At 38.1% G+C, this 288,358-nt stretch overlaps 16 protein-coding genes and 1 long non-coding RNA gene across 18 annotated transcripts in view; 6 read left to right on the forward strand and 11 right to left on the reverse strand.

Moving 5' to 3' along the window:
* Window positions 1-981: 981 nt before the first annotated feature.
* LHB (luteinizing hormone subunit beta) lies at window positions 982-3,987 on the forward strand. Its single transcript, XM_072425969.1, has 3 exons — window positions 982-1,098; window positions 2,209-2,377; window positions 3,425-3,987. The coding sequence occupies exons 2-3, from the start codon at window positions 2,210-2,212 to the stop codon at window positions 3,653-3,655; spliced, it is 399 nt and encodes a 132-aa protein (XP_072282070.1). The 5' UTR covers window positions 982-1,098; window position 2,209; the 3' UTR covers window positions 3,656-3,987.
* Window positions 3,988-5,876: 1,889 nt separating this feature from the next.
* On the reverse strand, window positions 5,877-22,281 carry RUVBL2 (RuvB like AAA ATPase 2). Of its 2 annotated transcripts, none has more exons than XM_072426046.1 (15): window positions 22,179-22,281; window positions 20,206-20,254; window positions 19,139-19,194; window positions 16,520-16,661; window positions 16,073-16,202; window positions 13,029-13,095; window positions 11,195-11,301; window positions 10,993-11,086; window positions 10,780-10,903; window positions 9,956-10,050; window positions 9,731-9,849; window positions 9,132-9,251; window positions 7,668-7,797; window positions 6,541-6,655; window positions 5,877-6,035 (listed from the first exon to the last, which is right to left on the reverse strand). In XM_072426046.1, the coding sequence occupies exons 1-15, from the start codon at window positions 22,191-22,193 to the stop codon at window positions 6,010-6,012; spliced, it is 1,389 nt and encodes a 462-aa protein (XP_072282147.1). In that variant the 5' UTR covers window positions 22,194-22,281; the 3' UTR covers window positions 5,877-6,009. The 2 variants fall into 2 exon arrangements, with proteins under 2 accessions (XP_072282147.1, XP_072282148.1); XM_072426047.1 differs by having other exon boundaries at window positions 6,535-6,655.
* Window positions 22,282-29,776: 7,495 nt separating this feature from the next.
* Window positions 29,777-63,885, forward strand: GYS1 (glycogen synthase 1). Its single transcript, XM_072425245.1, has 16 exons — window positions 29,777-30,081; window positions 39,583-39,764; window positions 48,161-48,352; window positions 49,343-49,531; window positions 52,475-52,619; window positions 54,049-54,166; window positions 54,544-54,664; window positions 54,744-54,850; window positions 55,878-55,937; window positions 56,858-56,936; window positions 57,037-57,150; window positions 58,057-58,183; window positions 58,783-58,878; window positions 58,967-59,130; window positions 59,800-59,880; window positions 61,710-63,885. The coding sequence occupies exons 1-16, from the start codon at window positions 29,964-29,966 to the stop codon at window positions 62,028-62,030; spliced, it is 2,214 nt and encodes a 737-aa protein (XP_072281346.1). The 5' UTR covers window positions 29,777-29,963; the 3' UTR covers window positions 62,031-63,885.
* Window positions 63,886-68,781: 4,896 nt separating this feature from the next.
* LOC140340451 (circularly permutated Ras protein 1-like) lies at window positions 68,782-120,726 on the forward strand. The gene is made up of 25 exons (XM_072425662.1): window positions 68,782-68,856; window positions 88,178-88,283; window positions 89,951-90,025; window positions 91,942-92,085; window positions 94,957-95,022; window positions 95,140-95,286; window positions 96,072-96,218; window positions 96,428-96,496; window positions 97,609-97,746; window positions 99,454-99,531; window positions 100,832-100,911; window positions 103,471-103,674; window positions 104,655-104,714; window positions 105,422-105,511; window positions 106,793-106,944; window positions 107,747-107,828; window positions 108,135-108,262; window positions 109,701-109,785; window positions 110,885-110,991; window positions 112,521-112,633; window positions 113,170-113,281; window positions 115,441-115,581; window positions 116,499-116,592; window positions 117,276-117,332; window positions 118,815-120,726. Exons 2-25 carry the CDS (start codon window positions 88,187-88,189, stop codon window positions 118,902-118,904), a joined length of 2,556 nt encoding a protein of 851 aa, XP_072281763.1. The 5' UTR covers window positions 68,782-68,856; window positions 88,178-88,186; the 3' UTR covers window positions 118,905-120,726.
* A 1,120-nt stretch (window positions 120,727-121,846) lies between these two features.
* On the reverse strand, window positions 121,847-125,475 carry LOC140340452 (ferritin light chain, oocyte isoform-like). The gene is made up of 4 exons (XM_072425663.1): window positions 125,269-125,475; window positions 123,602-123,748; window positions 122,817-122,942; window positions 121,847-122,113 (listed from the first exon to the last, which is right to left on the reverse strand). Exons 1-4 carry the CDS (start codon window positions 125,380-125,382, stop codon window positions 121,955-121,957), a joined length of 546 nt encoding a protein of 181 aa, XP_072281764.1. The 5' UTR covers window positions 125,383-125,475; the 3' UTR covers window positions 121,847-121,954.
* Window positions 125,476-137,974: 12,499 nt separating this feature from the next.
* Window positions 137,975-143,338, forward strand: LOC140341114 (ferritin heavy chain A-like). The gene is made up of 4 exons (XM_072426656.1): window positions 137,975-138,217; window positions 140,083-140,229; window positions 141,643-141,768; window positions 142,982-143,338. Exons 1-4 carry the CDS (start codon window positions 138,116-138,118, stop codon window positions 143,135-143,137), a joined length of 531 nt encoding a protein of 176 aa, XP_072282757.1. The 5' UTR covers window positions 137,975-138,115; the 3' UTR covers window positions 143,138-143,338.
* A 6,015-nt stretch (window positions 143,339-149,353) lies between these two features.
* Window positions 149,354-151,268, reverse strand: LOC140341115 (ferritin heavy chain A-like). Its single transcript, XM_072426657.1, has 4 exons — window positions 151,025-151,268; window positions 150,602-150,748; window positions 150,249-150,374; window positions 149,354-149,689 (listed from the first exon to the last, which is right to left on the reverse strand). The coding sequence occupies exons 1-4, from the start codon at window positions 151,124-151,126 to the stop codon at window positions 149,534-149,536; spliced, it is 531 nt and encodes a 176-aa protein (XP_072282758.1). The 5' UTR covers window positions 151,127-151,268; the 3' UTR covers window positions 149,354-149,533.
* A 6,794-nt stretch (window positions 151,269-158,062) lies between these two features.
* On the reverse strand, window positions 158,063-158,669 carry LOC140340650 (uncharacterized). Its single transcript, XR_011922696.1, has 2 exons — window positions 158,353-158,669; window positions 158,063-158,316 (listed from the first exon to the last, which is right to left on the reverse strand). It is a non-coding gene; the product is annotated as an uncharacterized lncRNA (long non-coding RNA).
* Window positions 158,670-160,569: 1,900 nt separating this feature from the next.
* LOC140341116 (ferritin heavy chain B-like) lies at window positions 160,570-163,834 on the reverse strand. Its single transcript, XM_072426658.1, has 4 exons — window positions 163,579-163,834; window positions 161,797-161,943; window positions 161,468-161,593; window positions 160,570-160,891 (listed from the first exon to the last, which is right to left on the reverse strand). Exons 1-4 carry the CDS (start codon window positions 163,678-163,680, stop codon window positions 160,736-160,738), a joined length of 531 nt encoding a protein of 176 aa, XP_072282759.1. The 5' UTR covers window positions 163,681-163,834; the 3' UTR covers window positions 160,570-160,735.
* A 7,520-nt stretch (window positions 163,835-171,354) lies between these two features.
* LOC140340843 (ferritin heavy chain B-like) lies at window positions 171,355-174,345 on the reverse strand. The gene is made up of 4 exons (XM_072426260.1): window positions 174,006-174,345; window positions 173,105-173,251; window positions 172,175-172,300; window positions 171,355-171,679 (listed from the first exon to the last, which is right to left on the reverse strand). The coding sequence occupies exons 1-4, from the start codon at window positions 174,105-174,107 to the stop codon at window positions 171,524-171,526; spliced, it is 531 nt and encodes a 176-aa protein (XP_072282361.1). The 5' UTR covers window positions 174,108-174,345; the 3' UTR covers window positions 171,355-171,523.
* Window positions 174,346-181,343: 6,998 nt separating this feature from the next.
* Window positions 181,344-183,107, reverse strand: LOC140340844 (ferritin heavy chain B-like). Its single transcript, XM_072426261.1, has 4 exons — window positions 182,953-183,107; window positions 182,579-182,725; window positions 182,237-182,362; window positions 181,344-181,680 (listed from the first exon to the last, which is right to left on the reverse strand). Exons 1-4 carry the CDS (start codon window positions 183,052-183,054, stop codon window positions 181,537-181,539), a joined length of 519 nt encoding a protein of 172 aa, XP_072282362.1. The 5' UTR covers window positions 183,055-183,107; the 3' UTR covers window positions 181,344-181,536.
* A 4,281-nt stretch (window positions 183,108-187,388) lies between these two features.
* Window positions 187,389-188,398, reverse strand: LOC140341247 (ferritin heavy chain A-like). The gene is made up of 4 exons (XM_072426813.1): window positions 188,276-188,398; window positions 187,894-188,040; window positions 187,553-187,678; window positions 187,389-187,412 (listed from the first exon to the last, which is right to left on the reverse strand). The coding sequence occupies exons 1-4, from the start codon at window positions 188,375-188,377 to the stop codon at window positions 187,389-187,391; spliced, it is 399 nt and encodes a 132-aa protein (XP_072282914.1). The 5' UTR covers window positions 188,378-188,398.
* An 8,697-nt stretch (window positions 188,399-197,095) lies between these two features.
* On the reverse strand, window positions 197,096-199,881 carry LOC140341435 (ferritin heavy chain B-like). Its single transcript, XM_072427212.1, has 4 exons — window positions 199,622-199,881; window positions 198,662-198,808; window positions 198,406-198,531; window positions 197,096-197,427 (listed from the first exon to the last, which is right to left on the reverse strand). The coding sequence occupies exons 1-4, from the start codon at window positions 199,721-199,723 to the stop codon at window positions 197,284-197,286; spliced, it is 519 nt and encodes a 172-aa protein (XP_072283313.1). The 5' UTR covers window positions 199,724-199,881; the 3' UTR covers window positions 197,096-197,283.
* Window positions 199,882-220,816: 20,935 nt separating this feature from the next.
* Window positions 220,817-223,909, reverse strand: LOC140341434 (ferritin, higher subunit). Its single transcript, XM_072427211.1, has 4 exons — window positions 223,661-223,909; window positions 222,054-222,200; window positions 221,659-221,784; window positions 220,817-221,155 (listed from the first exon to the last, which is right to left on the reverse strand). The coding sequence occupies exons 1-4, from the start codon at window positions 223,760-223,762 to the stop codon at window positions 221,000-221,002; spliced, it is 531 nt and encodes a 176-aa protein (XP_072283312.1). The 5' UTR covers window positions 223,763-223,909; the 3' UTR covers window positions 220,817-220,999.
* A 12,717-nt stretch (window positions 223,910-236,626) lies between these two features.
* Window positions 236,627-243,499, reverse strand: LOC140340762 (ferritin, lower subunit). Its single transcript, XM_072426141.1, has 4 exons — window positions 243,331-243,499; window positions 240,430-240,576; window positions 237,988-238,113; window positions 236,627-236,944 (listed from the first exon to the last, which is right to left on the reverse strand). The coding sequence occupies exons 1-4, from the start codon at window positions 243,430-243,432 to the stop codon at window positions 236,798-236,800; spliced, it is 522 nt and encodes a 173-aa protein (XP_072282242.1). The 5' UTR covers window positions 243,433-243,499; the 3' UTR covers window positions 236,627-236,797.
* Window positions 243,500-257,459: 13,960 nt separating this feature from the next.
* On the forward strand, window positions 257,460-263,378 carry LOC140341050 (ferritin heavy chain B-like). The gene is made up of 4 exons (XM_072426571.1): window positions 257,460-257,654; window positions 261,399-261,545; window positions 261,947-262,072; window positions 263,101-263,378. Exons 1-4 carry the CDS (start codon window positions 257,553-257,555, stop codon window positions 263,254-263,256), a joined length of 531 nt encoding a protein of 176 aa, XP_072282672.1. The 5' UTR covers window positions 257,460-257,552; the 3' UTR covers window positions 263,257-263,378.
* Window positions 263,379-287,420: 24,042 nt separating this feature from the next.
* LOC140341540 (uncharacterized) overlaps window positions 287,421-288,358 on the forward strand; it is a 5,125-nt gene continuing 4,187 nt past the window's right edge. The window contains exon 1 of the mRNA XM_072427374.1: window positions 287,421-287,728. The gene's annotated coding sequence lies outside the window, so the exon portion shown is untranslated. The remainder of the gene's footprint in view (window positions 287,729-288,358) is intronic.

The following is a 288,358-nucleotide window of genomic DNA, read 5'->3' on the forward strand; positions in this document are numbered from 1 at the left end:
GAGGAACTATGTGCACGACAGGAAAGTGAACGGACGTTCGTTCATCACGCATGCTCTGAACATGGACGATCAACGAACGACCGTACACACGAACGATGTTCAACGATCGTCGCCCAATCCGATCCGTCGGTCCGGTCGTTCGTTTCCAGCGACTTTCCTCGTTCGTCGGCGTCGTTGGTTACTTTTTTACGAACGATTTTTTGCCCAATCGATCGTTCGTCGTTCGATTGGAACGATAAAAATTGGAAGTGTGTACGCACCTTTAGTTGTGTCCAATTATAATTGAAGTGATTTAGGAACGGGTGCTGTAAATGTTTAGTCATTAGGCACACTGATGCACTTTTAAACATCTTGTTCCATGTTGGCTCACGTTTGTTACTGTTTTCAGTACTGGAACCCCCAATCTGTAACGTCTGGCCATGAATCAAACATCTGTAATGCAGCATGAAAATGGTTGTTTATCACACATCAGTTCTTTTACATGATCAAATATTCCATTCTTGTGTTTATTTTATTAGCTGAAATCCTTCATTACAATTTCAGTTCATTACAATTACCTTTTCTGAATAACAGCCATACTTTGTGTAGACACTAAAAGCATATGGTTACCTTTTTAGTTTACCTTCTATTTAGTAAAATACACTTCAAATCACTCCTAGGTACATTTATATAATTAAATATTTGTATAGTTCTATAAAATATAAAAAAGACAAATGATGCTAATTGTAATCTAAACACTTCCACATGATTAGAAATACCAGGTTGGATGAAAGTGATACATGAAAAGATGATCAGCTAATGTGTTTCCTTGATAACATTTTAGGGCACATTAGTCCTTCTGGGATTAATATTCTCATTTAATTCACGATTGAGAAGATCTTGCATGCATCCGCTGGTGATGATTCATGAATCTGTTCCAGAAGAAGATAACTGATAAGATCTATGCAGCCTTCAAACCCCCACTAGAACTCACAGTGCCATATGAAGGTGGGGCTAAGCTTGAACGTTTAAATGAAGAGTTCATTGGGTACTCTGGCCATTCTTTCCAAGGATCGTGGAACCTTCATTTAATAGCCATTAGATATTCTTTATAATAAGGTAAGTCTACCATAAATATTTTTTAAATGTTTCCTTAAAAAATCAAGATAATATGGTGGTTTTCAGTAGCTCTTGGAGCCTTGGGTTGTCTTTCATGAACTATACTGGTGAGGCTAAAGACTAATGACAGGTCATAGCTTCACCAATTCAAAGTGGTCCTATTTAATCACTCACAGTAGTATGGCAGGGCATTGCTTTCCAGAAAGATCCTTTCCAGAAAGATAGTTGTCAATGGACCACATACATTACTTATGCAAGAAATATACATTTTTGGGTAAAATATCACTTTAACTTGATATTGCTCAAAGTGGCACTTTTATAAATAGCATCAGAACAACCCATAATAAAAACATTGGTTTATTTAAATTATTATAATTTTGATGATTTATTTAGGAAGAGCAGGTCAGTACAAATAACAAAAAACATTGCCCAACTGGTTTAGACAACAACATACCAGAACAGGATTACAAATCAGAGATGAATATCATTAGAAAGCGAGACACAAAACCCAAGATACTTATTTGTAGTTTTAGAACTTCAGTTCATGAAGTCCCTATTCCCTCTTACCTCCTTGTTGGTCAGTTAGGCTTCTCATCAGTTATTGATAATTTTTGGCTTTGTGGCCCGAGGTTATTCCAGGAACTATACATCTGGAATTCTGGCAAGCTTGGGATCCATTCATCTATAATAACTTGCATTCATTGAATTACTGCAATGTTTTAGTGATCTTATCTAATTCACTCAACACTGCGCTGAAATCTAAATGATGGCTAGGACTTTCGCATTCTGAACATCATCATTACTTGTTTTACTGTGCAACTAGCAAAACATGATTAACCTATAAATACAGTTCGTTCTCTCAAGGATACATAGCTGTATTCCTTTTAGACCCCATGAAAATGGTTATGCTAATTAACCCGTTTTTTATTATTTCTTTTCTTTTCTCAAAAGTGCTAGTTATTCTATTTGTCAATTGTTCAGGCACTAGGATAAGCACCTGTAAATATATATGAAATATGACACAGCAGATATATAAAAAAAAGAAAAAAGGTTAAAAAAATTACTTTCTGATAAATATTATATTATATTATTCCCATTGTGTCTTTCCAGGATGTTTATTTGTCAGTTAATGGTTCTGTTCCTGTTAGCTCACTTGTCTGCTGTGCAAGGACGTCACTTATGCCGCCTTGCTAATGCAACCATCTCAGCAGAGAAGGACCACTGTCCAGTGTGCGTTACCTTCACCACCACCATCTGCAGTGGCTACTGTCAGACACTGGTGAGTCTTTGCTGCATAAGCAAGTGTTTAAAAGGGATATATGAGACTGAAGGTTTGTTACAAAGTTTTCAATAAATTTGCCAATTTATTAAATAATTTGGGAATCCAAAAAAAATCCCACATTGTAGAATTATAATGAATTTCTATGAGATTACTAATTATACTTCTGGAAGGCATTATTACCAAAATACAGTTTACACTGCTCTCTTGCTATAAGGATATTGACCAATATGCCTGGGATGTAGAGCTTCTATCTTTTGTGATGATGATGATAATAAACTTGATAAAAAACTGGGTCTACAAAACTGGCTAACATGCACGTATAGCTAAATACATATGGGGGATTGTAACCCCAGTTTTGTATTCTAATCCTGCAAATACTATGAATGTTAGATTTGTGATGAGTCTATTTAGCACAACCAGGGTTACTCCAGAGGTAAATCTCAATTGTAAAGATGGAAGGTCACCGTTGTAGCCCCAGCCTGATTGTGAGAATATTAACGCTGCACTCTTCAATATAAACTTGTTACATTGTAAATGTATTAACAATTATACAAGCCATGTTTTTCTGTTCAAAAATAATTTCCTAAATTAATTTCTGAATTGGACAATCTGGCTTTTTAAACCCCTGCTGTGATCCCATTGTTGTAAACTGCTGTATCTGTATCCCTGCAGGTAAGGATAACCATTAGAGCATATATACAAAGATGGTGTTATCTGGCTTTAGATATGCATTTGAAATGCAGGTTAGCTATTGACTTTACACATGACAATAGAGAGGCTGTGTTTGATCTCCTTTGCGTTGCATTTCTTTGGACATTATGGCTTACTGAGCATTTCAATTGCAGGCAAAACAAGCTGAATGCAGCCTTTCCATTTGAACAGAAAAAGTTGAGGTGTGGCAGGTATATGTGTTACGTCAATCAATACAGGGCGAGTGGAGTTATTCTTTAAAAGCAATCAGCTTATTTGGGGGAAGAATAACATCTATTTATGTACCAAGAAACATTTGCATTGAATAATAGTCCATTCTCTCTCCTTCAACAGGACCCTGTGTACAAGACAGCTCTTTCCTCATTTAAACAGCACATCTGCACCTATAAAGAGATCCGCTACGACACCATCAAACTGCCAGACTGTTTGCCTGGCACAGATCCATTCTTTACCTACCCAGTGGCATTGAGCTGTGACTGTGACCACTGCAAGATGGACTATAGTGACTGTACTGTGGAAAGCAGTGAACCGGATGTTTGCATGAAGGCTCGCATATCTATTTGATGTTCCTCAAACTAATAATGCGTGCATAAAAATTTAAAGGAAACCTATGCTGAGAGTATGAAGGCTGCCTTTGCTCCCCTCTCTCGAAAGTGCTACTTGCTTGGCTGTCATGTTGACTACTTGATTTATTGGCTTTACCATTCACTAACCTGGAACAAGTATGTAACCTTGGCAATTTTGAGAGACAGCCAGGCAACCAAGCATTTTCTTCAAAGAGGTTCACAATGGGTTTCTCTCATGATAGATTTCCTTTATGCCTAACCTAGATTTATTCCTTTGAAAACCCTTTCAGTGTAATACAAGGCAAACAGCTAAATATAAACTCAAATATACCTGTTTTTTTTAACTGTTTTCATTATATGGTTTTCACATTCAGCAAAGCTGGGTTGGTGACAGACATATATCTTGGTGCAACAACACTGCTTCATGTGTCACCTCTGCCCAATCAGAATGGATGTTATTCAGAAACTAGTTAAAATGAACCGATGACTAAAAACAATTATCAATCCTTTGGTCAGTAAAAATGTAATCATATATTTATTTGGGTTAGATGTTTGCCTGGAGCTCCAAATCAATTCCCTGCCCTTTACTGCTTTTCAACTAACTGTATAGAATAGAAAGTTTAGTATAAAAAAACAATACCCCAAATGATTTACACATCACTACCTCATTCTGTAGACATGTGCCTTACATAAAAATATAGGAAAAATGCCACTAACATTTACACATTTTAAAGTAAGGAGGAAAGGCTGGGATAGACCTGTGACAGCATCTCCATTACAAAATGTCATCTGCAGAGATAGATGTTTAGTATGAATAGTTCTACAATCAAGGGCTGGTATCACCCAAGACATATAGAGGATGCTCCTCGGGCCTATATGCGTTTATGGGTCCTGGGCTGCGGTGCCTTTTATTGTCAATGTATCAATAACCTGTACAATTCTGACTTTAGTTAAATGCTTTTGTCACGTCACCAACTCAAAAAAGAACTAAAGACAGAGTGAAAAATAGGTTGGAAATCTGCCTGTCTATGCATGATCCCTTTAAGCTCACTACTGTGTACCTAAAGGGTTCATAATTACCTGCTGCATATATGCCATCTAGCAGTTACGCTGTACAGTAAAGATGTCAAATCTACATTATTACATTATAAATATATCATGACAGGAATAATGTAAAACACCCCTTTTCATTGTTTCATGAATATTCTTTGCCAGGTTTTAGAACCTAGTAATCATTTGCACTGTAACAATAAAATGTGTTAACAGCAATAGGGTGCTAAATATTATTTTGTGTCTAGTATACTCACACATTTACTTGGTTTCTGGGTGCTACATGCAGGGTTATGAGCATTCATCAGTATACAAGCTGCTTTACTGTGCTACTGACTTCGGTTTGCATGAAATACATGCAATTTAGTGCCATAGTTCATAAAACATTGTGTATTATTATGTTCAAGATTTATTGCGACACTGGTGATTGCTAGGACAGCAATAAAACCCTTAAGGTGCGTACACACTTCCAATTTTTATCGTTCCAATCGAACGACGAACGATCGATTGGGCAAAGAATCATTGGTAAAAAAGTAACCAACGACGCCGACGAACGAGGAAAATTGTTGGAAACGAACGACCGGACCGGCGGATCGGATTGGGCGACGATCGTTGAACATCGTTCGTGTGTACGGTCGTTCGTTGATCGTACATGNTCTGAGCATGCGTCATGAACGAACGTCCGTTCACTTTCCTGTCGTGCACATAGTTCCTCTATCGCTTAAACGATCGTATCTATTGTGTGTACAATATCTACGAACGATCGTGTCGTTACCTCTATGTGCAGGATCGGTGCTATATGATCGTTCATATATATCGTGCAGGAACGTTCGTCGTTCGTTTTCCGACGATAATAATTGGAAGTGTGTACGTAGCTTAAGTGAAAGTAAAGATTCTGTATCATCACAGCCAGAAGGGGAGCAATGCTAGAAAACCAAACAAGTTTTCTATTTGGCAATGCAGCTGCTGGGCAAGTTGAGGTCAGTGATAAGGTTGCTGATACAAGCCAATGCGATTTACTGTGAAAAAAAATTAATAACTAATAGGAATCAAAGGATTCAAATGAATTTTTCACAGAAAACTTAAATCTGTCTGGTCATTATAATTTAAAGAAATTATTTTTACGTTATATTATGATTATGTTGCAATGAAAATTCAAACACAAATGCTTTACTTTTTTTAGTTTTGTTTTAATATAAAAGAACAGGAAAAACAAATTAAGGCATGTGACAAAAGATGAAACTAAAGCAACATAAGGGAGAAGCATAATACATTGAGCTTGTTAAACCATTTTGGAGATCATCAAGACGTGTCCATTGTTTCTCCTTCTGCAAACAAATACAGAAAAATAATCATTAAAGAGGGCTGACAGCACAAGTTATGCCTCTAATAAAACAGAAAATAAATGAGATGATCAGATGCTACTTATTAAAAATTATACTAGGAAAAAAATTACCCCAAACTCTTTCCTAGCAACAATACCTCTAAATGGGAACCCAAACCTATTTCATACCAATAAAATCTCTAATTTGGTTCCTAAACCTCTTTCAATACGGACAACACCTCTTCCAGGACTTCCAGTCTACTTCATAGCAATAATACTCAGCAGTTGAGGAAATATCAAGCGGAAAGAATAAAAGTGCTGGAACAATTAAGGGTGAATTTTATTTAAATTGCTTAGCTTTTAGATGGCACCCTTTATAACATTGTATTGCATAGGATTTCTTCTTTTTCTATTCAAATCTGAAAATCATTTGCTGTAATTTACCCAATCACATCCTATATCGAATGATTAGTGTTTAGTTTATGTTTTTAGTGTGAACGTACACTTACTCAATTCATTAAACATAAAGGCGTCTTGGTACTCTTTCATATATTGTGTTGATCTGGATTCATCAAGGAAGAGAGAGTATACTCGCTTAATGTCATCAACTTGGACATCATTACCCTAAAAACAAAACAATCATCAATTATTAGCTAGTTGTTTCATGAATTAATATTGTATATAAGGTTTATATTTTAATACATTTATAAAGAGCCAAAATAACCCAGATACAGAGAACACTGAACCAATTAGATCAGTCTGTGCCCCCATAGGTTCTTACAATATATTGTACCTAATGCATATTTCACAGGGACATAATCTAGGGCCCAATTCAGCACAAATCAACTCAAGTATAATTGGTGATGTTGGGGGGGGATGAATTAATTTAGGTAAATATAGGTAAATTATGCATGCAAATGCTGTCCAAAAGGTTACACACGTTCATTCACACAGAAAAAAAAATCCACACAACTTTGAGTTTTGGTCCTGATGTAGAGGCTATTGAACTTTCTGAACTGTTCATACAAATACTGACATTTTCTCAGTTGACTAGTTATATAATTACAGGTACTGCTTGTGGCAATAGCAAGGTTTGGCACTGCAAGATTTGGGGTGGTGTGTCCCTAAAACTCATAACCACAATGTGATAACAACGAAGTTGGCATGAAACTACTCTTTAGAGCTCATGTAGAAAGGTGTGAACAAGTTGTTCCCCAGAAAAATGTCATTATTTATGCCACATGTGCATTTACATGCCCCATTCACTATATTTTGTCACCTCAAAAGAACACCTTTGGTGGCCTTTAGTGTTCTCCACTTTGAAAAGTGGGTTACCCATACTCCATCCAAGTTAACAGAGTTTCTGATTATGACTTTAAGGGTGCTACAGAAAAAGAACTTGACCATCACATGTTCCAACTAAATGTGGTGTTAAAAAGTGGAGATCTAATAGTGTCTAAGAGTGAAGAATATACAAAGGGGGCGAAAATGTTCTGTCCAATTTTTTTTTTTAAATAGGCCCATATTGTGTTAACATAACGGCCACTGACCCCAGGAGATTTTTTTTTTAATTCTATGGATGTATAGAACACTCATTAAACCACAATAACCAATCTGAAAATAAGAAATAACTCACCTTTCTTTTTCTACAGACCAAGTTTGCAGCAGTGATGAGTTGCATGGAGTACCTCAGAGATGTTTCCAGACCAATCCGTGTCAGTACAGTATAGGCATCTTCACTCATGTCAACATCTTCCTCTTCACACCTAAAAAATAAATACATCAAATAATGAAGACTAGAATTGAACACCAGGAAAAAGGTTTGTGGTAGGTTCTAGCTAGTTTGTGGCTTATTATAGCTTAAAATATGAAGAAGTCAGTGTTTTCAACTACTTTCCTCTCAAATTATGTCAATGTGAATGCAAAAACTGCTTGATGCAAAAGCACATAAAAAACCTTTTCAAATTTGCCCCTGTACAAAGCATTGGTCAGACCACATCTGGAATATGCAGTCCAGTTTTGGGCACCAGTTCACAAAAAGGACATTGTGGAATTGGAGAGAGTGCAGAGAAGGGCAACTAAATTAATAAAAGGAATGGAGGAGCTCAGCTATGAGAGATTAGCTGAACTGAATCTATTCTTCCTTGAGAAGGGACGTATAAGGGGGGATATGATCACCCTGTATAAATATATAAACGGTCTATATAGAAAACTCTTTCACATTATTCACTTTGAGATCATTACAAAGAACAAGAGGGCACTCTTTGCTTCTGGAGGAAAAGAAGTTTAAGCTCCGGATAAGGAAGGGATTCTTCACTGTAAGGTCTGTGAAAATGTGGAATCGGCTCCCTCAGGAAGTAGTTTCAGCAACTACTATAGATTGTTTCACGAAAAATCTGGATGCTCTTCAGGAAGCATAGAATATAACTGGGTATTAAGGCTTTAAAGTAAAAAATAACAGTGAATGTTGATCCAGGGAACATCCGATTGCCTCATGGAATCAGTAAGGAATTGTTTCCCCCTGTTGAAGCAAATTGTACCAGGGTTTTTTTGGCCTTCCTCTGGACCAACTATGTCTAATAAGGTTTTATATCCGGGATATAATTATTTCCCTAGTGGTTGAACTAGATGGACTTATGTCTTTTTTCAACCTAACCTACTATGTAACTAAATGCTAATAGAAGCTGGTAATTATCTACTGGGGACAATGCTGACTTCCCTTACGTGGTCCATTTGCCATTTTGATTAATCTTACAATATTAAATCAAACCACAACATCTCAGTCCTTTTTAAAATGAATATGAACTAGAAACAACTATTTTGTACATCATGAAAACATAGTTGGTTATTTAGGATATATGAAACTGTCATAAATGCAACTTTTGACTTTTGGCTATATTTGTGGTATAATGCAAAAAAAAAAAAAAATTAACAAAATGTACCGAAATTTTAAATCCTTTGTTAAAAAAAAAAAATAGAAGGGAAAAAATTGCATGAAGATCTCAACACACAACTATGTAGTATTGACACATTCATATGGAAAAAGGGTTAAATTACCCTATTCCTGTATAGTGATAACTTTTCTTAATACAAGCCTTACCTGATCTTCAGGATCTGTTTAGTTTCTTTTTCGTTGTATGGTGAAGTGGAGATAATCAGTAATCGATCCAGTAAATCAATGGGAATACCATGAGGACTCTGGTAATTTGTGCCACGAATCCTACAAATACAACAAACTGTAAGGAATACTTGATGCATAAGCACATCAAAAAACCTTTTCAAATGCTAATAGAAGCTGGTAATTATCTGCTGGGGACAATGCCTATTCCCCTTATAGGAATAGGCTTTAAATGTGTATATCCTTTATTCAAGGGTGCTATTCTTACAAGAAACCACTATCAGACATTGTAATGGATTATCAAAAAAAAAAGTACCAAACCCCAATTACAGATTAAATATTGTGGAAGTATATACTTCTGACTATACTTGCCAGCCTATGAAATCACAGAACAGTCTCTAGCTCAGACCTCCCATCATACTCCTCCATATCTTGCAGCACACCTGATACATCATATGTTACCCAGTGACAGAAACCTTTGTTACAGGTATTAATATTATTTTTTACATGGGTTTACTGATGCAGTTTATTTATAATTATTTTGTTTAGGTAGCAATAATTTACATTTTTTTTAATCGTACCTTGTGATACCTCTGTTTGTAGCCATGATGAGAACAGGTGCCATATCACTTTCCAGAGCTCGATTCAAGAAGGAAAAGCATTCGATATCCAGCATGTGAACTTCATCAATAAACAACACCTGATGGAAGACACAGTTGGTACATTTATAAGACATTGTTTTTAAAATATAGTATTTTTAATACTAGCACAATGAATGTAGTAGAAAAAAAAAATAGAAGACTTACTCCTGGAATGATTTCTGCCTTCCCTTCTTCTCTCCATTCTGCCACCTTTGCATTGATTTGCTCCCTGACTTCTGATTTAATCTCACCAGTATCACCTGTAATCCAAGGCAATCAATTGGGGAATTATGAATTTTGCACTTTAATGGAGGTAGAAAGGTACAGAAATAAATACAGAATCCAAATAAATGATAACCACAGTAAGAAATGACTCCCCATAAACCTTTGTTTTCACTAACAGAAGTGATGCCAGATTTTAAATTAGGAGCCTAATTATTGAAAACGCGAACATTTTTGATAGCGGCCAATGCTGATGACTACAATGGAGTTCACAAGAACCTTTTTTTAAACACCTTTTTTTCACATTTCTGTCACTTATTACCAAATCTAAAAAAGTGGCACCCAATGACTAGAAAAGGTTGCAATCAGTACACGATTTGAGTAAATTGAACTTCTTATTGCAAATTTAGGTATTAAAATATGTGATCATCACTGTAAAAAGTATGATTATCCTTTCATAGACATGGCAATCTTAGGCCCTCGAAGGTAATGTTAAAATGATTGTACAAAGATTTTAGGGATAAATGGTAAACTAAAACGTTTCAGGAATACAGCAATTTAATAGTTTACAATGTCTGTCACTCCTAGAACACGGATTTAAAACAATTTTTTAAAAGATCGTTTCTCTAATATTTTGTGATTTGCAGATGCATGTAATCTTCCAAAGGACAAAGCCTTTATGTTACAGAACAGCAGTGATTCATATCATACATTTTACTAATGAATGATTTTTCAAACAACAAAAATGTATCCTCTAAGTGACGTACCAGAAAACAGAGCAAGGAATCCCTGTGTCCTGCTGTTAATTACATCAATTTCATGTAAGGACACGGTGTGCACCACTTCTTTGCGTTTCTGCAGTTCTCCATCAGGACACTGTACAAACTTCGTCTGAAACATTAAAAAGGGAAAAAGAGTAACTCAATGATCTGAAGTTGTACTAGAAAATCTAGTAGTCACCAGTCATATAGTTCTCATACCTGAGATCCCATGGCATCATAATCCCGAGCCCTGGTGAATGCCCGACCCAGTTTTGTGATTTTCCCAGTGGCCTTATCAATTGTTATCACATCCCTAAAACATAAAAAAAAGTGTTAATCCATCATATTTTTACTAAAAATACTAGTCCTCGTAGTTTATGCCACGTACAATGCTTGTATACTTACAAAATATTAAACTTACCCAGCTTGCACCTTTTCTTTTGTCAGTGATTCTATCATCTTTGTTCCAAGGTCATAAATAGTCTCCATCTCTGTTGTTTTTAAGGTGAGTTTACCTACTTTGGCACCCTTAATAAAAGAATGCAAGCAATATAAACACTAATACAGAACTACACAATATAATTCCACACAAATATGCAGATCAAACAATACAGCAATAAAATATATATTATAAAGTTAACCCAACCCAGAGCTAATATTTACAGATTTATAATAGTCTAGAAAAGATTTATAGGCAAGTGGAAATAAAATAAAATTATTTTCTGCATTTAGAACCACTGTGTTTTTACTACCTGGGGGGATCTTTTAGAATGATTTCCCTTCACTTTTACCACTGTCATTGTGACAACAGTCACCAGAAAACAGACAGAAACAGAAAGCTGACAGATGTTCTGGCCTTCCCTTGCCACATAGATGAAAAACTAAGCATGTGGTGCACAAACTCTGCAGAACAAAAGGATTAGCCAATCTAAATGTTGACGCAGCTTTTTAGGACCAGACCACTCTTGCTGAGATCATTTGATCAAATACCCTGTTTCCCCGATGATAAGACACTGTCTTATTTTTTTTTGAAGGCCAAAATATGCTCTAGGGCTTATTTTCAGGGGGATGCCTTATTTACCCATGAAGAAGACTACAGCCATTCATGTCCACTTCTGATCAATCTGTGCCAATCATTGTCCCCTTCTGATCACTCATGTGCAATTCAAATTCCCTTTCTGATCATCTTGTGTCATTCAAACTCTCCTTCTGATCACTCTGTCATTCAAATTCCTCTTCTGATCACGCTGTGCTTTTTTTCTATTGCACGGCAGTTAGGACAGGGGAACAGCAGGTGGCGCTGTGCCGGCTTCTTTCGCTTTGCTTTACAAGACAGGAGAAAACACGATGCTGGCAGAGGAGAGGAGAGACGCTGCTGCAGCCAGACACACGCAGGATCCGGGTATCGGGTGAGTATGTTTTAATTATTTTTTTTGGGTGGCTTATTTGCGGGGGGGGGCTTATTTTTCATTTTAACATGAAAAGGGGGGGCTGTCTTATTTGATGGCCCTGCCTTATCATCGGGGAAACACGGTACCTAGGTTTTCAGGTAGCCAGCATGGATAGACATTTGGAGAACCATATTAACAAGAAATATATAAAAATTACTAGCAGGAAGGTTTTTGCTGTTTGCGAACATGTTAATTTAAAGTGTAAACTTGCTGCCTATTAATAGTTCAGCATTGCCCAGGGGGCAGGACTAATGAACTTCTATACAAATGAATGGAATTGACAGAATTCATAGCTAGTAGGCCAATCAATGCAGTTGAAAACGATGACTCATTTGATGAAGCAGAAACCTGGGCAAATATGTCAGCAAAGGCGAACATGCAGGTGGTTTAGTCCCACTTTAAGTTTAGCAATAAATTACAAGTAACTAACTGAAGTTCCAGACACTATAGACAATATGACCATATGCCACATCCCTATACAAATCACAAATTTATTAATATAGTCAAAAATCAGGATTTTTGAGGCAGTATTTACCAACAATTTAAAAAGCCAACTTTCATAAACTTTAATTGATTTGGTTCATACAAAAATGAAACAAAGCTATACTTTTTAAAAATTGAATAAAACATCACAACTTTATTTAAAACGTTTTTTTTTTTAAAGTTTTACAGTTTTTTTAATATTTAGTAAATATTGCCTCAAAAGTCCCAATGTTTGATTAGATTATTAAAGTTTTACATTACTTTGTGTAAAGATTTTGCTTGTAATATTACTAAATAAAATGTGAAATAAAATCAACTCACTGTTCCTGTTGCAGGTCTGTCAATTTGAACTTCCACAACCTCCCCTTCAATAATTTCTGTTTCCTCCCTAGAAAGACAAACAAAGTAGGTTTGTATTACAAATATTTTACCATTTAAATAATACATCAAGTTCTACAACAGTAATAAAAACTTTTTTTCTTTTAACCAATGGACTGCTAACTTTTGTTTCTACAACTGTATATGGCCTGGCTCACCAGGACCACCTATCAGTTTGGTATCGCTCCTTTACTAAATTTTGTTGTGTTGTTGCCCCTTACCAGAGAGAGATATTTGGAAGGATTTTGGGCAGAAAGAGCCATTTCAAAGAGATAAGTGAAAGGATCTACAAGGTACATGACCCTGCTATTGGTGAAGCATGATTAGTGTCAGTCTGATGTGATATTAGCCTTAACACTATGCACAAAGGTTGAGGTTAAATAACATGCAGTTGGTTGCACAAAATATGGCATGGTTTAAAAAAAAAAAAAAAAAAGATTATTGTAATGAATGAGTAACTATAGTTGCAGTGCACTAAAATTATTTGTTGACTAAGTTACCTAAAATTATTTTTTTTTAATCAGCCCAATCATACTAAAAGTATGCTGTTACTGAAGTATTTCATACAGCTCTAGAATGAACTGTGTTTGTTTAGACCAGGGGTCGGCAACCTTTACTAACAAAGAGCTATTTTTCCCCCTCTTCCACTAAAGAAAAATAGTCTGGAGCCACAAAACATAACAGCCTATAAACGTTAAAAAGTTTTAATCTTTTTTTTATATTTATCTGTTACAGCAACAGTATACAACAAACATTAAGTACAGTGTGCATGTGTAGGCCTAGTTTGAAATAAATTAAACACTTAACTATGCCCCTAGTATCATGCTTTATTTTATGAATTTTTGCAATATTTATTGTATTTCACACGATTTAATATACTCAGGAATACCCCCTAGCGTTCTAATTCTGTCTGTTTTTCCATGCAAAAAGCATTACATTTTTTGCATGGAGATTTATTTTACATTGTAGGCCTATAATTCTCAGGCATAACTCACCGAAATATGTCCATTATTTAATAATAAACTTTAAATTAAAAAAAAAACACAAAAATTGAAAGAAATAAAAAAAATCGTGAAACGTAATAAAACTGTACAGTAGCATGTATAATATATATAAAATATATATTTTATCAAGATTTCTTTGTATTTGACTCAATACAACTATTTTGTATTGAATCCAACACAAAATTATTAGAATTTCCCGCTGCTCCTTCCGCCCGCACCGACGTCACCGGGAAACACCGTAGATCGTCACTGCAGTCACTGGGAGAAGATCGAAGAGGGGGGACGCTGCCCGAGGAGCTGCGGGGACCAGCAGGACACAGGGGGACGCCAACGGAGCAAGGTAAGTAGGTTTTTTTTTTGTGACTCTGGATTACACTAAAAGTAATCAGTTCTTTCTTGTAAATACCTTTATATTTTAAAGTCCAGCAATCAAAATTCATTTTCCAAAATTAATAGGTAATTTATTTGGCAATTAATACATAGATTAATAAGCAATTTAATATATATAATATTAATATAAAGTTACAAAAATAAATTCATATATAGCCTACATAATTATGGTGATCAAATATTACATTGTAGGATTAAACCTTAGGAAAATTACATTTAAATTCTGCTGCCCATTGGTGACGTTATGTGTCTCCAGCCTTAGTATCAGTGTTTCTGTGCCGAGTAAGATGAAGGAGCTGCTTCTCCTTATATGTATCCAGTCCCGTGTCCCACGTGGCACAATAATGCGCTTTGATGTTTGTTTCCGGATAAAAACCTGGGAACACAGGACTCCTATCAGCAGCAGGGACTCCCTTGAGTCACGCGCAGATAGCTCTGCCCACCACAGATGAGGCGCCTGTGTTCTAACAAAAAATCTACCTGTGAAAAAAGTCTACCAGGGGAGAAATTGAGGATCAGGTGCTTGAAGCCTCCAGCAATGTGTAACAGGGTCATTTTTTTTGATGGGCAGTTTTTAATGTTCTGAAGATGGCCAAATGATGAAATTTTAGGTGGTGTTAGCCACAGGTGTCCCCCATTTGCACCTTTTATTTTGTTCACCTGTACCCCCTCAATCCTGAGAAATTGGGGTGTAAGAGGGTAGATTTTTTTGATGGGCATTCTTTATCTTCTGATAATGCCTTAGTGATGAAATTTTAGGGGATGTTAGCCACAGGTGTCCCAGGGAGGTTTGTACAGGGAGAGATGTAAGGCTGCACATGATATGCTGCATTCATACACAAACACAGCTATGAAACTTTCCTGACGATGACGTCATTGTACACACCCATTTGTATATGCCCGCTAGTAGATTTATTTCACGGGTAGATTTTTTCAATAGAACACCAGAAGGGTAATCCCTCTTCTCCGCAGTGTCTACGGGAGAAAGGAGATCCCCCATCAGGGATCTCCCGTCGGCGGCCGAAGGGAGCCACAACACGGAGGCTGAAGAGCGGCGGGTTGCCGACCCCTGCTTTAGGCCTTCCAATGTGACAGGCATTTCAGTGCTGAAAACATTTTCAGAAGCTGCACTGGCTGGTGTTGTATTTAATACCTACTGAGCAAAAGCCATGGCAAATCAGCAAAGGTATGTTTAAACACCTAATAATACATATATAGTAGTATATTTAAAAAGCTGGAGTTTTTATTTTTACGCAAACCTGTGCTTTACCTATTAAGTGCTATCTAAGCTATGAATTGCAGCTCACATGGGACTATGGACTAATGTGACAGCTCTGAATGGTTCAGCACTGACACATGGAATGAGTCATGTGCACCTCCATACCTAGAGGTACAAGTTTCTAGTGCCTTAAGACAAAAGCACAGTTATAAAATGGGCTTCAGCGCATTGTGGGTAAGCAGCACACTAATAATATGTTTAATTAACTTGCCAAGAAGTATGAAAAACACAAACTGAAAAAAGGCTAATTTACAATGTAAGTTGGACATATTTAGGTCATTTTAAAAAACGAGGATAGAAGGTAGCTCACTTACTTTATTCTAACACCAATGGACCGCCGGAAAGACTGCGTCAAAGCTTCTGTCTTGCTCATTTCCAGGGAAAAGATCTCACTGCCGGCGATGGCTGTAAAAGGTGTATCTGTGCCCAAGGCTTGAGCCATACCTATAGGAAAAACAAAGGTAACATGTACATTGTCTTATACACAGACAGATTATAGGGTGTTATGTGTGTTATTTAGTTTGCTTGATGTTCAGCTTTAAAGCAAACTTTACAGCATGCATTAATGACACTTTTAGATCTTAGCAAAACCTCAAGTATTATAAGGTGCAAAGACAACAACTTTTGCCATTTTACAAAATTGTACTAACTACTAAATTCTAGTTTTACATTTTAAATAAATTAGAAAGTAGATGTCATGTGAACTAACAAACAAGTGACATTCGGAAAAACGTGTGTTTTATTATAAGTTAGTGTATTACCCATAGCAATTGCAGTTTTTCCTGTGCCAGGTTGTCCAGCTATTAACACTGCTCTTCCTGCTATTTTTCCTTCTTTGATCATCTCCAAAATAACACCAGCAGCTCGCCGAGCTGCCAGCTGTCCCACCATGCCTTGTGATACCTGCAGAAATAAATGTCTTATGAAACACAAAACCTAAGGTAAAAATTGTGCACATGGCTATTGTCATTTTAATGGGTGACTTTGCTGTCATCTCTTCTATGGTGACCTAAATCAGTTATATAAGAGCTGAAAGCCACAAATTATTCACTTAACTCATCTAAGCATTTTTTTTTTTTTTTAAGTTTGGTTAGTGCAAAATAAGGGGACTTCATTTAAATTAATGATAGCCTTTCTTGGTAAATGTACTTAGGATGCCATTGCTGACTTTTTACTCCTTAGCCACACACCAGATTCCAGGCTTTCATAACACCTTTGTGTGAATGCTTTAATATTTCTCACCACTTAGCCAGAGGAATCATAGCAAGTCTCTACCAAACTGTTCTGAAAGCCTTGCAAAGCATCCCAAACTGTTGCATACAGCACAGAGTAGTGTAAAAAAAGAAGTTAGTACAAAATTTCTCAGTCCAATACATAAAAAGGACAATTTATACATGTCTGTTTCTATGTAGCAAAGCTCATTTATTTCAAGAAGAAATGCCATCAATCCCTGTGTGGCTGGCTCACATCTATGCACCACAGCTTAGCATGTTATGGAAGAGGAAACTTTATAGGGCTATGTATGTATGTATATATACAGTGAGGGAAAGAAGTATTTCATCCCCTGCTGATTTTGTACGTTTGCCCTCTGACAAGGAAATGACAAGTCTATAATTGTAATGGTGGGTTTATTCTAGCTGTGAGAGACAAAATAACAACAAAAGAACCCTAAAAAACCCAGTGCTCAAAAGTCAGAGCTTGATGTGCATTGTAATGAGTGAAATAAGTATTTGATCCCTTTGAAAAAGATGACTTAGTACTTGGTGGCAAACCCCTTGTTGGCAATCACAGAGGTCACACGTTTCTTGTAGTTGGCCACCAGGTTTGCACACATCTCAGGAGGGATTTTGTCCCACTCCTCTTTGCAGATCCTCTCCAAGTCAGTAAGGCTTTGAGGCTGATGTTTGGCAACTGGGACCTTCTTCCTCCACAGATTTTCTATGGTATTAAGGCCTGGAGATTGGCTAGGCCACTCCAGGACCTTCATGTGCTTCTTCTTGAGCCACTCCTTTGTTGCCTTGGCCTTGTGTTTTGGGTCATTGTCATGCTGGAATACCCATCCATGACCCATTTTCAATGCCCTGGCTGAGGGAAGGAGGTGCTCACCCAAGATTTAACGGTACATGGCCCTGTCCGTTTTCTCTTCCATGTGGTGAAGGTGTCCTGTCCCAATAGCAGAAAAACACCCCCAAAGCATAAAGTGTCCACCTCCATGTTTGATGGTAGGGATGGTGTTCTTGGGGTCATAGGCAGCATTCCTCCTACTCTAAACATGGCGAGTTGAGTTGATGCCAAAGAGCTCAATTTTGGTCTCATCTGACCACAACACTTTCACCTAGTTCTCCTCTGGATCATTCAGATGTTCATTGGCAAACTGCAGATGGGCCTGTACATGTGTTATCTTGAGCAGGATGACCTTGCAGGCTCTGCAAGATTTCACGCGTTCATGGCAGTGTGTTACCAATTGTTTTCTTAGTGACTATGGTCCCAGCTGTTCTGAGATCATCATCATCGTCACCGTTCTCATGATCACTGCAACTCCGAGAGGGGAGATCTTGCATGGAGCCCCAGACCGAGGGAGACAGTTATTTTGTGTTTCTTCCATTTTCGAAATATAGTGCCAACTGTTGTCACCTCACCAAGCTGGTTGGCGATAGTCTTGTACCCCAGTCCAGCCTTGTGTAGGTTTACAATCTTGTCCCCGACATCCTTGGACAGCTCTTTGGTCTTGGCCATGGTGGCTAGTTTGGAATCTGATTGATTGATTGCTTCTGTGGACAGGTGTTTTTTTACAGGTACTCTAACAAGCTTGTATTAGGAGCACTCCCTTACAGAGCGTGCTCCTAATCTCAGCTCATTACCTGCATACAGTGAAGACACTTGGGAGCCTAAAATCTTGCTGGTTGATGGGGGATAAAATAATTATTTCACTCATTACAATGCAAATCAAGCTCTGACTTTTGAGCACTGGGTTTTTGGGGGTTTATTTGTTCTTATTATGTCTCTCACAGCTACATTACACCCACATAAACCTACCATTACAATTATAAACTGGTCATTTTTTGTCAGAGGGAAAAAGTACAAGATCAGCAGAGGATCAAATACTTATTTCCCTCACTGTATGTATGTATATATGAGTATATATACATACACACTTGTAGCACTGCTACAACACCAATAGAACAGTGTGCATTTATGCTTCATTAAAAAATAGCTTGTTTTTATCCCTATTTACAATGCATGAAATGTTTTTTTGTTGTGTGAGAACTTCACTTTGTTCAACTTTAAAAACACTATACAATCCAATATATAATCAGTATAAAATTAACAACGACTGCTTTATTAAGCTATTCACTAAGGACTTGATATATAATATTTACCGGTCGGGGTTCCAGTGCATCATCCAGTCCAAGACCTCTGATATGAGAATGAGCACCTAAAGAAGATGGAGAAATGTTTGAACTCAAACGTAACCTTAAAAAGCTGTTACTAGAGAAAAACACTAATGGGATATAAAATGCTTCTTACAAACTCCTTACATGCTTCTTTTTTTATGTCGTCAAAAACAACTGTTTTCAATACAATCCTCATGTTGCAGCACAGGTTGACAATTGACCCTGTGAAGGATGTGCTTCAACTCCTCAGAGAGGTGCACATTTTCCCCCAAGGGGGTGCATATTCAAGTCAGCAATTTGAGACTTCAGAATAAATGTGGGAAGGAATTCATTAAGCATTCATTGAATGTATATTAGACAGAGAGATGTACACACAACTTGTTGATCTGTGTGTGTATTCATAAGGCTCTGTGCAATTTATTATAATTAAGTCTCAAACGGGCCAACTGACCAGCAGAATGTTACTTTAGTAAACATACTGAATGCCATACATGTGTTCATTGAATGCAAGCCTGTGTATAATGTATGTGTGGAGAACACCAACATTTATCTCCAACTCCAGCCTCTCTTACATGGAACCTGAGTGTCTATAAATTTTACTTCATAAATAAAAAAAGCAATAAACACACATGATTGGCCTTGATCACCAAATCAAAAGACCAATCAAAAGAATTGCTGCTATTTTATACTTTATGTAAAACAATGTAGATCATTGATGTGCAACATCTTTGACTATTGTAATTACTAAGTACATGTAAAACATATCACTTTTCCAGTGTAAGTGCAACTTCCTGGCAGCCCGTGTTGCTAGGGAAGCTGTTTGCTGTTTGGAAGTTTCTATGGAAGCCATTCAGCTGGGACAAAAGATGATTATAGACAAAAGCTTAACACACAGAATATCAAATGAAGTACCCTACAGTTAACTGACGGCATTTAAATGCACAACTTCTACTGTAAAACAAAACTTATTTTGTTTACAAGTTCCAATCATTTCCCTTAAAAAACACAGTAACAAAGAGATGCTTATTTTATAGTAAATGCAAAATGTTTACCAATTCTCTCAATTCTGGTGACATCTCTAACTTCTGGAACCTTGGTTGCCTAGAAAAAATAAATAAATCAATAACCCACAAACAAAAGAGATGCAGCCTCAAATGTTTTGTTACAATGACAAATATTTATAGAGATCTCAGTATTGTGGTTGGAAGGTATACAGATACTCCAAGCTTTATGCAAAATAAAATTAAGGTCCTTAGAAACAAAGTATTTAGTAATTTGATGATGGATGAAATGTGGTTGATGTGGGAAAAGATAGTATTTATCCCTGGTTCACATACACAAGTCTAAAACAATATTAGGGTATTCTCCTAGTGAAAATGTATATTGGAGGGCAATTTGCAGGGGAACAATATCATTTGGATACTACGTAAAGATGCTAGACAATTGTATCATCGATCTAGTACATCAGTAACCGGAATGTGTTCATCAATCTACTATAGTGGATGATGAACAACTACATGTGGACAACTGTTGTACTTTCCTATGGAGTAGAGTACAAAGGGGTTCCCATTTGTTCATATTCCCCCCTTTACCTCTTCATAGAACAGAAAATTGCTCATGTGTCCTGTTACTGGAAACAACTGTGAAAGATTGTTTCCAACAACATAAATATGAAGTCTGTGTAAGGCTGTAGTGTGAACATACAGTTCTATTTCCTGTATTGATAAAACCACCTAAATACTATTGTGTGAATAGTAATAAATATGTAGAGAAATACCAGGAAAACCTGGAAACGAGGAAAGAAGAAGCATGGGTCTTCTTTCCCTGTAATAGTGCCAAGGCCTAACAGCCACTTGCTGGATTTGAGTCACATGATTTAGATAGAAATCAATGCTCAGCACCAACTAAACCAGAACACAGCGCTGCAAAGGACCATATGTACCAGAGGGGTCAGGGGGCTTTCTAGAGAAATCATGCCCATGCTTCTTCTAATGGAGGGTCTCCATTTCATTCTGATGCAGCACAGTATTAAACACTTTACATAAACCAGGCCTAACATTGTGCCGCACAACTTCAAAATACAAAAATATTTAGGGTTTACATGCAATAAAAACAACTTCTAAGCAGAAAGGATAATACAAGCAGCTTTACAAATGCAAATAAATACCCAGTGCTTGAAAACATGTTAGCTTTTTTTAATAATAAGCGTACACTTCCAGACACACAATGCCGGTCAGATCTGCAGCACATTGTACACACAGCCGATTCCTGGACCCCCAATAAAGCGCAGATCTGTGAACATGGCTGGCTGAATTACGATCAATGGTGCACACAAAAACTAACTAGTATAGATCTTGTAAGGAGCCCAGAATGCCATCCTCACCACAAGATTTTGGAATTCCAGGAAATGCATTCCATTGTATCAGGGGAGTTGGTGCCCCCATAGCAACAAAAAGCAGTACCATAGCAATCAGATGTTTTGTAGGATCCCCAATATTATAACACTATAAATGGCACAGGTATAAATAGGTAACTTGCCACAATACAATGCTTGAATGGCATCATTTACATATGGATCTGAATGCATGGACAGGCCCTCATGTTCCATTTTTGCACAAAGATTGCAGTGTGTGATAAGTTTATTACCAAAACACGTAATGTTTTGGTAATAACAGATGAGTAGGGAAAAAAAGCTGTTGACCATAGCAACCTATTCAGAATTGATCTTTCATTTCAATACTCTGGTTGCTATGGGAAATGACTGCACATGTGCTCATGTATATGAGCTCCACATTGCATACAGCAGCCCCAGTATTTGTCTATAGCTTTCAGTGCTGGATGTGAGGAGCCGAATCAGGCCCAGCTGAGCGCCAGGTAACACTCACTATGAGTAATTCATTCAAACAACACCTGGCCCGGTAACAGCGCACTGTCCCCAATTTTAATACATCCCCTCCGTGTAGGTGACCTGCTCCCCTCCACTCTTGCCGGGCCCAATCCCCCGGCCTGTGCGTGTGTTTCTTACCGCCATGGTTGCCATGCTGCCGCTTCTTCCTACTACACAGCCGCCAGACACACTACTGTACAACACCAACACTCCTCCGGACAGGAACTGATCTTCGGCACGAAAGTTCCGGAGAGCAGTGTTACTGCAGATCCACGCCCACCAAGGAGGGGAGTGTGTAACCGTGTATAGGGCAAAGCTGGGGGCCACAAAGTGCAAACACAGAGATAGCGCTCCATTACCTGAGATGAAAACCTTGACCCAATCACAACTAAAATCTCATATTTTGTCTGAATTTGAAACTTTTATTAAAAATTAAACCATAAAATTCAATGTTGATGACACCAGTGTTCATCCCAGAAATGTTTTTAAGCTGGGTTGGTTAAAATTGTAGGTGGCTGGCAGCCCCGTATTGTGACCCAACTAAGCACTCCAAAACAGCCAGGTGGGTACTGAAAAGTGCCAGGCGGTGCACCAAGCTATAAAGGGACAGGGGAGAACACTGGGTACTAGGCCCGGTCTCAGCTTTTTATGGGGTTCCTCTAATTGCGTTTCTGCATTCTCATTGTGTTGTATGCGGAGACGACAAATTAGTCTGACGTGCACAGCGCAAGTACGGTTCACCATCAGCAGATTTACATTTCAGGAGCCAATGTGCAAGGGCAATCTGGGAAAACCTAAACAACAACGGCCCCCACTGTTCAACAAAAATGACAATGCTACCATAAAATCGTATCAAGAACTGAAAAAGACAAACATCAGCATGCCATATTCATTAAGTGCTTTATTCACATTCCAGCACAAGGGATTCAAAGATGCATGACGCATTTTGCACTACCATAGTCATACCTCTAATCATAGGGGTTATAACAAGGTACTGATAATATGAAATGCGTCAAGGGGCTAAGCGTGGCCCAAAACTCCAAAACAGGAATAATAATATGTTTAAATATACGGAATCTTTTCCTTAGTTTAGCAATCTAATTGTGCTCCACCCACAAACAGGCCATAACCCAAGCCTACCCCATTTTTTTCTTAATCAATGTTACATAGTTTGAAAAAAACAGCCTGATCACCTGAATGCAGGTATGGGTTTTGAGGTCCCAGGGGCTGCCAGGCGTATATAACAACATTACAGAGAAAAAACTTACCAAAATGGAAAAAGTAGGCTTTTTAAAAATGTTTACCAAAGTTCTATTCCCCTAACCCCTCCAATCTGTTGACTGGGTTGTATGTATAGTTTTACTTTGACCCCTGCACTGTATACATTACATTCTCCTAATCCCTGCAGTTTGTACAATATACATTACTGATCCCTGAACTCAGCTGACCACTGTACTCTGGAAGGTACATTTTCCTGACCTCTGCACTCTGTAAATTACATACTCCTAATTCCCGCACTATGTACATTACACAATACTGATCCTCGAACTCAGTACGTCAGACACTCCTGACCATTGTACTCTGGAAGGTATGCATTCCTGACTCCTGCACTCTGTAAATAACATACTCCTAATCCCTGCAGTCTGTACAATACACATTACTGATCCCTAAACTCAGTACATTACACAAAATTTACCACTGTACTCTGGAGGTTACACATTCCTGACCCTTGCACTTTGTAAATTACAAACTACTAATCTTTGCAGTCTGTACAATACACATTACTGATCCCTGAACTCAGTACATTACACACACCTGACCACTGTACTCTGGAAGTTCCTGAACCCCGGAACCCTGTAAATGGTATACTCTTTTACCCTGAAAAATTAACATTACACATTACTCATCCCTGAAATCTGTACATGCCTGGACTGCATACTCCTAAGTACTGCAGTCTTTACATTACACATTAGGAACCACTGTACGTGTGCATGTTACACACATTCTGCATTCTCTCCGTTACACACTCTTGGCTCCTGAACTCTGTATGCTACACACTCCTGACCCCTGCACTCTGTACATTACATACTTTGCTTTATTTGCAAACCATTTAAACTGTGATAGTGCTTGTCTGTAGGGTTTGTTCATACTGCAGATGCTATTGAGTTCCTGCATCACAGACTAAGATCTAGCTGAGTCAAAGTTATTACTCCTGTATAAACAAGCTTATGGTTTTGATTGCACTTACATAGAGGAGTTTAGATCCTGACAATGAGGAATGCATATTCCTTGAAACACATAGATTGTCAGCACCAGGCTTTTCCGAATACTTGCACATGCAGACTTTTAAACTGGATTGGAAATGGTACAAGACCTTTTTTGAATAATATACTTAGGGTCTACATAATGAAAGTGATATTGAAAGCTCTTTATATTCCTTTTTAAGAACTTTATGCCTGGGGTTAATGAATTTTTTGGTGAATTTGTGAGTCCTCCTGATATTATTAGGTAATACGCATTCAACATTTGTTTTGTAAAGTGGTTGGAAGGACCAATACATCCAACCAGAGCACCGACCAATTATTATTATATTTTCTGCTATTACTCCACCCTGGATCTTTTCTCCCTTGAGAAGAGATGTTTAAGGGGGGATATGATCACCCTGTATAAATATATAAATGGTCCATATAGAGAACTCTCTTCCCAATTATTCACTTTGAGATCATTACAAAGAACAAGAGGGCACTTGCTTTTCTAGAAGCACAGAATATAACTGGGTATTAGGATTTAAAGTAAAGATAACAAAAACTGTTGATCCAGGGAACATCTGATTGCCTCATGGAATCAGGAAGGATTTTTTTGCCTCTGTTGATGCAAATTGTACCAGGGTTTTTTTTTTTTGAGTATGTCATATAGGAGTTTACATCTGGAATATGTTTATTTTCCCTAGTGGTTGAACTTGATGGACTTATGTCTTTTTTTCAACCTAACCTACTACTACCATTACTACTACTATGTCAGGTATGCAAGAATGCTGACCGTGGTTGCTATATAACAAAGTATATGGGCAGCTTCCTAGCACAGACCATCAGAAATCTGCTCCAGAGCAATGCTGTGCAGATAATGCTGTAACAAGTTCGAGTTGTATGATGTAACGAGTTGTATGATGAAGAGAGAAAAGAATTGAACTTAATATTGGGGATACTTAATGTTCGAGACTAACACCTTCATACACGAACACATTTGCTGCAGTTTACGTCTTCACAAAATATGCCCTAATTACTGTGGTGAAAGTGATAGTCTCCCAGGCAAACTTCAGAATACAATCTATCTAACATACTGTACAGCATACAGAGTGTAGGGGTCAGGTGTAAGTGACATAGTGACCTTTACACCGTTGGTCAATGAGTGCTAAAATAAGCCCAGTCATTGGTGTCAGCACAGTAAAAGAGATACATTAATAGTATTTGTGGAAGTAAAAATGCAGTAATGACCTCCAGCAGTGCTAAAGGAGACAGTAATGAGTTGAAGCTCAGCAGCAGGAACCAGTGAAAGATGTGGAGTACCAAGGACATTAATATTACAGTAAAAGTTCTGTTGTGCAATTTAGATAAGGATTTCCACTAAACATGAAGCTGGAAAAAGAAAGCACTCCTTGTCTTTTTACATGGTCACTTTATAGACATAGAAGAACATAATAAAAATATCTGCGTACAGCTTTGCTACCAGTAGGCAATGAACAATTATGGGCCATGAACACTGTAGTTAGGGTATGTAATGTACAGTTCATCTTACAGAATAAAGCGGTCAGAACATTTTAATGTGCACACCAGATAGCAGGGTGCAGTGGTCATGACTAGGTAATGTACAGGACAACAGTGTGCAGTGGTCAGGACTGGTGTTGATGTTCGAATTCGGGTTGTCCCTATATTCGACCCGAATATGGCTGTTCGAATTCGGGTATACCCAGGACATTGTAATATACAGGACATATAGCAGGATGCAGTGGTCAGGACTGCATAATGTAGAGGACAGATAGCAGGGTGCAGTAGTCAGGACATTGTAATATACAGGGGAGGCAGCAGGGTGCAGTGGTTATTGGTGCAACAGTTACCTCCTACAAATCAATTCCTACACAGATGGGAAAAAAACAAAAAAACCCACACATGCAGTACTTTATCTCTGCCACAAGATGTCACCAGTATTCAAGATTAAACGACAGTCACCATGATTCCTCCCAGATCCTGAGAACCCATGGCCAAACTTCCTTTTATATTATTACTTTAAATAACTTGTTGCTAACTTTAAACATTTGTAGTTAAAAGCACAGACAAAAAGTATTTTAAATGCTTACAATCAGAGTATTTTTTTCCATAAACAATATTTATTACTGGCAATGTGTCTTAGAAATTTCTACATATTTACATATAATTGCCATTTCCTCCTGAAGTAGTATTTAATTCTGTCTGTGCTTGCCATATTCCTCTATCCCTCTCTTCACTTTTTAGTTTCTGCTAGGGCTGCTGACATCACATCCAAGATGACAGTGCTCTACAGTCCCAGGACTTTTGGAAGTTTACACAAGGGAGGTTTCACAGGTTGATAACATAAAAGTGTTTTTACTATATAGAAACCATGTTAGTAAACTGCTCTTAGCATAGCTCAACTCACCTATTAGTAAATAACACGTATCAAGAAAGCGATAATTACAGAGTAAAGGTGTCAGGAGTTTATCAGAAAAGTTGTAGAAAAATATGTCTGTCTTTTTTCCTGACACGTTTCGCTGTATGGCTTCCTCAGGGGAGGGCAGAGACTCATATCTGGTATGTTGTAGGAAGATTACAAAGGAAAAACAAAGGAAAACCAGGGGCATGAGCAAACTTCTCTAGTCTATCCCTCTGCTTTGAACTTATTGCCATATTATCCCAAACTGCGCTCTCCTCTTCTCCCTCCACCCTAAAGGTCTAAAGGTAAAAGCCCTTTATCTTCCTATCATTTACCTTATGATCTATCATACATACTGTATAATCTTTTGGGCACATTGTTTTGGTAAAAGAACCTCTTCAGTGCCTTAGACAAAGATATCCCAATTTAGCACAGCAGTAGATCCAATTATGCCAAACCAAAACAAAGAAAGAAACTTTTGCAGATTTGTGTAAAATGATTACCTTTCGCACTCTTAATATAGTATAGTATAGTATAGTATAGTATGGAATAACGCCTTTATAGATACCTAAAACTATCATTGTAGTCATGCAGTTGGCCACACAAAGTGGTGCTGGCCCTAGAAATATGCAGGCATCATTAATTGGGAGACCAATTTGCCACAGTTCGACGAACCCTGGTTGAGAATTGTCAATTCAGAAATGGTGGTCCAAGGGCAAACATCTCATGGGTCCAAAATGAAGTATGCAGATAGTAAATATAGAAAAAGAGCAAATGGTTTTAGGCCCATTGAGACTACTTTGATCCCTTACATTACATGGTAATGTGTGTTACATAAAGGCACCATAATTATTACAAATAGACACCAATCAGCCCTTTGGTACCCTGTGCTTGATCCGCAATGATCTTTGCAGACTGTAGCCTGTATATTTTTTCCACATAGGTGTTTATTCAGGAAATACAATCTTTAGATCTTGTTAAATGGTGTGGCACCATCTTATTTTTTCTGTGTCTCCAGCCTACCAGTCTCTGGAAGCATGGCCCCAGTCACCAACTCCCATAGACATGTCCATCTCCTGCAGCTTGTCTTTTGTCTTTGTCCATCTCTTGTTGTGTGTATATCATCTCTGATAGCTTTCTTTAGTGTTATATTCACAGAAAATTACATGTGACCCATTGGCAAAGCTGGGGCTGCCCCTGGGTCACGCTACATGAAGTCATATATTGATGGTTCAGTCAACCAAGTGGTTCTCTCAGCAGCTCAGCTCCCCCTGGTGTTTACTTCCAGCAGTGACTTGGCAGACTTTTTACTGGGAATGTAGATAGACAGAGGGAGGGGGGCTCTGTAAGGATACTCTTAGCTGCAGAGACAACTTTCTAGGTACAAAGTCATTGATATAAAAATGAAGACAAAAATGGTGGACATTTCTCAGTAATGAACATTTTAATCAGTTAAATTCAGTTTTTCATTATATGTTAGGTTCATCAGTAAAAAAAAAAGTTTGCTCTGCCAATAAACTAAACTTTTTGTGAAAAATGATTTTTGGGGTTGGTACTCCAGCTGTAGATACAGAAGGGTGTCTAGGCGCTCACATACCAGTATGTTTTCCAGAAGACATTCAAGACAAAAGGGACATTTTCATTCTACTACCTTTTTGTTTACCACTTATTCCAACAACTGCCTATTTTTTGCCCACCTATTTCAACCATTTCCTATTTGTTGCCAAACTATTGCCCATTTGTTCCCATCAGTTCTAACAATTGCCTATTTGTTGCCAATCTAGTCTAACAATTGCCAACTTGTTGCCCAGCAATTCCCAAATGTTCCCACCTGTTCTAACAATTGCCCATTTGTTGCCCACTTATTCCAACAATACCCAAATGTTCCTACCTGTTCTAACAATTGCCCATTTTTGGCCACCTGTTGTAATAATTGCAGATTTGTTGCCCACTTGGTCTAACAAAATTTGTTGCCCACTCATTCCAGCAATTCCCAAATGTTCCCACCTGTTCTAACAATTGCCCATTTGTTGCCCACTTATTCCAACAATACCCAGATGTTCCCACCTGTTCTAACAATTGCCCAAACTGTTGCCCACCTCTATTAATAATTGCAGATTTGTTGCCCACCTGGTAAAACAACTGCCAATTTGTTGCCCACTCATTCCAGCAATGCCCAAATATCCCCAACTGTTCTAATAATTGTCTATTTGTAATCCATGTATCCTCAGCAATGCCCTTGAAATTTGTATCAATATTGTCAGAGCAGATATCATCCCTGATCCCTGATAGAGCTCACATGGTCCCCAATGCACAATAAGTGCCACTATCAAACCATTGCCTTCTGTTTGCCATGGCATGCTCCTCCATAGGCTGCTTTTCTTTGCTCTGCCTCTCATCCCCTATTATTAGGGCCACCAACTGCAGCTATATTGATTGATAGGATGTCTGTGCTATGTTCGGGGCCCTGCTCACTTGTTATGGCCATTATGAGAGTTTCTTCTTCCTCTTTTTGCTGGATATTTTTGTTATATTCATTTTATGGAGGTGCTGGAACATGCAAAACACCTAAAGTGCTCAAAATCCACTTAGGTGGGGTGATCCTCAAACATAAGCATTGCAATAATAGCAAAACATATTAAATAAAAAAAGGATGCTTTCCCTTTAAATACTTCCATAAGTGCTCTAATTGTGGAGGAAGGCCTAAAATGCATGTTAAATACCAGCATATGATAACATTATTTATAATAAACCCTTTGACCTCACAACTCAATATTCAGCTCAGTTGCACGTATGCCATGGACTTCACTTGCCCATCTTATTGATTGATACATCCTCAGCCAATCAACACACTACACCACTGACCGATAACCCAACATAACCCTCCCCTCCTGCAGATCCGCCACTCCAATCAAATCCCTTCTATAATTACATGTGTTTTTATCCTCCAATCACTGACAAGCAATTCAAGAGATAAGGGAGCATTATTTTATATCACAGATTGCTGCTACGTCCATATTGATTGTGGGCAGAGGGGGTGTGTCGCGGCTGTGGCCCCGCCTCTCTCGAGGACTGGTTAGTTACAGTGTAGCAGTTCCTTGCTGTCAGCGGTGAGGGGGTCCGCAGTGGAGGAGCAGCCTGTGCTGTGTATGTCATTGCTGGCTGCTGGAGGAGGGCAGCACAGGAGCTGACACTTCAAGGACACCCACCTATACTTTAACCCTTCTCACTCCATACATTACCTATACCTGCTGCAGGATGCCCCTGGCTCGCAGCCTGTCAGTCACTTCCCTCACTGGCTTGGAGGACTGGGACGATGACCTGGACCTGGACAACACCGTCCTGTTCGAGGTGGCCTGGGAAGTGGCCAATAAAGGTATGGGGGGATCGGGGTGCAGGCATTATAATAAATGTGGGGATCAGGGTGCAAGCATTATAATATATGTGTAGGATTTGGGGTGCAGACATAATATATGTGGGGTTCAGGGTGCAAGCATTATATTATATGTGGGGATCAGGGGGCAAGCATTTTAATATATGTGTAGGATTTGGGGTGCAGACGGGTGCAAGCATTATAATATATGTGGGGATCAGGGTGCAAGCATTATATTATATGTGTGGATCGGGGTGCAGGCATTATAATATATGTGGGGATCAGGGTACAGGCTTTATAATAAATGTGGGGTTCGGGATGCCGGCAGTAAAATATGTGTGGCGATTGGGGGGCAGGCATTATAATATGTGTGGGCATAAAGATATATAGGTTTCAGGGTACGAATATTATAATGTAGAGATCAGTTTACCGACATATACATTTATCTGGGAATCAGGGTTTGGGCATAAACGTGTATAGGGATCAGGATGCAAAGAGGGATCCGGCATTCATTTGTCTGGGGTACAGGCATAAAGGTGTGTGGATCAGGGTAGTGGCAAAGAATATGTGGGGTTCAGGATATGGGTTTTAACTTATGAAGGGATCAGGGTACAAACATTAAAATGTAAAAATCAGGGTACGAGCATTAAAATGTAGGGATCAGGGCACTAGCATTAAAATGTAGGGATCAGGGCACAGACGTACATTCATGCAGAGACGGGTATGGGTCGAGCACTGTCAGCAGCATTTCCTCTAGGGATTGTGCAATGTATAGGAAGCATTGCAGTTTGTATAGGCAATAGGCAGGACATCAGGTCACTGAATATTCTGGTAGTCACAATGGCAGTATTGCAGGTCCTGTATTACAGGAAAACGACCTGCAGTTATTCCTCATGGGAAAAATCCCTCTTTAGTAGTAAGGGAGATCATCATGTTAGACGTAACACTGCTTCCTTTTCATTGTAGTCATTGTTTGCAGATTAATGAGGAGATCCAGATGATGATGATATATTTGTACCAATTCTACTCTCTGGCATGTTTGTGATATTAAACAATCTGAGGGATGATTCTCAGCAGGTCAGTGTTGGTGCTAAAACCTGGAATACTCACCGTACAGCTTACAATCAGAATGTGCAGCCTCTGACCTAACCAAATTAGGGCTTTTTAATTGTATTCTATACAAGTCTATAGGATGTCAAAATCCCCTTGAAGCAAATCAAAGAAGGTCAGATGCATCGGTCAATGAGTCTTCGGATTGATCTAAGAAACTGTTGGCATGAACACAAGCCGAAAAACTACTGAACCTTTTAGACCTGCGGTGCAAATCCATGCAGTTGGCAGCTCCTGGGTGCTCAGCAAATTGCTGCTGTGCTTTCAGGTTACAGTAAACTGCACTGCAAGTAACAATTAACCACTGCACAGCCAAACGCAACTCCTGATATTTGGGAAGAACGCCACGATCTGCCACAGCTGTGTTCAAAAATGTTTTTTAAACTCTTTCCTCTGTGCATACAAGTTCATTCATCCTGCCACCCAATACTCATACCCGGCATCTATTCACTGCCAGGATTGTACACCGAGCTGGGCATATACAAATGTCCATGTACAATTGGTGTAAATTTGCTAGTACAGGGGGGAACCATATTATGGCATAAAAGACATAGAGACAGACAGAGTTTCTTCTACCATACAGTAAATCTTTATCTGCTATAAATGTTTTATTTTCAGGTAAAGTTCCTCTTTAAGAATATCGGTAAACCACTAAACAAATAAGAGAAACGTCTTCCTATTGTGCAAACTAGACAAGTGGCACGTAGTAGCCGTGAGCCCAGCATAGTCATCCAGTTGTGGGTGGTGAATGCTACTTGTGCTCCCAACAAAAAAAATAGAGTAACTTCTATTCTTGGCAGTTCACCAGGAAGATCACATTACTAAAAATCACTAATGTAGCTCCATATTTAGCAGAAATATTACAGGGCTCTTGTTCACGGGAAGGTATGATGCTGGCTAGCGGAAGAATCCTTTATCCAGGAGGCAAACGTTTTTAAAAAGTGTCAGTTCTTGGTTCTTAACTGCTATAAAAGTAATATTGAAATATATTGAAAGCAAAACCCTTTTTTTTTCTTCATTTTAAATACAATAGGAAGTGGTTGCAACCACTGTCAGTTTTTTTATTTTTTTTTATTTTGCAATCCATGTAGCAGTAATAAGGTGATGGGAGTTCTAGCCATCACCAACCTATCTGAGTTCACAATCGGTACAAAGTATTTGTAGAGCATTACGAAGAACTGTTCATGCCCATTCTTGCTAGTAAAATGTAAACCATACCATACTGAATTTTGATGGGCACTGAAACCAAGGCAATAGCACTGTGGGGTTTCATCTGGTTTTATGGCTTTTGGACATACCAACCTAACACGGTTAAGAACACCTGTCATGCGAGGAATGCAGGAGCTGTCATTGGGGAAGGGTTAAGCTGTCTGGCTTTGCATACCTTTAGTATTCCATTCGCTGTCCTGAAACATACATGCAAAAAATAAAAATCAGAATGTAAGCACTTATAAACTTTCTCTAAAACTACTCAGTTCAGAAAATATTGAAACCAAAACCTGAGCATAATAACTAATCAACTTGTGCTTTTAGAAACAGAGGTCAACAATGACATCGTATACCAGGGGTCAGCAAACTTTTTGGACTACTAGGCCAATTCAGGAGGTCAAGAAGGCATACTAGGCCTGAAGAAACAAGGTGTCCAAGGAAAGTTTTTTTTTCCCAACCGTGACTGCAAGCAAGCAGCCTCAGTCTTCGGCTTATCCGCGGTGTAGTCTCTGTACGTGTGCGTGTGCTTGGCATTGAAATGCCGCTTGAGATTCGACCATTTGTGCTATTGGTGTCGCTGCACACTAAATACAGGGTTTGTTGCTGCGTTGGACGAAGAATAATTCGGCAGTCCATTCGGGGTTGAAGACTTGACGTTCAAGGTCAACCTTCCAGAGACTGGTAGCTCTGCGTTGCTTCTGCTCTTTAGGCATAGTAATTGGGGTTACTGTGCGGGAACTCGATGATAGCCATGATATCACGGGAACTTGCGACAATTCAATTAGACCGGATCCAACAGTAAATAACTAGGGGCATTGGACTGGAATAGTGGCTAGGCTGTATCCGGCCTAAAGGTCAAAGTTTGCTTATCTCTGTCCTATACATATCTCTCATAGTGGGTGTTTTTTTTAAGCTAATTCTTTGCTCAACTTGGCTTGAATCATATCCTGATTCTGAAGCTACCGATATGTGCCGGAAGCATTGAACTTCTTTAGCTGGAGCTCAGCCACACTGGGATGATCAGTTGATCATTGTCAAAGAGGATGGTAACCTAGGTTTTTTTTCCTTGATATGATGCCCATTCCATTCCAACACATTGTGCTATTGCTGGTGGTAACAGGAAGCATGTAACTTCTAAATGATAACCAATAAAATGTTTCCCCCATTATTTCACTAACAGGGCAGTGGTGGAGAGTTGGAGGGGTCTGTAAAATTGCTGATGTTAGCAGGAAGGTAAAGATTTACCTTGGCATACACATGAAGCTTACTAAGGAGCATGCTTCTGCCTTTTTTTCTGTGGTGGCTATAGCAAACATTGTGCACAGGGGCTGGGCCTGACTAATGCTATTTCATTATTTCTTCCTGGCAGAGTTATGCCATCATGCAGTAGGTTTGGCCTATTGTATGCCCTGCTAAAACATGTATAAATGTTTAGTTGTACTCAGCAGGCACACGTCCAAAGCATTGCACACACAAGCAAAGTTCTCCATTCATAAAGTTTCATCATCTAAAACTTCAGTTTCAGGTTGGGTGCTGCTTCTGTGTATATATTGGTGTAAATACCAGAGAAATCAGAAATGAGTGGAAACACACATAAAGATATGCATGATGAAGAGCCCTGTTCTCTTGGCTTTACAGAATACAGCAGGCACTGGGTGGGAGGGGGGGTCAATAAGAATTGCACTGTGTGTCACTTCATACATCAACCAGAAGAATGAATTGTAACCTGCAGTTTAAAACCTAGTTTGCTATTCACTTTGCATGGCATCCTAATACCATAAAGTGTACTTCAGTGTGGATTATGCACAACACACAATAACACATCTAGTTAACATAAAGCTTGTGACTGTATTTTGACAGTTTCCATCTGAATTCTAAAACAAAAACGTTTAGTTTTCACAATGAAATAGATTTTCCTATTTTGTGTCGGACACAGTGAAGTAATGCATCATTGACATAGTTTACAAGGGTGTTGTACTGTGTCTGTATACTTGTGGCCAACCCCTGGCCGGGAAAAGAGGTGAAATGGTAATTGGTCATAGTCGTTGATGTCAACTGCTTCTCATGTAAAATTGTAGCAGCTAATTCCGGAAACCCACTCCAAATATTTTCTATCCTGGAATGTTTCAGGAACTGTTACCTTTCAGTATTGTTGCTCCCTGCACTAGAGAACCTAGGTGTCAACAGTGCCAGGATCACCACTGTGATGTGGTCCTCTGTATAAGAGACTCATAGGTCCAAAACTGCATCAGGCTGCACATTTTTTTTTGCTCTTCGGTCTACTTTGAGATGGGCATAGTTGGCGCCTTGTGTTTTCCCATACTTCTCAGTGATCTCCCCAGCCCCTTCTAACTGGGTGCACCACCCAGCACTTTTCAGTTACCACCCAGCTGTTTTTGGGCGGTTATTGAAAAGTGGGGTCAGAATACAGAGGTACTGGACAGTTGGGGCCAAATACAATGATGCAAAAATGGGGACATACTAAGGGAGTGGACAATTGGACTAAAGTATAGAGGTGTGTTGTCGTATGGCAACAACAATGGGGAACACTAAATTGCCCATTTTGGTCCCCCCCCCCCCCCAGGTGCTCCCAGCCAATCTGAAAAAACCTGCCATACCCTACCACAGTGAATAACGACTCTTCTAGACCCCACACCATTATGAATTGGGGCGACCATTATGCTGTATGGCTCGGGTGAGCATTTTTATAAGAACTGGCATACAGGGTCCAGGGCTATGTGACATTACAACATATAAACATCTTCTCAATGGAGATGACATTGTTTGTGTAAGATGCAACTAAAGCCAGGGTTAGGGAGGTGGTATGATCTGATTGGTGTAGAGAACAAGGCAATGCCTCATTGCAACACAACCATAAGTTAGGTACATACGTGCAATATTTGTCCTTAGAAAACGAACGACTAACGTTCGATTATGCACGATTATTTTAAACGATCGTATTGTGCACAGATCTGTACATGCTGTAACGATACGATCGTTCAAAAATAATCCAAGTGTATCACAGAACAATCCACTATCACTGAGCAACCGTACGCACAATAGATTGCCAACAATCGTCCCCCAATCAGATCCGCCGGGACGGTCGTTTGTTTTCAGCGACAATCCTCGTTCATCTGTGTCGTTGTGCACTTTTTTGTTAACGATTATTGGACGAACGATCGTTAGTCATTTGTTTCCAACAAGAATTAATGCACGTGTGTACGCAGCTTTACTTTCTGCAGAGACCTGATGTGCTTCACCCTGAGCATGGCTGAAGGGGATGGCTCTAGACTACATTTAAAGGATGATTCTACACTGCATGCATGGCAGTGTCTATGGGATAAGGCAAAATTGTGCTAGTAGTAGTAGGGACAAAATATTAAAAATGTTGCTCAACTCCCCCGAGCAGAGCCGGGATTAATTGAGCGTGGTGCGGCTCTTCTGTGACCTGTATGGATCTCTGCAGATACCGAGACCCAAGAACAGCAACAAACTACTATGTATCAGTTATCTGTGGAAAAGTGGCTTAGGTTCTTTCTTTCACATGCATTAATCCTGCCTGGCTGGGTTTAACCTTTTCTGCTTAGAGATCGCTTAAACATTCCACACCATCATTTACTTCACCGCAGTGCTAGGAATATATGTTAATGTGGAACCAACTTATTGAACCAACTCTGTTCCTGAAAATTATTAAAGGAGGATTCCCTGCCATTGCTATTGACCGGTGGAAAGCTGGAAGGCTTTTTTCCGTAGATAAAAGGAAATTTTCCTTGTAGCAGGTAGGCCATTTAAAGAAGCAGCATCTGTTGTGGTATCTCTGAAGCTAACCCATAATCTAGTGTTAACTGCTCAATTTGTAATAGGCACCTCTGGGGCCATAGGAAGTGAATGCAGTGCTCAACCCAGAAATTTTTTTGAGCCGGGTGGGAAGAAATTGTAGGTGGGTGGCAGCCCCTGTATTGTGACCAAACTCTTTAGTAACTACCCAAAAACAGCCGGGTGGGTGCTGAAAAGTGCCGGGTGGTGCACCCAGCTAAAAGGGCCTGGGGAGAACCCTGGAATGTATAATTAAATATTAGTGATCAGTCTAGTGTCTGTATATAAATACAGATTTTTTTTTCCCCTCAATAGCAGCAATATTCATATTCCTACTTTCTATATTTGAGAGCTGTCAGTTTCTCTGAAATTTTTTTGTGTTCATGATGCTGATTGACTGGCAATGAACCATAAAATATTGTATATACAACCTGCTTATGTTGCCATTGAAGTGTTATGGTCTTCTGAGCAATGTCAGCTTGACATGTTTAGAGTAATATAAACAGTAATTGTCACTAGTGTATGAACATAGCAATTATCACTAATCGGTTGCATGTTTTCTTTAAATGTATCTTTTAATAGTAATAAAGCCTCAAAGTGACAGCTGTATGGCAGTGCAGATGCTCCAGAACCTTGGAAGACTGTATGATTAGATAATCAGATATTGAAAAAAAAAAGTTTTAGAGTCAATAATAGGGTTTTTAGATTTTTTTTAATGCTAGGTTCACTTTAAAACCAGCTTTCCAGCATAACAACCAGACAATAGGTATTCTCAGCAATGGTTTCCCCTTTTTTGTCTTAGAACAGGTGTACTTTGGAGACGGGCTAGCTGAGCTTACTTATCTGACTAAAGCTGCGATGTCTAGTTCAGCAATGTATGATTTACTATTAAACTAGTATAGGGCAAAGTGCCAATCTGGGCTTGGTTACTGGTGTAACAAGTGCATATAGGTCTCCTGGCTCATTTCTAGAATGTAAGTAAGCTTTCTAGTGTAACATAGGTATCCTACACATTCAATGCTCTTGTTACACATGCCTACGAGTTGATCGTGACTAAACTGAAGTTAAATGACTTGTATGATTCTCTGCCTTGGAGTCAGGGTGCAGCATTATTATAATTACTGACTGCTTGCATAAGAGCCTAACTGCACATGTGTTTTGCTTTGTGACAGAGTCTCTTTGTCTCATTAATTCATTCATGGCATGCTCCCCCCAGCCCCTTTTAGCTGGGCGCACCACCCAGCACTTTTCAGTGACCACCTGGTTGTTTTTTTGGTGATTACCTAAAAGCTGGGTCACAATATAGGGGCAGTCGCCTGCCTATATTCTAGGGAGAACGTTGGCATTGAGTGTATTCACTTGGCATAAGACCATGCTGGATAGTAAATCTTTTTAAAACTTTACAGAAATAAAGGATCCTCCAGGACGATTTGAATTTGTGCCTCAGAGTACAGATTTGGTAGGGTTGTGGGTAGTTAAGTATGATATTTTTGGGAGAGAGGGACAAATTCAGTGGCTATACAGCTCCTTGTAGGTAGAAGAGGGTGGATAGGGCAAGGTGTGCATGGGAAGGCAAGTGTACTTTGGGTCAGTATGGTTTACCTAAAAGTATACCTTCAAATTACCAATTAAAGCATAGTATATCCCTATAAAGATCAGTCTAATCCAGTGTTTCTCAACCAGAGTTTGTGTTTTTGGACAATCATGGAGACTTATACAAAAACTCCTGGCATCACTCCCAATAATTTTACTACTTACTTGCTTGTCCTTCCGTTCCATAGTCTGCAGGTACCTCCAGAGTGCCTGGTCTGTGGTCTGGTGGTTTGGGAAACCTCTTTTGGTCCTTGGTAAATATAAGCACACAATACAAAAAGCTTTACTCTAGCCTCCAAACCACCCTTTCACATTGACTGAGGGATAATGGGGCATTTCAGGCTCCCTATTATTGTCCACCACTAAGGCCCCCAGGAGTTAGTTAACATACCATGACCATCATTGTCCCACCTGCAATAAAATTGATATAAAAGCAGAGGAAAAGAATGTGTTACCCATGTTTTTAATGTTGTAAGGTCTCACATTTATGTAGACTGCATATTATTCTGATCCACGGACTGGCACAGCAATGCCGATAAAGTCACTTTAAATAACTGAACACCCTCATGCTTTTCTCTGGAACTTCTGTGGCAGATCTCTGATTGTGTTCTCTGATAAACAAACCTTTTGCAGCCTTTATTGGGGATCTCACTACCTTGTTTATTTAGTTTATGTAATAGAGAAGATTCAAGGAGGGATAGGAACTCCTTGGCACTCCAAGGAAAGTAGAAATACAAATATTGGAGATCTCGCCAGGCAGAATTCTGATTTAGCATTTAGATAAAATACCCCTTTATCACTCCCGTTTTTGTATATTCTTTGACATGTAATGCTTGAACTGTTATTAGAATCCCTTACCTAGTAGGACTGAATATCATGATTCAGATTCCACTAGAACACTGTGTATTGGCTTGTTCAATACCAGTCTTAGCTGTATTTGTGATGATGCTACAAATCTTTTAGCTGACATTTCTCCGGATGGCGTCAGATGTTCTTGGCGTGTAATGCACATGATTCTGGCATATCACAGTTGTGATCTTTACAGCCTCTTATGCTGATCAGAAATGCTGAGCAATGTGTTGGCAGCGATAATCTCTGCAAGTATCTAGGTATTAGACACAATTTCATTGATGTATAACATTCTCAATAGGTTACTTATTACAAGAACTTCCTATGGAGGTGGAATTTTCAGTATAATCTGCTATCATGCCTATCATAGTCATATTTAAAGAGAAAGTATGGTGTAGATAAAGGGAGGATGAGCTTTGCACAATATTTGAGTAACTATAAAAGTTGAAAAATTCTGGATTCACACTGAGAATGGCGTACTAGAGAACGGGAATAACTCCAGTGACCCAAGTGATACTTGACTTTCAGGTGCACCCCTGTTTTCTTACTAAATATATTCCCCCGTGCCAGGGAGCTATTTGTTCAGTACAACCCTTACTAGATTACCGTGTCTGTCTTTACAACCAGGTTTGCTGGATCACCCCAGTTCTCCCATGATAGTCTATCTTCTTCAGTCCTGGAGAGCTTTAATAAATCAGGTCCAATATGTTGTGTATATCTTTGTTCTATAACCTTGTGAGTTATTGGTCTAGGACAAGCATGCAGCCAGGGAAGTGTCCAGTCCCCTGACCTGCATATCTGTTTTCTGTCTTTCTTTGCCTAATGCGTTTCTTTTACCTCTTCATTTGTTTATTATCTGTGTTTAGATTTGTTGCATTACCTGCTCACTTCATTACGTCAATTGATGCTATTCCTTTTAATTTCTAGTTGGAGGAATTTATACAGTTATACAGACCAAAGCCAAGATCACCACAGACGAATGGGGTGAAAACTACTTCCTAATTGGCCCCTACTTTGAGAACAATGTGCGGACTCAGGTTGAGTTGATTGAGCCACCAAATCCTGCCATCAAGCGCACAATGGATTCCATGAATGCAAAAGGATGCAAGGTGAGTGTTAAATGCTTGAAATCCACCTGTAATTCTAGATGGGACTGCTCAATAGTCTAGGCTAGTGGTCCCCAACCTTTTGCAGGTCGGGGAGCACTAAACACACGGACTGCGGACCGTTTATCAAAGTAAACTAATATACCTAAGCATTGGTTGGTGCACATGTTCCATATTTTACTTCTAGCAAGCCTTTACTGCTGTGTTAATATAATGCAGGTTATCAGTTCATAAATATGCTGGTTGCAATAATTGTTTGTTTGTTTTTTTTTGGTTGATTCTGCTAGTAATACATCTCCTGTCCCAGAATGTTAATGCTGATGAATATTTCTCTATCAGAACAAAAGAATCAAGATAGGATCACAGAACTCTGCCCCTCTCCTATTGTCCGTAACGAAAACAACAGAATTTTGCAGTCCTCCAAACTAACTAAGAACAATACTCCTGATTTATTAATACTCGACAGCACTGGAGAGAATACACTTTCATCGGTAAACCTGGGTGATCCGGCAAAGCTGGAATGGATGTCTTAAGTCATTCTCCGAAAATGTTTTCAATCCTGGATTCCAGGTTTTCTGGATCACCCAGCTTAACTGATGAAATTGTATTTTCTCCAGCCTTGGAGAGTTTTATTAAATTAGACCTAATGTGACAGGTAACATGCTGTGCTGACTATAAGCGGTTGTCATTTTAGCTTGCAAGATAAAGAGGTCTTAGTTTTTAGAATAGAAAAAAAGACCAAAGGGGGCCAAATAAAAAAAGTTAATTGTGGGGTTTAAATGTGCTTTAATATCAGCTGATCTGTTGGTGTATTGTTGTGGTGACATAAATGTATTTAAGCATCACTCCACCATGGAGACTTTTTAAAATAGAAGGACTTAATCATACCACTTATGCAACATTAGCGGCTCTTAACTTGGGCCTGCATTTCATCAAGCTAAGAAATGAGATAATGTGAGCAGCACTTAAGGGCTGGTGTAAAAATATAAAAGTTTATTTAAGTTAAGTCAGGGTTTAGCCAGGATACAAATTGTTTAAAATGGACTCATCTGGCCTTATTTATGAAAGCTCTCCAAAGCTGGAGAAAATATACTTTCATCAGTGAAGCTGGGTGATCCCGTAAACCTGGAATGAATTTGGTCCGGGATTCAAATATTTTGTTAGCAAATGATTTTAAGAAATCCATTTCAGTTTTGCTGGATCACCCAGCTTCACTGATAAAAGTGTATCCTCTCCAGCTTTGAAGGGCTTTATTAAAAAGGCCCATCATATCAAAATAATTTTAGCACCTTAAATAGAAAATATTCTACATGATGCAAGGGTAATCATCCATATTAAATGCGACCTATAACAATATATAAGGATATGGATATATATATATATATATATATATATATATATATATATAATATGTATAAGATGTTTAAAATGCCAGGTCGGTTATCTTAACAACTAGCTGTAGGCACATATTCTAAATGACATAGAGCTTCGAATGCCAAAAGTCAGTTTAGGTCTTACTATTATTGTTCTGTATTTATCCTGCCCTTTGGGGTAAATGTCCTGCCTTGTGACATTACTAAAAACTATTCTCCGTCAGTCATCCTTTGGCCCCTACTCCTCCCCCTCAGTGTCTGTGAGTTCAGAAGCACATGTTTGATCGCTAAATTTAGTGTTACTCAGCAGTGACCTGGTGTTATGCGGGGATTCAGTTACTGTCCATTGAAAAGGTCAGCTCTAAATATTCCTGAGCCTGGTTGTGTTAGGCTCTATATTCCAAGACGAGCACAGAATTAGGCAGGATGATTGGGACTTTCAGCCTCCTGACAGCTGGTGACAAAGTGACGGTGGGGAGTTCAGGAAGTCACGATGGTAGATTGTCTTCAGGAAGGTCATAGATGACTGGTGTCAGAGTGCAATAGTCAGAAGGTTATCCACGGGGTCAAAATGCACCGCTGTCTAAATAAGCTGGTTTATAGTAAATGTAAATCTGCCCATAGACATTGGAGAAGGGTTAGAATCACTCAAGAATCACGCCGAGCTAGTGAGTTTAATACAAGAGGTGCAAAAATAGCAGCACAGGTATTTCAGAAATTTACTGATTTGGAAAGTTTTATCTACCCGATTGTCAGCACATCACTCAACGGGTGTCCACCAAGAGATTGTCAGCTCATGTCTATGTTCTACTTTATACTTCATATATTGCACATACTTGTGGTAATGTGCTGTGCACGATAATAAGTGGGCTGTAAATGAATAGTTCAGTGCTTATGGTTAACCACCTAACTTCTACGTGCAGTGCATTAACCTGCATAGTACAATAAGTATAATATATAGGTATAAATTGTAACTCTGTACATTTCTTGCAATGCATGTTTTGGGGAAAACCTGTGCCTTCTGCTCTAGTAAAGTTGTAAAACACACATAAGGGATGCACAAAATGCATAAAAGATGGAGTCAGGATATGTTTCTTTGTACTTCTTTATTTTGCCATCATTATAAACACACATTTATGGCTATATTGTCCATGCATGTGTTATGAAGCAAGTGTGAACTAGTGTGAATTAAATTTTAATGCTTTTTTTCAGGTTTGTAGACTTTCCTAGAACAAATTATTAATAAAGATGATGGTAGTTTACTTAGATTATTGCACTTTGAACAATACTTTTTGCTTTACAATAGACCTAATTTTATGCCCTGTGAATGCACTGTGTTCCATACTAGCTATTTTTGGGCATTGCAGGCATGGGTGTAATTTCTGAAACATTACAGGTTACACAGAGCTCCAGCAGCTGCTTCATCTTTTAAAATAGCAGGAGGTTTATTTTTCAGTATTGTACCAGGTTGTAAAGTGTGCAGTCTACACTGTTTGTGTGTTTTTGTTTTCATTCATCCCCCGTTTTTTTTTTTTTTTTTTAGCTTGGGAATTCTTCTAGATCCTTAGAAACACATGTAGAGAAAATACATTGCATTATAAGATATGCATTTAGGTCTGTAAATTACTTTCCTTCAAACATTATCTATTTTCTGATACCGTGTTTCCCCGATGATAAGGCATCCCCATCAAATAAGGCAGCCCCGATTTTTGCCTAAATAATTAAAATAAGGGACTCACCCGCGAATAAGACCTCCTCCGATACCCGATACTGTGTGTGTCTCCTTGATGCTGGCTGCAGTGCAGAGAGAAACTGAAACTAACAAGTCGGCACACGCGCCCCCGCGACTCCGCACTAGGAAGCAAGCTGCTGATCCCTGCCCTAACGGAGTCTGTTTCCCGGCTGTACCGTAGAAGCAAAAAAAAGGTAAGTCAGTGAACAGAAGGGGACAATCAATGGCACATGAGTGATCAGAAGGGGAATCTGAATGGCACATGAGTGATCAGAAGGGGAATCTGAATGGCACATCAATGGCACATGAGTGACTTTCAACAATAAATGTGTACTGTAGTCTTCTTCATGGAAAAATAGGACATCCCCCTGAAAATAAGACCTAGGGCATATTTTGGCATTTCAAAAAATATAAGACAGTGCCTTATTATAGGGGAAACAGGGTAGCATAAAAAAAGTTGGTGGCTACAAATTCTGTTGCTACAATTGTTGCATGATTTTTCTGCAATTGTTTTTTAACCTTTATTTAAAATAGAATTTTTTTTTTTAATTCAATTTTAGTTTACAGAAAGGGTCTATTTATAAAGGCAATATTATTCACTTTTTTTGCTTTGAAACTAAATATCATGGATTTATAGAGCCTTAAAATTGAATTGAAAATCTGTGCTACTCAAAATTGTTTATAGGGGGTGCTTTAAATTAGCTGTCGCCAACTGGTGGTCGGCAAGAAAATTTGGTTGTCCACAGAAAAATTTGGACATTATTTGCAAGCTTTATGTTTTATTATTAATAAAAGAAAAATAATATTCTAATAAACTTGTATATTCTGAATGACAATGTTCGCCTTGATATTGCACTAAATTCACGAACTGTACTAGAGAAGGAAAAACAAGGGAGGCGCAGCGTGACGTCAGTGTAGTCTTAAGTTGTATAAGGCAACCGTTGGCGAGCCGTACGCTTCAGTAGTGTTTCAATCATTAATACCAATTCTCATCCCATTGTTTTATTTTATTTCTCAGATGCTCTTTTAGGTAAATATGACCTTAACATTGTATTTTCTTTAACTGGTATATTTAAAGGCATTAATTAGTTTGACTTTGATAACTATCATTTCTTGTTTGGTCTTTCAAATTAAATAAACCCATAATGAGTGAGAAAAAGCAAACAAATATTTTGCATTTCTTTAGTAATACCAAAGATAATGCAACTAATGTTAGTAACAATAGTAATACTTCACTTCGTCAGGCACCATTAGGAAGATCATTATTTCACAAATGTATTTATCTTTTTTAAAAAATTCATATTATTGGTCCACAGGATTTAAATTGATAAATTTAGTGGTCTGTGAGGTGCCTATATATATTTAACTCATCTAGGTTGGGGAGTGCTGTTTTAGAGGTCATCAGTCTATAGTTACCCCTAGGAATTGGTAACATATCTCTTTCACTCCAGTGTGCAAAGTGCTACTCCATATTTACTTTTTTAAATTTAGTTTTAATATATAAAAGTGTGTGTGTGTGTGTGTGTTATTTTTCCCATTTTTTTTTCTGAAAGCATGTCTGTATAGAATCTGCATGAAATTAGATCTCCCAGCATTGTTCTGTGTGGGAAAGCTTCAAATAATTAAACATGAGCATTCCCAGACTGAATTCGGTAATATATTTTATTGATCATTTCCAGGCATATATATTTAACTCATATAGTCCTTTTTTTGCTACCTCATAAAGCAGCATGTTCTCTCTAGTGATCTGTTGCAACCATTTACAATTGCAGTGCTTGCCTGCACAACTGCGCCACATTGCTACATGTCATAGTATGTTGCACAAAAATACAACATACAGTGGTACCTCGGTATAAGTCTGCTTTGAGAATAAGTCCAACTTGGTATAAGTCCTGTTTGGACACTAAATATTTTCCTTGGTATACAACCTTTGCTTGGTATACAACCTTTATGCTAGAACTTGTATGGTGATCAAGATAAGTCTTGGACCCCTCATAAGGTGTGCAAACAATGTGTCGAGGGTTTAGGGATGTGGACAAAAGGGAACACGTGATAAGATGCCATTTGGTATACCTATGGTTTGGCAAGAGCCAGGAGATCATTTCAGTGAGCGTTACTTTTGTATAGTGAAAATTTCAGGATATAACAAAAAAAATAAATGTAATATAAAGTATCGTAGCCTACCATCGGCTATAAGCCCAGTGGCTCATTCAGATGAAATCCCAGTGCCGGTTTTTGTTACACTACCCTCCCTTGAGGAAATTTGATTATGGTGATGAACTAGGTGACAACAGTGATGAAAAGTTTGAAATTGAAGAGGAGGACTCTGTTCGTATATGATTTGATCAGCATGAGTTGAGTGATTTGGCACGTGATTTTGGACTATCTAGAAGGCTTCAGAACTCCTAGCATCAAGACTACGTGAGAAAAACTTACTTGAAAAAGGAACAAAGGTATCGTATTTCCGAACCAGAGAAATTGCACTTCTGCAGTACTTTAGAACTGATAGTGGCTTTGTGTATTGCTATAACATACCTGGTTTAATAGAGGAATTGTGAATTCCAATCCATAACTCAACTGAATGGCGACTATTTGCCATATAGTATATCGATAGCTCATATATATAGTATATCGATATAGTATATAGATAGCTAATATATCGATAGCTCAAAGCAGAGCTTAAAGTGTGTCCTCCTTCACAATCGCAATATATTTGGGTCAGTCCCAATTGGCTATTCAGTTTATCTTTGTGAAGAATATGCAGACATAAAGAGTCATTAAGTTGTTGCAATATCACCAACACTATTGGGTCATCTGTGTTGACCTTAAAATAGTATGCTTCCTTCTTGGTCTGCAACACGGATACACCAAGTATCCCTGGTATCTGTGCATGTGGAACAGCAGAGCTCGTGAGAGGCATTCGGGGGAAAGGAATTGGCCTCCAAGATGTGCCCTAAAACCAGGTGATCCAAACATTCTACATGAGCCACTTTTTGATAGAAATAATATTATTTTTCCGCCTCTGGACATGAAATTGGGTCTGGTGAAGCCATTCGTTGAAGCATTGCCAACTGAAGGAGACTGTCTCAAGTACATTTTGCCATTTGCTAGCCTGTCATTTGAAAAAATAAAGGTCGGTGTGTTTGATAGTCCACAGATTGGGCAGCTCATCAGAGATGAACATTTCATCAGGACAATGTCAGAAGTTGAAAAGATGGTTATCATTCCAAAGTCATTGTCACGGACTGTCTTGGAAACACACAAGCAAATAATTACACAGAAATTATCCAGAAACCTTTGGAGAGCTACAAAATGCTTGGTTACAAAATGAGCATCAAGGTGCATTTTCTGCATAGCCATCTTTCTAACTTCCCGGAAAACCTTGGTGCAGTCAGTGATGAGCAAGGTGAACGGATCCACCAAGATTTGAAGGTCATGGAAGGACGGTGTCAGGGAACATGGTGATCCAAACATTCTACATGAGCCACTTGTTGATAGAATATTATATTCCCGCCTCTGCACAGTTCGTTAAAGCTTTGCCAACTGAAGGTGATTGTTCCAAGTACCTCATTTTGACATTTCCTAGCCTGCCATTTGAAAAAATAAAGGCCAGTGTGTTTGATGGTCCACAGATTGAGCAGCTCATCAAAGATGAACATTTCATCAGGACAATGTCAGAAGTAGAAACGAATGCTTGGTTATCATTCAAAGCCATTGTCAAGGACTTTTTTGGAAACACACAAGTAAATAATTACACAGGACTCGTCCAGAAACTCTTGGAGGGCTACAAAATGTTTGGTTGCAATATGAGCATCAAGGGGCATTTTCTGCATAGCCATCTTTCTAGCTTCCTGGAAAAACTTGGTGCAGTCAGTGTCACTGGAGGGATTGTACTAACACTGAAATCTCCAGGAAAAGCTATAAGCGTAAATTTTTACCTTAACCGCTTACCCGATTCATTTTCAAATGTTTTACTGTAAAAAAAAAAAAAAAAAAATGTCAGAGTAACAATAAATCCTTTGTATGAACAAAAGAAATTTTAATAAACAATACATTCAAGTTATTATTTCATTAATTTTTTCATTGTATGTAAAATTTGTATGTTTTTTGACAAAAATAGAGGGTACTCTGTGTTGTAAAAACTGGATGTGATAAAAAAAATTTGTAAAAAACAAGTGTAACTCAAACACAACAAAAAATTTGTCCGCCAGTGTTATTATTATTATTATTATTAATAAACTGTATTTATATAGCGCCAACATATTATGCATCGCTATACATTAAACATGGGGATGTACATAATGCATTAGAATAAATAGCTTTATAAAAAATTTTATATTAAAGACCAAAAATTTAGGCAATGGAAATTCTGTATGAATCTTAACTGTGAAAATGTAAAGCTTAGCTCATCCAAAAAAGCTTTTACTTTTGGCATTTTTCCTGTTTTGATATTTGCTTTTAGTCTGTTCCCACCCTCCTTCTACAAATATTTATTGATCAGACAACCTTGCATAATGATGGATCAATAGTAATGGAAGCAGGCAAGCCCTTACACCTCCAGCAAGTTTTGAAGTAAGTTGTGATAACAGCTTGGCATTCAGCAGTGCCTAGTTTTTCTGTGGACTCTAAGAATCGGTTTAACCATGGTAACTGGGAGGTGAAGACATGAATGTTGAGGGTTGAAAGCAGAAATGTGATATAGAAAAAAAAAAAGAACGGTTACATTCTAAGAACTTATTGGGGGGGGGTTATGATCACCCTGTATAAATATTTAAATGGTCCATATAGAGAACTCTTCCCAGTTATTCACTTTGAGATTATTACAAAAAACAAGAGGGCACTCTTTGTGTCTGGAGGAAAAGAAATTGAAGCTCCCAATAAGGAAAGGGATTTTTCACTGTAAGGTCTGTGAAAATGTGGAATTGGCCCCCTCAGGAAGTAGTTTCAGCAACTACTATAGATTACTTTATAGATAATAGATATAGATTACTTAAGATAAAGCTGGATGTTTTTCTAGAAGCACAGAATATAACTAGGTATTGAGGCTTTAAAGTAAAAAACCCAGGATCTAGGGAACATCCGAATGTCTCAGGGAATCTGGAAGGAATTTTTTACCCCTGTTGGAGCAATTTGTACCAGGGTTTTTTTTCCTTCCTCTGGATCAATAAAGTCTATGGTTTTTATCTGGGATATGTTTATTTCCCTAGTGGTTGAACTTGATGGACTTATGTCTTTTTTTCCACCTTACTAACTATGCAACTTGGTGTAATAATTATTCTTCTCCTTGTGTACAGATTTACTTTGGCCGCTGGCTGATTGAAGGCAGTCCATACGTAGTCCTTATTGATATAGGAGCCACTGCCTGGAGCCTTGACCGCTGGAAGACAGAACTATGGGATAGCTGTGCCATCGGGATTCCATGGTATGACCGGGAAGCTAATGATGCTGTTCTGTTTGGGTTCTTGACCGCTTGGTTTCTGGGTGAGGTAGGTCATTTTAATAGAAATTTGTTAAACTGAAATATTGTCTCCGTCTATAACTTGTGGCCACTACTGTTAAGACTTGGTACTTTTTTTCCCCTCTGTGTAACAGATGAAAGGCTTGCCTGTGTATTGCCCGGCATTAGTAAATTTTAATTACTAATGTTTTAGTAAGTTTAAAGGGTTGTTTCTAGTTCATTTTAATCATTAAACTTTTTGCCTGAACCACTTTTTTGGGTGAGACTCTACATGTAATGTCCTACCCGTTGCAGCCTATAGACCATGAAAAGGGGTGGCAGTGAGTGGTTCAGGCCCAATTTACATGAGCTGTAACTGGTTGTTTGGTTTGCAAATGTATTAATGTTATTCCAGCATTTTTATTTGGTGTTCATATGACGTTTACACCGTTGTGTAGATGCTGGCTACGGGGGGGTAAAGAAGCAACTAGAAGTTCCTGGGCCATTTCCTGCCTGGTTTACATCCCAAAGCACTAAAAGAATGCCAAAAACATTTTAGAAAGATTTATTAGATGTTATCAGACATTTATTGTCCATTTATTGCTGTAAAAACTTTGCAGATGGCGGTTTTCTCTATCTGCAACACTGGAAAAAAAACTTTACACAAATGCAAATACAACTGCTTTTGTAAATGTTTCTGGCATTCCTTTTGACGACTGTTGCTTTTTTACCAGTTAAATCTATAGGAAAACGCACTTGTGTAATTGAAACTATTATTATATTCATCAGCACAGTGCATGGTGTTTATTCAAAGAATCTCCCTCATATGACCTGGCATTCTCTCTCGGCCACGTCGATGGACAGATTAGATGATGGGGTTAGAAACAAGGCTAATGTAGGATGAAGATGTGTAGAGGGTATGGGATGTGATGGACATCATAGTCCAGATTCTCTCATCTGAAAATTATCACTGATGGCTTGTCTTGTCTGTTATCCCGTTTGTTTTTTCATTTTTATGCAATATGCTTCTCTGTTCTAGTTTGCAGCACAGTGTGGCGATGAGAAACCCTTCATCCTGGCTCATTTCCACGAATGGTTAGCTGGCGTTGGCCTATGTTTATGTCGGATTCGTAAGCTTCCAGTGGCCACAATCTTCACTACACACGCCACTCTCCTGGGTCGGTACCTCTGTGCTGGAAGTGTGGACTTCTACAACAACCTACAATCGGTGAGGCTTTAGTACTACAATAGTTTACACATTGATTTGACTTGTTGAACTTTCAGGGCATTTTCTAGCACAACCATTAGGTATGATTGTAATATAATTTGATTTCATTGGGCAATGTAACAGATGAAAGCACATATTTGAATAATTTCAAATTCTATTGGTTAATGATACCAACTGCAGGTAATGCAGTTTCTAATACATTCTATAAATATAGAGTTTGGTGAATTGGTCTTTGTGTGAACGTGTGACTCAGGGGGAAGGCAGGTACTGATGTGAATGGTTCAGTTGTTATGGGAAAAGTTTTAGTTCTGTGTAAATACAATAAAAAGAATAAATATTTCCCTTGCCATTGTTAAACATCTTCAGTCGCGTTGAATAATAAACTCCTCTGTCTGGTATTAGTGATATTTTGCATAACAATCCGACACAAACAAGAAGATTTTAAGAAATTCTTTATTTAGTTATATTTTTTTATTAGTGTTATCATGCATCTAGTTAGTGCCTAGCAGCCTGTGCTGTTCTTTTGCTGCCAGTTTTGTGCATGTTTTAAAGACAATTACCATACCTGTATGTTTTTTGGAGGCTTGAGGAAAGCTTGGAGTGCTTGGAAACACACACAAACTTCTTAACCAAACATGCTGGGCGCAAGAACTACTCGGGTGACCTTGGATTTGGAGGAAATATGCCTCATAGAACAATTGTATACTGATTTCTACAGACTTTAAACAAATGGGATGTGTACAGTATAGCCTTTATTAGGTAGTGTTTGGCAATGGAAAATGATATTTTACATGTTTTACCTATTATTTCAATTTTATGTTTTTTCTGCTGGACGTATCATTGCACAGTAAAGGACTTGCACTTTCACTTTGACTTGGTACAGCGTAGTTGCAGCTTTTCTAGACCGTTCAAATAAAAGTCTTTTGGTTGGGCCGCAAACCAGCTCTCAGCAGCATCTTTGACGTCAGAAATGTCCTCAAAACATTGCCCCTTCAGGTGTTTCTTCAAATTCGGGAACAAATAATAGTCCGAAGGGGCCAGGTCAGGTGAGTAGGGGGGATGGTGGACCAATTGGAAACTCGGGGTGTTCAATTTGGCAGCCACAACGTTGGATGGTGGTGATAAACCCAACTTGCTCCCGTGAGATGTCAAGTATCTAGGCTATTTTTTTGGCAGATATTCGCCGCTCCTCAATATGCAGCTCATGGACAGCATTGCAGGTTGTCGGGTCAGTTGAGGTTGGGGGTCCCCCACTGCGGGGCTCATCTTCAACGGTGAAATGCCCAGTCTTGAAACGAGATATCCAGGTTTTGACAGTGCTGTAGGAAGGACACTTCTCCCCCAGTGTTTGTGACATCTCTGTGTAAATGTCCTTTGCTGACCTTCCCTGGAGAAACAAAAACTTCATGACTGCCCGTAACTCCAACGACGTGAAACTTGCTGTGCCTCTGCCATCACAGCTTCTCACTAAAAGAAAAAACAGTTTTAAGAATCGCAAAGACCTGATATTTGCACACTCATTTTTTTATTTCATCTGGAAGGGGACAAAGCCAGGAACTTCTCAGCACCCCCTCGTAAAAAAAGAATCACCCATGTCAAAATATTCACATTTTGTTGCATTGCCTGAAATGAAGACAGAAAAAATATTTTTAGGGCTCTTTTATGCAGTGCAACTGATGAAATCCAAGTGAAAGACAGAACAGCAATAGTTTAGGAAAAAAGTACTTGGGCTACGTACAGACGTCAGATGATTCTCGTCCGATATCAGCCCTGAGGCAATTAGAGAATCTGGCATGTGTACAGCGCTCGTCATCCGAACGACCGTCCTGGCGGATCCAGGAATGGTGGACAAGGAATGATTGTAATGAAAGTGAGGGGGAGAGAGCTCAGTGGGATGTCACTCAGTCGTTCTCCCCCCTCCCCTTTCCATAGAGCAGAACGGTGCTATGTGTACAGGGCTCATTCATGCACTTGCGTGTAGTCCTTTGTCGTTAGAAAGGATTGTGAAAGCTCATTTCCAACGACAATTATTGCACGTGTGTACGCAGCCTTAGCACTCATGATTTGTTTTGTCTTACTTTTTTTTCTTTTTTAACTGTTGCTGTTAAAGCATTTACTTGGATAGTATTACATTGAGAAAATGCAGCAGGAAAAAATATTTTTGTATGTCTTCATTTTAGGCCACAGAGCAACAAAAAGTAAATATTTTGTAAGTAAGTGATTCTTTTCTCTACCCACTGTATATCCCTACTGTGCTTCTTTGGATCTTTCATCACTTTCTAAACCAGTTAACACTACTCCGCTGTCTGTTCATATTGTGCAAAATTGATCAAAGGACAAGTTTGATTTACAAATGGATTGTATACAAACTCTGTAAATGAAATTTACTTCCCAATATAAAAGTTTATCTTGTTTTTCTTGTAACCTTTAGACTTTATATGTATATGTGCTGAAATGAGATGTCGCACATTACCGCCAGGTTCTGTCTGTTCCACCTACAGATGCATGGATCCCATCTCATTAAAGTTTACACAGCACATGAACCAACATGACACCCCTTTTCTTAGTAAAATATATATTGGAGTACTTTGGCATAGTTACTTTGTCAAAGAAGATATAGTATTTGACTAAAAGGTGCATTTCATATGAATCGCCTCCCGTTAATTTTTTGATCTGCAGAATAATCAGCATCTACTACCCTTCATCTCCCACTTATATTAAGTTCTTGTCCTATGGATTTCTGTGGCAGTATCTTCAATTTGCCAGTCAATTTGCAGTCTTCCTGACCACACTTTACAGTGGTGAACGGGATGAAAAGATATGGAGGGCAGTATCTTTTCACAATACATCACCCACCCTTCACATACACCCCTGTCTTCTATATAATTCATTTTATTGAGGACATTTGGTCCTTGTTCATTAAGTCGATTTTGTTTTTGACAGTTTAATGTAGATAAAGAAGCTGGAGACCGACAGATTTATCACCGATACTGTATGGAACGTGCGGCTGTCCAATGCAGTCATGTCTTCACTACCGTCTCCCAGATTACTGCTATAGAAGCTGAGCACCTCTTGAAACGCAAACCAGGTAAGATGCAAGCTCTGGCATTGAAAAATCATGCCTACCTCTAAAGTTTTTTCACCAATATGGTAGTTAAGGTATTTCAGCAATCCTTGTTATGATACATCCTACACTATATTTAAATTGTTTTATCTAGTTCAATGTAGCATTCTGGTATGTATGGACCTATTCTGCAAAAGAAAGAACTTTTATTTAAAGTTATTTGTTAACCAAAAGCTTTAGTAACAATTGAGTAGAACAGCTGATATTGATATTGTAAAACAAATGGCTATGCCATATCATGAGACCAGAGCAATGGCAAAAGTGGTCACAATCACAATCTGGCCAAATACCAACATAAGTAGTAACAAAAAAAGGATGAAATTACCTTGTTAATGTTTAACAAGTATGTGGAATTAACATTTACTGCAGTGAAATATAACATGTTACTATGTAGATATAACATTTGGCATTTAGACTCCAGATTAGGGGTTGCTAATATCTTCTGAAAAAGGCTCTGCACAGAATATTTTTTAATCCAGTGACTGTAGTACCTAAATACAGTGCCCTGAAACAACTATACTACTCAGGAACACAGACTTCACTTTCTGTATACCTGTTCAGGTCTTTGACTTAGGCTCTAATAAAGACAGTGAACCTGATTTATTAAAGCTCTCCAATGCTGGAGAAGATACATTTTTATCAGTAAAGCTGGATGATCCAGCAAACATTGAATGGGTTTCCTAAAAGTCATTTGCTATTTATTCATAAATGTTTTCAATCATGGACCAGATCCATTCCAAGCTTGCTTGATCATCCATCCAGGTTCACTGATGAAAGTGTATCCTCTCCAGTCTTGGAGAGCTTTAATAAATCAGGGCCAATGTCTTGACCAGAACATTTAACAAGACACACACCAGTGCTTGCCCTTGCCTCTATGAATAAACCTGTTTCGGGTGAGCATATCAGAGCAACTGGGTAATCTTTCTGTTCATGCTGAAAGCAGTAAAGTTGTGTTGGAAATAACATCATGGGTTTGTGGCTCAGTGTCCTTTTACATGTGCTGGTTATTGGAGCTAGGATGAGCTCTGTGCTCTCCTGCACCCATGTCTGGCATCACTGGCACTACATATTAGGCTTTAGGGACAGGGACATTCAGATCTTTAGCTCGGCATTACAGCCAAGGATTTTTTTTCATAGGAACTCTGCTAGGGCAGCTAAAGTAATACAATCATTTTATCATCCAGAAAAGGAAAGTTAATAAACTATGGTGGCAAAACTACCAATTAAATGACCAAATGTCTTTTCATAAGTCTTTACACATCCACCTATGTCTTTAGCAGACAATGCCTAAGAGAATTCATTTGTCATCATTGCAAGTAAATGCTGCAAATAAAATGTTTTCAGTTACACATAACTAGTTTCTAACCTTCTCTTTTTATTTCTCTAAATACAGATATAGTAACTCCAAATGGTTTGAATGTAAAGAAGTTCTCTGCTATGCACGAGTTTCAGAATCTGCACGCACAGAGTAAAAATCGCATACAGGAGTTTATCCGGGGACATTTTTATGGGTAAGATGGTTTCTGAAGTGTTTGTTCTTTTTCAATGGAGTTAAAACTGTGGGTATCAGGTTTGTACGCATTCTCTTCTGATAACTTGCCCATTTGCACTTCTCGCACTGCAGTATTATGCTCCAACACGGGAGAATACACTCTATTAGCTATTCATTCCATTAACTCAAGTAACTAAGATTATGCACATAAACATATAGTAATTGCATCTAAACCATAACCCACTGGCTGGCCACAATTAACAAAAATTATGCAAAGGATGCGTTGGAAACTCCATGCTTTGCATTGTTGTGTTGTCTTGAATGTAACATGGTTACAGTCAATTTTCTGTACTGAAACTTAGAACAGTTGTGACCATTTCTTTCTTTTTATGGCAGACACTTGGACTTTAATTTGGACAAAACATTATTTTTCTTCATTGCTGGACGCTATGAGTTCTCTAACAAAGGAGCTGACGTTTTTCTCGAAGCCTTGGCAAGACTCAATTATCTTCTAAGGGTAAGAAAAAAAAAACAGTGGGTGAAGCAATGATTGGAAATTGAATTAAATGTAATAAGCTTTTTTTTCATTTCATTAGGTAAATCAAAGCGACATGACAATAGTGGCATTTTTTATCATGCCTGCACGGACAAATAATTTCAATGTGGAAACCCTAAAAGGTCAAGCCGTAAGGAAACAGTTGTGGTAAGTACACGACTGGTATAGTTGGGTAAGCAGTTGTTCAACTCCCAACATGCTCCTCCAGCCTTTTGTCAATCAGAAGTACATCAAGTATCTATTTAATGGATTTGTGATCCTCTGTACATAAAATAAGATACATCAGTTAATTAATAAATATCACATGGACAAAAAAAATTCCCGAAAGTTTTGTATAGTGTGGACGGACAGGAAAAGCATCTTGCAATTAATAAACCAGCCACTAGAGGTCACTGCAGACCAGAAGGTATTACATTGACAAACAGAAGTGATGAAGGTAGTCACAGCTGACTTTGGGAATAGATGTATTAAAGGTGGAAAATGTTCTTGTTGTCTTTTGTCCTGTTGGGAAATAATTAAAACCAGTAAAAAAGCAAATCTGCATTGTTGATTGATTATATAACTTTTTGCATTGCTGCTCAAATGTTTCAGTAATTTATACCACCCCTAGGCTATGTTCAGACTAGCAGTTAAAAACTGTTTAGCATGCTCCTGTGCCAGGCAGTATGTGTCAGGAACAGATAACAGGGGCATTTGCAAACACTTGTGCAGTTAGAAGCTGTTGCCTTTTTTTTCAAAGTTCTTGTAAGTGGTTTGAGCAATTAACAGCTTTTGGAAGTTGCATGTAGAATCTGAAAAAACATGAAGCAACACTACTTCCTGGACAAAAAAAATTACAAATGAGTTACAATCTTTTTTTAGGAGGTGGCTAAATACAGTTAACTGCAACAATACCACTTGAAAAAAACTGCTAGGCTGGACTTAGCATGACCTAACCAAAAAGTCCCCCTTTCCCCAAAAATATTTGAAGTCACAGTTTATTTGTCTAACCGTAAATGACATTTAGTTCAGTGACAAACACGTACTTAGATGATCTTTCAATAGCTCTGAATGTGTTTTTTATGGCTTGGTTTAGATTACCCCTTCTATTTTATTTGTGCTTGTTGTGACCTATTGTAATGTTGGTTAAAGCTATGTGTAACATTGCTGATACCTTTTCATTGTCTTTTCATAGGGATACAGCCAATGCAGTAAAAGAGAAGTTTGGAAAGAAGTTGTACGAGTCATTATTAGTGTAAGTACAGCCTTTGCGACTGGAAAGAAGAAGTGGTTGGGAATCCAGAACTAATTTACAGTGCCATCTGCAGGTCGCTTTGTAGTTGCTGCACTGTGTTTTAGTTAATTTCATGGCAGGCCAAATAATGGCTTTGTATGTGCAGCTTTATTACCCAAACCAGGGGGAGCCATAATCATGTTGCAAATGCATTTTGTTAAACATTTCGAATGGCCTATATGCATTATTACTAATATGCCTCCCAAATTAGTTTTAATGTAGATGAGAATACTGTCGGTACCTGATGGTATTAAACATGCATTAGCAATACCACCTGCTGTCTCTGCGTATACTTTTACATGTCCTCTGTGGTGTCATATAGCATGTTAGAGCTCACTTATCTCCTCTTTTTTGTTTATTATCGGCAATAAAGCACCTGTTCTGGTCATAGGCCAACAGAAATATGTGAGAGAAAGCATGCAAGCTTTTGACATTAGTTTAGTGTAAAGTTTGCATGTTACAGCTCCCCAAGATTCTGGACGTTCAAATTGATTAAAAGAGCATTTTTAGTGGTACATTTAGGAACCTCTAGATACAAAGGTGTGTTCTCAAATGTAATACAAATATGGTTCCTTTATTCTTTATTAATAAAAGTAGAGCATTTCTTACATGCTCTCTGTGGAGTTACAGTCACACAGTGATTAGTTCTGGCGCCATTTATACTTTGCACATATGACTTGTAAAAATCTCCCATAGCTTCCTGTACACTTATAAGTTGCAGTATGGGCTTTTATCAAATTTAAGAGCAAAATTGAAAAGTAGGAAACAAATGTTTGGGGGATAAGGATGTTTACAGCACAGTGACACAGTAATCTTGATTTATAATAGAATATCAAAGTAGAGGCATCCTGTCCCCGAACCTTACTTTTTTGCAATTTCAGGGGGAATTTACCTGACATGAACAAGATGCTGGACAAAGAAGATTTCACTATGATGAAGAGAGCTATTTTTGCTACCCAGGTATAGAGACTGAACAGTTCTCCTATACATATGACAAATAATGGTCCACCTCAGATGGGTTTGATGGATAACTTTTTAACTAAATGTTCTTTCTCAACAGAGACAGTCATTCCCTCCAGTCTGCACGCACAACATGCTTGATGACTCTACTGACTCAATCCTAAACACTATTCGAAGAATCGGTCTCTTCAACAGTAGTGCAGATCGTGTAAAGGTGAGAAAGACTTGACATAAGGTGCTCACAGCAGAACACAGAACTAGTATGCCTTGCCTAATCAATCCATGAACATTTATCTCTGGTAGGCACCTAACTCCACTGACTGCTTGCTGTATGGGTGATCAATGAATCGACAGCTATAGCAGTTCTGTACTAATTAATAGACAGCTTATTTTTATTGTTTTTGTTGTTTCCTTTTAAGAAGGAAATAAAACATGTTAGACCTTCGACAATCCAACAGTGGTTGGGAGAGCTGATTGTACTAGCCCTGTGATAAGATACTGCAAGTCCCCATTCTATTCACCCGTAGGACCTTTGGTCAGCTACAGCATTCTTGCAGGTGTCGGTCCAATCCCAGGTTTTGTTGACATTAGACATATGCTGTAAACAAGAAAACCTAGCAAAGAGTTTCAAAAGTGGATCATAGGTTTTACACCAGATTTTTCATTATAGTTATATAATGGTTTGGCCTGTATATGAAATAGCATGAATAACAATCATGCACATTGCTGACATTACCTGTGTAAACTGCTTTTACATTGACCTGACAAAATGTAATAAATAGCTAGGAGAGTTTAAAGAAATTGTGCCGTTTCTATATCCAGATCAAATTAGAGTGATAGCTGGTAGAAAATAATTGGTTAAAGTGATACATTTATTTGTAAATCATGAAACAGAATTTTTCCAAGCATTGGTTGCATATGTTCATATCCTCAAATATGTTTTTTTCCTTGTTGGTTCTGTGGAGTGCATTATTTCTGTGATCATTGAATGTTCAGGGGCTGCACACCCTCACATTGGGATTTACCAGAATGACTATTCTTTATGTTGGGTTTTAACACCTTATCATTAACACTAACTTCATCTCTCTTCTTGGTCTTCTTTATTTGACTTTTTTTTTAGGTCATTTTTCATCCAGAGTTCCTTTCCTCTACAAGCCCACTTTTACCAGTCGATTATGAGGAGTTTGTGCGTGGATGTCACCTGGGTGTCTTCCCGTCTTACTATGAACCCTGGGGATACACTCCTGGTAAGCCATTTCTTTCTAGGTATCTGCTTTTATGTTTTCTGTATTATTATACTATTCATTTCTCTCCTGCTTTAAGAGAACCTTTATTAAGAGGACATTCGGTAGGGACAGCAGTATTTCTATAGTCAGATGTGTCAGTGTCTGCAAAATGTGTAACATTCCTTAAGCATTGTTCCACCTCAATATGGACACTCATATATGGTTTAACTTTATTGAAAACTTAAGAGTTGGGTCTTAATAGATCATTGCATTTAGAGTGCAACCGTTTCTAAAACATTTTGGACAGAATTCCCTATACAGATCTTGTTTAGATGGGCACTTGGCATTTTGTTTGTGAACTTTGCCTGATTTTGGACTGCTGTACTTTTTTGGTCTTCCCAGCAGTACAGATTTTTAGATGCAGGTAATTGCTTCACCACAAGCAAAAGCTTGAGGTAAAGATTTTAAAATATATGAGAAGTTAAATAAATTAATACCAATGAATATAACACAATATACCTTTTGCTTGTTGGTTAATCCCCCAAAATAACTGCTTTCATAGCTTGCCTTTATGGGCTTGCTATGTCACATCTGAATGGTGTTCATAATTCTCTTGCCAGCTGAATGTACTGTGATGGGAATCCCCAGTATCTCTACTAACCTCTCTGGATTTGGATGTTTCATGGAGGAGCAAATCGCTGACCCCTCAGCCTACGGTAAACAGCACATCACAATTCATTTTGTTTATTTATTTTTGTCATTGTGCCCCATTGCCTTATCATTTTGGTATCATCCACCCCTCAGGTATTTACATCTTAGATCGGCGTTTCCGTTCTGTGGACGAGTCTTGCACTCAGCTGACGTCCTTCCTATACAGCTTTTGCCAGCAGACGCGACGTCAGCGCATCATTCAGAGAAACCGCACAGAGCGCTTGTCTGACCTCCTTGATTGGAAGTACCTGGGCAGGGTAAGATGTGTTTTTAGTGTGGACATAACCTACTGCTATACTAAATGGGCATAGCTTTAGACTGTATGCCTTATCCCCAAGAATAAATGGCCTTGGGCAGATTGTAAATCCTAAATTTGAGCACTCTGAAGCTTAATAGGTATGCATGAATAAATCCCTGACATGTCATTACATACACTATTCCAATAAAGCATTTCATTTTATTAGTAATAGAAAGCAGGAGACATTTCCGCTGTCCTTTTTCTTGGTGATCAGACTGTAGCATTGTACCTCTTATAGCAAGACACATGGTGAGGTCCTGCAGAATTAAGATAAACTTTTAATGGAAACTACAGGTGGCCATTTCATACATTATGCAGCCATGGTTACATTGAGGAAACTCACCCCGAGAAATTGTATGCAGTCAACATTGGAGTGCGTATAGACAAGAAGTGGCTGCAAACAACATGCTGGATCCTGGTAAAACTCACATGCACGAAAGAGGGAAAAAGTAAAAACTATCTTTCATTAAAAAATGTAATTTGCTTAATACATCATGGTTAGTAAATAAATTGTAATTTAATAGGGGCTTAAATGTTGCTGTCAATTGACCTCTACATACAAAATTCTGTGATAACGTGTCAAATTTGGCTGTGTAGTAAAATCTCATTTTTTCCTTCTGTCTCCTAGTATTACATGTATGCTCGGCACATGGCTCTGGCTAAGGCATTTCCTGACAACTTTACATATGAACCCCATGAACCCACTGCTGTAAGTACTGCTGCATGTTTGTTTTTATTTTACTGTGCCATATATCAATGCACTGCAAGGTTTTGTTGTGATTTTTCACATTGGCTGACACTTTGTACAGTAAACCTTATACAGTATGTTTGCTTATGCACTTTCAACACCAAGGATTTGTCCTGTTCTCCATTTAATATAAATGCAGCAACATTTGACCTTAACCTGCAGGTCATAAGCTTGCGTTCAGGTTGACCACTTCACGTGAATGGAAGTTCCCCTATGCATTTGTTTCAGACATATTCAAGGGAAAGTATAGTGCGTTATCAGAAAGTTGTATTGCAGTTTTTACCTTAATTTGGCCTGTTATTTTTATTTTTTGGTTTTTAAATGTAGCGCTTTCTAATTTACCCACCAAGGGGAGTGCAAACTTGCAATTTATGACTTTTGTTTATCTGAAGGGAGTGCATTGCTTTTGATAATTCACTGGACCCCTATAGTTGCATTGAAAGAAGAAACGGTAAAGCACAATCCTAGTATAGTACTGCAAAGAAGAGTAAATACGGCTAACCTTCTGTACATATGATTCAATATTTATACTTAAACGTATTTCTAAACCCACAAAACAAACACTAATGTATTGCAGATTATCTGGCTATAAATGCAATGGCTGCATTTTTTTTCTCCAGTCTTGTTTTTTGTTTCTGTTCACCCTAGAGCAGAAAGTGTTAGGAATGCAAAGTGCATCCCAATTGTCCCAAATTAATGCAGCCACCACATCTAGGGACCGGTAACCATAAATATTTTGTTCCTGGGCTTAGATAAACCGTACTATATTTGCAGGAGACATGCTGTAGCCTAACAATGTCCAGGCAGGTATACATTTAGAAGGAAGCATCTGAACAGAAAGGTTTTTAGTGTAGTATTATTCTCTGCTTAGTATAACTCTGACAAGGCACCCAGCATTTCACAGCCTACACTGTGAAGTTTATAGTACTTTGAGTTGAAGTGATGTGCAATAGATTATGCATTTGCAACATTTTACTTCTTCAGTTCACATGCAGTCACATCGGTTTGACAGTAAACTTACCAAAAATGTAACAAAATTCTTTACACTGGGGCAAATGTACTCTACACAGGCCCCCCTCTTGTATAGAGACATGTTTATATTCTGCATATTTGTGATATTGAGCAGCTTTCTGTGTTTGTGGCAATACAAAGCTGCACTCTGCTCTTTTCAATATTAGACGGCAAACACTGCGAAGACCTATGGAAAATTTAGAAAATGCAATTGCTATCTCCTGTTCATGGGGATATCAGTTTTAATAAATGCTCTCCTGTTTTGTTCATGGTGAACATTTTTCTTTCTTCCTGCTCAATGTCCACATTCACAGGTACCATACTGGAGACATAATGTCTATAATGGGGGCACTGCAGTAATTGGTTTAGTTTGTCAATATTCACTTCCTTTTCCATTGTATTCTTAGGCATTATAGTATATTACCTTATAAATTAAACTACAGCCTTTGAATTTACACTTCTTTTCAACTAGCTTACATTGCAGTTTTGTTTTTAAATTGATATAAATATTATTTGTTCAAACAGCAAGGATGAAATATGTTTGATGTTAAGATAATTAGTTATGTGCTGCTGCCTGCATATTGATCCAGGCATCGTTTCAGAGCTTGTTTGCTGTTGCCCTTTTTTTTTTTAAAATCTCCTGGGGCAATGCAGGAGGGGTCTCAGCAGCTGTATGACAAATAATTATAACTGGTATCATGAGAAGTATCCATTTTTTTGTAAAATTGGAAACCTTTTTCTATACCAACACCTAACGTTTTTCTTTTTCTGTTTTTTAGGCTGCAGGTTTCCGTTATCCACGTCCAGCATCTGTGCCGCCCTCTCCTTCCCTTTCCCGCCACTCCAGCCCACATCACAGTGAAACAGAAGATGATGAGAGATACGATGAAGAAGAAGAGGCAGAGAAAGATCGTCAGAACATCAAGGCAACGGCAATTTCCTCTATGGGGCCAGTTCCTGAGTGGCGTAAACGCTCCAAAAAGGGCTCCATAGATGCCAGCATGTCCAGTAATGCTAGCAATACAAGCACTCCCACTAACCCTAGCAGCCCAAGTGACCTCAGCAGCCCTACCAGTTCTCTCATTGAGGAGAGAAACTAAATGTGTCTCCACTGTCTTTTAAAGCTAAAACAAAGGTTATTTGTTGTTGAGAAGGAATACATTACAAAACAAACTGATCTGTGTTGTTTGCCTAAATCTGTAGACTTTTCTAAGCTCCGCTTAATCAGGTCAACATAACACCAGCATGTTATTCTTGATGGCTGGTAAATGCTTGGTGGGTCCAGAATTCTGTTTAAAGATTTTTTAAAGGGCTTGGTCCATCTTAATTACCCATTTTTCAAAACACAATTTTTCATGTTATTGGTCAAATTATATTATGTTTGCAGTGGAGTAATTTTGCTTTAGAATAAAGCTCAGTCTAATTAGATTGTGGGAGTTCTTGAAGATAGATAGTAGGGGACAGTAGTGACCAAAACCAAAATCTTTGGTTCAGCTGAACTCCGCCATTTATATTTGGCTAAAACAATTTTACAAGTCTTATCCCAGTCCACTAAGCACTTGCCAACATGCATTTCTTCCAAAACAACTAAAAGGGTTGTCACAAACAATAGAGACGGTTGAATCACACATAAGTAAATGTGAAGGTACCAGGCTGAAGGTCTTTATACTTTACCATAAGTGCAATACTTGTGTGGTCCTCTGAACTTTTTGTCTGTTTAATTGTGTGCAATAGTTACTCCATGCTAATGTAACCAACTGGTTTCTGCCTACTCTGATATCCGTGCCATTCACCAAACCAGTGTGTTTATATGGTGTCTTCCAGTAAGTGTTACTGTTACATGTTTTATGTATTCTCTCTGTCTATCTGACCCGCAAGTGGTGAATAGCCATTTTGTAAGATCACAATTCATAAAGGCTTTCAATGTAGCCAAATGCAGAAGGAAGTTTATTCATGTCATGCATTATAACCATCCATACATAATTTCACTCTACATAATGGAAGGAACGGTGCAGAAAACAGGTTATGATTTAAAGAGCAATTCTACCTAGAAAGTAATTACCAGTATTGAAAGTAGTGCAGGGCTTAGTCATCTGTCATGTCAACAATGCTGCTGGAGAGCCACTGCTCAGATAGTTGTAACAGCATGAGAAGTTGGCTTTAGGCTGGGCTACAATTGTGACCGGGTTGAGTTTTTCACACATTCCTATGCAGGACCTTTTACAGGGTACTCGACACCCGTATTATGTACCCCACTAGTGTATTCTGCACAGGAAAATATGAAAAATTATTAGCCAGGCAATATAAATAGCTTGGTTAGAAGGACAAAATGTAAACTGATCATGGCTATAATATGGCGGAAAGCATTTTCCTGCAGGATTCTTAGATAGCAGAGAAGATTTGGCAGGTGATAGCACCCTGGCCAGTTGTGTGTTGTGGGGTTGCTCATTAAGCTGTTACAGTTAAAATAGTCTCAGGGTGTTGCAACATTGGTTAAATGTTTGTGACATAAATCAAATAGCTGTAAATTCTGTACTTTACCTATATGCTGGCAGTCCTGACCTCATTGTAGAACACAGGATCATTGTCTAAAGGTGCACAGATCTCAGGTAGGCAGAATTCTCATAGAACAGTTTTCATTGGCCAATTTTTTAAGTCACTCAGGTCTGTATAATGCAGTCTTAGCTGCTTCTATCTGGTATCCAAGCAAGCTGCCATCATTTTCATACAGACTAAATCTTGAATTTCAGACATTCAGCAAAATGTTTTGGGCTTTGGATTCTTTTTTTTTTTTTTACACTTTGCTTGCATCTGGTTTTCAGTCATTTTGTGATTACAACAGATAGTGTTCTGACTCCTCTGTCATGTCAGTAACTATCTTCATGTGGTAGGGCTGTGGAGAATGCATTCTCACACATGAATATCTAGTATTTAAAAATAAAATTTTAGAACAAATATTGATTGGTTTGTTATTGTGCCACCTGTCAACTGTTCAGGAAATATCGACTCAAATCGCTATTTAGGATATGCAATATGTCTTTTTTGTTTAAATATGTCCCTCCTAATTGGCAAACCATAAGAAATATGAAAGCTGTAATTGCTTTCCACCTTCCAAAAATTCAAGTTGTTTGGTTGTTTTGCCCGTAATACTCCTTGACTCAAGTCTGCTGCCAATAAAATAACAGGAAATCCATTATTGTTTGATCTGGTGTTCCTGCTCAGAAGCCTTTAACATCACTTACATCATGACCAAGGAGAGTTAAGCAATGGCAGCCTACATAATATGATCAATACAGGTTCTTTTTTGAGCCCAATATGGCAGACCAGGAAAATCCAGCTAGTTGATAAGCATAGGTATTGTGGTAATGCCATATTATCTTTACTGTGTTTTTATGGTCTCTACCCACCAACACAAAAACATGCACATGAATTTTAGCATCTGTTTGGTATGTAGTACACATTTTGCTCCAAAGCTGGATAGACCTTAGATGTACCATGAACTTGATCTAACCGAATTTACATTCAGGTCTTTATTGGTGGTGCTAACCCTTATTCCTCTTTCTAGGCTGCTTGGTAAATGTCAGAAATATATAGAGCTAGAATTTACATATTTTGTACTATTGTGTATTTACTATTTGCAATTATGGAATTTTCCCAAAACAGGTCTGACCTGTCAGGCAAGGATTCTTTAAAACATTAGCAGCAGATCCTTCATGTCACACTGCCCCTCTCTTCCAGCCTTCATATCATAGTGCATCCTGCTGCTATTTGTTCCCCAGGTAAAGGATATACATGAACCTAGACATCCACATGATCTTAAAAAAAAGCAGACCACCTTCTTTTGTTCCATGGTCCAGGTCTGATGCTCAAGTGCCCATTGTAGGGGCTTTTGGTTGTGGACGGGTCATTACACTTGTTCACTGATTGACCACCACTAACCACCATAATCTCGCCCTTGTCAAAGTCGCTCACATTCGAATACTTGCCGATTTTCCCAGCAGCTGATTGATATATTCAGCCTCTTGAAAGGTGCTATTATAATAGGATACTCCATGTTATTCATCTTGCCTATATACGGTTTTAATGTTTTTGCCGATTGGTGAACATTTACTGACCAGTTTTGATATTCTCAGAAGAGGGGCAGCTAGGGGAAGACATATGTAAAATACAAAGTACATCATTAATGATTGATTGATTTCATGGTTGATTTCACGAGACATGGTTAAGAGTCTGAGATTACTTCACAGATTTGCTGCCCTCCTTGTACCCACTGTATACTCTGTAAATATGCCACAAACAATAGTTTTATAGATGCACCTAAAGGTCAGGACAAAGTATCATTTTTTCACTTTATCTATATGCCCTTCTGTCTCATCCTACATTAAAGAAACTTCCTCTCTCAGATCCTTGTCACATGACTTGCTCCAAGACTTTTTGTTTTAGAGCTCCCCAGCACCCCCTGGAATGGTCTTCCATGCCCGTTTCATCTTACTCCTATATTCTGATTTTTTACAGGAGCATTTATAACCCATTGTGTGCTACTTTCCCCCTCCTAGATTGTAAGCTCTTCTGGGCAGGGTCCTCTCCTTCTCCTGTGTCAGTATCTGTCTGTCATTTGAAACCCCTAATTAATGTACAGAGCTGTGTAATATGTTTGCGCTATATAAATCCTGTTTGGTATTAATAAAAATAATAATATTGAAAACAGTTGGGGACTGTTAAGCCACCAGCAACTTTTAAGACAAAGAAGCCTTTGGTCAGCAGTATGCAATATTTAAAAATCAGGACTAAGCAGTGCATGCCATATCATATGCAATGCGGTCAAAAGTTTGTAACCTACAAAGGGCAGTGGTAACGTTAATGTAGCTCAGTGCTCTTGATATTGATAATCAGTGGGTGTGAAAAATTATCTGCTGTTTGTGGTTGGAAAAAAAAAAAAAGTCCTGCCATTCCTGCGTTATTGATCAGTTAGAAAAAAATACCTACATCATTGGTCACTAGGTGCAAAGATGAGTGGAAAATACATGGTGGCCCTGGTCAGTAGGAGGAAATACAAATCTTTTGCCATTGATGGTCAGCTTTAAAAATGCTACTGTGTCAGTGATTGCAAAAAGAAATATCTCAGCATTGTCATCAGTAAATAAATATTGGTGTGTGTGTGTGAAACACAAAACACAGACCTAAGAGTTTTACTCAAACTGCTGGTATAAAATATGAGCAATACAAAAGCATTTGTGCATTTTCTGTATTCTCTCTCCCTATGCTTCCTGGAAACCATTGTGTAGAGCAAAAGTTTCTTTATAGGACACAGACAAAAAAAATGACAGCTTGTAATTATTTCTACTCCTATGTAGAACAAAAGAACTAATTTTGTGTAGTGATACATATAAATGACAATGGAATAGCTGTGAAGAGAAAGCAGGAGCAGAAATTCTTTGTATTTAGAGCTGAAAAATGGATCCCATAAACGTTCAATAAATATTTCTTAAAATACACAAACTCTAATGATGAACTTTTGTATTTGCTTCCCTTGCTTTGGTATATATGGAGTTTAGCATTTTGGTAAATCCAAGCATTTTGGTAAATCCAATAAAAAAAAAACATTTTAAGTGCTTTGCAAACCATGTGCAGATGCTTGCAAGAAAAGCGGTAACTTTTTTTGTTATTTTTCAAACCATACGAAAACTGCCTGTAAAAGCTGCTGTAAATGCCTAAACACTTGTAAAGGCCTTTTTGTAAGCAAGTGGTGCCAGTTTAGGTCTTCAAAGGTGGCCGATGCAGTTGCAGAAGCTACATTAGGAACCAAAAATTGCATCCGAGCTGCCACCTCCTATCCCCTGTCAAATAAGGAATAATGAATGGACCCGTTTTGTGTAACTTTTTCCCACCAGGTTATGTGTTCCTCTAGCAATGAACAGTTTCTCCCTCCCATGTCACCATTGATCTTTTTTCTGTAGAGATGTGGAGAGTGGGTGGGCCTAAAAATGTAATGCATAACTTTCCATAAAAATAAAATATTTGCAGAGTCATGGCTTTTATTGAGAAGACATATAATACATTTTCAAAAACAAAGCATTTATACCTGAATTCACATTTTTTTTCGATGACATGCACAGTGTATAATCCTGGCATTTACTGGGACCTTGAAGCCAGAAACAAACAGAAAGATGATGTTTGCGAGGGACATGAAATCACATTACTAAATAGGAGGGGGTGCATTCCACAAAAACACTGTGTTGTCATCCAACAGCAGGACTTTGGAACTCATTGGAATTTATTTCAGATCAACAAGTGTTTCTCGTTACTTTCAGGGTCTTGGAGCAATATTCATGTTTCGGATGCACTGTATATGTTTTTTTCTCTGATCTACACTTTTATGGTGAATGACAGCTGGAATAGTACTGTATGTATATAGAATGCTTTCCTTTCCTGAGCTTTTATATGTACTATGAGGTCTGTCTATTAAATAATAAGACCATGTTTCTATCTCTTAAACAAAGAAGTGAGAACTATTAATGAACACTTGCCATGGGTGTTTAAACTTGTAATATGCCCAACAAACAGCAATGCTGTTGTGCAGTGGATCAATTTGATATTTTTAGGAAAATTTCACACCAGAACAAAATAGTGCTGCAAGGAAATCTGTGCTGAAATTCTGCAGCAACCTGAGGTGGACCCGAACCTTTAAAAAAGCGATCACTTGGGATGAAACCCAGATCTTGCAGTATGATCCTAAAACAAAACGACAGTCAATGCACTGGAAAACATGTTCACCACCAAGAATCAACAAAGTCCAAATTCAAAGCCGTGCTTATCATGTTTTTTGACATGAAGGACATAATTTTGGCAGAATGGTATTCAACAGTGAACCAACATTATTATAAGGAAGTTTTGACAGAGCTTTCCAAACCAGAAATTTGGGGAAATGGTTTCATTCTTCATTAGGGCAATGCTCCTCACACTGCACTTTCTGTGAAACAGTTTTTCACCCACACACACATTACTACGCTGGAACATCCTCCATATTCACCACATTTGGCACCTTGGGACTATTTTTTTTTGTCTAAATTGAAATCAGTGATTAAAGAAAAGGCTTTGAGTCAATGATTGCAGTAACGAAAAAAAACATCAGATATCTTGAAACAGCTGACAGAAACTGATCTGCTCCACATGCTTGACCAGTGGAAAACAAGACTGCATCATAATGGAGAAAATAAGGGGACGAGCAATAAAATTGTCATATGAATAAAAATCAATTTTTATTAGTCCTGTTATTTAACCCCCTGTCCTGGGGACACGTCCGTCCTCTTCCATTTTCAGCTGCAAAGTGCAGAGACGATCTTCATGGTTTCCCTGTGACGGGGGTGCATTCGTTGGTGCGGGTGGGTTGGCATGGCGGGAAATTTAAAAATAATTTTTTATTGGAGTATTGAGTCCAATACAAATAAATTATTCTGTAATATATTATTAATTATATTATATATAGTATATATGCTACTATACAGTTATATTACATGTTTAACTTTTTTATATTTTTTAACAGCTTTTTGTGTTTTTTTTATTTAACGTTTATGATTAAATTTATTAAATATTGGACATATTTCGGTGAGGTATGCCTAAGAATTATAGCCTACAGTGTAAAATAAATGCAAGGAAATTTGGACAAAATTAGAGCGCTAGGGGGGTTAATAGACAGACCTCAAAGGTAAGCTCATTGATCAGCACTAACACAACAATCTAACACTTTCCTTTCATGCTGCGCCCCTTAGTGGCAATGAACAGAACAACATTTTTGTTTTGACACTGACATGTGTTACACATGCAAAACCCAGCTATGTCACCTTAGCAGGAGTTACCACGCCTTTGCCTGAAAGTTTCATTTACTCTGTGCAAGTCATACTGCAAGCAAGACACAGAACACAGGAGGTAAGAAAAGTTTATAACTTTTAGACTTTTAAAGGTATCATTGGGACTTTGTAAGTCTCTTTCTATAGTAAAAGTAGAACAGACTGTACGCCTGGTCATTTTTCTTTTATGTTGAATTTTAGATATCTACAGAAAAGTAGATTATAATGTTCCAATGAGTAAGATAGTTCCAAGTGTGACATATGCAGTCTGTAGAATGTAAGGAATTACTGATAATCCATCTTGTTTTTTGAGCACAGAAGTGAAGAAGTGAAGTATTTACTGGCCTTTTACTTCTCTTGGGTTCTTCTGCAGTGATTTGTCCTTTACTTATGTTCTTAGCTGGACCCACAATATGATAGAAACTCAATTAATGAGAGATGGTTGGTTACAAAAACTTGAATAGGGAGATTTCACCTCTATCATCCCAGAGATAAATAGCATGTCATTATTTAGCTCATTAGAACATACCATCACAAATCTCCGATCTGGGTGGACTGTCTTCTGAAAAGCCCTACTAAAAGTGGCGTGATCACCTATGTTGGAAGATAATGGTGGGACTTATAGCCCTTCTGTATTCCTCAAGATCACCTGGACTGTAGCAGATTAACAAAGATGGGATACTGCACTATAAGAATATATATTTGTTCTTACCAAAGTGATACCAGCAAAAAGTTGGCATATTGATGACAGTTTCTGGTACGTGCATGTAGCATAGCTCTGTTTCATCTCTGGTGTCCACATGCAATTCTAAAGAGGACCATAAACTGGCCGATGGGTGAGACCAGGTAGATGATTGATAATCGCCCTAATATCAATCATTTACTGGTATAATGGCCATGCAGCCATTGACCAGTTCAAATAAGCACTGAACATCCTACCCCTCCCATTCCAACAGGGCTAATGTAAATCATCAGAGAGTTTCCCCACTGTTTACTATAGCAACAGGAAGAGGTGTGTTGTTATAGTAAGTGTCAGGAATTAGCTTGTGGTTGCTGATTTACATTGGAGTTTGCTGCACGTTGTACACAGAACAGGCATTACTGGTCACAGTTTTGATTTATTAATCAATCAAACATCAATAGGAAATGCTCTAGTTTCTGTTGGATTGGTTGTTTGTATCTAATGTTTAATTTCTCAAACATTGCATAGTGTATGGTTGCCTTGAGGGTTTATATTTCATCTTCCTCAGATGCAACTGGCTAGGAAAGTCTAAAGGAAATGTCAGCTCTGCAAAAAAAAATGTGTGTGCCCTTCCTGCATAGGTATCTTGTGTGCTGGTATATTAAGATATTTCCACATTGTATGTGTTCTTTTGCTTGCAGTTGTTAACAGTTGCAAATTCAAGTTTACAAATTTAAAGTCTTTTTTTTTAATTTATTCACACTGATGCATTTGTAGACCTTCATTGATAATTTTGAACAAGTCATAGTGCAGACAAGGATACTGGGGGGCAGCAAAGTTGCTAATGTAGGAACCCAACATTGCCTGATATTTACATGAGCAACCTAGCATCTGATTGGGTAATATGACAGAAAACATTACTATTGGCTGTTGGTTGCTGGGTGGCTGTACCGTACCTAAAATCTATCAACCAATGTTGATTAGGCAGAGCTCCATTAAAATTGCCAATGCTCACCCACAAAAATGTGCCAATATGTTCACTGACAGAGAGAAAAGCAAACATGTGATGTTATTTGTGACCCCTACCTAGCAGCAAACTGAACATTATCCAGGTAGATGAACCTAGTAAAGTTAACCTTATGGTATCTCCCCTGGCTTTTCTACTGCCATCTAGCCCAATGAATTGACGGCCCATTGGAACTGAAACCGTTCTATGTTTTTGTATAATACAGAAAATAAAGTAAAAAAGAAAGTAAATCACGTGCAGGGTTGGACTTAGGACCTTTGGCCTAAGAGGCAAACCTGACCAACTGGCCTTTTATTTCTACCTGAAAATGTTGACACACACAGCAAGTATTCAGCATGGTTTTACAGTTTAAGAATAAATTTGGAAAAAAGTGAAAATTAATAAATAGCTGCATACCTCCAGACATCGGAACTTGGAAAACAGAGACATCTGGGGATTTAAAGAATTTGTGCCACATCAAAAAATAGACCATGGTAACCCTAATTTTTTGGGCTTATAGTAGAGCCTGAGCCTAATTTAACAACACAGTCCACAGCCTTTGTATCCACACAATATTTCTTAACCTCCTGAGTGTGGCTTGGGGTGAATTTTCCTTACCAAAAGCAGTAACCCCGAGCCACACTCGGGATGGAATTGCCAGGGAGTTTAAAAACTTACCTGGTAAGCAGTGCACGTGGCGTCCTCCAGCAATGCCCGGCATCTTCTTCCCCCTGGCGATGCCGGACGGCCACCAATGACATGGGACACTTCCCATCTTCCCATCAGAAAAAATACTGCCCACCAATAAAGCAGGGATATTACCAATGACCTCCAATGTATTGAAGGAAATTATAATGCCCACCAATGTAACAGGAGCATTTACACTGACCACCAATGTATTAAAGGCATTTGAAATGGCTTCTGGGACAGTTGACCACCACTGTAATGAGGGAAATGGTATTGCCCCCCAACATAATGAGGGATTTTACATTGAGCATCAATCTAACGGGGTCATTTACTTTGACCACCAATGTAATATGGACATTTACAACGACCACCAAACTTTGAGGCTTTTATACTGACCACTAATGTAACATGGGTGTTTTACACTGATCTATAAAAAGTGTTGTTTACAGCGAACATCAATGTAACAGAGACACGACCGCCAATTTAAACTGATCACCAATGTCCCCAAAACAAGGTGTCAGTATGAAACTTCCCTAATGTGCTCATTGCAAATAAACCCTTTATATTGAGGTTGCTAAGCTTGGGGAACATCTGTTTAATGTACAGCAAATAAAATTGGTTCAGTGGAATTTCCAGGTCATGTTTGTTTCCCTTGAGTCAGCTATATACCTGGTGTTCTTTAGAGCCCCATTAAACAAACCTAAACAACCTATATCATAGAAGTGTGCATGTGCCAGAGTGCAATGTTTGCTACCGTGTTTCCCCGATGATAAGGCATCCCCATCAAATAAGCCACCCCCCGATTTTTGCTCAAACAATTAAAATAAAGCACCCCCCCGCAAATAAGACATCCTCCGATACCTGATACTGTGTGCCTCTGTGTGACTCCTCGATGCTGGCTGCAGTGCAGAGTGAAACTGAAAGTAACTTCAAAGGACAAGCAAGCTGCTGATCCCTGCCCTATAGAGTCTGTTACCCGGCCGTAGAAGCCAAAAAAAAGTTAGTCAGTGATCAGAAAGGGGACAATCAATGGCACATAAGTGATCAGAAAGGGGACAATCAATGGCACATGAGTGATCAGAAAGGGGACAATCAATGGCACATGAGTGATCAGAAGGCAACAATGAATGGCACAGAGTGATCAGAAAGGGAACTTTCAATGGCACATGAGTGATCAGAAGGGGACAATGAATGGCACATGAGTGATTTTCAACAATAAATGTGTACTGTAGTCTTCTTCATGGAAAAATAAGACATCCCCCTGAAAATAAGACCTAGGGCATATTTTGGCATTTCAAAAAATATAAGACAGTGCCTTATTATCTGGACAGTTGGCAACAGTAACATCAACCACAAAATCTTTCTTTAGTCATTCTCTTTTTGCTCTAAGTTTTACAGCATGGCAAAGAAAGCTATCTTTGATTGTACCAGCCAAGCAGAATCTTAAAAAACAGTATTGAAGGCACTTAGGAATCGACATTTTGACTGCAAACTGGGGCACGTTCCCCAGGATCCTGTAAGTGCAGGTCTGAATGGGGAATATATATCTAAATAATGCCCAGCATGTGTCAATAACTGTCAATCCCATCATAGTAATGAATAAATACCCAGGCGTTGTTTAGTAGTAAAAGGCTGAGGTTTTTTTTTCACCCAAGTACAATCACTGTAAGCCCTTTTATGTGTATATTATACTTAAATAAAACAAAAGTAATACTTTGTTTCTTACAATCTCCTAATATATTCACATCTGTTACAGAAGAATAAATAATATACAAAGTATAGAAAGAGGGATTTCTTTACAGCACAGACTTAAAGCTGCGTACACACTTCCAATTTTTATCGTTGGAAATGAACGACGAACGAGCGACGAACGATCGATTGGTCAAAAATCGTTCGTAAAAAACGTAACCAACGACGCCGACGAACGAGAATAGTCGCTGGAAATGAACGACCGGACTGGCGGATCGGATTGGACGACGATCGTTTACCATCTATCGTGTGTACGGTCGTTCATTGATTGTCCATGGTCTGAGCATGTGTGATGAACGAAGTTCGTTCACTTCCTGTCGTGCACGTCACTTCCTGTATCGCTCAAACGATCGCATCTATTGTGTGTACAATATCTGCGAACGATCGTGTCGTTATCTGCATGTACAGGATCGGTGCTATACGATCGTTCGCCGATATCGTGCAGGATCGTTCGTCGTTCGTTTACCAACGATAATTATTGGAAGTGTGTACGTAGCTTTAGAAAGTACTCTGCCAAAGACCCTTTTAGGTGCTCTCTGCACCCCAGCCTTACCACTCCCCCCCAACTGACTATGTGGGCAAGCTACTTCTACGATTGATTTGACTGTATTGTTTCTTTAGAACCTAAAATAGGAACTGCAGAGGTTAATGTGACTGTGTGTCTGTGATGTAATGTAAAAAGTTAAGAAACCACAATGACCCTGCTGGGATGCCTATATTTAGAAAATGGGCTGTAGCTTCTTCTTTTGCAATGAGCATAAAGTAATAATTTATTGGAAACATATTTTTTAAATAAACATGTTGTAACCATTCTGTCTGAACAGTGAACTTTTGCTTATAGGTTGGTAATGATCTTTGTTATGGTCTCCATTGGATGGTCAACTTTTACTTTCGGGTTGGTCATTGGGGTGTGGTCTCCATTGGTTGGTTTTGCTAGTTTCATGGCTTCTGGACAATGCCTTTTCCCAAGTTAAGGTGACGTTGGCCTTCTCAGCTGCCACATCTGTTTTTGCTCATGACTGGTAATAATAAACTGGTAATGATAATAATAATCATGAGTGAGGTGCTTCAACTGTTGTAGTGTCTGAAATAACAGTTTTCTCATTACAGCCCATTATCTCCTCCTTTCTCTACGCCAGATGCGTGAGTAGGACATCAACTGGCTACAGACAGTTTAATAAACAAGGCTTTATATTATTCTTTACAGTCAAACAGGAGACGCTAAAAATCCCAAACATGCCCATCAAGGAGATATGTAGCCACCACCAGTTGGGTAGGAGAGAATGGATTAGGGTGATCTAGAATGAAGTCCAAGTGGCTTTTATTGAATACACTGGGGAAAACATTTTTTGTTCAGTTAGATCTTACACTTGGTTTTTACTAATTTTTGGGTGGTAAATCCAGAAATGACCCCAGTTTTTTGCTATCACTTCCAGTTTTTATGATACAGGGTACCCTCCATTTTTGTCAAAAAACATACAAATTTTACATACAATGAAAAAATAATGAAATAATAACTTGAAGGTACTGTTTATTTAATTTGCTTTTTTTCATACAAGGATTTATCTCTTTGACATTTTTACAGTAAAACATAAAAATTGAAAAATAATTAGGTTAAGCTAAAAATGTACACTTATAGCTTTTCCTTGGGTGTTCAGTGTTAGTACGATTCCGCTGGATGCTCCAACAATAGTCAGCCATCATATGTACATCCCATCTATCCTGATACCGTCCTTCCATGACCATCAAATCTTGGTGGAACTGTTCACCTTGCTCATCACTGACTGCACCAAGGTTTTCCGGGAAGTTAGAAAAATTTTGTAGCTCTCCTAGAGTTTCTGGACAATTTCTGTGTAATGATTTGCTTGTGTGTTTCCAAGACAGTCCTTGACAATGGCTTGGAATGATAACCATCTTTTCGACTTCTGACATTGTCCTGATGAAATGTTCATCTTTGATGAGCTGCCTAGTCTGTGGACCATCAAACACACCGGCCTTTATTTTTTTCAACTGACAGGCTAGGAAATGGCAAAATGAGGTACTTGAAACAGTCTCCTTCAGTTGGCAAAGCTTTAACGAACTGCTTCATCAGACTCAGTTTCATGTGCAGAGGCGGGATTATATTATTCTTTCTATCAACAAGTGGCTCATGTAGAATGTTTGTATCACCTGGTTTTAGGGCAGATCTTGGAGGCCAATTCCTTTCCACCCAATGCCTCTCACGAGCTCTGCTGTCCCACATGCACAGATAACAGGGATACTTGGTGTATCCGCATTGCTGACCAAGAAGTAAGCATACCATTTTAGGGTCTATGCAGATGACCCAATTGTGTTGGTGATATTGCAACAACTTAATGACTCTCTTTATGTCTGCACATTCTTCACAAAGAGAAACTGAATGGCCCATTGGGACTGACCCAAATATAATGCCATTGTGAAGGAAGACACACTTTAGGCTCCACTTTGATAGTCGCCATTCAGTTGAGTTATGGATTGGAATTCCCAATTCCTCCATTAACCCCCTGGGCGGTTCATTTCTGTCTGGATTTTTATGTCTAAATTCGGGACATTTTTTACAGTATATTAGTATGAGTATAAAAAAGTTTAAACACAAATCATGTCAAAATATTAAATTAAATGAATTAAAAAAATATATACCGTATTTTCTGGCATATAAGACGACTTTTTAACCCCGAAAAATCTGTGCCAAAGTCAGGGGTCGTCTTATACGCCGGGTACCGGTACTTACCTGCAGCTTGCTTCACGTCCGGCGTCCCCGCGAGTCGAGTACCCGCAAGTCCTCCTGTGCAAGCTGCACAGGAGAACGCGAGCCTGCACAGGAGGACGTGAGCCTGGATTGGCTCTCCAGTGGAGAGCCTGGATTGGCTCTCCAGTAGAGAGCCTGGATTGGCTCTCCAGCAGAGAGCCTGGATTGGCTCTCCAGTAGAGAGCCTGGATTGGCTCTCCAGTAGAGAGCCTGGATTGGCTCTCCAGTAGAGAGCCTGGATTGGCTCTCCTCTAGAACACGCCCATTCATTAAGAAGGAACGCGCCCATTCATTCCGAGATCTGACAGGCAGAAGGAACAGTACAGTACTGGGCGACCCCCAACTGATTGGTTAGAGTGGGGGGTCGTCTTATACGCCCAGTCGCCTTATACGCCGGAAAATACGGTATTTTCATTTTTAAAATTAAAAAAAACAAAAAAAAATATTATACTCATACTAATATATATATATATATATATATATATATACTGTAAAATAAATGTTCATGAAAAACAATGTACTGCTTTTACATATATAAATCCACTGTATTGCATTCAATACAAATATTTTTTATTGAATGCAAAACAAATGGATTTGAATCGCCCCGCCGGCAATGTCCGCATGCACCAACGCCAATTTCTCTGGTTTGAAAGTACGATACCTTTGTTCCTTTTTTAAGTAAGTTTTTTTTTGCAGTGTTGATGCTAGGAGTTCTGAAGCCTTCTTCAATAGTACCAAATCACATGCCAAATCACTCAACTTATGCTGATCAAATCCCTTACGAACAGAGTCCTCTTCAATTTCAAACTCTTCATCAATGTTGTCACCTAGTTCATCACCATATTCATGTTCTTCAAGAGAGGGTAGTGTAACGAAAACCGGCACTGGGATTTCATCTGAATGAGCCACTGGGCTTATAGCCGATGGTAGACTAGGATACTCTATATTACATTTATTTTTCCTGTTATATCCTGAAGTTTTCACCATACAAAAGTAACAGTCACTGAAATGATCTCCTGGCTCTCGCCAAACCATAGTTGTACCAAACGGCATCTTATCACGTGTTTTTTTTTTCCACACCCGTAAATCCTCGACACACTGTTTGCAAAACTTATCTTGATCACCAAGTATAAAATTTGCCAAAATAGGCTTGCTCTACAAATGTGCTGATGTTCACCCTGGGCATGGTGAAACTGCCACAGATATAACAAAATGAATCAAGGAAACAGCAGAGCCAGACATGATCTGAAAGAGGAAATACGTGTGTAAGTAGAAAAATAAATTTTGCTTATTCACTACGTAGAGCAAATTGAATGAATAGCCGATACAAAGCCACGCTACAGTAATCGCATTAATATAAGCAGTAGAGAAAAAATCTGATGTGATAGAAGAAAAAGAACTGCACTTTCAGAATCAGCATACATATTTTAGTGTAAAAAAGCTTAAAAATTGAAGTCAACAAAAAAAATTGTTAAAAATTGTTCCCCAGTGTTATTTAAGTACAAGGCACTTCACTGTGTTCATAGGGGGTCTAAGAAGGAGTCAAGCTGTACCTTCAACACGGAAGGGAACCGCTGACAAGTTTTTACTGCTTTCAATGTCATTTGTTTAATTTCAAGTCAGGTTACCAGACTAGAAATTAGAACCCAGTGCTGAAAACCTGAATAAGATTTGAACCCTTTCCCATTCTGTTCAAAACTAAAAATAAGTTTTGGCTAGACTTACTTGACTTTCAATGGTCATTGCAGGCTTCTTTGAAGAACATCATTCTTGTTGAGGAACAACAATAACAAGAAAAATATTATTTAGGGCTCTTTGCGTTTTTCCTGTGCCACTTATTCCTGCCTGCTTTTATATATTTTATAATAATATATATTTTTGTGGTCTCACTGGACCAAAGTGCCACCTTATACCCCTGTTTAGAGCAGTGAATATAACGGAATGTAAAAGCAGGCCTGAGATTGAATTTATAATCTGGGTGAAATGGTGGATATAACAGGTGCCTTTGGTAAATTGTCTTGCCTAGAATAAGTGTGGTTACACCTTCTCTGTAGTGGTGTTGTGACAGCCATCTGTTATATGTACAGTTGGCCATGATGGGTATGTAATGACATCTTGGTGTTTGTTCTGTAACTTGTCCACTTGAAGTGCAATCATTTATAGCCACTCCTTTGCGCTTAGAAGTTAGCCGGCCTTTTTCATCAATTTAAAGTTACTTATTAACAGCTTACTTTAGGAACAGTATTAAAACAATCAAACATTGACATTTATATAGCACCACATACCTCCCAGCTTTCTGAGATACAAAGTATGGACTCCTTCCAGCACAAAGTATTTAGGCAAATAATGTGCAAAAATGGTTAAACACAGATTTGTTTTTACCTTTATTTTTTTAAATAAATTTTAAAATGGCTTTTTAAGATACCAAATGCAATATTTTAGGCATTGGATTAAAGATTTAGTGTAGTACAAGGTATATAAAAAATTAACTCTACCCAGCGTAAATGCATCCCTGTGATTAACACATCAATGTATATATTTTTGTAATTAAGCAGTGAAATTACCTACATTTGACTTTTTATTAGCCTTCTGCAGTCTACTGAGCTCAGAGAGGTGAAGGGAAAAGCAGGTTAATGACCAAGACAACCAGGAAAGGTAAGGAGGACTGAATGATTTGGTTCCTCAAGAGAGATCATTACTTCAGAAGAGGAAGAGAAATTGCTTCTCACTTTAGTTTTAGCGAATGTTGTCAGAAAATGTATTGATTCATTAAAATGGCTTTCAATTTGTACTAAAGTGGTTATAACCCATTATATTTTTCCCAGACATGTGGTTGTTTAGTTGCTTCAAAGCCCGAAATAAATGAATCCAAGGGAGGAAGATTGCTGTGGAGCTTTTAAAGTTCAAAGACAATTCAGAACAGGGCATATTCATACTAGATTTTTTTGGTGGAAGGTACCGTGTGCTTAAAGTGCATTTAGCCACCCAGTGAAAACAGTAGAACAAAAAGGTTCTATTTTTCTTGTGGTTTGGGGTACAAGAATAGGGGTGCACATTTGCCATGATGCACTGAGACCAGTTCACACCAAACATGAAAAAAGGTAAGCACAACCAACCAAACAAAGCAAACAAACCAACCAAACAAATGCATGTCAAAAACCACTAATGAATGCTCCCTGAGGCTTAACAGTTATAATGTTTAAGAGCAGTTAACCACACGGTTAGCAACCAAAGCTGTGATCTTATCAAATAGTGAACTTTTTTTTAAAGCAGTCTGATTGCCAAAACCAAAGCAATCAGGTTTATAACCTTTGGACCTGATTGATTTAAAAGATTGAATCAAAGTAATGAAAAAGGTGTGTTCCCCTTACTTTGGGTTTATAATATGAGTTGAGCCACCTCTTTGATTGGCTTAGATTAGACATAAAAAGAAAGAAAAGAAAAGAAAGAGGTTTGCGGCTAACAAATGAGTTTTGTAGAAAAAACGGTATACAGTTAGTGAAGCAAAAAAGTACAAACAAGTCAATACCCCATACTTGTTTAACAATGCACAAGATATGGGACGCTTAGTACCTATACATACGTATTTGTAGCGCTACAATAAATGTAGTATAAAGAAATAAACATAGGAGGACTGCCAATACACTGATGTTAGCTTTCTTTCGTTCCTGATAAGATTATTTCTGTGTCATGCATGGAGAGAATTCTGTGTGTATGCTGTGTATATGGTATGCAGTCGGACAGGTAACTGTACAAACAGAAATAATACCACCTTTAGAATAGCTTTTCTGATGTCACTGTCAGATGACAATGTCTGTTATAAATATACAGTGTTCTAAAAAAAAGTTAGAAAGATTCTATTTATAGTCAAGCAGATCAGCCCACAAAGAAATGTGTTTCCTTTATTTTTCAAGACACAAAGGTCTTGTGAGAATATTAAGCAAGTGTTAGCACCCGTCCCTTGTAAAAGTAATTCTCATTTATCAGAAGATTTGACACAAATATAGCAGGCAATTACAAACTGGCCACTATTATATTGCAACCTTTAAAGTGTATCTAAACCTAAAAGCAAAAATGTATTTTATTGCAGAGAACACATCCCTGGATGTGGTGCCTGCATTGGTTTTCTTTTTTTCCTTTATTGTTACCTGGTAATCTTGCAAATAACACATTTCTGATCCTTTAATGGCTATAAAGTCTATGTTTGTTGGGGGGTTTCTAGAGTTTTTAGTTAGCAAGAATCTAATCTTAATCTAAAAATAAATGCAGCCACCACATCTAAGGACTGGTAAACTGAAATGTAATAAATGTTTTTGTTTTTGGGTTTAGATGTTTTAAACCAGCTCACACTTTGACAGATTAGGGCAAAGCAATGTATATAACATCATATACCTTTCCCAGGGTTTGTGAGGCTTTGTTCAACCAAAAATATGGAACTTATACTTCTCATTCAGTAACAATTTATTCTGTGGATGAAACTTTGGCCTAGACAGTCCCTAGACCTACTTTTGGGTGATGCGATCCATGCTGTACCTAATTAAGTAAACATTATATTACTGACAGATGTAGCAAAGGATGGTAATCTCCTGTTGGGTCATGAAAGTCAAACTTCTTTCCAGGTTCCTACACAAGTACACACCATGATTTAGTAGCTTGTAGTACCATGTTTAGTGGCAATAAGTAACAATTTTCTGTATGATTTTATCAGTCTCTCACATCATTGAAGATGTATTTTGGTTCACTTTTACAACATTGCTTCAATTTATTAAGGTATATTACAGACATTTGTTAATGCACAGTTCTCTTAGGATTTCAATCAGGTTAAAGTCTGGACCTTGATTTTTTTCTGTTTCAGACATTGTAGACATTGGGATCACTGTCTTGTTAATTTACCCAATTTTTGCCAAATTGTAAATAGCCTTACATTCGACTCTAGAATACTTTAGTATATAGGGTAGTTCATGGCTGACTCAATGGATCTGATTTTTTAAGGTTCTCCAAGACTGGAGTGGATATATTTTTATCAGTGAACCTGGGTGATCCAAAAAACCTGGAATGGATCTATTCGAGGATTAAAACATTTGGTAACAAATAGCAAATGACTTTAACAAATCCTTTCCAAGTTTGAGGATTACTCAGCTTCAGTATATCCTCTCCAGCCTTGGAGAACTTGGCCCAATGGGTCTGATTTATTAAAGCACTCAAAGACTAAAGAAGAAAGCTGTTCCAGGTTTATGGATCACCCAGGTTCACTAATGAAAGTGTATCTTCTCCAGCTTTGAAGACTGCAATCTGCCACATGTGGCTGCAAAACAAGCCAAAATCATCACCTATGTACATTTTGTGTCAAATGTGGTGCTGCGTATTATGGTCAAATATTTCTCCTTTGGCCTTGCATGTTCAGTATTCATGTGGCTTGCTAAGATGCAAACCTAAGCCATGCAGCCATGTTCGTTTCAGTGTTTCTCCTGAAAACCTGTATTAGTTTAGTCTTTCTCCAACTATACTATCATGAATTTCACCATTTACCATTCTAACTTTACCATTCAGCCTGTAGAGGGATGAAGTCCTGTAGAGGGATGAAGTTTTTTTTTCTCTGAGCATTGCTTGAGTTTTTGAGTATGTCCCAATATGAAAAATCGTGGAATTGAAAGAGAGTGTACTTTCTTTTTCTCAACACTGTATAAATATGATTGTTCTAGACATGACTAATCCATAATCAAGATGCATTTTACAGGTACAGTTTTTGCATTTCTGAGGGTTTTTTGGGTTATGGTAAGTGGTCATTTAGATGTACACATGGGGTTTACTGTGTTTTTCTGTAAAATCTTTTTTTTATCTTCACCAGACAGGATGCTGTAAAAATGTACAGTATGTTGGTAATTAGATAGCTACAGGATATTGTGTACATTTTTGGTAGTTTCCAGTAAAACTATATTTTAGTAGCACAATTATTCACTGTGTTCTTCATTCTTGGGTCTCTATACCACAGACACGTGCATTCGCCAGATTACTGGCCAGGTGCCAACAGTCATCTGTCATTTCGAGGAAGGAATTCTATAAATTGTAGACTTTTTTTGTGTAAATGCTAATATAAGAGAAGTGTCATGTTGAAACTTGCTTTTCATGATTATTATTTTCCCTGGAGCTCTGTGATGGTAACACAGTGATGACCTACCAATGTCTTGACTAGCCCAATTGGTGGAATTGACCAATAGTGTCATCACATTTACTCAAGCTATTTTTTTTTATCTTAAACAGCTTTTTCTTCAGTGAAAAACATTTAATATTCCCTACCAATCCTTTGAGGAGGCTCACAGTAGCTACTATAGTCATACATAGATCATAAACACATCATGAAGCCAGACATATAGAAAAAACCCATGAACTAGGAAAAAGCAAAGTTTATGTAGATAACATGTATGGTGGGATGTTGGTGCAAGGCCCTAGTGTCTGGTCTGTATTATATATATTATATATTATAAATATTATATATTATACAGCTCATAAACTATATAATATCTGAAATCTCCCTCTTCTAAGAGTAAAGCTGTCCATCTTAATTGGGTGTAAACTATGTGGTTTGTTTAGGTAGAAAATGAAGAAATGAAGCATGCTGACATAAAAGCTCTTAATGAGTTCTTTTCCAGATTTTTATGGCTGGGAAAGAGGCCTCGGATAAAGTTAACTAAATTACAACTCCCAGTGTTGGAAGGGGGTGTTAATTTCCCAAACATCAGGCTTTATAATCTAGCCTGCACTAGTCGCCATGTCATGGATTGGATCAAGGATACCTCCTATTACTCAAACACAGAATTGGAAAAAGCATTGGTCCATCCTTGGCACTTAGTAGCACTTTTACATAATAAAATTTCACAAATTCCACAACACCTTAAATGCAACATACTGGTAAGGGATACAATACTTACTTGGAAGGAACTCAGACGTAAAATGGAGTTACCATGTTCTTTGTCTAAATATTTGCCGATTCAAGGCAACCCCCAGTTCCGCCAAGGTTTGGACCATAGTTGTTACCGAGTCTGGGCAGCAAAGGGCCTACGGACCGTGGGTGATTTTTTCTCGCAAGATCTTCCAAGACCGGTAACCTTGAGGGCGTTGGTTCGGAAGTATGCTCTACCCCTTCAAGCCGCACACCCACTATATTATCTACAATTTAGGGAATTCTGTAAGGCGATACTATTGAATCCAGCTAAGGTGGTGGAAAGGGATAGATTTGATAATCTGCTGTCTGTAACACCTCCTTCTATATCATCCATTTATCCGAGATTACTAATGCTCTACTCTAAATCTCTTTCGGCTGGGTTGTCCTAAGGTTGGCAAAAAGACTTTGATATCCCGGACCTGTACGATAAAATAGTGCAGGGATATCTTGCAGTGAGACAGACTACTCCAAACGAACTGTGGAGAGAAACACAATTTAAGATTGTCCACAGAGCCTATAAGGTATTCCGCCCGCCTACTGAGGAACACCTCAATACCCCAACCAGGCAAACTAAATGTTTGAGATGTGTATGCGAAAAGGTGACGCTTAAGCATAACCTGTGGGAATGTACCACAATCCAATTGTTGTGGACCGAGGTCCTATCCTATATTAGGAAAGTAACGAATCTACAGTTGATAATGGAACCTCTTCTATGTGTGTTTGGGAACTGGGATGTACAGGCATGCAAACTGGCTAGGGGGACAAAAGAATGGGTATCCTTGTGTTTACTGGCTTCCCGTAGGGCAATAATGCTACAGTGGATTCAAGCAGATCCACCCCGGTTGAAAATGATAGAATCTTCAATGGATATGTTATACCGTAGGGATCTGTTAGAGGTGGCAAACGCAGATGACAAAGCTGTGACAAAATTTTTTGATAAATGGTATGCTTATATGGAATATTCCCTGGAGCCAGCTGAATTGTGTCAAGTCTATCACCGGTATCGCTATTCCACGTGGCACAATTTACATTTCCTATAAGATTGAGACCCCTATGGGTAGTGTGATAAGCCATTAAAAGGGATCCACTTTATGCCTCGAGTGACAAGATATACTATGACATAGAGATGACATGGAAATAGGAAAAAAAAATAAAGAAATAGGATGCTAGTTTACCGGAACAGAAAAGTTTCCCTTCCTCCCTTCCCATCCCGCGTTTTGGCTGTTTTTATATAGGTTCAATGGTTTATGAACCAGGTTTCCCCTTTTTGTTTGTCTGTTTGTTTTTTACTTTTGAGTATTGTTTGGCAAAAGGAAAATTTTAGAAAATGGAGGACACAGTCAGACATGACGTGATTCTGTTAATCTGTTTAATTCTTATACAACAAGGAATGGGCACTCAAAATGTTATACGTATATATATGATTTTTATATATATGATTTTTGTATACTGCTGATGTTTTTTTTTTTTTTACGACCCGAACTTTGTAACACTAATCTTGAGCCTGTTATTGCTTGTTCTTTTTTTACTCTGGCTTTGTACTGTTCAGATGATTCTTTTGGTTATTACTTTGTACATTGTCTTTTCTGTGTCTATAAATAAAGTTTATAAAAAAAAAAAAAAAGAAAATGAAGAAAATGAAATAGTAGTTGCAGAATGAGATTCTAACATGGCCATTTCAAAGAAAAGAAGTGCTAAAGGAACTGCAAATGGGAGAAGAGCACAGATTTAAATTTTCCACTTATTTAATCATACCCTACTTTCTTCTTATCCCACATATGCACATGTTAGTTCTCCAAATATCTGCTGACTTAGTATGCAAGAAATAAACAACAAATATCATACATGGTGTACAGAGGAAATTTTACACTAGTACAAACATATGTACTGAGGTCACAGCTCTCTTTTATTGACAACATTGTGTTTACCAATGTAAAATTGGTACCCACAGGTTGACATTCAAAAAATCTGTCAACCCCCGGACCTTTCTGTGTTTTTGAAGGTTATATATGCTGAAAATAATGAAATGAAATAACACTAAATGAAAAGCAAATTAAATTTTAATGTTTACCAACTAAATAAAACAGTTATACAGAATTTTAGTTCAACTAAACTTTATAGTGCCTCAGAATTTTAATCAACCCTCGAAAATAAGCTAGATAGCAGATGGGCTGTCAGGATGATAATCATGACTGACAGTAACAGCATCCTCAGCAATGGGAATAGCTTCAATTTGTGGAGGAAAAGCAAGACCTAACAGCTCATTCTGGAGTATAGCACCACCAAAACCTAAACGGCGCCTCCAGAAAACAGTGTAAACTTGAAAATGCGTTCCGAAATCCATGCTGGAAAACTGAAGATTTCGGATTATCGATGGCCAGATTTTTGAATGTCAACCTGTACCACTGAGCATAATGACCCTGCACAAACATATATGGTACAAATCATGTACATGTTTTAAAAGAAATTATGTTCAGTTCGCAAAGCCTTACCAGAGTAATAAGTGATGGGCAAACTTGCCAGAGTTACATTTGCATAATGTTCAACTAATTTAAAGTTTGCAAACATATTAACCAATAAACTCAATTTAATTCTATGTAAGGCAAACTTTCGAAGAAAGTTCTTTCCATTTTTATGGCTAACATGTAAACTAGACTTAAATAAAGCATGAGGAGCTTGACTGTGCCATCGGGAATATTTACTAATTCGATAAATAATTTTAAAAAAACTGTAAAATATGCAAATTATGTATTTACATACTTAAAGAAATGAACCTAATTCTGTATGTGGTGTTAGAGAACAGTATCATTTTCATGGACATATCTACAACTTTTATAAATCTTACAGTTTATACATGCAGTAAATATTTGGTTATGGCTTACATTCAGCATCAGCACCCCAAATTGATCTATTTCAACTTTAAAGTACTTCCTCATAGCCAGATTAGGGGGCTATGGTTGCCTTTGCAAAACATGATGGCATCTTAGCAGCAGCAGCTGCAGAAAAATGGCTGCTCTAAGCCTGAGAATGGAAGAAGAGGGAGGCTGAGCCATCCAATCCTAACGGCTGTCTAGCGTCCCCACCCTGAAATAAAAAAGGCAGACATGAGCTGTCACTGGATGATGAGCCTGACCACCTACTTCAGCAACAAATTTATGCTAAGCCTGTAAAAAAACAAAATAAAACCCCAAAAAAATAAACCCAACCCAAGTTTTTAACGAGCTACAAAAACAGGAAATTAGACTAAAAAACGACACCACTACAAACAGGGGCTTAATATAGTTCCTAAAAAGTTTGTTGGGTTTCTTAACTATAAACACAGGGAGGTAACCAGGTAGACTCTAATTTGTAGCTTCCATATACTGAAATTTACAAAACTGTAGCACAAGATAGCATTTTAATGCTTATCAGGCTAACAGCCTGGGCTGGTGGAGCAAAATGAAGGAGGACTCATAGGGCAGCTCTGTAGTGCGGGCAAGGAGTTTGGTACTTTAAGATATTTGTTTAATACTGGTGGGGCGGGGGTTGAAGGTATTAGAAAAACCAAAACTATTGAAGCATACAGGATGCACGCTCATGTTTTCATATCCTAAAATATTTTTCTAAATAACTTCTAATGATCATTTTCAGTAGTTCTTCAGAAGTTCAACCTGCTGTTCTGGTTTGAGTGACTAAGTATCAAAGGATGTGTAAAAGTTCCTGCAATGGAAAACAGAATATGCATTGCCATTGTGTCTGTGCATTCCCGATGCATTACATCTGAAATGGTTGCTCCATCTGTTGACCGGTTTCTGTTTGTAAAAGTTGTGCTCTTTCACATTTCTGTTCCAAAAAAGTCACACAAATAATTTTCCTGTGACTTCCAGTGTATCTGTTTTCATTTGTATTTCCTCAGGCTGTTTTGCATACTAATATTTTGTAAGAATAATTTAAATGTTGAGGTTTTGTTGTTGAGGTGTCATTATCACTAGATCATTGTACTTCTTTCTGTATTGGAGACAGATCATAGCTGCTGAAAGGGTCAATGATGTGCTTTAAATCAGTGGTCCCCAACCTGTGGTCTACAAAACTTTTGGTGGTCCGTGGCTCTGGCCAGTGCACCCCCCAGCGGGGTCAGAAGAAGAAACCGGCTTGGGGAGACGCACCTGCCAGAGTCGTGGACCATATCTCCTGTATACACTGCACACTCAGGGCGGTGGGCCGGTGTGTGTCTCTGGAGTGGGCTGGTTATGGCATCATCACGTCACTCTGGGGGAAGTTTCTTTCACTTTAATTGACACACGGCTCCTCGGGCATGCACGGTCTGGAGTCCGTACATTTAGTGGTCCGTGATGTTCAAAAGGTTGAGGACCACTTCTTCAAAAAGCCTACTGAAAGCAGGAATCCCTGGTAATGCCCACATGTGATGCTACACATTTATGATTAAAAGTTGATATCCAATGAAAAGGGGTGGGCCATGGACAGAATGGACTAGATGATGCTGTCCATCAGTTACAGAATGAAGCAACCCTAAAAGGTACATAGAGAGTAGCTGCTGCCCACTGTTTGGATTCACTCACCATCACAATTACTACTGTTTGTATATAATGGCCAGTAATCTGGTTGTCAATGAAAACTTTGGTGAATATTTTCATTGCTGACCATCATGGACACCGTTGGTCACCGTTGGTGTTCATCATATTTTTGGTCCCCAGCAACACTGCACCAACTTGAGGCCAAAATCAATTAAGCAAACACTGCATAACCACCATCTGACTTTTAAACTTAAAAGACGCTACACCAAGAATGGATCCCCCAACCACCTTTTTACCACTGAAAAAACACTGCCCTCTAGAAATTCAATTATACACAAATACTAGTATTCAAGTCAAAAAAACCTCCAAAATCCAATGGGTGGAAAGTTTTCTCCTTAGCAGCGAAACTTCCACTGGGCTTCTATTCCTTTCATCCTTTTTGTGTCTTTCCTAAACTAAAGGAAACTCCTTTCCTAAACTGAAGTGTCTCTCCTTCAGAGAGACTCCTCCCCAAACCTTCACCTAATTTTTACATTCTACTACACATTGACAGTTAAGTGTATATTTACCAGAAAATTATGAACATGCAAGCAGTTTTGTTTTTTTTATTACAGACACATTTGCTTACAGTTTTTGGTTAAAAATTTTTAGTTACACACTACCGCCCCCAGCTTGTTATATTGCCCTGAATTTTTAACCTGTAAATTATAACTGTTGTAATAAGGCCAAATTTATGAAAAGTTAAAATACTTTTTGTGTATTAATTTTTCATGGGCTGTGTAACTGGTGGCATGACAAGGGTGTCTAAATACTTGTGTTATCAGCTTTCTCTTTGTCCTGCCTTACATGTATTAAAAAAATCAAAAAACAGACAAGAAAAGACACGCACGGCTATTTCCATGATAAATAAAACCTTGCTGGAGTCTTACAGTGAAATTGGTTGTCCCAGCCCTTTGCCAGTAAAATACATCTCATTGATCTCTGTAAACTGTTCAGTTGATTTTCAAGGGTTTGGCTTTCTGTATTTGATTACTATTTATTTTTTGTTCTAGGTGTCTGACATGGAATTTGGCTGCAGATACATTTATGTTGATGAGTCAAGAGGTGATACCCATGATCATTGCAATCCTTCTGTAGGAGTCTCACAGTCACAGAATGGTAGGTGAATATACAATAAGCAAGAGTTTACTGATTTGCACAGCCATACCCAAAAGATAACTCTGGCGTTGATTTAGGGCTCATTTACACTCAAGACTGGGCAATATCATTGGTCATTGATGCACGGCACAGCAACATGTGGTGTAGGCGACTATTCATTTTCAGTAGCACCCCAGTAAGCATTGGAGCATGAAGTAGCAAGTGTACTTTCCCCCTCATTACAAGAAAATAGTTGTAAAAGAGAATGAATTAATTGCCTTCAGTGGTCTGGAAAATAATGAGTTGGGTATGTTTGTTTACCTTTGGATGTGGGTTATAGGAGCCATTGAAAACAGAACCCTCTCCCCCTTGTTAGGATAGAATAAGAATGGGAGGTTTCTATATTTTTGTCCTGTTTATGTGTTCCTGATAAAATAGGTTGAGTGAATGTTCTATCACTATGGCAGGAGATGCATTGTCGGTGGAATCACCAGGTAAATAGGAAAAAGTAATATTAAAGCCACGACTGCTATAGACTGCTAAGCTGCAAAACATTACATTTTTGTTGATTCCCTTGTCCTTAGTGATAATATATGTTTTAATTTATCTGTGTTAGGAGGGTTCTGGCTCCTTATAGAGGTCCAGTTTGTATTTGCAACATTTTAATAAAACATTTTAACATTTTTAGAAAAGAATTTAACCCTGAAGAAGCATACCAAACCTCCCTATTAATATACCTTCTCTGGGTTAATACAAAAAGCAAAATTATTATGACAGGTAAGAATCAAATTCAGGGCCAAAGTAAAGTGAAAATATGATTTGTTTCAAAAATGTTTTTAGGTATTACCCAAAATATATCACAATGTACTGTGTATTTTTTCTGTGTGTACTGTAAGGCTATAAATGTACATGACATCAGCCATGTTTGCGGAATACATATGATGGCTCTGCTTCCTGCATGTGGTCGATGTTATCTCAATAACAGTTAGGCAGATAGCAATGATACAGTAATGAGGTTGCAGAAGTCACAATTGTGACCAGGCCCCTTCTTCCAGAGGGCCCATAGAGGCCTTCTTCATGACCACTATCTGCCACCAAAGACCACAGAAGGGCCTTACAGAGGCATTTATCATACATTTGTGTGTATCAAAATATCTACAACAATTATAGTTAGGTAATAATGTTGTATCCAACATTGATTTGACTGTAATGAAGGGGTTTTTTTTCACAGTGACACTCCCTACTTTCATATTACCAGTTAAGCCAACACTGCAGCATATTGGCACTGCGCTACACATTACATTACATGTTGGGCCTGATTTAATAAAGCTCTCCAAGACTGAGGAAGATAGTTTATCATGGGTGAATGTGGGGGATCCAACAATCCTGGAATGGATTTCTTAAAACTCATTTATTGGTTGGCAAATGTTTTTAGTCCAGTTTTGCTGGATCCCCCCTGTTACCCATGATAGTCTATCTTCTCCCATCTTTAAATCAGGTCCATTGTGTCACAGTCCCTAAATTGGAAATTTAGGTTTGGAGGAAAGGAAAATAATCCTGTGACTGCAAACAAAAAAAGAAAAATGGAAAAAACTGTGAATATGGATTTGTTTTCCAGTGATTTATGGACCACCAACATGTTCAACATGACACCCAGGAACTTACATGTATCTTTTTTTTTGTTTTAGGTGATGATGTGCCTGGCTCAGCATTTTATGACAACTGGAGAGACAAAGAACATGATGCATGTTCTGAAATCACTGGTAAGGTTTAGTGCAAAGGTTCTACAAAGCAAGCAATTGTTTTGTTTTCCAAGTAAGAAGTAAGTAGTAAGAAAGTTTGTTGAAATTAGAGGTTGTTATTGGATATAGAGCTGCAAGAAGAGTTGGTATTGCTGTATGGGGTAGCTCCATATTTACTTTAGTTGTACTTTGTTTTTTGTTTTGTTTTTTAAATCTTAAAAGGCCAGCCTCTTTTTCCTTATAAATATGAATTGCTACAAGAAAACCTAAACCTTGATCTTACCGCAGGATGTCAGGTCATATACAGTACATCTGATTATGTGAAATACTGCACTTTTAAAACACTTGACTTGCTCTTATTTAAAGGATCTTTATTGCAAAAATCTATTTTATGTACTGCATATACTGTGGAAATGATTTCTAAATTTTATGTAGAAAAAAGGGAAAAGAGATGGTAGCATACAGAAGAGACAACTCTTGATGTAGTGCTAAGAGAACATCTCAACTATACGAACAGAAGTAGCAAATTGGTTTCACCAAAAGTTACCTGGTCTGGTGCCCCACTTCACTTTCCCAATTACTTTGTGTCTGTAGAAACATCCACAGTTTTGTTCTAATATACTGAACAGGTCAGTTCTATCACTTTTTTCAGCAGCTTGGCCTGCGTAAATGTCGAGAAAGATATAAACAACATGAGCCTCTTTTCGACATGCAGTTGAAAATGGCTGCTGACAGCCACTCTCAGTCACCCATCTTCAACCGCAGTTCAACCACAACCTCACTGAATCTCTGTGTCATGTGGTTGAGGGAAGTTTAATGTGGTTGAGGCTGCAGTTTTCAAAAAGTTTTCAGAAGTGGATACTATAGATGAAGACAATTTATTGGCCATCTTGGTCCTCCAGAAGCAATGCACTCCCTTTTAATTGCTTTCCAACCACTCTAAGCATTTGGAGGTGGTTGCAGTCAAGTCAATGGAAGCAGCTGGTCACTCAAGGGTGGCCAAAAGCTGCATTCAGTACTGCAAATGCAACAGCTCTATAAACGTGTAAAATCTTTCTTTGGCTTCCATATCTAGGCCCATCCACAACCCCCTTCTTTTTGAATTCCTTTTAAATACTGTCTCCCCATCATCTTTTTTCCTAGTACACACAAGCAGATCCACTGCAAATTCTGACCAATCAGTATTGGAATAATTGAATTTTCCAAAACACTGCACACATGGGTTTTAGATTTTGCCTTTATGGCCAGTTTTCCCAGATAGAATTTCAATCATATATGCTCAATTGTTGTATGCATAATTTATTTTGGGAATTTTTGAGTGACATCCATGAATATTACATTGAATAATGTAATTCCCTTTAAACTCATTTCATATCTTATCATTTTATTAGAATAAATAAATAAAATAGAAGTGAACATTAGCACATGTACTTTATGGTATTTATTGTAATCATTGTAATCATTTTACATTTAACCTGATGCAAATTTACCTGTTTACATGTCAAAATAATTAAATGTATTGAACAAAAAATTAATCCAGGTAAAGCTTGTAAATTAGATGGTCCTAGCAAAGGTTTGTGCCGGTAGTGGAAGCTTTGGCCTGCTCATTGGTACGTTAATGACCTCACTGACCAGTAAAGAAGATTGGGAGAGGGTGGAGCCAAGCACAACTTTATTGAAAAAGTCACTGCTTACATATATTAGCAGCCTTGCATTAGGTTTTACTAATCATTTAGTATGCTGCTTTTACTGAATGTAATTTGCTCTGCATTTTCATAAAATATTAAGTTTGAATTGCTTGGGTGTGTGGCAAGTTTATTTAAAAAAGTAAAAGCTTCTGACTGGCACTTTTCAGTATTGAATATCACACTGGATCTAACAATTTGGTAGAATATTTATTATGCTTATTGTTTTTCCTTATTCTCTACAATTTTTAGAACAATCACACGGTTTATCACAGACTGGACTGCCTCAACATTCTAATGTCTACCAGGATATCCAGTTAGGATCTGTTAGTGCTAGAGAGACACCACCTCCTATTCCAGATCGTAAGAAGAAACCATCAATGTTACAACAATCTGGTATTGAATTATTTTTTGTATATAGATAGATTTATTGCAAATGCTTTATGTCCTGCTTTGAAAGGGGGACACATACACGGCCTAAAAAAAGGTCCCGTGTATTCCAAATGAATTTAGAAGGCTAGCAAGCTAAGGTTTTGAGTTGTAAAAGGAATTATCTGACAATTTGCTATAGAGTTTAAAATGCCATTTGCTTTAGTTGGTCAGATCTTAGATGAGTAATTTTATGTGCACAAAAATGAGTTTAGCTGACTGCAGGAATATACTGAATGACCAGGTTCAGCAGATTTTGCCTTCCCTGATAGTGCAGGCATATTCCAAGATGACAATGTAGGGAATCATTAGGCTCAAATTGTAAAACAGTGCTTCAGGGAACATGAGACATCATTTTCACACATGGATTGGCCATCAAAACCAGTCCAAACGTAACCCGATAGAGATTTTTGGGATGTGATGAAGAAGACTTTACACAGTGATCTGAATCTCCTATCATCAATAAAAGATGCAAAACTATTTTTTTATTATTATTATTATTATTATTATTTAATGCTTTAGCCCTCTGTATGTAAATCCAGAAACACTGAAAGAGAAGGAGGATGTAAGAGGAATCCAAAGACAATATATGGCTTAGTTACATCAGAACTATATATTTTTTTGAAACTCAGCATGCAGGCAGGTTTTTATTGCGGAAAATGACAGGTGATTCTGCAATAAAATCGGACACTGCTCTGGATGTGCCGGGACTGAATAAACTACCGGGCTCATTCATTGGAGTTTCCTCATCCCGGCCTGGCCAAATGAGATAGTTGAAAACCCAACTCCAGAAAGAAGATGGTGGTGCCCATGATGGCATTGAACAGAGGAGTGCATTTAAAAAATTGTGATCAGGCAGGTAAGATTTTTTTTTATTGCGGAAGGGATATCACCTGTCCCTTTTGCAACAAAGGACCTACCCATATACAGTTTTTAGATATAGTTCTGCTTTACCATGATGACGTCTCTTCTTTCTCTATGGGTTATAAATAGTGGACAATCCAGTGGTAACTCTGTAAGTAAATGCATAGGTGGTTTAGTAATGTGATGATCATTCATAGAACCCTGACCTATGATGTCTACTTTTTTTTTTATTTAGCATTAAGACATATTTATACATTAGGAACATCATGATTTCACAACTTTGTTTCAATATGACGCAGGTATAAGCACATATCAAATATTGTATGTAATGTACGTTATTGTATGATGACTCATTAGGATTGCATAACATAAATCCATTTATTATTTGCTATTGAAAAACACAGAGCCTGAAAAGCAAAACTGTAACTCAACCATGTGTAAAGAATGTTAGCAAATAACATTAATGGTGATTGCATTGTTCCAGGTTTGTAAACCTGGTATTGTTAAATATTTCAGCCTGGTACACACAAGCACATCAACTGCCACTTTAGTGCCCAATTTACAAATTGAGATTTCCAGTCTGTAAATGATTGATCAGAAGCCCCAGGACACTGGACGCGTATACAATCTGCTGCCTTTATAAACATGTTCTTTAAATTATTATGCAAGTTTTTCCCTTGCTGCAACCACAAAAGAATTTTGAGATGTTTATTATTTGGCAGACGGGAGCATACTTACCTCAAGCAGCAGTATGTTAACCATAGCAAATTCCTTTTACTTGTGAGTTTGTCCCTCTCTGCAACCAAAAAAACACAATCAAAAAAACTAAAGTTACAACACATATATTTAGCAATACCAGTTTTAAATAGGCAGTACATTGATAATACAATTACCATTACTTTTATCTTGCTGACATTCTTCACACATGGTTGAGATACGTTTGTTTTTCAGGTTCTATGATTCTATGTAGCAATCAATAAATGGATTTGTGATATTCAATCTTAATGAGTCATTAGGAAATGTATTACATTTCACTGAACTGGTTTACTTTCAGGACAATTGTGTATTTATAGCTTTCTTTATTTCTTTATTCCCTAATTACTTAACCCCCTCACACACTATTGTGCCTGTCACACTCGGAGAGACAGGACCACTAGGGGGCACTATGGCTTGCACAAAGGTGGTGTGAGCCCTGAGAAGGGCCAAGGCGCAGAGTCTAAGCAGTAACCAGGTTTTCTCCCGAGCCTCTGATGGTGAGGATGTTGCGGCGCTGGTTACTGCCAGGTTGAGGTCTTTGGGCACAACAAGGTGGGCAAAGCACGGTACCAAATCACAATGCAGAAGGATAGTCAAGGAAAGCCGGGGTCGAGGCAGGCAGCAAGCAAGAGAGGTCAGGTCACACGCCAGGGGTCAATAGCCTGGGATTCAGGAGACAGACAGCAATGACACTGCAGGCACAGGGAACACAGGAGACACTGGAAGCAACAGGAGGCACAGGAGAAGCAGGGATATCCACGGGCAGACAGGAACAGCACAGGGAAGTTGGCTGGGAACCAACAAACTTGACAATGAAGGATTAACACCGGAGCTGGACACAGGAAACACTAGATTAAGCAGCAGGTGTACAGGAACTAGATCACAGAACTAGGGAGCTCAGCACTATTAACATGTTGCTCGAACACAAAATGGAGTCTGAGAGCTAGCTAAATATCTAGGGCTGGTTAAGAGGCTATTTCCTGATTGGCCAGAAGACGGAGTTTATAAAGTTTGGAAACAGAGGCACGCCCAGCATCAGAACTGCCCACATGCGCAGGGGAGAGATGCCTGTGCTTTAGTGGGGAACAGGTAAGTGTGACAGTGCCTATCATATCTTGGCCAATGTTTCTTACACTTTACATGTTTTATGTTTTTTAGTATACTGCTCTACAGGTGTCAACACACATTTATCCGGTACCATTCCTTAATATATTCTAGGTGAAATCGATCCTGATTTAGCACTTTATGACAACTTTAGCTGTAAAGCAGATTCGGCATCACCAGGTAAATTTTTATTTATCACTATTGACAAACCCAGAATCCAAACTTTAGAAGAGCTGAGCTGCTTAATATGATAAAGTAGCTTGGAACTAACCTTTTCTTATTCTGTTCACTTTTCAGAGCTACCACAGGAGTTATCACATAATACACTGTCTCTGCAAACAAATGTTTACCAGGGTTTACAGTTACCACCATCTCCAAACCCAGGGAGTAAGACACCGCCTCCCATTCCTGTACGCAAGCACAAGCTTTTGTCTACTCATACAGGTAGAGTGACTTTGTTTAGTGTTTGGTTATCTTCACTCTCTTATATGTTTTTTTGGAATCTAGTAACATAAGGTGACCATCACTGGCAGCCTTCATATTTTTCCAAGGTCAGGTTGCGTTTGATGGATTGAGGTTGTCTAGTAGAATGAATGAAGATAACACAGCAGAGGCATGTTCACTGTAATGCATGTTGATATCTAAAAAAAACAAAACAATACTTTTTAAAATAAACAACAAACAAATAAAAATGTCATAGAAACCATAGAAGGATAAAAAATGTGTATAGAATGAAAATCTACAGTTCATGGAAAACATGCCAGATTTGGTTCTTGTAACCAAAAAATCTATTTCCAGTTTCTGTATATTTTTATTCACTCCATATTTAGTACAACCACCACTAGGCAATAATTAAAAAGATATATTTCAATCAAAGCTCTGGATAGCAGTAAAACCTGGTGGGGCTATTCTCATTCCCCACAAGAAAAATGTTTTGGCTAGATATACACTATATTAGAAAAAGAATATTTAAATATCAGGCATGTGTATTTTTACTTGAATTCCTAAAAAAGGTAAATCACCCTATAGGGGCTTATAGTCTCATACGTTTCCTGATTTAGACCTTCTCACCAAATGCCATGTAAAGTGACCTCACAGGACAGAAAAACCTGAAACAAATGTACAAAAAAATGCATGAATATTATGTGGCAATTTTACATAGTGTATCATATTAGGTGTGTTTGGACATAATAAGTAACCAGATACATCTTTTTTCTCCTATCTTCTAGTCATATGTACACCATCAGCATCAAACAGCCTGCTTCCTTTTTCTAAAAGATGTGAAAATGGGCAGATGTCCACTACCTCTAGTATAAAACAAAAGAACCCTCCACCGATTCCACTTCGAAAAAAGAAGCCATCGGAGAATCTATCTGGTATAGAGAATGTCTGCTTCTAAGATTTCTCTGGTTTGCATTGCTGCTGTTAGATACTGTCTTTGACAATCTAGGTGTCAATCAATACACAATATTTTTTTTTACTTAGCTAATACCAATAAAGGGCCCCAGTGTAGCTGCACAGTCTATATAAATGACATGCCCACTCTTGCAGAACAGTGGTTCCTAAATATGTTGTTTTGATATAGGCATTACCAAATCTGAAGATTATGACTATGTTTATGAAGAATTCCCTAGTCTTGCTGTGAATCCTAACGGTAAGCAGTTAAAAAGATGAAAATGTATTCTTATGTTTGAAGATTTGCAGCAATTCTGTATGATTGGAAGAAGAAATGGTCTTCAAACCCAAAATCAGTAGGGTTGACCCATCCCATCGTTCAATGGTATGTAACCAAAAATGGATGTAACCAAAAGTGGGCCTCAGAGAGGCTGGATTCTGTATTCCAAACCATATGCTCTTGTCATGAAATACTGCAAAAATCCTGAATTGAGGAAGTGAGAAATTCCTTGCTGCTCACTTAAGAGGTTATTACAAATTCTGTGGTAGCTGAGAAGAGCATATGGTTTGGAATACAGTATCCAGCTTCTCTGACACTTACATTTATGGTCGCAAAATACCCCTGAAGAAGTCAATAGGGCGAAATGGGTATGAAAAATTAAGTCATAAGGGGACTAAGTTTGCTGTTAACTAAACTTGCTGTTTACTGTTAGTATTAATGTGTATAGAAATAAGCCATTTTTCCCATGATAAACCAATGGGCAGGGCAATTGACTTTTAATTAATATTTTATTTAAAATATATTTATTTTTAATTAAAATATATTTAATTAATTCATACTTTTTGGTATTATTGCACTCTGTCTAATTGTATGAATTTTGTTTTACTTTTTTCACAATTTATTTGATTTGCCAAAAAAATGCTGTTGTCCCTTTGGTCTCTGTTTTTCTTAACTAACCCCCAAACTCAATTTACCCTACCCCATTCTAGATGTGTAATTACCTACATACTACAGTTTGCCTACTGCAATCTTTATATCCCAAAGCTCAAAACTTCTTTTCTTTGGCTGCAGTTGTGCAGATCCCAATAGACTTTTTTTATGGTGCCCTCTTCCAACTCAGTCTATGGAGATCAGCAACACAATCAAGGCCAGTGAAATGAAGAAGGGTGTAGGATACAGGTAAAAATACATCTGTGGCAGGGTAGAACAGGTTATTGTGGAAGAGGGGGTGGTACAAAGGATTTTTAAACTTTGTATGTAAGCGTATGTATGTAGTTTATTTAAAAAAAATGATATCTTAACTGACAACTTGGTCCTCAATGTTATCTTGAATGTAGCGTAATTATTTTTAAATCTTTTCCTCATCACAGTTATACCTGCAATTTCTGTAGACTCTGACAATTCAGTAAATAGTTTTTATCTGGATGTGCTACCGGCACATCCTATGGAACTGGAAAAGCAAAGGACACCATCTCCAACTCCTAACCATTCATTGGCTTCATCACCAGGTACAATCGGACTTCCCATTGCTATGTGGAATACACTGGCTGTCTGACATACAGTACAGGCAGAACTATATTCTATGCAGAGGATTAAGACTGCTGTACTATTAGCTTAAACTGCATCAGTTTAAAATTTGCAATAAAATATAATAATTGAATACTGGATTTACCCTCACAAACACAAAAAATGCTGTGAATATTTGTCTTTGGTGTGTTTTTGGTTTGATGTCTGTTGTTAGAGTGAATTTGTTACATTCCTTGCATGAGTTGTAAATGTTTCTACCTAAATGGAGTAACTAAAAGAATCCATGTCTGCTGGCATTATATCTGGTTTTAACAGAGTACATATGCATTTCACTCCATTTAATTTACACTTCCTGCAATGCAGTCCTTTGCAGTCCTTCTTAACCACAAAGTATATTTAACAAGTACAATCGGGGTAAATATGTAACATTTTAAGTTAATATTGATGTTAAATTGGTAATAAATGAAAAAAAATTGATCAGTGTTAATGTTTTAAATGCAGCTAATTGAGTTGCAGTTCTTCACCATGGTGGTGCTTTTTTGCTCCTTCCGGTAACACAAGTCCAATGATTTGACCAACCCATTGAAAGCTCTCTGATAATGATGTTTAACCATTATTGAATATTCTTGTCTACCTCTAATGCCTCACTTATAAACCCTACATTTATTATAATTACAAAGATATAGAAGATAAACTATTTAAATGTAGGGTACATCAAAACATCACAATCAAAACTAAAAGGCAAAGATTGCAGTAATACCTGACAATATACAACGTATTTCTTCAAAACAGGACGAGCACTAGATTCCCTGATGTACACCCCTCCCTTAACTTGTATAACAATCATTCTTGGATCCTTCCTCATAGATCCATGAATGACATTGGGTGACCGATGTATACATGTCAAATTCTCGCCTGAGACAAGCACATCTGTACGTCTCATACGATAAAATCATCTGACATGTGTACATAGCCTAAGCAATCTACCGTGTTTATGAGGTCATAAGAGCACAAGGAATGACACTGTACTTGTTGCAGAAGATTTTTTTATAGCCTTTAACCAAATAATCTTTTGCCTCACATCTTTGTTTGTTAAATGAGTAAAAGTTCAAAGTGTTTATAGGTTTGTAAGCATATATAAGTTAACATACCTATAAAAATTCTAATTATTTATGGTAAAGCTGAACTCTAGGCAGATATAGAAGACACAAATAAATTACGCTCTGCAAAAATTAGTAAATATATGCATCAATAAATGTATTTTTGGTGTATGTTTAAACTTGATTAGCTTCTAATAGTCCTTGGTTAGCAATGAGAAGATGCACCATAAGAAATAGTTTATATGCTGACATGGAGTAAGCTAATAGGAGGAAAAAGGAAAGTGATAGAGTGAAGGGCTATCAGTGAACTCCTGCATTTACTGCCCAGCCACAACATGGGGCAGGTTCAGAACAGTCTGGGCTCAGAGGAGATGGGTTGAATGACACTACCTATCAGATTGAAGACGTCTTGTAACAGAAAAGTACTGAGTGGAGCACTAAATATTGCGTTAGCAGCTGATTTTTTTTTCTTTAAATGGATTTTATTCTTATCTTGTTATTTTTTGGATGGAATTCTACTATATATATTTCTTAACTGTGATTACAGTTGTTGTGTCAGTTACTTACTACCACTATTATTTCTTGTAGGCCTTCCTGCAGAGCAAAGATTGCCAGCTAACTGTAATATACTACTTCTAAATGTTGGCAAGATGGTAGATGATCCAGGTAAGTGGATAAGGAGTAACAATAGCCACACACACAGTATTGATGCAATTTCAACATTATTCAACCAAATTTTTACATAATAACAAAAATGACCAAATGGAAGAGTTTTATCTGAATCTTGAAATGATCGAATGTTGGTGGTAGGCTGCTTTGATCATTTGGTTGTTTTTATAACCAGACTAATTGAAGTTACCCAACAGTTTCTGTGCCTATGCCTAGTAAAAGAACACAAAAGCAATGAAGTTTGAATGTTAGGGGGTTATTTTTGCAGGGACAGTTTTACACAAAATAAAGTCTTGTGCACAGAATTCATGTTCCCTGCATTCCTTCTAATCTGTCAACTGGGGCCATAGAACATGTAGGGCCCCTGAACAATAACCCAGTTTTCCCTTCCCTAACACTGGCCCTGAATCCATAGGAATCCCAAGAAGCAGAAAAATAGATCACTTTTCAAAGCAGACAATGAGTAAAGAAAAAAATTATTTTGGGTATTAGTAGCCACACCTTTCACTGTGGCTCCCTGACAGCTACTAAATTTAGGTTATTTTTATTTTATTAGCTGATCTACTTTGATCTTTTGGCTTCTTGGCCAATAACAGGTCTATGAGTACACATCTGTTTTTTCCCTCCTGCCCTTCTTTGTCTAATAAAAATTCAGTTTGTATGTACACAGTACACATATGTATGCACAGAAAACTGAGAAGCATACTTTGGATATACCATACACATCTGCCATGAGATCAATGTAATTGGATCTGATTCAGGTCCGCTGTATGGTTTTCTACCATTTTAAGACATTTGACTGCAGACTCCAGTGGGTTGCTCAGCCTCAGGAATGATGGTCATATTCTAATTTTTAAGTTTACAGATTCTTTTTTACTCTATAGGGCAGTATTTCTCAACCAGCATGCCATGGAACCCTAGAGTTCCTCCAGAGGTTGCTAGAGTTCCTTGAGCATCTAGCAGTTTGTGCCTCAGATTTACATCTTTTTGGCTATTCATAAGGATGTCATTGCTCCAACTGGCGAGCAATGTAAGAGGCATTCTTCCCACTGACAACCATGCTAAAATACTGTAAGCTCCAGATATAGTAATATTAGCAGGAATTTTCTGAAGAACTGAAAGTTATGTCAAGGGTTTCCCTGTATTAAAAATGGCTGGAAAGTCTGGTAGAAACAACAGTGGCCCTTATATAAATTTTATAGATATAAATGTGTGATGGTATATGCTAGCAATGATTTATGGTTGGAGCCTGTCGCTGATATTCATTATATCATATTTTTTTTTTTTTTTTTTTTAGGCATAAAAAATATTGGATTTCCATTATTGTGCATCACTTGTTCTGCTGCATTTTCTGAGTTCAGTCATTTGGAAGACAAGGTACCACAACATTCCAATTGTTGTAAAAACAGTTCTGTTTTTAAAATGTAGATGGAAACAGTAAAATCAAGTCAAGCTAGTAATGTGAGGTGGCCACATTCCTATGTAGAACAAATACAAAATATAGCTTATATTTTAAAACCGAAATTGGAACTTTAAGTTGGCCTACCAATATCAACACTAAGGTTTAAACTGTAATGCTTTTTTAGTGAAACAATACTAAAAGACATAGTGTATACCAATAAAGTATAGAATGCCATGCACCACAGCAAACATAGCAAACAGCATGAATGCAAGGCAACAAAGGATCACAAATAAGTTGTACTCCTATGGAAAAAAACTGGTCTCCAAAGCCTCCATGGACCTTTAATGTCACTTTTTGTGGTCTACAATGAATAACATTGTACACATATACAAAATCCAATTTATTTCAGATTAGTAGCCTTTGGCTATGGTGATACATTAGTTTCTTTTTTAGTTTTTTTTCCTTATTTTCTTACTGTGATCCTGCAAATACCAGACCTCCTGCCTTAGAGTAACAATTCATCCTCATAACACTATACCTGGTAGCATTATCATAGATTTCTCTCCATTTTTGGACTTCAGGACCTCCCTTGCTCATGATCTCCATGGGAGGGAATTGTTCCGCAATTTCTGGGTATAAGCTGAATTTAGGTGATAACACTAATTGACACTAACACTTATTGAGTTAACACAATTTTGTCAAACTTATAAAAGAAAATTCTACTAAATGTTTAGCAGACCAAACAGGAGCAAATATAGGCAGTTTATTGTTAAGATTGCATACAATTTATAAGTGTATGAAACTGTCATATTTATAAAGTTCTACACTGCCGTCTTATGGTAGCATTTAGTAATTCAAGTTTACCTTGTAACTCTACTTCCTTTTCTAAGCCAAGAAAAAGTCTCTGCTTCATTATTAATATCCAGTATTTTAATAGTGCCAACATATTACGTAGCGCTTTACAACGTCCATAGTCATGTCACTAACTGTCCTTCAAAAGGGCTTACAATCAAATATCCCCCCATAGTCATATGTCATTAACACAGACTAAGGTCAATTTGGGGAAGCCAATTAGCATAATGGCATGTTTTTGGAAAAATGTAAATGTTAATATTCTAACAGCTTTCAGCTCATTCACTGTTCCAAAAAAAATATGTAAATTTTCTTGTGATTGCAAAAACACTGTTAATGGCCAAAAAACATAGAACCCCATTGCAACTGCAGTGGGCTAACCATTGTCACTTGTATTCATGGAAGTAGATAGCTAGAGCATGAAAGTCCATTTCTCATGTTGCATTACAGCCAATAACTACAATTACTAATATATCAGCTCACAAAGCTGCTTTGGAGTATTTATCCGGGGGCTGGCACAAGTGGTCATTATCTTCTAGGCACATATCTTTACTTCCCAAACTAAACGAGCATAACCAACAATAGGATTTTGAGGATTCAACTCGGTAAGTGGGACTTTATAGGCCAATTACATTCAATTATCACATATATATCAATATTTTATTTAAATACCATTAAACACATAACATGTAAAACTCATAAAAAATGTGCAACTAACACAATCACATATTTCTGTCTGGGTTGCCCAATCCTAGGGGCATACGCTGCTGATTTTCTACGTGTTTCACGGAATCAATCTGCTTCTTCAGGAAAGAGGGACAGAAATATCTACAATTTAAAACAATAAATTCATCCATCAGAACATCTCAGTTTACCAAATATAGTTAATTTTAAAAATTTATTTTAAATGTGGAAGTACCTGATTCCTGTGGCACACAAAGCCCCACCTCAATAGGTGAGTACAGGTAAGGACAGCAGTGATATGGGTTAAGAATCAAGAGTCAAGTTCATTATCTAATAACATAAAATGGGATATTAAGTTTAGGTTGCATTTATCATAATTACATAGTACACAGTACATAGTAGGTTGAAAACTAGGAAAATAAACATATCGCCGATTTAAACCCTATACGACATAGTTGGTTCAGAGGAAGGCAAAAAAAAAAACCGCTGGTACAATTTGGTTCAAAATTCCTTCCTGATTCCATGAGGCCGACAGATGTTCCCTGGATCAACAGTCACTATTATTTTTACTTTAAAGCCTTAATACCCAGTTATATTTTGTGCTTCTAGAAATCATCCAGCTTTTTCTTAATTTAATCTATAGTACTTATATTATATCATGGGTATTACCCATGATTCAAATCAATTATGATAAATGCAACCTAAACTTACTATCCCATCTTTCCATGCTGCTTTATCACTTCTTTAACAGTCTCCTTTAGTTTTCAACATTACAAAACAAGTCTGTTTAAATGTGGCTAACCACTAATAGATATACGATGACCTGGATAAATGAGAACCTTCACAGATATGTTTGAAAAATTCTGATTTTCTGCTACAACTTGATTCTTGTTTTTTATTGTTACAGTACTAAAATACTAATTTCTTTTCTCATTAACCATACAAATAACTGTTGCTTGATTTCTTTTGTACATAAAATGGTAATCTTGTCTTTACAGGGTACTGATCTTGTTTTAGAGACATGGACCTGTGATTTCTGTAATACAGTCAATGTCATCACTGAACGTGCAGAGCTTAGTTGTACAGGAGGTGATCAGCTTTATCTGCAGGAAACACAGTTTGGTAATGTGTACAGCACAGATGAAGACACCATGCTGATATTCTGCATTGACATATCAGGAAGTATGAGTGTGACCATGGAGGCAAGTTACAAAAAGTCATGTATTTCTGTTGATTTGATCTGATCAGTGGAGGGATTTTTCTTAACAAATAAAGTTCATATATTGTATTAAAAAAAGACTTAATGTGCAACCTCACTAAAACGTTTTTATGCATGGTATAGGGGAAGAATTAATCATTTGCTGGGTCTTTATTGCTGAAGAGTACTCCAGTGCAGTCTCTTCCCAATCCCATATCCTAGGTGGCATTTGGTTTTAGCTATGAGTTGAGTTTTTACAGCCTCCTCTTGGATATGTCCCTTTTGAATACAGTATTCATACAAACAAAAATGCACCAATTTTGGGAATGAAGGATGTAAATAAGTATGTTTTTTAGTATGGGAGGGTGCTTTGGAGTTTTTGGTTCCTGGCTGGAGGTTACGTTTTTAGGGCAAAGAGAGGTCACAAAGGTGTTCAGGGGAAAGGGAATGCTTTTTCCTTTCTTTTGTCCCATGTCCATAGTGGGCATTAACCCATACAAATGCAAGTACTTAACCATTAATACTACAAGTAGCCATTATCAACTGCATATCCATGGGTTTGATCAACATGGCACATTTGTAATTATTTTGTGTTTCAAAGTGTTGAAGAGAGTGGACACAAACCACACTATTCACCTGCTGATGAAACCTCGACCAGTCTGTACAAGTATAAGGACACTCACTGTATATAAGCATTCTATATCAGAATTGACAAGCTCTATTCTACAACACTAGAAATCAGAACCATAGGGCCAATTTTATGTATGCTTTAGAATTTTTTTTACAAACCTGTTGATCTGAATGTTTATTAATTTCAGTGTCCTAAAATATCAAAGCCATAAACAGTGAGGCAACTAACAATTTCAGAAAGTTACCAGCAATGACAGTCTATTTCTGTTTATTTCTTAGCAAAAAATGATCTATAACAAACGAAGAACAGAAATTTGGTTCAATTTTATGAGACTATGTCTTCTTTTATCGTAGGTGTCACAAGATCATCCCAATAATTGTGATAACCACAATATCTACCAATCAAGAATGGAGGTAAAAAGAGACAAAAGTGATCTCATTTATCATTTATGTCCTGGAAATTGTTTGTGTTACCCAAACAGCAGAGTTCTCCCTCCATCCTTCCTCTCATACTGCACCTGAAGATAAAAAGAAGAATTACGTTGAGTAGCACAATTTAAAACTTCAGATATTTTGATAACTAATGTAATAATATTTAAAATGCAGTTGTATTTTGGCCCTGATCATTGTTATAAAAACTAATGACATCTAAGAATTGGTTACAGAAGCTGTTGAAGAGTTATTTATTTTTTCGTTACAGAAAATTAAAGGGTATTGTCACTCTTATGTCATCATTCAGCTGATATACACCAATGTACGCCATGCCATTTTTCGAGAGTGTTCACCGGCATAAGGCCCTTCTTAAGACTTTGGAAGCAAATTTAGGCTAGGACCCTTTCCCACTGCCTATATGCATGGATTCATTTCTATCTAGCTGTCATTTTAATAAATGTGTGCTTTACCTGGCTAGTAATTTATAGGGGTTGGGGAGCTTAATTTGGTCTTTCAAAGGGGCTACTTGAATAGCATGTTCCTTTTAGGCTTAGACATGAGATCCTGTAGACATCCCTATATAGTAAGATAAAAAAAGACAGTTTAAAACAACAAGTGTGATGTTTTACCATATTTGTGATTCATCTGTATTGGAATTACATTGTTTGTTGTGTTTGATTCTCTTTCAGGCTGTGAAATCTGGATTAAGTGAAACACTTGATCTTCTTTACAGACAACATCCTAGAAAGAGAGTGGCACTGGTAACATTCAGTGACCAGGTATGTTTACAAAGCAAAATATTTTGTGCTGGAGTATAAAAAATATGCAAAATCATTAAAAGAGATAGCTGGGTCTCTATATAGATAAAGATCTCAAACAGTGCAAAATTGCTCAGGATGTCAGTTTTGTTACAAGAGATGGGTGATTTACCGCGCCTCAAAGAATCCGAAAGGTCCATTTGCCATTTTCTGTTGCTAAACAATTATGCAGCACATTTAGGCAATTCTGCGGGCAATTGGAAAGGGCAAAACTCCTAATTGGTGCATCTTTTATGTGATTTTCAGCTAAATCAACAAAATGCATGTTCAAAGGTAACACATGTAAAACTTGCCTATACATGGATCTTATCTAAAACTTGCAAATGTGATTGGGGCCTAAACTACAAAAACATTCTGCAGCGTAGTTGTTGCTGTAGCAGTGCAAGTGTTCATAAGTATTCTTTTAAAATGTGTTGTTAAAATGCATTTGTGTTTTAATAGCCAACACTTTTGTGTAGCTTTTGACACAAACACAAATTAATTCATTAGAATGGTAAAAACAGCATTTGACATAAAAATTCTGAATTGACCTGCTTTGTCTGCAGTTTAAATGTACCTCTATAGGACATATTGGGCCTAATTTATCAATGAAATCCGCGCTCGCTGGTCGCGCGTACTTTCGCGCCGTTATATCAAGCCGGTTTACCACGGGCTGGAGTCATATGCGCTCGTTCAGTCGCATCTCACTGCCAAGCCGGATGCTTGCCTTCATAACAAAATGGGCAATAGGGGTCGCACATCCGCCAATTAAGGCGTAAAGCTGCCGGAGATGCGCGGCTCCGGCCGCGAGCTCTTTCAGTTGCTGAATTGTGCGACGGCGTATGATTTCGGATCGTGAATACGAATGCGCGAGCGAGCTTCCGATTTTGCTTGATGAATCAGCCTCCCCGTGTCAAAGAATTGCAACATAATGCAAAGCAGGTCAAGCCACTGCACTGCTTAATGACAGTCAATAGGGTTTGATGACCTGCATTTGAAGTGCATATGTAGTAATACAATACCTATGAACATTTATTCCATAATTTCACGAGATAGTTTGTTCGCTGTACCTAAGTAAAACTTAGAACTGACTTGCTCAATGTTTATGCATCATTGCATGGGTAGATAGATATTCAAGAATGTATTTGAACTTGCATACTTCTCTTTTTCTGGAATCTGATGGATTATCACTGAAAATACCTCTGTTTTGTTCCGCTGCCTTTGATGTGAGCTAATGTGTATATGATGGCATTTTTTTGCCAGGTGAAGATATATGGGGATGGCACTATGGAGCCACAGGTGTTGGAAGACTGTGAGCTTCTAGACACTGATTACCTGAAATCACAAGGAGAGAACCAGCCAATGCCTCGAACATTAGAAGAAACTCTGCATGTGCTAAAAGCCAGAATTGAATGGTAATGTTGCTAATTTTGTAATAAAAAGGCCAGTGAACCAGAAAAAGATCAATGTCTTACTGATTTACCATGTTAACAGGTATTTAAAATACAGGCAGAGAAATGTCTATGTGTTTAGGAATAATCCATCTTACTGAATTGTGATGCATCCTGTATGGGGGAATTTTTATCACACATTCAAAGAGCCAAAATGACAAACACAGACATTGGAAAATATATATTTTATAAACCCTACAAAGGGCATCCTAGTGCCAAAAAGAGCATGCTTGTCTATTCTTTACCAATATAAAGTGCATTATTGGTTGGTAGACAAAGTTGAGCTAATCATCCCCAGCTCAATTACCCTGTTCTAAATGCTTTGGAGGCACAGGTAGTATTTAGAAGCTAAATGAAAAACTTCACAGAGAACTCTTGGATTTTTGAAAGGTAAAAACATAAAAAAATAAACAAAAAAAAACAAAGCACTCTTGGGGTTTAAAAGTAATGATTACTGAGCAGGAAGTCAGTTGATTTTACTGACTGATACATACAGTATAACCTCACAAATTTTCAATAGTATGCATGAATGCCATGAAAGTCTCATTTATGTTTTTTATGGTCCTTTTTCATCACAATCAAGGACAATCATCAGTCAACTTGTAAAGAGATATCATAAATTCATTCTAGCCAGTGCCTGGACTGGATTTTTACTCATATATAGGCTGTACCTTTTCCTTTGTCTGAATTAGGATATGTTCTTTTTAGTAAGTTAAAGCTATAAATATGCTTTAATTAAAAGTATTTGTTTATTTATTAATTACAGCCTGAAAGAAACAGGGGCTACAGCGCTGGGTCCTGCAGCTTTGTTGTCTATAGCAATGGCCTCCAAGAGACCAGGATCTAAGGCAAGTGAGTCATAATTAGAACCAGTCGCAGATAAGGTGCATGTGACAATGGGTTTCTGTGCATATCAATCTTCACCTGCAAAAACAGCTTGAAGCAGGTAAAGTGCAGCTGAGAAGGAGGTCAAATGCATTTGTCAATGAATGATCCTAGTCTCTAAAATTGAAGTCAAACTGTATGATGAACATAAGCCTAAAGCTGGTTAAATGAAAGTGTAGGCTCTGACCTGTGTAAACTTTTCCTATACCTGTGTTTCCCCTAACTTATATTTATTATATATTTTTTGACTTATCTCTGTTGTTCCTCAGGTAATTATTTGTACAGATGGTCGAGCAAACACAGATTTGGGAAACCTGGAGGATATAACTGAAGAGTATGTCTACCTGTCTTCCAAGTTATACTACAGCAATCTGGGAGATATGGCTGTTCAGCACAGGTTAGACATTATCTTCTGCATACCACAAGAATAAGTATACCACAAGTTACTTCTATTTGTGAATGCTATCTTTCTTTCATGTTTGGGACCAGTGGAACAGGGGTCACAGAGGTCTTGAATGGGACAGACACCCTACACCATGGGGCTTCTCATGACCACTGCCTGGCCACTAAGTGTTGGACACAAGTTCAGAAGAGGAGGTCATCTACCACTGGCTTCTTTTTCCTGGCTATGAATTAGATCAGGGGTCGGCAATGTTTTATGGCCACTAGGCCATTTATGGGGTGGGAGGGAGCACACTAGACCGGACCCGCCCTACTGGCCCCACCCACCACCAGGGAACGCCCCCTGAAGTAAAAACCCTCTCCTCCATATGCCGTGGGTTGCCGGCTGGCATTAGGCCGGATCGGCCAGGGGACGTTAGGCCGGAACAAACTAACGACTAGGCCGTATCTGGCCTAAAGGCCAGAGTTTGCCGACCCCTGAATTAGATGTGTCATCTGTCATAGTCAAGCAAGGGAAGACAGCAGTCGAAGATCTCCTCTGTCATCTCCGTTTCAAAGTAATCAGCTATGAAATTTACACATATGGGTGAACTGGTGAGGGTCAACACTAACTGCTGGGGTCTTGGGGGTTCCTGATTTAAATGTAATATTTTCATGTAAATGGGGGGTACTGGTGTACAAGGTGGTGTTCTAATGTAAAGTAGGGGGTTTGATGTAAAAGTGGGTTGTAAAGGGTGGTGGTGGGGGGGGGGTTGACTGTTAATGTGAAGTGTATAAGTCTGGTTTAAAGAACACCCTAATGTAATGGTTGGCTCCTAACGTATGGTGCACATACGTTAGGGCTCCCACAATCACCTTGAGCTGGAACAGGTAAAATGTATATATAACTGAAGCATTACACTGTTATACTACAGTTTGGATACTCATCCAATTTTTTAATCAAATAAATGCTCAGCCAATGTAGTTTTTTAGAGCTTGAAGAATGGGAAGTAATGTGTGTAGGTTTGGTAGTAAAAAATCAAATTACTATTAATGAAATAGTTTTTGCACAGATAGTTTTATTAAATGAGAGGTTATAAACATCTATCTATTGGACAGCTTTCTGGCCATCTCAAGGGCCCATAAAAACAATTTTACCTGGATACACTTATGATCGATAATTATTTTTTTATTATTGAGCTTCATTCTGGTTGTGCATTTTAATATCAGACATAGACACTTTGTATTTTATAAAATATAGAGATGAGGTAGCAAGTATTCCTCCTTTAACATTCCTGGCTTAACATAGTTAATAACCCATTCAGCCCATATTGTAACCTGCAATTTATATACAGTGTTATTTTCTAAGTTGGGCCTGAATCCTATTGCATTGTAAATTTGCAAAAAAAGCATTTAGGTCAACTCCATATATCAACTTGTCTTTGTCTTGGTAGTGTGGTGGTGTCTGTGGTGACAATAGAAGGAACAGACTGCAGACTGCCTGAACTGGGACAACTTGCCGATAAGACAGGAGGAAAGGTATGCAATGTGCAGTGCAGAGGTATTATATTATGTATATAATAGAATACTGCATTTACATCAGTGGAGCATGTAGACCTTTGACCAAAGTTGTCCTAGCCATTTCACATTTATTAGGCTGTCATAACACACTAACATATTTTGTTTTGCTGTGTTGCAGTGTTGGTACTTTTATGTACTTTTTACTAAATAAGGGAATTTATCCAACTATTTTATTTTCTGTTTTTCTAAGTCTGTTTCAGACTGTGTTTATTTGCATAGTCAATGTGCTACTGGGCTTTGGTTACTGAATAATTCAATACAAAACAAATGCATTTCATGTCCAAAAGCAGTTTAGAATGTATCAAAAACTGATGAGTTGATGACAGTTGCAGGATATGAACCCATGCAGGTGGTTAGATAGCTGTGTTCAGACTATTTTATGTAGAGGAGGGAGCGACCATAAGGTTTTAAGGGGTTCACAGAAACTACTTTCACAGAAAAGTAGGTAAAAGCACTGGTTATTTAGCAATTTAAATATTTTAATAATGAAATTATCATTTTTAACTGGTAGTGGTATTTATTGTTTTTTTTTTTTTAAATTTTTAAACCTAGGTTATCCCTTTAACTATGTTAATGAAAAACAAATCATCTAAACATAAAACGCAATATATTGTGCCTATATTATTCCACTGTAAATCAATGAGAGTTTAAAAGTGGCTAACACAGACATTCCTAACTTTTTTGTTTACCCATGGGGAACCCTTCAAATCATTTTCAGGTGTCAGGGAACCTTGAGCTAAAGCCAATTTATTGCAGATCAGTGAGAACAAGGGCTTCCTAAATTTATGGCCAGTGGAAAGAATGCCCCCTTTAAAGTGTTAACTAAAATACTACCCTTACAGACTACCAAAAACATTATTAGAGTCTTGCTGGCTCTACCAAGTGGTGTAGGCCCCAGAATTTTGCAGACATCATCAAATGGTAGGTCAATCAGCCATAGTTCAAAAAAACCCACATAGACTCTGGAGGAACCCTGATTGAAAAAGGCTGACCTGGTGTGTCTTTTTAGGTGGAACCTGCCATAACTCTGTTCTCATTTTTCCTCTGTTTTCACTAGGTAAATATTGTGCATCCTTTGAATTTGGCAAAAGAGTTCCAGTCTATCCTGGATGAACAAATTAATGCTACTGATGTGGAAGTCAAGGTTTATCTGCCCCATTCCATGTAAGTAAAACTGTGCTGCAATGGGAATGGTGTTAAAGAGCTGAAATATGTAGCATCCTTTTTGGCATTTACGCCATTCTCTAGAACCAATTATCTTTTCTATGTTACACTATCATCTACTATAATGTTTTTAAATGATAATAAAACACAAATTTTTACTATAACAAAAGTTTAATTCAGCAAATCTCTGCTTTTAGTACCACATTTTCTGACTTAATAGGGGGTTCTGTTTTTACAAAATAAAATGTAATATACTTCTAAACACACTAACACATGTAAAAGAATTCCGACAAGAATGCCCTGGGATAAAACTTCTGTTCCCCTTTAGTATACTCAGATAATTATTTTAGACTGTCATTTAATTAATTCAAGACTATTCATTTTAAAAATGTTGTTTCATACACTGAAAGGAAAAAGTAGAGAGAAAGAGAAGCTTTTTTGGCAAAATTGCAACTACTGATAAAACATAAAGTTTATTCATACACAAATAAGTTTCTATAAAAGATTTTTAAGAACACATTACACGTTCATGGTAAGCCTATTTTTTAACAAAGTTGCAGTTGCACACAAAACATCAAATGACAAAGTTTGTCAGTTGGGTCTCCTATGTGACGCGTTTCGTCTATTTGGCTTCCTCAGGGGATACAGAGAATCGTGCAACAAAGTATCAGTTCACAATGGTTCAGATTGGTGATGCCAAGTTAGTTAAATGAAAATAATATGGAAGACTTAGGTCCTGACTGCATTGACAAAGGTTTTTGGTCAAATCAGAGGACTGCTTTGAGAAGTAATCATGAATTTTTATTATAATCTTTCAGTAATGTGGAATGAACTTACCTAGCAATGCATGATGTTATAATTGATTACTGGGAGATGTCAAATCCAATATTCTGGCTGGTATACTTTAAACTCAAAAGTCTAATTCTCAAAAAGCTCTCATAGAAGGAAAAAATCCTTTTGTTCGTTGGTGAAGTAGATGAAGCAGCATGTCAGCAAAACATTTTTTTTTTTTTTATGTCTAGCTGCAAACACGCTGCTTCATCCACATTACTGAAAGATTACAATATAAATTCATAATTACTTCTCTATCAAGCAGTCCTCTGATTTGACCAAACACCTTTGTCAATGCAGTCAGGACCTAAGTCTTCCAAATGATTTTTGTTTAACTACCTTGGTATCACCAATCTGAACCATTGTGAGCTGATAATTTGTTCACAATTCTCTGTACCCCCTGAGGAAGCCAAATAGGCGAAACGCGTCAGGTAGGAGACCTAATTGACAAACTTGATCATTTGACGTTCTGTGTGCAACCATAACGTCATTATAGTCATTATGAGGCTTGGCAACTGCCAGATTATTCTGGCTTTAAGAAAGTAAAAAATCATTTCCTGTTTAGGTATACTTTCTATAGTCTATTTCATACACTGAATGCTTATGTAGTTTAGTTTATGTAATATTTCTCTGTTAATCACTAGCTACCTTTTCCTTGTCCAGAGGTTTATTTGCTTGTTTTCTCTTCTTGTATTGAGGCATTTTCTTTATGAGGGACATACGGAGTCTGTTCTGAAAAGAAAACTTGGAAGTATAAGTCCTTATACTGTGTTGTCCACAGAATTTGCTATTCATTCATCCAAGATTAAAGGTGGGATCATGGGCATTTTAACCTTTGAAAACTAAAATGCTTTGAGTAAATTACTATGTTAAGACCTGACAAGGTATATTGGTTAGGTTACCAATCATTTCATACTTTTCTGATAGATCTCTCTACTCCTTTCACGGAGATCCTTCAGGGTCAGAGTGTATGACTGTAAAATTTTAGGTTTCCTTACTATCTAACTTATGTGGGTTCTTGGAGCTAGGGAATGATTTACAAGACACAACCTCATGTCTTACGTAGCTATTTTTTAGCAGGATTATAAAATGAACAGGTTTCATTACCAATATTATAAATATGCAAAAAAGGTCTGATGTAGAATTCCTTTATGCAGTCTTTATTGTTGCCATTATAAATTAACATAAGTCTTTGCAAAATACTTATGGTATAGAAAATGCTAATCCAAATTTTAATGTAATTGTTTCTAATTTTTACAATACATATGTACTCCAATTTTATTTTAAACTAAATATAAATATCACCTAAAGTTTAGTAACATCAATCTATTGTTTTGCCGGTATCAGAAGTGCTGCGTTATTCCCAGATCCCAGTACAGGTGCAGTTAACATTTACCCTTCCGGATGGAAGAACCAGACATCGGATCATCAGCCAGATGAGACCAGTAACTAATGACAGGTAAATCAAACCAGGAGACACCTTTCTGTAACTGTATTTGCAAGGTTATACACATAAATGCTTATTTTCGCATGTGAAATCCTGTACTGTCAACCAGCTCTTAAGATTCAGGCATTGGTAACCCCTATTTATGGGTTTTATATTTCCATTTGCATAAATCATACTCTCTAACTCAAATCCAGGCACAGAAGAGAAATTCAACTTAAACATGTATTTACAATATTACAATGGCAGGTGTGGTTATATTGTTAGTCTACCCTACACTGCTTAGTGTGAGTCCCAAACAAAGGTGAACATTGCAGTGGTGCTGAATGGCTCAGGGTTTCAGTACAGTGGTCACGGTAGCAGACTCGGGCCCTGATTATGTACCTACGGTTTCTGGTGGTACATCAGAATGATGCATCTTAATATAGATTTGGTTTTATACCCTACATATGCCAAAATGTGTGAACTTTTATAGTAGACATCAGACACATGATTAAAATTGTCTTTGAATACCCCGAAAAGAAATGTCAATCTACGATGTATACTTGCAGAAAGGGCGACAATAATGGGTCCTCCAGGGGTATGCTAAAGTTACATAGTTACATAGTAGGTTAGGTTGAAAAAAGACATATAAGTTCATCAAGAAATAGGTCCATCAAGTTCAACCACTAGGGAAATAAACATATCCCAGATAAAAAAACCCTATAAGACATAGTTGCTCCAGAGGAAGGTAAAAAAAAACCCTGGTACAATTTGCTTCAACAGGGGAAAAAAAAAGTCCTTCCTGATTCCATGAGGCAGTTGGATGTTCCCTGGATCAACAGTCACTGTTATTTTTACTTTAAAGCCTTAATACCCAGTTATATTCTGTGCTGCTAGGAAAGCATCCAGCTTTTTCTTAAAGCAATCTATAGTAGTTGCTGAAACTACTTCCTAAGTGAGCCGATTCCACATTTTCACAGACCTTACAGTGAAGAATCCCTTCCTTATCCGGAGCTTAAACCTCCTTTCCTCCAGACGCAAAGAGTGCCCTCTTGTTCTTTGTAATGATCTCAAAGTGAATGGGGAAGAGAATTCTCTATATGGACCATTTATATATTTATACAGGGTGATCATATCCCCCCTTATACGTCTCTTCTCAAGGGAGAAAAGATTCAGTTCATCTAATCTCTCCTCATAGCTGAGCTCCTCCATTCCTTTCATTAATTTAGTTGCCCTTCTCTGCACTCTCTCCAATTCCACAATGTCCTTTTTGTGAACTGGTGCCCAAAACTGGACTGCATATTCCAGATGTGGTCTGACCAATGCTTTGTACAGGGGCAGGATTATGTCTCCATCTCTGCAGTCTATTCCTCTACAAGAAAGTACTCTGCTAGCTTTAGATATTGCAGCTTGGCATTGCATGCTGGTATTAAGTCTATAATCTACCAGAACCCCCAGATCATTTTCCATTTCTGACTCCCCCAAATGTATTCCCCCTAGACAGTATGAAGCATGCATGTTGTTAGCTCCCAAGTGCATAACTTTACCTTTATCTATATTAAATGTCATTTGCCACTTGGCTACCCAATCAAACAGTACATCAAGGTCTGCTTGTAGATTATAGACATCCTGTATGGACTTAATTCCATTACATAGTTTGGTGTCATCTGCAAACACAGAAATGGTACTTTTATTCCCAAACACTATATCATTTATGAAGATGTTAAACAGTAAAGGTCCCAACACTGAACCCTGGGGTACAACACTAATAACCTTAGACTATTCAGAGTATGAATCATTAATTACAACTCTCTGGATGCGTTCTTTAAGCCAGTCCTCTATCCATTTACAGACTGACTTTTCTAAACCCATCAACCCTAACTTACATATTTACCGTCTGTGGGGTACTGTGTCAAATGCTTTAGCAAAGTCCAAGTACATTATATCAACTGCTTCAATATTTTAAAATCTAGTTCATGTGGGCCTTCAAATGACATTTAAAGATGACTTATAGTGGAGTAAAATGTATCATCCAGGTTGAATTTTTCATTTGATGAACAATTGTTCCAACCCAGATATTGCGGAAGCTGTCTGCTGTTCACATTTGTGCATGCCTGTGTACCAGGTTCTTGTAATTGTGACAGATATAATAAGGATGCATGTGTGGCTTATCTTCCACTTTTTTCCTCTAGTATTGCTGCTCTAGAAGCCATCGACCTGAATGTCCTACAATCCCACAGTGTTCAATTTTGTGCCCGTCTTGCAATGGAAGGACAAGTTAATGAGGCCACTAAAGTTGCTTTAGAGCTGAAAGAGCTCATAGATCAAGTAATGTAAGTATATGTAACAGTTGTGTTAACTAAATAATATTATCCTTACCTCTTAGCATAGTGAATTATATCTTTGGCAAGGGAATTTTTATTTGGCTTAGTAAATGAAGTGAAACTTTAAAGGGGAAGTAAACTGGGTACAACAAACTCACTCACCTTTACCTTCGAAGAGCCGTCATTCCCTCCAGGTAATCCCGCGTCATCCGAGCGATGTACATACAGTTCTGTTCTGCTCCATATAGAAGGGGGAGAACGGCGCTGTACATAGAGTTCTGTTCTGCTCCATGGAGAGGGGAGGGGGAGAACGACAAAGTGGAATGCTGCTGCGCTTTCTTCCCTTCATTTTTAATACGATTATTCATAATACGTGGATCTGCCAGGATGGATCCATGAATGATGGAATACCGAGCTCTGTACACACACCAGATTCTCGTCTGATAATAGCCTCAGGGCTGATATCAACAAGAATCTGGTGTGTGTACAGTGCTCGTCGTTCATCATTCATGAATCATCTGATGTATGTACGTAGCTTTACACTAGAAAGTGGAGGATTATCAGCTGAACCCAGTCAAGGTACTATTGTTTTGTACTGCAGTCAACAGTTTATATTTTACTACATAAGGAGAGAACAAAGTGATTTCTGCATCACAGTGCCGTTTCTCCTTCATTGTCCCATCACAGAATAGGGATGGTTGGTGACCAAACTAACTTGCTTAGCTACCAGAAAAAGAAAAAAGTGATGTCGCTAAAATTGTTGGAATGTCTGGATAACAAAACCACTAATACATTGGCAGGTTAAGCAGTTTGTGTATTTTAACAGAGTATTTCCTCATTTTCCTTACATTAAGCTTTGAATATGTAAAATGCAATTCATTGCAAAAAAAAATTCAATAATCCCTAAACTTTTTGTGACTTCACAGGAGGCACGAGAAATATGAAGACCAGGGAGTTGTGTATGAAGACTGGGAAAATACTATGGCTCCTATCTATGAAGATTTGCAAATTTATGTACAAGTGAGTACTAAAAGAATAAGACAAATAGGACACATTGAGTATAAAATGGTAGTAATGGGCATATTGAGAGAGATTCTGCAAAAGTAGAATAAATGGGTCGATAAACTACTCAAAGTCAATGTATCCAACAGAGGTCTAAAGGGAGTAATTTCATGGTCACTGAACAAGGCAGCCCTAGGTGTAAATTACCCACAGGTGTCAGCAAGTTAAGCCAAACGTAATTTGGGCTTTAAAGGAGGATTGGGGGGCCTGTGTGGACCTGCAGTAAATGGAAATTCAGGCCAGATATAGTGATAACAACAATGATTTAGCCCATGTTGTCTGAAACAAGCCACCAGGCATTTATAACACTTTCTCAAGTCTAATAACTATCACAATTCTGAGACTCCAGCATGGGTAAATTATGCATTTATAGTATTGCAAAAATGTATTCATTGACATCAATGCTTCATGTGAAATCACGATATATTGTATCATACACCACATTGCACCAGACTTGTACACAATCATTACACTGTATATGCAGTGGTTTCACTGCATTTTCAAGCTCTTTGCCACCTTTTGCACTAGGCTCTAAAAGTGACACTAACAGCTCCAAAATGCTCTTTTGTGTTTCAAGTTGTTGTGTATGTTTATTCTTGGAGTGCTATGCAAAACTCACTTTTCAATATCTTGAATTTTAGGGAGAATTATCAGAGAAGAATACCACAAACACTACCACAGAGGTTCCTGTAGTAAAAGTAAGTGGGATATTTTATAAATGTATTGACATAATAATTAACTTTGTTAGCTCCGATATATCACACAGTGCTTTACAATATCCATAATCATGTCACTTACTGTTCCTCAAAGGGGCTTGCAAACCAATCTTCCTACCATGGTCATATGTCATTATCACAGTCTAAGGCTAATTTTGAGGGGAAGCCAATTAACTTGACTGCATGTTTTGGAATGTGGGAGGAAACCCACGCAAAATGGGGGAACACCTTGCAGATATTGTCCTGGGTGAGATTCAAACCTATAAACCAGCACTGCAAAGGTTAGAGTGCTAGCCACTAAGCCAACTGATACCTGTTATTAGAAATTGTTTAAGTCAGCAAAATGTATAGCGCTTACAACAAAATTCAGAGTTCAATTTTTTCCCTTTCAACATATACCTAAGAAAGCAAATTAATGATTTAAAAATGAAGGTGAATCAGAGAAATGTGAATGTCCTGGGATTCTAAATGTAAAGGTCTACATTGGTTCCTAGTCTGTAATCTGTAATATTATAAATTAAAGTTCCTTTCCATTTTTACCATTTTTACATACCTTTCCTTTTTGGTAGTCCATTTGAATTGAACTACCTTGACCCCCTTTCACTGCCCAAAACTGAATAACATTCCTGGCAGACATGATCAGAGTAGTCTAGATTATTGACCAGGTAAGAAGGCAAAGTTTGCCCTGATGGTTGTATTCTTGTATGATTCAATCCCAATGATGCCAATAAATTACTAAACTAAGTAATGGGCTCTGTAGGGGATAATTATGGCATCAGATCTCTCATGGTTAAGTATAATTTAGTGCATACAAATAAATTAAGTTTTTTCCTAATAAATCCATGCTAAAAGTAGAAAATCAATACTTGATAAATCACATTCCCCATTTAAATCACGTACAATTTTTTGCTTGTAATCACTCAAACACTTCTGTCTAATATATTACTGGTAAGTGTACACAATATCATGCACCTAGTTAAAAAAAAATACATATGGTTAAAAATTATAAATTGTTGTTAAAAATATATGCATGAAGATAGTTCCACAGTTTAAAAATGGCAGGTCCCAATAGACTGACCATGCATATGGTGTCAAGTTGGCCAGCTGCAGCGTGACGCTTTGACAGATTGAGTACACGCATTAGCTATGTCACCCATCACCATGTCTTTCTTTTCTTTAATACGTGCAGTAAGTGCACCATACCTGGACAGCAGGTTAACCCACCAGTATCTTTTTCCTTTAATGGAATAGGACAAGGACTACAAAGCCCCCACAATACCACAGACAACATGCAAATCTAAGCATAGTTTCCTACTGGAAGTTAATTACCCAGAAGTCTAATCACCTATCAGTAATGCAGCTCTAACCTAATCTATTCCACATGATTTTTATACATGTAGTTTTTTTTTTGTTAATACTAAAACTTTTGTAAATGGCACATTAATTCACAATTTCATATTTCAGTCTTTTTCAGATGAAATGGCAAAAATGATATTTCATATGAAGCGGGCCAAGAGCAAAGTACTGAACAGATGGAAACATCAAGCCACATAAAGGACAATACCATTTCCAATACATCCTACATTTCCTTTCCTATCTCAGAAATCTACAAACGATGATGAATTAGATCATTGTGGCTAATGATGTCTTAACATCACAGTTGCATGCATTTGCCTTATTTATTTTTGTGTTTGGCTTCCTTTAGGGGGATAGTGGTTACAGTGTGAGATGGTGAGACTTGGTTAACCGCTGGCAGGTTTGATCAGTCAGTATAAATACCTTTATACTCTACTTCAATATCATTTATTGCCACTGGAACTTGTCTGTAACTAGCGTGTCCTTTCAATAAAAGGTTGCTATAAAAATGTCCAGTAGAGAAAGATTTGGTTGAAACCTAGCCACATTTTCTTCCCTAGAAAACCCGTATTACTCACATCCTGAAGAGTAAAAGCATTCTTTTTGTCAAAAACAAAAAAAAAATTAAGGTCAACTCATAAGGTGAGTTCCAAACAGAAAATATTGTACCCTTAGTGCCCCATTTTTACTAGATCCAAAGAGATCTATAAACGTGTAGATTGTTCATGCATATCTGAAAAATACCTAAAAACAGTGGGTCCTAAATTTTGCACTTTAGTAAAGATTTATGGAAATCTAAGATTTGCAGGAAAATTGTTGTAAACCTCATCATAATAATTATACCTGTATACAGTTATGCTCATTAACTTACTTTTCCCTGGCAAAAATTGTAAAATGTGGATTATTGAGAAAGCATGAGTGATCAGGCCAGAATTATGCTTGATCAATATCATTTATGCTCCATTTATCCTTGAAGTCTTTTGTAATAAATGTGAATAGCTTTTATTTTCTCATGGGAAGGAAAGCAGACCTTTTCCTAGCTAAAAATTTCTAAGCATTTTAAATGCTTTAGTCATTTAGCAGGAACATGCTTAAGATCTTCATGAAGTGGCATAATGAGGATGTGGTTAGGGGATTGTGATAGCTATTATAGCTATTGAGTTGGCTATATGTTTCAGATCACAGAAATGTTGGAAAAGTTAGAGGCACCCCATCCACAGCTTTTTGGCCAAGTGAATGCAATTTTTTCCTCCAATTTGTTGCATTGATCTTTCCATCATTTTTTGACTAATTTCTGTCCCTCTTACATGAAGGGAGAATAACCTTTATGCTCCACAGTATGTTTCTCTTAATGGGCCTCATTAGGCAATTATTTTGTTCCAGAATGTATAAATTCTCTGGATGTTGGGTGGCATATTGTGGTGAGCTTTATGAGTTTCTGGTATGGCAAAATGGATAACATTTTCCAGGTATTGCCAAGAGGTGTATGTATTGAGGTTTACACAGTTTTTCCATACATACACATTTGCAGAAAACACTAAATTGGCTGCAGCACCATAGTAGAAAATAAAATTCTTCTGTGGTGCTGCTATTGCCTTGGGCAGGCACAGTGAGGTTAGGAAATGCATAGAAGCTGCAAATTCGAGTACAGATGTGTTTAGAACATCCTTACTGCATCAGTTTACAATGTCTGTTACAGGTAAAGGAAAAATAAATATTTCTATGAGGCAATCAAGAATGTCTTCCATTTAAAAAAAAAAAAGCCTATAGGATAGGCCAAGTTACTGCAAGACACTGGATTTGCAAATCAGACTACCAATAGACTGGTACATAGAAACAAAGGCACTCAATCAGTCCTACCAATTGAAAATCATTGCTCAGTTGTGGTTACAATTTTAAGGGGGAACTGATTTATTATGTGTAACTGTACTTTGCACATATTTTACAATGGTTTGGCTGAAAGCTGTGCATAACTGTCAGGATAAGGAGCATAAAGAATGCTTATTTGGCAGTTCCTAAAGTTTGGTCTGTGTCCTTATTTTCAGCTAAATGGAATTTATCAGTCATAGTGAAGCATGAAGTTTGTTTTATCTGCCAATTTCACCTGTGCATTGTATATACCATATAAATGTTTCATGTCATGGAACAAACACAATATGGTTGCAAGTTTGACAGAGTAGCGTTTTCACTAGATTTTATTGGGTAGAGGTTTTCAGAATGAGGTTGACACATTAGATGATTATTGTCTTCGATCCATCTCAAAAAATTCCAGTCTGTTCTTTTACATTCAACCTGTGGGGTAGATGGTAGAAACTAGTAGTCACCCCCAACCAAGGCCAGCATTAATTATAAACCGAGTCCAACAACCAGAAAACACAAGCAAAAATTAAGTTGATTTAACACCCTCAAAGGATCATAAAACCCCCACATACAACTCCTTTGTGTCAGTCTACATCTAGTTTGTTTACTCCAGTAAAACTTTTTTGTAATAGTACCAAAATTACCAGACTCCCACTTGCAAGGCATCCCTAAAGCACTGAGAGCGTTAGGCTGATCTACACAGAGGTTTTTAAAAATGCATGTAAACGTTCCTATTGTGCTTATATGCAAGCTTTAAAATGCTGGAAAACACCTATGCCTTTTTTTTTTTAATGCATGTGCATTTTAAGTGCTTATTAATACAAGAAAATGTCCCATTGAAATTATTGGAAGATATATTATATTAGAATGGAAATACAAGGTGCCACTATACACACACACACACACACACACACACACACGATCTAACCCTCAAGATCAAAGAAAACTTGCAGACTACTAGTTATTTGATGTGGTAGCTGCATTTGTTTATTTCATGGGACATGATTGCTCCCCCTGTTGATCAAGTCAATAACATTTTATGGTGATAACTGAACACCACAACAGGCCAATATTGTGCATCATTTTTAGCAGCATATGCAGGTTCCCTGAATGGCACTTTAACAGGTATTGCAGTAGTGTAAACAGGGGGAGTATATAATACACGAAGTTCTTGTAATCTAGAATTGCAGTGTGTCATTTCTATCGTATTTACTAGTTTACTTTAGGCCATCAAAATAGAATGTATGCATATAATCCCAAAGACTTTCATCACACAAAAATGCTATTAATAAGTTGTTTATTTTACAGTATCCAGTAATTCACCCCAAAACCTCCCTGTGTTTTTTGTTTTTTTAATACCATCTGCTGTCTATTAGGAGCATAAAAGTTTAGTCACTGTGCTCTCCAAGGGTCAACTTATCGAAAAGATATTCTCCCATGCCACTTTCTGTTGCCTTCACACGTTTCAGATTTGTAAGGTGGTCTCCCAGAGTCTTTAGGAGTTTCACTTCCTTTTCCAGGTATTCAGACTCCAAGAAATCACACATCTGTAAAAACATACAAGATTATCATGTATTATTTTCTAATGAGAAAGATGCTATCTAGCTTGTTTAGTTCTGCAAATGCCATCATGTCAATTGTCCCGGATTCAGCATTTCAGATCACTAGTCTAGAGCAAGGTTGAGCTGTACACTTGTTTCAGGTAATTTCACATGCACAAAAAATTGCCATTACCCACACCTGCTTGATTTAACTATTTACTATAAATAAAGAAATATACACTACAAAGAGGTTGTATTCTACAGAGACCTGTGTCCGTAGCAAAACAGGAAAAGCTGTCAATTCAGATTTTAGTCATCTTACACCATGACCAAATTTAGGAGATATAGTATACACTAATGCTTCAGCAACCTTGTGATGTGGTTTATATGTCTTGCAAGCCGATTTGTTTTGGTAAGAACTGTGAAAGTTCACAATATTAAGGAAGTATCTCTAGTAACCGTCATTTATCCTGGTGACCACTTCAGACATTTGGTCAAAGGAGCCGGTTTTCAAAGCGATCACCTCTTGTATCCTGAAAGTGAAGGTCTTTCCATAGGACACCAACCAGAAGAAATAAAATACATACAACCTTACAGTTTGACTATTCTTTACACCAGGTTTTTTTCTCAAGTGATATTCTCACCATGTTAGCCAGAATTCAGCATTAAAATGCAGATAAATGGGCTGCATAACAATATTTAAACTTACATGAGGGTCAGCATGCTCTGTGGCAACCTTATGGAGGTCAAGCAATGCCTGGTTTAAACTTTTCTCCAATTTCAGGGCACACTCCATAGCATGTGTTCCATTCACCCATTCATCAGCTTCTGGTTTCTAGAAAAGTACACATTAAAGTGTTAGGACATGCTGTACATTAGACCATCAATTATGAAACCAATTTTTGATACATTCAAATTTAGGTGTCAAAATCTGGTTCAAGATGTAATTTTTTCCCCTCAGAAAGTACGATCAAACCCCAGAGAACCGTACAGTCTTATCATTTTTCAATTATCCAGCCTATTCCCTCAGACACCCTTTTTTCCCCTAAGAATTCCTTTCCCCAGGCAGGTTAAAGTACTACACCATGGTTTGCTGAATATGGAAAAATAGTGCCATGACAGCCATTCCATGATTTGGAACACAGTGGAGGGTCACAAATCCCTCAACCCCTCCCTAAAAGCATATACTCCTCATTCCCATTAGGCTGCCCAAAAATGAAAGATACCAAACACCTGTGGTATGGGTGAGCATGGGACTTTCTCCCTCTCCTACAATGGGAAAGGCACCCATTGCAGTTTTCACTAGTCCCAGGCAAGAGTATATAATCCGCTGGGGAAAGGATATCAACTTTTTGCTTCGCATGTGGAAAGGAACAGGGGGCAAAGCTCCAGTGAACCCAAGACTCATTTTCTACATCCATAGAATTTCTACCCATCACCATTTCTGATCTAACTCCACAGTCTTTTTTTCAGCCGGGATTAAAAAAATTCTACCTTAATATCTTGAAGCACAATGCGTCCTCCTCGCCTGTTCTGGAACTTCAGAAATTCCTCTGCGTGTTTTTGCTTTTTGTCGGATAGTTCACGAAAGAACTTCGAAAACTTTGCCAATGCCACGTCATCCCGGTCAAAGTAAAAACCCTAGAAGCAAGATGTAGATCTAAAAAGGTGCTAAAGCGGAAAAAATATTTCACACAATCTCCTGTAAAGGTAGTGAGAACATGATCACTTTAAAAATAAATAAATACAGCTATAAAGGAACAATACACTAACACAAGTAACAAAAGATATTTTAGTATCACAATTATATGAATTATTCCAAATTAAAGTACAGACATTGTCAATGTTGTTCATAAACATACATTGTGATTCTGTAATCCAAAAGTCCATCCAGCTAGAGAGAATGAAAGGTTTTCTCAAAAATGATCGGGACATTAAAAATGACAAGGAATAAAATATATACAAACTGTTTCAAACATATGTATCTGCATTGACATTCCTAAATTTCTGATCAGTCTAATGAAGTGTGGGCAGCAAATGGCTTAATTTTTCTGTCAGATCACTTTGTGAAGATTATTTTCAGGATAAAAGAGGGGAGAGACCCCCATTTACGTTTTATTGAAATCTTTGCCCCTGCTGGGGAGTTTCATAGACAACACCATATTTCTTTCTGCACATGGTAACTAGGAATTGAAATAAAGAAAAATCACCAGATTTCTAACTTTACCAAGTTCAGATACACCATCTCCCCATTTGTACAGATAACTAAATGGCTGGTGTAAAGTCTAAAGATAGAAAAGAGTAAGCAGAAGGAAACCCTCCTTGGCTTTTAGTGCAATTTAGCACATTTTAACCCTAGCAACCCAGGGGGAACACACACACACACACACCTAAAACCAAAAATACACCAGTCACTATTTATGTGATCTGCTTTGGTTCTGACTGTCTAATAAATTGAATCTGGTTAGAATTAGCCTTCTTTAGCTCCTGTATTAAAGCCAATATAGCAAAGCAATACTCATGGGGCTTCAGGATGCATTTTCCAAGGTTTCAACACCTGTGTTTGGTTTTGTAACACAAATCAGACCTCCTATAATGCTAATTGGGCTGCATGTTGCAGTTTAAACACCCTTCATATAACAGTGAAGGAAATGTATCAAACACATCACATTAGGAAACATGGTCAAAGTCTATTAAGCCTCTGAGAAAGACAGATAAATGTTTGAAAGTGGTCCAATAGCCTGTGACTGGAATTAGGTCAGAGCTGGACTAACAAGCAAAAAATAAAAAAAGAAATTCAACAATTCAAAACAACCTACAAACATCTCAACTATATAATTCTATTGGCACAATACACTAGATAACAAATAAAGAGATCTGACTACAATGTAACAATTGATGCAAAAAAAACCTAAATAATAATTTGGGCTTGATTATGGAAAACTGTCTGCTCGGCTACATTTACTCTAGAACGGTTTCTAGAAACAGTTCCATGTTTTGATAGGCCAGCCCCAAAGAAAGTAAAAGTAGCAGACATATACAATGTGCAGAAAAACTGAGATCATTCTGGCTTGAAAAAAAAGAAAAAAACAAAATGGAAGCTGGTATGGCTATCCTGCCCCACAGTACTCTAGATATGATACACAGCAAGTGGTTCTCACCAAGGACTGGTAGGTATAAGAAGCCTGCAGCTCTAGGTTGACAATGCGGTTGACCCCAGCCTCGCTGTCCTGGTGGTAGTTCTGGCGGATATGAAGGTGATGATGGTGGCTCATTGTGACTTCACAGTGAAAGCAAAGTGTGGCCCAGCAGATACAACACCTCCTGTTCTGTTCAAGCACTGTTGAAGCAAGAACTCAGGCCTTCAGCAGCTTTAGACCATCAGCTGCTGCAACTCTGCTTTATATTGACCTGGGTGGAGCCACCTAAATGTGAAAATTTGGATGAATCTATCTAGGGGGTTGTTAAATATACAGGTGCGGTTATTGCCAAACTCTTTCTAAACATTGTAGGCTGCTGCTTTCATTTTTCCTTCTTAGAATGCCAATTACCTGGTTGGTTTTGACAAGAACAAAAAAAAATACCAGAGTTTTTTTGATTTTTTAATTGCTCATTGTCTGCTATGTGTCTGTGAAATGCTGAAGATGACACAGCCAGGTAACTAGCATTTTCAGAAGGTGGCTAGCAATGAACAACTACTTAGTGAGATCAAAGTCATGATCTGTTCCTGATAGAGCATTGCATTATAGTGTACTCCTACTTGCTCCAACACATGCTAAATGCAATGAACATTTATGTTTTGGGTTTCCATTCATTCCTAATGGCACCCTAAACGCTCCTTGCCAATGTACTGCAGCACAACACATAGCAATGCACAACTAACATTTTTTCAAATTTTATAAAAAAAAAAAAAAAAAAAAAAAAAAAAAAAAAATACAGATACATCAAAGTAAAAAAAATAAGAATAACAGCAGTCAGCAGTCTGCATCAAAGCAAAAACACAATGAAGACTATAATGTAGGTTGACAAAAGTAAATCACAGTACACTGTACTGAGATAGGGCAATAACCAATACTTTGCATTGGATATTCAACAAGCTATAAAGGACCATCCCATAATGTTCCCCTGTACACTCATACTCACACACATACACGCTCATGCAAAATAAAAAAGAAATGGGAGGGGGGGGGGGGGGGATCAGGTAGAGTCCCCACCAGTACTTCTTTTTTGCCACTAGATGTCCTCAGTCTGACTGATTTACCCAACTTTCTTTGGGCCCTTGTCCTGTAAAAAGCCCCATCGTGAGACTGGAAGAAGAATCAGCACAGCTCATCTCTCTCTCACTCTGCCACTTTGTGAGCACATAATCTGAATGGTCTTTGGGCTGCTTCTTATCCTTACACTCAAGCCCTGCTGTACTGGTAAAGCTATAGGCTGATACCAGGTCAAATTCAGGTACTTACACTCCCATTAAAAAAAAGTTGCAGTAATATGTGCCTAATTTACCTACATGGAGTTCAGCTTTGGTTAGTGCTCAAAGCTCGCCCTATTATTATTAAGAATATTATTATTAGGAGGTATGGAAGCTAATAATAATAAACAGTATTTATATAGCACCAACATATTACCCAGCGCTGTACATTAAATATGCAATGCAAATGATAGACAGACACACACTGTGACACAGGAGGAGGAGAGGATCATGCCCCAAAGAGCTTACAATCGAAGTAACCCTACGAGTTACAGTCCTACTGTAATTATTATTAAATTTTACAATGAACTTTAGATTTGCCAAAATTATGTAACATAAGAAGTTAAAACAAAAATACAATTTCTCATTTGTATAAAGCTCCCTATTTGCCATAGTTAGGTCTGTCACTTCTGGTGATCTTCTGGTAAATCTGAAGATCACAGGGTAATATGAGAAACAGTGTTAATGCACCAGAATTTTCATTTTATAATATTCTAATTAAAAAAAAAGAAACTATTACAGCAACTGGGTGTAGTACTCCAACAGTAGGCCGCCTTGGCACTATAGACAAACTCCCACTAGGTTAATCAAGAAATAAATTGGTATCTCGATAGGGATGCATCCACTATACAATATATATATATACTATATTCGCAGTCGTCTTTTAGTATTCCCGGCATGTTTCGCCTAGTCCGGCTTCTTCAGGGGTAATAGCAACTTGTTATAAAGACTAGGTCATACAGTAGTAATCAAAGTTTCATACCAAAAAATATATCACATACAGTTGAAATTCAAAAATCTGGCAACCTCCCGACCTGAGGAGTGCCGTATTTTCAAAAATTCAGTAATTATGAAAGTTATACTTATCTCCACACACAGGTAAGCCTTTCTCTCGCAGCACCCTTAGACATCTGGAACAGTTCCAAGGAGCAGGGACATCTCAGCGTGTATTTAGTATAGCAAGCAAGACCTAACAGTTGTTTCTGCAAACAGTGCCATCAAAACAAAAGTGGCTATACAGTGTACTACAGTCCGTGTATTGAAAATGCAATCCGAACTTCATGCCGGAAAACTGAAGGAAACGGATTATCGATGGCCAGATTTTCGATTGTCAACTGTACTCATATATTCAATCTCATACTCATATTTGATAAAGATGTTTTGTCTAGACTTTGTTTAGGTAGTGAATGTATAGTGAGAAAGAAGTTTATCAGTAGATTGTAATGTCCACATATATATATATATATATATATATATTCAGTTCTCAATAATAAAGAAAGGAGAAATATGTGATACCAAAATTTATTTATGATAACATACATATCTGGATGGTATTAGGGAATTTTGGAATACTTTTGAGGCTGCTTAGATCATCGGTCGTTAACCGGTAGTCCATGAGAAAATTGCAGACCATGCCCCCCTTACAGATCACAGGCTCAGAGCAGTGGGCAGGTTGTGTCCCTAAACTGGTCTGAGCTTGCAATGGGGGAGTGGACTGGTTCTGGCTTTAGAATTTCACTCTGGGGGAAGTTTCTTTCCCTTTGAGTGACACACAGCTTCCTGAGCTCCGGAGTCCATGCATTTAATGGTCCGTAGGTCCGAAAAGGTTGGCGACCCCCCCCCTATTCATTCTTTCATTCATTGGGAAAACTACTTGTAGCATCTTTCGAGGCAGCAGTTCCCTGGCTTGATGAAGCGGTTAACTCATTGCAACCTCATGGACAGTGTGAATATAGACTAACTTAAAAAAAAAAAAAATATATATATTTTTTGTTCAGCCGATAGGTAGAGCTTTAGGCTTCTTTACATGTTGTGTCTCTTTATTGTGTCTCACAATGAATACAAGTTTAATTACAAATGTCAGTGAAAAATAACATCCTATCTTACCAGAATCCCAGGAAGATTCGGTTAAGCAGGGGAGAAAGGAGGGAAGACAAGGAAAAATATAGAAAAAGGATAGAGAGAGAGATAACAGAGGGAGAGGGGGAGAAAGAGGAGAAGGACAGGATACCTAGTTTTTATTAGGATGTGTTTTTGGATGTTATTATGATGGTCTTTAAAGTGATGGGCTTAGGGAGCTCCTTTATAGTCTGCATGGCTACTTGCAGTTCCTTTAGGAGGTTGATCCTTCCCATATGTAGTAAATGTATACATCTCTATGAAGGAAGACAAGGAAGGGGGAGAAGAAAGAGAAGGGGAGGAGGAGTAGAGGTGGGTCATAAAGGGGGTAAAAAAAGAAGAGGGGAGGAGGAGGGGGGAAGAGGAAGAGGGGGATGTAGGGGGATGAAGTGGTATTGTTTATAAACAAAGATAAATTATAGAATATTTTTAATAACCTCACTAAGAATAAGCCAATTAGGTTGATACTAAAAACAAGAGATCATTTTAAAAGTTTTACCAGAAACAACTCTCCAAGGCCGGTGTCACCAGTAGCAACCATAACCTCCAAGGAATAGTGTCAGTGGCTGAATTATTAACCCCATCTCACCAGGAACGATGTCAGTGGCAGCAAACATTCAAACCCCCCTTCCTAACCAGAATTGAATCCCCTTGGAGTGTTGTTAGAAATGAATACCCCAAGATTTGTGGTCACAATATAAAACCCCCCAGGAGTGTTTTCTGCTGACATAATTAGGAGCCACAATATTACCCCCACATATATACACCTGTATCATTCTATTCCTTTGCAGGAACACCTACAGCGTCATATCCTGTCCCAGGAACCAGACTCCTGAACTTGTTTTTTACCATGGGAACTGGTCTCCTTTGTGCATGGGTACTGTAGAAGTGACTATTTTATAGCAATATGTTCCAGTGCTAGAGGACTTTCAAAGCTACCATTTCACACCAGCCATACTCATTGAGCTGAATGATCTTCTACCATCTCTCCTGTGCTGCTCTTCCAGTATTTTGATTTAAATGTCTGGCTGGAAATGGGTGTGGTTATTATTATTATGATTTGTATTAATAAACAGGATTTATATAACGCCAACATATTACGCAGAGCTGTACGTTAAATAGGGGTTAAAAATGACAGACGAATACAGTTGTGGTTGATGGTTTTCACATAAAAAAAAGTCTCTCAAAGCTGGAACACATTGCATTCTACTGCTGGGGGACTATTTTTTAAACCAGCAGGGGCCCACATAAGGATCCACTGGTCCTCTGGCCTGTCCAAACCTTGCTGGGAGGTTAGGTGCTGCCCCCTGGCACCTGTGGCATCCTGGGCAATGGCCTAGGTAGCTGAGCCAGAAATCCTGGCCTTGGGCATAAAATTTATGTGGGAGGAGAAAGTTTGCAGGCATGTAACTGATGTAGCTAGGTTTTGCCAGAGTCCACAGTAAGTAAGAATAGTATTACAAATCAAAACATGTGTAAAGAAAAAGTGAGCTCCTAAATAATCAGATTCGAATGGATCACAGTAAAACAACACATGTAAAAAACCTTTATACATTATGACAATTTGACTTACTTTGGATGTTAACTACTGTTATTTATAAAGCAGTTTTTCTAAACTAATAATAACTTAAAGCATATCTAAATTCAGAATTTTCACTTTACATAAAAGGGTAGACAACCCTTTTTTTTTAAAGTTAAAATTCTTTGTTTTTGTTTTTTTAAGTGCAATACCTTTTTTAAAAAAAAAAAAAAAAAAAAAAAAAAAAAAAGGGTCACCCCCCCCCCCCCCTTAATTCTCGATCGCCTAGGTCAGGGGTCTGCAACCTGCGGTGCATGCGGCTCTTCAGCCTCCTTGTTGTGGCTCCCTTCGGCTGCCGCGGGGAGATCTCTGATGGGGGATCCCCTTCCTCCCAAGACACTGTGGAGGAGGGGGATTCCCTATCCGGTGTTCTAATGAAAAAAATCTACCAGTGAAATAAATCTACCACGGGGCATGTACAAATGGGTGTGTACAATGACATCCCCCTTCTTTGAACCCCAAATCCTCTGGAATGGGGAGATGTACAAAACCAAAAATGTAGGTGCAAGTGGGGGACACCTGTGACTAACACCCCCTAAAATTTAATTGTTAGGCTATCATCAGAACATAAAAAACTCTGCCCATCAAAAAAAATCTACCGTTACACATTGCTGGAGGCACCTGAACCCCAATTTCTCTGGAACAGGAAGGGGGTACAGGAGAACAAAATTAGAGGTGCAAGTGGGGGACACCTGTGGCTAACACCTCCTAAAAACTCCACCCATCAAAAAACCCCTACCCTGTTACACATTGTTGGAGGCTTCTAGCACCTAAACCCCAATTTATCTGGAAACGGGGGTACAGGTGAAAAAAATTTGAGGTGCAAGTACAGGACACCTGTGGCTAACACCTCCTAAAAATTCAAGGAAAACTCTGCCTATCAAAAAAATTCACCCTGTTACACGTTGCTGGAAGCATCTAGCATCTGAAGCCCAATTTCTCTGGAACGGGGGGGAGGCAGTACAGGTGACCAAAATAGAGGTGCAAGTGGGGGACACTTATGGCTAACACCACCTACAATTGAATAGCTAAGGCATCGTCAGAAAATAAAGAACTCTGCCCATCAAAATAATCTACCCTGTTACACATTGCTGGAGGCTTCTAGCACCTGAACCCCAATTACTCAAGATTGGGGGGTACAGGTGAACAAAATATAAAGCTGCAAATGAGGGACACCTGTGGCTAACACCCCTAAAAATTTCATCGCTAAGGCATCATCAGAACATAAAGAACTTTGCCCATCAAAAAAATCAACCCTGTTACGTTAGAAGCCTCCAGCTTCTAATGTAACAGGATGATACGTTAGAAGCAGGAGGCTTCTAGGGGCATAGTTCAGTGTTTAATTTATTTCAAGGTAGGCCTACACATGCACACTTGTTGTAACAGGTAAAATTAAAAAAATATTAAAACTTTTAAAAGTTTATAAACTGTGTTATGTTTTGCGGCTCCAGACTATTTTTCTTTAGTGGAAGAGGAGGCAAAATGGCTCTTTTGATAGTAAAGGTTGCTGACCCCTGGCCTAGGTGATCAAGAATGAATGGGAGCACAGAGACTCCGGGGATACCTACGTCCCGGGTATCCCCGGATACCTGATCTCAAGAGATTGGCATGTTTTTTCTCCGTCCATGTTACCCAATCCCGCACCTGCACAGTGCAAGATCAGAGGAGATGATGGCGGCACCTGGCGCTTCCTCTGCACCCAGCTAAAGACGGATACCAGGAGGACGCGGGACCTGATGGATGAAACCTCCTGTTGGACAGACTGATCTGCAGGACTGAAGGTAAGTGAGAATCTATTGTTTTGGGTTAGTTTTCGATTTACTTCCGCTTTAAATGGGCCAAAGGAAAATGTAGTTTTTTGTGTGCAGCTTCCTAAGCAAACACTTCATGACTGTGTTTCACATGCTTTTTGCCTGATACTGTAGAAGTTGCTGAGTCATTTCCACAGCGTTGTGCTGAGTCACGGTGCACGGGACAGCACACAGACTGTCTAGCTTGCCATGTGATAGAGCCTTGACTTCAAAATAAACAACTAAAAACTGCTGGAAATTGCATTACCATATGAAACTTATATTATCAGCCGTAATAAAATCATCTCTCCTTTTCTTCTTTTTCTAAGGATTTATTTGCCGGATGATTTCTTAGAAGAAGGAAATATCTGATGCCAAATCCAGAGGATATTTGGCATCTTGTACCTCAATTTCACCTGGATAGGGAATTAAAAGGCCATACATATTTGTGCTGCTGAAGATTTGAGGCATTTTATTTGGGATTCAGACCATTGCAACATATGGACCTGGAAGATTATCCACCAGTTTCAGCAAATGCCAGATTTGCTGTTATATAAATAGACTCCTTACCAAAATAAATAATCCTTTAGCGATGGATACTATACTTAGCTTGGTGAATGAGGTGAAGTGCTGACTATAGCCGTACAATCAAGTGCAAGCATTTTTATTAAAGGTTTATTTTAACAATGAGTATTCTTTGTAAATACTAAGGACCTATTTTAGGCACCTAGGATTGATGCCTAACTACAAATAAATTCATAATACACCTGTGTCCAGAATATGTACATCAAATGGTTTACAGCAAATTCACCTAGGTGTAGGTTTCTAACAGTATAGAAACTCCATGATGGTGTTTCAGTTGGTTTCTAAAAACTTAGAAAACTGATTAAAACACCTGTTGTCTTTCTATTACAGGGCTGCCAAGATTTTGTTGTAATAAAAGCTAATTGGTATATGTGCCCCTGATGTGAAATTAGTAGATAAATCTCTCCACAAAGCAATCTCTCCGCAAAGAGGTGATGGTTTTTACTGCTTGTTCAGTATATGCAAATTATTTATTGTGCAAAGTGTGGAAACAAGTTCAAGTCTATTGCCCTATAACAGTAGTTTATTTTAAAATCAGTTGCATATGCCTTTGTTACAAATGGTGCTTAGTCATGGTGCAGACATATATTCTGAGTTAATCTCACCATCTATCGTATTGAACTGTAATAAAGCAATAAAAATTATGTTGTTCTGTTTGCTGCAATGAAAAAATCTGCAATGACAAAGCAAAATTTTCCCATGTGTCATAAACTCTGGTTATCCCCAAAAATTTTGGCCAAAGCACAAATTTTACTTGTTTTGTGATCTGGACATTTGTGTTTTAAAAAAAAAAATTCTGACACTAGCAGGTAGCAGTCTTGCAGAATTGCACGAAAGGAGAACCAAATCATGCTTTTCTGCAAGAGCCCTAAAAACTGAGATGGCGTCTTTGGATATGCAGCAACCTGCCTGCAGATTGCTCATCTGGTGGACTACAGCCTATGGAAGCGTACAAAAGCTTGCAATGAATCTTTTGATGGTACTCAGAGCCAGATGAGTTGGCTCATAAAAAAATAAGTCAGCGTAAATTGTTTTACAAGCATGGTGCACAGCTGAGATGATACATTAGAATCTGACTGTTGACATGACACACTGTCAGCCATAGTAAGACTGGAGATTACCTAAAGCTAATAATTCTGTTTTATTTTTTATAATTAAATAAAAAAGTATACATTTTACAGATATCCTTATTCAGTATCCTGGGTGGCCAGGAAAGTGTGTGCATGCGGTGGGGGCGCAAAAATGTAAGGGAAACCCCATACTAAATTTCTTTTTCTTTTCTTAAATTTAATGGAAGATTTGCACCAGAATATATAACTTTTATCCAGATTCCGGGATTCACTTTCCCTGAACCACATCATTCTGTTTAATAAAATATCAAAGAGTGCAACAAAAGCCATTCTCCCTACCATAAATAACAAATTACATCACTCATGAGGAGCAAAATACATTAGGCCTCTCTTTTTTACCTTTAGTATTTAGCAGCACTACTGGGCCCCTGAAGAAGCCCATTTGGTGATATGCGTCAGCGCTGCGTAATATGTTGGCACTATTTAAATACTGTTAATAATACTGTTATTATTATTAATAATAATAATGCATCAGGAAGTGATTCACACCCAACAAAATAATATTCTATCAGCTCATATCAACCAATTTGGGACTGTTAAGTGGGACCCTTACTTAAGGTGTAAATGTGAATTTCCTAACAGCACATTAATAAATTGTAATGATTGTATATATACAATCTCTGAAATCTCTGGAAAAAAAACACATTTCTGATACTTAATCTCTAAGTAACCTAGGGACCGGCAAAGCTCTTTTTCCTAGAGGATTGGTATTATCTTGTCTATTGATATTAATATACAATTACTTACTACTTTTTACATACCCCAAAATATTATTCTTTGGCTTGATACTATGCAAGATCCCGGCCCCCTGTCCCAGTTTCACAATTTCTGGAGAACTTTGCCTCTTGTCTCCCACATATTCTTTCCCATGACCTTCCCACCTTCATCCTTGCTGACTTTAATATTGTAGTGGATGACCCCAACCATCCTTCATCAATCAAACTGCTCTCCATTACCTCCTCCTTTGGTCTTACACAGAACATAAACAGCCACACATAAACCCGGTATTTTTCAAACTTTGCAATCTCACCCACCTTGACAACCATTTGACTTGTCCCCATTTATCACCTAGAGAAACTCTATCCAAGAACACATAGTACAGCACTGCAACAATCTGATTGCTCTTGCAGCCTCTAAAAGACCCTAAAAAAAACCCGTATTTTCGCACCATTGACTTCAATAGTGTTCAAATTAGGTATTTTATCATCCGGACGATTTCTCACTATTCAACTGAAAAGCCATCAAATCGAATAGTGAGATATTCAACCAAAACTAGTAAGCAACTTTTGGGGCATTTTATTTAAATTTGGCCAATCAGAGTTCTGATCTGACATTACTACACCTGTCATTGAAGAAATCAGTGGAAATTAAAGCACTGCACCCCAGATAGTCAAATATTTTCTTTCTATTTTTGTTTTCTCAAAAAATGGTCAGTACCAGGAGTGTATGCCAATTTTACATTGGCAAATTTAGCCATAAAAAAGTCATGCATGTTTGTGGAAAGATCTTTGGGTTCTTCAGGTCTCCTAACGGCAATCTAATCTACATGCTTTTACAACTGATACAATAAAAGATAAGAAGACATAATTTTAGTCTTTGACCAGTTTGTACTTTCACCAACTGTTTTACTGCAGACAAAACTGATGAGTGATCATTTGACCTGTGTGTATTTCTGCTCCGTGACTAAGCAGAAATTTGTTTCCATGACTTACCATCACCAGTGCAAGAACTAGAGAAAAAAGTATATGTAATAATAATGATAAAAACAGATTGTATTCACTTATCATTTCAAATAAATTGTAAAAAACAAAAAAGTGTGTATTAAAACTATAACAGAGTTAGGAAGGTCCACTGCTTCTGGATACAATGGAGCACTGAGGCATGTACTGTATACTGGTGGGCGGTTCTTTTCCAGTATTTTGGGTCCCCTGAATAGTTGTGCCCATGTTTGTGTATTATATATCATGCATAAAGCATTTGCATATGCACAAATAATTGTTATTCAAGTGATCAAATTAGATAAGCCTTCAAAGAAAACAGAAACTAGCCTGAGGGAAAGCTGCACCTTTATGGTCTCTACTGACCACAAACACCTTCAGTACATTGAGAGGCTAAACACCTCAATTCCAAACAGGTTCTTTCGGATATTTGGTTCCCCTGGTTTGTTGATCTTCACCTTCAACCTCAATCCAATGCTTTCAAGATCCCACAGCACCTCCCCATTAAATAGTTGTGGCGCTCTCTCCCAATCTTCCCACCCTGCCTGCACCTCTGGAGTTATACTCTTACCCTACTCTATCGAAAACGGAAAAGAACATTTTTGTTTTAGGTATACTTTGACTTTACAGATAGGGCCTGACTTATCAAAGCTCCAAGCCTGGAGAAAATGCTTTTTCTTTAGTAAACCTGTCTGATCCAGCAAACCTGGAAAGGATTTCCTAAAAGTCATTTGCTATTTGTTAGTGAATGTTGTTAATCCTGGACCAGATCTATTCCAGGTTTACTGGATCACCCACGTTAATTGATGAATTATTAAAATGGAAGTAAACAATTTGTTTTCAATATTTTATTAGAAGAAAAAAAGTCAAACACATTTTAACATTTTTGTACAGAAAAGTAGAGAACGGAGGAAGAAAGAACAAAACAAAAATCAAACATAAGATAAACAGAACACTTCTTGGATTTGTGAAAAAGAACAATAACATAAAAAAAATGATGTGCCATTAAATAATGCTTACAGTAAATGCACATCCAACATATGCAACTCAAAACATGAAGCACTAACTATGCTCTAATTTAACCAATTATGTTCACCTGAAAATATAAACACAGAGAGAAGAAAAAAAAGGAAAAATAAAAAAAAAAACACACTAGAAAAGATATAGAAAAACAGTAAGGGGGTAAGGGCTGGGGGAGGAAAGACCTGAGACCAAATATAACCATTGAAAAAGGGAATTAGGATAAATAATTTCATGCAAAAAATCCCCTAATTTAGGATAAAGAACAGCTTGAGGGAGCTCCAGAAATTTAACCAATACACTTGGTCTCACCAACCAGACATGTCTTTGGAACCAAATTCTTTGTTTTGGTCAACATTTGTTTATACCTGTGAGTCACATACTATGTCATTTCATTTTGCAAAATATATACTAATGATGATTGCTATTCTATCTTTCTACACTCCTTTATATAAATTTCTGTCTAGTACCTAACTCTAGGCCCAAGAACTGCCCAATGAATATATTTGCCTCTACCTCAAGTATTCGAATACAGGTTGACAATCAAAAATCTGGCAACCTCCAGACCAGAGGTGTGCCGAATTTTTGAAAATTACAGATTTTTTTTATACTCACCTCCACACACAGGCCAGCCTTCCTCTCGCAGCACCGCGGACATCTGGCACAGTTCATAGGAGCAGGCAGCAAGGACGTCTCATCGTGCATTTAGTTTGGCAAGAAGACCTAACAGCTGTCATGAAAACATGTGGCACTGCAGTCCCTGTATTGAAAATGCATTTTGAAACTCATACCGGAAAGGTAAAAGAACCAGATTATCGATGGCCAGATTTTCGATTGTCAACCTGTACTATATTGATTTACTTTGAATGATTTGAGTTTGTGAAATACACTTATCTGTTGGCTACAAAGCCCTCTCTACATTTCATTGTTCATGTTCTAATCTTATGGGACTGGCAAATTATACATAAATAAATTGATCTCATCAAAAAAGGGGTCTGAACTCAATTACCGTACTCTATTCAGATGAAAGTGTATATTCTCCAGTCTTGGCAAGCTTTATTAAATCAGGCCCATAGTACCCTTAAATTACATCTGGATTGTACCCTTCTTTGGGATGGAAATCTCCTTATCATACAGCCAGAGCACCCAAATTACTGCCTTATGCCACGTACATTAAACATTCACTGATATCTAAGCAGTCAGTGGCAGTATTAGATTCCTTGGTTACAACAACTTTCACTTGTAAAATAGACCTGATAATGCTTTTCCTTGCCACAGTATACTTTTTAGTATACAAGTACAAGATTAATGAGATAAAACCCTGAAGTGTTTTTAGCTAAGATTTTATAATATTGTTTATGTTGTTAATATTAGAAAGGCTATAATGCCAGATCATTTTATCCGACAGATTTTTTTTCTTATATATACACGACAAATATTGATGCAATAAATGAGTTTTGCAATCACAAATAACCTGCTAATGTTAAAAAATAATTTTAAGTTAATGTGTAATGCAACTTGTTTACACTCTTTTCTCATGGCTGAGGGTGGACCGTCATCCACTAGAACAACAGCCTGTTTTATGTTATTGGCTGCTGGTAGATGATGTAAGTGAAAGGAGGGAGTTTGGTCCTGGGCTGGCTGCCTATATATAGTGAGCTCATTTGTGCTGTGATCAGATCTACTCCTGACTCTGAGCAGAGTTCTTGCTTCAACAGTGCTTGAACGGAACCCTCTCTGAGTCTTTTACTCTTTTTTAAACATCTTCCATTTATTGCTGACTTTTTGCGCCATCCAAAACCACCGAAACACCGAAATGGGGTCCCAGGTGCGCCAGAACTTCAGCAGTGACTGCGAGGCTGCCATCAACCGTATGGTGAATATGGAGCTGTATGCCTCCTACACCTACCTCTCCATGGTAAGTATTGTGATGACAACTTGTGTTCTTGTATTGATAATTCTGTTTTTTCCTACTGATTTTTCACAATGTATTTTTTTTTTTCTTTTCTTAATCTGCACGTAAATGGATCATACAGATCAGTGCCTATAGCTTAGTTCCAAAGTTTATAGCATGTTGTGGAGACAGTTTATAGCATTTAAAAATCATCCTCCCATTCCTGTCTTTCAAGAGAAATCAATGAGGCTGATTTAAAAAAAAAGAAACATAGAATCTTCACTTAAAACATTGAATGTTAACATTCAGTTCGATTATATCCAATCTTGTGAAAGCATCTGCTGATGCTTGGGTATTCAAAGGTAACATTATTTTGATTTTACATGTTTGGATTATTATTATTATGATTATTAAACAGGATTTATATAGCGCCAACATATTACGCAGCGCTGTACAATAAATAGGGATTGCAAATGACAGACTAATACAGACAGTGATACAGGAGGAGCGGACCCTGCCCCGAAGAGCTTACAATCTAGTAGGTGAGGGAATTTCACACACAATAGGATGGGAGATATGTAGTGGTGGGAAGTAGTGATGGTTTCAATTGACAGAAAAAGACGGGTAGGCAAGTTTGAAAAAATGGGTTTTGAGCGCTCTTTTAAATGAGCAGAAAGTAGGAGCAAGCCGAATAGGACGAGGATAATTGAGGTAAATATCACACAATGTTTTTGAATGAAGACTCAACTAGCTAAGATTAACTTTAACAAGTATATCAGCTAAACTGTGTTACGGTCTAACACCATATGTGAGAAATTTGTGTGGTTCTACAAACCAGCCCAAAAGCCACTGCGGGAGAGGTATTTGGCCTTTATTTTGAACCCAGTACACTCAGACCACTTTTATTCATGAAAAACAGCATTGTCATTACAGTATGACCAGGAAAAAATACAAATTTTGCCCCCTGGCTATCTCTCTGACACTCATGAGAGCTATCTGTCCCACAGTCCTAAACTTTGGGAGACCTCCTAGACTCTCCCAGCATACAGGCTGCACATAGTCGGTTCACCTGAGCCACCTGGCCCCAGGCTGCAATTCCCCCATGTCTCAAATACCTGCTCCTTTTTATCATCTTTCATTTATCATTTATTATCCTATTTTGTGGCCTAGCAAAAGTGAGTGCCTAGCCAACCCATTCCTTCCAGAGTACTCTGGAACCGGATTCCAAATAAAATATCTTAAATCCGCAGTGACTCAATTACTTATGGCCCTATCCAGGCCCTTTTTTCCTTTTTGTAGGCAAAATTTAGGTACATGATTATAAATACCTCTCAATTTGACATATGTTTCTGTGTATTACACGTCATAGACAGAAGTATTTTAAATTCTACATTAAGTAAGTTTTAGAGATTCAAATCCCTTCTATACTGTGTTCTTGTTTAGTTATGCTTGCGTAATTTGTTTCTTCCTGTTCTGGGAAAGTGCTAAGCACATATTTTCTACAAACTGCTTATTCAAAGGAAAAAAAGAATAATAGGGAAGTTTGAGTTTCATTTCATGACTATTACTCATTACTATATTTTATGACTTTAGTTCCTTCTACCAATAATGTATGTATTCTAAAATCTGTTTCCCATTTCTGTATTTTGGAAAGTATAAAACTTTCATAAATAAGTTAAAGGAATGGTATTTTTTTTAGATAAAATGTAGTGCATTGCAGTTTCATGATGATAGGGGAAAATTAACTTTAATGTGGTCATAGGGTTTTAATATAGCATAAATCATGCAATATCTTCAGGAAAATAAGTCTTACATGAAGTAATTTTATTGTTGGTATGGTAGTGTAACTTTTGTACCACATTAAACCTCAATTTCCTCTTTTCTTCCAGTCTTTCTATTTTGATCGGGATGATGTTGCCCTTAAACATGTGGCCGAGTTCTTTAAGGAGCAGAGTCATGAGGAAAGAGAGCATGCTGAGAAATTTATGAAATATCAGAACAAGCGTGGGGGTCGCATTGTCCTGCAGGATGTCAAGGTAAGGGAAGCATCTAACCTCTTGACGTGAAGGTGTTCTGGTGTCATGCTGTATGAATTTTTATTTCAGCTAGAATAGTCTCTGGCTATGATGAGACGAGAGCTAGAGAAACATCTCAGCAAAGAAGCAAAAAACTCACCACCTTTAGGTGCTTACACTCACTCTACATGTGCCGTATTGGTAATATTTTAAATAATGAAGGAAAAGATAAAAGGCAAAAATAAATAAATAAAACCATAACCAAGATCTACCTATAAAAAAATAAATAAATACTTTTCCATCATCCTACGGATCAATGTGCTACTGAATAGCTAAGCATGCTGAACAGCGTCTGACACCTCTGTACTCTGGGGTTCCTTTTGCTGTTCTTTTGGGATTTTTTTTGGAAAATGGAAAAGAACTAGTGAGAGAAAATATTAGCAATGCAGTGGGAGACAAAAGCAGCAGCAAGAGAGGTTAGTGACCTAGAGGCTTCTGCCTATTTTCCCTTCTCTCTGAAACCTAGCCTCAGATATATTTTTCTTGTACATGTAACATTTACAGGCATCCTAAAGTTAGCATAGTACTGCTGTCATCTTCAGTCTATTCAGAAGGCTGGCACAGTCCTTATATATAATTCAATGTCAGCGCCTATATCCATGACCATGATTCACTAGAGATGACACAACCCTCTAAATCAGAGGAGTCAAACTCAAATATACAGTGGGCCAAAATAAAAACTTAGACAAAGGACCAAACTTGAAACTGAAATAGCACCGCTACTGCAATTCCCTGCGTCAAGAAAACAGTCCAATGCGGGGATTAATGTTATGAGTGGCTGGAACTTCCTCTTCACTGAAATAGCACCGCTACTACAATTCCCTGCGTCTATAAAACAGTCCAATGCGGGGCCACGTATAGGCAGAAAAGGGTGATGCTGGGAATTCTAGTAGCGGTGCTATTTCAATGCAGCGACGGGCCAGCTGCAATTCATAATTAAGATTCCTTTAGGGGGCTAGAAAAAAAGGATGTTGAGGGCCAGTTTGGCCCCTGGGCCAGAGTTTGACACCCCTGCTCTAAATCCTTGTGCCTGTTCTCTTTTGTAACAGGCTGTTTTTACACAGTTTCTTATTTAAATCAGTAGTGTTGGTATCTTCCAGTTTGGTTTGCAATATAAAATGTACAGTATCACAGGGGGGAAGAGAATGCTTTATTTCTGCTTGAAATGAACTGAAGATATGCTTACAAGATGCTCCTCCCAACCTAGGAACTGTCACTCGACTAGAACTCAAAGAATGCTTTTTAACTATAAAGATGACTTTTTATTTTATCATACTAACAATGTATATCAGTAAAATCTTATAAATGTATGCAATTTGTTTTACTCTATCCACATAAGCTGTAATGCTGCCTGTATTACATTTGTTCCAATAGAAACCAGAGCGTGATGAGTGGGGTAACACCCTGGAGGCCATGCAGGCTGCCCTGCAGCTGGAGAAGACTGTAAACCAGGCTCTTCTGGACCTGCACAAGTTGGCCACTGACAAAGTTGATCCTCATGTAAGTATTTGCCCAACAAACTAAACATCTTAAAATGATTACTGTGCTGTTTTTTTCTTCAACCTCTTGATGACTAATAACACAATGGGCACAATCAGAATCTTAGCTATGTTGTAATTAATGCTTTTAGACTAATGTCAGGTTCATGGTTACAACTATTTAAAATAGAATCTTGATGTACTTGCTATTTTTATTTTTTTTTAAGACATTGATTTACCAGATTCATGAGCTTTGCCCTAAAGGAAATGTACTGCATATTCTTTAAAAAGTTATTGCCTGGAGATTCTGACATAAATTCATTGCCCCAAACAATCTCAATCAATGATATTAACTTTCAGTATTGTCTTCTTCAAGCATCAGGCTCTTCCCCCTACATTTTGGAGATGAGGAGTTAAACGTATAGGTAGTTTAAATCAGAACTGCATACACAGTGCTGTTACTCTATAGACACATCGGACCTGATTTATTAAAGCTCTCCAAGACTGGAGATACCCAGGTTCACCAATAAAAGTGTATCTTCTCCACGGAGAGCTTTAATAAATTAGGCCCACTGAATGAGTGAACATAGCTACCCTAGGACTTGAAGTATGCAATTTGCAATATCACAAGGATAAAAGTAAAACAAGCCTAAAAAGAAAAGAAATAAAGCTACCCCATCTATTACATTTTTGTTTTGGGAAGAGCTAGTTCATAAAGTGTGACATTAAAATTTGCTTTTACTGCAGTAATAACTTCAAGTATGAATGCTCTGATATTACAGTATACATTCCTATTATATGATTGCTCATGTTGCATTGATAAATTCATTGAGGTGTTTGTGAGCAGTAAAAGAGCAAAGTGCCATTGATATGCTTGTACATCTTACATATAAATGGCACATGGCAAAGGTCACAGCCAGAAACCATAACTTTTCAAATGTATTGTTTACAATTTCATTTTAAAACTACTGATCCAAACTGAGGCCGTTATTTAAAAAATATTATTAAAATCTGCAAAACAACCAGGTTGCAATGAGCAATGCAGGTTTCATTATTACATCTTCTGTTTCAGCCTAGATTATTTCTTTTTCATGTTTGTTAATAGAAAGTAGCTTAGTTGGAGCAACAGTTTTGCACAGATCTTTTATTGCTTTATCATCTTTCTTAAATTTCCTTGTGCTTGAAAAAAATAGTAGACCTAGAACTTTAACATAACCTGCACTTTTTTCTTTTAGCTCTGTGACTTCTTGGAGTCTGAATACCTGGAGGAACAGGTGAAGGCTATTAAGCGTCTTGGAGATTACATCACCAACCTGAAGCGCCTTGGGGTGCCCCAGAACGGCATGGGCGAGTACCTGTTTGACAAGCATAGCCTGGAAGAGAGCAGCTAAACTGTGTTCCACCCATGAAGTAATCTTCAACAACCTAATTTGCATCTTGCTTTCTTGATCTGTGTGGAATAATCATGACACCATGTAATTCTAGGGGGCCTGTCTCTGAGGTCCTTTAACTTTATAAAATCCTATGTTTATTACAGCAGCTGTTGCTATGCTCGTCAGCAAGTTTCCAATAAAGTCTTTCAGCATTGTAAATATTTTGTCATTAGTACTGATTTTGTAGGATCCAATTTAATATTTATAATTGGTAAATGAGGGCATCCTGTACAACGTTTCTAAGTAAAGAATGGCCCTTTTACATTGATTATCCATGAGAGAATTGTCCTTTAAATTTGTTTTCAGTTTATAAGGGCCCCCTACATTGGTGGCCGGAGAAGACAAGTCCTTTACTATGGTACTCGGAGGGATAAGGGCCTCTTAAATTGGTGCTTCAAACTGTACTTTACTGATTTATTACCTATTTGGGCAATCAACCTCCTTGCCACCTTTTTCACTGGGGGCTTATTTATCTTTGATTTGTGTTTCATTTGAGAGAGGTCACTTTTAGCTGTGGTCTCAATCCTTGAAAAAAAAAAAAGATCAGGATTCTCAATATTTTAATCAGATTCTTTTGGCACACAAAAAGAAAAGATGACAAGGAGTGTTCACTACCTCTTCCTATACCATACAAGGCCACATGCATTTTACATTGCAGGGGTACTTATTGTTGGAGGACAAGGGCTTTTTCCGTACCTCCCATAACCCAAGAAGCAGGTAGGGATGTTATGGGAGGGAAGGCGAATGAATGAATGAAAGAATATAGAATCCTTTTATTGGGGTTAACCAAGCATCCCCTCCCCTCTACACTGACTACAGGGGTGCATTAATATTCCATAACCATTCCCACAAACAGTAAATGTAAATAAACACACGCATACTGTAAAATCCTTTGTATAAATAAAACACAAACACAAAGTTACTTTAAAAGTAAAGTTTTCTTATGTCCCCAGATGTCAGTAAATGCCAATTACATCAGCAATGCAAATTCCCATATATGAAGATATCCAGTGATTTGTATTCAAGATGACAAAGTGGGAAGTGATGTGTATATGCCACATCTTGATAGCTAAATGACAGATTCACCTTGTACTGTAGAGCAGGGAATCTTGGTCAACATGATGAAATTTGAAAGGCAAGTGCCCTGATATGGTACCGGAGGGAGGTGTTCTATATTTTAGGAATCTGTAACTATCACTTTAAATCTAAAATTGAAATATTTTTTAAGCTGAATTTTTAGGCAAAAGACTTTTAATTTAAATCAAAATGAATTGACAAAATTCTACATGATTTCAAGAATAATTTTCAGTAGGTAATATAGAAGTGCCCCCTTATGTTTGTGGTCAGTGAAAATAATCCATTTCACAGTGAGGTTCCTCGGGAGTACATTCTTAGATTAGTAGTAGAGAACGAGCTCCTTACATTGGTTATCAATGGTGAAGCCCCCTTGAAATGATTGTAAGCTGTGGAGGTGCCCTTTATACTAGTAGCTAGTGATGGTCAATGTTAGAGTATCTTTCACAATTATTAGTTAGTGGACATTGGTGCTCCGTTAAAAAGCTGATCTTACATTGTTGTCCAACGAAAAAGGTCTACACTGGGCCATTCTGGTTCCATTCATCTCCTTGGAATGTTACTAGGTATGTGGTTATGTTGAGCTTTGTAAGTAAAGAAGAGGCATTTTAACTAGGTTTTCTGGGTGATTAGCAGCCATTCAAGTACTTGGCATAGAGCAGCAAAATCTGAGGTGTAGGATGAGAGGTAGATTAGATGAACAAATAATCAGAGTTTATTAGGGATTTGAGAGATGCCATCCCGTCAGTTGGAAGGCCACAGAGGACAATGTTGGAGGGAAGGGGAGTGTAGAGACACAGCAAGTTAAAATGTTTAGAAGTTGTTTAGTGTTGTGAGACTGTAGAGAAATGAATGTTGTGAAGTACTATTGCATGGCATGGTAAAGAGTGTCCCCTAGATTACACAAAGCTTATTTGCATACTATGTAGTCCTCTATGGTAGAGCTTTTTTTCCATCTCTATTACCTTCTCAGTTGTTAAACAGGTTCAGTCAGCCATGGTTGTCGGTTGATGCAGAGGGTGTGCCCATTGATAAAGTAAGGAATTAACGGAAATGACAGTTGGAGTAGAGACAAGATGCTGTCTCAAGGTCAACATAGGAGAACAGAGTGCTCAGAAGTTACAGAGCATTAGAAAGACTGGACAGATCAAGGTTTCTGTACTCTCTACATAAGTGAATGCAGCCAATGCAGATGGGAGTATAGATGAAGACGAGTAAAGGTAAAAGATACTCGGTTGTAAAGAAAAGTTACTGAAAGTTATTATGAATGCTTAGGATTAGATGGAGCCATGTAAAGACAAGGTTGAGAATATTTTTGAAGGGAGTACCTAGGCTTTTTTTTAACCCCATTCTTACTTTTAATAAACATTGTAATGCTATTTGAATTTATACTATTGAAATTACAGTTAACTTTTTAGTTACTGACTTGATGCTTCTCTGCAATGTCAGAAAGGAAAAGAATAGGTGGACAGTTATCACATACATTGTACGGTGCTACTATAGTGTGATTCCTACTATAGTGTGTCTATAGTGAATGGTGTACCATTCAGCTTTCCTTTCCTAGCGACAGATACCATTTCGGAGCAGACTTCCCGACAGTAATTGAACTAGTCAACCACAGTATTTGTAGATCTACCAGTAAGCTTTGGCACTTCTTCCATTGGCATTCAGGTGCTCCAGAGGTAAACTAGCTCTAAAATTTCACAGAGTTTCAAATTACAATGGAGTCTTCCATTCAAACCAGTGTAATGGAAGAATTTGTTCCCCTTTCTTACTGATTGAACAGACTGGCAAACCTTTCTTTTGCACCTCCATACCGGCACATTATGTCCACGGACATTCTTGTTCGTCAACATCACTGGGCCATTGCACTTGCAGCAAGAATTTTCCTCAACCAGGAGACCATGTTGAAGGAGATTTCGTGACGACGTTTCTTCACTTTGCACCACTCCAGTATAAAACTCTCATAACAACATTTTTTGTATGGGTATGCTTGTTTGTAATGGTTTCAACTGCTAATCCTCATAGGGATTTTATTGAAATATAAGGTGAGCTATTTTTTTAAATGGGAATCTACATGAAAAAGAAGGTGGGGTAGTTTTTTTGTAATAGGGGCAGTTGCTTTGCTGCTATAATGGTTACTAAGGTGTGAGGTAGGATGTGAGGTAGGAACAAAAAACGATGGTAGGAATCACACTATAGTAGCACCCAATGTACAGTTGTGTTCTTCTGTAGGTTCTTTTAGGTACCAGGACTATATTTTTGATAATGATTGGAATATGATCTATAACCTCAAATATGTTTACACAATTAAACCTAAACAGCTCAACAGTTTAAAGTGCAGGAGGATCTACCTTGATTCCTAAGTGGCTGAGTAAGCGTGATCAAACCAAACATTTCATAAAAATTATGAATAATATACAAACCTTTCCAATGTTTTTACACCCAAATAATAAAAGGGTTAGATATGTCCTCTGGTTGGGTATTTTATCTAGTTTGGATTCAGTAGTATAATCCTGAATTCAAGAAGGTAAAGGTGGGATTACTCAATGTCTGTTGGTATACAACTGATGCATCAGTCAGAAATTCAGTAGCTTGTTGAGTTTAAAACAACAAATTGCTGAGGTGGTATTTTTGGAATTTCATCTGCATGAACGGAGAATGAAATATCCTTGGCTTGTGAGTAAATACCACTATAGAGATACCTAACTCTGCCATTCACTCAGGCATTATTTTAAGTGTCACATATAATATATGTGGCAGCTCAGTAAGTCATGAAATGTTTTCAATGTTACAAGGACAAGTAAAGTTGAATGTAACTAACTACTGCTAGATACTTTCGATCCAGGAACTGGGTAATTCTGCTTCCTCATTGGCATGCCTAAAATTAACTTTTATAAAGGGATATCAGTTTTTAAAAGTTATAGAGTAGTTCAGTTTTATTACTCAACAGAAGGCAGTATTTAGCTTTTTGAAATGCTTGACTTGGCAGGAGACATATGAGAATATATAAGCACACGGGTGAACTGGCCTGAAAAATGGAGGACATTAAGCTGGTTTACACAAGTGTTAATTTTGTTGTTCGTTGTGTTCATTGTGTATTGGGTATGTGCTCTATGTCTGTCTGCAGCCACACATGGTTAAAAAATGTAGATAAAGTTTTGGGTAAAGTCAAATTCATTGCATTATAGATAGACCCCTTGCAGTTAGTGTTAAGGGTAAAAAGGAAGGTTAGTGTGAGAATCGTGATTTCCTAAAATTAGTGTGCTTTAATTGTATTCAGCTTTGCTTTTAAAGTCAGATTACAATTCTTCACAGCTCCATTAACTTTTAGTTGTTCTTCTTCTGATCTATGCTGCTTTGCATTCCTATTTGCCTACCCGGCTTCTTCTGTCATTTGAAACTCCCCTTCTGATCACTCTGTGCCATTGATTGTCCCCTTCTGTTCACTGACTTACCTTTTTTTCTACTGTACGGCCGGGTAACTCTGTTAGGGCAGGGATCAGCAGCTTGCTTCCTGGTGCAGAATCGCGGGGGGGCGTGTGCCGTCTTGTTACTTTCAGTTTCGCTCTGCACTGCAGCCAGGAGGAGACACACACTGCAGCCAGCATCAAGGAGACATACACAGTATCAGGTATCGGAGGATGTCTTATTCGCGGGTGAGTGCCTTATTTTAAATATTTTAGCAAAAATCGGGGGTGGCTTATTTGATGGGGATGCCTTATAATCGGGGAAACACGGTAGCAATCTGGTATTGCCCATATTCATTTTTATAATACAATGGCAGATTCACAGTCATTTCTGTAGGGCAGCATCAGGAATATCCAACATCACAAGTTTTATGATGCAGAGTTCAAAATACAACCAAAATTCAATGGTTTCTCAATGATAAATAACAGATATATCAATGAATAAAAAAGGAAAGTGTAATAGTTATGGAGGTGTGTGTAGAAATGAATAAAAAGTAAAGGCAAGATATACATGTTTTTTAAGGTTCTACAAATGTTACACAGAATATAGCAGTAGTATTCTCGGAGTACTATATTCAGAATATTTAGTAGTATTCTTCAAGCTAAAAACACATTATGCTCCAATAAAATCTTCCCCGCTCCATAGTATAACAAGGTATTTTTTCTCTTTTACATTAGTGTTTTTTTCTTTATTTTCTATTTTTTATTTTTTACCTGCTTTTAATTTCCTCAATGTTTGCCTAGGTGGGTGTGATTCCATTAGGCAGCAGCTACTATGCAGCAAAGTTGTCTCACAATATCATGTTTTTTTCAGTTTTCATGCAGAGTTGCCATAATGCCATGTAAAAGCTCTATAGCAACATGTAAAACAAATGTACCTGTGCCAGATCCTGGTCTGCACATGCAGGAGATCTGATGCCACATTACCTGTAGGCCACCTGCAAGAACCTGCAAGGGATAGCTGTTGCTTGATGAGAGATTGTGACAGTGTTTGTAGTAGTAGTGAAAGATTGGTAAATTAGAAGAGGACATTGCAGGATTTTAATATATTTCACATTTGCAATGCAAAAATGAAAACCAGCATGTTTAAAAAATATCCAATAATGGCCCTCTAACTTATGGGTAAAGATTAAAATGTGAGCAAATTTAGAGTTTTTTCTTGATTTAATATATATTTTTTGTTTAGAGCTTTATGATTACAGAGTTTATAGTTTGTGGAGTGGAGCCTTTTGGTGCATTTTTATTGTGGAGTCCAAATATATTAAAACAGCTGCATTTCAATGTTGAGTGAAGGCATGAAGTTTATGTATGAGAGTATATTTATATTTATGTATGAGAGTATTTTATATATTGTTTACCTTTGTGAAATCATTTTTACAGTTGTTCCATATTGCTCTAGTTATATACACTGTTTTGTACATTTCTGGTTTTCTCTTTAATAAAATTATATTATGGAAAAATAAAAACATTTCTGTGCTGGTACATTAGTCATAGGAATTTTTCCAGTATTTAAAAGTTGCAAATTATTTACTAAAACTAATGGTAAAACCTCTCACACAAGGAAAGGGTAGAGAGACTGGGTATGTTCAGAATCACGCTCACAAGTTCTATAAACACCAAATGCAATGAATACATGCTGAAAGACTTTATTAGAAACTTGCTGACAAGCACAGCTACTGGTGCATTATAACAGAGGATCACAGAAAGCTAAATGCATTATTGAATACATATCACAATGATGTCACACAGATAGTAAAAAGGAATATAGATGGAAAGTTGAATGGCTGGATCCTCATGGGTGGGGCACAGTTTAGCTGCTTTCTTCCAGACTATGCTTGTCAAACAGGTACTCGCCTATGCCATTCTGGGGCACCCCAAGACGTTTCAGGTTGGTGATGTAATCTCCAAGGCGTTTAATAGCTTTCACTTGTTCCTCCAGATATTCAGATTCCAAAAAGTCACACAGCTGAAAAACAAAAAAAATGTTGGGTAAATGCCTGATAGTTGTAGGCACTACTCATTCCTTCAAGCCCCCAGACTTCAGGGAAGTCTGTCATATTTTGGAACTATTAATAAATGGGTTTGGGGTTATAATAATAAATGACTTGGCGTTACCCAAGTCTTCCCATGATAGTCTATCTTCTCCAGTCTTGGAGAGCTTTAAAAAAATCAGATCCTATGTATATCATGTACTAGTTAAAGACACATTGACAGAGAAGTTTTCCAGTCAATATTAGGCTAAGATAAAATACTTCTCAGTAGTAACCAACTCAAATTGATATTCTAGTATTAGCAAGACAGATGTTTCTTGTAACCATTTATTAGACCACACACCATGTCTACTTTACATGCCCCAACCCCTGAAACACCTTCCTGGCAGATAGGTGGTACTGCAATTTTTACTTCACATTTTAAGAGTGTTGTAAGGAATTAAAATGTTATGTTAGGATGTAAAATCTTGTTTATTTGCTGTACCACTTACCTGCTTTTAATTAGAAATGATGTAATAAAGAGAAGATACTTACATGAGGGTCAGCTTTGTCGGTGGCCAGCTTGTGCAGATCCAGAAGAGCCTGGTTCACAGTCTTCTCCAGCTGCAGGGCGGCCTGCATGGCTTCCAGGGTGTTACCCCACTCATCACGCTCTGGTTTCTGATGGAAGTGAAATATTGTATATACTGTATTAGACACTTAGGATTACTGGATTAGGTTACTGTATTAGACACATGGGATAATTTTTGTTAAATATCTGTTAAAAAAGTAACATATATATTTATAACACTTTTATGAAACTTTAATTGGTGTTCTAAAATATTCTAGTCCTGGTTCTAAATAGTCAGTTACAATGTTTTTACTTAAAAAAAATGAAATGTTATTACCTTGAGGTCCTGCAGGACAATGCGACCACCACGCTTGTTCTGGTATTTCAAGAACTTCTCGGCGTGTTCCCTCTCCTCGTGACTCTGCTCCTTGAAGAACTCAGCCACATGTTTAAGGGCGACATCATCACGATCAAAAAAGTAAGACTTGGGAAAAAATTATAAGATTCATTGTTACAAATAGACCTACCATCTCGGTCAGAAGAATCTGCTGTTTTTTACAGTTTTTTGCGAAAAAAAGAAATTACTGTCACTCTATGGTATACTTTTATATATTTATATATAAATGTTGTGAACATGATCTACATCATAGATCAATAGATCAAACTTTATCAAAATTTTAGAGATAAAGAAAAGACATACAACATTTATAATATGAATATATTACAAAATTTAAAAATACAAAACAATCAGAATACTTACCATGGAGAGGTAGGTGTAGGAGGCATACAGCTCCAAGTTCACCATACGGTTGATGGCAGCCTCGCAGTCACTGTGGTAGTTTTGGCGCACTTGGGACCCCATTTCGGCGTTTCGGTGGTTTTGGATGGCACAAAAAGTCACAGAAAATCAGCAATAAATGGAAGATGTTTAAAAAAGGCAAAAGACTCAGAGAGTTCCGTTCAAGCACTGTTGAAGCAAGAACTCTGCTCAGAGTCAGGAGTAGATCTGATCACTGCATGAATGAGCTCACTATATATAGGCAGCCAGCCCAGGAGTCTGAGGACTGAACTCCCTCCCTTCACTTACATCATTTACCAGCAGCCAGTCAGATAAATCAGGTTGTTTTGCAAGATTGTTGACCCTTGGCCAGGAGAGGACAGTGTGCACAAGTTCATAGAATTACATTACTTTCCAACTTTCCATTAGCAGAGTAATATGTTTCAAAGTAATCATGTGTTACTGCATAGACAACAGGTTCTGTTGAGATAAAATTAACTGATACTAATGTTGACTCATATCATTATATTAAAATACCAAAATGATAGAGTATCTCAGCCAAGTCAAAATATTAGATGCAAATCAGGCTGCCTTTCAGTTAAACAGGTTAAGAACTTATTAAAAGAACTTTTGAGTCCCCAAAACGCATTCAGATTCATATTTCCAGTGGAACTACAAGGATATGACTAAATCTTTCCAACATCCCAATGTGTCTGTATGAAAGTATCTGAACTTTGCATAGTATTTTTATTATTATTATTATTAATAAACAGGATTTATATAGCACCAACATATTACGCAGCACTGTACATTAAATAGGGATTGCAAATGACAGACTAATACAGACAGTGATACAGGAGGGGAGGACCCAGCCCCGAAGAGCTTACAATCTAGTAGGTGGGGGATTTTCACACACAATTGGATGGGAGATATGTAGTGGTGGGAAGTAGTGATGGTTTCAAAAGACAGAAGATGGGTAGGCAAGTTTGAAAAAATGGGTTTTGAGCGCTCTTTTAAATCAGCAGAAAGTAGGAGCAAGCCGAATAGGACGAGGAAGACCATTCCAGAGAGTTGGGGCAGCTCTAGAGAAGTCTTGTATCTGTGCGTGTGATGAGGTTATGAGTGAGGAATTCATTAGCAGGTCATTGGAGGAGCAGAGAGAGCGGCAGGGGGAGTATTTTTTTTACCAAGTCAGAAATGTAAGTGGGACAATAACTGTGTGGGGATTTGAAGGCAAAGCACAGGAGCTTGAATTTGATTCTAAGGTGAAATGGAAGCCAATGGAGAGAACTACAAAGAAATGCAGCGGAAGAGGAGTGGAGGGAAGGATGGATGAGTCTGGCCGCAGCATTCATGATGGATTGTAGAGGAGAGAGTCGGGTTAGTGGAATACCAGAGAGAAGGATGTTACAGTAGTCCAGACGAGAGATGATAAGAGCATGTACAAGGAGTTTGGTGGTCTCAGGGGACAGGTGGGGCGGATTTTAGAGATGTTGCATGGGCGAAAGTGACAGGACCTGGAAATGGAGGGAGTCAATTGTGGAGAAGAGGTTGCGTGGGTTGGACGCTTGCGAGGATATGACAGGGAGAATTAATTTTGTTTGGTGACAGTGAGCTCTGTGTTAAAGCTTTGAAGCTTGGCTTTGTAGTCCATGAAGTCAGCGCTGAGGCCAGATTTCCTCCACTTGCGCTCAGCTGCACGAACAGACTTTTGTAGCTGTTTGGTGTGATTGTTGTGCCAGGGTCGGGGGTTGGCAGGGCGAGGGTAGCGGAAGGTGGCAGGAGCAACATTATCCATTTTGGAGAGGGAGGGGGTTAGGGATGCAAGGCAGTTTGAGAAAAGGTTGTGGTCAAGGTTACGGATATCTTTCTGCCATTGACCAAGTCTGGGATGTGGCAAGGGAGGGCAAGGGTTTGATAGGTTGAAGGTGATAAGGTTGTGATCAGAGAGGGGAAATGGTGAGTTGTCAAGGAGGGTGAGGTTGCAGAGTTTAGAAAATACCAGGTCTAAAGTGTGTCCGGCTATGTGTGTGGGGCCATTGATGTGCTGTGTGAGTCCAAATGAGGAGGTAATGGAGAGCAGTTTGGCTGAGGAGGGAAAGTTAGGCTCATCCATTGCAACATTAAAATCACCAAGGATGAGGGTGGGCAGGTCATGGGAAAGAATGTGTGGGAGCCAGGATGCAAAGTTATCCACAAATTGTGATACTGGGCCAGGGGGGCGGTAGACAACAGCAACAATGAGGGGTAAGGGGCTAAAGAGTTGGACAGAGTGGACTTCAAATGAGGTGAAAATGAGAGAGGGTGGGGTAGAAAGGACTGTATGTACAGTTAGGTGAGAGAAGGAGACCCACACCACCCCTACGTTGTTGCCAGGTCTGGGGATATGTGTAAAGTGCAGGCCTCCATAGGAGAGAGCAGCAACAGAGGCAGAGTCAGAGGAGGAAAGCCAAGTTTCAGTGAGAGCAAGAAAGTTCAGAGACTTAGAAAGGAGAAGGTTGTATATGGAGGTCAATTTGTTGCCAACAGATCCGGCATTCCATAGACTGCCAGAGAGAGGGGGTAAGGACATATGGGTAGGGTGAATGGGAAAGAGGTTAGGAGAAGGGAGTGTCCTGCTGAGAGTATATGGAAAGTGGAGGCTGCATAGTGATTCAATTTCCGGTTGGGGTACCACAGTGAACTGTTTGCTCTTTTTGTACATTTTGTTGTGCTTTATTAAGTAGTTATTTTATATGATTCATGGGGTGTTGAAGATGCACAAGTAATACTAATCTTGCAGCCCTTAAACTTTCTTTTCTCTCTTTTTTTGTTTTCTACAGTTATGATTTGTAAAAAAAACTGATGAGAAGTTATTATGTACTCTTTCTCATGCTCCAGGTAGTACACAGGTGACAATATATCACTTGCTTAGTCACGGAAACAAAATTCTGATTAGTCACAGGGCAGACAAATACACACAGGTCAAATGATTACTCAATAACTTCTGCCTGCAGTAAAACAAGCGTCGAAAAGTGCAAAATGTTTATATAATTGATTTTATATTCTATTGTCTGTGTGTGTGACATTAGGAATACAGTGCATTGACAAATCAGTATTCCTTGTCTACACCAGTTATACACAACAAAATTCAGATTACACTACCCAGAAACTTCATTTCCTAAAAATAGGGGAGGTCAGTGTAATGCTGGTCACATATTTTAGAAATCAATTTTAAGTAAAGGTATAATTTTTTATTAAGGTTCAGTTATTCTTTGTAAAATGCTTAACAGTTACTTTGTCTGCATTTTTAATGATTTTTACAAATCAATAGGAACTGTAAAGCTCACAGCTAGATTGCAATGTTATCAACTAACAATGAAAATATGAGTTAAATGCCTTACATTTTAAGTATTCTGTATCTCATATAGAAGATCTCCAACATGCAGTAATTGGGTGAATAAGTAAATTAGAAAGAAGCGATCTGGTATTGCCCTGGTTTTTAATAACAAAATAGTAAATTCATATTGCAAGATTTCTAGGTTCTTGTGAAATATTATTCATATATAAATTTAGGTGGGGTTTTTATTATTGAATTATTATGTATTTTATAATGGATATTATCCTCAATAATAATCAAAACTCCTTATACTGTGGTCATCATTTCTGTAGTGTCAAGGCACATGGCAGCATAAAACAAATCTAACTAGGAGTTTATGTATGTGAAGATAACTGCAGTGGAGATGTGTTTTATTATTAAATGGTGGTGTTATAGATTGTTCTTACAATGATTGCATATGACAATGTACTGTATCTTGGAATCATACAACACACACATCCACCGTGTCACACACACATTCCAGATATATGGATATGTTCAAGTGACTAAGTGGAAATATTACATTATCATTGGCATTATGACTGCCAGGAAAATCGATATAAACTGCTGGCCTGAGGGTGTCTGTGGAGGTCACAAACTACACAAAGATGGTTTTTAGATCCAACCATAGAGACAGCAGTAAGCAATTAGCATGTAATGCTTATTAGCTTTGTTGTCTATGAAAAAGTGTTAAATGGTGCTAAATCATTATATCTATATTTGTGTTGAGTCACTGAGCCTGCAATATAATTATGTGTCTAACAATCCTCCTGTATCACTGTCTGTGTTTGTCTTTCATTTGCAACACCTATTTAATATACAGCGCTGTGTAATATGTACACAGGATATAAAAATCCTGTTGATTATTACACAGCACCGTCATGTTAGGCAGGGCTTAATATGTTGTGTCACTCAAACTGTCCCTCAAAGGGGCTCACAATCTAATGTGCCTAATGTGGTCATATGTCATTAATGTAGTCTAAGGCCAATTTTTGGGGGAAGCCAATTAACCCAGCTGCATGTTTTTGGGATGTGGGAGGAAAATGGAGTACCCAGAGAAAACCCATGCAGACAGGAGGACAACCTGCAAACTCCATGCAGATAGTATCCTATCCAAGATTTGAACCTGGGACCTATGGCTGCAAAGGCAAGAGGGCTACCTCTGAGCCACCGTGCTGCCCATAACAAGAGTAATAACATAACAATCAAATGTGACATATCAGAGGTTTGTAGTGCAAAGATGCACATTCAGGCTTCAGGCACCATAGTACTCCTACTATTCTGTGTAAGGGGGCCAACTGCAGGATCATTCAGTCCTCCGATGGGCCAGTCCAACCCTGGGTAGATGAGTAGTTAGCAGCCAAACACTGCAGATCAATAACAGCTAGTAAATAATAATCTAGTCACACAGAGACTCTTACTCGATGGACAGAAATACAAGGTGAAGCCAATTAATCTAACTGTCACCACTACACTACACGACCACTAGGGGATGCTATGGCTTGCACGGAGGTGATGTAAGCTCTGAGAAGGGCCAAGGCGCAGAGTCTAAGCAGTAACCAGGTTTTTTCCAGGGCCTGTAATGGTGAGGATGTTGCACCGCTGGCTACAGCCAGGTTCCCGTCCTTTGGCACACAGAGGTGGTCAAAACAGGGTACCAAATCAAAAAGCAGGATAGTTGAGAAAAGACGAGGTTGAGGCAGGCAGACAGCAAGCAAGAGAGGTCAGGTCACATGCCAGGGGTCAGACACTAGTGACACAGGAGCCACTGAAAGCAACAAGAGGCACAGTTGACTCAGGGATATCCACAGATAGAAACATTGAAACAGCACAGGGAAGTTGGCTGGGAACCAACAGACTAGACAATGAGGAATTAACACAGGAGCTGGACAGTGGAAACACTGAATTAGGTACCAGGTGAACAGAAACTAGCGGCTTGGCACAATGGAAACACGTTGCATGAACACCGAGTACAGTGTGTGAGCTAGCTAAATAGCCAGGGCTGATCAAGAGGCTGTTTCCTGATTGGCTGGCAAAGCTTGCTAGCATAGGCATGCCCAGAGTCAGAAGGACCCACATGCACAGGAGATACATGTCTGCACTTTAGCAAGGAAGAGGTAAGTGTGACACTAACTGCATGTTTTTGATATCTGGGTAGAAATCAGAATACCCAGAGGAAACTCTTTCAAACACAGGGAGAACATGCAAACTCCTAGGGCACAGGCCAAGATTTGAACCTGGGACCCAGCGTTGCAAACACCAAAGCTCTGATCCACCATGCTGCTAGGTTCTTGGATTGAGGCTTAATACGTTTATGGCATCTTGGCATCTGGGAAGAGACATTTATTTTATCTACAAAAGAAAAGGAGGAAAAGGCAGGTTTTCTGTCCTTTTTCCTGCAGAAGGGGGGAGATATAGAAGAAATGTTTTTAGAGACCCAGAGATAAAAACAACATTTTCCATGCCCTCTGTTGACTTGGTTAAAGTAAACATAAGCTACAACACCATTCTTGATACTAGGTATTTATTCTCTCAGACTTGCACTGGAATGTCAGTCTCTGTAGTGGTGCTGATTGTGTTAGCCTGTATCAATGAAAAATAAATTACAGGTAGTCCCTGAATTACATATGAAGGGGACTGTAGGTTTGTTCTTAAGTTGAATTTGTATGTAAGTTGGAATAGGTACATTATTTTAATAAATGCAATTAGGACAGATGTTTGTCTCAACATAATATTAGGCAGCAAGGTGTCAGTTAGTGTATAAAATCCTCACTGCGAGTTAATAACAACCAAAGCAAAAAAATAATAAAAACAACTGCAGAATTTGTCTGGGTCATTAAAGAGTTACAAATTGTTCTGAAGAGCTCAGTCTCAGCTGTGTTTAGCAAAAGATTTCTTCTTCTTCTGCAAGTCATGCAAACCAACCCCCTCCAAGCCTCTGTCCTGCACATGAGGAAGCAGGGAAGCCTGTTCATATCTAGGAGTAGTCCGTATGTCGGATGTCCTTAACCTCCTTGCCGTTAAGCCCAACCTTCGTTCGGGCAAAAAAAAATTGCAAGGATGGTTAACCCCCGAGATTTTTCCCATCCTTACTTACCTGGTCCCCCTGTGCTCATCCAGCATCGTTTTCGTATTCCAGCGTCGTCCTCCGTCCAGCGTCGTCCGTCGATCTCCCTCTCCAGCGTCGGGTGCCAGCGGGACCGGTAAGATGCCGGCCGGCTTCTTACCTGGTCCCGCTGATCGTCCCACGTCCTTCTCGTTCCAGCGCCGGGTGCCTTCTGAAACGAGAAGCCGTCCGGCGGAGAAAAAAAAAAAACGGACGGCTCCTCTCTGCGTGCGTGATGACGTCGGCGCGTGTGCGGGAAATTCAAATTGAAACTCATTCATTCATTTTGTATTGGATTCAATACAAACTCCTGTATTGAATCCAATACAAAATAATTCAAATAAATACAAAGTGTGTAATTGGTAAATTCAAACTGTCATTTTGTATTGGATTGAATACAAACTCCCGTATCCAATCCAATACAAAATAATTCAAATAAATACAAAGTGTGTAATTGGTAAATTCAAACTGTCATTTTGTATTGGATTGAATACAAACTCCAGTATCCAATCCAATACAAAAAAATAAAAAAATAAATAAAATAAAAGTAAATAACTTGGAAATTCAAATTCTTATTTTGTATTGGATTGGATACAAACTCCCGTATCCAATCAAATACAAAATAATTCAAAACAAACCCCAATAAATACAGAATCAAAGTTTTAAAAATTGCCACTTATTCCCTGGATGGCTAATGTGTAACACTGTGTCTTATCTTACCTTTGCTGATCTTCGCCTAATTTTGACCATTTGCTGCCTGCTTTGACCTCTGCCTGGACTCCGACATCTCTGCCTGCCGCCTGCCCTGACCTCTGCCTGGACTCTGACATCTCCGCCTGCTTTGACCTCTGCTTGGACTCTGACATCTCTGCCTGGACCTGGACATCACCGCCTGCCTGACCCCTGCCATGGCTTCAAGCTTTGTTTATGTAGTCATGTTTAAGCTGATTTTTGTGTTTTTCCTTTAATTTTATTAAAAGTAATTTTTTTTTTTTAAATGATTGTGTGTTTCAAACATTTTTTATATTCATAATATCTACTAGAACCCCTGTTCGGACATATTTCTGTAAGTTACAGGTCTACAATTTAAAAAAAAAATTTCATGAAAAACAATGGATCACTTTTGGTACAGAAATCTAGACCTCAGTGTAACGCTCAGGAGGTTAACCCCGGGAATGCTGTTCACTCCCGACCCTCGTATTTGCCCACACTCCCTTATCACTGCCTTGAGGAGCTTGAACTCCTATGTGTGTCCTCATGCTGTAGTGTGTGTTAGTTTCCTGTTTGCCTCACGCTCTCATTGTTTTACCTCTGCATCTGTAGTCACCATATTGATAAGCTTTTTCCTACTGTTTACAAAACATCTGAAATGTCCCAGCATGAGACAATCAGGAAACTAGCACAGTGCAGCCTGGGGACACACAGTGCAAGATGGACACACACACTCACACAAGGTAAAATAGAGAGCGATGGGAGAGGGACAAGCCATGTGTGATAACAGGAAGAGGGGCAAACATAGGGAGATTCAAAGTGTGCCACTGCATGAGGACCCTGGACCCAACATGCTGTCATTGGTGGCCCTAAATTAATTCTGCACAGAGGCCCACTGCTGGCTGTAGCTTCCATTGGACAGAAAGGAGAAGTGCAACATTGTGTACACAGCAGAGATGAAGGAAAAGAGGGATGGTGCCTGATGGCCTTGTCCTGCTGTGTATTTACAGTACAGAATGTGCCTGATTTTATAAAGCTCTCCAAGGCTGGAGAACATATATTATTATTGGGGAAATCAGAGAATCAGAGAAATTGGAGAAATCCCTCACCTCTTAGATTGTAAGCTCTTCGGGGCAGGGTCCTCTCCTCTTCCTGTGTCACTGTCTATATTTGTCCATCATTTGTAAGCCCTAGTTAATGTAAAATGTACTGCGCTGCAAAATATGTTGGCACTATATAAATACTGTTTATTATTATTATTATTATAATTATTATTATTATTAATGATAATAATAATAATAATAATAATAATAATTGGCTGGAATGGATTTCCTAAAAATTATTGCTATTAGTTGGAAACTGTTTCAATCTTGGACTAGATCCATTCTAGGTTTTCTGGATCACCCAGATTCAGCTATGACAGTCTATATTCCCCAGTCTTCAATATTTTAAAGCTTTAATATATTAGGCCAAATGTTTCTCACTGTAATGTATGACTGGATCACTTACTGCCTGTCCCTGTCCAGGCTGTCAGAACAGGAGCGAGCCATTGGCTAAAATTCACATCCACTCAGCGCGCTAGGGCAGGTTCAAGGCTGTTACAGAGCTTGAAACATTGGCAGTGTACCTGCGGCATCAGTACAGTTGCAGGATCTGAGTGCTGCCATTGGGGTCATTACCTTTCAAAGTCGAGACCTTATTAGCAAATTAGGACAGAGTTCTATCATGTGATTATACAGCCCTTATTATAAATATACTCGTGGAGAGTGTGACATTATCAAGGCATAATATTAAATTACAGTAAATTTCTACTAAATGTAAGTTAATCATACACAAGGTGGATTAAAATTATTATTCTTTAGAATAATGCTTATATTGGCTGATTGTATATTTTATGATCTGATCAATCTGTGCTGGTTCAGCTCTGTAGCTTCCATTTTTTGTTCACTGCTTGGAAGGTGTTGCTCTGGCTCTGTCTCCTTATTGACCACTTAATGTAATAGATTACCTCCCTAGAGAATAGAAAGGCAGGAGGATAAGCAGGGGACTGGACAGAGCTAATCTGCATATCTGCTTTAAACCAGTGCCTTGCAAAGTACTAAATCTGTTGGAATAAATTGCAGCTGGTTATATATCAAATATAATCATAGGAATGCAGTAAGCTGAGCAGCTCACTGCAGAGGATAAAAACAATAGGGATGAGGTTAGGTTTTTGCTACCTTTAAAATATTTCTATGATGGTCTATTTGGTAATTTGTTTGAATTTTGGGGAGCATTTAAAAGCAGCAAATGATTTAGTAAAAATAGTTCAGTTTCACGCTCATTAGATCTATGAACACCAAATGCAATGAATACATGCTGAATGACTTTATTAGAAACTTGCTGACAAGCACAGCTAATGGTGCATTGTTAACAGAGGATCACAGAAAGTTCAATGCATTAATGAATACATATCACAATGATGTAAAGAATATAGATGGAAAGTTGAAGGATTGGATCCTCATGGGTGGAACACAGCTTAGCTGCTCTTTTCCAGGCTATGCTTGTCAAACAGGTACTCGCCCATGCCGTTCTGGGGCACCCCAAGGCGTTTTAGGTTGGTGATGTAATCTCCAAGCTGCTTTATTGCTTTCACTTGTTCCTCCAGATATTCAGACTCCAAGAAATCACACAGCTGAAAAACAAATTTTTTTTTTTGTTACTTATGCTTTAATTATTCTTTCAGGTCCTCTAGGAAACACAAGATAGAAGAAAAAAAAAATATATTCATTTTAATGAAACTGTTGACCACCCTCTTGTATCAGTGGAATTATTTTGGGTTTCTGTATCATATTTTAGGATTTGCATTATAGATATACAGTATTTGTTAAAAGTCCTACTAACAAATAGTGAAAACATGAAAGCTGTAGGCAATCATATTCCAACTGTTTATGATAAATAAAAAAAAAGCTCAAACAGCAGGCAAAGAGGGTATTTTTTAGCAGAAAACAGCAAATACATTACAAGAAAAAGTGGCTTTGCATGTCTGCTTTGCCACATCTTAACCCAACCATACAAGCACCTCCAGGGCAGACAAGTGGTACAGCAATTTCTACTTTAGATTTCAAAAACCGCTGTAAACATTTTATTATGATGTAAGCTAGTTTCATATGTAACTATATATGAAGTTATTAGTTTACCATCTTTCTGCTATTGACTTGAGATGATGTAATAAATGGATTAAAGTAATGAATGTATAAGGCAGACTTACATGAGGGTCAACTTTGTCAGAGGCCAGCTTATGCAGATCCAGAAGAGCCTGGTTCACAGTCTTCTCCAGCTGCAGAGCGGCCTGCATGGCTTCCAGGGTGTTACCCCACTCATTACGGTCTGGTTTCTGAAGGAAAAATAAGTGTTGTAACTAAAAATGTTTATGCATTCAACTCTCATATACAAGTAAAGGATGACTTTTGCTAAAAAAATAACACATTTATTGGCTACACAAACATTTTTTAGTGTTCACACAAATACCTAGTCCTATTTCTATGCAGCCAAGTAGTTATTTTGTTTATTCTGGAAAAAAAAGTCAAATGTTACTACCTTGAGGTCCTGCAGGACAATGCGACCCCCACGCTTGTTCTGATATTTCATGAATTTCTCGGCATGCTCCCTCTCCTCGTGACTCTGCTCCTTGAAGAACTCGGCCACATGGGCAAGGGCGACATCATCACGATCAAAAAAGTAAGACTGGGGAAAAAAAAGAGATTGAGGTTTATTGTTACAAATGTTCCCACCACTGGCTGTGAAATAAGTGTCTATAGTATTGTAAGTAAGCTGTAACAAGCATGTAGAGGTGACATGAAAGAAGTGTCATAGAATTCAGGATGTAACTCAACAACAAATGTCCCTAGACCCGCTTACCCATCTACTGGGGCTACCCTTAACGGGTCTCCCCAAACCTACTGGCAAACTGGTTGCACATGTCTTAGTGGCAGTTCGCACCCTGATACCGACCAGATGGAAGTCCACTTTACCTCCCTCCTTGGAGGACCTATATACCTGCATACAGGATGTTCGCCTAATAGAATATCTTGCTGCCCTTATACAAAACAAAGTGGATAGATGTGAAAAGATTTGGGATCCATGGGACACCTTCTATGCTCAACTGCAAGTTTAGGGTTTAGTTGTGCTCCATTTGCTCCAGTATACCTTCTCAATAATGCCCACCTGCCCCCCTTCTACCCCCTCCCCCTCTTATTGTTCCTAAGGGATATTATTTTGACAGCTTTTATGCTCATGTTTATTTTTTTCATTGTATGTTTCTTTTTTGTTTCTCTTTTCCTTTCTTTGTTGTGATTTGTTTCAGCATTACTGGATGGGATTCTACTTTGGACTTTGGCCTTCACACTACTCAACAAAAACATTCCTATCTTGGATGAGGACATATTTTTTGTGATTGTTGAGTATCTTGCCTTACCTGATGTTTACTGATGTTATTTGCGTTGTTCCTATTCCTGTATTGCTGTACTTCTTGTTTGTATTTACAAAAAACGCAATAAAAACAATTCCAAAAAAAAAAAAAAAAAAAGAAGTGTCATAGAAAATTCATTTAGATTGGTGTGTCAGAATACTTGCCACTGGACATCTATATGTTTCATTACTAAAGAACGGCAATAGATTTTTCCCTTTCTTACTATAGTTCCCACCTAAAGTTTGAAATTAATGTCACCTTATGTCAGGTATTCCCAATCAAGCTCTGAGGATATCGGCAATGATAAACGAGGAATGATCATTGGTAGAAGTCAGTCATGTTATGCGTACAAGAAAAAAAATCATAAACTCTTTGTTTCCCATGTCTCACTGAATTGGCAGTTTGTGGACTACTGGTGCCTTAAAACTGGATTTTTGATTAAACATTTAACTGAACTTGTGTTTTTAGGATATTCACACAGACAAACCCCTCAGGAGCAATGAATTACAAGCCAAGAGGTTATTATGTATAAAGTGTTCCAATATGTTAAAACACTATGCCAGAGACAGTGGCAGGGCAAGCACTAATAAGATTTCAGATTTAATAATAATTTAATCCTGGTTCTAAAAGTGTCATCTAACCTTTCCTTAATTACACCAATCATATGAAACTCCATGAGAATGGAAGACACTTTGTGTGATTTTGTATTGGACGATGATCTAAATCTTAGAGTACACTGTGTTTATTTTATAGTCAAAAACAGCTAAAATAATAAACATGAATGTAAGAAGTGACAGGTCTTGCAGTACAATAAAACCTGTAGTATAGAAAATTCCATAAGATATAGGAATAAGGAAAGGTCAGCAAGAAATACATTTTAAATACAGTATTAAAAAAATTAAAATGCTCACCATGGAGAGGTAGGTGTAGGAGGCATACAGCTCCAAGTTCACCATACGGTTGATGGCAGCTTCGCAGTCGCTGTTAAAGTTCTGGCGCACCTGGGATTCCATTGCGGTGTTTTGGTGGTTTTGGATAGCGCAAAAAGTCACAGAAAATCAGCTATAAATCAAAGATGTTTCAAAAAGAGCAAAAGACTCAGAGAGGGTTCCGTTCAAGCACTGTTGAAGCAAGAACTCTGCTCAGAGTCAGGAGTAGATGTGATCACTGCATGAATGAACTCTCTATATATAGGGAGCCAGCCCAGGAATCTAACTACTGAACTTCCTCCCTTTACTTACATCATCCACCAGCAGCCAGTCAGATAAAAGAGGTTGTTTTGCAAGATTGTTGACCCTTGGCCAGGAGAGGATAGTGCAGACAGGTTTATGCAGTAATATTACTTTCCATGTTGATGTTAGTAGAAATGAATTTTTATTAAGGTTAATAGCACCATTGTAATAAAATATACACAGCAAACAGCATTTAGTGTGTGATTTTCACCGCCTATGTTTATACTGCACATCCCTGTATACTAAGGGATGTGTACCAAACAAAAAGAAACATAAATTTAGATGCAAATCAAACTGCCTTTCATTAGCTGTCATTTCCACAAAATTTGCTAAATCTGTCTCTAATGGATACAGCCAACAATTGAAATAGTATGATGATGCATCCATAAGTATGTGTTTTGTTATTATTTCAAAAGATTTTTTTCTATTGTGTCTGTGTGGTAGCATTGTGTTTACTCTTTACCCTAGAAATGGGTAAAGGGTGCTAATAAACCCTAGGTGAGTGGACATGTATATCTGGAAATGCTCTTATTCCCCCCAAATTCCCCACTTGTTTTTGGTTTGAGTTGATGTGGGGAAGAGGCATTGTCCCTTCAATAATGGGACCCTTCATTGTTGAAAGGAAGGCATTGAGTCTGGTATGGTATCAGAAATAATTGGGAGTAAAGGCTTATTGCCCTATGTTCTTTTGATAAGTTTCTGCTTACCCAATATATCACTGCCCACAAGGTACTGAGGATCAGTGTATTACTGTTTCCTATTTACTTCTTGATAACTGCAAAGTTAGTTCTCCATGGCACCCTTTATTACCACACTTAATATGTAATAACAAGGTCTTCCTAATAAAGATCCTTTAATGAATGCAACCTTTCTAATCTCTGGTATAATTCTTTTTTTTTATTCCTAACAATCTGTGAGCTCTTCAGTTGATTATTGTAACACAAATAAATAACCTGTAGCCAATGTTACATCAATTAAGCTTCCATCTCTTCAGTCCAGGCACCTTATGCGTTTATGTATTACATTGACCAGGAAAAAACTCCTAATGTCAGGATGACAATAAAATCTTTCCACCAGCATTATGTTGCTGGAAACCCAGTACATTTCTATGTATTTAGCATGATACACATCCACATGCCACATCCAAGTGTCTGCCAACGATGGGCAGTTCTATATTCTGGAAGAAAACCGTAACAAAGTGCCAGGCCATGGGATGCATACTCAGCATGCCCATTGCCACTCTTCATAATCTGTAGTTGGGCACTGGCAAGCATTGGTCAGAACACATCTGGAATATGCAGTCAAGTTTTGGGAACCAGTTAACAAAAAAGATATTGAGGAATTGGAGAGAGTACAGAGAAGGGCAACTAAACTAATAAAAGGAATGAAGGAGCTCAGCTATGAGGAGAGATTAGCTGAACTGAATCTATTCTCCCTCGAGAGGCGGCATTTAAGGGGGATATGATTAGCCTTTAGTATACCCTTATTGCAAAGGACAAGGGGCATTCTTTGCATCTGGAGGAAAAGAAGTTTAATCTCCTCATAAAGTAGGGATTCTTCATGGCAAGGTCTGTGAAAATGCTGATTAGGCTCCCTCAGGAAGCAGTTTTCGCAAATTCTATAGACTGCTTAAAGAAAAAGCTGAATTCTCTTCTAGAAGTGCAGAATATAACTGGGTATTGAAGTTGTAATGAAATAACATGGGAGACTGTTAATCCATGGAACATCCAGTTGTCTCATGGGATCAGGAAATAATTTTTTCCCCTGTTGTAGAAAATTGAACCATATTTATAAGGGTTTTTACCTTTTTCTAGATCAACTATGTAAATATATATGGGATATGGTGGTTTCAAATATGTTTATTTACCTAGTGGTTGAATTTTGATGGATTTATGTCTTATTCCAACCTGACTATATAAGTAACATTATCACTCATTGCATCACATTGCAATATATAGGACTGGAAATTCTTGTTGTACTCCTTCACTTAGTTGGACCAGCTGTCAATCCTGACTCTGTGCTGACCTTTACATAAAGGTGGTATATGTATCTGAAAACAAATACACGAATAGGTGATTTTTCATGTAAATGTGAATTCTTTAGGTTATTGCATAACCAATTACCTGTTTACTTGATATGCTCCAAGCAGTACACAGGTGACAACATATCATTAACCTAGTCATGGAAACAAAATTTTGCTTAGTTGCAGGGCACAGAAATACACACTGGTCAAATAATCACTAATCAATTTCTGCCTGCAATAAAACAATTGTGGGAAAGTGCACTAGTTAATTTCATATTATGTTATAGTAGGAATACAGCACAGTTACAAAGTCAATATTTCTTGTTCACACCTGTTCATACAAATCAAAACTCAAATCACACTACCCAAAAAATCCCTACCCTGAATATAGGGGCGCTCAGTATATTGTTGGCCACACATTCTTCAACTGAATTTGAATTATAGTGGTAAGTTTCTATAATGAAAGTTCAGTTATTCTTAGTAATACTGCCACAAAATTTGTTTGCTTTATTTATTCATTTTTTAATGAACAGTAAAGCAGCTTACAGTTGGATTACAACAAGTGATCACCTCAAAATACAAATATGGGTCAACGTAATTTGTATTCCATATAGGAGACCTCTAACATGCAGCTACTGTGTAAATTGATAGAATACCAAGTGACAATCGGGTATTGCACAGATTAGTTTTATACTGTAATGTTGTGGCCAGCACGAGGCAGCAGCATCAATACCCATCATCACAAGTTTTTAATGCAGATTGGAAGATACAACCCACATTCCATAGTTTCCTAATGCTAAATAGCCTGCAACAGATACATCAATGAGTAATATTTAGGGAGGTGTGTGTAGAAAGCTATATATTAAATTAAATGAGATCATCAATATTAAAGTATCTATACATAGACCTAACTCGTTTTGTCCTTCCAGTAACTATCCCCTGTACGTAAAGACATCAGCAGTGGAGATGTTTATTATTACCAAGTGGATGTGTTATAGATGTTAGGTTACAATGATGGAATTATTAATATTATGATTATTAAACAGGTTTTATATATTGCCAATAAATTACGCAGTGCTGTACATTAAATGGGGACATTTAAGAGATTACTTCCTCTAGTCATCATACAATTTTTATTCTCCACCATGCCAGGTACATGAATAAAGGTGAATATGAGAGAATAATAAATTATCCTAGGTAATGTAAACTCCTAGCCAGTGGGCATTTACAGAGGTCACAAATAGGCAATTCTTGATCCAAACATATTGGTGGTAATAGGCAGTTTTCATGTGATAGTCCTGAGCTATGTTGCCTATAAAGTGTTAAATGTTGCTGAGTCATTAAAGCTGCATTTATGCTGAATCATGGAGCATGCAATATAATTACAATCTGTTACAACATCTCAAAGGCTTTTAGGATTACTTCTGCTCATTAGATCAGGATTGAACCAGATCTCTAAGTAATTGGAACAAACAGGAATAATTTAGTATCTTTGTTTCTCAATCTGTATAGGTTCTGACAACTTAATTTTATTTCCAGAATACCATCTGAGATGTTACATTTTGGCCTTCAAATATGCATTGAGTATAGCTTAGACAATTTTGGTCTGGTCCACCACCTCAGGGAGTAAGCCCTTATATTTAAAACATGTTGTTTTTCAGGGCTGTTATTCTGTACATTTATTTCAGATCAGTGCCTTTGAAAGTATGGAAACTGTTGAATTGGAGTGACAGTTGTGTAACTGTCATTTTCAGAAGGAGCAGGCTAATTAGTAATAGCCTTCTCCTGAAAATGACAGTTATACAACAGTCACTCCAATTTAACAGTTTCTAGCCTTTATGTTGTTTCAGTTAAGGTTGTCTATTAGCCTTGGGATCGAGCAATCCCGCATGGCTCCCAGTAGCTGGCACCTTGCCACCTGCTTGGTCATTTGCACCACATTCCTGGTTCTTAAAGAACCAGGGTATGCACGTTTGGCACATGTTGGCAGTGAGAGGTACACTTATTCTCTATGAGGCTGCCATGGGGAAAAGCTTCATGTAAAAGAAACTACAGGTAACTGCACTGCAACCTCATAGTCAGTACCAACATCACTTTAGGATGTGGTGGAACATGGGATTCACAGCATGGATGTGCAGCTGACAAATCTGCAACAACTGTGTGATGCTATCATCTTAATATGGATCAAAATTTCAGGGGATTGTTTCCAGCCTCTTGTTGAATCTCAGCCACAAAGAAATTACATCAAAAGGGGCCCAACCCAATACTAGCAAGATGTACCTAATTTTTTCTTCAAACAATCACATGAGCTAAAACTACTTCATGAGGAAGTCTATTCGATTTTTTCACAGACCTTACTGTGAAGAGTCGCTTCCATATGTATGTATATCCATTAATATCCATTAAAGTAAGGCAAACACCAAAACATTTTTCAAATATTTTAATAGCAAAAAGTTCAGATCTGAGGCCCCTTAAAGGATGTCGCTGGGTTGGTAACTGGGGATATAGAGAAGGCAGATTTACTAAACACATTTTTTAACTCTGTGTACACGAAGGAAAATGGCAGACCTCAAGTCCAAATTCATAATAGCAATGTCACTGCCTTAAATGAGTCACAATGGCTCAGAATTGATATGATTGAGAAAAACCTGTGAAAAATTAAGGTTGACAAAGGGCCTGATGGGTTACATCCACAAGTCCTCAAAGAGCTGAGCTCATTTATTTCAAAGCCTTTATTTCTAGAGACTCTTTAGTCACTGGCAAGGTACTGATGGATTGGCATAAGGTCACTTTGGTTCCTATCTTCAAAAAGGGAGCAAAGTCATTACCAGGTAACTACAGACCGAGTTTAACGTCCATAGTTGAAAAGGTCCTAGAGAGTTTCATAAAGAACCACATAGAGGAGTTTTTGCTAGAAAATAATATTATAAATTATAGCTTCAAGAAAGACAGAAGTTGTCAAACAAATCTAGTCTCTTTTTATGAGGAAGTAAGTAAACAGGTCGATAGTGGAATAGCAGTTGATATAGTGTACTTGGACTTTTCTAAAGCATTTGACACTGTACCCCACAGATGGTAATATGCAAGTTAGGGTCGATAGATTTAGAAAAGTCAATCTGTAAATGGATAGAGAACTGGCTTAAAGATTGTCTCCAGAGAGTTGAAATTAATGATTCATACTCTGAATTGTCTAAGGTTATTAGTGGTGTACCCCAGGGTTCAGTGTTGGGACCTTTACTGTTTAACATCTTTATAAATGATATAGAGTGTGGGATTAAAAGTACCATTTTTGTGTTTGCAGATGACACCAAACTATGTAATGGAATTAAGTCCATATAATCTACAAGCAGACCTGGATGTACTGTTTGATTGGGCAGCCAAGTGGCAAATGATATTTAATATAGATAAATGTAAAGTTATGCACTTGGGAGCTAACAACATGCATGCCCCATACTGTCCAGGGGGGAATACACTTTAGGGAGTTAGAAATGGAAAAGGATCTGGGAGTTCTGCTGCTAATAACAACATGCAATGCCAAGCTGCAATATCTAAAGCTAGTAAAATACTTTCTTGTATTGTATGTAAAGAGGACTAGACTGCAGAGATGGAGACATAATCCTGGCCCTGTACAAAGCATTGGTCAGACCACATCTGGAATATGCAGTCCAGTTTTGGGCACCAATTCACAAAAAGGACATTGGTGAATTGGAGAAAGTGCAGAGAAGGGCAACTAAATTAATAAAAGCAATGGAGGAGCTCAGCTATGAGGAGGGATTAGCTGAACTGAATCTATTCTCCCTGTATAAATATATAAATGGTCCATATAGAGAACTCTCCTCCCCACTTTGAGATCATTACAAAGAACAAGAGGGCACTCTTTGCATCTGGAGGAAAAGAAGTTTTATTTTCCTCCAGAAAATAAGATAAGGAAGGGATTCTTCACTGTAAGGGCTGTGAAAATGTAGAATCAGCTCCCTCAGGAAGTAGTTTCAGCAACTACTATAGATTGCTTTAAGAAAAAGCTGGATGATTTTCTAGAAGCACAGAATATAACTGGGTATTAAGGCTTTAAAGTAAAAATAACAGTGACTGTTGATCCAGGGAACATCCGATTGCCTCATGGAATTAGGAAGGTTTTTTTTCCCCGTTGAAGCAAATTGTACCAGGGTTTTTTTTTGTCTTCCTCTGGAGCAACTATGTCTTATAGGGTTTTATATCTGGGATATGTTTATTTCCCTAGTGGTTGAACTTGATGGACTTATGTCTTTTTCAACCTAACCTACTATGTACCTATGTAACAATATACCTGTAAAAGGGAATTTTGAAGCAGATTCTCTATATGGACCATATATATTTATATAGAAGCATCAGATCCCCCTAAAGCACCACTTATTAAGGCAGAATAAATTAGGTTTAGCTAATAGCACCTTATAGCTCCTCCATGTCATTTCTTTGGTTGCCCTTCTCTGCACTCTCTTCAATTCCACTATATCTATTTAGTGAATTGTTTTCCAAAACTGGACTACATTGTCCAGATGTGGTCTGACTGCTTTCTACAGAGGCAGAATTAGGTCTCAAACTCTCTACTGTCTATTCCTCTATTGATACAGAAAAGTATTTAGCTAGATTTTGAAATCACAGTTTAGCATTGCATGCTATTATTAAGTCTATGAAACAACCAAATCTGGACCTCTTATCCATTAGAGAAACTTTATTCCATTACAAAGTTGGTGTCATCTTGTGTCATATATGTCTATATTAAAAACTAAGGGTCCCAAAGATAGATAAGATATTTGTTTGACAAATTTGGTCTTTCATGAATCCATGCAGACTATTACTTTATACAGTTTTTTTATCTGGCAAAATTCTTTTATGTGGTTCATCATACTCTCTAGGATATTTCCATCTATAGAAATTAAACTTTACAGTCCTTACTTGGTAAAACATTACTCCCTTTTATTAGATGGGTACAACAATGGCCTTATGCCCACCCATTGGTTCCCATAATGTCTTTAAAAAAAAAAAAAGAGCTCCACTCTTTAAGGACACGTAAGTGTAATCTACTTCTTCCTGATGCTTTATTAACCTTAATTTCTTCTAACTGTTACTCGATTAAATCAATTTGTTCCATTGCAATAATATGTTTCCTACTTTACATTTTAAGCCCCACAATTTCCCTTTTTGTACACAGGGTAGAAAAAAAAGCATTTAAAAAATTAATATTTTCTGTCCCCTGTCACCAACCCTGAGTCATCTTGTTAATGGCATTCATGTTATGACCTGATGTTTTTATTATATATTATAAAAATGTAAGTTTTTCTTTTTTTTACCAATTTGAATTTTTGCACATGTAATAAATGTCCATTTCAACTTGAAAAATTCCAATTTCCCATCCCCCATTCTCAAGATCTATGAACACCAAATGCAACAAATACATGCTGAAAGACTTTATTAGAAATTTGCTGACAAGCACAGCTACTGGTGCGTTATTAACAGAGGATCACAGAAAGTTCAATGCATTATTCAATACATGTCACACAGATAGTAAAAAGAATATAGATGGAAACTTGAAGGGTTGGATCCTCATGGGTGGGACACAGCTTAGCTGCTCTTTTCCAGACTATGCTTGTCAAACAGGTACTCGCCCATGCCATTCTGGGGCACCCCAAGGCGTTTTAGGTTGGTGATGTAATCTCCAAGCTGCTTTATAGCCTTCACCTGTTCCTCCAAATATTCAGACTCCAAGAAGTCACACAGCTGAAAATCAAAACAGTATTGCTAAAATGTCTGCAAAGTTTTACTCATTATTTCAGGACCTCACAGAAACACAATGTAGAAGAAAAAAAATATTTCAATTTTTAGCAAAACTGTTCTTCACCAGCCTGCATCTTTAGATTTATTCAAGTTTCTCTATTATGCGCATTGGTTTCAAATTTAAATTTGTTAAAATTCCAACCGCTAAAGAGGGAAAACAAAAGAGGCTGAAGCTCCAGCCAATCATATTCCAGCCAATTATAACAAAAAAGAAAAAAAATCTGAAACTGAAACAGATAGGATGCAGTGTATGTCTCAAGCCAACTACCTCAGTGGTACAGCATCTTCTATTTTAGACTTTAAAAAGATCTGTACTTAGGACATGTTATGTTATGTTAAAAAGTATGAAGTTATTACTTTTACATACTACTTATCTGCTATTGATTAGAGATGATGTAAGAAAGGGATTTAAATAATGAGTGTATAGAGCAGACTTACATGAGGGTCAACTTTGTTAGTGGCGAGCTTGTGCAAGTCCAGAAGAGCCTGGTTCACAGTCTTCTCCAGCTGCAGAGCGGCCTGCATGGCGTCCAGGGTGTTGCCCCACTCATCACGCTCTGGTTTCTGAAGGAAAAATAAGTGTTATAACTAAAAATGTTTATGCATTAGAGCAAGGGTGTCAAACTCTGGCCCGGGGGCCAAATTTGGCCCCCAAAGGAATCCTAAATATGAACTGCAGCTGTCCCACCTCCGCATTGAAATAGCGCCGCTACTACAATTCCTGGCATCAGTCGCGTGTATAGACCAGCGGGCTCTCTGCCTATGCATGGCCCCACATTGGACTGTTTTATAGATGCAAATAATGCTGGGAATTTTAGTAGCGGCGCTATTTCAATGAAGAGGGAGGGCTACTCATAGGATTTAGCTCCGCATTAGCCGTGTCTGGCATTTCCAGACTCCCCCTCAGCTGTACTTTTCCTTGCTACTGCAAGTCATGGACTTGAATGGTTGGATTTTCATAGAAGAATATTGTTATTATGTTAACCTGTGCAAAAAGGTTACCATTTAAATTTAACTCAGAAGGCTACGGGGCATAAGTTTTTTCCTAAATAAAATTAAAAAACAAAAGTATGCTTCCTTCTCTATTAGAAGCTTGTTCCAGATTGAATGTAAAACAAAACCTCTTAGTTTCCATATGAAAAGGGTTTATACCTAATGAAAAAGAAAAACGTCCTCAATTTTTTCAATAAATTTTAAGGTTGGCCCGCGACTTTTAAGTTTTTAATTTTGGCCCTCTGTGTATTTGGGTTTGACACCCCTGCATTAGAGTCTCCTATAAAGCACAATGTTAAGGATAACTTTAGAGAAAAAAATAAGAGTATTTTTTTTTTTACATCTAAAAAAAAAAAAAAAGCCCAGTGTTACTACCTTCAGGTCCTGCAGGACAATGCGTCCCCCACGCTTGTTTTGATATTTCATGAACGTCTCAGCATGCTCCCTCTCCTCGTGACTCTGCTCTTTAAAGAACTCAGCCACATGGGCAAGGGCGACATCATCGCGATCAAAAAAGTAAGACTGGGGAAAAAAAAAAAAAAAAAGAGAGATTGAGGTTTATTGTTAGAAATGTACTTTCTCTGGCTTTGAAAGACATGTCTATAGACACATATGCCTTAAATGATGAATGTAAGTTTGGCCTAAAAAACAGGAAGTCTAGACATGAATGAAGCATCATGGAAAATGAATTTAGAGGTGTGTCAGAAGCCACTGTACCTATTAATGTAGAACAGCATGAGATGCTTCCCTTTTTTACTCAAGTTCTCTTTGAAATTACTATCACTTTATGTCAGGTATTCTATTAGGCTTTGTTGTGAAAATGATATAATCTGCACCAATAAATGAGGAATGATCAGTGATAGAAGTCAGTCATGTTATGTGTGAGTGAAAAACACATTAACTCCTTTGTTTCTCAAGTCCTCAAATAAGTAGTTTGTGGATACAAGGTGCTCTGTGATTCACCAAGAAAATGAAGTAATCACCAAAAACATTTTGTGAATGTCTAGAAAAATCAATTTAACAAACATACAACTTGAGTGGCATCTGTAAAGATGTATATCATTCAATAAAGGGGGAACAAAAGATAATTTATCCACATTTTATATAAAACATGATGAAAGATAGAAATTTTATGACTTGTCCATGGACTTTTTTGTTTAATTATGACACAGTTCACAACATCAACCCTTGTATGCCTGAAATTGGTTTTGTCTGCTTAAACTTTTAACACTACAATTAAATGAAAATTCATATTTAAAAAAGTCACATTACTTACCATGGAGAGGTAGGTATAGGAGGCATACAGCTCCAAGTTCACCATACGGTTGATGGCAGCCTCGCAGTCACGGTTGAAGTTCTGGCGCACCTGGGATTCCATTTCAGTGTTTTGGTGTTTTTTGTTGGCGCAAAAAGTCACAGAAGATCAGCTATTATTGGAAGATGTTTAAAAGAAAAAAAAAAAGACTCAGAGAGGGTTCCGTTCAAGCACTGTTGAAGCAAGAACTCTGCTCAGAGTCAGGAGTAGATGTGATCACTGCATGAATGAGCTCACTATATATAGGCAGCCAGCCCAGGAATCTAAGGACTGAACTCCCTACCTTCACTTACATCTTCTACCAGCAGCCAGTCAGATAAATCAGGTTGTTTTGCAAGACTGTTGACCCTTGGGCAGGAGAGGACAGTGCAGGCAAGTTCATGTAGTAACATTACTTTGTACTTGGCATTAGTAGAAATTAATTCTTACTAAAGTTACCACCATTATATTAAAATATACACAGCAAACAGCATTTGCTTTTCACTGCACAACTATGACATGACAACATGACAGGTCTAGCCAGCAGTGAAAATAACACAATGATTCTCTGCACTAACACTGCAAACATATGTCATTATTGTGGTATTATTTCAAAGGATTTTATCTACTGTGTCTGTGTGGTAACATTGTGTTTATTTAGGAAATGGGTAAAGGTTACTGACATACCTTTGCACTCATTTACCTGGGTTAGTTAAATAATATCTGGTAACCCCTACATTATTGAGGGTTTCAAAATACCACCATATCCCCCGCAAAATCCCCAGCATCCTTTTTGGGGAGTTGGTTGTCCCGCCACAACGTGACCCTTAAAGAATTACACAAGCCCTTAGAGTTTCAGGGCTAGTGAAGCTGAAAAGTTGCAGGTAGAATTAGGCTGTTCATGCTGATACTAATTAGGTCACTGATCAGTGTAAAAATAGTCCTATCACTTGTAGTTCAATAAAATAATATTGAGAGAATCCAGCTCGGTCCCCCTTGAACCAGAAAATATTTACAGCCCAGAAACTGACAATTGATAATGTCAAAAAAGTGTAAATAAAACCTGCACACACAAAACTCTTCAATCCAGTGTTACAGGGTGTCCTATGGCTTGCCAGGGAAAGTCTTAGATGGGGTGAATGACTCGCTCAGACTAACGCATTATTCTGCCAGGCAGTTGACTTTTATGAAAAGCTGGTGTTAAGGGTCCTGGAGCCAGCCAAGGAAGAGTTGGGAAGGATCCTTGGCTACTATTTGTCCATGTCTGGATCTTCACCTGGATCTTGAAAGCACAGATGCTTTATTTAGGGAATCAGCAGAAGACTGCTGAGAGCTCAGTGATTTTAAACACTTGAAGGGAAAGAAGCTCCAGAGACAACCACTTAAGAGTAACCCGTCAAGATTACCTGTTAGTAAGAGAGGGATCTACCAAAGAGGTAGTTAGTGGCCCAGCCAGGCCTTGTATTTTTTTTTTAGCTTTTTTTTATTTAGTTAAGTTGTCCTACTTCATTAAACTGCTGCAAGCCTGTTACTAGTGGTAATCCCCTACAGCATGATCAAGCCAGGCACCTTGTACTGTTAAGAAATCCAATAAATTCCTCTATGCCACCAAAATCAGATCCCCACTATATTTCAGGCAAGCTCAGTACATTTTCTTGTGTTTTAGCATGATACATATGCCCGGGATCTGCAAAGGGTGGGCAATTTTAGATTCTGGAAGAGTACAGCAATGGTATGTAATTGACAGGTGCTGGGATACACACTCTGCATGCCCATTGCTGCACTGCATAGACTGTAGTTGGGACCAGTTGGACAGCCCTGGTCTACAGAAATGTACAGTATCACCCCCATGTTTCTCTGCTACAAGTAAGAAACTACTGGTGACACAGTGGAAATTTTCAAAACCCACAGAAACCATTATAGAAAAATTGGGAGTGATAGCTGGAAACAATCATTATTGTCACTCATTGCATCACTCATTGTAATAAATAGGACTGGAAATTCTTGTTGTGCTCCTTCACTATGTAGGACCAACTGTTAATCCCAGCCCTATGCTGCCTTTACATAAAGGTAGCATATGTATATGAAGACAAATACAATAATGATTTTTTTCAGATTATTGTACAATCATTTATAACCCATCACACAATACCAGTATTGTGGCTTAGGGTTACTCTATTAGCATGATATGCTCCAAGCAGCACACAGGTGACAACATCACTTGCTTAGTCACGGAAACAAAATTCCGCTTAGTCACAGGCAGAGAAATACACACAGGTCAAATTATCATCATCATTTTGTGCCTGCAGTAAAACAAGTGTGAGAAAGTGCAAACTGTATAGATGATTTTATATTCTGCATTCAGAATCTGATTATCAAATTCTGTCATCTGATTTTAAAATTCTATTACAGTAGGAATACAGCACAGTGACAAAGTCATTAATAGGACAAAACAGAGTTTTGCAGACCTCCCATTCCGACCAAACCCCCTTTTTAACCCACCATTCCCCTATTCAATAGACACACCATAATCATTGGTTAAATGTCCTGCACACCTTTTATTACACAATAAATAATAAATAAAACTTTATAAATAACAATATCAAACATACCATTAAAATATTGAACAAAAACAACAAATACCAACAAATAACAGTAAAATTAACAATGAATTAACCCTTCCAGCCCACTACCTGACCTTAGTCTTTTCTGGTTTCCGATCCTCGAGGTCCCCCATCAGCACTGGTAGTCTGCTCCAACCTGATAGTATTGCTTCCAGTCGCCAATTCTCCCAGTTCAGGAACGATCTTTTTAAACACAGACTACCACCATATGTGTATGCTCCATTCACCACTTTTTAGATAGGTCTCCAACCCCATTGAAACTTAACACCCCCTCGTGGATGTCAACCACCTTAAACTTACCCCTATGCCAACACCCCCATTACTATTTAACCAATACCAAATGGGGCAGGAGTGTAGGAAGCTTTCTCCTGCACCCTATAAATCGAATGACCTCACCCCTCTTCTCCCTAACTTTTTATCATCTTAATCCTTCCCTCACTTCTGCCTCCTTACAAATCCCCTAAAGTTACCTCCTGCTCCCGCTAAAACAATTTATTAACCCTATTGTGTCTGCTCTGTGTATGCCCGGTCATACAGGCCTTCTACTATGCTCCTTTATTCGCCTGGTTCAGCCCTTTCTATATTATTTGTCCACACCAGATTTTACAAAACTCCAATCACATTTCCTTGCAGCTTCATTGTCTGAATATAGGGGAACTCAATGTAATATTGGCCACGCATCTTAAAACTGTATTTGCAGTATAGTTGTAATTTTCTACTATGTCTTCAGGCTCTCTTTGTAATACGGTCATAAGGACACTTTGCTGGTTTTTCATTTTCTAAAAATGAACAGTAAAATAACTTACAGTTGAATTACAACATGTGACCACCTAACAATACAAATAGATGTCGGAGTAAACTCTGTCTATAAGGGATCCCTCTAATATGCAGACACTGGGTGAATAAATAAAATATTCAATGGCTATCTGATATTGCAGAGATTCATTTTATAATGTAACGTTAAATTCCCATGGTCATCATTTCTGTAGTGCCAAGGTACAGGACAGCATTAGGAAAATCCAACATCATCATTTTTGTAATGCAGAGTTGAAGATTCAAACCAAATTCAATAGTTTCCTACTGCTAAATAATCTGCAACATATAGATCAATGTTTAAAAGTAAAATTCACATGTACATTCTTTATAATGTTCCACTGTAATATGATTTTACACATACTAGAATTTAGCAATAAGTGTGTGTGTGTGTGTGTGTAGGAAGCTATTGAATAAATAAAATGAGATCACCATTATCAAAGTGTCCATACATAGACCAGCATGCAAGCTAACTAGATCTACTTGGCCAGTCACAACCCCATAAATGTGAAGACATCTGCAGTGGAGATCAATCCCAATATCAAGTGGAAGTGTTATAGATGTGAGGTTACAATGATGACATGATGAGAGATTACTGCATCTAGTCATCATACATCTTTTATTCTCCATCATGTCACACTTGCAAGGTACAAGAATAAAGTTGAAGAGGAGATAATATTACATTATCCTTGGCATTAGGACAGGCAGTCGGTACAAACCATGTAAACTCCTGGCCAGTGCAGTTTCTTGATCCAAACATAATGGCAGGAGTAGGCATTTATCATGTGATGGTCCTGAGCTATGTGGACTATGATGTGTTCATTGGTGTTGAGTCATGGCCAGGGTAGCTCAGACCTTTGCCCAATTGTCCCCCACACTCACTGATCCCTCCCCCAACTTACCAGCCCTTACACCCTCAAAAACACACTGACTACTAAATGGACTTAAAATGGCTGGCAAACAGCCATTTATTTAACAAAAATTAAATAAACAATTATCAGTAATTAACGAATAAATGTAAACTCTTTGCAAATTTACAACTAAGCATACATTAACATACATACATTAACGTTATCATAACAAATTCCACAACAATTTAACCCCCCAATATTTTATACCATATTAACCACAATGTTGCATTTGTACTACAACAACCAAAGTGTTCCAAACCCAAACAACTAGGCTGCAGGGCTTGGAAGGTAAATTCCGCATCCAGCAACATTTAAAATCCGAACATCATCATCACCACTACACCGGCCCCTAGCTGCCCAGCACTGCCTCGGGGGCCTACGCCGTACCACCTTAATAAAAGGGGCTTCCCACCAATTTGTTTGTCATTCCATAAACAGGATTCTTACCTTACCCTGGACCTCAAACGCTCTTTACAGGGCGGGTGGGCAGGAAATTTTTCTCCCACAAAAACTGTCCCTAACTTCCATTCAACCCTTCATTTAACCTTTCATATTCTCCTCAGAAACAATTTAATGTACAGTGCTGCATAATATGATGGCACTATATAAATACTGCTTATTATTATCTTTATTATTAAGAAACTACCAATAACCAACCTCATAGCCAGTGTGAACATAGCCTTAGGATGTGGTGGAACATGGAATTCATAACATGTATGTGCAGCTGACAAATCTGCAACAACTGTGTGATGTTATCATGTCAATATGGATCAAAATATCAGAGGAATGTTTCCCGACTCTTGTTCAAGCTATGCCACAAATAATTACAGCAGTTCTGAAAGCAAAAGGGGCCCAACCCAGTACTAGCAAGGTATATGTAATTTTGTCTTCAAACAATCACTGAATGGGCTAAAACTACTTTGTGAGGAAGTCTATTCCATTTTTTCACAGATCTTACTGTGAAGAATGCCTTCCATATGCGTAGATTAAGCTTCTTTTCCTCCAGACGCAAATAATAATTGTAAAAAGGAATTTTGAAGCAAATTCTCTATATGGACTACATATATATATATATATATAGCGATCAGATCCCCCTAAACATCTCTTCCTTGGAGAGAACAAATTCAGTTCAGGTGATCTCTCTCCTCCAAGCTGAGCTCCTCCATTCCTTTTATCAGTTTAGTTGCCCTTCTCTGCACTCTCTCCAATTCCACAATATCTATTTAGTGAACTGGTGTCCAAAACTGGACTGCATATTATAGATGTGGTCTGACCAATAGGGGAAAAATTTTGTCTCAATCTCTGCAGTCTTTTTCTTTTAATACAGAAACATATTTTGCTAGCTTTTGAAATCACAGTTTAGCCTTGCATGCTATTATTAAGTTTATGAAACAGATATGGTCGGCTTGGTCTGTTTGTCCATTAGAGAACTTTATAAGAACTTTATTTTATTACAAAATTTGTTGTCATCTGCAAACACAGAAATTCTATCATTTATAGATTAAAGATATCCCAGATACTTGACATTCCACGGGAACGTGTTGGGTTTGTTATCACCACCATCCTAGACATGTGCAAGCTTTCAGCGAAGTTGAACAGTGTTTGAATGTTTGAATGTTTGAACAGTGATCAGAAGAAGGAACGAGTTAAAGCATCCAAAGATGTTTTGGCCCATTTTGAAGCTGCACAGGACTTTTTGGCTAGGTTAGTGACTGAGGATGAAACCTTGCTCCACCGGACAGTATTATGCTAACCTCCTGGACCAGCTGAAGGAGGCAATTAAGACGAAGCGCCGTGGAAAGTTGACCAAAGGGATCCTTTTCTTGCAGGACAATGCACCTGCGCACACGTTCAACGTTGTGGCTGCCAAATTGAACACCCTGGGTTTCCAATTGGTCCACCATCCCCCCTACTCACCTGACCTGGCCCCTTCGGACTATTATCTGTTCCCGAATTTCCCGAAGAAACACCTGAAGGGGCAACGTTTTGAGGACATATCTGACGTAAAGGTGCGGCTGAGAGCTGGTTTGCGGCCCAACCAAAGGACTTTTTTTTGAACGGTCTAGAAAAGCTGCAACTACGCTGTACCAAGTACATCAGTCTCAAGGGGGAACATGTTGAATAAATATTTATGTTATTTCATAACTATGGTTCTCTTCCTTCTGGGCAAAGCCAGGAACTTCTTAGCACCCCCTTGTAGTCTTTAACTTCTTTGGCCCATTAACCATTTGTGTGGTACTGCCTAGAATGATTTTACAAAGTCCAAGTAGATTATAACAACTACTACTTCATTGTCCAAATGTTTACATACTTCCTCATATAAAGAGAAGATTTGTATGACAATTTTGGTCTTTCTTGAATCCATGCGGACGGACTATCACTTAATAGATATGTAATATTTTTTTTATCTAGCAAAATTCTTCCATTTTGGTATTAATCATAATCTATTATATTTCTAACTATAGAAGTTAAACTTACCACTTTTTACTTTCAGTAAAGACTGTACTCCCTTTTTATCGCTAGGTACCACATTATTTTTATGCCAACCCATTGGTAACCATAATGTCATTGAAATAAAGGAGCTCAACTCTTTAAGTACACGTAGGTGTAATCCATTTGTTCCCGATGCTGTATTAACCTTAATTTCTTCTGTCGATTATATCAAATGTGATTTGTTTAAGTCTGTGATAATATTTTGATACTATTTTGGAATTGAACGCCACCATTCTTTGAGTTGAAAAAAGCATTTATTACATTTGTATTTTTTGTCTCCAGTCACCAACCCGGAGTAATCTTGTTAATAGTCTTTTTTCTCAGACCTGATGTTTTTAAATATTTAAAAAAAGAAATAAAAATTGGAGTTTGTCTTTTTTCACAACCTGTCTTTTGTATTGAATTTGAGAAAGATATGAAAATATCTAATTTCCCACTTTTCCCCATACTTAAGATCTATGAACACCAAATGCAATGAATTCACAATACTAAGACTTTATTAGAAACTTGCTGACAAGAACAGCTACTGGTGCAAAATGAACAGAGGATCACATAAAGCCCAATGTATTAATTATTAAATATCACAATGATGTCACACAGATAATAAAAAGAATATAGATGCAAAGTTGAAGGATTGGATCCTAATGGACGGAACACAGCTTAACTGCTCTTTTACAGGCTATGCTTGTCAAACAGGTACTCGCCCATGCCGTTCTGAGGCACCCCAAGGCGTTTCAGGTTGGTGATGTAATCTCCAAGCTGCTTTATTGCCTTCACTTGTTCCTCTAGATATTCAGACTCCAAGTAGTCACACAGCTGAAAAAAAAGCATTGGTTAAATGTCTACAAAGTTTTAGGTTTTTACTCATTCTTTCAGGACCCCATGGAAATACAAGTTAGAAGAAAAATATATATTACATTTTTAAAAACTATAGATCACCCTCATCAATTAGTGGAACTATTCTAGTTTCTGTATTATGCTCATTCATTTCAAATTTAAATATTTTTGTCAAAATTCCAACTGATAAAGAAGGAAAACATGAAGGCTCCAGGCAATCATATTCCAGCTGTTTATGACAATAAGAAAAAAAATCAAACCACTGAGGAAGGGGGAAAGGGGTGTAATATTTTCAAAAAGAGGATTCTCAATATATAAATAGGATAAAGCTATGTCAGTTTTACAATGTCTTATTCCAACCATACACACACTTTCAGGGAAGATCAGTGGTACAGCAATTTCTTGGACTGTAAGAATTAGAAATGTTAAAATAAGATGTATGAAGTAATTCATTTGCTGTACCTCGTATCTGAGAATATTTGGAGATGATGTAATAAATGGAGATTTAAGTAATGAATGTATAGGGCAGACTTACATGAGTGTCAACTTTGTCAGAGGCCAGCTTGTGCAGGTCCAGAAGAGCCTGGTTCACAGTCTTCTCCAGATGCAGAGTGGCCTGCATGGCTTCCAGGGTGTTACTCCACTCATCACGATCTGGTTTCTGAAGGAAAAATTGGTGTTATAACTAAAAATGTTTATGCATTAGATTTCCATATACAGCACAAGGTAAGAGATAACTTTTGTTAAAAAAATAACACGTATTATTTCATTTCTACACAAGCATTTTTTTTTTAGTTTTTTAAAAAATACCTAGTTCTATTTCTGAGCAGTCAAGTAGTTTTTGGTTTCATCTAGAAAAAAAGTCAAATGTTACTACCTTGAGGTCCTGCAGGACAATGCGACCCCCACGCTTGTTCTGATATTTCATGAACTCCTCAGCGTGCTCCCTCTCCTCTTGGCTCTGCTTTTTGAAGAACTCAGCCACATGGGCAAGGGCGACGTCATCACGATCAAAAAAGCAAGACTGGGGAAAGAAAAGAGATTTTGTTGTAATTTCTAAAACCTAATTTTAGAGTTTACTGTGGCTATAGTTATAGTAAAAAACAGGTATAAAATTTTACATGAATGTAAAAGACTTGGGTCTTTTTTAATCGAACCTAAAGTACAGAAATTTGCAGAAGACATAAGAAAGAGGAAAAGAAAAAAATATATATTTTTATAAAGTATTTGAAAAAAAGTCACAATACTTACCATGGAGAGGTAGGTGTAGGAGGCATACAGCTCCAAGTTCACTATACGATTGATGGCAGCCTCGCAGTCGCGGTTGAAGTTCTGGCGCACCTGGGATTCCATTTCGGTGTTTTGGTGGTTTTTGTTGGCGCAAAAAAAGTCACAGAAAATCAGCTATAAATGGAAGATATTAGAAAATATACAATAATTGGGAGTGATAGTCAGAAACACTCATTCATGTCACTTGTTGCTTCACTGGGGGAGCTTGATTCATCAAGCAAAATCAGAAGTTTGCTATTTTGCGATCTTAAATCGGATCTCTCAAACCTATTTATTTTCAGTCACCGAGAATACACTGGTGTATTCTCCAGGTATTTATCAACTGAAATGATTGTGCACTTCGAGGCTTGCATGTCCGGCAACTTGACACTAGCGAGCTTGCATTAAAAGTCAATCTTTCCCTAAAAAATCATTCTTTCTTTGTTTCAAACATAAATATTAGCTTAGAAGTAGGCATATTTGACTGATTTCAGCTGTTTACGTAGGCGCATACCTAAACACTTACTATGCCAGACCCCAGGATCCGCCTGGTGTTAAATACCTCCAAATTTTTTTTCAAAGATAGCTGTTCACTGATGTACAGTCAATTATAAAGTATCGTAGTAATAATTGATTATGGATGAACAAACTCCCAAAAACTTTCAAACATCCAAACTTCACAAACTGTGACAATTACAGGTGAATTTGTAGCAGCTGTGCGCATAAAGTGTACATATATATAAGCATGTATAAGGATGTTGTCTACCTTGCTTTTTCCTTTGTCTTTTTTTTGTTTTCTTGGCAGAGGAGGAGGGAGGGGGCTTAAGTACAATAGCTGCTTTTGTTTTTTAAACTTTGAATGTTTCCATGTCCATTTTGCAGTTAAGAAGTCAATGTTAATGCTATGTTATTGTGTTTGTAGTCATATTGTTTCATTGCAATAATATTTCTTCGTTCACCACCTTTAAATTGTTCTGCATACATTTTTTTTAAGGCTGGGTCTACATGGGCGTTTTTTACAAACGCATGTAAACGTACCTATTGCGTTTATATGCACTTTTATTAGCATTTTAAAGCTTGCCTGTAAAATGCTGGGAAACGCCATTGGCACATTTTTCTGCCCTTGTATTGCGTTTTACCACGTTTTTAACTAATTTGCATATTACGTGCTTAAAAACACAGGAAACCGCAATAAAACATCCTATTGAAATCAATAGAAGCGTTTATCTGCTTTTTCCCGCGTTTTCCATGGTTAACCCAGCGTTTTAATTTTTTAAGCCTTGCAAGCAACCTGTAAGATACCTGTCATAAGCGTTCCCCAAGGAAACATCCTGGTGTAGATTAACCTGTTGTAATGCATGGGGATTTCAAACAAGGGCTTTAAAAGCCTCAGGGTAAATGCTGGGGAAACAGGCCGTGTAGACTAAGCCTAATCCAGTTTTAGAAAATGTTGTTTTTAAAATTTTTGTAGTTTTTTTTTTTTGTTTTGTTTTTATGTGATCTCCTTTACAATCTCCTAGAATCTTTTAACCTTGGGTGATCAAACAGACCTACAATTTAACAAGTCATTTGTGATTGTTTTTAGGCATTTCTTTTCTATGAATTGTTGAAAGGATAAAAATAGTCTCAATAATAAGGATATAAGGATAATAAGGATAACAATAGTCTAAATAGTCTTAATTGTGTGATGCACATTGTTGTGCGCCAAACCTCAGGAATGTGATGCGCATTGTTGTGCTCCAATGTGGACCAGTTATGTGAGTGTGAACTGTGTTCTATCAGTTGATATGTATGTTGTATGTATGCCTTTATATGTGTGGACATATACATATAAAAGAGATATTTTAGGAAGAAATAGGCAAAGAGGGTTTTTTTTTGGCATATTGCTTAACATGCTTTAAATTGAAAAGATTACCTATTTCTTCCTATGATTTTGGATGTCATGGGCTTAGCTCAAAGCACCATTCATGGATATTGCTTCTGGTTAAAAGAGAAATTCACCTTTATGTGCTTTCACTACCAAGCTTAGGTGAGTAAGTCAATATATAGTGGGCCAAAGTCTAAAATGCCATTCAAACCTGCATAAACACCCTGAACGGCTGTTAAAGCAAGAAAATATGTTTGGCACAAAGTGGATTTGGATCTACTAGTACTATTTCAATATAGTCAATATGGATCAAAATATCAGAGGAATGTTTCCCAACTCTTGTTCAAGCTATGCCACAAAGAATTACAGCAGTTCTGAAAGCAAAAAGGGGCCCAACATATACAAGGTATATGTAATTTTGTCTTCAAACAATCACTGAATAAGCTAAAACTACTTTGTGAGGAAGTCTATTCCATTTTTTCACAGATCTTACTGTGAAGAATCCCTTCCACATGCATAGGTTAGGCTTCTTTTCCTCCAGATGCAAAAGACAATTGTAAAAAGGAATTTTGAAGCAAATTCTCTATATAGACTACATATATATATATATATATATATATATATATATATATATATAGCGATCAGATCCCCCCCAAACATCTCTTCCTTGGAGAGAACAAATTCAGTTCAGCTAATCTCTCCTCCAAGCTGAGCTCCTCCATTCCTTTTATCAGTTTAGTTGCCCTTCTCTGCACTCTCTCCAATTCCACAATATATATTTAGTGAACTGGTGCCCAAAACTGGACTGCATATTATAGATGTGGTCTGACCAATAGGGGCAAAATTTTGTCTCGATCTCTGCAGTCTTTTTCTTTTAATACAGAAACATATTTTGCTAGCTTTTGAAATCACAGTTTAGCCTTGCATGCTATTATTAAGTTTATGAAACAACCAGATCTGATCGGCTTGGTCTGTTTGTCCATTGGAGAACTTTGTAAGAACTTGATTTTATTACAAAATTTGTTGTCATCTGCAAACTCAGAAATTCTATCATTTATAGATATATTAGAAACTAAGGGTCCCAACTCTGAACCCTGGAGTACACCACTAATAACCTTAGACCATTCAGAGTATGAATCATGAATCTCTATTCTCTGAATCCTGCCTTTAGGCCAGTTCTCTATACATTTCCAGAAATAATTTTCTAAGACTATATGAGGGGTGCTGAGAAGTTCCTGGCTTTGCCCCTTCCAGATGAAATAGAAAAATGGGTTTGGGGGCATATGACAGCCTAATATCTTAGTATGTACCTGTGCAAGTATTAGGTCAATAATTTTTAAAACTGTTTTTTTCTTTTAGTGAGAAGCTGTGATGGCAGAGGCACAAGCAAGTTTCACGTTGTTGGAGTTACGGGCCGCCATGAAGTTTTTGTTTTTTCGAGTAAAAGTCAGCAAAGGACATTCACACTGAGATGTCTCAAATACTGGGGGAGAAGTGTCCTTCCTACAGCTCGTTTCAAGACTGGGCATTTCACCATTGAAGATGAACCCCACAGTGTTATGTCACGAATATAATTTGTGATAGTTTATGCAAATATTGAGGGGTTCAATTTGAAGTGTACAAAGAGAGATAACACAAAGACTTGAAAGATTATACTATTTAATAATAAAGACAGATAGATAAAACAATGCAGTTACAAAGACTTAGATATAACAAAAATAATTAGCTGCGGAAGTGAGTTGCATTCATCCAAGGAGTCTTCCAAATTAATGGCTTGGCAGATGATCAAAAAACATGTTGCATACAGTTAGTTCTGGTCAAGACTAGTTAATAGGGTAAGGCACTGTGTTTTTAACTACCCAGGAATTAAGACAATGGCCAGTGTTTGACCAGTACTGACCAATGATCATCCTTTAACCAGCATTTTACCTTATAAGGATACCAGTTAAAGGATTTGCTGCATTCCTTTAGGATGACCTCAGGTATACTGGTAAAGCATTATTGTTGGTGAGACATAACTGATATTAAATAAATTGTGCTAACCCAACACACAGTGGATGCCCCCCAACCTTAACTGACCCGGGAACCTGCGATGCTGTCCATGAGCTGATTATTGGGGATTATCCCCAAAAAAGATAGCCCAGATACTTGACTTTCCACGGGAACGTTTTGGGTTTGTTATCACCACCATCCTAGACATGCGCAAGCTTTCAGCACAAAGTTTTAGGTTTTTACTCATTCTTTCAGGACCTCACGGAAATACAAGTTAGAAGAAAAAATATATATTACATTTTTAAAAACTATAGATCAGCCTCATCGATTAGTGGAACTATTCTGTATTATGCTCATTCATTTCAAATTTAAATATTTTTGTCAAAATTCCAACTGATAAAGAAGGAAAACATGAACTATAAGAAAAAAAATCAAACCACTGAGGAAGGGGGGAGGGGTGTAATATTTTCAAAAAGGGGCTTCTCAATATATAAATAGGATAAAGCTATGTCAGTTTTACAATGTCTTATTCCAACCATACACACACTTTCAGGGAAGATCAGTGGTACAGCAATTTCTTGGACTGTAAGAATTAGAAATGTTAAAATAAGATATATGAAGTAATTCATTTGCTGTACCACGTATCTGAGATTTTTTGTACCACGTATCTGAGATGATGTAATAAATGGAGATTTAAGTAATGAATGTATAGGGCAGACTTACATGAGTGTCAACTTTCTCAGAGGCAAGCTTGTGCAGATCCAGAAGAGCCTGGTTCACAGTCTTCTCCAGATGCAGAGCGGCCTGCATGGCTTCCAGGGTGTTACCCCACTCATCACGCTCTGGTTTCTGAAGGAAAAATTCGTGTTTTAACTAAAAATGTTTATGCATTAGATTTCCATATACAGCACAAGGTAAGGGATAACTTTTGTTAAAAAAAACACGTAACATTTCATTTCTACACAAGCATTTTTTTTATAGTTTTTAAAAAAATACCTAGTTCTATTTCTGAGCAGCTAAGTAGTTTTTTGGTTTCACCTAGAAAAAAAGTCAAATGTTACTACCTTGAGGTCCTGCAGGACAATGCGACCCCCACGCTTGTTCTGATATTTCATGAACTCCTCAGCATGCTCCCTCTCCTCTTGGCTCTGCTTTTTGAAGAACTCAGCCACATGGGCAAGGGCCACGTCATCACGATCAAAAAAGCAAGACTGGGGAAAGATTTAATTAATTTCTGTAATTTCTAAAACCTAATTTTAGAGTTTACTGCGGCTATATTTATAGTAAAAAACAGGTATAAAATTTTACATGAATGTAAAAGACTTGTTGGGTCTTGCATTTTTAATCAAACCTAAAGTAGAGAAATTTGCAGAAGACATAAGAAAGAGGAAAAGAAAAAAAATATATATTTTTATAAAGTATTTGAAAAAAAGTCACAATACTTACCATGGAGAGGTAGGTGTAGGAGGCATACAGCTCCAAGTTCACTATACGGTTGATGGCAGCCTCGCAGTCGCGGTTGAAGTTCTGGCGCACCTGGGATTCCATTTCGGTGTTTTGGTGGTCCTTGTTGGCGCAAAAAAAAAGTCACAGAAAATCAGCTATAAATGGAAGATATTAGAAAAAAGAGTTAGGAGTAGATGTGATCACAGCATGAATAAGCTCTCTATATATAGACAGCAAGCCCAGGAATCTGGGAACAGAACTCCCTACCTTCACTTACATCATCTACTAGCAGCCATTTAGATAAAAAGTGCTGTTTTGCAAGAATTTTGACCCTTGGCCAGGACTGGACAGTGCAGGTAAATTCATGCAGTCACACTACTTTCCATGTTGGTGTTAGCAGAAATGAACAGTTATTAAGGTTAATAACACCATTAAATTAAAATATACACAGCAATCAGCATTTCGGGTGTGATTTCCACTGTCTGTTTTTCTACTGCACAATTAGGTATACCAAGAGATGTGTACCAACCAAAATAATCACAAAATTAAGTGCAAATTAGGCTGCCTTTCAGTAAAAACAAAAAAATGTTGTTTCCACAGAATCCACTAAATCTGTCAGTAACAGATCTAGCCAGCAGTAGAAATACCATAAAGATTCTTCACACTAACACTGCATTCATAAGTATGTGTTATCGTTGTGTTATTATTTCAAATTATTTTTTCTACTGTGTCTATGTGGTAAGATGTTTTTTTTTTGTTTTAGAAATACATAAAGGGTACCAACATACCTTTGCTCTCATTTACCTGAGTTAGTGGATGGATATCTGGAAACCCCTTTACTAATGGGGGCTTTAAAATACCACCATAACTCCCCCCCCAAATCCTCGTAAAAAAATTAACATTTTCTAAGATTCTTCAATCTGCTTTGGTATATAGTTTGGCCCACAATATATAGTGGACCAAAGTCTAAAATGCCATTCAAACCTGCATAAACACCCTGAAAGGCTGTTAAAGCAAGAAAATATGTTTGGCACAAAGTGGATTTGGATATACTAGTACTATTTGTTTTATGTATACACCTAAATATTGTATACAATCCAGTATTTATTGAGCAAAATTAAGTTGAGCAACAACAGAACATTTGTTCATTTCTAAGAGTGCCTGACCCTGCTTGTGAGCTTGGCAATGAATGTGCTTTGATGTTGTGCTTGGAACCTGGACCTCCTTCCATCACCATCAGGTGTGTTAGAATGAGTACGCAACCCAGCTGGACAACTAATTGACAACCAGTTTGGACAGCAAGTAGAAGTGTGCTTGTATACAATAGGGCTAAGATCAGGCAGCACAGCACAATACACACACAACACACACATACCTACTATTGTGTGATGACATATCGCGCTAGCACTCGGCCCTGGCTCACAGTGATGCGCCGTGATGAGCGGCACATATCTTGGCTTGGCAAGTGTACGTGCATTGGCTTGATAAATCAGTCACATTGTAATAAATAGGGCTGGAAGTTCCTGTTGTGCTCCTTCACTTTGTGGGACAAGCTATCAATCCCAGCTCTTTGCTGCTTTTGCATAAAGGAGGCATATGTATCTGAAAATAAATACTTGAATTAATTTTTGAGATTATCATCATCATTTTGTGCCTACAGTAAAAAGACAGGCCCGAAGTGAGCAAACCAAGAGAGATTAGAGAAGACTTGTATGGGAGGAAAGGAGAGCAGACAGGATAGAATTAAATAATTTGTTTTGGCGTTATTGGGGTTCGGAAGTAAGGGAGGGGGTAAGGTAGGGGGTAAGGTGATAAAAGGTCAGGGAAAAGAGGTATGAGCTCATAAAAAATGTAGTTGTGTTGGGGAAAACTTCCCTCCCGCCTCCCCTTATGTTGGTCACAAGCTGTGGTTTGGGGGTTTTTTGTTACTGTCTGTTTAGGATTAGGTTAGGGTTAGCAGGTTAGGTTTGGTGATGGCAACTGAGGTCCTCAAAGGCAGTGTTTTCTTGGTGTTGGTATAAATGGGATAGGGGATCCATCTTTGCTGTGGAATCTCTGAGTTGGTGATAGCCTGCAAGTAATTGATATTGTTCCCAAGCTGGGTGATAATGCGGCTGGGAGCAGCAATATCATAATGGTGCAGATCCCAAATTGTTTGTGGATGCCATTGAGGACCTGCAACCTGGGAAGAAATTTCGATATTCAGTTTTTGTTAGGTGTTAGTAGTAGGTTATGATTTGTTAATATGTTGTTATCATAAGATACATGTTATTTAAATATTGATATTGGTAATATTATTAATAATAAAGGCCTATGGGACATTTCAACATTAAAGAAGCGTGTCTTGTCCTTAATGGAGTATAAAAAGGGGCATTCAGGTCTGCAGGACTCTGTTATACCACAGTTATGAGTGTGAGAAAGTGCAAACTATTTAGATTATTTCATATTCTGCTATCTGATTTTCATATTCTGTTACAGTAGTAATACAGCACAGTGACAAAATTCCTTGTAACAATATTCCTCATCCATACCAGTTAATACAAAAGACATTTTAAAATACATTACCCTGAAGCTCCATTGTCTGAATATAGGGGAGCTCAGTTTCATGTTGGCTAGGTATCTTACAACTGTATTTGCAGTATAGTTGTAACTTTCTATCACGTGTTCAGTTTTTCTTTTTATTACTGCCATTAAATAGTTTTTTTTTTTTTCAATTTCTAAAAATAACAATAGTAGGTGTTTAAAGGTCTCAAATAGGCATTTTCTTGATCCAAACATAATGACGGGAGTAGGCAATTATTATGTGGTGGTCCTGGGTTACGTTGACTATGAATATTATATGAATTATTATTTTGTGCTGAGTTATTATAGCCGCATTTGTGCAATATTATTAGTTGTCATACAATTTGTTACAACATTTCAGAGGCTCTTGGGATTGCTTCTACTCAGATCAGGATTGAATCAGATCTCTAAGTAGATGGAACTGACAGAAAGAATTTGGTAACTTCATTATATTTCCACAATACCACCAGAGCTGTTAAACTTTGCCTATGCATTGAATATAGCTTAGTCTGGCATGCCTACCCAATAGTCCCTTAATGTAATAGGTGTACCAGTGGTCCTCAACCTTTTGGAGCTCATGGACCACTCAATGCATGGACTCAGGATCGCGCATGCTCAGGAAGCCATGTGTGACTCAAAGGGGAAGAAACTTCCACCCAGAGTGGCGTCCTGATGCCTGAACCCGACCATTCTCCAATTGCAGGACTGAGCCTGGGACACAACCCGTCCACTTAGCCTGTGATGTCACCGTGGGACATGGTCCGTGGCTCTGGCCGGTGCGCCCCCCCAAGCGGGGTCCTTCTCCTGACCCCACTGGTAAGTGCACCGGCAAGAGCCACGGCTTACCTGTCAGATGGATGCGGACTGGGTTTGGGGACCCCTGTAATAGATGACCTCCCTTGTCAATAGAAAACAGGTGAATAGGAGGGAACAGGCCACAATACTGTATAATAAAATTAATTATAGTTCATGACTTTTCTACAGTATACAAGCTGTTGAAATAAAGTGACAGCTGGGAAACTGTCATTTTTAGAAGGAGAGTTCCAAAACCAGCCAATACTAACCTTCATGTTGTTTCAGTAAAGGTTTTCTAAATAAACAGCAAGGGCATCCAGGCAACTGATGCCAGTTATATAGTCTAAAGTTTATTCAAATCATTCAGCGTTTTTTCTTTATTATTTTCCATATTGATTAATTTGCATATAAGCTGGATAATTTATGGAGGCCATCTGACACAGCTCTTCATCAATCCCCTCTTCTCCACCCCTATATGACCACAGTGTACCCATCTTCTATAAGCTACTTAGACCAATTTATTACGCCATGCCACAAAGCACAAATCATCTCAAACTGGTTTCATTGAAAACTAATTCACTGGACTCAAATGGCCTCCACAGTCACCAGATCTCAATCCAAGAGAGCAACTTTAGGATGGGGTGGAATGGAAACAATTTTAATAAAGATCTTCATTATCTATATTATTATTATTTTTATAAATGGTTTTCATATGAATTTCAGTAATATTAGTATTTATTTTCATTACCTACTACTTTTTAGTTTATTGAGTCCAATCTTACAGAAACTTCAGTCACTAATCATTTGTTAATTTTATACAGATTTAGGGTAGCACATCTTTATGTTATTATTAGACTTAATACATATTTAAATATTTTATTTAGGTAGATTACCATATGCATTCTACATTTATATTATTTACTCTCTAGTTTTAGTATGGACATGTGGGGGTTCATTTATTAAAGAATACAGACTGTTCACTTAGTAATGTGAATTATCACCTTGCAAGGGATAATATTCTTAGAATAGCTTTTTTTTGGGGGGGGGGTTTCAAGCATGTGATTTGAAATGTCATTGCTTGTTAAATTCTCAGCTAAAGTTAAAAAAATATCCTTTTAGGGGATAATTCACTTTTACTAAATGAACAACCTGCACAGCCTGAACCCCGTTGTGATCTCATGTCCTCTAATCCATCAAAGGTAATAAAAAAACACCTGTTTTACATCATAACATCCCAGGTGACAATAAAAAAACAATGATACATTTGCATTATATTCCTAATATTTTCGTTTGGTGCCTGTCACATTTTAAAATTACTGTGGCCAACATCTTTCAGATATCAGCCTAAAGCTACGTACACACGTCAGATTTTTATCGCTCGATAATCGGCATCGGCCAATTATTGGGCGAAAATCTGCCATGTGTACAGTCGTTGTCGTCCATCGTCCGAAAGACCGTCCTGCCGGATCCACGGACGATGGACGACAATCGATCCTAATGAAAGGGAAGGGGAGAGCGCGCAGCAGGGTGCCGCTCCGTCGCTCCCCCCCCCCCTTCCTCTCCATAGAGCATGAACGGTGCTGTATGTACAGAACCGTTCATGCATCGTGCACTCCCTTGTCGTTGGAAAGGATCGTGAAAGATCCTTTCCAACGACAAAAATTGCAGGTGTGTACGCAGCTTAACGGTATACACACTACACAGGATGATACAATGATCAACAGAGCTATTCAGCAGTAAGAATGAATTTTGGGTTAGTAATATCATAGACTTGATGCAAAACAGATTCACCTTTGTCTGTAGTAAATTTGGGCCTTGCTAAATGTTCCTGTTTCTGGCCAGTTTCACACTGTTGAGTCATGTGCGGTCTCTTGATCATTTAGCTAAGAATACATTGTGCTTCCAGTTCTATCCAGAGCATAAAAAAAGTTTACTTTCTTTTTTTATATGTTACCCACTACTTTCTTTAATTCTTGCCTAAGTGACTATGACATGTCAGCATCCTTCTGCAGCCTCCTACATGTGATTCCTATATTACATATTTCGGGAGGCAGCAGCTTACGACATTGAGGAGGGCTCACAATATCATTTTTTATTTAGGTAATATGTTGCCATAATGTCATGTGAGAGCATGCACCACTAAATGTACCTGCACCAGGTCTCTACTTGCATGACATCTGATACCGCATCATCAGAGGGCTCAACAACCAAAAAGAGACAGCTTATTCCTGATGATGTAAGAGAGAAAGGCAGCAAATAATGCAAAGGAGAATTAATAAAGCAAGGTTTGCTTCTGGCAGTAAAATACAATCCTGTAATATTTATTACCCTGGAAAGATATCCTAACATATCAAGTGGCAGTGTTAGGAAGTGGAGTCATAATGACTTCATCTGTCAAGTCATCAAACAACCATTGAGGGTTAGAGCAAGAAAAAAAGACAGGCAAAATTTTAAAGTGCAATGCTTATATTTAAGGTATATAGAATAAAGGTTTCTATGCTTTACATAAAACAACTAGTCTTAGAACATATCTGGCTAGTAACTGTTATTACATAAAAAAAAATTCAAATCGGAATCATTAGCGTGGATGTCTTGAAAAGTTTTCTATTTCACTATTCATGTGTTTTTCAAGATATTTCAAGATATTTTGCAAATCTCAAATTATTCCCTAAGGGAGCCTGAAAGGCGAAACGCGTCGGGATATGAGATTGTTGAGTTTCATGTTCACTATATGTACCTGAACTGCAAAACTATTATGATGTAATCACAATTACTGGTCAGATATGTTCTAAGACTAGTTGTTTTATGTAAAGCATAGAAACCTTTATTCTATATCACTTAAATATAAGCATTGCACTTTAAAACTTTGCCTCAAAAAGCCTGTCTTTTTTCTTGTTCTAACCCTCAATTACATGATTTAGGCTGGATAATTACTGATTCTTAAGAATCTAAGTGAGGAACCCTGCTGGATACCCACCACCACCCTTTTATCTTGATACATCAAACAACCATAACATAAGGAAAACGCTCTACAAATAACATTATATGGGCTGAATATAAAAACAAAAACCAGTGGATAAATAGAAAGTCTCTCAGTCCTGCATTAATGTGCTGCCAAAGTTCTACATATAGTCTATAACTAGGATGATACACAAATATGAATTAAATATACTCCAGTAAGCTTTTGCCTTCGAATGCAATTAAAATGAAGCTTACCTATTCTACTTGACCTCTATAATAAAATATACCTCAAAACCAGCAAGGTAAAAAAATATCTAAGCAATTATGATCCTTCAACTTTTTAATAGTTTTTAAGGGAGTTTCATGATTGCAGAATTATCTTGCAGATTGCAGAATTATCAGAGTCTTCTTTGCGCATGTAAATGTGAATATTTGGTATTACTCATTATACAAATAGGTTGAGAGCTAGAACTAGGCCATGCTGTTTTTGATCAACCCTTTATTATAACGATCAAATATACTGTATTTACAGAGCTGCTTTTCATTGTTGAGTTACAGCATACAATGACTGGAGTATATATGATTTTTTGTTTTGTGAATTCACTTTTAAACTTAAATTACCTTTTTGTATTTATTAGTACATGAACTACAGGATTACCTACAGTTTAACCACAGGAAAATAAATATATATACTGGAAAGCCAGCCTATTCTAGAAAGAAGCATATTGGCACAGTTGATCCAAAAGTACTGAAAAAAAAACATTATAAAGCATTTATACAAACCTTTACAAAGGTTTAGTTTCCTCCAACAGGTGAAAAAAAAATCCCTCCTGATTTTCTAAGACAATCAAATGTAAAATGTAATACCCAGTTATATATAGTGCATCTAGAAATGCATCCAGACTTTTTTTAGAATGATCAAATAAAAAAACAAAATCTGCTTCATGAGAACAATACCTTCTATAATTGCATAAATTAAATTTGTATTTCACCAGGCGCAAAGAATGCTTCTTTACCCTTTCCTAACACCATCAAGTGTATAATTTTTTAGGCAAATTCTCTAATTGGACCACTTGTATATTTTGTACAGAGTGATCATATACGGATCGTAAACACCTCTTTTCAGAGGAGATTCGCATCAGGTAATCTTTCCTCACACCTTTTATTAGTTTAATTGGCCTTCTCTGAAATCTTTACAATTTCACAATATCCTTTTTGTTAAGTGGTGCCCAAATCTGGACCTCATATTTCAGATGAGGTCTGACCAATGCTTTGTACAGGGGTATATCTCAATCTCTGCATTTTATACCTCTTTTAATAGAAGAAAATATTTAGGTTTGCTACTCTTAGGCCTTTGATCTATAAAAAAAACAACAACATTCTACTCCATTTTGGACTCCCCCAAATGTATCGCCCAAGTGCATATTTTTACATTTCATAATATTAAGTGTAATTTGTGTCTTGGCTGCCCTATCAAGCAGTGCATCCAGGTATACTTGTAGGTTTATGGCATTCCCTTCCATAGTTTGGTGCCATCTACAAACACAGGCATGGTACTTTAAATCTCAAACTCTTTATCATTTATACATTTAATAAATACTAAGGTCCCCAACACCGAACCCTGGGTTACACCACTAATAGCCTTCGGCCATTGAGAGTATGAATCTGGCCTTTTAGTCAATTCTCTATCCATTTACAGATTGAATTTTATAAATGTATCAGCCATAATTTGCCAATAATCTGTGGGGCAGAGCATCAAATGGTTTTGCATAGCCCAAGTATATTATATCAACTGCTACTCAATTGTCCAAATGTTTAATTACTACCTCATAAAAAGAGTGTAAATTTGTTGGACAAAATTGGTCTTGAATCCATGCTATCACTTTCATTATAATAATAATTTTACTCGCTATTAAACTCAATCTATAGCTACCACGTTAGTGATTAAAATTAATTTGATTCATTTAAGGCTGTGACAATGCTATTTCTGCTTTCTTTATACTTGAGCTCCACCATTTCCTTTGTGTATACAGAGCTGAAAAATGCATTTAATAAATTTGCTTTTTTCCCCCAAATCTTGAGTTATCTTGTTATGGGGCTACATGCTCAGACCTGATGTTAATATGAATGTATTTTTTTTTTTGCACACTTGATTTCCTTTTTACATCATTTGATATATTCCTTGTAATTTTCAAATGGTGAAGGTGATTCTCTATTTTTATATTTTTGGAATGCCCTTTTCTTAGTCTTTATGGCTTTTTTAACATTAGCTGTGAGCCACATGTGGATATATATATTTATATATTATGATTTAAAGTGAAGTACACTGAATTGTGTACACTAAAGTTGAAGGAATTTTAGAGAGCATTTAAAAGCATCAAACATTTTAATAAATATATATATTTTTAAAAATTGTTAACCCTTCCTGACAAAGAAATGTTAGAAAGATTGGGTATGTTCAGAATCACATTTACAAGATCTATGAACACCAAACACAATAAATACATGCTGAAAGACTTTATTAGAAACTTGCTGACAAGCACAGCTACTGGTGTATTACAGAGGATCACAGAAAGTTTATACATTCATAGATATATATTCACAATGATGTTACAAAGATAATAAAAAGGAATATAGATGCAAAGTAGACTGATTGGATCCTCATGGGTGGGACACAGCTTAGCTGCTCTTTACAGGCTATGCTTGTCAAACAGGTACTCGCCCATGCCGTTCTGGGGCACCCCAAGCCGCTTCAAGTTGGTGATGTAATCTCCAAGCTGCTTTATAGCCTTCACCTGTTCCTCCAGATATTCAGACTCCAAGAAATCACAAAGCTGAAAAACAAAGTTTTGGGGTTTTACTTTTTCTTTTAGGCTCTCAAGAAAACACAAGAAGTAAAAAATATATAGTAACTTTAGTAAAACTGCTAATCCCCCTCCTATAAACATAACTACTTTCTATGTTCTGTAATTTGCCTGACAAATATTTTTTTTTAAATTCAAACTAATAAAAAAAGAAAACATGAAGGGTTAAGTTGCTGCCAGTCATATTTATGTCATCATATTCAATCAGCTGCTTGCAATAATAATAAACCACTTTTTCTAATGCAAAATGCAAATGATCTGTTGGTTTTGATATAGGCAATACCTTAATTCTTCAATTTATTTCTTTGATTTTTATAATCAATCCGTCAAAATGTCTAAATACTATAAAAAAGTCAGGGATGTATGCTCTATACTACAGTATGTGTAATGTACTTGTATTATATATATTTACAATATATATATATATATATATATATATATATATATGCACATCTTTTTTGTGTTGTCATGTATGTATATTATTTACTAGTTACAGATACAATGACAAAGAAAGTTTTCAAAATGTGAAATAAAGCTAATATTTTCAAATATTAACTAGTACATTAGTGCCAGGTGACATTAAAAGGTAGATAAGGAGTGAGTGTGTGTAAGGTATAAAGAATTATAACTTAATGATATCAATAAAAATAAAGCCACAAGTGTCCATATAGTCTTGGGTTATGAGAAAACTGTGTGTTGGGGGCATTTAAACAACAAAAGCTTTAAAAAAAAATAAGTGGCTGCTTTACCATGCCTCAAACTACCCCTGAAGCAACACCAAGCCAGATAAGTGGTACAACAACTTTCAGACCTCAAAAATGGTTCTAAAAACTAAAAAAATTATATTATGGTATATGACGTATGAAGTTATTTATTTGCTGTATCTGCTGTTTATTGGAGATGATGAACTATAGTTATTTAATGAATGAGTGTGCAGGTAATACTTACATGAGGGTCAACTTTGTCAGTGGCCAACTTGTGCAGGTCCAGAAGAGCCTGGTTTACATTCTTCTCCAGCTGCAAGGCGGCCTGCATGGCATCCAGGGTGTTACCCCACTCATCACGCTCAGGTTTCTAAGGGGGAAAAAGAAAGTTTATGTTTATGCATTGGAAAAGACTAAAATACCATTTCTCCATAAGACTTTTTTGTACACTAGTTCTTAGGATGTTTTTTTAATCTAAAAAGAAAATCAAATGTTACTACCTTAATGTCCTGCAGGACAACGCGACCCCCACGCTTGTTCTGATATTTTATGAACTTCTCGGCGTGCTCCCTTTCCTCATGACTCTGCTTCTTGAAGAACTCGGCCACATGGGCAAAGGCAACATCATCACGATCAAAAAAGTAGGACTGGGGAAAGAAAAAAGATTAATGTTTACTGTTACAAATGTACTGACTTTGGCTGCGATAGGAAGAAGAATATGTTTGTTCTTACTGTGCTACATATGCTTAAAATATTGAAGTCTGACATGAATGAAGTCTAGACATGAACTGTTCAGAAGGCCTACCACTGCATTTCCATATGTCCTATTACTAAAAAATAGCATGAAATGCATTTGTTTCTTTAGTTCCAACCTACAATTTGAAATCACTGTTGCTTTATGTCAGGTATTCCAAATCAGGCTTTGTTGTGAAAATTTTATTTTAGTTTATCTGCACCAGTAAATGGGGACTGATCAGTGGTAGAAGCTAAGTTTGTTATGTCTAAGTGAAAATAAATCATTATTTCCTTTGTTTCTCATGTTTTTGAATAAGCAGTTTGTGCAATATTGGTGATTTTCCTTAAACCTAAAAAAAAGTAATCAAATCACCAGAAACATTTCCAATACTTGGAAATAATGTAAAGGTCTAAGAAACTTTGACTTCGAATCTTACACTTAAGTAAACTTAAGTATTTTACGGATATTCAGAGACAGGCAAATCTTTCAGACACAAATAATTTTAGGCAGATGGGTTACTAGTAAAATGTTGCAGAAATGAAAATACAGTGTACAGAGTCAAATACATTTTTAAAAATATACATAAATGTAAGAGGTAATAAGTTTTGCTGTCCAATTAAGCCTATAATATAGAAAATTGCAGTAGATAGTAGAGTAGGGTTGATGAAAAGTTCACAAGAAATATATTTTACATACAGTATTTAAAATAAATCACAATACATACCATAGAGAGGTAGGTGTAGGAGGCATACAGCTCCAAGTTCACCGTTCGGTTGATGGCAGCCTCGCAGTCGCTGTTGAAATTCTGGCGCACCTGGGATTCCATTTCGGTATTTTGGTGGTTTTGGGTGGCGCAAAAAAATAACAGAAAATCAGCAATAAATGGAATATGTTTCCAAAAAGAGCAAAAGACTCAGAGAGGGTTCCGTTCAAGCACTGTTGAAGCAAGAACTCTGCTCAGAGTCAGGAGTAGATGTGACCACTGCATGATTGAGCTCTCTATATATAGGCAGCCAGCCCAGGAATCAGGAGACTGAACTTCCTCCCTTCACTTACATCATCTACCAGCAGTCAATCAGATAAAAGATGTTGTTTTGCAAGATTGGCCAGGAGAGGATAGTGCAGTCAAGTTCATGCAGTAACATTAATTTCTATTTTGGTGTTAGCAGAAATTGTTACTAAGGGTATATATGTCAATACAAGCAAATTATCACAGGAAACAGCATCTAGTGTTTAATTTTCATTGTTTTTCTATCGCACACCCCAGTATACTAAAGGAACATGTATTGGACAATTTTACTGCAAAATTACATGAAAACCAGACTGCTTTTTGTTATTTCTACAGGTTTCCTATCCTAATACTGCATCAACAAGTATATGTTTGTTTCTATTTCAAAGGATTTTTTTCTATGGTGTCTGCTTATTAACATTTTGTGTACCCTTTTCTAGAAATGGGTAAAGGGTACTAATACACCCCCATACCAATTTCTCTGGTTGGGTGGATGTAAATCTGTAACCCCCTTATTAAAGAGGGCATTTGGATACCACCATGACTTCCCCACAATCTTCTATATCCTTTTTGGGGGTGTTTATGTGAGGAAGATGCATTGTCCCTCCATAATGAGACCATTCAATTTAGAGGAAAGGCATTGAGTCTGGTCTGGTATAGGAAAAGGAACAAGGAGCTCAGGCTTCTTTCCAGCCATCCAGGCTCAATGCCTAGATAAGGGTCTGGTTACATTTTTGATGGGGAACCCCACGCATATTTCATTTTTGCTATCAATAAAAAAGGGTCCTAAAAAGGACTATTGGGTCTCCTAATTTTTTTCCATGCAAGATTTAAAAAGAATCACTGTAATAAAATGCTATCCAAAACATTTGTCCAGTCTGTGTAAACTTCCCTTGTATGAAATTGAGCATGATAATTGCTTATTTGATGTGTTCTTTTGCTTTTTTTTCCTTCTTCTAATTTCTTTTTTTCCATGGCACATGAGCATACTAAAAATCATGCACAAAAAAAGTAGTCATCACTTAGAAAGTAGGAGCAAGAATCCAACAACTGGTCCACCCAGCAAAACCAGGTGTCCATTAAACCATTGGCAATTTATGGCAGATACAGAAGATTTCAATGCATTCCAATGCAGGTACAGTAAACAGTATCTTAAATACAGCAAGCTTTGACATCACTTTGACACCAGTTTAACTGCTGTGTGCAAAGGCATACATGCCCACCATAGACCACCACTATATTGTGTGGGCAATCGTGATCTCCAATCATAAATTTAGCAACTTAAGATATTAAGAAGCAGTTTTGGTTACTGGGATTTGTGAATAGGTGCATTTACAACCACTTTAACTGTGAAAATAGGAAGAGGCTAGTACAACTTAATGTATAGCCTCCACACTGGAACCACAAAAACACTGCTTCAACCCACTGACATATGGCTGCTGGAAACACAGGCTTTGTTGAATGGGCTGCCACAAACCAAAGCATTCATTATCAGTCTTCCAGATTACAGGTGAATGTTTTGGCAGTGCAATAAATGGCATTAAAATTTGTGTGTTTGAACTTCCGTATAAGTTTGTGAAAAACGCATGGGGCCAAAGTTTAAGTCAATCCCACCGTGGGATCAAACTTGAAATTTAGTCCTAGTAACTAGTACTTATAGGATGCTGATATCTATCTGCAGCAAAATCAAGCATATTTAGGGAGAACCTGCAAATGCCATACAGATAATGTCCTGGCCCAGCTTTTAACCTAGGACCTGGTGCTTTAAAGGCCAGAGTGCTACATTTTACATGCTTCTAAGCAGCATCAAGCTGCTTTTGCATTTCATTTGACATATACAGAGAGAGAATTGATTCCGATGCAAACAAGAGACCACAAGAGAGGTTTCAGGGCTAATCAAGCTGACAACCTGCAGCAGGCATTAGGCTATTCATGGTCATGATCAATGCAAAATGGTCCTATCATATGCAGTTCACTGAAATATATTCTGTACATAGTAAACTGGTATTGAGTGAATTTTGATAATTTAGGAGAGAATATTACACAGTCCAAAAACAAAACAAAGAACACATATCTCAGACTCTGGTTACCCAACATATTACTACAATCCTGTGTAGTTAAATAGACATTTAGTTCTTAGTGAACTGTTGGAGTAAATTGAACCATGTTTTATAAGGGGTTTTCTTACTTACCTCTTGATTAACTGTGCATATATTGTTCTATCTGTAATAAGCTAGTTTCTTACATTCCTCTTGATTAACTGTGCATACATGGTTCTATCTAGAATATACTGGTTTCTAGTTTGTTTCTTTCTGTAGTGGGTAATTTTGATGGGTGTGTCTTTTTAACAACCTAACTATGTAACTATGTATATGTAGCACTAAGAAAAATATACCTAATTCAAAGAAGACCAAATGTTTACTATTTGATGGTCTTTAGCACTGGTATCCAACTCAAAAAGGCCTTTGGAGCCGATCTGTAAAACTATTTATTGATTTTCCCATAGAAGAAAGTAGCATTAAAAGCAACATTTCAAGTTGATTTCCCTAACACAAATGAATAGGCTGTAGCTTGTATGTTACACCTATCTGGCTTTTAAATTTTAAGTCCAGACACCTTCTACTGTAATTTTACACCTAAAATGTAAAATTCCCAATGCCAATGTGACATCATTTCAATATTACACCTTTAGGTCCCTGCTTATTTAAGGGCGATCCCCCAATGTTTTTTTTTAGCATGGTGTACATACCAAAGATCTGCAAAAGGTGGGCAGCCTGGAATTCCACTAGCTACTACTTTTAAGTGGCATGTGCTAGGACTCCTAGTGGCATGTGCTAGCATTCCTATTGCCACTCTGCAAAGGCTGCAGTTGGGACCTGGTGGACTGCAAACGAAGGCTTCCAGTTGGACAGCACTGGTCTGCAGAAATGTTCAGTATCAGCCCCATGTGGCACATTACAAGTGAGAAACTATTGGTGACAGGAAAAGGCAAAACGGGTGATAGTCATTGTATGGCCAAAAATTCCTGCACTCCTTCACTCAGTAGGAGAAGTTGTCAATTCCTCTTCTTTGCTGCCATAAAGGTAGCATGTTTACCTGAAAACAAATACATGAATGGAAGAGTACATTTTTCAGACTGTTGTTTATTAAATTTAAACCCATCCCACCATGACCCCAACCATAGGTGATGGTTATTCTGTTTGCGTGATATGCTCCAAGTAGTACACAGGTGGCATTGTATTACTTGCTTAGTCACGGAAACAAAATTCCGCTTAGTCACAGGGCAGAGAAATACACACAGGTCAAATGATCATTCATCAGTTTCTTCCTGCAGTAAAACAAATGTGAAAAGGGGAAACTGTTTAGATAGTTTTACAGAAGGAATAAAGCACAGTAACAAAGTCATTATTTCTTGTCCACACTAGTTTATAAAAAAACAAAGATCAGATTACACTTCCTAAATGCTCCATTCCCTGAAAATATGGGTTTTCAATGTAATGCTCGCCATTTGTAATGTGGGCCATTTTCAGTATAGCTATAATTTTCTGTTACAACTGTTCTATGTTTTTGTAATACTGCCACACAGTACACTTTGTGTACATTTTTATTCATATTTCAAAGAGAAAAAGAAGTGCTCACATTTGGATTCCAAGTTGTTTCTTAGTAATGTAAATATATATTAAATGGCCTACATTTTAAATATTCTGTATCTCATACAGGAGACCCCTAACATGCATCTGTGGCAGCATGGTGGCCTAGAGGTAGCACTCTTGCCTTTGCAGCGCTAGTTCCCAGGTTTGAATCTTGGCCAGTGCTCCATCTCCATGGAGTTAGCAGGTTTCCGCCCACATCTTAAAAGCATGCAGTTAGGTTAATTAGCTTCTCCCCACAACTGACATATGACTACCAGCATGTTAGGGATATTAGTTGTGAGCTCCTTTGAGGGACAGTTAGTGACACAGCTATTGACTTTGTACAGTGCTGCATAATATAATGGTGCTATGTAATAATCCTCTAACTAAATAAAATATGAAATCACAGAAGCCCAGAATAATTTTATAATGTAATATTAAATTCCTGTGGTCATTATTTCTGTAGTGTCCAGGCACAGGCAGCCTCAGGAATATCCAACATCACAGGTGTTATTGCAGTGTTGAAGATTTACCAGAATTCAGTGTTTTTCTACTGCTAAACACTCTGCAAAAGATATAAAAATGGGTAAAAGGTAAAAGAAATAACTATGCTGTTTATATTATTCTACAACATTGCAATACAACTTTAAACATAACAGAATGTAGCAAGTGTATTTATGGAGGTATGTGTAGAAAGCTGTTAAATTAAATAGGATCACTAATATCAAAATGTCCATACATAGGCCTGGATGCAACATGCTTAGATCCATTCTGCCAGTAAATATTCCATGTAAGTGAAGACATCAGCAGTTGAAAGGTGTCCTAATATTAAGTGGTGGTGTAATTTTGGGACTTTTTAGGCTGACTAATTTTAGTAAAAATATTTAAAAACCTTCATCAGGACAATTTAGGAGATATATAATATTAATACATCATCAAGAAATTAATTCATATATATAAAAATAATTATTATATGAATACATTTCTTGATCATGTAATAATATTATAGATCTCCTAAATTGTAATGATGAAGCAGATTACATTCTCCGCGAAACGCGTAGACAAGTTGTAAAAGCACTTTTACACAGGAGATTTTGTATCTTTTGTATGTTTTTTAACTTGAAAAAGTGTGGATATTTACTTCATTTCGAAATAAAGGTTTTTAAATATTTTTACTTTGTAAAATTAGTCAGCCTAAAGCTACGTACACACGTCAGATTTTTATCGCCCGATAATCGGCATCTGCCGTGTGTACAGTCGGTGTCGTCCATCGCCCGGATGACCGACCTGCCGGATCCACGGACGATGGACGACAGCTGATTCTAATGAAAGGGAAGGGGAGGGCGCGCAGCAGGGTGCCGCTCCGTCGCTCTCCCCCTCCCCAGCACCATTCATGCATCGTGCACTCCCTCTTTCACGATCCTTTCCAACGACAAAAATTGCAAGTGTGTACGAGCTTAAGTCCCAAAATTATTTGTTTTTCGTTTCCACTTGTGTACTGTATCCAGTCATCATACACCCCTAATATTGTCCGCCATATCACTTGCATGCCAAGTACATGTGAGTATGACACGATCATTGGCATTACGACTGGCAGGAAAATCCATGTAATCACCTCCTGGCCAGAGATGTCTTGTTGTAGTGACAAACTACCTAAAGACAGGAAAGTTTCTTGATCCAGCTATAACGACTACATTGGGAAATTATCATGTGATGTCTTGAGCTATGTTGACCATGAAGAAGTGTTAAATGGAGCTGAGTCATTATATCCACATTTGTGCTGAGTCAAGGAGCATGCAATACATATATGTGTCATATGATAGTGACATCTTAAAAGCTCTTGGGATTGTTTTCTACTCAATAGGTCAGGATTGAACCAGATCTCTAATGTGACATAATGGACTGGAATTTTGTTATAAGTTATTTTTGACACATGGCAGAAATTGTTTTGTACTATGTGGGTAGCTGTATTTATTTCAAGAAATAGGCGTTTTGTTTCTTATTACTGTGATCTGCAAAAAAACACTACTTCCCACTGAATAGACTGACAGGGTACCCTGAGGGAACAATTTAAACTTACTCTGAAAGTACTTGTTTCATTCAGAGTAACCTGGAGCTTTATGCCCCATTGTTTGTCAAGGGAACAGTAATTATGACAACTTTTAAAAGTTATTAGTTGCACCTACAGAGATAAAAAAAAATGGTTTTGGGCTGCAAAGGTGCAGTCATCTGCAGTTTATTTCAGACTACTCTGGGTGCTACTAAACTTTCACACTCATCTATCAAATTTTTCATCACATCTTAAATGATCTTAACATAATATTAAATAATACAATAGTTGGGTGCAACTATTGCCAAAAACCATTGGAACTTTAACTGCAACATAGTAACTGGTTTTGATAATATAGTGAATAGATGAAGTGCCTGCGTCAGACAAAGGGGTTCATAAGACTAAGAATATATAAATATAAAAATATGAATATCCATAACTGGGACATATTACATACTACTTACAAACTATGTGCCATTATAGTTACCTATAAGTTGCAAAGCGGACTTTATCACTGATGAAATATGTGGAGTAGTTTTCAAGGAATGAAAGTCATCCAACCAAAGAACAGAAGATCTATAAAACTACAGAAGAAAGACAATGTGGGGCCCTCTTAGACAAATATATATATATAGGAAAAAAAAAAAAAAAAAAAAATATATATATATATATATATATATATATATATATTGGATATTCTAATAGTATCAAGGAATTTATTATACCAAGCTTTTACCTATTTCCTAAAAGTAACGAAAACGATAGGTATAAGCAACAAGTTTGTTAAAACTCATGCAATGTGCACAAATAACCAAGATAAAATTGTATTTTCTTAACAAATTGGAGCTGCACTTTAACAAAAAACAATGACTGGCATTTTTGTTTTCTTTTTACAGGGGACTTACAATTATAGCAAAGAAAAGGTAGACTTCAATGCCCCTGATTCATCAAGCAGAATCGGATTATCGGTCGCGCATTCGTATTAGCGATCCGGAATCGTACGCGGTCGCGCTATTCAGCAACACTCGAGTCCGGACCGCGGTAATCCGCGCTCGCTGGCCGCGCGTACGTTCGCGCTTCCAGCGAGCGCGGATTTCATTGATGAATCAGGGGCATTATGTCTAATGGTTTTGTTACTGGTCAGTTTTGCTGTTTTTGTTCATCAAAAGTCACACCCTACATTTATTTAATATGTGAAATCATCTTCATAAATTATTGACCTTTAAAGTATTTCATTAACAATATAGACAATATAAAAAAGTATACCTGGTAATGGCCTAATGTAAGCATATACAGGGCAGTAATGAATTAATAAAGCAACTATATGGTTAACATCTTACGCACACATTGTGCAGAAGTTGACTGTAATTGTTGTAAGTAATTGATGTCTGCCAATTGATAATAAATCACATGTATTTGAACTTTGAATAGGGCTAGAGGTTTGTCAACCTTTTTTCATATTGTGATGTAAAAACAATTCAGGAAAAATCGCCAGATTCAGCTAGAATATTCTTTACCTGAACCAGTAAGAATCAGTATAAAACATTATAGGAAAACAGTCTATGAATAGAAGAATAGTTATTCAGCACAATGCAAAAAAAAAAACAAAAAACATGCCACTGTTTGAAATATTGAACACCAGTATCAGGAGAAGAACATTTAATGCCCAAGGTGTGGATGTTAAAATACTACACAACTTTTGTAAATAGTTCATCCTCATCTGGCACCCTTAGGAATACTCATGCTTAGTGCCTCTAAACAAAGGTTAGTCTGTCGGACAAAATTGCATAAAAGTGCCCAAGTCTACAGTCTTCTTTAACCTGGCTGAGGGAACTAAGCCATTAACAGCCATCCCACTGGTGGGAACCAACAATGTCACCATTATTGTACATCACCATCTTGCAGAACTGCTTACAGTAGGGTTCTTTCTTTAGCAGTGCCACCTTTCATATTCTTACCCACTTAGCCACACAGGGAGATGATAATAATAATAACAACAGCATCACCCAAAACTAATCCACAAGGCTGCTATCTTCATCCTCCATGGGCTGGACTGGCTCTGGTTTGGCACAGGTCTCAACAGAGCTTTTGCCTGTTGTAGTAATTTGTTTCTATCTGCTTACATTATTTAGGCAGAAGAGAAAAAAATGAATAAATTATATCAAATAGTCATACAAACCAAGCAGCCTACTGTACTGTAATCCTCAAAGTAAAGGTTTAGATGAATAAGTGGTATATTAAAAAAAATATTGTAGAACATTTATAAAAATAATAAACACAATAAAACCATGTTTATTATTTTTAAGAATTTTATGAGAGATTTTTCTTTCATTTGGATACCAATTTATTTAAAATCAAAAAGCTTTTTCTATTCCAAAGTTTCCTAGGTTGGACCAGATGGATTTTACATGATTTTACATGATGTTCAGGGGAACCCAAACATTTTGCTGATACTGCAACTACTTGGTGAATGATGTTTGATTCTAGTGAAGCTGGAATGCTGGAATACTGATTTAGACTTATCATGTTAAACTTACCTTATATGTCATATATATAATATATATATATATATATATATATATATATATATATTATTACCAATAATGTCATATGAAACTGCTGACTTTATGAAAATTGACTACTATGAATGAGATGCATATAGCCCTAAAAAGCATATTGTAAATTTGTTTTGCTTAATTTGCATACTTGTTTCTCATAGTTCAACCCAGGCTGCTTTGGTTTATCCTCAAGTGAACTGTAGTACCAATAGCCTGTTATGTGGAAGAAAGCGGAAGCCTGAAATTGCAGAACTTCTGCCGTTTATTGGGAGCAAATGCCATGCCAAACCCAACTGGGTTTATTTGTGAGTTTGCTGTCAAGTTCTCCAAGTCCCATTGGGTGGCAATTTTTTGCAGTCATATGTGAGATATATAGTGATATAATACAATCATGAGAAAAATATAATTGCTGACCACCCTAAAACCTGGTTGTATCTGACCTTCTAACCTAGAACTAGCACGCAGTAGGAAAACTTGAAGGCAAGGTCAATGAATAAAAAAAGTGATGAAATCAATAGGATCAACAGAAAGCCAATAAACAAATTTCATAAATACTATATCACATTGGTAGGCCCCCTATCTCTCTGTTTAGTTGACCTTCAAACCTAAAGTATGTGTGTTTTGTTTCTTTAGGTATACAGTAAATAAAAGTTGACTTTAATGCGTTTATTTTTTCATTTTGTAAGATGTCATGGGCTGTATTACAGTTTGAATCAGATCAGAGAGAGAAATGCAATACCCCTAGAGGATAATAGCAAATTCAGTAACTGGCCATAGAAGAGAAAAGAAGTAATTGTTGGGTAAAAGAAAAGTTGAAAAAATAGACTCTTAGCACACTATGGGTAAATATTTAGGTAAGTATAAAGGTAAATGTGTAAGCTTTGTGGCATTTTATGCTTGTCTTTTCAATGCTTCAACCACTGACCCTAGTCCTAAACCTAATGTGTATGTCAAGTCCAATTTTATTGGGCATTGGCAAGTGGGGAAGGTTTGAAATCTCCATTTGGTTTACCACTACCTGGGCTCCATCAGAAAAATTTCCACTAATTTTACCCGCCCTTTTTTTTAATAAATTGAGAAATGTTTTAAAAAAGTGATTTATTTCTGTATGTGTCTCTGTTGCAGAATTTCCCTCATTAACGGTTTGGTAAAAATTGTCACTGGGATAGAAAGTGAGAAGAAATCTTTCTAACGAATTCCCCGATATCAGAACTCTCCTTGTACAAAGTCTTTAAAATCAACGAATCTGGAAAATCAGGAGTGCTGCACACAGTCCCTCTTTGACCATCTGACCACCTCTGACCCTATGGCTTGATTCCCTTCTTCTCTGGCAATCCTACAGAAAATTGCTGTTTTATTGCTTGCTTTGCATGGTATTATGCTTTAAAATCAATTAAACTCTAGTTACTGCCTGGAAACACAGACTAGGCAGAAAATACAGCTGATGATGTATAAATGTCACATGAGCAACAATAGGCCTAGGAGATCATGGGATAACTGAATCAGCTTGACTTGTTGAAGAAAGAGGAAATCTGCCTTGTCAACTCATTACAGTAATGGAATAAAGCTTAACATCTTTTGCTACTGTAATTTTATACCTTACATTATCTTCCAACAAACCTTACTGCTGGCACGAAAAGGAAATGTTATCCACCAGTTTGCTTTCTTGTGTAATGCATTATGTAGCATAAAAGTAATTAAAAGAAGAGCAGAAGGCAAATGCAATAGAACCCATAGGTTTGGCCAGAAAATGTAATCTCTCAGTTACAGCACAGTAGATGTAATACTACGAATAAGCACTTGGTACACCATTTCTAAAGCTTACCCTTCTACATCAAACAAATCTCTGGGGTGATAAAGGGGCAGGGTACAGAGCGCTGGGGTTAAACAGGGGACCAAAGGTTCTGCTTGACTTGTTTTTATGCTTTTTTTTTAATTCATATTTTTACAAGAAATCATCAGGCTTGTCATGAGGACCTCTGTGTCTTTCCTCTGGGCTGGGCTGTTCTTGTGATGTAATGGTGCCATCACCCCTCTCTGCTCCATTATAAAATAAATACAAGGTGCCATGATGGCATCCCCTGGAAAGAGACAAATATGCCCTGCACTTATACATCCACAATGTTCCAGGCTTAATGATGATTTGCATGTATACCATACATAATGCTAAGGAAGAAATAGTGAATCAACTACTAGCACAGATAGAAAAAGCAGCAAAAACTGGAAAGGTTTTAATCATGGGAGATTTCAATTACCCGGACATTGATTGACATAATGGCACTACAGGAACAGCAAATGGGAGGAAATTTATGAATTTAATACAAGATAATTTTATGGTACAGTTTATAGAAGCCCCAACTAGAAATGATACTCTGCTGGACCTAGTTCTTTCTAACAACGCAGCGCTTTTAACAAATGTGCATATAAAAGAGAATCTGGGTAGCAGCATGTAAGTTGTAAACAGGAAGCATAAACAGGAAAGATAAAAACATTTAGTTTTAGGAGAGCAAATTTTGCATTATTAAGGGCTGCTCCCTGTGACTTAAACTGGGAGACAATATTGTCCTCAAAGAACACTGAACAGAAATGGGACTGTTTCAAGTCTGTTCTACAAAATCACACTGAAACATATATTCCAATGGGTAATAAGTTTAGGAGGAAAAAGAAAAGGGCATTCCAAAAATTTAAACATTAAGGATCACCTTCATCGTTTGAAAACTATAAAGAATATACCAAAAGATTTAAAATAGAGATAAAATGTGCAAAACTTCAAAATGAAAGACAGATTGCAAATGAAAAGTAAGGCAAACCCCCAAACATTTTTTAAATATATTAATAACAAAAAGATCAGATCTAAGCATGTAGGGCTCTTAAAGGATGTCTCTGGATTGGTAACTGGGGATAAAAGAAAAAAAAGATTTTTTACTAAACACTTTTTTAAGCTCTGTGTTCGCAAAGAAAATTGGCAAAGCCCAAGTCCAAATTCATAATAGCAATGTCACTGCCTTAAACGGTTCACAATGGCTCAAACGTGATATGACTGAAAAACAGTTGGGCAAAATTAGGGTTGCCAAAGCACCAGGACCTGATGGATTACATCCATGTGTCCTCAAAGAGCTGAGCTCAGTCTTTTCAAAGCCATTATTTCTAGATTTTTAGAGACTTTTTAGTCACTGGCATGGTACCGATGGATTGGCGTTAGGCTAATGTGGTTCCTATTTTCAAAAAGGGAGCAAAGTCATTATCAGGTAACTACAGACCAGTTAGTTTAACGTCCATAGTTGGAAAGGTTCTAGGGAGTTTGATAAAGAACCACATAGGGGAGTTTCTGCTAGAAAAAGATAGTTGATAGCATGGCTTCAAGAAAGACTGAAGTTGTCAAACAAGTTTACTCTCTTTTTATGAGGAAGTAAGTAAACAGGTAGACAGTGGAATAGCAGTGGATAAAGTGTACTTGGACTTTGCTAAAGCATTTGACACAGTACCCCACAGATGGTTAAATTGCAAGTTAGGGTAAATAGGTTTAGAAATGTAAATCTCTAAATGGATAGAGAACTGGCTTAAGGACTAGCCCAGTAGTGTAGTAGAGTAGTGATTAATGATTCATACTCTAAATGGTCTAAGGTTTATATTGGTGTACCCCAGGATTCAGTGTTGGGACCGTTACTGTTTAACATCTTTATAAATTATATAGAGTTTGGGATTAAAAGTACCATTTCTGTGTTTGCAGATGACACTAAACTATGTAATAGAATTATGTCCATACAGGATGTCTAAAATCTACAAGCAGACCTGGATGTACTGTTTGATTCAGCTGCCAAGTGGCAAATGACATTTAATATACATAAATGTAAAGTTATGCACTTGGGGGCTAACAACATGCATGCTTCATACTTTCTAGGGAAAATACAAGTTGGGGGGAGTAATAAATGGAAAAGGATCTGGGGGTTCTGGTAGATCACAGACTTAATAACAGCATGCAATGCCAAGCTGCAATATCTAAAGCTAGCAAAATACTTTCTTGTATCAAAAGAAGAATACACTGCAGAAATGGAGATATAATCCTGCCCCTGTACAAAGCATTGGTTGGACCTCACCTGGAATATGCAGTCCGGTTTTGGGCACCAGTTCACAAAAAGGACATTGTGGAATTGGAGAGAGTACAGAGAAGGGCAACTAAACTAATAAAAGGAATGGAGGAGCTCAGCTATGAGGAGAGATTAGCGGAACTGAATCTATTCTCCCTTGAGAAGAGACGTATAAGGGGGGATATGATCACCCTGTATAAATATATCAATGGTCCAAATAGAGAACTCTCTTCCCAATTATTCACTTTGAGATCATTACAAAGAACAAGAGGACCATCTTTGCATCTGGAGGAAAAGAAGTTTAAGCTCCAGATAAGGAAGGGATTTTGCACTGTAAGGTCTCTGAAAATGTGGAATCGGCTCCCTCAGGAAGTAGTTTCAGCAACTACTATAGATTGCTTTAAGAAAAAGCTGGATGCTTTTGTAGAAGCACAGAATATAACTGGGGATTACGGCTTTAAAGTAAAAATAACAATGACCTAGGGAACATCTGATTGCCTCATGAAATCTAAAATTAATTTTTTTCCCCTGTTGAGGCAAATTGTACCAGGGGTTTGTTTTGCCTTCCTCTGGACCAACTATGTCCTAAAGGGTTTTATATCTCGGATGTTTATTTCCCTAGTGGTTGAACTTGATGAACTTATGTCTTTTTTCAACCTGACCTACTTTGTAACTATGTAACTATAATAATAAGAATTTACTACTAATAAATGTATTACCCACGGAGCGGCCAGTCTCCAGCCATCTCACTCCAGCAGCTCCTGTTTTAGTGTACATTAATATACTAGTTTACACTGTGAAACACACAAGGAGTCAACACTGAAAGTGTTTAAGAGAGGAGAGGTTCAGGTTCAAGTCATAAACATTCCAGGGGATTATCCTTAGGAATAGGGATGCATGTGCGGGGTGGTGGGGAGATGCTTAGACAATGGACAGCAATGAAAACAACTTCTATGTGAATGAATGTTTGCAGGTTGTATTGATAAAAATATCGTAGAGAGTTTATGGTCATGTATAGTCAGAAAAATGTTTTTTTTTTTTAAATCGCCACCTGCTGACTTTTTGGGTCTATTGCAAACCCCTGGAACATAGTTTTGTCACCATAATCCCCCAAAGAGTCTATGGAGACGTTATAGCCCGTTTATATTTTAGTTGTTTGTCAATTTTATGTTGTTATACCAGTAACCACATCTCTTCCTCCATAATATGGTTTTTGCAAAATGTGAAAGAAGTACAAAAAGCAGCAATGAGTTGTTGCACTTGCTGATCTTGTCTACTAACCAATAATTGGCAGCACTAACCCAGTCCTGCTGTGTTTAAAGAATGGACGTTTAACACTTTTATTTTATTTTTATCAATCAGCTGTAAAGGCTGACTTGTTTTGCTAGTTAGCTGGAATTTTAGACACATGGAAATACCTTGCTACCAGGGCTGCAGGCTTTTTGTATATAACTACTAACCATCAAAACAGGTTCTCCTTAAAGCTGGTTTTATGAGCAGGCTATAGTAGCAATATAAATTGGAGTTGAATGTGATTTACTAATATAGTGTGTGTGGCACAAGGGAGTAATCCGTGACCACTTGGCACTATTGGCTGGAGTTTTTGGACTCTCCAGACTATAGGCATTAACTGCATGGAGTTTGCAGGTTCTCCCTGTGTTTGTGTGGGTTTCCTCCAGGTACTCCAATTCTTCCCACATTCCAAAAACATGCAGTTAGGTTAATTGGCTTTCCCTAAAAATGGACCTTAGACTGTATTAAAGATTAACATACATAAAGACATTAACATATGACTGAGGTAGAGACATTAGATTGTGAGCCCCTATGAGGGACAGCTAGTGACAGGACTATGGATGTAAAGTGCTGCATAATATGTCGGTGCTATATAATTACTGTGTAATAAAAATAATATTATTATTAGGCACCACCTGGACCTTTTCCTAATGCTACCCTATTCTCTTGCTTTGAAGAATCTAGTTTAGGAAGTAAAACCTGGCATTACCATGTTTAGTAGTGTTATGTTTCACGCTTGTATAGAACACGTTTGCTCTGTTGCGATGTTGTTCAATTTCTTATCTGGCTTTTTCAGACTCCTGACTGTACATAACTTTTAGCTGAGGATTCAGAGGTGATATGCTTTTTCTTTTGTTACTCTTTGCAGGACCTTTTTGTTCTTGTATATTCATATTTTCTTTTACTTTTTTGTTAAAGAATATTATAAAAAAAGACTACCATATTAAAGAAAAAAAGAGAGAAAACTTAGTAGTAATATGAAACGTCATCTGAAACTGGAACACCTACAAAACAAGTATAAACAATTGAGGGTGAATATGTTGCAACTGGTAAAAAAAATAAAAAACAACATAAAAAAGATTAAGTAATAGCTCCTAGCTATTAAATTGGATGCGTGAATCCCAAATTCTTACATACAGTGATTTACATCATGTGTGCAGTCTCCTGTTGCATGTCTACAGTCTCTGACAACATTCTGTAGCAATACATTCACAGAATATTATGAACAGCCCTTTGTTAAAATCAGGGACCATAATTGATCCACCTCATCCCATATCTAGTAGATTGGCTGCCACTATGCATGTAAACAATGACAGGAGTTTTACCCACCTGGGTGGAGCTGTAATTGCATTCAGCAGGATCAGCCAGGGACAGCTCTCCTCAGCTGCCCTCTTGTTGAATTGGGTGGACTGATGTACACAATGGTAGGAGTTAGGTTAATTCTAAGTCAACTCTAAGTCAATAGGAAGAGTGTAAAGTATTGCTTTATCTTTTCAACCCTTAATCCAGATGTAAATGACCTCAAAACATCAACAACTTTGATAACATGTTGATCTACGGATCCAATGTCTGGTATGTGCTTTAACATGCTCAGTATATCTGTAAACTTCAGATGTTGGCTATACAATTGCAAATCAGTATTATGTTGATGCAAACTGTACTGTCCTACAGTTTTAGCCTTCAGGTCTAAATGAGGACACATTACTCTCTCAGAAATTATTTTTACAATGTCCTCTGATAGCTCCTGTGTTGCAGTAAGACTTTAGGTTATCATTAATTACCGAACAAGCTAGACACTGGATGAGTAAATTGAAGAAAAGACAATGATACATGGAATGTAATGTGTACAAATTATATAAAGTGTAAACATCACTTACATACTTATCACCTGATCTGCTGAGTTTTGTATTTCATAAAAGGTAAAAGTGTAGGTTTGGCGAACTGCTTGTTTAAAGACTGGAAGCTCAAGCAAACTGTTATAAATGTATTTAGAGCTTGGTTCTGATTTAATAAGGCTTTACAAAACAGGAGAAGATAGACTATGATGGGAGAACTTGAGCTCTTGGTTAGCAATTTTTTTCAATCCTGGGACAGATCCATACCAGGTTTACTTGATAACCCTATTTCTCCCATGATAGTCTGTTTTCTCCGGTCTTGAAGAGCTTTATTAATTTCAGGCCTATTACATTCTGGAACTAACCCAGGATTTTTATTCTAATACATCTACCAAAATTAGTTCTAGTTGCCTGCCATGGTGTGTAAAACACTAAAATCACATTAGCTGGGCCCTTTCAAAAGGTTAGAAGAACTATGTAAGAATATACTTGTGCATGCACACGCTGTACCACATGCTGCAGCACACTGCATGCATTTAGGTGTGCTTTTACAAATGCAAATGATATGGCTGCATTTTTGCAATGTACCAGAATGCATTACAAAATGTACAATTACCCATGTGCACGGGTGGCAGGGAACTCTTAGCAGGTGCTGGAGCTGTTCTAAGTTGAACCCATAAAAGTCTTTTAGGGCACGTTGCACAGGTCCTGATACAAAGGAACTTATTGTATCTTTATATCAGAACCAGGTCCAGTGCTCTGTTTGTTGGGATTATTACATAACTTTGCTCACATTGATTAAAAAGTGATAGTACCACTGAGTAGGCCACATTACCTAGCACAATGTTCTTACAAATCCACACTCCCTAGCTAACTCCCCAGTGTCCATGCTAACCTGGATAGATGAGAACACTGATCAGGATGAGACTGACTGACCAGGCTTCAGCATTACCACATTTGTAGCCTTTAGTATGGTAGGGTCATTTTAAGAATTTATGATTAAATTCAAGGTTTTTAGACTGTTCTAGAACTTGGTTCTCTATAAGGAAGTAACGGTGGATTTCTATAATAAACTATACTAATAATAAACTAGAAAAATACAGTTCTGCAAAGCCTGTCGAGTTTCTGGAGTCACTGCACCAGGAAGCACCTGGATACAAACAGTCGCTCCCACAAGGGTGGATGCTACACCTTCTTCACCATAGAAGCTGTTTTCAAGAAATGGAGTGAGGAGACAGTCTGGGTGGGTGGCAAGGTATTATAAATCTGTAAGTATACCTTGCTGGGAAGAGAAAATGTCATTTTGTAAAAGTGTTTGTTGAACACCCACAATCTGATCAATGGCAGTAAAGCAAGAATTGTAAGCCTTTAAACACATATCCTTTCATGGTCCGAAATTAGGAAAGGATAATAAGATTAGTTGCTATCAATAATTACACCTTGGACATAATCTCACTTTAAACTTTTTTATATTTGGTCTCAGCAGATTAGAAAGTATTTTTTTAAACTATATTATTTCTTACCTTACTTAGAACCAGGCCCAGGTAAAGAAGCAGTGTAAGCTATGACGTGATGGATTCATTGATCTGAAATATTCTGTTATACGGACTGGTCACTTATTAACCATTTTTCTGTTTGCTGGAAACTTTTAATTGTGTCATATGTTTAGTTGATGGCGTTAATCTTAACGTGAAGGACGAGGGTTTTAAAGGTGTACTTTTGCCAAAGGTGTGTACAGATTACCAGATTGATTTTTATAATAGTATGTAGCAATATATTTAATTACAATTATTATAATGATTTTTCCATTGGTATTTGGGAATATCATGACTGTATCTGTTTCAACATGCTCAGCATAATTGTATATCCTATGTTGTTCAAGGATGTATTGTTTCAGTGTTGCAACCCTCAGTGATATATGGTGACTAAAAGTGTAGTTTAAATTTGCCTGGTATGATATATGTTCATCTGAACTAAATCAAAAAATGTATATAAAAGTATATGCTAAAAAACGTTTAGCTTGCAAACCACTCACTGCCACATTTTGGAGATTAAACTTCAAAATATGGGTTGATTAAAACCTACATCATATTAGCATTATGAGTTCTCAGCTACAGTGTGTTTATTTTTATTAGTTTATTTTATCTAGTGGCAAGTTTGGGGGAAGAAAAAAGTTTTTATAAAATCAATATGTTAAGTACAGGAAAAATATTTCGAGTGATTACGTTTTTTCTTTAGGGTAATGTATACACATGGGGTCTATTTATAAATCAATGAATCTCGCATTTACTGAAACACTGCCTGGTGGAGAATCTTCCAGGTCCCTGTGTTTCAATGGTAGTAATTGATTCGCCTCCAAGAAATATTTTAGTGTATATCAGATGCTTTATAGTGATGTGATGTTTTGAAGTTAATAATGTTTTAATATATTATTATTATTGTTATTATTATTATTATTATTATTATTAATAATAATTATTATTATTCAATTTTTATTTAACACCTAATCATCTTCCCTTAGCATTTTATTTTGCTTAACTTTTAAATTGGTTGTTTTTGTAGCACCCCAATACAAATAAAAAAAAGGTTTATTTTTATAAATTCTACTAGATTGTAAGCTCTTCGGGGCAGGGTCCTCTCCTCCTGTACCACTGTCTGTATTAGTCTGTCATTTGCAATCCCTATTTAATGTACAGTGCTGCGTAATATGTTGGCGCTATATAAATTCTGTTTAATAATAATAATAATAATAATAAATTCTTAAATGAAACTTTATTATATGAAAATGGGATTTTCTTATATACTAAAAAAGCCACATCTTCACATGAAAACAACATAATCGGTGGGGTCACAAATTAAACATGTAGTGCCCCTTTAGTATCATAGGGTGACATAAAAAGAATTCAGGGGTTATGTTTAGGGTTTCTAGATAGTTCTAGAAATTGGTTCTTTACTGGAGAGTGATGGTTGGATGTCTGTTGCTGCATAGCTGGTACCTGTGAGGGCATATGGGCTATTCTGGGGGACCATCCTGAAAATTGAACAATTTGCAGAAGCTCTCATTTTCTCAAAGAGGAATTTGGATTTGCTTTTAAATGCTAGTTGTATTGGGACTTTGCATGCTGAAATTGGACTGACAGGTGTAATGCACTGCAGCCCTTAACGTCTCTCCTGTGTGTATTGGACCTCGATAATAAAACAACAAAAAGTCAATTATGCAAGTCTGTGTGAGGGAAATGAGAAAAGCAAGACAACCAATTTCTCAGAACCCCTCACACCAGCAAAGAAAATTCTTTCCTCCACAGTGGGAGCAGCAAAGCTCCCTGAGATGTAAGAGGGGCAGTTTGGAACAAAAAGTTTAAATGACTTGCTGCCTTACACCACTTTGTGTACTAGACTTCAAAAGAGATCCTACGCAGATTTGGTGGTAAAGTCTGAATCTGATATGTTGGAGGGGTACGTAAAGGTGGGGAGACAAAGAATCTTCTCAAGTAGCCCAGGAGCATGGCAGCATTGCAGTACTTTTATGTAGCATAACCTGTAGTGCAGTGCTTTTCAACCAGGGTTCCTCTTGAGCAAGCTCTAGAACAGAGGTTCCAAACCCCCGATCGGCAGCCATCCGACAGGTGGGCTACGAGAGCACAGAGACCAGCTGTGGTCTGCGGTGCATCAGCCAGAGCCATGGACCACGTCCCCCGTACAGATCGCAGGCTCAGGACAGAGGGCGGGTTGTGTCTCCGGGCACAGACCTGCGATGGGAAAGTGGGTACGGTCTGGCAGTATGACATCACTCAGGGAGAAGTTTCTTCCTCTTTGAGTGATACAGGACTCCGTAGTCCATAGATTCAGTGGTCTATGTGCTGCAAAGGGTTGGGGACCACTGCTCTAGAGCAATGAACAACTTCTCAGGTGGTTATCACTGATACCAATGATCATATCTGTAGAGGACTCGGTATGCAGCATTACATCTCTGCATTAAAAAGGTAGTCTTAGAACACTCCCAAATACACAGTTTTACCAGCGAGCAGAGTCTCTTTCGGTACTCTGATGGTGATGTGCTCATCAAACTGTTTACCCTTAAAAAAATGTGATTTTTTTGGGACTAATAAGAAATTGTGATGGACTCACTTGTCATTGGCAATGTTACCTTTAGGGGCAGTGGAGTATTCTGTTTTGAATTCGCTCAAGTTGGTTTGCCCTTGTGTTCCTTGCTTGCAGCCAATAAAAATGGCGCACCTTTGACGTTTAGGGGACTACTCTATGTGCTTTTTGTTGAAATGTGTATGTCATAAATTGTTAATGTTTAAAGTTGATGTCTAGGTCACCCTTGGTTGGTCAGAAGATTATGGCCTTCTTTAATTGTAAACTCTTTTGGGCAGGGTCCTTTCCTCCTCTTGTGTCACATTTGTTATTTGCAACCCTTATTTAATGCACAGCACTGTGTAATATGTTGATGCTATATAAATACAGTTTATAGTTGCACTCTCTCAACAATGTAAGCAATTAGTTAGCCAATGTAGTATTCTAGTAGACAGCAATTCAGTAATATTGGTTGTTCAACATATCTCATCATATACCCTGTCAGGTTATTTGACATTGTTACTCTTAAAGCAGAGTGTTTCACTGTTAAGCTATTTTGGGTAGGGAAATGTGTAGTGCCCCTTAAGAATAACTTTTAAATAATTTAGGTTGATGGTCTGTTCCTGTTTAGGTAATACTGCAGTCATTTTGGTGCTTGTTTTGGGCAGTAGCTTTCAAGTGTTAAGTATTGCAGAACCAAAAGCTGGGGAGGGGGGGACACTCTTAGAGCCATGGCACGTTGATAGATATCAGGGCAGCCAGCCCTAAAGGCTAAATGTCAGTTGTATTGGGACTTTGTGAGCTGAAAATAGTTAAGACTGACCAATGCAATGCTCCAGTCTCCTGTTGACTTTTCTGGAGTCACCCCACAAGTTAAGAACTGCTGGTACAAATAGCCAAACTTTTAGGGGGGGGGGGGGGGGAGTGCTGAGCACACATTACTTTGGAGACACTCCAGCTGTCTGTCTTGTGAATTGAAAACCTTTTCCCAAGGACTTGAGCAATGGTAATACCCAAATTTTCAAGCTTTGGGCATATCTACTTTTTAAAATAAACTTCAACCGGTTCTGCAGCTCATCAAGAAAGCTACATTTTTATGTACTGTACAATATTGTGGCTTAATTTTGCTAGCATTAGTGATGTCCTTTCCCCAAATAATTTTCAAGGTATACTTTAGCACAAGAGTATGGAGTCAAGAATTATTATTTACCACCCCACCCCCCTCACCAAGTAACCAAATTTTTTACTACTCCCAATTGAGTTGGAACATTGCTTACTCATAACTGACACATTTTCACCATTTGATTCTAAATGTGAAGATTCTAATGTAAATAAACCCCTATGTCAAATATACACATATAACAAAGTGACAGATAACATTATGCAGAAAAACTTTATTTGAAACTTGTTGACAAAGCACAGTCACTACTGCAATATCACAAAAGGTTTGGTCCATAGTTTCAGGTAGCAGGGTTACAGGATGTCACTTTTTTTTCCACATGGATGAAGAAATGTGGATGCAGAGTAGACTGGATGGATCCTCATGGGTGGGACAGTTTAGCTGCTCTCTCCCATGGTGTGCTTGTCAAACAGGTACTCGCCCATGCCGTTCTGGGGCACACCAAGGCGCTTAAGGTTGGTGATGTAATCTCCAAGCTGCTTCATAGCCTTCACTTGTTCCTCTAGGTATTCGGACTCCAAGAAATCACAAAGCTGAAAAACAAGATAGAACCAGTTCATTGTCTGTCAAACTATTAAAGTTATGAAGTATAAGCGGTAGGTTCCATAGAATTTTAAATCTGTCTAACAGCCATCATTATTGGAATATAATTGACAGCCTGAGAAAATTAGTTGCCAAGCTCCTACACTGGCATGAAATACAGATCATCATTCCAAGTCAAGAGTGGTTGACTCCAGAGAATGAAGGGATGAAGTAGTAATGAGGTGGCTATTAAAATTTGCCACTGTATTTTATGCATACATATGCGTTTAGTGCCATTGGGAAATGCATGCCATTTCTCATACAGCTATGGGTAAATCTCATAGGCCTATAGGTCTCATTTAAATCAAACTACATAACCCAAGTGGTCAGGAAATGAGTTGAATACCCCTTCTGGAGTCCAGGTCAGATTTCTTTCCCAGTGCCATATACTATGGGGGTCATAACAAAAAAATAATCAAGATGCCATATTTGTGCTGTGTTGGCAAATACTTACATGGGGGTCAACCTTATCAGATGCCAGTTTATGCAGGTCCAGAAGAGCTTGGTTCACAGTCTTTTCCAGCTGCAGAGCAGCCTGCATGGCCTCCAGGGTGTTAACCCATTCATCACGCTCTGGTTTCTGGGAAAAGGAAAAGAGTAAAATTAGAACATTTAAATATAACTTAAAAAAATAAACTGCCTATAATTTACCAACTGTCAAAATTATTTGACATAAAAGATGGTGGTCATCAGGGGCGAAACTGTCCCTAATGACCACCAGCTAATAGAAATGCTCATCACTGTACACAACAGTCTGTTAAGGATGACAGCTAGTGGTCTTAGGGGGTGGGACCACCCAACTACATTTGTTTAAGCATATTAATAAGTAGGTTAGTTCTCAATTGTTACCTTGATGTCCTGCAGGACAAAGCGACCCCCACGCTTGTTCTGATACTTCATTAATTTCTCAGCATGTTCTCTCTCCTCATGGCTCTGTTCTTTGAAGAATTTGGCCACATTGTGAAGGGCAACATCATCACGGTCAAAGTAGAAAGCCTGAAAGCAGAGGGTAGGAGAATGAAATATAGAATAAAACATAATGTGCCAGAACTGAGGGGCATCCCAAGACCAATATATGTTTTGGCATTGGCAAAAACCAGCTAATGTTTACCATTTTTACTTTCTTAGTGGATGGCAAACCGATCTTGAAAGTTTTTTATTAATGAAATCACCAATTTTTGAAAACCCAAGGAAATTATCAAATGTGAGATAAATGGTCACATAAAACACTAAAGGTTAAAATCATCATTATGCCTATATATATTTGTTCTGTTCAAATACACCTATATACTGTCTAACCATATTACGCCAAGTGTGTAGCCCTGACTTCCCTGTGTCATTACCCCCTGCTGTATATATACACACCTGTAAAATAAAAAAGTTGCCCCCTTCACATGGATTACCAACAACTATCCATTTTAAAGCCTTTTCCAGTATTTATTTCCTTTCAAATAAAAACAACGTCAGCATTACTAGCATACACAGTGCCTTATTTTGAAGCAACTGCAAAATTTCTAGAGAAAAAAAAAAAAAAAAAAAAAAACAAACACACACACACACACACACACACACACACACACACACACACACAACAAAAGAAAGCATTTATATTCCAACAGATACTCGTTTTTTCCTTTTACGCAGATTTCATAAGCAAAAAAACTTTACTGGGCACTTAAACAGTTATGTAATGTAACCTAGATGTATAAGACTGCAGCACAGTAATGAGCAAAATTGCCCTGTATATTTTTTTGCAAGGACAGGGTGCAAGCATGGCTTCGGTAAGGCAGGGTGCTGGGAGTAATGTCCAGAATGTGAGTAGGTGGGGGTGGGGTTCTGAGTTTTCCTGTCCCCCTCCCATTCTGGTCCTTGCTTAACAGCAGAAAAACAGGTTTGTAGCAGTACAAGGGGAGATAAGATATACAGAGCTACTGGGAACATATGGTGCCTGGCACTGCAAAGAGCTGATATTGATTATTGGGTGCAGGGCGGGCGATAGAGAAACAGAATGACTTGCTATATGGATTCTTATGTGCACAGACAACAGACATCTCACTACAAGCTGCCATCTTGTCTTTGTAAAGCAGCAGTAAATGCTGTGGAAGGGAAAAAAAGCATACAAATGCAAATTAGCCAAGAAGGAAATCAGCAGTCAAACTCTTCAGATTACAGAATTGTCCATGTCAGATAAAAGACTGGCAAATAAATGTGCCACACTAGTCCTCCGACCTTGGGAGCATGGGTATAATTCACAGCACACCATTGGATGTCTATGGGATACACAATGACAATATAACAATGTATCCATATTAGATAAAATGTATTTCTATACTTATATTTAGTACTATACTGAACACAATAGTAAAATTGATTTCTGGAAGAGGAATTTAGAGCCAAGGTATGTAAAATATAAACATGTCCTTGCCTATTTTGTTTTATATATAAAAGGCACTCACCATGGAGAGGTAGGTGTAGGAGGCGTACAGCTCCATGTTCACCATACGGTTGATGGCAGCTTCGCAGTCGCGGTGGAAGTTCTGGCGCACCTGGGATTCCATTTCAGCGGTTTTGGTGGTTCTTGGGTGGCACAAAAAAGTAATAATGCAATAGATGTTTCAAAAGTAAAGGGCGGAAGACTCAGAGAAGGTTCCGTTCAAACACTGTTGAAGCAAGAACTCTGCTCAGAGTCAGGAGTACTGTAGATCTGATGACAACACAAAGGAGCTCTATTTATATAGGAGGTCAGCCCAGGAATTTGGAGGCTGAACCCCTCCCTTAACTTACATCATCTCTTAGCAGCCAATCAGAGGCCATGCATGCTGCACACAGGAAGACACATTGGGGAGGGGAGGGGGGAGAAGAATTGCTCATCAGCAGGACTTTTAGTGCAGTGTGCAAAATGTGCAATATCACACTTGGTTGGCAGTAATTTCAGTTATACAAATTTTAATTTTTCTCAGATATATTTACAATGGATCCTTGTGCCAAGCAGTCTGAACTTAAAATACAATGTAGCGATAAACAGACTAACTAAAACTGACATTATGTTTACTACTGGATATCTTTATGGCTAGCATATTTGCTCTCATGAAACAAAATTCTTTGCGGTTGGTGCATCTTGCTGCTATTATTTCAAGCTCTTACTGCCTTCTCCATAATGTGTGCTATAGTGCAGGTGTGTTTTTCTTATACAACATCCACATGTTCAATATCTGTCACCCAAGATGAAGGTTTCTGATCATCTTTGACAAAAACAACTTACTACTGTTTTTTCCTATGGAGGAGGACACAGGGGGGGTGCTTCCTGCTTGTCCTCCCTAAAAAACTTGCACAAGATCATTGCAGGGTCATTAGAAGGTCCTCAATTCCTTTGTGATTCTGGTCCAATCGGTCCCTGTCTTCCTGGCACGGGCTGGACACTGGGTGCCCTCAACTTGAGCAGGCCTTTCTGTATGTCAAAAAAGTGCACGTGTGAGATTGGCACTATCTTGAAATTTGATGAATGACATCACTCTATTAGATTCACATTGTTGTATTGATGCATTATATAACTAACATTCCTATATATTAAAGCAACCCACTCATCTTTAATAGGCTGGCAGCACACCTTACAGTGGAGCTATACTTACTGCTCCCAAGATACATCATATGTGACCTCCCTTGCCTGGCTGACTTCTACCTATCCTTTTAAGCTATATTGATTGGCCAGCACAATATAACATTACTTTCATACACATTTGCCAGGGAATCCATTCATCCAGGCACATGTTGGCTGTGTAGTTTAGTGTACACAGATTTTGGATAGTAAAGCATTTATTGCAGAAATGTGATAGTATGCTTCAAATCCAATAATAAAACCTTGCTGCTTAAAACAACAGTTTTTACGCTGCTATACTTTTTTTACAGAGAATCATCCAAGTTCCTGAACACAGCACACCTCAACATATGGTATTTGCGTTGTGGTGCAAGTGATTTGTTCGTAACGATGGGCCTAATTTATTAAAGCTCTCCAATTTGTTGAAGATAGAATATCATGGGAGAACCTGGGTGATCCAGAAAAACTGGAATGGATCTGGCCCAGGAATTAGACATTTACCAACTGATTGCCAATGATTTTAAGGGATGCATTCCAGGTACTGTATATGCTGGATAACCCAGGTTTTCCCATGATAATCTTTACCAGACTTTGAGAGCTTTAATATATATCAGGTCCAATGTAATACCATGCACACCAATTAAAAGCAATGTTTGATGATTATATTTTTCTTTAGACCCAAACAATCTGTGAAATTAAGTCTGATATAAAACCAGAGAAGCATAATTGATGCAACCTAAATATTTCTGGACATTGCATAGGTACTTTTAACTGAATGTGCTATTGTGCAATGTAAATGCATGAGTTATGCAGTTTTGGGAATTTCCCAAGATGAATAATGCCCCCTAATAGGTTGTACTATACACACACCAATGAGCACATCTTAAAGTGAACACATTCTCTTGCAGGGCAAAGTTCACTTAATAGGTGCTCCCTCTTCTGCTGACACATACCTTCTGGCGCTATCACACCACCCTGTTCTCTCACCACAAGTCTTACAAAAAAAAAAGTTCATAGTCGATCTACGTATACACACCATATAATTGTCGATAAATGATCGTCATCATCTTGGGGGGAAAAAATCTGGATTGTACAGCTGACCCCCAATGTTTAGCAACTGACACCGAGGATGACCTCTGTCATTTCCTATTGCGGAGGACACAGCAGGGTGCCCTATATTAATATTACACAGTATTTATATAGCACCAACATATTACGCAGCACTGTACAAAGTCCATAGTCATGTCATTAACTGTCCCTGAAAGGGGCTCACAATCTAATGTCCCTACCATAGTCATATGTCTTTAATACAGTCTAAGGTCAATTTTGGGGGGGGGCCAATAAACCTAACTGCATTTTGTTTTGGGATGTGGGAGGAAACCAGAGTACCCGGAGGAAACCCACTCAGACATGGGGAGAACCTGCAAGCCCCATGCAGATAGTGTCCTGGCCAAGATTCATATCTGGGACCCAGAGCTGCAAAGGCCAGAGAGATAACCTCTGCCTACCGCACATCATTTCCCCTCCTTTCTCCATAGGACTGAACTGTGTGTACATTACTCACTAATTTAACCGCCACTGGAAGCAGTCACAAAATTCTTACTCTTACTTTATATAGATAGGAAGATAACCCTTCAAAAAAGTGGAAATGTTTTTTTTTTTCATTAAAAATAAAAAAGGTAAAGCCCCTCCCCTTCTGTGTCTAATGCCTTGGTGGTAAAGACTGAATGGGAGCGCAGAGCTTCCCAAAATACCTACGTCACAAATCCCAGGAGGCTTGGGCTGCTCCTTCTGCACATTTACGAGACTTTTCTGTCATTGAATCCCACACACGCACTTTTCAAAAAAAAATACAGCAGCATACGTCACCTGATCTTGTGCATTGCCAGATTGGGTGACGTAGACAGAAGAAGAAACTATATGGCAGCACCAGGTGCTCCCCCCATGCCAGGGCGAAGCAAGCAACCAGGATTACATGGGACTATATGGATATGGATTTACTATCCGTAATAATTTCTTACAGAAAAACACATGGCAACTCAACCCCTTCTTGAGGCTACAATTATATAAAGCCCCCTGCAATCCTGCCTGTATGTGATAATTCACCTGGCTTGTACAAAAAAATCATAAAAATTGAATTATACAGATCTTTCTTCCCAGCCAGACAATTTATGTCAATATGATTAGTAATTTTAAACTATGCCAGGCTTCTATACAAAGAACCAAACCTGTGATAAACTATCAGTTCCACGTTTTTCCTAATTTGGAGCAGAAACATAGCTGGTGGGGTTAACATGACCAAGCAGAACAGGGTACAATACAAGCTGTGCTCATTGCGTGCAAAGCTAGCATGACTAGGCAGAATTAGGAATTCCTATGGAGGAAGCGTGTGGCCTGATGGGAAAGGCGTGACAGTGATGTAAACCAGTTGCTCTGACACTAGAAGGTGGATGAAGCAACATTCTAACAAACCTGATCTGATGTAAATTTACTGTAAGCAGTCACATAATCTTCTAAAAAAGATTATACCTCAAAGAGCTGAGCTCAGTTATTTCAAAGCCAATATTTCACAATTTTTAGAGACTCTTTAGTCATTGGCAAGGTATGGAATGGCATAAGACCAATGTGGTTCCTATCTTTAAAAAGGGAGCAAAGTCATTACCAGGAAACTACAGACCCGTTAGTTTAACGTCCATAGTTGGAAAGGTCCTGGAGAGTTTGATAAAGAACCACATAGAGGAGTTTCTGCTAGAAAATAATATTATAAGTGATAGTCAGCATGGCTTCAAACAAGACAGAAAATGTCAAACAAATTTACTCCCTTTTTTGAAGAAGTAAGTAAACAGGTAGACAGTAGAATAGTAGTTGATATAGTATACTTGGTCTTTGCTAAAGCATTTGACACTGTGACCCACAGACGGTTAATATGCAAGTTAGAGTCGATAGATTTAGAAAAGTCGATCTGTAAATGGTTAGAGAACTGGCTTAAAGGTCGCATCTAGAGAGTTGTAATTAATGATTCATACTCTGAATGCCATACAGGATGTCTATAATCTACAAGCAGACCTGGATGTACTGTTTGATTGGAAAGCCAAGTGGCAAATGACATTTAATATAGATAAATGTAAAATTTTGCACTTGGAAGCTAACAACATGCATGCTTCATACTGTCTAGAGGGAATACATTTGGGGGAGTCAGAAATGGAAAAGGATCTGAGGGTTCTGGTAGATCATAGACCTAATAACAGCATGCAATGCCAAGCTGCAATATCTAAAGCTAGTAAAGTACTTTCTTGTATTAAAAGAGGAATAGACTGCAGAGATGGAGACATAATCCTGCCCCTGTACAAAGCATTGGTCAGACCACATCTGGAATATGCAGTCCAGTTTTGGGCACCAATTCACAATAAGGACATTGTGGAATTGGAGAGAGTGCAGAGAATGGCAACTAAACTAATAAAAGGAATGGAGGAGCTCAGCTATGAGAAGAGATTAGCTGAACTGAATCTATTCTCCCTTGAGAAGAGACGTTTAAGGGGGGATATGATCACCTTGTATAAATATAAAAATGGTCCATATAGAGAACTACCTTCTCCATTATTCACTTTGAGATTATTACAAAGAACAAGAGGGCACTCTTTGCATCTGGAGGAAAAGAAGTTTAAGCTCTGGATAAGGAAAGGATTCTTCACTGTAAGGTCTGTGAAAATGTGGAATCGGCTCCCTCAGGAAGTAGTTTCAGCAACTACTATAGATTGCTTTATGAAAAAGCTGGATGGTTTTCTGGAAGCACAGAATATAACTGGGTATTAAGGATATAAAGTAAAAGTAACAGTGACTGTTGATCCAGGAAACATCCGACTGCCTCATGGAATCAGGAAGGATTTTTTTTCCCCTGTTGAAGCAAATTGTACCAGGGTTTTTTTTCCTTTCTCTGGACCAACTATGTCCATGGGGTTTTATATCCGGGATATGTTACCCCCCATTATTTGGTACTTCACACTAAAAAGTCACAACAGGTATATTGCAGTGTATCTATAGTACTGGTAAATTAAGCACACTGTGCTTAGTACAATGTATATATAATTGGAAACCTGCAATTTCAGAGTGCATAAAAAACGAACAGAGACAGTCAAAGGTAAGAACTAGGTACCCACCCCCCATTATTTGGTACCTCACACTACAAAGTCCAAAAATTCCACATTAACTGCTCCATCAACCTGCCACAGCCATGAGATATAATAATTGTATATTTGCATGTAATCAATCATCTACTAGAATATCAATCACAAAATAAACTTATTATATTAAGCTGGGTACAATTTCAGCCAAAGAAGAAAAAATACTTTGTGTATAACAAATGTACAACTATATTTAATAATACTGGCAGCACAAAATCTAGTGTTACCACATGTTAAAGAAATTATATATTGTGTGAAATTCTAGGAACAAATTACATGTCTGGCAGTGAAGCCAGGAAGGGGGGTAATTGTTGGTTTCTACAAGTTTGTAGTAAATTGTATTTAGTGTTTTTGTGCTTTGAGTGCTAAACCCAATACAAATCCTTTAAACTCTGTACTCTGGTAAGGATTACATTAATTTGGCAATGGCAGAAAAGTACACATGAACCAAGCTCTATACAATGGTACATCAACACACTAAGGCAACACAGCTCTGAAGCACATGTGTTACTGCACACCACAATGCATGGTAACATACTATTCTATGTTGTGGTATGCTGTGATAAAAATTGCTGTTCATCTGTTTTTTTTGGTCTGTTCTTGTGTTGCTGGCCTTGCCTCTCTTTACATGTTAACACATGATACAATGCGTGTTAAGTTTTAACAATGTACAGAACAGGGAACAGGGAATGGATTGTAGGCTTAACACGGTTATGAAGGAAAAAGAAAACACACACACTCATAGGCAACAAGTAATACTGGTCAGTAAAACTACAAAAAATGGCATCCAGGAAACAGGGCCACCATCAGGAGGAACAAGGGGTACTTCTGTACTGAGCATAGTTTATTTGGGGCCCAGCCACTCCCCAGTAAGTTGACTTTTCCCAGCGGCCACTAACAAACTCATCAACAAACTGGATATTACAGCACATGGTTAGCATCACTCATAGGTCACCAGGGTAATCACGCATTGAAATCAAAAGCTTGTTGCCAATACAGGTCGGGGCCTCTCCATCTTGCACAGTTGTACTGACTCCCTTCCTATACTGAAATTACCCACTCTGATTTTTCTGCACACTGTGGGTATCACACAGGGTGGATTAGAAATCAGATAAAACCCTTCTCATTTTCTGGATGGAGAATGTCCAACATTAACTAACAATTTGTTCTCCAGCCCTATAGTTCTACTTTTAAGTTTGCATGATCAGGCAGGTCATTATTGCAAAAATGCTTCTTACCTGCCTGATCGCTCCAAGTTTCTAAAGACAAAGCTGCGCATGTGCTTTGGGGACAACCCGACAACCCTGGCTTTTCTTGTGTGTGCTGGGAGGAATGAATTCCAGCGCAGGTTACATCACACCGGCATGGCTAATCAAGATAGTCAGAAGACAATAAAGATTACTTCCCCCACCTCTTAGATTGTAAGCTATTCGGGGCAGGGTCCTCTCCTCCTGTGTCACTGTCTGTATCTGTCTGACATTTGCAACCCCTATTTAATGTACAGCGCTGCATAATATGTTGGCGCTATATAAATACTGTTTATTTTTATTATTATTATTTTTATTAATAATAATAATATTAATAACTGTGCATGGCCCTGGAACACGGCTAAGTGAGCCACAAGGATTGATTTTATATCACTTTCATTCTCTGGATTTCAATTCTTTAAATCAGGAAGGCTCAGCATTACATGTAGGAGCTACCACAGCTTCCTGTTTTTATAAAAGCAAGTACAGCACCCTGCTGTCTCCTTCTGCAAGTCATGATCTGCCAGTAAAGTATGTAATGAGAACAAAAAGGTTCTGATTAATAATTTCAATGACTTGTTGATAGGTTTGGGCCAGGGAAGGTGAAATAAAATTACCCTTTATCTTTAACAGTGAACCTAGCATTACGGGTAAATGAGTACACCACAATGTATGGAAAGATGCATGCCTTGCTAAATACAACACCACACCAATTTGCTGTAATTACCCTTTGCATATGAAGGCATTATTACAGTACCACCCTTTTTGGATAGTACAGCCGTTTGTCATCTTGACATCTTTAAATATAATAAATGGTCATTGAGGGTGCAATAGGTTTAAAGCAATTCAGATTATGCATTCAGAGTTTATAATTTCATAATATTTTCCAAAAGGCAATTGGCATGGGAAATCTGACTGCAGTCAATGTTGATGGCTTTTCAAGTACTTTTCCATTACACAATAATGAGGGCATTTTATCAGCCTTTCCATAACATTAAAGTATACCTAAAGTCAAAAAAATTGTTGATGATTTTCTTGATGATTAGCACTTTTATTGTTTTATTGTTGTCTGTGTACCTGTGGTGGAGAATCACTCCATCTGAAAAGAGGAGAGAATTAATTTAGTGACAATTCTTTCTCTGGCAATAGAGAAACCCTTCATAAAGGTTATTTTTTTCTTACTTCAAAGGTATTTCCTTCCCCTTACTGTTGTGTCTCCAAGACAAGAAATGATGGGAAATTCCCCCAATGGGACACACAACTAATGTATACGTTGAATGTACACATTGTGCTTTGCTGGTATATCCAAGATTTTCTGTAGTTTCCACTTTTTTATTTGTTCGATTGGAAGTTTAAAAACAGCATATACACATGTTCGTATAGGTGACCAGCCAAGCCAGAGGATGTCAGCAAGGATGAAGGCCGCTCTCCTTCTCTGGCTGATGACACTTCTTGGAGGTGGGAAATAACAAATGGTTGTAAGAGGCTGTAGAGAGAACTGCCCTCCCCTCTATGACAACAAACAGGTACACAAACTGGCCAGGAGCACCACAGAGTGTACCGCAAAGCATGGTGCCTCAACTACCCCACTTGTACTCTGCCAGGTAGCATTGCATACCTGCCACGGAGTGAGCTAGAGGTGCCCACTTCATTTGAGTAGATCTAGTGCTCCAAGCAATCATCTGCATCATCTAATCCTAGAAAGTGGCATTCCGGCCATATAGTAGACATAGAAAACTCCTTTTGTATTCTGGCTTTGTCCCTTGCTGCAATACAAGCACAAAGTGACATTGCAGCATACAATTCCCCAATTCTCAAATCACTCCTAACCTGATCCATATACAGAAAATTGTCCGGAGCATTTGTCTGCAGAAAAAAGACAAAGCTCTGATGCACCCAACCCCAGGTAATTATAATAATAAAAATAATTATATTATTATATTCAATTATAGGTATTTTAGCAGCCAGTAGATACTCCCGTTACTTAGTGGGTGTCTTGATTTAGATGCCTCCTTTAAAACAATTCAGAAATCCAGGTTGCAACAACTTTTAAAAATTGTATAGATGAATCTTTTTGAATCACTGATTTTCCCCTACTTTCAGTTATGAGGCATACAAAAATATCTTTGTGAAACTTTTTAGTGGTAAAGAGTGAATACCATATTCTGCATTTAAGTAAGTAAGAGTAAGAGTAAGGACATGCAGAGAAACTAATTTACACATCTGGAAGTATATATTAAAGGATTCATCTATTGCTTTTTATTAGTAACCTGACAAATTTACTTTTTAGAGAGACCACTTTACCTGTACTGAGAAAAAATTAGGCCAGTTTTGAGAAGATTTCCTTTCATTTCCTGCCCCAGTGACATGACAAGAAGAGAGAGTGAATTTCTAAAACCCCCCAACTCTACACTGGGCATAGTATGCCCCACTATCATAATGGGGGCATGTATGGAGTCTATAAAAGCATTCTTATAGTAGCACCCTGCCTATTCATAAAATATATTAGTTCATATAGCAGTTGGGACATGATGTATGGTAACTCAAGGTGCATAGTGCATAGCATTCAGATTTAAACACCCTAAAATCTTGTGCATAGTGATGATTTCTTAATAAATATTTCCACAAGCCACCTATTAGTAAAACTGTATTTAGCTTCTCCAAGATTCATGAAGTTGTCTCATAACAATTTAGTGTTTTCTGTTTAGATGCCCTAAGTGTTATATAATAAAATTACAAAGTATACTGATTGAGGTGACATTACTGCACTGCATACCTGAAAAGAAACAACATATTTTTATCAGGTAATAGTTATTTTATAGGTAGCAAGTAACTCACTTGTTTTCTCCCATAATGCCTTGCTGGGTATCTGAGAGGCCAATTGCTAGGCACAGTGGTGTGGTGTGAAAATGGGTAGAGTCCTTAGATCTGTGTAAGCACCAAATTTTACAGTAGCTTAGGAAACTCTCTCTGCTTTTATACGACTAAAATGGTGCCTGGATTGGCTGGCCATGTGTCATAGAATAAAGAGCTGGGAAGAGCAAATTTGAACTTCCACAGGTCTTATTCTCTTCCTTTCCATGGGAAGTGGAATATAAACATAGAGAACTCTTTAAATGCAACTACTGCTTTGCCATACAAATCACAGTTTACCTTTACCCCATAAGGCAGAGCTAGGCAAACTCCGGCCTTTAGGATGGATACGGCCTAGCCAGTATTTTAGTCCAGCCTAACACCCCCCCTAGTTATTTATTGTTGGATCCGGTCTAATTGAATTGTCGCGTTATCACGAGTTCCTGTGTTATCATCGATCTCCTGCACAGTAACCCCAATTACTATGCCTAAAGACCAGAAGCAACGCGCAGCTACCAGTCTCCGGAAAGTTTACCTCGAACATCGTGTCTTCAACCCCAAATGGACTGACAAATTATTCTTCATCTAATGCGGCAACAAAGCCCTGTGTTTAGTGTGCAGCGACACCAACAGCACTTTCAAGCGGTCAAATCTCAAGAGGCATTTAGATGCCAAGCACGCGTACACGTACAGAGACTACACTGCGGATGAGTGGATGAGCAGAAGTTTGACGCTGCTCGCTTGCACTCACGTTCTGGCCTAGTGTGCCTTCTTGACCTTCTGAAAAGGCCTAGTAGTTTGCTGACCCCTGCTATAAGGCATACCTGTCCAGAAAAAAAAAAAATCGGGACTATCATTACCAACCCTCCATCAAAAAATGCTAGTATATTGACTGTCATATAGACAGGACTGGAATTAGCCAAGTGAAGGGAGCATGGGAGAAAGGCCTGGATGACTGGGGGGACAGGGGGCAGCCAGGATACAGTTAAAGTCAATTGTTTTGTGGTGAAGAAAAATTCAGGTTAGGGATTGGTAGGTAGGCAGAGGTGAATGTGGGGTTAAAGTGATATAAGGATTAGGAATGTAGAGGAAGGTCACTATATTTTTTAAAGTTTGGCAAAAAAGTTCCCGCCTGCCCCTTTTTTTTGGAAGGTAGTTGAGTGGCGGTTGAGGTCCTCATGGGTAGTCAATTTGGTGGTGGTATCCATGGGGTTGGGAGATCTAACTTCAGTGTGGAGTCTCCAAAAAGGAGAGAAAGGAGTTGATGTTAAAATTGGATTGGGGATGGGTGGTTATATTTTTTCTGAGCTGGGTGTTAAGGCGGCTGGGAGCAAAAATAGCTGGTTGACGAAGATCCCACATGGTAGTTGGGGCCTTCAAGGACAACCAGAAAGGTGTAAAAGGCAGTGTTTTTTGGGCATTATTTATAATTATTTACATTATTATTAGGTTGTTATTGTGTTGGTAATACATGGTATTGGGATGTTATTTATGCTGGTATGTATGTTGTTTATTGGTATGCATATACAGTTCAAGATTGTTGCTAAAAATGGCCATTTAACCACAAAAAGGAGTGGTGTGTATTATGGGGATTATGTTGGTTTTATGGGGGTGACGAGGAGGTCTGTGCATCTCTGGCATCCCACAATCATGCCATACTGGTGCACTAATTTCATCACCTTCTGAGTAAGTATACACAATTCTACTTTTCATACTAGGTCAGACACAAGAGCGTTACCATGTCAGTCCACCAAATTGAATTTTTAGAAGGAAGGCAATGTGGTTTTCTATAACCTATAAAATTATAGACTTACTGTTTTGGTGATAAAACTTTCAGTACTGTAGGGGTAGGTATTGGAGGACACAGAACTATATTTTCTTTAAGTAAGCACTAATGTCCTTCCAGTGAGGTTGCACAGATTTATAGTTTTATAAACCTTGTCCACATTTCTGTAGATATACCTTTGTCTAATAAGAATTTAAAGAGGGATCTCTTTCCTGACTGAGAAAGCTCAAAATTAAAAGGAATTTGGCTTTTTTGGTTCTATTAAGGCTTTAGGAGTTTATTGTCATAGGAGTTTCATTGCGACAGCCAGGACTAGCAAGGGCGGAAAAAAATCAATTTCAGACATTGAACAATAAATACTCATATTAACGTATGCTATCTGTCTTACTCATCACCCCTCAGTGGTAGGAAATCTACATAAAGCTGCATGATAACCTTGACAGAAGGTAAATGTGGCCTTATGTTGCAATACAATGAACAAGAACATGAATATAAACAAAGGTGAGGCAGTATTACCACGGAGAATAAAAATGAACACTGCGTAACCATAACAGCTAATTACTTTGCTATATATTTTCCCCATTAACTATTCAACCACCTCAGCACTCAAACCCTGCCTTGCTGGGTGTGGAGTACACAGTATACATTACTTATCAGTCTGGTTCCAACACACCTAGACGTTCCACACAGCTCAGCTAAAATATGAGGGAAGACATAGGACAGGTATAAAAAAAACAAAAAAAAAACAACTCCTGTATTTATCTGACTGATGGAAAATAAAGACAGATAGACTTCAGATGATTGTGCCTGGAAATGATCTTTTGTGGTTGTTTCCAGTGATAGATGAATGAACAAATGCTGTACATGCAGTGCCATTCTGCTCAATGAAAAGGAGAAGGGGGAGAATGAGCATGCCGCACCCTGCTGTGCTCTCCTCCACAAGCGTGCATAGTGGTCATTTATCAACCCGCCACAGGGAAGTTAGGGTACCTTATTGAACAATGTATACAGTGCTTTGTCGTGCTTGCCTTGGGTGAGAATCATCTGTTACGTGTACAAAGCTTGAGGGTAAGTACACACGTGCAATGGTTCTTGTCCGATAATCGGTCAAGGATCAGACTAATCAGACTAGAATCTTGCATGTACAGCGTTTGTTGTCCATCATCCGAACGACCATCCTGGTGGATCCACGGACAATGATCGATCATAATGGAAGTGAAGGGGAGAGAGCGAAGCGGGGTGCTGCTCCATGTTCTCCCCCTTCCCTCTACATAGAGCGGAACAGTGCTGCATGTACAGCATTCATTCGTGCAGTCGTTTGTCATTGGAAAATGTTTGCATGTGTTTATTGCTGTATACATGCTAGATTTTTGTGATTATGATCCCTCATCTCTGGAAACATATGTAACATATATATATATATATATATATATATATATATATATATATATATATATATATATATAATATATATGTAACATGTATCTAACATATGTACATGTAAGTCTAAGAACAACAGAGAATTAAACACAATATCCTCACAAATCCAGTCCAGAACAGTGGGTACTCCTATTACTTAATTTGGTTTTGTCTCCGATTGGAACCTACCTAAAAAAGACTTAAAGAAGATCTGGCTAACATTCTTATTTATATACTTTGAAGGAATCACTAAAAGCAAGCTTTTCCAGCAGGAGAGACATACATTAGCTTTTGTAAGAGGTCACTGAGATGAATAGGCATTTTTTTTAAAAGAGCATGTGTTGTTCTGAAAATGTGTTTATTAAAAATAAACCAGATTACAGAGAACTCACAACTAAATTGGTCCTAGCTTATTGCACACATTAATGCTGGTGGATGTCAAGGTTTTTTTTCCTCCAGTATAAATTAAATCTTTCTGATGCCTACACAAAGCTTTTGGAGCAATAGAAGCTTCAGCCCAGCGTGTGTTTGTTAAACAGGTACTCGGCCATGCCAGGATTGCTAGACCAAAGTTTCTTCAAGCTGGTGATGTGATCTCCAAGTTTCTTCATTGTCTCTACGCTCTCTGACAAATATGGAGACTCCAGGAAGTCTGTCATCTGCAAAGGATACAAGAAAATCTGTGAATGGTTTGTTCAGAAAAAGGAGCCCCTCCATTTCATTCTTCCTCTGAAACTTAATAATGGGGGCAAAGGAGGTGAGAGGGAAAGTGGTGGAGCTACAGTTTAATATATACATTAAGTAGGAAGTATGTACTATGTACTAAGTATGTCTAAGTGCTTTGCATGTTGCTCCTGGTCTTCTATAGGGGCACATCGATAACCTTAACCATGGGAGCGGAAATAACCAAAAAACGACCAGTCTCCAATTAGTGGTTTGGGACCCCCCTTCCTGTGCCCATTATTGGATCATTGTTGTGATGAACAGTTAGGCAGAAGCCAGGAATAGTATTTAAACTTTTGTTTCTAAGTCATACTAGCCTTTTAAAAATAGATCTGACTGACAAGTTTCTGCAGTCTTTAAATACTTGATATACCCACAAAAGCTCCTGGTAGTCACAGCTAACATGAACTTTAAAGATAATCTATCATATTAAATTGCAAATGCTGGTTGCCTGACCCTTTGTATTCAGTGAGTAAATTATAAGATAACAGCTTTTGGATTTTCTGACTTTTTTGATCTGCAGACTTTTTCTAGGTCCATTATTCAAAGTATTGGAGTTAATGGGACCCCATGTTGGCCAAGCATCTAGTGGTTTGGTAATGCCAATATGTGACATGTGAATTAATGATGGGTCCAGAAAGATAATCTGCAGTGTGAGAAAAATGGACGTAGCAATTGCTGTACTCTTTTTGGGAATGTTGATTACCCATTGCCATGCAACGTATCAGGCTTTTTAAGTCACTAACCCAGAATAAACATGCAAGTGAAGTCAATGAATCAGAGCTCCTGCTGTACATACATGTTTCAGGTCAGTGAATTGGTGTTAAAAATCATGATTCTGAATGACAAGCCAACATTTTGAGAAGCAGAGGGCAGAAATGGCAACCATCACAATGGATTTACAACACATTTTAAAGCTGAAATCCAATCCTAATTTAAAACCTGCAATTGTTTTCAGTGGTATGTGTTATTTACTTACATGGGGGTCATTCTTGTCAGCAGCCACGCGGTGGAGGTCCAGCAGAGCCTGGTTTACGGTTTTCTCCAGCTTTAAAGCCGTCTGCAGCGCCTCCAAACCATTTGTCCAATCATCACGCTCAGGTTTCTTTTAGTGTGGAAAGAATACAAAAAATAAAAACAATAGCAGTTTGTATACAGACAACACACACAAAGTTTTGTTATTATGTAAATCTGCCCCTGCAAACCTTCTTTATATGGTGGTTGAGAAGGATCCTACCCTGCCACAACCTCCTTATAGAAAGCAGCATAGGCTAAAGCAGAGTTTCTCAACAAGGATTCAGAGGAACCATAAGGGTCATTTAAAAGGTTGCTAGGGTTTCCTTGAGCAATTTGTGCCTCTGAGGTCAGTTAAAGTGACACCAATGATCTTTTTGGCTATATGTAAGAGTGGCGGTCTCGTGACACTGGCCAGCAATGTAAGAAACATTCTTTCTACTGGCCACCATGATAATGTACTGTAAGCTATGGAGATAGTAATTATAGCAGGGGTTCACCCGAAGACCTGAAAGTTATGTCAAGGGTTCCTGCATGTTAAAATGATCATAAAAGGCTGGTTTAAAGCCTAACTTACATATATAATGGTACTAAGCTGTATTATATTGCAAAACATTAGTTATGCTTTCAGATTTCACCTACAGGAACTACAGGAAATGTTGGATCATGGTGTTGGGTCATTGCAAAAAAAGTTAGAAATCTCTAAAAAAATGTGGTTATGATTGGTCCAGATTTAGGTTTTAATAAAAAGTATAGTTTTCCAATTTCCAATTTACCATGACAAGAAGTCTATGTCTGTAAAAAGTAAAAGCAACAGGTGCTCTTTAGTGGTAAACATCAGTATGTACTGTGGCTCATCAAGCATAAAATTGTATCAGTTCATACATGCTTCCTGACCCTTCACAGATTACATACATCCATGTATTGCAAGATACAGAGAACACAGTCCATCAGCAACTAAAGATCAAAAGAGCACACACACACACACACACTTGTTTGTTTTTGCAAACTGTATAACAAGAACTTACCTTGCGGCAATCGAGGGAGAGAAATGTGTTGCTGAACTGGTTCGTTTAAATTTCCACTAACAAAATGGCAATAATTCGAGTGGCAAATTTAAGGGTTACAGAGTTTATATTTACTGCTTTATTCTGACCCCTTTATGAGTTCCACAGCTTGTAGCACCTTCTGCTGGTAAAACTTGGTACTTTGGTCGTGCAACAGACAATGTTGTTCGCAGTTAAAGGGAGGATTCTGAGTACTACAGAGGTTGTTATTGCCGTTTGCATGTTTTACTGTTTGCAGGTATTACTACTTAAAAATACACTGATCCGGAAGCATGGGAAAAACTAAATTTAAATTTTCAGAAAAGATAGACACTGGCCTATGTTTTTCCAAACTCAGATTCTGTGATGCACAATTAAAAAGGTTTCATTTGGGGAGGGCCTGTGTACAAAAAAAGATTGCTGCAGTAGATGCAAGCCATGTGCCATTTTAACTGTAACAATTTTATTTTAGAATAAATTGCATCACTATTCTAAAATTATTCTGCAATCCCACTCCTGTGCTGGCATAGAGGAGCAACAGTCATACTCTTCACTCCCCCATGCAGTGTAGTGCTGGAGAGGACAGAGCGTGTGTCTGACCAGACGTGCATGTATGTATGGTAATACAGAAAACAGAAGTGGTTAGCACGTCTGTGTGAATAAATATCCATTTCTGTAAAGACGTTGTGATAACCACTTTTGTTTTCCTGCGCTTTAAATAGGGAAATAATTCTCTAGTATGGATTTTTTTTTTTAAATATACATGTGAAACAGATCAGCTCAATGGAAGTTACCAGTGTGTCTCTCTGTTTAAACCCAATTTCAGACATAATTTTCAACACGTTAGACCAGTCAGATTAGATTTTTTTGACATCTGTCTTACTCCTTAGACATACTTAGTTAGCTGCAGAATATTCTACCTTGCTGATCCTCTTACCCCAGACATAGTATAACCTCAAAACAATAGACCATAGTTTAGTGTATATACATAAACAGGCATTGTCAGTCTAAGCTTTAGGTCACATGATGGAGTAGCAGCTTATTAAAATACTTAGAACAACAGTTTTAGAAGCCACAATTTTTCAGATTAAGTTTTCTTTCAATGCTGGGGTGCAGCAAAACCCTAAGTGAGAAATCCTTCTTTAGTCTTTAGACTATTCTTATTAAAGAACATTGCAAATGACCTCAGATTACTCTCAAATGGTTGCTTCTAGAAGCTTTAAATAGAATCGTAATCAGAAATATTGTTACCCATAGATGACGAATTCTGCAGTATTGTTGCATTTTACTATTCCAAAGCTGGGTAAGAGCATATATAGAATAACACCATAAAGACATGTAATTGCAGGAAGAACTCATACCTCTACACTCTGGAGGAAGACCCGTCCACCTCTCTTGTTCTGGTACTTGATGAGCTTCTCGGCATGTTCCTTCTCCTCCTCTGAACGTTCCCGGAAAAATTTGGCAAAATTGTCAAGAGCTACATCATCACGGTCAAAATATGAGGCCTAAAGGGATATACACATTTTTTTTAACATTTTCGCCCAACTTTAGACACTATTTAGCAACTGGTACAATTTTTTCTCATCAATGTGTAATTTCATTCTTATAAATATTAAGAGTTAATATTGAGAGTTTTACTGTAAAGGACACTGAGATAGGCTACCATTGCTGACCTTCTTCTGTATTTTGTATGAAATTACGGAAGTTAGAATTAAATACCTTCATCCTTTTTCCAATGCCTACAGGGAAAGGCTGCTTACTGCCCAAGACATTGCTGTAGGACATCAGCCCCCTTAGTGCATTGTTATATCTAAAGATGTCCATTTCTTTCCTTCTTGTAATACGGGTCTCTGCAGGTGTAGCAGTTTGTCGCAAACTAGACCTTCTAGTCTAGGTATATTAGGTATATTTTCAGCTACAAAATGGATTCAAATCTGATCTTGACATTTAAAGGCTATTTGTGCTACATTATATATGACAAAACACAAAACCTATCATACAAGAAAGATGTACTATTCCATTGTTGACTTCCATTCTTCCTTGTCTTTAACACTGAGTCACTTGGTAGTAATAGAAGGATATGGAATTTTGACTTGTGGATACAAGATTATAGAGTTTGAAATAAGCAAAGGTATAATAAATGTATTCATGGCTTTATCCAGTTTTCCCACCTATTACTGGTTATTTCCCTCCCATAGGGCTAAAAAAGAAAATCACATTTTCACATCCAGTTGTGTTTTTACTTTTATGGAAACAATATGAATGAATAATTCCTATACAAAGAAAAGCCACATCTGTACCCTTAGAAGGGACCCCCTGCAGTGCTTGTCTGGCCCCATGTATGCCCTGCACATGATCTTTTTTTTTTTTTTTTCTTTGCAGAGAAAGCAGTTTTCTCGCCTTAGTCATAAGCAGTCTTTTATCTTCTGCCACCACCTTTACATAACTAAGTTTTATTACTTAACTGACGTAAGGCAGAAATATGGGAGGGGAGGTTGGAAGGTAGTGAAGGGCAGTATGTCTGAAGCTATTTCATTGACAAGTAGTTAGCCCATAGTGGACCTATACTGCCATTGTTAAATATATTGTGAAGAATGCCAATAGTCTCCGTGTAAAACTGGACATTTGGTTTTGAAATAAGCATGGTGAAAATTAAGTGCCAAGATATGTGGCAATTACCTGAACACCTGAGCTGCATACTAATTACTAAAGTCAGTAAAGCTATGTCCACATGCTGGACTGGGGAAAATCCCTGTTTTTCCTATGGAGGAGTGGGACGCTTCCCACTTATCCTCCTCCCCTATTTAGAACTGAACAGCACTGTGTTTATATTGCACATTCCAGTGTTCCCCCCAGACCTTTTTAGCTGGGTGCACCACCCGGCACTTTTTAGCAACCACCCGGCTGTTTATGTGTGGTTACTGATGAGTTGGGTCACAATTCAGCGGCTTCCACCCGCCTAGAATTTCTTACCACCCAGCTTACAAATATTTCTGGGTTGACCACTGCATTCAATCTACTGTCCCTGGAAATGATCTCAAGAGAATTTCTAGTTTCAGAAATATATTGTCTGCACACAGCATATTTCAGAAACCATACAAAGCGGAGGATCAGACCACCAACAAGGCAAAATAAATATTTCAGAACCAGATCAGCAATGGCAGCATACATAATCCTTTAACACAGATCCTCTTTAAATTGACATTCTCAAATTAGCACAACTACAATGTTTGCTGGATAGGCTATCACAAATGGATTTTATTTTCTGCTTGGAACAGATTCAATCATAAGAAAATGTCAATCTTATACAGTAAAACCTAGAAAATTGCATTCCTCACAATAAAACCAAATACACATGGACATGCAAATCCAATCAAGAGCTCTAATTTGTTCCTTGGTTCTCTCCACGATCAGAAGGGCAGAACATGTAAAATCGATCAGATCGACAAAAAATTAGTAACAGATCTGCTTGATGTCTATGCTACTGATTGCAGGTATCAGCTGTGTGGATGCCGTGAAGGGAAACTTATTAACCCTTTACAATTTGTTGTTTTTTTTTTAGAAACTGAAAACAGTGACAGTTATTTAAACTTTTAGATTGTAAGCTCTTCGGGACAGGGTCCTCTCCTCCACCTGTGTCTCTGTTTTTTGAAACCCCTATTTAATGTACAGCGTTGTGTAATATGTTGGCGCTATATACTGTTTAATAATATTAATAACTGCTAAATCTATATACAGCTTATATCAGGGAAGAAGGGGTTAGTAAGAGGTGACACGGTGTTAATCAGGAACATTTTTTTATTAAAATGAGACTCACCTACCAATATTTGTAAGGCTGCTTTAACTAAAGGACACGTAATTGATTTGAACACAAAATCTCCCAAATGAAAACAAAGAAGCTTTTCTAGGGACTAAAATATCCTATTTTTCAGGAATGCCACGGCACTAGTAACCACCTGCACAATTTAGAAAGACTCCTTGTACTACTTCAGCATGATTTTCATATTTATACACCAACTAAATGACCTCTGATCTCCAACAACATATGACATGAGAAAACATGGAGGGGAGGGGGTCCTGTTGACTTCCGGAATACAGGAAAGACAATACAAAAGCACAGCTCAGGCTAGAAAACATGCTTTATATTATTTCACATGTGTCATGTGTACATGGGTGTGCAGATCTTTTATAACTGATCCATTATTACAAAACATAGGTGCAGCGGGGAGGAGGCTGCTCCTACAACATAGAAGGCTCACCATAGACAGGTAGATGTAGGAGCTGTGATATTTCAGGTTCACCGTGCGGTTGAGGCCAGCCTCGCAGTCTTGGTGGAAGTTGTGCCTGACCTGAGACTCCATGATTATCTGAGTACAACAGTCACAGCTGAATGAATGTGCTGAGAGGAAGCCCTCCTGTGCTATAGAGGAAGCCCCAACCCCTCCTAATTCTTATCTGTCCCTCCTACAACACATGGCCTGCATAGTAAACTCAGGGGCCTGGCAGACATTGCTGCACATTTCACTGCCACAACCAATTATCCATGCTGGGTGATGTGAATTTGTCATCTCAAGTGTACAGAATTATTCACAAGTGTGTAAAATAGATACCGACACATTTAAAGTGAACCTGCCCCAAAGCCAGCCGTCTGTAATGCAATTTTTTGGATAGTTTTTTTACATAAACAATCAAAATAATTGTATTTTTTTTATTATTATTATTATTCTTAACATCTTGGGCGGTTTATTTCTGTCCTGATTTAGATGTCTAAAAGCGGTACATTTTTTTTCTTGAAAATTTATTTTACAGTATAATATAATAATATGAGTATAATAAAGTTTGAAACACAAAATCATGTCAAAATAATAAATAAATTAAAATAAATTTAATAATAAACTTTGACATGATTTTGTGTTTCAAACTTTAATATACCCATACCATTATACTTTAAAAAAAAATTTATGAAGGACAATGTACTGCTTTTAGACATAGAAACTCACTGCATTGCATTCAATACAGTATTTTTGTACTGAATGCAATACAAAATAATTTGAATTTCTCGCCGCGCCCCTAGCGACGGCTGTACACACTATTGTCACCAGGAACTCCCAGGGAACGTCAGCGCATTTGCCGGAGGGGAGGGCAAGAAAGAGGACGCGGCTAGCAGATGGCAGGACCCTGGAGGACCCCGATGGGACCAGGTGAGGCTTCCTTTTTTATTTTTTTTAGCTACCCTGAATGTGGTTTGGGGTTACCGATTTCAGGTTTTTTTACCCCGTGTCACGCTCGGGAGGTTAATAAATAGTATTTATATAGCACCAACATATTACGCAGTACGCTGTACATTAAATAGGACACAGGAGATGGTGAGGACCCTGCCCAGAAGAGCTTACAATCTAATACTTACAAATAATTTTTAGAATGGAATTTCAGTCAATTGATTTGACAAGATTTTGTTTTTGTCAAATTTAAATATTTCCATTAGATAAATTAGATATAAAAATAGTCATATTATTGAACAAGTGGATGGTACATCAAATAATTATAGCCGGACAAAAGGATCAGTTAACATCAGTTGTAATTGTGATCAGAAATCACAACAAGAGAATATCACATGGTGTGTGCCCAGCATACGACCAGTGTGGAGTCTACCATTGCTAACATTTTGCAAATCCGGTTAGTTGAAACTGTTAGTTAGTGGGTGACTTTAATTATTCTTGGATAGGAAGATTCAAATCTGTCATTATATTCATTTTTGTACAGAATGAACAGGGATGCTAGAAGTAGCGCTTGGCGGGCACTGATCCCCCTGCTTCTCAATGCCAAGTAGGGTACAGTGTACTGTACACACTCCTGTGCTGGTCAGATATCACAATATATCAGTCTGACTATTACATGCATTATCTGGGCTGCAATAGGTATTCACTTCAATAATTTATACTGCCATCCTCAACTAGAATACTGGTAGGGACAACATAACATTTGCACTTTACATTCAATACATATGAACGTAATCCCAGTCTAAAGCCAAAATTTATTATCTGCATACTGGTTTTGTGTTAGTGACTCATAAGTAATGAAGCCAAATGGTCAGCATGGCAGCAAGCATTTTAAAAGAAAGAATCTAGCAGAGATAGCCCCTGTGTTTTTCTTGATTGTTTAAACTAGTAGGCTTCATTCACACGCAATATTATATAAATGCATATACTCATGTGTTTTCATTTGCCTTAGGAAAGTTTGAAAAAAAATTGGATTCACTTACTTTTAGGGAAGTGCCATATCCTACAGCAGGTGCAAAGCTGGTGCCTAAATACTGTGTGGGTGCATATGGCTGATAAAAGAGGAGGAACAGACCAAGTGCCATCAATCAACATGGCGTTGCAGAAAAAGTAGGGCTGGATGAATGTCAGATTTTCACCTGAGATGAGCACCACTTTTGGTCTTGGCCATTATTTATCTGACATGTGTACGTAACTTTAGTCTTGGATCCTACATCATTACGTTTATATGCTAGGAGCTGGTTAACCTTTCTGATGATCAATGTTAAAAGCTACGTACACATAATAGTAATCAGATAGTCACCCAAGAAAAATGGGCATGCTTGTCAGACAGTACAGTGGTCCTCTAAATATTGCTCATCAATTTGCCATGACTGATCAGTAATTCAGGTGCCGATTGCTCATCCCCCCATCTCTCTATACTACAGAACAGCACTCATTCTTGTCATTGTCTCTCATTTGCAACCTCTATTTATTGTACAGCACAGCGTAGTACCGTATTTTTTGCCGTATAAGACGCACTTTTTCTTCCCCAAAACTAGGGGGAAAAAGTTAGTGCGTCCTATACGACAAATGTGTTAAAAAAAAATAATTAAAATATTATACTCACCCGATACCCGATCCTGCGTGTGTCTCTGGCTGCAGCGTGTCTCTCTTCTCTCTTCTGCCAGCATCGTGTTCTCTCCTGTCTGTAAAGCAAAGCGAAAGAAGCCGGCACAGCGCTACCTGCTGTTCCCTGTCCTAACTGCCGTACAGTGGAAAAAAAGCACAGAGTGATCAGAAGGGGAATTTGAATGACAGAGTGATCAGAAGGGGAGTTTGAATGACACAGAGTGATCAGAAAGGGAATTTGAAAGGTACAGAGTGATCAGAAAGGGAATTTGAATGGCACATGAGTGATCAGAAGGGGAATAATCAATCTTTCAGAATCTTTTTTTCTAGATTTTCCTCCTTTAACATTGGGTGCGTCTTATAGAGCGTCTTATACGGCGAAAAATACGGTATGTTGGCGCTATATAAATCCTGTTTATTAATAATAATTATTCATCTGTTACCGGTAACAATCATTTTAAGCAACAATCCTCTAATGTCTATTTTGAAATCTGTACAAGGATTTAGTCTTCTAAAACTCTTTCAATGTGTTGGCTTTACCTGGTCCCTGTATAACCCAGTTTATTTGATCTGACGGTCTTTCCTTATCTAACAAATGGATAATACTTGGAGGACCATTTTTGCTAACTAATGATTTGTATGCCACATGTGCTTTCACACTAACCTTGGTATGCCTTATGATAGCCTTTCAGCCTGTGCTTGGTATTAATGTATCCAAATCATTGTCATAAAAGCAGAAAAAACTTGAATTCACTTATTTTATGTGTAAAAAAACAGCAGTACTAAAATGTTTACAATACTTAGAAGTAGCGGATCAACTTTTTTTTTTTTAAACATTTTATTTTTAATAATTTTGTATTTTCATAACAAAAACAGACAGAACAAACAGCAATCACATTAATAGAATCAAAAGGTGTTGGTCTGGTACATATTGTACAAAGCATCAATAAGACATAGAAACATACAAATAAAACAAAGCAAAACACTATAACCAAGAGAATAGAACCTTTTACATTTCAACAACTAAAATTATCCATATCAAAAATCAAAAAATCAATAACTGCCATTTACCTGAAGAAGTATGTCAACATCACAAAACCCTTCCCTTCTGTTATCAGACACTCATCTCCCACTCTTCTCAAAACCCTTTAAATGGAATACTGAAAAAACCATATCGGTTTACCCTGTCCCTCCAGTCTGCTCTCCCAACTTTTTTTTATATTCAGCTGATTTCTGAAACATTAGCCAGGGTGCGGATCACCTTTTTGTTAGGGAGTTTATCCAAACCACTTCTTAAGCTCTAATGAGTGCCAGAAAAACACTAAAACCCAAATATCATGGAATGTGACATGGCATACAGTACAGAAAATAAGTATTGAACACATTAACATTTTTCTAAATTTCTAATAGGGCCATTGACCTAAAATTTACACCAGATATTGGTAACAACCCAAGTAATCCACACATATAAAGGAATCAAAATAAATACATCCATAAATTAGGTTATGTATAATAAAGTGGAATGGTACAGGAAATAAGTACTGAACATATGAAGAAAAGGAGGTGAAAAAGGGCAAGGAAAGCCAAGAAAGCTGCTGATATTTGTCAGTATTTAGAAAGCAATCCAGCTCCCTATCAGTGCAAATAATATCAGCTAGTTTAGCCCTAACTTAAAAACAGTGATGTGTTTATGGATTATTTCCCATGCTGTATGTGTATTGTCCATTTACAGGATGAGAAGTGTAAAAGTTGTCAAACACAGAGTTGTTCCTAGCAGCCTAATTCTTTCCTTGTTGTCAGGAAATCTGCATGGGTGTTGATCCTTCGATTTACAAATACTAGGTTGAGAATTATTAGCCCCCATACCTGTTCAGTGATGACTGCTATAGCAAGCAAACCAGTTGTTCTCCCTGTCCAAAATGTTCAACTCACTGTCCTCAAAAGAATGTTTCTTTTTATTAAGGTGTACATTTTACATGGAAAGCACAATGTCACACTTTTGTGGATGCAAATACTGGTGTATGTTCCCTGACAAAAGTTACTAGGAACAGCAACAAACGTTCACGTGAATATGACTAATTACTATAAAAAATACAAAAGCCTGGGCAATGAAGAACCTTCACAGACATGTTTTATTGGTATCATAGGCTGCATGGCTTACTTACAGTTGTAATATATAAATGTGGCTCAAAGTATAAATACTTTGGGTGCCCTTTATCCAATTGATGTAATGACTACATTTGCAAAATTCTAGCAGGTAACTGTGACAATATACAAATAACATTACCTCCATAAAAATGCATCCCTTTATGTAATACATTACATACATGTAATCACAGAAGAGATTATTAAAAGGTATGGTAAGTGACAAGATAACAATGTTGTTTGTTGTCAATTCTGAGATTGTGTTTATTCACACCCAACATTGTCAGGGAAGTCATTTGATACCAAGTGGTAATGACAGATCATAGTACTTGATTAATAATTCTACCACATGTATATTGAATGTTGCACAGTAATTAATAAAATACATGACACAGTAAATAATAAAGTACACTGATGGAAGCTGACATCACGTTAAGTATTTACTGAGGCATTTAATTATGGCATATATTTATTGGTGCTAATAGGTAACTTAAACTTGGCACAGTGTAGTTTATGGCCATTCAAAGATTTGACTTATTCTGCTTGAAGTAAAGTTTTAGGGTGCCCATTTACAGCATACTTGCACAATATGGCAAACCATTATCTGCTCTTTCAGCACTGACAGATCAATGCACATGCTCAATGGTTCATTGCTGCCAGTGGTGAATCTCATGGTTTGGAGTTCAGGGAGCCTATATATGGTTGCATTTGCAGGCAGGACCTACCACAGATCTTGGTGGGGGATAGGAAGCAGTATGGGCCGATACAAGCTGCATCTGAATGTTTCCCACCACACTAGCAGCTTGGTGGAAAGGCACAGAAGCCACACTGACTATTATAAAGCTAAATCACGTACCAACTTAACCAGGAGGCACATTAGTCACCGCTGAGAGGTAGTTTTTTAAATCACTGCGCAGTGCTTTACATAATACTGACTCCTGCACTCTGTGCAACTGGCTTCTGAACTCTGAGGTACTCCTATCTTTTGGCCTCTGTGTTACTTACACCTGTCCCCTGAATTCTGCACTACTTACTTCTGACCTCCTAACTCTATGCTACCTACTTCTGAACCCTACTTTTCCAAGTCCTGACCTTTGTATTTCACCTGACATACTTCTGACCCCTACACTCCACGTTACTTATTCCTGATCCCTGTGTTCTGTATTACTTACTCCAGTAATAAGCATTACGTATTCCTGATTAGGGATGAGCAAGAATACCTCTGGCATTTTCCTCGAAAATTTCCTGGAACATCCGATGAGTCCGCAAAATTTCAGCGTAACTATTTCACAGACCCATCTGAAGTTCCAGGAAATTATTACAGGAGGATTCCCAGGGCTGCATTCATTCATACAGCCCTGGAAATCTTCCTGTGTGCCATCCCCGGGCACTAGAGGTTAAATGGGGACAAGTCTCCCCATTCAAAACCTCTAGTGCTCTCTGATTGGCTGAGGAAAGGAAAATCCTGATGACGTTCAAGTGGGGATGGTACACTGAGTTGATCAATGAATGCAAATATTGATCAGCACAGCCCGCAGGACTTTTTTTTAGAATTCTTTTTTTTTTTAAGGAAAATTCGATCTCGATCAGCGAATTTACACCGGCCATTCTCACCACGAGATTGAGTTTAAAAATCTTGCTCGCTCATCCCTGATTCCTGATTTATGCACTTCGTGTGAAATACTAATGCCCCATACATTCTATGTTAATAACTCCTGGTTTCTTTTCTCTGTGTTACTTACTCCTAACATCTGAGCTCTCAATTACATTTTCCTGACATCTGTGTTACTCCTGAACCTTGCACATTTGCTCTGTGTTACTTACTAATAACCCTGTACTCTGAATTACTTGTGTGTTGCATCACTTACTTCTGACATCTGTACTACTCCTGATTTCTGAGCTCTGCATGAATTCTGTTCATTGCACTCCTGACCTCTGTGTGCTACATTAAAAAATGCTAACCCATGCACTACTTGCTCCTGACCTCCGCTCTCTGAGTTACATACTACTGGCCCCTGCACTCTGTGTTACTTTCTCCTAAATTCTATATGTTAGTTACTCCTGAACTCTGTACTCCACATTAATTAGTCATGTGCTATGCATTTTTTACTTCTGACCTTTATGTTTTTATTCACTTGCTTTTGTCCCTTGCTCTCTGTGCTACTTTTCCCTGTGCCCTTCATTTCATACTCCTGATCCCTGCACTCTTGTGCTACTTACTCCAAGCCTGTACTCTGTACTGTGTGTTAATTATCCCTGCCACCTGCGTTTTATGTTACATACTCCTGAATTTTGCACTCTATGTTACCTACTCTTAACATCTGAATTGTAAATGAATAATATTTTATTCCTAATCATTTAACTGGTTATCACCATCCATCCTTCCCCCAGTAGAGCACTGCTGATTACATCAACACTATGGACACTATAAAGCGATGATAATAACAAAGTTTATCTAAAAAAGCAAGTGTGTTGACATGAAATTAGCAGATTTAAGAGCAGTTGTATAGTTTCTGATGCGTTTTGTTGCATGGCTTCCTGAAGAAAAGACTTGCATTATGAGATAACACCGGGGAACAATTTTGAACAAATTTTTTGTTGACTTCAATTTTTAAGTTTATTTACATGAGTTGAGTGATTTGACACGTGATTTGGGACTATCGAAGAAGGCTTCAGAACTGATTACACAAATCTGTAAAAGAAGGGGAAGGGGAGGCGCACTATAGGCAACTTAGGCACTGGTTTATCATGGAGAAACAATAGTGATTGCTGATATTTTATTTCACATGTTTGATTGCTTCTTGCTGTGTTTCAGCTGGCTGTGTACCTTGGTGCTCTATAAATCAGCGGTTGTCAACCTTCCGGACCTTTAAATTCATATTTTTAAATCCCGCCGAACAATATTGTGATTTTTTTTAAAAAGATAAATACATTTGTAAGTTAACGATCTTCCTAATGGTGCCTGACAAGGACTGTGGAGGCTCTGATTCATTGATCAGCTCACGGTTAAGTGAACTATTACTATTGTTACTATTGTCATTAGTTGCTTTATCTTTGGTATTACTATATAAATGCAAAATGCTTTTTCTCACTCATTATGGGTTTATTTTATTGGAATCTAAGACCAAACAAGAAATGATAGTTATCAAAGTCAAACTATTTGATGCCATAAAAAAATACCTGTTCAAGAAAATACACAGTTAAGGTCATACTTACCTAAAAGAGCATCTAAGAAATAAAAAAAATAAAATAAAACAGTCGGATGAGAATCGGTATTGGCGGAGCAGGGTGACTGTTGTAATGGTCATAAACATACTGAAGCGTACAGCTCGGTTGCCTCATACAATTTAAGACTACACTGACGTCACGCTGTGCCTCCCTTGTTTTTCCGTCTCTAGCACAGTTCATGAATTTAGTGGAATATAAAGGCGAAAATTGTCATTCAGAATATAAGAATTTGTTAGAATATTATTTTTGTTTTAATATCAATAAAACATAAAAATTGCAAATAATGTTCACATTTGTCTGTGGACCACCAAAATTTTCCTACGGACCACTGGTTGGCAACCACTGCTATGAACAGATTGTTTCTTGATTCAGCAGCAAATTGCCTAATTGGGACATGGTCATCTGATGTTTATATGGCAACTTAGGCTGTTTAAGGCAACTTTTTCACTGCTAGGAAAAAAGACATTTGCCCTAATTTACACTATAATCTTCATAACTGAACATGGGTGTGGCACAATAAATTTTGGTGTCCTGTTTGGTTGCCAAGTTAGACTCTGGTCACATTGCTCTATGTTAGGTGGTAAATGCAATATTAAGACATTTTAAACGGGAATAGTTCAAAGCTTTGCATAAAAATCCTCTGGAGCCTTTGTTTGCCACTGTCCTGACAAATCAGTATGTCTTCATAGTACACAGTTTAGCCTGAACCTTGTCCTGCAAAATTTACAAATGTTTCAAAATTTTCAAGTGTTCACCACCATGACTTTACAGCAAATACATGCTGACTGCATGGAACATTGGAAAATGCTGCCAAACAGAGATAAGAGATAAGCTATTCTACAGTATAACTGAACATGAGCAAGATAAAGGTAAAATGTTATTAGTTCTATACCAAAGAAATTTAAAGTAAATGAAAAATATGGTAAGCACACTAAACACCAATATTTTATGCCTACACTTGTGTCTGTGCTTTGGCAGTTTTTATCCTATTTTAATCATTTTTCTGTACATAATTTGTGTTTTGCATTGTTTCCAAACACATTACACAGGAAACAAATTTTTTCTCCAGAAATTATAGTTTTCTGTTTGATCTAATAGCAGGTACAACCATAGTGAGCAGTGCTATTGGCTTTAGGAAGAATTATACACAAGTATTTATTTTATTCTTTTATATATTGTACTGTAAACAAGGAATAATAACCTTTCACAATTGAGGGTCAGTATGGGTAAAAGTCACTTAACCTGCTAATACCTTTTTGGATTGTTAAAAAGAAAACTGGAATATCTAGAGGAGCATCTTTGGGCCTGACAGTTATGTAAAATAATAATATGTACCATCTAGCCAAAGGGGACATTAAACCCCAATTTAATTACCAAAGTAAAGTTCATTTTTTTACATTATTACAAATAACAATATGACAAACTCAAATCAAATGTTATACTAGTGCTGAATACGGCTATATATTTATTTGTATTCTCAAAACATAAAAACATTGCCCCTGATTCATCAATGAAATCCGCGCTCGCTGGAAGCGCGAACGTACGCGCGGCCAGCGATCGCGGATTACCGCGGTCCGGACTCGAGTATGCGCGTACACCCGCCTCACTACCAGCCGGATTCCAGCCTTCACAATAGGGAGCGCGAATCTGCCAATCAAGGCGATTAGATTTCAGCTGCGCGATTAAGGAGGATCTCTAAAGCTCAATGGTGAGATCATAGCAATTAATTAGCGCGCACCTGCTCTCTGTTCTGTGCTTATTTACAGTCCTTTACAGGTCAATTAGAATTTTTAACATTAGATTTCAGCTGCGCGATTAAGGAGGATCTGTTAAGCTGTCACTGGTGAGATCATAGCAATTATGTTGCTATATATTTCATTTATTGTTACATTTGTTGCACTGTTTGTATACTTTGCTACAACACTGCAAACTAATTGAGATCAAGCTGTATAAATACTAGTAAGCACTTCATAAATATGTCATCTCACAGTAGTATGAATTATAAAAAATTCTCACCAAGCATTTGTGATCTAATTAAAATATCATTGTCGTTTGTCTTGATAGAAATGAAATAACTGAAAAAAGGATTATTGTCAAAGGTGGTTTAAAAAAACATTTAGTGATTTCACTTGTGTATATATGTCAAAATACAATTAAATGCATATAAATATATAAGCATTTTCATTGATATTATTTAACTGGACTGGTTTGCGGGGGGGGTGGGGGGGGCGGTGTCTTGGATGGTATGCATTGATGTGACTTTGTAATCCTCATTATTGTCAGTTTCATGCACTTGTTCATTTCATTGCAGTTGCTGCAATGTTTTTGTGCCCGGTCTGTAATGCCAGTTTGGGTAGTTTATCAATTGTTCGCAATGTCATTTTTGTAGATCAGATTCTCCAGTCTAAATTTGTATATGGGTGTTTTGCTTTTTTCCAACCCCAAAATGTGTTCATGTACAGAAGGGGGCTGTAGTGGCAAACAATAAATTGAAAAAAAAAACAATGAATTTTACTAGAGTATTCAGCAAATAGATTATTATGCTTAAAGCGATGATATTAACAAAGTTTATCTAAAAAAGTGTGTTGACATGAAATTAGCAGATTTAAAATCAGTTGTATAATTTCTGATGTGTTTCGTTGCATGGCTTCCTGAATGAAAGACTTGCATTATGAGATAACACTGGGGAACAATTTTGAACAAATTTTTTGTTGACTTCAATTTTTAAGTTTATTTACATGAGTTGAGTGATTTGACACGTGATTTGAGACTATCGAAGAAGGCTTCAGAACTCCTAGCATCAAGACTGCATGAGAAATACTTACTTGAAAAAGGAACAAAGGTATCACACTTTCGAACCAAAGAAATTGCATTTCTGTAGTACCTTAAAACTGACAGTGGCTTTTTGTTTTGCCATAACATACCTGATTTAATAGAGGAATTGGAAATTCCAATCTATAACTCAACTGAATGGCGACTTTTTATCTTTAACTCAAAGCGGAGCTTAAACTGTGTGCTCCTTCACAATGGCAATATATTTGGGTCAGTCAACTCAAGAGTTATTAAGTTAATGAGTTATTGCAAAATCACCAACACAATTGGGTCATTTGTGTTGACCTTAATAAGGTATGCTGCCTTCTTGGTCAGCAACGCGGATACACCAAGTATCCCTGTTATCTGTGCATGTGTGACAGCAAAGCTTGTGAGAGGCATTGGGTGGAATAGAATTGGCCTCCAAGATCTGCCCTAAAGCCAGGTGATCCAAACATTCTACATGAACCACTTGTTTATAGAAAGAATATTATATTCCCGCCTCTGCACATGAAACTGGGTCTGATGAAGCAGTTCGTTAAAGCTTTGCCAACTGAAGGAGACCGTTTCAAGTACCTCATTTGGCCTTTCCTAGCCTGTCATTAAAAAAAATAAAGGCTGGTGTGTTTGATGGTCCACAGATTCGGCAGCTCATCAAAGATAAACATTTCATCAGGACAATGTCAGTGGTCGAAAAGAATTCTTAGTTATCATTCAAAGCCATTGTCAAGGACTTTCTTGGAAACACACAAGCAAATAATTACCCAGAAATTGCCCAGAAACTCTTGGAGAGCTACAAAATGCTTGGTTGCAATCTGAGCATCAAGGTGCATTTTCTGCGTAGCCATCTTTCTAACTTCACTGAAAACCTTGGTGCAGTCAGTGATGAGCAAGGTGAACAATTCCACAAAGATTTGAAGGTCATGGAAGGACGTTATCAGGGTAGATGGGATCTACATATGGTGGCTGACTATTGTTGGAGCATTGTCCTAACACTTAACACTCCAGAAAAAGCTATGAGCGTAAATTTTTACCTTAACCCATTACCCGATTAATTTTCAAATGTTTTACTTTAAAAAAAATGTCATAGAGTAACAATAAATCCTTTGTATGAACAAAAGAAATTGAAATAAACAATACATTCAAGTTATTATATCTCTCCAATTTTTACCAATGCACGCTGAGGAGAAGATTGTGTATTATCCAAGTCCAATGGATGGAAGTATTCACCTTGAAGGATATTGTTGATTCTCTATGAAACATTCAACTGCAGAATGACCCCTGAAGTGGGAGACAGCATGTTCCTAAATATTGGTAACTTGTGATGTACTAAGCCAGGTCTCTCCCCTGCAATATAAGATAGCCAACCATCACTCCCTGAAGAGAGCTAACTCTAGAACTGTCCAGAATACACTAAGAAAAACCCTTTAACCCCCCAAAACAGGACTAAATCCTAACATTTAAAAAAAGAGAAGAGACAGGTAATGTTCTTTCTGAAATAAAACTAACTTTACCTGCCTGATTACAATTTTTTAAACACTTGTACCCGTTCCATCACGGGGGCCACCATCTTCTTGTCCTTCTCTTCCGGGTTCCAGAACTCCTGCACATGCGCAGAGGAGTTCATTCTGGGGGTGCTGAGATACCTAGCATATGCCAGCATCATATTTTAAACTGTGCGTGTGTAGCTCAATGTTTTTTTTAAAGAAGATAGCATAGAAGGTAAATGTGTGATTGAAAATTTTATAAGTAGTTCTGCTTTAATGGGACCTTTTTATCCTAAAGGGGTGCTACAAACATATTGTATTTATTATACATATTAGTGCTACTGATATAAAAAGTGCCAGAGCACCTGTGTTGTAAGTAGTGTAATATTTGGGGAAATTGTACAATTGCTACAGCTCACAAAAAAAAAAAAAACAATAAAGCATGCGGTAAAGGGTTAGGACCTCAGGTTTGCTGTTTGTGTTAATTTGAATCCTAAAATGTAATATGGTTCTTTTTACAGCATTGTTGTGTGTCATTTTGCTTCTACTATTTTTGTTTTCAATGATTATAAATCTCTGCTCTTTTAGCAAAGCTTCTATTTGAATCTGGTAACAAGACGTTGTTCTGGTTGGCATTGGTTATGGCTCCTGTAGCACAGTATTTATATAGCGCCATCATATTATGCAGTGCTGTACAAAGTCCATAGTCATGACACAAACTGTCCCTCAAAGGAGCTCACAATCTAATGTCCCTACCTCATAGTCATATGTCATTAATGTAGTCTAAGGTCAATTTTTTGGGGGAGACCAATTAACCTAACTACATGATTTTTGAATGTGGGAGGAAACCCACACAGACACAGGGAAAACCTGCAAACTCCATGCATATAGCGCTGCAAAGGCAAGAGTGCTCACCACTATGCCACCATGCTGCCCACCATCGCCTGGTTAAATTCTGGGGTTAAGATTTGTTATGGCTCCTGTAGCTTGCCTGATTATTAATCTGGACTGGTGATTTTTACCTACTTGGGGTAAACATAGGTTTAGCTTGTGTAACATGGCTCCACAGTGCCTCTTATCACCTGGTTATAATTCATGGGGTCATGGGAATGTAGTAATTGTTCTGGATAAAACTAACAAAATTGAATTGATTATAATGTAAAATTATAATTTTTCAAAAGTGTTTTCCAAAAGCAACGTATGTTGATCTCTGTACATATACTTTGTAAAAAGTTAGTCATTTTATTGCAAATGTACAGAAAAATGTGTGGATTTTTTCCTGTTAATATGGAGCGGACAGGAACATTTTTCTAGTAAACACACAGATGATATACAATTGTTTTGTTATTTGCTTTTGAACTGTGCCACATAAAATAGCTTTCACAGCCAACTATCTCATCTGTACACTTTACACACAGGAAAAGCAAAGATGCCATCTGCAGGCTGCAAACAAAAAAACACTGAAGACAATTCACATAACTACTAGGGTAGTTTCCCATGGTCCAGTATTACATATGAAGGGGAAAAAGTTGAATCATACATTAGTAAAGCCTAAATAAAAATATGAATAAGCTTTTCCATTCTTCAGGAAATGTTCCATATACAATGTGGCAGTTTGCACTCTGGAGAATAGGATGACTTGCAAAAACTGAATCCTGAAATCCTAGGCAATGTGTTCTGTAACCCCAGCAGGTTCCAGCTGGGAACTTCAGGTGAGTCAGCAGAAATAGGATGCTTTAATTGGTGTGTACTCAGTGACAGCAGCCAATGGGCCTCCAAACAGTATAAAAGTCCTCATGGTGTTTGGGAAGACACAGTCAGAAATTGTTCTTGCTTCAACAGTGATTGAACGGAACCTTCCCTGACACCAGGAGCTATCCTTACATCTTCTATATTCTTCCAGAATAACTCTACAGCAAGATGAACTCTCAAGTGCGTCAAAACTACAGCCATGACACCGAAGCTGCTATCAACCATTTAGTCAACCTAAAGATGTATGCATCTTACACCTACCTGTCCCTGGTAAGTCCTATTATAATTTATTATAACCTATAAAAACACATGGATTTTATTTTCTGGAAATGTGTTATCCAGAAACTTTTGAAACATCGAAACATTTTTGCTTACTATAATACTGGCCACTTTCATAGCAATTTTCCAGGCAATTTTACCAGTATTGCATCGGCTTTCTTAAAGCAGAAATAAACCAAATAACCTCTCCTGCCTGATCACATTTTTTTAGTTACACTTACTTGTCCCTGTTTCATCACAGGGGCCACTATCTCCATTTTTCTCCTCTTTCTGGTTTCATTCTTCACCCATCTTTCTTGGCCTAGCCAGGATAACATAACCCCTGCACAGGCAATCAGGACTGTATTAGGTCCAAGCAGCACGATGAAAGGCAGGTAAGTATGTTTTATTGCAGAAAGGATATTACCTGTCCCTTTCTGCAATTATGACCTGCCTGATCGCTCATTTTCAAAGTGAAACCCTAGTTCCACGTTAAAGCAATAAGGTAGATCAAGATAACACTTTAGCTGATTTATTGGTGTCAATATGAACTGTTAGATTAGCATTCATATGCTTGATTTTACATCAAGGTTACTTATGTAAGAGTTGCCATAGACAAGCAAATAACTCCAGACAGTTGTAGACAGGGAGATTTCTGCCTGCCCCTATAAAATATAAAAAAAAGCATTGCAATATTCATTTATATATAACCAAAGGAAAATCATCTTACCTGTACTTTATATTCTATAGAACATAATCTTATAAATCAATATAAAAAATGTGGCATCTGTTTTCTTCCACTCATTATGCAGGAAAGATTATGTTACATTTTTAAACTGACAGATTAAATAGACAACTAATGAATGAGATTTAGGCGAGTATGGTGATCTTTAGGTGAGTACAGTGTTGTATAAATAGGGCAATATACATTTTATTGATACTTTTAATGGCTGATTAGAAAACAGGTGAAAACCTGCAGGACTAGTTAGGTTTCCTCTTTAGGTATAGGAAAATTGTACTCTGTTAGTTGCTAGTAAAAAAACACAAAATATACACGTTAATGGTATGATAAAGTGGTATGAGCCCATTTTCAAGTAAGTCTTTTAATAACTCAAATATTTTAAAGCTGGCAAATATAGATTAGAGTTGCTTAAATCTGCCTATTCTTACTATTGATGCCTAACATGACATGATTATCTACTTCATAAAGCTATTAGTATGTCACAGCTGCTGCTTAGTAATATATCCTAGAGATGTCCTAGGAATGTCTTTATTCCTTCCATCATGATGAGAAGAGAGACTCACAAATAAAGTACACCTGTAATTTGGCTCATAATTCACAAAATACCAACTTCACTGTAGCCTGTGATTCCTGTGCTGAACAAAGCAAGACATTCATAAAGTTGTGCATGCTTACCTCCGACATGACAGCATTTGGACCTGTTGATTGGACACTCAGGAGCCAAGTGCTTCACTTTAGGAGAAATATGTTTCACCAATGCTGGGGAACTACTGTTTTTTTTCAGGGCTCGAGAGGCAGACTTAAAAGTCAGAGGATTTTAAGAAAGAGAAGTATGTATTCTTTCAATCTCCTATATTTACCAAAAGAGTTAAACAATAGAAACACTAAGACACCAGGATAAGAGGAAAAATTTAAAGAGACTCTGACACCAACTTGCCCTAGGAAATAGTATTTTAAAAGGTTATTTTCAACAGGCTTCCCTTCCCTAAAGTATTTTTTAATACCTTGTAATGTGCCTCTGAACTTGTTAGCAAAACTTGACTACTTAAGTAATAGCACAGATACCCCCTCCCCATACTTCTTGCATGAATTAGTATTCTCCTCTTCTGGGAGTGTCTAGTTATTGTCTGTGCTCACCTACCTCTCCCATCACCTGCCCAGGGAGGAGAAATACTGTACAATGTCACTTCAGTGACCTCTCTGAGTGTAAACGTAGGCCTGTAATGAGCGAGGAAGGAGCATAAGGGAAGGCCGTCATGACTGGGCAGTCAGGGGGCAGATAGCATAGGGTTAAAAGTATTGGACAGGAGCGAGCGGGAGGAAAGGGAGGGGGGAAGGAGGGGTAGGAGGTTTAAGGAGGGGCAAGAGTAGTGAAAATGGACAGGAGAAGGAGGGACACCCCCTTTCAGACCGGGACAGTGTTCAAGAAAAGTTTTTCACACCCTCCCTCCCTTTAGGGCTTATGTGGTTGGCAGTTTAGGTTTTTTATTGCTGGTTTGGCTAGTAGGGTGAGCGGTTGAGGTCCTCCGGGGGAGTGTGCTGGTGGCAATATTTTTGGTTAAGGTTCCTTCTTTGGTATGGAATTCCTGGTTTGGGTTAATGGTCTGGTAAAGTGTTGTGGGGAGGGTCTGCACAAGAAAAGGATATATTTGTTCCCGAGCTGGGAGTATGGGCGACTGGAAGCAACTGTCTTTAAGGTGCAGACCCCAAAATTGGAATAAAGGGGAAGGGCAAGTTTGTAAGGCGCATCTGCATGGCTATGGCTTGCCACACACATGGGGCTACTGTTGTATCATGGATATGATATCTGACAGTTTTTATGAATATTGATGAGTTTAATTTAGGAGAGAGATAACACAGAGACTTTCAATTAAAATTAAAAAGTATAATATTTAATTAAGAAAAGGTAGATATATTATTCTAAAAAAAATAAATATAAGAAAATAAACTTAGCTGCAGAAATCAGTTGTAATTCCCAGGAGTCCCACATGTTTTGACACGTGATCACAGACACACTTCATATCGCAAGTTCTTGTAAAGACTGCAGATTAGATATGGATCTGTTTTAAATCCCACAAGAAATTAGACATTGGCCAGTGCTTGACCAATGCTGACCAATAATTATCGTTTAACCAGCTTCTTACCTTTAAGGATGCCAGCTAAAGGATAAGTTCCATTCCTCAAGGATTACTTTGAAATTATGTATGTTGGGAAGACATTATAGTTGGTGAGACATTATTGATAATAAATAAAAATGTACCCAACAGCTAATACTGTAATATCACAACCAATATGGTGGTGCCCAGCAAAAGTCCCAGAGCTTGTAAATGTTTAACAATTGCAGCATGTGCAATTTTACACCACATGATCTGGGAACACGTGAAATAATTGTTGTTGGAAAGGATCTTTAACGATCCTTCCAGCGACTAAGGACTTCACGATGTATGAACGAGTGGATGGAGAGGGGGAGAATGATGGAGTGGCACCCCGCTGCGATCGCTCTCTCTTCGCTTTCATTACGATCATTCGTCGTTCATCGTCTGTGGATCTGTCAGGACTGTAGTTCGGACGATGGGTGCTGTACACATGCCAGATTCTCGTCCGATTTCGGCCCTGAAGCGATTATCAGACAAGATGCATTGGACGTGTGTATGTAGCTTAAGACAGGCTAAGTAGGCATATTTGTGGATTAATGCTATTAACATTGGGTGAGACCATCAGTTCTCTCTACTGTTTACCTATCATATGTTGCAGTCTCTAATAGGCTCTTTCCAGACTAACATTTTTGCCCACAAAATGGTTAGTATGAAGGCTATTTCTAATGTTCTCATAAGAAGTCCGGCCAGAAAGTAGCTTAAGGTATCAAGAGAAATTGAAAGCTTACCAGGTTCAGTTGTCTGCATTCTGATATCTCTGCAAAATGTTTTAGTATACAGAACTTACTGAGCTTTAATGGCTTACTGAATTATATTTAAAAACTGTGAATTTAGTTATTTCTTCTTTCTAATGTTAAGGCATACTATTTTGACCGTGACGATGTGGCATTACATCATGCATCTGAGTTCTTCAAGAAATTGAGTCAGGAGCAGAGAGAATATGGCGAAAAGTTCATAAAGTACCAGAACAAGCGTGGAGGACGTGTGATTCTGCAGGAGATCAGGGTGAGATAAAAAAAGAATGCTGAAAACATTGCACTAAAGTGATTAGTACTTTCCAAGTAATTCAATCAGTTATACAGCCATTCCCATAATTATTAAAACCCGATTTTTCTTTTGGACAGAGTGTAGAATAGGTAAACCATTTGTCAGGTTTTTTTGCCTGTCTACCCTGCTGTTGAAGATTTTCTATTACTCCCTGCCCCTGTGATCCCAGGACAAGAAATGAGGGGAAGGAGTATCCTTGAGACAATACTGTACGAGAGAGCAATAAATACCTGCCAGAAGTTCCCACTCGATGATTCGCTGAAAAGCTCTCCCCACTCTTTTTATAATATTAATAAAAAAAAAAGTTTGGCTGATTTTAATTAACATTCTAATGGTTCCTATGTTATTTCATTCCTCAGAAACCTGACCAGGACACTTGGGGAAATACCATGGAGGCCATGCAGGTAGCTCTGACTCTGGAGAAAAATCTTCATCAGGCTCTACTGGAATTGCACAATGTGGCAACTGAGAGAAGAGATCCTCATGTGAGTAATACCAACATAATAAAATGTAAAGTGGTGCTGATGTGGAAACCTCTATAAACTAATTTCCAATGGCATTCCATTCTGCTCTAATGGCATCTTGTGCCAGGGAGTACCTTAGCCATCTATTGGAGGATTTTTTTCAAATGTCATAACTATAAATGAGTTAGAAAAGAGAGTGGAAAGGCTCATGGAGCCACCGCAGGGAGGGAACTTACCTATTAAAAATACTAGCAACAGGTTCACTTTATTTGTGACCTCACCAGCAGTATATACCTACCTTTCCTTTTGTACCCCACCAATGTTTAGTCACCTGTTGCTTTACCCTGCACGAGCAAAGCATTGGTTTATGTTATGTTATTCATATGCAAATCTAAAAAAAGTGATATTTTTCGAAGCACCTTTGATACAGTGATACAATTGATTTGATACAATTTTTATAACTCTAAAGCTAAAGTCACCCTATCCAATAACTGCCCTTCTACGAATACATATTTTATTATTACTAAATAATATATTATTACAATATTACAGCAGTGTAAATAAACCCTAGTCCATAGAATGAAAAATTGGCAATCCTACATCAGTAATCGTCAACCTATCCCCCACAGCTGACACAAATGGGCAGCCACTCGTCCTGGGTGCCGGTCCTAAATCGGGGTGCCATGTACACAGAACACTGTTTAAACTGAGGTCACTAACCAGATACATAGCTAGAAGAGTTTGGATAAAGAACACAGTTCTACATTTTAAGCAAATATACAACATACCACATCAGAAATACCAAACTATGCCTATAAGTGAGATCAAACACATTCCAAAATACATGAATGGTATAAATATCAGATGGAGCTGAGGGCAAAGCACAGGAAGGCAGTAGGATATCTTTGAAAAATATTAGGTAAAGCGCAAATCCTCGGAAGGAGAAGTGATTCGAGACCCCCAGGAAGGATAATTGTATTATCAGGTCATAGTAGGCAAACATACCAAAATTCATCATAAGTGTAATTATTGTTATCTTTCACCCCTAGATATGCGACTTCTTGGAGTGTGAAAATCTGAGAGAACATGTCAAACACATTAAGAAGATTGGAGACTACATTACCAACCTGAAGCGCCTGGGTGTACCCCAGAATGGCATGGGCGAATATCTGTTTGATAAGCACACCCTGGAAGACTGCAGCTAAGGTTGTCAGTGAGTGGACACCGCCAGAGGACAACGCAATGAATCCAGAAACACCTGTGGTCTTGTGTCATTCTATGTAATGTGTTGTGACTGGTCATTTGAAGTAAAGAGTTACATCATGAATTACATTTGTTTTAGTGTTGTTTATTCATAAAACATGTATATGACATTAGGCTGAAATCCTGGCAGGTATAAAAACACTAAAAAAAAACATTATTTCCGTTTACGTATTCTAAAGATGTTAACTGTCCTGCCAGATAGCAGGGCCAGGTTGGTGATTTGACTTTTCTCCTCTGCAGCAATATAGCTAGGTCATTTGCAGCCTGTGATTGGACAGTGAAGGCATAGCAGCAGACTGATAACATTGTCTCGCTCTCTTCTGGGCAGAAGTTCCCAAATGATGGTATCCTAGTGGTGCTTCGCCCTCCCTTTTTCGTACACAGGATCATAAAAGGTTGATACCCAGTGTTTGCAGTGTTTTTGTACCTGACAATAATTCTAATTCAATTTAAATGTAGCAGGTATAAGTACGTAAATAAAATCTAATACCAAGCCTTTGTAAATGTCTGTACACAATTGCTCACAGAGAGACGGAGGGGGTAGTAATATGAGCTCCCCAGTGTGTTCTTGCAAAATATTTGGTGCAGTCACAGGCTTGGAATGACCTGGCTACATTATTAAATTGTTGTGGCTGTGCTGTCTAATACAGTTGAGTAGCACTCTGGAGTGGATGGACAGAAATACAAATCTTTTAAAAGGCTGAACAAATCCCACATGCTGCATATCCCTTTCTGCATAAGTCTTTCCTGTGCACCTTGCTTGTAAACGTGGAGCCTCCTAACCAAATATGCATGGTCTAGCTGCCATGTCCAAGAATCCCAATTCGTTCCTATAGAAAGACTGTTTATTACCTAAAGGCATTTCTAAAGGCATGAATAGAAATTATTCAGTTATATGATCAGCCAATATATATATTGCAATTAATTTAGCAAGTCCTTCGTGCACCTGTCCTTTTGATATTCATGTATACTTTACCAACCTACCAAAATTTTGAAATGTGTACCATCCCCACAGCCACCATATCAGGCTTAGTGCTGTTACCAGAGGATGTCTGTATATTGAAATTGTGTGCACTTTGTAGGAAAAACAGCAAATGCAGAGACAGATTTTTGACTAGGCTACCTAGGTCAACGTCAAGGTTTCCACAACCACTAGAAGTGGCATTTGTATTGCCAAAGTGACAGTTGCCATAGATGCCCCATTTACCCAAGCACAACACAGCTTCTCATGCTGCATACTGTGCCAAGCTGCAGTTAGTACATTGGCCACTAGGTGGCACACAGCACCTGGGTGACTTCATCTGACTGTTAGAAACAGTTCTGCTGTCAATGTAAAGAGAATTGGGAGGGGGTGGGATCACATGGTGTCATGGCACAGACCACAGTGTCATCTGTATTGCCCTGGTGTACAACAGTACTGCAGAGAGCGCCCTTGTGACCACAGCATCATAATAGCTGCAGAATAATCCTTTAGTTATTTCCCTCTCCACAACCTGTCATCCCGGACAGCTATTTGCACTATGCTGTGTGTAGGGTTCTAGAATAGGGAATCTACTGCAGAAAAAGCATGTAACAGGCTATATGACTGATGGCAGGTGATAAAACTACATAGAAGGACTTCAGTGTCTTACAGCTGCGCTCACCCAATTATTGTCTGAGTAAAGCTATGGCATGTTTCTTATCTTGCTGATATATGGCATGGGAAGAGGGGAGTTTGTTTTTGTAGGTACAGTATATACACAACAGGAACAGGATTCAAGAGTTCTGGTAGTTTATATGCAAAATAGAAAGGATTCTGCAGCCTTTTGAGGTAATGTGCACTTCAAGGCATTAAGGCGGTGTGTCTGCATTAACTTCTACAAAATTTTTGCAGAAAAATTGCAGAAAAAAGCACTGTTCTCATCAAAAACATTGCACACTTTCTTAAATTTATATTGTTGCTTTATGTTTTTTCTCTGGAGGTCCATCTAAGCCAGCTTTTATCAAATTGTTTTTTACATGGCTTAAAATAGCTTTCACATTTTCAGGGATTTACCCATCCCCATCTAATAATAATAATTACTATATCCACAGCTCACTGTACATTAATGTGGTGGTCAATAGGAAAAATGAATCTTACATTGCTGGCCAGTGGGAAAAATGTTGTCCTTAAAGAAAGCCAAAAAGATTATTGATGTCATTTGACTGACCTGGGAGACACAAATTGCTCATTGCTCAAGGAACCCCCAGCAACCTCTGGAGGAACCCAAGGGCTGTATGGAATCCTGGTTGAGAAACACTGTTGTAAGCTGTCCTGTTTATGTGCACTTTGGATACCTAAAGCCTAGTTCACATCGACAGTTTTTCAGCAGTTACAGGTCTGCAATACCCTTCAGCTAGGAATGTACAGCATCAGCATTCTCTTTATCAAAAAAACAAATAAATACATTTTGTGATAGGGATATGCCAGTGATGGACAAGTGTTATTGGTAAATCCCTACTTACATAGTTACATAGTAGGTTAGGTTGAAAAAAGACATGTCCATCAAGTTCAACCACTAGGGAAATAAACATATCCCAGATATAAAACCCTATGGACACAGTTTGTCCAGAGGAAGGCAAAAAAAACCCTGGTACAATTTGCTTCAGCAGGGGAAAAAACTCCTTCCTGATTCCATGAGGCAATTGGATGTTCCCTGAACAGTCACTGTTATCTTTACTTTAAAGCCTTAAAACCCAGGTATATTCTGTGCTTCTAGAAATCATCCAGCTTTTTCCAAAAGTAATATATAGTAGTTGCTGAAACTAATTCCTGAGGGAGCCGATTCCACATTTTCAGAGACCTTTCCGTGAAGAATCCCTTCCTTATCTGGAGCTTAAACTTCTTTTCCTCCAGACACAAAGAGTGCCCTCTTGTTCTTTGTAATGATCTCAAAGTGAATACGGGGTAAGGGAGTTCTCTATATGGATCGTTTATATATTTATACAGGGTGATCATCCCCCCCCTTAAATCCCCCCCTATCTAAGGAGATTCAGAATAGATTCAGTTCAGCTAATCTCTCCTCATAGCTGAGCTCCTCCATTCCTTTTATTAGTTTAGTTGCCCTTCTCTGCACTTTCTCCAATTCCACAATGTTCTTTTTGTGAACTGGTGCCCAAAACTGGACTGCATATTCCAGATGTGGTCTGACCAATGCTTTGTACAGGGGCAGGATTATGTCTCCATCTCTGCAGTCTATTCCTCTTTTATTACAAGAAAGTACTTTGCTAGCTTTAGATATTGCAGCTTGGCATTGCATGCTATTATTAGGTCTATGATCTACCAGAACCCCCAGATCCTTTTCCATTTTTGACTCCCCCAAATGTATTCCCCCTAGACAGTATGAAGCATGCATGTTGTTAGCCCCCAAGTGCAAAATTTTACACTTATCTATATTAAATATAATTTGCCACTTGGCTGCCCAATCAAACAGTACATCCAGGTCTGCTTGTAGATTATAGACATCTTGTATGGACAATATTCTATTATATAGTTTGGTGTCATCTGCAAACACAGAAATGGTACTTTTAATCCCAAACTGTATATCAATTATAAAGATGTTAAACAGTAAAGGTCCTAACACTGAACCCTGGGATACACCACTAATAACCTTAGACAATTCAGAGTATGAATAACTAATTACAACTCTCTGCATGCGATCTTTAAGCCGGTTCTCTATCCATTTACAGAATGACTTTTCTAAACCTATCGACCCTAACTTGCATATTAACCGTCTGTCCGGTGTCAAATGCTTTAGCAATGTCCAAGTACACTATATAAACTGCTATTCCACTGTCTACCTGTTTACTTACTTCCTCATAAAAAGAGAGTAAATTTGTTTAACAACTTCTGTCTTTCTTGAAGCAAGGCTGACTATCACTTATAATATTATTTTCTAGCAGAAACTCCTCTATGTGGTTCTTTATCAAACTCTCTAGGACCTTTCCAACTATGGACGTTAAACTAACCAGTCTGTAGTTACCTGATAATTACTTTGCTCCCTTTTTGAAGATAGGAAACACATTGGCCTTACGCCAATCCATCAGTACCTTGCCAAGGACTAAAGAGTCTCTAAAAATTAGAAATAATGGCTTTGAAATAACTGAGCACAGCTCTTAGAGGACACGTGGATGTAATCCATAAGGTCCTGGTGTTTTGTCAACCTTATATTTTCCCAGCTGTTTCTCAGTCAGATCAAATTTGAGCCATTGTGAATCGTTTACATGCTCAGATCTGATCTTTTTGCTATTAATATATTTGAGAAATGTTTTGGGGTTTCCTTTGCAACCTGTTTTTCTTTTTGAAGTTTTGCACATTTTATCTCCTTTTTACATCTTTTGTTATATTCTTTCAAATAGGTTTCAAATGATGAAGGTGATCTTTCATTTTCATATTTTTGGAATGCCCTTTTCTTGTTCCTTATGGCTTTTTTAACATCAGCTGTGAGCCACATAGGTTTTAATTTTAGCCTCTTAAACTTTTTTACCCTTTGAAATATATTTTCAGTGTGCTTTTGTAGAACAGACTTGGAACATTCTCATTTCTGTTCTGTTTTTTTTGAGGACAATATTTTCTCCCAGTCCAAGTTGCAGGGAGCCGCCCTTAATAATGGAAAATTTGCTCTCCTAAAATTAAATGTTTTTATCTTTCCTGTTTTTTGCTTCCTGTTTACAGCTTACATTAAACGGAATCTTAATATGGTCACTGCTACCCAGATTCTCTTTTATATGCGCATTTGTTATAAGCTCTGCATTGTTAGAAAGAACTAGGTCCAGCAGAGTATCATTTATAGTTGAGGCTTCCTTAAACTGTACCATAAAATTATCTTGTATTAGATTCACAAATTTCCTCCCTTTTGCTGTTCCTGTAGTACCATTACTCCAGTCAATGTCAGGGTAGTTGAAATCTCCCATGATTAAAACACTTCCAGTTTTTGCTGCTTTTTCTATCTGTGCTAGTAGTTGATTTTCTATTTCTTCCTTAGCACTGGGGGGCTTATAGCAGACTCCAATAATTAATTGTGCATCCATAATGCCTCAACCTTATCGCTTGTTCCACCCGCAATTTCTTCTTTCACATTCACTTTTAGATCACTTCTTACATACAGAAAGACACCACCACCCTTTTGTTTGACTCTGTCTTTACGAAAGAGAGTATACCCAGGAATATTGACAGCCCAGTCATGTGAAGAACAAAGCCAGGATTCAGCAATGCCAACTAAGTCATAATTCTCCTCACTCATTAAGGCTTCTAACTCGCCTATCTTCTTTGCTAAACTTCTAGCATTGGTGAATAGGCTCTTTAAAACAATGCTGCTTTTACCATCGCTGTTTGCCAAATCCTTTTGTTTTTTAGTAAAATTAGTACTGCACAATCCAATGCTTGTTTGTAACATGGGAAGCTCCTTACAATTATCCATAACCCTCCCCCCAACTATCCCCAATCCACCCTCCACTAGTGTCTGACCCCTGACTAACCTTTCTGCCACCTTATTTAACTGTCCCACCCCCCTCTGTCCTAGTTTAAATATCGCTCCACGATTCCCCTAAATTTTTCCCCTGGCACAGCAGACCCCCTTTCATTTAGGTGCAAACCATCTCTGGCATACAGGTTGTAGCCCAATGAAAAATCAGCCCAGTGCTCTATGAACCCAAACCCTTCCCTTTTGCACCAGAACTTAAGCCATGCGTTTAGCTACCTAAGCTCCCTCTGCGTTGAGCATGGCACAGGCTATATTCCAGAGAACAAAGCCTTCAAGGTCCTTTTCCTCAGCATCTATATTGTCATTGGTTCCCACATGGACCAAGACAGCTGGGTCCTGTCCAGCCCTTCCCAGTAATTTGTCCACTCGGTCCACCACATGCCGAACCCTGGCACCAGGGAGACAGTAAACCACTCAGTTGAAGGGATCCGGGCGACAAACTATTCTATCTATCCTCCTGATCATATAATCTCCTATGACAACCAACTGTCTTTTCCTTCCTGCGTTTCTTTCCCTACCACTACTAGATACTACACTACTAGGCTGTTCTCCCGGCTGTTAGGGGTAGCCGTAACATCTAGAGATGCCACCACTGGGTCTGCCACCTGCACATCTTCACATAACTTTGCAAACATGTTGGGGTGCTCAAACACAGGGCTTGCCTTCCTTTTCTGAGAGCGATATTCACCTCGGGGCTGTTGCTCCATTTGAGCATTCATGTGGCAGAACTGAACTGTGCACTGAACCAAACCTTCCACCCTGCTACCACTCATTTTCCCAGTTACAATTTTTTTTTACAAGGAGTTATAAAAGGTTACTTTCAGTTTGTGGTTACTATAAGGATTTAACTCCTTTTGTTTTCAAACTCCTGTTTTTTCCAACTCCACTTGATCAAAGAGCCACTTGTTTTACAAGCCAAGTGTAGCATCAGGCAGTCAGTTGTCTTTTCTACTTACTTCTTGACCAATAACCTGTGCTACTATAGACAAATGCCAACAACGTTGTAGGTGGCTGGGTTTAAATATCATTATGAAGCCATTACAGCAGCAACTCACAATTGTCCAGGTGAACAAGTTTTATGGACCTGTCCCTTGAATTCTGTGTCATGATTGGGGATAAGTGAGAAGGCCTCTGACAGTCGCACGAAAATTTCCGGTGGGTTCGCAAAATTTCAGTGAATCGAATTCGCAAATTCCATTAAAGTCAATGGGACAATTTTAAACAATATTAGCAAAGCCCCTATACATGTTAGAGCCACCAAATTGGCTAGGTAAGTGTAGGAGAACAGTGGCAACAAGGAACATCTACAAAAATTCAAAAAGACCTTGTGGTTTTCCAGAAAATAGCAGGCAAAGTCACAGTAGGCATATAGGATTTTTGCGTGATTGACAGCATCCAGAAGGCTGCATAAACATTAGGACATTGAGAAAGCATGAACTCAACCCACTAGCAACAGTCTCTGCCATCAAAACAGCAGTAAAACACGTTGCTATTTACTGTACGCACCCCTTTTGAATTTACATAGCTGCATAATATCCTTACGCTAAATAAATCCTGTTTATTAATAATAATAATTGCTAGCTGGCATCATGACCTGCATGACCCATAAAGTTGTGGACAAGTAGTGCGGTGACATTAGGCAAAAGGATGGAGGACCAGAGATGGCGTGTGGAACAGCAAGAGCAGTAGCAATGTGTGGCCTCTGGTCAGCTGTCGCCAGGGAGACTGCATTGGTAAGAGTCATGGGGAGCTGGGTGTAGTGCATAGTCAATGCCACCCAGAAGTGTACAATTTTAGTGAATGGAGTACTGACAGGTGGCAGCAGCAACAGCAGGAGGAGGAGGCGGTGGGCCCTGAGACGGAGTGTGCACGGCAATGGTAACTGGCATCTAGAGCTGGTTACTGGGCAGGGGGCTGCAGCAACAGCAGGAGGAGTAGGCGGTGGGCCCTGAAACGGAGTGTGGATGGCATTAGTAACTGGCATCTAGGGGTGGGTACTGGGCAGGCAGCAGCAGTAACAGCATGAGGAGGAGCCAGTAGGCCCTGGGACAAAGTGTGGACGGCATTAGTAACTGGCATCTGAAGCTGGGTACTGGGCAGGAGGCAGCAGCAACAGCATGAGGAGGAGGCGATGGGCCCTGACACGGAGCATGGAAGGCATTAGTAACTGGCATCTAGAGCCGAGTGAAGTGGATCGTCAATGACACACCGAAGTGTGTAATGCAAGCGTGTAATCTGAAATTTGTGACTGAACGTAGAAGGGCCAGACGAAGATGTTTTGTGCCAGCACTGTTGCTGTGGTCTGTGGTGCTGGAAGCAGCAGTAAGGTAGACAGTATTGCTAGTTTGCTGGATGACATAAATGCCAACCCTAATTCTTACAATACTTAGCTTAAAAATTAGGCAAAGGCCTCCCTCAGTAGGTGCCAAAATATCCTCCTCCTCATCACCCACCTCCTCCTCTTCAAGCTGCAGCAGTTGTTGTTGTTCCATTGCGCGTACAATGCCTGGGGCGTGACAGCACAAATGCGGGTTGGACGGGTCCTGTCCAGCAGCCCCAACATGGTATCCTTCATCATTATCATCATAATTATTTTCCTCCTCCTCCTCTTGAAACTTATGATGATGGCCATTGTCCCTTCTTGCTCCTCCTGATGCTGGCTGTGTGCTATGGAGTGTAATGTCACCCTAATTTTCCTCCCCCATTTCTTCCCCTCCTCTCCCATCACCACTTTCCATCAGCCCACACTATTATCAAGCAGAAAGATGGTGGGTATGACATCGTTCCAGCCTGACCGCTCCCAACTCACAACGTTTGTGGCCTGCTCAAACGGGGCCAGAACCTTGCACAGCGTCTCCATCTGCAGCTACTGGTCCCTGCTAAAATAGCTCAGTTGTGTGGCTGTACCAAGGGCACTGCTGCCTACATGCACCACACTGACCAAGTAATGGCGGATGGCTATCTTTTGCTCACACAGACGCTGGAGCATGTGCAGGGTGGAGTTCCATCTAGTTACAGTGTCACAAATGAGTCTATGCGGTGAAAGACTCTGTTAGAGCTGGATCTTGCTAAGTGTCGCGGTGGCAGTAGGGGATCGGCAGACATGGCTGCAGTTGAAGCGTGCCTGTCCCAGTAAGTCCTGGGTACGTGCGGAGGAACTTCTGCACCACCAGCATGTGCGCAAAGCAGGGCACATGCGTATTGCGGCCCATGTGCAGCGTGGCCACAAGGTTGCCGCACACTACAATGCCTGTTGTGGGCCGAGAGGGCGTCAGCCAAGCATCAACCTCCCTGTACAAAGTGAACAAGTGTTCTATGGCAGTGTGACTTTTTACCCCCCCAAGGACACCAGTTTCAGCACTGCCTGGCAATGCGTGTGCTTGAGGGAGCCGTAGTGGCGAGCCTGCCTAACCACAGTGTCCTCCGCTGCTGCCCTTTCAGGAGGAGTGTTGAAAAGTGAGGGTTTGCCGGTAGAAGGAATGAAGGAGGAGGAGGGGAGAGAGGACTGGGGTGGCCCATACTTTCCCACCACACCCTTCAGCGGGGGTACCAGGTGCTGCAATGGCGCTTGCAGACTACCGCCCACTAAGCTATGCAAGGCCACCCAGTGAGCTGTCAAGGACAGGTAGTGTCCCACTCCGTGCCTGGTTGTCCAGCTGTCCATGGTGACGTGGATTTGGCAAAGTCTGCCTCCTGCTCTGAAATTTGCAATGACAGATCCTCAGGCTGCTTGTCAAACAACAAGGGTGAGTCATTGGGAGGTACAGGCACATTAGCCTGATGTGGCTGTATGATTGTAGTCCGCCCTCTCAATAAATCTACTAGCGTACTGGTGCTCGGCACACATCTCAGACCTCTTTGACAACTTGTGCTTCTGCTCCTGTCCTACAGTGGCGGACACCTGGGGAGTATGCCTGCTGCCAGATGCAGATCGCCCAATGCCACTCCTTCACCTGCGTCTACCACTCATCTTTAACCTATTCGGGCAAAAATGCATCTGTACCAAACGGTCTTCAGAAATTTTCAGAAATTTTTCTGGCTTTGGGGATATATAGCAAGTTTGATGACACTTAAATCTCTGTCTTTTATTTGAGAGAAAGACAGAATTTTATCTGGCTTTGTAGATATAAAGCAAGTTTGATGACACCTTAATCTCTGTCTTTTTTTGAGAGAAAGATTTTTTTCTGGCTTTGTGGATAGCTTGCAAGAGGTATCAGACTGAAATATCTCTTTTTGTAGAGTAGCACAGAAAATTTTTTTGCCTTATTGGATAAGGCATGTTCTCATTCCCTGTATATATGCCTGTGCTCAGATCTCTCCTGATTGGGCTGCTTGTGCTTGCTGTGCATCCTGGGAGCAAGTGATTCGCTCCCAGCCGCGCCATTCTCGCTGTAAATAGTAGGCGTTCCCACCCCCTGCGTTTCCCCTTGTTTGTTCAGCGAGAACGCAACCTCATGGCGAATCACAAGGCCGTTCTCGCTTAAACGTTCGGTAAAGGAAAACAGCCTGGTTCGCGAAATCGAACTTAATAATCTCGCTCGCTCATCCGCTCGCTAGTCATGATGTAATAAATCCTAAGATTCGTTGAGTGGCGAAATGATGAACACCAAGTACTAATATTTATTTCTCTACCTCTAAACATGCATTTAATCCTTGCAATACCTGGCGGGCACTGCATGGGTTCTACCACCAGGTGTGAGGCCTTGAGGTTATTTGAGGCTAATTTGCTTAATCTGCCTGACCTTCCTATAAGTATAATGATATGTTAATCAGGGCAAATCATCTTTACTGCAATTGCCAACTCCACACCCAAAGATACACAACTTTAATAAAACTGAAACAAGCCACTCCTTTGTGTATAAACAGAGTTTCAGCTATCTAGATGTGCAATTAAAAGTTAGTCGCACATATTTAAATAATTTTATAGTCCTATACCCTTGCATTTTATGATTTGCAACTAAGTTTTACTGAAAAAAAATGCTTAAAATATTCTTTGCCCCAGTGAAAATGTTGCATCTTGCAATTCAGTGTTCTGTGCTGGCAGAGCTGAGAAACAGTCCCTGCACTGAGAATAGGTGTCCATGCATAATCTTGTATTGTAGAAAAAGAAAGCAGATATGTCCAAAGCATTGTACCACATTATTGAGTGCATTCGGTCCAACTCTGGTACCCAGTGGACCAGGCACAGCTGTTGTAACATGGCAGTTAGGGTGACATTAATAAATGAAGACTTTTACTCCAATGACCCTCTAGTTACATATTTATTTCTGTGACTTCAACTGATCCCGTCACAAATGTTTAAAAAACGCAAATAATGCATAGAAAAATTATTTATTTTATGGGTCAACTTGTTTTAAAGAAGTAAATGAAAGTTTACAATACAGATTATACAAACATGATACAAAGGTGTGCAAAATGTTTCAAAAGGTTTATAACAGGTACATGTTGTCAATTAAAAAGTATGCAATAGTAAAACAATTTCTGTAATGATAAGGGAAAAGAAGGGGGAGGTAGGTTGAGAGGGGGAGACTTTATTGGGTGGGGTAAGGGTACACCAACCATGCAAGGGTATTTAGATTAAGAAATTGTACATCAAATGGGGGGGGGGCTCCAAGCTTTTTCCGCTGTGAGTGTGACAGTTTCTAAGGCTAAAGAAAGGGAATCAAAAATGCAATTATTGGTGGCCATAGGTAATGTTGGGTGTTTCTCAAAAACATTGATTCATTTCAGCATACCATTCACATACATATGATAAAATTTTGGAGATTGTAAGAAATTTATTGTTAACAAGAAAGCACTTGAGCTGAATGAGCAAAAGAGCTCAATAAAATGACCTCTGACTTAAATAAACTACCAAACGATTATCACAAATAATCCTCATCATTAAGCTTCAAAAAAGGAGTATGATGCAGTTTACAATGTGGATTCTTCCATCCCTTTGCTCTGCCATGTGCAGGTCTAAACAGGGTGGAGATAGCTACTGGTTCAGAAGGGTTGGCATAGGGGAGGGGGGTGACAAGGGGTACTTCTGTACCAGGCCCCAATTAAAAGAACTGGACATGGCTGGGACTTGGGGGAGGGGAGCCTACAAGCCTACCTAGTCTGGGGCCCAGACATTTTTGATGGCAGCCCTGTGGTTCAGGTGTAAAGCTCAACTTTGTCCCAAAAGTTCAGGTAGATATTTTTTTTTTCTCTGCTTAGTACTCTACTGCAGACACAATCAGCACTGACTCAGTCAAACATGGTTGCAAACACAATTAATATTGTACTGATGATAAATAAACCATACCTTAGTTTTTTTGGACTACCAGGCCATTTCAGGAGGTAAAGAAGGCACACTATGCCAGAAGAAACAAGGTGTCCAAGGAAAGGTTTTTTATTTAAAATTATAGTACTATCAATGGGAAAAATGATGTTGCATGTTCTTAGAGACAGATACAATATCAGGTTGTAATATCGAGGAGTTCAAATAAAAAAAATAAAATAATATGAAAATAAAATATAAAATAAATAAATAACCGTTCTTAGAACAGGTTCAAAGCATTTTTTTCTTGGAATGGGACTTAATAGGCACTTTGTGCAATAATATACTTAATGACAAGAAAATATTTATTTTGTTTAAAGGAAATAATTTTTTTTTTTAATTCACTGTGATCATCATCAAATATTCCAATTAAAATGATAATATACCTAATTATTTAAATGTATGTTTATCATGATTCATTATCCCAAGATCAATGGCTCAGGCCTTTGCAGCGCTGGGTCCCAGGTTTGAATCTCGGCCAGGACACTATCTGCATGGAGTTTGCAGGTTCTGCCTGGGTTTCCTACAGGTACTTAATTTTCCTCCCACATTCCAAAAACATGCAGTTAATTTAAGTGACTTCCCCCAAAAAATTTACTTTAGACTACAATAATGACATATGATTATGGTAAAGACATTAGATTGTGAGCCCCTTTGAGGGACAGTTACTTACTTTACTTCCTTTTTCCTGTTACTTTTGCATCTAGTCCCATGCCCCACGTGTAAGCACCCGGGAACACATGGGAGACGGGACTCCTATCAGCGAGGTACTCTCTCGAGTCCTGCGCTGATGGCTCCGCCCCCCACCAGGAACGCCCCTAAAGGGAAATCCCTCTCCTCCGCAAATTCATACGGAGGAGAGGGACTGTCCCCTTACCCCGGCGGCGGAAGTGTTAACACCTGCCGCAGTAAATAGGGAAGAGAGCCACAACAAGGAGGCTCAAGAGCCGTATACTGCTAGGGCGTATCTGGCCTAAAGGCCGGAGTTTGCCGACCTCTGCCTAGACCCTGTGGCTCCAGGAAACAGAAAATGAGCAGCCAACAATTACAGGCTTTTCTTATTAGGTGTTTGGAAGCTGGTACAGCCCACCATACAGGACATATTTGTGCACTGTTAGCACTTATTTTGCTTAAAGAGACATAAAACCAATGGTAGGGTGAACAGGCAGAGATAGACACCCACTTTTACCAGTGGCAGGATTTTACAGAGCCATGGTGGTTAAGGACAGACCTCAGGGGCTCTGGCATGTGTAACAATCATTTCTACTCCCCAATCACCAGAACAAATTAACAGATATTGTAAATCTCAAATGTATGTTAAAACATGCCTCCAATATCTACAAATGACAATTACTGCTAATGAATTGAGGAAAACTTGTGGATTGAGAATGTATTTGTGTTCCAGGTATACAACCCCATAATGTCTCATCAAAACACAGTTTCCTTTGTTTCAGCCCATCATATGTACAATATTCGAATGTACGTGCTTATAAAGCAGGGAAATTGTTATTCAAGAAAACATTACCTGGTGAAGAATCAGTCTCTACTTCTGAAATACATAGACCTAAAATATTCCCCACCAGAGAATATTTTGGTGGATGTCAAATTCACTGCTTTAAAAGTTGACCCCAAAGTGTATCAGAATAAACTGTAGTTGTATTTACATGTATTTAAAAAACTTGAAAGTACCTCCAGATGAGCTGAAGAGTATATGAAGCACAGTAATGTAACATTAAATAGGGGGTGCAAATGACAGACAGATACAGACAGTGACACAGGAGGGGAAGAACCGATTTCTCTAGTGACAACAAAGTCTGTTTGCAGAAGCTACCCATTACAAATACAAATGCAATTTTTTGGCACATCCTTTTAACTCATTAAAATGCCTTTTGACTAGGGGTCAGTCCAGGTTCTAATCAGAATAGATTATTTAGGTAAAAAAAATAAACACAAGCCCCAACTAACATAATTAAATAACTAATTGATTTGAGAAAGAGGCTGCTAGAGCTCTCCAATCAGCAGGAAGGTATGCTGATTGTAGCACTCTAGATCTGACACAACAGGGAATGTTTGACTTTTGTACAAAGACCACTGTTTCACAAAGACAGGAAAGGTCTGAATCATGCTGGAAGGTGACAGGCTTTCCTACTTTGACTGTTGCGTCTTAAAAAAAAAAAAAACACCTTGAACACCATTGGTTGAGATGCACCTGAGCTGTATTGGGTTTGGTTGGACATTAAAAACTGACACTGGGAGAAATATGCAGACTTGTGCTTGCTGCTCCCTTTTTGATTTAAATACTTTAGTCACTGAACTTGAACTAGCATGCAAATCAAAGTGAACAACTGATTTACATACTTGCTCTAGGAGATACAGAAAGTATATTACAACAGAAAGTAATAATGCTATTGGAGCAGTACTGAGTGCCAGGAAACCTGATATTTTCAGAAAGAGAGGTCAGCAATGCCATACCACATATTTTACAAAGCACATATTTGCTGTAAGGGTATGGTAAAGTTATCACGGTGTGTTACAGTAACGCATATCACTGTGTTCCTAGAAACAACATTCCACACCTAATAAAGAAAAAGCAGTATGACGATTCAGTCAAACAACTTTTATTTTCTTTGATCATATAGTGTTTGCTGGTTTAGTGATTGCAGTGCACCAGATCCACAGCTGCATCCCTGACATTCACCGAGCAACAGTGATAACAATTGTAATATAAAGCACATACAGGGCAAACCTTGGACCTCACCTAGTGCATGCAAACTCCATCCAGTAATACTGTAGATTTCTAAAGACTGGAATATATAAAGCATTGAAAGATTTCCCCTTTAGTGTGTTGATTATATTTGTTTGCTGTGTGCTGGGGATTGGTCAACTGTGCAGTTTTCCACCACAACTGTTGAAGGGTCTTTAGGCAGCGCACACACGTTCAAAATTTGTCACCGGAAACAATCTTTCCTGAAAAAGCGATAGATGAATGAACTAGCAGTGTACACACTGCGCCGTTTTGTTCTATGGAGAGGAGAGGGAGTGAGAACAAGCGATTGGCACTTCGCTGTGTTCTTCTCTATTGACATGTAGTCAATAGAAATTGAAATTGTTTTCTTTTCAAATCATTTTTTATTAACCACCTAAGCGTTACACTGAGGTCTAGATTTCTGTACCAAAAGTGATCCACTGTTTTTCATGAAATTTTTTTTTAAATTGTAGACCTGTAACTGACGACGCTGGATGAGCACAGGGGGACCAGGTAAGTAAGCATGTACAAAATCTCGGGCTTAACCATCCTTGCAGTTTTTTTTTGCCCAAGCGAAGGTCGGGCTTAACTGCAAGGAGGTTAAAGAAAGATTTACATTACCAAACGTGCAAACATGTTTTGCCTGAGAATGATCCCGAAAACCTTGCTGTGCAGAGTAGGTTTCTAACAGCCTCAATTTTCAGAAACAAGGCTGAACATGCCTCTACCCCCTAGCTAAGGTTTTTTGTGTCCAACTGGGTTCCCAATCAAAAGGACATCAGAAAACCCTTATCTGAGACAAAAATAAATGGTGCTCAGGGGGAAGGTAAATAAAAAAGAATGCAAATTAAAGTGAGGGGGGAAGTGGACCAAGAGAAGAAGGCAAGGGGGCAAGTAACCTAAGACAGAAACAGAAAAGGTCAAAAAAGAATGGACTGGTCAAGAGGGGACTGTAGAAAAAAATGTACTTTGGGAAGGAAGAACCAAGCCTGACTGAGGACTGAAGGAGGTGTGAGGAAGTAGTGAGTGGTATTCTATAACCCAGTGGTCCCCAACCTGTGGTCTGCAGACCACTGGTGGTTCGCGGCTCTGGCCAGTGCAGGCCCCAGCGGGGTCAAGAGAAGGACTGAGTTTGGAGGGCGCACCGGCCAGAGTCACGGACCATGTGTCCCGTATGCATTGCAGGCTCAGACCTGCGATAGGAGAGTGGACGGGTTCTGGCATCATGACCTCACTCTGGGGGAAGTTTCTTCCCCATTGTGTGACTTCCCCTTTGAGTGACACCCCGCGCATGAGCAGTCTGGAGTCTGTAAATTTAGTGGTCCGTGTCGTCCAAAAGGTTGGGGACCACTGCTATAACCCAATTTAAAAGGTCGGAATGCTTGCAATTTTGAATTTTTAAGTTTAGTCCTGCTTCAAGTCTCTTGACTCGACTTGACTGAAAACCTTACACTTTTGGACGTGTCAGTTTCCTGTGCACCCTGCATGCAGTGCTTACTGGTTACTTCCCCAGGCTTCAGGTTACTGGAGATCGACATTCATCAGTACAGGTATAATGTATAAGGTGTTATTTTACTATTGTCTCTATATTTACACTCTTTTTGTTTCTGTGTTTGTGCACTGTACCAATGTAAGAGCACTGTGGCTAATTGGAGAAGATAGCAGGTTTCTGGATATAGATCCCTGAACACATCACAGAACTCATGCAGAGTGCCCTGGGTAACACCAAGATGTTAAAATGAGTGAAAGGAACAGGCCAGGGACAACAATGTTGTGGAGGAAGGGGCTAGATGATGTTGGATGTTCAGTTAGGAGATGAGTCCAGCTCTGTCTCACTGCAGGATAAGAATGCATACTGTGAGAGGCTGACTGCACAGGACAGTAGCCTGTATTTTTGTGCAAAACTAAAGGCAACACTGGAGTTTAGTTTTTAAAGTACTCATTAGGTGGGGCTCCCCCTATACTGCAAATGTTCATCTTTGATTGGGGAAGTGGTAAAAAGGACTTATATTGATCCCTGCTCTAGCAGTGGTCCACCAAAGCACATTCTCTAAACTGTTTTAAGATATTAAAGACCCTCTTACTCAGGACCAGTAGTCCTGCATTGTAATTTAGAACACTGAGGTATCACCCACAAACTGGAGCAGTTAAAAAAATTAGCACTTTAGTTGTCAGTGCAGCGAGGCAACAAGCCAGGGACTGGTATGACAAAGATACTTCATATATAAAGCTACGTACACACGTCCAATGGTTCTCTTGATAATCGGCTCAGGGACGATATCGTATGAGAATCTGGCGTGTGTACAGGGACAAATATATGTATATCTGCAATAACAAATAAAAAAGCTCATCCCTGTCATTATATTTGATGCCTGTTGCTGTTTACTTACTTGAATTTCTCAAAAGATCTAATTTCACATCTGAATGTAACATAATACCTCTGTCTGTTCCACACTCAGCCAGGAAACCATTCCCTCCCATCTGCACTTAGTGGGCAATGAAAACCTTAGCACTGTATTGATGTTCATCATGACTAGGTAAATGCATTATCTAGAAGGGAATTCAAATCTCCAGGGTATAGATGTCTAAATACACAAAGGAGACTTAGCTAGACAAATGCAATTTACTTAATTTCACTGCAATACAGGCAAATGATGCAAACTCAGAGTAATGATTGTTTAAACATGGAAAAAAATCAGGTGTGACATATGTACAGCCCCAATCCACTGAAGAGGACAATGCAATGGGTTGAAAATATACAAAATGATGTACAATGAGGTCTTGATGTACACCGACTTTATTTAAAGTGTGTACATGACAAAATCACAGTGGTATAATTTACAAAAAACAGCATGTCATGTGGATACAGAGCAAATTATATATAGTATCTATATCCACATCGGATGATGCACACAGACATGAGAAGTGTGGGACAAAACCTCCTTATTAACAACACAAAAATGATAAAATAAACGACTCCAAGGTTGGGGGCAGGCTTCTCTAGCAACCTAATTCACCATATTAAAAAGACTGGTGTTCTTCCTCAAATTTTCTTAAACCCACCTGATAAGGACTTGGCCCCCTAGTTTTATTGGAGCACTTGGCTCATATGTTACTTTAGAACTAAGTGTATTGCAGGTCCCTTCATTTATTTTGCATGGATTCAGCAGAGGCAAAATGTTGGTCTCTCAACGTCTGAAGGTTGTTAAGGATTCTTTGAGCAATGAGCTATTTGTGCCTCTCAGGTCAGTTTAGGTGACACCAATGATCTTTTTGACTGTCTGTAAGGGTGACAATGTTTCCACTGGCCAGTAAAGTAAGAGTTATTCTTCCCACTTACCACCATTCTAATATACCGTGAGCTGTAGAAATTGGTCTTATCAGGTCCCCTGGGGACCTGAAAATTATTTCAAGGGTTCCCCTATGTTAAAAAGATGGTTAGAGGTTAGACAATGTGACAAATGGGATATAGAAAAGCCCAGGTGATGGGAATACTACATGGCTACTATGCAAGTTATGGTCACCATTATGTTTATAAGGCACCTAAGGACATATTTTAAAGTTTTTGTCTATTTTGAGTGGTGAAAGTCAGCATTGTCTTTGTTTCCTGCCTTTACTGCAACATTACATTTTTCTGACTGTTGTTATTTTTTTTTTTACTGTTGTGAATCACTTGTTTCCTTTTGGCACATGTATACCTAGTGATCCCTAACTGTACCTTGACGCTTAGGTGACCCCCTAACACCTAGTCATTTTCTTTTCTTGATTTGGTAAAAAATCCTTTCTCAAAAGATCTAATTTTGCATCCATATGATTTTGGATACCTAAGTTCATTATCTAGCAGGGAATTCAAGTGTCTGGGGAATAGATGTCTAAATACACAAAGGAGAATCTGCTAGACAGATGCAATTCACTTCATTTTACTGCAATACAGTGCAATCTATTGCCAAAAAAAGAGTATCCTTATACCCACAGCTCCCTACCTGTAATGTGACACTTAGGGGAGATCCCCTAACAACTATCTCTTTCCTTTTACAAGATAGTTAAATAATCCTTCCTCCTCTTCTTCTGACTACAACCACAACAGTAAACTCTCTTTAATAGATTGTAAACTCTTCGGGGCAGGGTCCTCTCCTCCTGTATCACTGTCTGTATTCGTCTGTCATTTGCAACCCCTATTTAATGTACAACGCTGCGTAAAATGTTGGCGCTATATAAATCCTGTTTATTATTATTAATAATATTAGAAAAGTTTTTCCCCTCCATCACTAGGCCTATGAAGAAAGATTATTATGAGGATGAAGAAATTGTGGCATCAAGTCATGGTATCTGCAGGTAATGTAATTCTGGTCAAGCACAAAGATAAAGATATTTTTTTTTATAACGTCCTTATTATGGAGCACGCGCCAATAGACAGAAACACAGCCCAATCACCTCCTTTAGCATTTCCTGATTGCATCCACCCGCATATCAATTCTTACAACTATGCTGTATATTACTTTGTTCTATGTTTTTTGCAATAGGGAAAAAGAATAAGCCAATTACACTGCACATTGTTGAACTACCTGAATTTTGTTGGCAGGTACTCGTTACTTCTGTAAAGCCTAAACCTTGGTTTACATTAGTTCCTGCTAGTTTATGGAATGCAGAACTTCTTGTGCAGAATGTCAGCTGAATAACACCACATAACTCTACAGAATACTTGAAGTTACGTGACACACTGCACAACAATGTCTGTGTACACAAACAATCTAATGACTATTCAGAGAAATCTCTAGTTAAGTCGCAATATATGTATGACTATAGACAGCTGAGCTTTTATAATAAGTCACATGACATAACATGACTGCTTTTGCCAATGAAGTGTGTCTGTTCTTAGTGTGAAGTTCAAAATTCTGTGTGATCTAAGTGTCTAAAATAAGCGTGCACTGTTAGGATTAGTGATATGGAGTCTATAAATGATAAGCTATAACAAGATGGAATGGAAGCTTACACAGGTCTTTTTCTCTTTCTTCTAAAGGTGAAATGGAGATTTGGCATAGCAACGAGATAGGATAAATAGACAGCTTTGAACCTGTTACTTCTCTCTGCAAAAACAATGGACAGGTGTACTTCAAGGAGACAGGTAGAGAAGAGGAGGAGGAGAGGATGTCTCTTTAATGGGTCATGTAAGTCTATTTAAAAAAAAAAACTTTCCTAAATTAGTATATGGGTTGATCTCTTAGTTCTTTAGCTGTTACATTGGTCTATTGCCTTCAATACCCCAATCAGGAAAAAGTATGGAGGAATGTCAGAGTAATGTCAGAAGTCCTTATCAGCCTTTTTGATCTAAGTTATTAACTCAAAGGACAAATATGACAAAAATTTGTATCAGGGGCCTCTAATTCTCTTGGTTGGATTTTAATCTTACATGCAGACGGTGCTCGAATAAAGATGTGCAAAAATCCTGTCTCTGGTGAACTGAAAATGGACGCGTTGTGGACAGAATTAGCAAATGGCAATTTATGTGGAGATAGGAAAGTCATGGTGATCTCACAGTTGGGGTATCCCAGACATATGGGTCAGCCCACTAGATCCACCCACAGCTGCACCATTCACATACTGATTGCATTAGGAGAGCTACTCAATCAGCTCACAAATGTTTGTCAGCTGAAAGTCTGCTCTACAATTGGTTTTGTCTGTTTATGTATTGTGGGTCCATAAATGCCATACAAAGCTAACAGGTAAGTGATATCATTGCTAATCATGGGGACTCACCTCTTGCTACTGTATTTGGGTGTTTTTCCCCCATGTGTTGCATTGTTAGAGCTTTTTTAAACTAAAACTTTTTTTTCATTTTGGGGAAGGGTTTAAAACTTTTTTTTTTTGTCAACTGTGGTAATTGGAAAGCTTATACTTTCTCTCCAGAAAACACAACAAGAATTGAGGGTATTTCTTAAAGAGGAACTAAACCAACATAAAAAAAAAAAAACTTCCACAGAGCTTCCAAATTTTGTGGTACTGTCCTCATTTGGGTCCTGGAAGCCGCCGTGGGCGCTTCCATCTTCCTTTTTTGTCATTACTTCTGGCTACGTCATCCACTCTTGCACTGCACAGGTACAAGATCGGGTCACCTACCTTGTTCTAAAATGGGTAGGGTGGGGGAAAAGTGGCGATCTCACTGTGCATGTGTAAGATTGGCATTTTTGTCTACCATTTTATGTAAAAGAGAAATTTTGGTAATAGATCCATTTATTCAAACAACTGCAATCCTCTTCCTCTTTTGAACATTTGTCACCTCAACCAGTGTCCCTGTTGGCAACTTTTTGATTCTTACTTATGTTTGGTTCTGGTTGCAGTGATCACCAGGGAAAAAAGTAAATCCCCCAGAATGGAAACGCAGTCTGAAATAAAAACCCTAACAGGCCTGATTTATTAAAGGTCTCCAAGACTGGAGAAGATGGACTATTATGGGGGAACTTTGGTGATTCAACAAACTTGGAATGGATTTCTTTTATGAGTTGGCAAATGTTTTTAATCTTGAACCAAATCCATTCCAGTATTGCTCGATCACCCAGGTTCTCCCATGATAGTCTATCAACTCCATTCTTAGAGAGCTTTATTATATCAGGCCCATTGTGCAGTGTATAGCCTACTTTTGGTGGTTGGGATGCAGGAAACACTGTTTAGCACGTGTTCTAGATACACGCAAATGAATATCCAGGCAAAATTTTTTTTTCTCCAAAGTTAGCTACAACTGGGAAGGACTGAATCTTCTGTGTGGTTTCTATCTACAGTAGACATTGCCAATCACATACTGCCCTGCAGCAATGGTGTCTTCAAACAAACAGAAAAAAATCTCTAACAAGGACATTTTTTTGTCATTTAAAAAGTAAAATTAAAGTTAAAAACAAAAAAAAAAAGAATGTGACCAGGCATGTCTTTTATTGCAGGGGGGACAGGCGATGACCTTTATTCTATAAAATAGGCTTGCCATAAATACTTGCCTAAACTCACCTGTTCCTGCTCCTTCTCAGGTGCCAACTTCCTCACCCAGTCTTCTGGATTCAGGATCTTTGACCTTTCTGATTGGCAAGGCTGCAATAACATAACTTTTGCACATATACACAGGAGCTAATTCATATCCAACAGCCAACTAAGCCAGAATTCCAAAAAGTGGAACTAAAGACACACATAACAAAATACAGGATCAGGCAGGTGATGTACCGGGAATGAAAGTCTATCTGGCACCGCTGATTATGAGAAAGAAAGTGTCATGTAGTTATTGATTAATTGTGGTCCATTGGCAGCCCAATTATATACAGTTAGGCCCATAAATATTTGAACAGAGACAACTTTTTTCTAACTTTGGTTCTGTACATTACCACAATTAATTATAAATGAAACAACTCGGGATGCAGTTGAACTGCAGACTTTCAGCTTTAATTCAGTGGGATAAACAAAAAGATTGCATAAACATGTGAGGAACTAAAGCCCCTTTTTTTACACAATAACTTCATTTAAGGGGCTCAAAAGTAATTGGACAAATGACTCAAAGGCTATTTAATGAGCTGTTGTGGGCAATTCCTTTGTTATATCATTATCAATTAATGACAGATAAAAGGCCTGGAGTTGATTTGGGGGGAGGGGTGCTTGTATGTGGAAGATTTTGCTTTGAACAGACATGCTCAAAGGTCTGAGAAATTGCTACAATATTAGGAGTGGCAAAATCTACAGTTTTATACATCAGAAGAAAGAAACAAAGTACTGGTGAACTCAGCGACGCCAAAAGACCTGCACGTCCATGGAAGACAACAGTGGTGGATGATTGCAGAACCATTTCCATGGTGAAGAGAAACCCCTTCACAACAGCCAACCAAGTGAACAACACTCTCCAGGAAGTAGGTGTATCGATATCCAAGTCTACCATAAAGAGAAGACTGCATGAAAGTAAATACAGAGGGTGCACTGCAAGGTGCAAGCAACTCATAAGCCTCAAGAATAGAAAGGCTAGATTGGACTTTGCTCAAAAAACATCTAAAAAAGCCAGCACAGTTCTGGAAAAACATTCTTCGGACAGATGAAACCAAGATCAACCTTTACCAGAATGATGGCAAGAAAAAAGTATAGAGAAGACGTGGAACAGCTCATGGTCCAAAGCATACCACATCATCTGTAAAACATGGCGGAGGCAGTGTGATGGCTTGGCTGTGCATGGCTGCCAGTGGCACTGGGACACTAGTGTTTATCCATGATGTGACACAGGACAGAAGCAGCTGAATGAGATCTGAGGTGTTCAGAGACTTACTGTCTGCTCAAAACCAGCTAAATGCAGTCAAATTGATTGGGAGGCTTTTCATAATACAGATGGACAATGACCCAAAACAAACATCCAAAGCAATCCAGGAGTTTAATAAAGCAAAGAAGTGGAATATTCTTTAATGGTCAAGTCAGTCACCTGATCTGAACCCAAATGAGCATGCATTTCACTTGTTAAAGACTAAACTTCAGACAGAAAGGCCTACAAACAGTAACTGCTGCAGTAAAGGCCTGGCAGAGCATTAAAAAGGAGGAAATCCAGCATCTGGTGATGTCCATTAGTTCAAGACTACAGTCTCATTGCCAGCAAAGGGTTTTCAACCAAGTATTAGAAATTAACATTTTATTTTCAGCTTTTTAATTTGTCCAATTACTTTTGAGCCCCTGAAATAAAGTGATTGTGTTAAAAAGGTTTTAGTTCCTTATAGTTTTATGCAATATTTTTGTTAAACCCACTGAAATAAAGTTGAAAGTCTGCAGTTCAACTGCATCCCAGTTTCATTTAAAATTAATTGTGGTAATGTACAGAACCAAAATTAGAAACAAAAGTTGTCTCTGTCCAAATATTTATGGACCTAACTGTATATGTCTTACTCAGGTCCATGGCATTGATTGAAAAGTGTGATTGGCTGTAATGTCTGTGCTCACCTCCCCCATCACATCATACTAACCACCAGCAGTGTGAACAGGATGGTGGTGGTTGTATCATGGAGGGGGTAGTCTGTGTATATATATCTATATATAAATAATAATCAGGACATATACAGCACCAACATATTACACAGTGCTGTACATTAAATAGGGATTGCAAATGACAGACCAATACAGACGTTGACATAGAGGGAGAGGACCCTGCCCCGAAGAACTTACAATCTAGATGTGTATATATAATGCCTGTATCTCTATCTATATACACACACGTGATACGCTTCTTCACTGTCCACACAAAGCCCTGCCAAGATGTAAACACTGGGACTCCATGTAATAAGGTGTCAGGGATTTGTTTATATGAGTGTTTTCTCACATATACGCCCTCTTTGAATGAATTCTTCCCCTGGACTCTCCGCTCCCTCTCAGCACATAACGTAACCATTAGAAATTTCCCGTCTTCTCTAGCTACACTCTCACTACGTCATAACGCTACGGACCAGCACGTGACCACGTTCGCTCACCCCGCCTGAATTCCTTGGTTTTATTTTTAGATAGGACGCAGGAAACGTCACGTATTTTCCGTCCAGCTACAAGCCACATCCCTTTCTGTATGACGTAGATGAGACCTTATATAAGGCTGTAGGCGCCTAGACGCATCAGTTTTCTGATTTACAACACAACAGAAAGAAGAAACGAGTGAGCGGCCAAATGACCAGGCATGGCTTATAGCGATACACTAGGAGAGATACCGCCGTCCTTACCAATGCTCTGTGTGCTGTACATGAAAGACAAGAGAGCTCGTGTTTCCGGCTTCGGGTATCACCGCGTTATTGACGAACCCCCAGTCCAGGAAAGCACTACTAACTTCTGCTGGAGCGCCTTCCTCACAGGGTGAATATTGGAGGCCCCGATAGGTATGTGAATTAATCCGCTCCTATGAAAAAGGCGGGTGTGGATGCTGTAGGCCCGATATGCTTAGCCGGGCTCAGGGTGGCGGCTGTTCTTTCTTTAGCCGCTGGGGGCAGCAGTGCGCCGAGGTCATCTCGTGTCATTTCCCATATATGGGCATATCAGCGTGATCTGCACCTCCATTGACTTTTATGGGCCATCTCCCAGTAATTATGGGATGGTGGCATAGTATAAGTTGTGCAAGGATGATTTAACTGTGTTTTATACAGCCACATCCTATTAGGAAGAGTATAACCTGAGCCAGGCTATTTTCTGCGTATAAAAAAATAATAATAATCCTTGCGTCAATCCTCCCCCCCTTACTTCCTGATACAACAGGAAGTTAGAAGAAATCTAGCAAATTTGGGGGAACCCTTAACTTCATTGTCCCCAGAAATAGATGGTATTGATGTCTGAATTTCTCACTTGTTAGAATATTCATGTTAATGGCTGTTTTGTGATCTAATCATGTTTTGTGGTGTCCCCTGTATACCCCTGTATACATGGGATTTGATAATGTACGTTAGTCATTTCTTACAAAGTTCATTGATGCTGAAAGTTTGCTGTGTGACTCGATTGAGGTCATGTGACTGGCA

The sequence above is a fragment of the Pyxicephalus adspersus genome, chromosome 11, assembly GCF_032062135.1.
Source record: "Pyxicephalus adspersus chromosome 11, UCB_Pads_2.0, whole genome shotgun sequence".
NCBI lineage: Eukaryota > Metazoa > Chordata > Amphibia > Anura > Pyxicephalidae > Pyxicephalus > Pyxicephalus adspersus.

What these genes read in the sequence shown, in the direction of transcription:
- LHB (XM_072425969.1), top strand. Translation starts at nt 2,210, where the DNA reads ATGTTTATTTGTCAGTTAATGGTTCTGTTCCTGTTAGCTCACTTGTCT. An exon ending in GTGGCTACTGTCAGACACTG is followed by an intron (nt 2,378 to 3,424) that starts GTGAGTCTTTGC and finishes CTCCTTCAACAG; the next exon opens with GACCCTGTGTACAAGACAGC.
- RUVBL2 (XM_072426046.1), bottom strand. An exon ending in TCCATTGGTGTTAGAATAAA is followed by an intron (nt 13,096 to 16,072) that starts GTAAGTGAGCTA and finishes TTGTCTTTCTAG; the next exon opens with GGAGGAAACAGAAATTATTG. An exon ending in TGGTCTGTAGAAAAAGAAAG is followed by an intron (nt 6,656 to 7,667) that starts GTGAGTTATTTC and finishes TTTTGTTTTTAG; the next exon opens with GGTAATGATGTCCAAGTTGA.
- GYS1 (XM_072425245.1), top strand. Translation starts at nt 29,964, where the DNA reads ATGCCCCTGGCTCGCAGCCTGTCAGTCACTTCCCTCACTGGCTTGGAG. An exon ending in GACTCAATTATCTTCTAAGG is followed by an intron (nt 54,665 to 54,743) that starts GTAAGAAAAAAA and finishes TCATTTCATTAG; the next exon opens with GTAAATCAAAGCGACATGAC. An exon ending in CGCTGACCCCTCAGCCTACG is followed by an intron (nt 58,879 to 58,966) that starts GTAAACAGCACA and finishes TCCACCCCTCAG; the next exon opens with GTATTTACATCTTAGATCGG.
- LOC140340451 (XM_072425662.1), top strand. Translation starts at nt 88,187, where the DNA reads ATGGAATTTGGCTGCAGATACATTTATGTTGATGAGTCAAGAGGTGAT. An exon ending in TCTTGCTGTGAATCCTAACG is followed by an intron (nt 96,497 to 97,608) that starts GTAAGCAGTTAA and finishes TCCTCATCACAG; the next exon opens with TTATACCTGCAATTTCTGTA. An exon ending in CTAAAAGCCAGAATTGAATG is followed by an intron (nt 106,945 to 107,746) that starts GTAATGTTGCTA and finishes TATTAATTACAG; the next exon opens with CCTGAAAGAAACAGGGGCTA.
- LOC140340452 (XM_072425663.1), bottom strand. Translation starts at nt 125,382, where the DNA reads ATGAGCCACCATCATCACCTTCATATCCGCCAGAACTACCACCAGGAC. An exon ending in CTTATACCTACCAGTCCTTG is followed by an intron (nt 123,749 to 125,268) that starts GTGAGAACCACT and finishes TCTTGCTTCTAG; the next exon opens with GGTTTTTACTTTGACCGGGA. An exon ending in CAGAGCATGCTGACCCTCAT is followed by an intron (nt 122,114 to 122,816) that starts GTAAGTTTAAAT and finishes ATGTTTTTACAG; the next exon opens with ATGTGTGATTTCTTGGAGTC.
- LOC140341114 (XM_072426656.1), top strand. Translation starts at nt 138,116, where the DNA reads ATGGGGTCCCAGGTGCGCCAGAACTTCAGCAGTGACTGCGAGGCTGCC. An exon ending in TTGTCCTGCAGGATGTCAAG is followed by an intron (nt 140,230 to 141,642) that starts GTAAGGGAAGCA and finishes TTGTTCCAATAG; the next exon opens with AAACCAGAGCGTGATGAGTG. An exon ending in CTGACAAAGTTGATCCTCAT is followed by an intron (nt 141,769 to 142,981) that starts GTAAGTATTTGC and finishes TTTTTCTTTTAG; the next exon opens with CTCTGTGACTTCTTGGAGTC.
- LOC140341115 (XM_072426657.1), bottom strand. Translation starts at nt 151,126, where the DNA reads ATGGGGTCCCAAGTGCGCCAAAACTACCACAGTGACTGCGAGGCTGCC. An exon ending in CCTACACCTACCTCTCCATG is followed by an intron (nt 150,749 to 151,024) that starts GTAAGTATTCTG and finishes TTTTTTCCCAAG; the next exon opens with TCTTACTTTTTTGATCGTGA. An exon ending in CCGACAAAGCTGACCCTCAT is followed by an intron (nt 149,690 to 150,248) that starts GTAAGTATCTTC and finishes TTTGTTTTTCAG; the next exon opens with CTGTGTGACTTTTTGGAATC.
- LOC140341116 (XM_072426658.1), bottom strand. Translation starts at nt 163,680, where the DNA reads ATGGAATCCCAGGTGCGCCAGAACTTTAACAGCGACTGCGAAGCTGCC. An exon ending in CCTACACCTACCTCTCCATG is followed by an intron (nt 161,944 to 163,578) that starts GTGAGCATTTTA and finishes TTTTTTCCCCAG; the next exon opens with TCTTACTTTTTTGATCGTGA. An exon ending in CTGACAAAGTTGACCCTCAT is followed by an intron (nt 160,892 to 161,467) that starts GTAAGTCTGCCT and finishes TTTGTTTTTCAG; the next exon opens with CTGTGTGATTTCTTGGAGTC.
- LOC140340843 (XM_072426260.1), bottom strand. Translation starts at nt 174,107, where the DNA reads ATGGAATCCCAGGTGCGCCAGAACTTCAACCGTGACTGCGAGGCTGCC. An exon ending in TTGTCCTGCAGGACCTGAAG is followed by an intron (nt 172,301 to 173,104) that starts GTAGTAACACTG and finishes TTTTTCCTTCAG; the next exon opens with AAACCAGAGCGTGATGAGTG. An exon ending in CTAACAAAGTTGACCCTCAT is followed by an intron (nt 171,680 to 172,174) that starts GTAAGTCTGCTC and finishes TTTGATTTTCAG; the next exon opens with CTGTGTGACTTCTTGGAGTC.
- LOC140340844 (XM_072426261.1), bottom strand. Translation starts at nt 183,054, where the DNA reads ATGGAATCCCAGGTGCGCCAGAACTTCAACCGCGACTGCGAGGCTGCC. An exon ending in TTGTCCTGCAGGACCTCAAG is followed by an intron (nt 182,363 to 182,578) that starts GTAGTAACATTT and finishes TTTTTCCTTCAG; the next exon opens with AAACCAGATCGTGATGAGTG. An exon ending in CTGACAAAGTTGACACTCAT is followed by an intron (nt 181,681 to 182,236) that starts GTAAGTCTGCCC and finishes CTTTTTTTTCAG; the next exon opens with CTGTGTGACTACTTGGAGTC.
- LOC140341247 (XM_072426813.1), bottom strand. Translation starts at nt 188,377, where the DNA reads ATGGAATCCCAGGTGCGCCAGAACTTCAACCGCGACTGCGAGGCTGCC. An exon ending in TTGTCCTGCAGGACCTCAAG is followed by an intron (nt 187,679 to 187,893) that starts GTAGTAACATTT and finishes TTTTTCCTTCAG; the next exon opens with AAACCAGAGCGTGATGAGTG. An exon ending in CTGAGAAAGTTGACACTCAT is followed by an intron (nt 187,413 to 187,552) that starts GTAAGTCTGCCC and finishes TAATTCTTACAG; the next exon opens with TCCAAGAAATTGCTGTACCA.
- LOC140341435 (XM_072427212.1), bottom strand. Translation starts at nt 199,723, where the DNA reads ATGGAATCCCAGGTGCGCCAGAATTTCAACAGCGACTGCGAGGCTGCC. An exon ending in CCTACACCTACCTCTCTATG is followed by an intron (nt 198,809 to 199,621) that starts GTATGTATTGTG and finishes TTCTTTCCCCAG; the next exon opens with TCCTACTTTTTTGATCGTGA. An exon ending in TTGTCCTGCAGGACATTAAG is followed by an intron (nt 198,532 to 198,661) that starts GTAGTAACATTT and finishes TTTCCCCCTTAG; the next exon opens with AAACCTGAGCGTGATGAGTG.
- LOC140341434 (XM_072427211.1), bottom strand. Translation starts at nt 223,762, where the DNA reads ATGGAATCCCAGGTGCGCCAGAACTTCCACCGCGACTGCGAAGCTGCC. An exon ending in CCTACACCTACCTCTCCATG is followed by an intron (nt 222,201 to 223,660) that starts GTGAGTGCCTTT and finishes CTCTGCTTTCAG; the next exon opens with GCTTTCTACTTTGACCGTGA. An exon ending in TTGTCCTGCAGGACATCAAG is followed by an intron (nt 221,785 to 222,053) that starts GTAACAATTGAG and finishes TCCTTTTCCCAG; the next exon opens with AAACCAGAGCGTGATGAATG.
- LOC140340762 (XM_072426141.1), bottom strand. Translation starts at nt 243,432, where the DNA reads ATGGAGTCTCAGGTCAGGCACAACTTCCACCAAGACTGCGAGGCTGGC. An exon ending in CCTACATCTACCTGTCTATG is followed by an intron (nt 240,577 to 243,330) that starts GTGAGCCTTCTA and finishes ATATCCCTTTAG; the next exon opens with GCCTCATATTTTGACCGTGA. An exon ending in CTGACAAGAATGACCCCCAT is followed by an intron (nt 236,945 to 237,987) that starts GTAAGTAAATAA and finishes TATCCTTTGCAG; the next exon opens with ATGACAGACTTCCTGGAGTC.
- LOC140341050 (XM_072426571.1), top strand. Translation starts at nt 257,553, where the DNA reads ATGAACTCTCAAGTGCGTCAAAACTACAGCCATGACACCGAAGCTGCT. An exon ending in CTTACACCTACCTGTCCCTG is followed by an intron (nt 257,655 to 261,398) that starts GTAAGTCCTATT and finishes TCTAATGTTAAG; the next exon opens with GCATACTATTTTGACCGTGA. An exon ending in CTGAGAGAAGAGATCCTCAT is followed by an intron (nt 262,073 to 263,100) that starts GTGAGTAATACC and finishes TTTCACCCCTAG; the next exon opens with ATATGCGACTTCTTGGAGTG.